Source organism: Capricornis sumatraensis, chromosome 20 (assembly GCF_032405125.1).
Source record: "Capricornis sumatraensis isolate serow.1 chromosome 20, serow.2, whole genome shotgun sequence".
Lineage (NCBI taxonomy): Eukaryota > Metazoa > Chordata > Mammalia > Artiodactyla > Bovidae > Capricornis > Capricornis sumatraensis.
The window spans coordinates 49264444-49552801 of NC_091088.1; the positions used below are offsets into that span (position 1 = coordinate 49264444).

Genomic DNA, 288358 nt, shown 5'->3' on the forward strand with positions numbered 1-288358 from the left:
TCACAGCCGTGGTTGTCACTGGGCTCTGGCTCGCCCTGCACGCACGCGGGTGTTTGTTTACAGAATGCAGATGGCGGCGGGGCCTTCATGTCGCTCTGACACCACCCTTTTGGCTGACACGAGGGACTGGCCCTTCTCCAGGATTGCCAGACAGATTCGCTTCTCCAGATTCTTTAAAGCGAAAAAACCTGAGTCTTGGTGGTCACTCAAGGGTCCTTGGCAGAAAACCAAATTCAACCTTGCTGCTTCCAGTAGAGGGATGTTAACAATGGGGGACCACTGCGGGGTGTGACCCAGGTTGAAGAAATCAAGGAGGCCCCCAGGCTGCAGCAGCAATAGGTACCCACACGGGCTCCAGAGGTGAGGCAAGCATTCGTGCTGCCAGAGCCCCAGGAGAACTGGACCCATGGGGCACAGAGCACTGGCCACCTGAGGGGGGCTCTAGTCTCCTCGATTTGCAGATGGGGTGCTGCAGCAGGAAGAGAGCAGAGATAAAACACCCCCTATCTCTCTCTCCTTCCTCCATCTCATTTCTGGCTGGTACCTACCATTGGCCAAACCCGACAGGAAGCCAGAGGCCCAGGAGGCCCTTGGTGCGGCCCACCTAGGAGAGACTCACAGGGCAGACAGCAGACAGAGCAGGTATCAAGTTGATCTGAGGGCAAATGAAGAAAACCCAGCAGGACTGGGGAAGGCATTCTGGGATAACAAAATGGTCAAGCTTGGCAGAAATCCTTCTTCTCTTGTTCCCCTAACCATCCCTTGAATTTGTCCACCTCTGGGCTACCAAGCTCCCTCAGTGGCCTGACTGATGCCCGGTGCCCACCCCCCGCACTTCAGCAGAGGCACGGTAATAAGCAAGCCTGATCTTGATGTTCTCCATGACTCCTGCGGCTTTTGGCTTATTGAACAAATCCTTGCTTTCGAGAGCCTGAGTGTCTGACCCAGCTGACCTCCGGCCTCACCTCTCATCCTCCACCCCCTGTGCCAGGCCCTGTGGCTGCCACAGTGGATGTTCTTCAGGACCTAGAAGGCCATGCTCCCTCCTACTGCAGCGACTGGTACATGCGTTTCCCTCTGTCTGGATGCTGTCCATCCAGCCCCCGACTATTTATAAATCCCACCAATTCTTCAGATCTCAGCTTAAAAACCGTATCTCTAGGAATGACTTCCCTGAGCCCACAGAGCCAGCAAGGACTACTTCTCGTCACTCCCAAATCTCCTTTCTTCGCAATATGCCTTACAACTGTAGTTAACTAACCAATTGAGTAACTTTTTGTTTATTGTCTGTCTCCCTAGAGAGACAGTCGGTGAGTACCGCAAGAGCCCACTCTGTCTGTCTAGTTTTCTGCTCTGCCCAGCACATGCTGGGCACACAGCAGACACTCACAACTGCTTGCTAAAGGACCGAAGGAGAACTTCCAGCTTCTAGTAATGTCAGGTTAGGTGATTTGGGCCCATCCTTGCACTGAAAACAACTAACCATGCTGGTAAAATTTCAAAATGTATTAAAGGCATTGAAGCATTGGCAGTATCAAAGGGAATTGCCAGGCCAAAACTGGGTGAGAAAGGAATCCAGACAGGTAAGCAAGAGGAGAAGCCACTTTTTTCCCTTGAGGCCTTGTCTGATCCCAACCAATTTGAATTTTATTTTGACAGCCTCATGAATGAGAGAGACAGAAATCAAATCTCAGAGCTCACACAGGTGGGCCCATATAATAAGACACTCCACCCCCATGCTGATATGGAACTCCAAGAGCTACACTCTCAGGATAAGGGTGAACCAGAAGCAGCCCAGCCCTCACGCGAGTTTGCAATCTAAGTCTCTTCTCCTAGGTGAGCTAGTCTTACAGATGGAATAAGGTGGCCTTGAACTAGGCGTACTCCTCACTGTTTGGCAGGAGCAAATAAAAATGCTCTCTAGCAGAAGGGATTGTTGTGCTAAATCCAAGATTTTTCTTGGGAACAATTTTTTCTAAAACAATGATAGGCACGTGGTCAAAGAAGATTAGACACACAAGAAAATGAAGCGCTAGAGCAAAAACCAGAAGACTCAACAGGAAACAGAAATAGACCCTTAAGACTTCAAATTATTGTCTATGAAAAAAACTGCACATGCGATGTTTAAAGAAATATGAGATGCTTCCAGATAAATGCAGGGAATGAGAATCTATGAAAAGTAACATAGTTGATCTGCAAAAGAATCAAGTTGAGTCTCTAGAAGTAAAAGCTGCAATAACTAAAATTAAGAACTCCATGGTCTAATAGCTGAGGAAACACCATTGAGAAGAGAATTGGGGAATTAGAAGTCCACAGAAATTATCACAAATGGGGCACGCAGAGACAAAAGGAAGGAACCATGGAGGAGATGATGTGACGTAAAGAGGAAGAGAGGTGCAGCATACGATTGATATTGTCCCCTAAGGAGAGGAGAGAAGCGGGGAAGAAGCAATGCTTTAAGGATTAATGGGTAAGGATGTTCTGGAACCAGTGAATGGACATGTGAGAAAGGCACTGACCCATTGAATGGTTAGTTGTGCTTTGGTGATATAGCTCCGTGTTTCAGACGAGCTCAAAGAATACTCATGAGAGATTCTGGATGCAGTTTGCTCTTGGCCAAGGGCCATGATGTTGTACAATGCCAAGTTCAATGCAGTAAAAGACACGAAAAAAGTGAAAAATCGACTCCTGCCTGTCCCTTGCCTCTGCAGTTCACCCCTGCCTTCTTAGGAACAACTGGGAAAGGCCTGAGATGACCCTAGCTTCAGCCTCCTGTCCCTTCTGCCCTCCTGCAGGCCTTGCTGACCCATCACTGGGAGATAACAGAATGCCAGTCCCTAGGGTCCCTCCACGGTCACCTGGAGGTGCAGTGGCATGGGTGGGCGGCATTCTCATTCAGCACTTACGCTGGCCTCCTTCTTGCCATAGCAAAGAAGCCTTGATGACGCCAGCCCCACTTGAGGGTCTTCAACCCCGGGTCCGACCAGGAGCCGTGGAGCACTGCTGTCTTCATTGTCACCAGGATCCTGAAGCTGGGCTGCAGAGGCAGGAGGGGAAATGCCCAACCCTTGATCCTGCCTCCCTCTGGCTTCTTAGCAAAGTGGGAAAGTGACCTGGCTGGCAGGCGGAGAGTTTGTTTCTTTCTTTTATTGTTAATTGGAGGATAATTGCTTTACAATGTTGTGTTAGATTCTGCTGTACAACAAGGTGAATGAGCTATAAGCATACACAGACCTCCTTCCTACTGAGCCTCCCTCCCACCCCACCGTCCCACCCCTCTAGGTCATCACAGAGCCGAGCTGAGCACCCTGTTTTGCACAGCAGCTCCCCACTAGCTGTCTATTTTACACACGGTAGTGCTTCTATGTTGATGCTAGTTTGTTTCTGACTCACCCTCTTGGCTGCCAGGTGGCCTGGTCCTTGTCCTCCTCAGTGTGACTCGTCCTGGGATCAGGTTCTTGTGGTTGCTCTGTTCTGCAGGGACACCCATTCATCATCTCGCCTCTGGGAATCCAGCACACCTCTTAGGCACGCTCAAACAGAGAGGCTGCCAAACCTGCGCTTGGTCACACAGCCGGTGTGTGATCAGGCAAGGACACTCACGGTCTCACGCCCCCGGTTGGGTGGCGACGCAGGCCCAGCCCTTGTGTAACCATCTCCCCACCCCCAGCAGCAGGTCTCTCCAAACCACTGTGCTGTTGGGGGTACCATCCCAGTGGCTTGTCTCATGGGGAAAGCCTATGATGAGTGAAGATGGTCGGGGAGGGGCGGGTGTGCCTGTGCAGGCCCCCACACCTGGCTCTGCGGTGTCTCAGACATGCCCTTCCAATTTCTGAAATCCTCAAAGATATTCCAAGCAACGTGCAGTTAATTTAATTTTTGAGATGAAAAACTCAAGTAGATTAAGTTGAGGAATGTTGGGCCGAGGCAGGGGAGGGAAAGGGTGTCATGGAGTATGGCCCGTAAGGAGAGACTTAGGAATACATGAGCATTTCACTCCCCTGGGTGGATCTGGGGGTGGAGAGGGTGAAACTCTCCCACTGGATGCATAGCATAGGGGCCCCAGTGGTGATACTGCCTCTGCCCTGGGTCTCATCACCGGTCCTGGCAGATCGGGCTCCTTGGTGAGCATCTGGGGGCCCCGGGGAGACTGGGATACAGCTCAGCTGGTGAGTAGAGGACCCGAGAGCGCTGCTGCCCTTTCCAGCTCGCCTCACACACACCCTGGGCAGCACTGCCCCACATAATTACATAAACCGCACATCACTCAAGATGCTCATCTCGCCTCTGACATACTTCAGGCTCGGAGCCATTGTCCCCACCTCCCCTCCTCGGCTCAGGGGCCTGGCCCATGACTCACATACCCTCCCAGGTGAGATCGCTCCCCGAATAGAGGTCAGGCCTTGGTGAACTTCGGAATTGCTCTTGGGAGTACCCGCCACTGCTCCTGGGCCTGAAAGTGCCTCCAGCCAGAGGTTCGGAATCAGCCGAATCTATGTGCCCACAGCATGCTCTTGCACCCCTGCCTGCACCCCACGGCCACGCTCACCCCAGGGAATTGCCCGCTCTCCTTTCCAGCCTGAGCCGGCTGTGGAGGAGCCAGTGGTTGAGGGCCTCCCGGCCCCTCTGCTTCCCTGCTGCCCTCCCTTGACAAAGTGAAAGTCACTCAGTCGTGTCCGACTCTTTGTGACTCCATGGACTATTGCAGACCATGGCATTCTCCAGGCCAGAATACTGGAGCTGGTAGCCTTTCCCTTCTCCAGGGGACCTTCCCAACCCAGGGATCGAACCCAGGTCTCCCGCGTTGCAGGCGGATTCTTTACCAGCTGAGCCACAAGTGAAGCCCAAGGATACTGGAGTGGGCAGCCTAGCCCTTCCCCAGCCCTCCCTTGACAAGTGGCAGCCAACTGCTTCCTGTGTGGAGGTGCCCCAGAGGAAGGCTGCCTGCCTCCCTCTCCTGAGGAGTTTGCTCATTAACTCGAGTTACTCTTACAGTGGCATTCCCAGGAGCCAAGGGAGAAGCAGGGTCAGTTCCAGAGCACTTTCCTGTTGGGGGGCCCCAGCTCTGGGGAAGGACTTCTCAGCCTCCTTGGACCCCAGGGGCTGCCTTGGTCGTGTGAGCCCAGCCTGGCCACCTCACAGGGCCCAGGGCAGCCTTTTCCCCTTACTTCCTGGGCTTGAGCTGGGTTGGCAAATGGGAACCAGCTGGTTGGCCAAGGGCTGCTGTGACCCAGTGGGGCGCTGAGGGAGGCAAGGGCGTGGGAGGTGTCCCCCCAACCCTGTGTCCCCGACACACCGGCGTACCCTCCACTCCCATCCAGCAGTAACGGAGGAGGCAAGGCCACCCTCCTAGCTGGGGTCTCAGCCCCCCAGATGGAAAGGAGTTAGTGAGGGAAGGCCCAGGGGAGCGGGGAGGGAGTGTCTTTCAGGACTTGGGGAGGCTGACACCCCCCAAGTGTGAGAATGCTTGTCCTCACTAACCAGGAGTCATCCCGTGGGATTTTACACTAGTATCAAGAAACTTCTACTACGACACACACAGGGTGTTCTCATCCCGTGGAGGTGAGAGCAGTGGAGGAGGGTGTGACCTCTGCTCACCCTTCAAGGTCACAGGGAAGAGGGTTCTGCACCCAGGAGGAACTCATTAAATGCTTCGTGAGCAAATGGAAGGTCTCCTGGGGAAAAAAAAATCTAAGCGACACTAAAGTGACTTCAGGAACTTGGTTATTCTGGGTACAAGGATTTCTGCCCTAAATTATTCAGATGACTGTCTCCTTCCAGGAGAGTTTTCAGGGACCGGGCGTGGCCTTTGCGCCCACTCTGCCTCCTGCCCTAACTCTCAGAGATGGCAATCTCATCAGCTTGAGCCAAGTGTCTCACAAGCTTTGCCTGCTTACCTTTCACAACAGCTCCATGATGTGGGACTTGTTTTGCATACATTTTGCATAAAAGGAAACTGAAGCCCAGAGAAATGAGAAGACTTGGTGAGGCCCCCACAGACATTAAGATCAAAGCCAGGAGTCCGGTGGTGCCAGTGCCTCAGGCCCACCTCCACTGGCCCATTCCAACCCTAGGGAGTTGGGAGTTGGGAGCAAGACGAAACTGCTGTTCATCAAGTGTGAACAAAGTGCTTTCCTCTAGCACCCAGCTCAGTGGTGGGCGTATCATGCCAGGTCATCTGGGCTGGGTGCATCCACTCAACAAGGACTGTTGACCTACCGTGTGCCAGGGCTCTGCAGGAGAGTGGCAGCGACCTCCAGCCCACACTCGCTGGCCCCAGGTGAGAGGCACCTGCAAGGCTGAACTAGACATAGGGTTAAGCAGCACAGACTCCTGTGCCTTCGAATTGTCCCAGGATACATCCTTCATCCTGTGGACTCTTGGATAAAGGCCAGTTAAACTGCTGCCAGGTAGGGCTTATTCCCTATAAATCAGTGGGAATGTGGTCACACGAATTTTAAATATCAGATTAAAATCAAATTAGTGGGAAAATTTGGAGCAAATTGCCTTCAAGTACAGTGAGTGAGTCTATTTTTAAAATGTTGCCGCACCAGGCAAAATAGTGAAGGAAATGCATTTCCTAACAGTGCGTAGACACCGTGTTGGGAGTGATTTGTCATGCTGAGTCACTGTAATTGCTCTAGCAAAACTGAGGAATCAAATAAAATGTGTTTGCAAATTGTAAATCACTTGAGGAGGCTACCTGAGACGGGTCCGAACCTGATGTGGAAGGCCACAGCGGCTCCCTCTGGGGCAGGCACCCCAGCCCTGACACCTCTCCTCCCCATTCTCGGGGACAGGGGCTGTCACATCCAGCTGAGATGAATGCCCAGTGTGCGAGCCGGAAGGGCAGCCATAAATCAGCCATGTTTCCTCACCAGCCGGAGCGGCCCGGATTCCCAGGGGCTCCAGGGAAAACACTTGTGTTGGCTGGGGGAAGGGGGTGGACTTGCTGAGCCCTCCCTGGCTAGGTAGGGTAGGGCCAGGGGCTGCTCCAGAAGGACAAGCTTACTTCCTGGTGAAAGCTTGGCTGCCACCTGCCAAGAAGCAAGAATATTTTCTTGCCACCCGCCAAGAGGTAGGCTTGGGTCAGGCTCTGATGATTCCCTTTCAACCCCGTCTTGGGTGACATGTTCTGACTCTAGGCCACCATATTTGGTCACTGATGCTTTCTGCTCCTGGGTCATAGTCTCTCAATAACGACTTTGCCAGTCACCCTAGAGAGACACAAAAGGGGGAGATACAGGGCTGAAAGATCTTTCCTTCAGAAACACCGTGACCCCAGCTGCCCCGGTGTCTCTGAGCAGCCCCCGCAGGCTAGGTGCACGCTGCCCCTCTCCAACCCTCTCCCCTTTCTCCTGGAATCCCACCTCCTCCCTGTATACTCCCCACCAGTATAACCATCTTGCTGGGGCCCAGCTAGACTTGGAGGTGAGCTAATCACACAGACGTGTTGAAGATTATCTAGAACTGGATAGGTCACCTTTCGTAGGATTCTTGCTTTTAAAAATTAACTTGGTAGAAGCAACAGCTCACCTAGAGTGGGCCAGCCCGGTGGAGCCTTATCTCTGCTGCCCTTTTGTTGCCTCACGACCCTCCAACCCCTGCTTGGTGAACCTCAGGCCAACTCCCCTTGCCCCAGACCCTGCATGGAGTGGAGAGGGTGTGGATTTTTTTTTAAGGGTGAGAGATGAGTTGCGGAGAGATCCGTGCATTCAGACACACATGTTGAAGACCTGTTGTGGGCCAGACACTGGATGTCCATGGGGGCCAGATTCAGCCAGGGGCCAAGAAAGGCAGGATCCCAGGCAAGCTCGCGTGCTTTAGCTCTAGTGACCTGGAGGAGAACGGTTTCCAGGGAGGGTGACGGTGGAGGGGAAGGATGGGGAAGGAGAAGATAAGTTCAGAAAGTGGCTCTCTGGGTATGTAAGAATCACAAAGGATGCTTTTAATAACACCGATTCCCATCCCAACTTGATGGCTATAAGAAAACTACATCTTTAAGTCCACCCTGGGTGAGGCTTCAAACTATGGTCTGGAAAATGGGGCTACGGAAGTGTCTGCCTTGGCTCAGCCTAGAAAAGGCTTCAGAGCAGCGAAAATTTCTTTGCCTGTGGGGTTCATTCAGCCCCTTCTAGGCCCCACAAGGCAGCCAGGCAGCACAGACCCCCTGTGCTCTGCTCTCCTAGCAATCATGCCAGCCTCTGAGAGCTCAGCTGGCCCTTCCAGGACCACCCGCTGCTCTGCAATCTAAGGGGAGTGCCTGGGGTTCAGGCCCCATGGGGGTCCCCAACACCACCTCCTGCTGTCCTCAAGAATGGGCAGTAGGTTTGGACACAGCTAATGAAGAGAAAGGAAATCTTTGGGCGACACGCACCCAGGGAGGCCTGTTTCAGATGGGTGGGGCCAGAAGGCTAGAAAAATAATAAACAAAAACAAAAGTGAAGAGAGAAGCACAGCTCTTGGGTGCCAGAAAGGGGCTGGCCGAGGCTGTGGCTGCCTGAGTAATGGGTTCCACATTTGCCTGGCTCTCAGCGACCGGGATCCAGAATGCACAGTGGGCCCTGCAGGGGCCAGAGGGGACAGCCCAGCTGTGGCCAGACCTAGGCCTAGACACATCCTTTGTGAAGGCCTCTTCCCCAGTCGGCCACAGCGAGCGGAGCCCTTGCTCTGAGCTCACACTCCAGCACCCAGCCTCTCCCCGCCCCCGCTCGCAGCTCCTGGGTCCCTGCCGGCCTGCACAGATTGTTCGTGTTATTAATGCCGTTTTCCCAGAGATTCCATCTGGCTTTTTAATTGCTCTGGGATGGGGCTAGGATGCTTTGATAGTGAATTGGTATCTTTCCTATGTCTCTGCTTGCGTCAAATCCTCCATCCGCAGAAAGGCGTTTGGGGGAGGGGGAGGGGCAGGGGGTGTCCTGAGAAGGGAGACAGCGAGAGACTTGCAGAGAAGCAAGAAAGACCTTTCGAAGGCAAGGCGTCGGTGGTTTAGCTTCATTTGAAGAAGAGTAAAGCCCTGCCCTTCCCGCCAGCGTAGGAAGGAACAGAAGGAACACTGCCTCGGCCCAGGCACGGACGCAGCCCCCTGTCCGTGGAAGGCCTGTGGGTGCCTGGAAGGTGAGCTTTGCGGCTGAGCAATGCCAGGGTTTCTGCTCCCCCTGGACCTACTCCACGAGCGGCCTCCTGCTTCCTCCCCACTCCCTATTTCCTCCCAGGAGATCGGCAGCTTTCTGAGAGGAGATGTGGCAGGTTCCTGCCTGGGAAGGTGGAGGCGGGAGACCTGGGAGCGGCAGACACTCCTCAGCAGTCCCAGTGGCTCATCACAGGTGTAAGGGCCAAACCCCTGTTCACAGATTCCCAGGAGATCCAGGAGATAAGGGCCACACGGTGACACTGCTCAACCGTCAGGAGGCATCCAGTGCCAAGGGGCACCTCCCTTCTGCCTTCAGCCCTTGCTCCTTCCCTGGAGGCTGGCTCCCCCGAACAGCGCTCTCAGGGGACCTTGGGCTCCAGTGGCCTACTGCGGGGCCGAGGTCCCTGTCGCCCCTCATAGGAGAGGCAGCCAGGCATAGTGGACGCGGCCCATGGCCGGGTCTTGGTCAAATCTGCTGCCTCCGAGAAGCCTTCCCTGGGGGCCTCTGCTCCACTTTGAACTTCCCCTTATTGCCCTGTCGCCCTTGAAGCACATCTCGGGCCTACAGGACTGTGTGTGCCTCCCCCACCGCCCCCCCGCCAGCATACAGTAGGCATCCAATAAATACTTGGGGTGTGTTCTCGAAGGCTGCAGTCAGGAGAGGAACCATGAGGGCCCCTTCAGGAAGCAGAGGGTGGTAAGGACCAGCTCTCTGTGGGGGCCCCTCTGCCTTGGCACAGGGCACGTGCCAGGCAGGTTCACCCCATGCTCCCGCTCCCCCCAAGTGGGTTGCTCTGTCTACTGGGGACCCTACTGGGGGCCTCATGGGCCCCACCCTTTTCCTGGGGCTGTCTTGTCCCCAACAAAGCCTGCCTTGGACCTCAGGGTCTGTGACAGGAAGGGTGCCCTTTCGTGAGCAGACAGCTTTGAAAGAGGAAACCCCTGGAGTTGGGACAGTGGAACCCGAGAGAGAGGTGTGAGGCAGGAGGGGCGCCCCTCCCCCATTTGTCTTGGGATCTGTTCTGGGGGCAAAGGGGGAAGCCGAGGCTTGGCCCCCTCAAACAAGAAAAACTGGAATTAGCACTGAACTCAGAGAGGGTTTGCTGGGGCCTAGCAAGCTGTGGCCTGCCCCAGGCCTCTAGGCAGGCGGTGGGGCTCTGCCTCTTTGGTTCCCAGGCAGTGGGGCAGGCTGCCGCCTCCTCACCGGGGCTCCCGGCCTTTCTTCCACCAAGGGCGGCCGAGGGTGAGGAGGAGGCAAGACAGGGACCGAGAGATAGGGCTCCGGAGGGGGTGGGGGAGTGGGGTGGGAGGTGGCTAAGTCACCCCATTAACCACACGGGCAGGTGAAACGAAAATTTTCAGAATTTAAAAAGAATGTGTAATTTCTTGAAATGGTCACATCCCACGTTGGCATACGGCGTCAGCTGCTCAAGTGAACAGTCTCGGGGTGAAAACAGAAGGCAAAGAGTTTTGCCTTTTACCCTCAGAGAGAGTCAACTCTGAAAGCCCTGGCAGTCTCCTGGGTTACTTCCTGCTGGGCCCTCTTCTTGCAGGCATGAGTGCGTGCCCTCCCTTGGTAGGCCAGCACTGCTGCCGGGGGTTCCTGAATACCTGTCCTCATGGGGCAGTTGTTGGAGTCAGGGGCTTGGTCCAGGGTGGGCGCAGTGGGGAGGCAAATGCTGGGCCTGTTCCTTGCCTTTCCCGCAGTGTGTGGGGAAGGGCCAGACATCCAGTGTAGGCCTGCTGTGGGTCCCTCTTCCTGGGTGGGCTGGGGCGGGGCAGGTGAGGAGGACTGGTGGAGGGCTCCCGTCAGGGCCCCCCGCTGGGAGAGGCAGCAGTCACGTGGGCCTGAGCAAGCGGGGAGGGGTGGAGGGTCCTTACCACTTGTGGCCTCTCCCTGCCCGCCCACGGTCCCGCCGGAGGGCTGGGGCAAAGGCAGGTGTGAGCAAGGCTTCCAGAGCTGGGGCTGAGAGTGATCTGGAAGTCAGTGTGGCCAAAGGGCCTCTGGAGCCTGGAGCTCCTGGGCCAGGCCTGCCCACGTTCCAGAGAGGCTGTGGCAACTTCAGGCAGAGGGCCCTCTCTCCAAGTCCCTCTTCTTCTCCCAGGGGCTGAGAGGCCACACCAAGGCCCCATGATACCTCGGCACACCCCTCTTCCCACCACATATTACCCAGATCCTCTCCAGGCTTTGGCCTTCTCAGCTTGGAGCCTTGTCTACCTTCTGCCACTTATTTGCCTTGGTTGGGAGAAGTCACCCCCTTATTGTAAAGAGGGGCTCAGGATGGGTGGAGAGCTAATGAAAGTCAGGCTCTCAGCCAAAGAATATGCTGTGATTATTCACAAATGTGACCTGGCCCACAGAAAACCTTGGAAGTAGATTTTCTAGTTTTAAAAAGACACCAAAACTGACTTTGATATGTTTATATTATAGATATAATACATAAAACACCTAGCATGAAACTCTATGTCCTCCCCAAAGAAGGGAACCAAAGCCGCCCTCCCCGCTCCCAGGCCCAGTGATCGCATCGGTGAGTGAACGCTGGCTGAGGCCGCCTCCCTCCCAGACCCGGAGCCAGGGCCTCTTGGGGGACCAGGCTGTGGGCAGCCCGGGCCGGAGGGGACCGAGGCCCACAGCCACCCCACAGGGAGAGCTGAGGGGAAAGGGGAAGCCCACCTCGCCTCTTTGGTTCCCCTGGGAGCAAAACAATCCCAAAACCAAAAGGAAAGACAGCCGCAGACCCTCCCTGCAGCTGCTGACGAAGAGCCTCATTCTGGCAAGTTTCTGAGCAAAACCAAAACAAAACAAAAACCAAATAAAATGGTGGTTTAGCATAGACGTGCACATTCACATTGCACAAGGCACCGCAGGGACACAGAGAGGCCAGATACAAGTGTTGATGTCGGCTGATAAAGCAAAATATTTGGAAAGCTTCTCATAACTCCGGTCCCTCTGGGATGGACTGATTGTGCTTCATGTGTATATGGCAATGCTGGCGACATACAGTACAGACCAGGCTGATGGTCCCGGTGTCCCTTCACCACCCCCTCCTGACCCCCAGACCAGATCTCTAGGTTCCCCTCTTCCACCAGGCCACCAATCCCATGAACATATGTCCTCCTAGCTAACCCTCGACCTAGCTTTCTGATCTGCCTAGGGGTCGCAGGCTCCCACTGGTCACCTGGTGACATCCATCTCAGTGAGTTCTGCCTGGGAGAGCCCAGCCTTTTGCAGGCTGGGAGTTCAGAGGCAAGGAACTAGGGACCCTCCACCTTCACGTAGAACAAGGGGAACAACCTTAGGTTCAAAGCCCCAAGTCCCTGTGTTTCCTCCCCTCCAAGGACAGGCGCTCAGAAGCCGCCGCCAGGGCTGGCTTAAAGGGATCTCAGCTCCCTGAACCTTGCTCCTGTCGGGGGCCTGCACCCCTCCTCTCGTGGGGGCAGGAACCCTCCAGATAAATTGACAAGGCACATATTTGCTCCCCCTACTCGGTAGGAATCGGAGCGGTGAGTTTGCGTTTCCAAGGCACAGGGTTATTCCTTTAATACTAGAGTTGCCGGGCTCCCGGCTCAGCCCCATGGCGCTTCTCCTCTCGGCCTGACCCCTCATCTTAGACGCACCGTGTTGGGCGCAGAGGAAGGCAAGGGGCACGCGCAGCAGGCCAGGCTCTCAGGCGGCACCGGAATCTCCTGGTCCTGGCTTACGCTGTTCGGGCAGTCTTGAGATCCGGAGACCCGAAGCCACTCCCTGGGTCCCAGCCGGCGGCCAGCCCAGGGCGGTCCCGCCGCTTCGCGCCTCACGCGCAGTTGCCCATGGCCTTGACCAGGGAGCTCTCGGGCAGCTGACGGAAGATGCCCCGCAGTGTGTCCAGTTCGCGGCTCAGTTGTTCCACCCGCTTGCGCAGGCGGTCATTGTCACTGGTCAGCTCCAGCACCTTCTGTTGCGTCTCCACGTTGCGCTGCTTGGCCTTGTCCCGGCTCTTGCGCACCGCGATGTTGTTGCGCTCGCGCCGCACCCGGTATTCGTTGCTGTTCTTGTCCACGGACTTCTTGGCTTTGCCGCCGCCGCCGCCGCCCGCACGGAGGTCGGGGTGCGCGGCGGCCAGCCCCTTGAGCGCGCCGCCGGGGCCTGGCAGGCCAGCGGCGCCGAGCGCGGGCGCTGGGTGCGGGCTGGGCACGGGCGTGGGCGGCGGCGTGGGGTGGCCGGGCTGCAGGTGCATGGTGGTCTGGCCGCAGTGTGCGATCTGGAACTGCAGGTGCGGGGCGGCCAGGTGAGCGGGCGGCGGGTGCGAGTGCGGCGGCGGCGGCGGCGGCGGCGGCTGGTAGGGAAAGAGGCCGGCCAGCGCCAGCTGCTTCGCTTCGTCCTCCTCGCGCGGCTCCTGCTTGATCACCAGCGGCCGCAGCGCCGGCGCCCCGACCCGCTCGTACAGAGGCTCCAGCCTGCTGTCCAGGTAGCCGGCCGCCGCGCAGCCGTAGCCGGGAGGGGGACCGTGCGTCCCCCCGGGCATGACGGCGCCTCCGGGGCCCACGGGGGCGCCCGGGTAGTCAAAGTCGTTGCCGCCTCCTGCGGGGGCCGCGGCCGCCTTGGCCTTCTCCTGCTGCCGGCTGTGCTGGAACAGGTCGGCCAGGAACTCGTCGTTGAAGGCGGCCGGGTCGATGTAGGCGCTGATGTCGATGGACGTCTCGTGTTCGCAGATGCCGCCCAGAGGCTCCGGGGCGGCAGGTGGGGCGGGGGGCTGCGAGGGGCCCGCGCCCCGGGGAAAGCCGAAAGCGGCGCTGCTGGGCGCGTGTGCGGGGCTCTGGAGGTGGCTGCTCATCGGGGGCCGCGGCTCCGCCTCGTAGAAGTCGGCCGACTCCATGGGGGAGCTAAAGTCCTCCCGGCATGGCGAGCCTCGGCGGCCTCCAGCCTGCGCGGGGCGCCGCTGCTGCCGCCGCCCACCCAGAGCCCCTACTCGCTCGCGCCCGCTCAGCTCCCGGTCGCGAATGGCCAGGCCCGCGCGGGGCCGCATTTATACCGGGGCGTTTGTCGCCCTCTAGTGTGCAAACGGTGACAACGGCGCAGCGCCTCCTGGGTCTTAGCGCCTGCGGGCTGCAGAGGGCGGCGAGTGGGGCTGGAGCTCAGAGCTGGCGGGGAGGGGCCGCGGGGCAACGCCTACTACCTCCCGCGTCGCCCGCCGAACCGAGACCGGCGCGCGGTGCCCCACCCTCGGTAGAGTTGTCGCCCCCGCGCACGAGTGGTCGACGGCAGGGCCCCCTCCTGTAGCCTCTCCAGGGGACCCACCTCCAGCCAAAGACCGGGGAGCCCGGGAACACCCGACGCCACACAGGGGGTTAGGGTTGGTTGGGGTGGGCGGAGAGTCAGGTCTTGGTCTCTGAGCTTTCCTGGCGCGGACTCACTTTAAAAGCTGGAACCGGTTCCGTCCGGGTCCGGGTACTCTGCAAGGAGGTTGCGTAAAGAAGGGGTCAGGGGTGGGGGGCAGGGAACAGTTTCGGACGTGCGGCCCAGTGCACGCTGCCACTTGGAGACGCCAAGGAGAACCGGGATTTTGCGTCTCTCTCTGATACCCAGGCACCCGCACAGATTCTGCGCAAAAGTACCTCTCCGCTCCGCTCGCCCCGTGCAAGTATTCCAGGGTCACACGGGCCCGCAGTTTCAGGCGCTAGGACCCCGCGGGGAGCAGAGGAAAGGGGCGGCGGCCGCAGTCCGGGAGTCTAGAGGACTCGATTTGTCCACCCGCCCGGGCTGGGAAACTTTCTTGTAAATTACTTCTCCTTGCCCGAGCTCTAGGTGTTGGTAGGTGCACGGAGTTGGCGCTGCTACCCGGCGCGGGGCCGCCAGTTTTTTTTCCCAGCGGGACGGGCCCAGCTGGATTCCGGGGCTGGGGTACCCGGGCGAGGGGAGACTCATAGCGGGAGGAGGCGAATTTGACTCCGAGACGGGGATCCCGAAGCGGGGCCGGCGATCAAAGGCCCACAACCTTCTCCCCTACTCCCCATTCAGGTGCTCTCCAAGGCGGGAGCGGGACTGTGGAGAAAGCCGGGGCCTCCGAATCTCTGCGGCTCAGGGTCCGAGCACCTAATGAGAGAGCCCTGCGGGCTTGTTCGCAGGGCGCTGGGTCCCTGGAATTCTGAGGAACAAGGTGGCCGGGCCCCGGTGACCCCTGGGCGCCGCGCCGCCTCCGCACTGGCTGCTGCTGGGGGAAGGGGTTTAAGGCAGCGCGTTTCCCCAGCCACGTGGCGCCTCGCGCGCTCTACTTAGGGATCGCGGGGACAGCCTACTCCCTTGGGGCTTTGAGAGCCGGCAAGTTGCTCCCGCTTCTAGTCCCCATTGCCCCTTATCGACTAAGTGCCCGGCGCTATTTGGAAGTTTGAGAATCCCTGGGGCTGAGCCGGTGACCACCCCTCCCGGACAGCGGGCTTCCAAAGGCTGGCAAGACGCCACCACTCGTCCAGGAGCCCTCAAGGAGGCGCAGCGTGAAAGCAAGGCCGGGGGAGGCTAAACTTCCACTGTGGTCACAGCAAAGAAGCAGCTTCGTCTGGGGAACGCAGACTGTGCTTTAATCAAGTTCCTATTCAACATATTACCCATGATTAATGACCCAATTGCTTCATGTTTTGGTCCAGAGCTCATATATAAGATATTTTCAGCTTGATACTTTTGGCCTGGGAGTAAAAGTGGGGACCTCTGGAGACCTGGAGGGAAAACATGGAATGGGATTTTCATTTTTGCTGAGATGCTAAAAATAAGTCTGCCCCGGTGCAGGAACAAAGAGAGGGCTACTAACAATGACCTGTTCTAGCTTGTACATCTGCTGCCCTGTGTACACAGCAGGCAAGTCTCCTCTTAAGATCCAGGAAAATTGCAGAGGCTCCTGGGCTGGGGGAGCATTGGAATAAGACCTTGTTAGTAAGACCTCTCTGTGGGAGTGAGGGATACCAGGTGGGGCTCAGAGGCAGGGCTGTAGGTCTTCCCATAGCAGAAGCAGAAAGCTCCCCACCAGGCCAGCTCTGTGCAAGGTGTTTAGTGCCCAGAGGTGAGGGAGAAGCAGCTCCTGCCCTCTCAGAGCTCTGGTCACAGGTGGGGAGACAGACACATTGTCACATAAAGTCTGCTAAAAGACAGGGGGCTTCTCACAGAGGAGGCAATGCTGAAGGAGCAGGAAATGGAACTGGGTAGATGCAACAAATCCATGACTTTGTCAGATGTATGTCGGGAGACATGGATTCAGAGGAAGGATGAGGGTGTTGCGGTGAAGGAACATCCTGCTCTGGCAGATATGGCCTTGAAGGAGGGTGCAACCGACTGAGGAGGTGCTACAGGCTAAATGGTGAAAGCGTTTCTCATTCAGTCATAAGTCTGACTCTTTGCAACCCCAGGGACATAGCCCACCAGGCTCCTCTGTCCATGAAAGTCTCCAGGCAAGAGTACTGGAGTGGGTTACCATTATATTTGCCTCAAATTCATATGCTGAAACCACAACCCCCAATGTAATTACATTTGGAGATGGATTTCTCAGGAGGTAGTTACAGTTCAGTTCAGTCCCTCAGTTGTGTCTGACCCCATGAATTGCAGCATGCCAGGCCTCCCTGTCCATCACCAACTCCCGGAGTTCACTCAAACTCATGTCCATCAAGTCGGTGATGCTATCCAGCCTTCTCATCCTCTGTCGTCCCCTACTCCTCCTGCCCCCAATCCCTCCCAGCATCAGAGTCTTTTCCAATGAGTCAATTCTTCACATGAGGTGGCCAAAGTATTGGAGTTTCAGCTTTAGCATCAGTCCTTCCAAAGAACACCCAGGACTGATCTCCTTTAGAATAGACTGGTTGGATCTCCTTGCAGTCCAAGGGACTCTCAAGAGTCTTCTCCAACACCACAGTTCAAAAGCATCAATTCTTCCGCGCTCAGCTTTCTTCACAGTCCAACTCTCACATCCATACATGACCACTGGAAAAACCATAGCCTTGACTAGACGGACCTTTGTTGGCAAAGTAATGTCTCTGCTTTTCAATATGCTATCTAGGTTGGTCATAACTAGTTACAGTTCAATGAGGTCATAAATGTGGGGTCTTAGTCTGATAGGATCAGTGGCTTATTAAAAAAAAGGAAAAAAGGAAGCGTCTCCCCACCACTCATCACCCCGCATGTGAGGACCCAGGGAGAAGGTGGCATCAGTAAGCCAGGAGGAGAGCCCTCACCAGAGCCTGACCATGCTGGCACCCTGATCAAAGACTTCCAGTCTGCTGATCTGGGAGAAAACTCATTTTTGTGGTTTAAGTCCTTAGTCTGTGGTTTTTGTTATGGTGGCTCAAGCTGACCTGGATAGGAGAGGGCTTCCTGTAGGAGTGGACCTTTGAGCTCCAACTTGAAGGATGAGCAGGAATTTGCTAGAAGAGAGGTGCAATTTGCAGGACGGCATGTTCAAAGGTGGAGCAGCTGCGAGTGCATGTCATGTTCTGGTGACAAAGGACAAGACGTTGGATGGACTGGAGTGCAGGTATTGCTGGGGAGGGGCCTAGATAAGGCTGGATCCACAGACGGGGCTGAGTCCATGGCCAGAGAGACTGCGGGGAAGGAGAGAGCCTCTCTTACAGGAGTTTTCTGTCCATTTTTTAGCAGCGGAGGGCCGTGATCCAATCTGGCTTTCTGAAAAGCCACTCTACCAGGGGCTGGAGAGGGGATGGTGGACCAGATGAGAAGTAAAGGAGGCCCGAGGCCCTGGAGGCGGGATAGAGGGCAGGGACTATCCATTGATATGAATTAGATGAGATTTGAATGAGATGTCAGAACTTGGAGTCTGGGTGGATCTGAATGGCTGGCTTCTGGCTGGGGTCACCATCCCCCAAGATATGTAATGCAGGGAAAATAGAAGGTCTCACCCCAAGCCCCGGGGGTTGTGGGGTCTCACCACCCACAGGACAACCCCTGCCTGATTTGCCAGGACCATGACCCAGGAACAGCCGCCAAGATCCACCTCCAGAGTCCAGTTTTTCCTTTGAGAGCCAAGAGAACACCTTGGGATGAAGAGGAAGGAGTTTAGAGGGCAGGTAGTGGCTTTGTGGGGGCTTCTCAGGTGGTGCTAGTGGTAAGGAACCTGCCTGCGAATGCAGAAGACGCAGGAGACCTGGGTTTAATCCCTGTGTTGGGAAGATCCCTTGGAGGAGGGCGTGGTCACTCACTCCAGCATTCATGTCTGTAGAATCTCCATGGACAGTGGAGCCTGGTGGGCTACAGTTCATAGGGTCACAAAGAGTCGGACACGACTGAAGCAACTGAGCATGCACACACGCACAGTGGATTGTGGGTAGGCAGCCCAGAGGTGAGGGGGAGTTGTGGGGCCGTCTAAGACATGAAACAAGAAGTGGCTGCTGTACCTGGGGGAGAGCCCAGGGTCACTGGAGCCTCTTTCTATGAGAGGCGCCCACAGATGGAAGGGGGCGTGGCCCAATGGGACACGTGGGCAGCCAGTGTTTGGTTGGAGTCACTTGGGAGGGAGATAGCCCTGTGGCTCACACTCAGTTGAGACAGGGCCAGTAATAAGAGAGGCTCATAACCACCTTTACAATCCTTCTGCTTCATCTTAATTGATGGCACTTGGCTGTCCTCGAGGACCGAGTGGAGGGAGGGCTTTCCGATGAGCCGTGACTGCAGTGTGCTTAGCCAGGGGACGTGGGGCAGGGACCCCGCGTCGAGGCCACCAGCTCCTGGGACCTGACTTCTGCCACCACAGGGGTCCTGGGAGAGAAGCAGCATGCGCTGGCTCTGGTTCTACTTTTTACAAATTAGCAATAGAAGTGAAAATGCAGTTCGTAGGTGTGAATTATGCTCCAGACAGCTCAGGGGAGGAGGCTGTTGAGCTGGGGGCAGGCAGGCTGGGTGGGGAGAGGGGGGGTGAGAGCCAAACCCTCCCTTGAATCGTGGTCCTGAGTTTTGGGTGCTCCGTGAGTTTCAGAGTCACTCATAACACTGATCATTTTGAAAAGACAGAGTAAGGAAGTTCTTACTTTACTTTGATTCAACCTTCCTAATGCAATGCCTACAAGAGAATTAGTACCTATGTTTGAAAATCAATCGAATTCTGAAGAACAAAGCCAGAATGAACCCTCCTGATTTAGTTTCTCACTTTGTGCTGTGCTGTGCTTAGGTGGTCAGTTGTGTCTGACTCTCGGCCACCCCATGGACTGTAGCTCACCAGGCTCCTCTGTCCATGGGATTCTTCAGGCAAGAATACTGGAGTGGGTTGCCATGCCCTCCTCCAGGGGATCTTCCCAACTCAGGAATCGAACCCAGGTCTCCCGCACTGTGGGTGGACTCTTTACCAGCTGAGCCACCAACTTTATCTATGGCTAAACAGATGTAGGATTTATCACTCCAAAGCAGTACTGCTGCTGCTGCCAAGTCGCTTCAGTCGTGTCCGCCTCTGTGCAACCCCATAGGCGGCAGCCCACCAGGCTCCCCCATCCCTGGGATTCTCCAGGCAAGAACACTGGAGTGGTTGTCATTTCCTTCTCCAGTGCATGAAAGTGAAAAGTGAAAGTGAAGTTGCTCAGTCATGTCCGACTCTTAGCCACCCCATGGACTGCAGCCCACCAGGCTCCTCCGTCCATGGGATTTTCCAGGCAAGAGTACTGGAGTGGGGTGCCATTGCCTTCTCCGCCAAAGCAGTACTAGTTAAGATAATTAGTAAGCTCTAATTAAGATAGAAGACAAGAACTATAATTTTCCATCATGGTTTGCCCTCTGGCTAATTTAGTATATCCAATATGACAATTCAATAAAATACTCTCAAAGACCTTCCTAAAATGGAGACAAACAAAACAAAATGCCAATTACTTTTTAATACAAGTGCATATGGTAAAACATATAAACTCAATGGACAGTCAACCTAAAGTCTAGTGTTTCTTTTTGTTTCTTTTTTAAAAATTTATTATTATTATTTTACTTTACAATATTGTATTGGTTTTGCCATATATCAACATGAATCTGCCACGGGTGTACACGTGTTCCCAATCCTGAACCCCCCTCCCACCTCCCCCTCAACTCCATCCCTCCAGGTCATCCCAGTGCACCAGCCCCAAGCATCCTGCACCCTGCATCGAACCTAGACTGGCGACTCATTTCTTATATGATATTATACATGTTTCAATGCCATTCTCCCAAATCATCCCACCCTCTCCCTCTCCCACAGAGTCCAAAAGACGGTTCTATACGTCTGTGTCTCTTTTGCTGTCTCACATACAGGGTTATCGTTACCATCTTTCTAAATTCCATATATATTCATTAGTATACTGTACTGGTGTTTTTCTTTCTGGCTTACTTCACTCTGTATAGTAGGCTCCAGTTTCATCCACCTCATTAGAACTGATTCAAATATATTCTTTTTAATGGCTGAGTAATACTCCATTGTGTATATGTACCACAGCTTTCTTATCCATTCATCTGCTGATGGACATCTAGGTTGCTTCCATGTCCTGGCTATTATAAACAGCGCTGTGATTATGAACAGAACCTGGGCACTTGGAGAAGACATTCATTTTTTTTTAAGGCTCTTTTTTTTTTCTTTTCTTTTTATTTATTTTTAATTTTGGCTGTGCTGGGTCTTTGTCGAAGCATGTGAGCTCTTCAGTTGCAGCATGAAGGCATAGTTGCCTCACAGCATGTGGGATCTTAGTTCCCAGAACAGGGATTGAACCCATGTTCCCTGCATTGGATCCCTGATAGCTCAGTTGGTAAAGAATCCTCCTGCAATGCAGGAGACCCCAGTTTGATTCCTGGGTCAGGAAGATCCCCTGGAGAAGGGATAGGCTACCTACTCCAGTATTCTTGGGCTTCCCTGGTGGCTCAGCTGGTAAAGAATCTGCCTGCAATGTGGGAGACTGGATTCGACCCCTGGGTCGGGAACATCCCCTGGAGAAGGGAATATCCCCTGGAGAAGGGAACGGCTACCCACTCCAGTATTCTGGCCAAGAGAACTCCACGGACTGTATAGCCCATGGTATCTCAAAGAGTCGGACATGACTGAGCGACTTTCACTTTCCCCGGCATTGGAAGGTGTATTCTTAACCACTAGGCCACCAGGAAAGTTCAGGAGAAGACATTCTTATTACCCTTAGACAAGGTGTTCTATCTCATCAAGAGGTCAGGTGGTGTGGAGGATTCCTCAGGCCTGTTACAACTCCTACTTCACCATTTATTAATACTAGGGTGACCTCGGGAAAGTTATTGAATTTCTCTTAGCCTTTTCTGTAAACTGAGGGCAATAATTCACTAGAGCACATTCTCAGCTTGTTCTAGGATAAAGCACTGAGAAGTCACACAGAATATGATAAGGCATAATTAATTCTGTCACCATGAGCTAGAAATGATTTAACTGTTAGGAAAGATGGCTATATTGACCATACAAAATCAAAACCATGAGTTACTCAGGTCCATAGAAGACCCACACTGTCAGGCTCAGCTGTTTCTAGTTTTCTCTCAATTTCTATCCCCTCTAATGTGTGTGTATGTTTTTGTTATGTTTCCTGTTTAGGTGCTTGCAACTGCTAGCAGATAGGCAGAGACTGAAGAAAAAGAAAATTGAGTCAAAATTAAAAATTCGGAAAGTTCTCCATTATCTTAATTTTGTTTAGTAAATTAGGAAAAGTCCTTTATTTCGATACAAAACTCCTTTGGTAGATAATGGGCCCCAGAACTGCCCATCCAGCATTTGGGGAACACTCCAGAAAGCAAGCTGTTGGATGTGGGTGGGGGGAGCCCACCCCACATTTTTGTGAGATCAGGGACAAGATTACAAGTAGCAGCCCCCACACCATCTGTTTAAACTTTAGACGTTATCAATCAAATGAAGAAACTGTTAGATAAAATACGTTCTACCTTCCTGCCTTGACAAATAAATCTTCACAGGGTCCTAGAAGGTTAGATTCCAATTTAGAACTGGGACTCTGGAACATGGTCGTATCAGGACACCCCCTTCTCTTCCCACCTCTCGTGCCAACCCCCACCAGAGGGGTCCTTAGTCAGGTGGGTGTAGATGCCCAGTGCAGGGCTCCAGCGTTATCCACCCCCCTTGAAAACTGCTCCCCTCCCGTCACCCCTTAATCTTGGTGTGTGCACACTGCAAGTGCCTGGTAAAGTTGTCCATGAGGACCCAGGCAGCTGGGTCTGGGCTGTTTGGGCAGGAAATTGCTTGGCCAGTAGGGTCCTCACCCTGAGGGAAGGGAGCAGCCAGAAGAGAGTGTGAGTGGGCCTTCTAATGTTGGGGGGGGGGGGTCCAGCTCGGGGAGCCTGAGCTGAAGGACGCTATGCAGGATCCGCGAGGCAGGGTCTCAGCACTCTGGTGGGGCCAGCACCCTTCAGTGCAAACAAGAGGGCAGTGATCCCACTGCTTCCGGCCCTGCTTCTGTGCAAGGACACGTCAGTCAGCAGTAATCCCAAGTCTGTAGCCCAGTTTATGTCTTCCCTCCAGCTCAGCCTGCAGATATCCTGGTCCCACACTCTCATCTGGGCCATGCAGCAGTGTCTGAGTGTTTCCCCGCTGCCCTCCTTGCCCACTAACTGTCCCCAGGGAACGGCCTGAGTTACCCTCGGATCATGACGCTCACCTGCTTCACCCTCCTGGGACTGCCCATTGCCTGTGGAAGAGGACGGGCAGCGTCTCGGCCTGACCACATGGTCTCGCATGGTTTGGCCCTCACCTCTCCTCTCTTTACACCTCAGACTCTCCTCGTCTGCCCCCTGGGCTCCCAGCCTTGGGTGCTGCACTGCCAGCTCCCTGGGGTTTCTTCCCAGGTGTTGGCATGGCTCTTTCCTTCCTGTCGTTGGAGCCTCACCTTCTCTGTGAGGTTCCGCTCAGGGACGTGTTGTTCACGAGCCACTTCTCCCATTGCTCCTTTGGCCACCGTGCATTTTCTTTTCCTCACAGCGCTCTCTGGAAAATGATCTTATTTACTCATTTGCCTTGTTCCCTGTCTGGCATCCCCCACTTGGAATGCCAGCCCCACAAAGACAGGACCTCGTCTGTCCTGTTCTGCCTATTTTCAGAGCTACAACAGGCCTTGGCATATGGTAGGGCCTCAAATATTTGTTGAATGAACACAGAATGGATTCTATTCAAGAAAACTGCTACCCGGCCACCCTCCCAGAACTCAAGTTTCTTCCCAAGTAGGAGAGCAGCTCAAGGGTGGCCCCAGAGGATGCTGGGGAAGACCCAACCTCCTGGGTCAGGGCTGTCCCAGGCAGACCATCCGGAGCCTCCTGAAGCTGTGCCAGGCAAGACTGCCAGGGCCTGGAGAGTCTGGGCTGACTCGGAAGAAGGCCCCCCCCCCCCCCAACCCTAGGCACATGCAGCCCCCGGGGGCTTGGCTAAGCAGAAAGTGCCTTTGTTGGGAAGAAAAAGGGCCCCTTTCTCCGGAGAGAAGCAGCCCAGCCAGGACACAAGGCTCAGTGAGTGGAGGCCTTCTGCACTGGGCGTGTTTGTATAAAGCAGACTTCTCCGCCCTGCATGACAACCCTGGAGCACCCCCTCTACCTTCACTTCAGAGCACCCCCTACCTGTAGGCACCCCTTCCGGCTGGGGCCCTGGGAGAGCAGGACTCAGTCCTTGGAGGCGATGCACAGCAGATCCACCTGGGGGAACAGGCCAGCCTTCTGCAGGCGGAGCTGCTCCAGCGTGCAGAGCAGACAACCCCACTTCTGGAGAGATAGGGTGAGTCTCCTTGAAATCGACTTTTTTTTATTAATTTTTTAAATTGGAGGATAATTGCTTTACAATGTAGTGTTGGTTTCTGCCATACAACAATGTGAATCAGCCGTAAGTATGTCTATGTCCCCTTTCTCTTGAACCTCCTTCCCCCAACCCCATCCCACCCTCTAGGTTGTCACAGAGCACCGGGTGGAGCTTCCTGTGTTATACAGCAACTTCCCACTAGCTAGCTGTTTCCCACATGGTAATGTACAGGTTTCAGCGCTGCTCTCTCAGTTCATCCCCACCTCTCCTACCCCCAATGTGTCTACACGCCTGCTCTCTATGTCTAAGCCTCTATTCCTGCCCTGCAAACAGAGGAACCCACTTCTGTTCACCCACTGTTTTGACTACACTCCTCTTTGCAAATTTATTCAAGGTTGCATCTTAAAAACAAAACAACAACAACAACAACAAAGAAACACCTTTAGTTAGGTGAGAAGACAAATCTTTTCAAAGTCAAAATGAGCTTTCAGATGCTGGCTCCTTTAAGGCCTCAATGTGAGCCCTCTTTCCTTGGGATTATTCTCAGCAACCTCCCCTCCAGTCTAAGCGCCTCCAACTATGTATAAAACATCCCCCAAGTGCAAGACCCTGGAGCTGCAGGAGAAATGATCTGCACAGAGTGAGCTACTTGATATGTCTCTAAAGGCCTTATCTGTTCTAGCCCATTAGTTGGGGCTGGATTACTCCCAAAGGAAGCCGTATCTATGGTGATATACTGTCAACTTACAGAGGTTAAGAAAACTGATTTGCAAAAGTTACCATTCTTAACAGCCAAGATTAATCTGTAACTGAAAAAAATCAAGTTACCGGACAGTATGTAGCTTCCACTTTGGGGGGAAACATTATTTAAATACCTATTGTTGCTGTAGAGAAAGACGTTAGGAGGAATACACACCAAAACTGTTAACGGGGCTGCTGCTTTGGTAGAAACACAAGTCACTTGTACTTTTAAATTTATGCACATATGTATTGGGTTGGCCAAAAGTTTGTCTGAGTTTCCCATAGGAGCGCACAGGAAAATCCGAATGAACTTTTTGGCCAACCCATATATTGGCCTTAAAACAGATAATAATTTTATAAACTATAAAAATGTTTTAGGCCGTGTACATTTTATAGTTTTATAATTTTTATAGTTTCATAAACTATACAATGTTTTAAAGTCACTTTGATTTACTCTGCAAATGTGTGATGCCATAATGGATTGCATATTTCAGTAAATTACTTCAAAATGCTCTTTAATGACCACATTTTCCAAATAAAAAAATTTGGAACCATGCTGTAAGAATGAATTGTTTCTGATTTATGAATTTGTTCATCTGCAGAGCCACACCTAGTTAAAGACACTGAATCACATTTAGTCCTACATTTGAGAAGTCATCTTTACTCTTTTTTTGCAGAGAATTCAACTTTTATTCTTTTTTACCTTTGTATTTTATATGGAATATAGTTGATTAACAATGTTGTGATAGTTCAGGTATGCAATAAAGTGATTCAGTACAGTGATTTGTTTGTACAGTAAAGTGATTTATGTGTACATTATACACATGTATCTTTTCTTCTTGAAATTCTTTTCCCATTTAGGTTGTTACATAATAAAGTCATCTTTACTTTAAAAGAGAAAAGCTCATTTGTATTAGAAATGCTAATTTATATATAAGAAAATTCTACAAATCAATATGAAAAAGAATCATAGTCCAAAAAAAAATGAGCATGGTTAGAGAGTTTATTAAACAAAAAAATAACAAGTACAAATGAATTTTAAACATGCTTGAAAGTGCTAATACTCTGAATAAAAGATATACAAATTAAAGCTATACCAGTTGGACAGGTGTAATGTGCCATACTGATAAGTGGGTAGGGCAAACAGGTAGGACTGTATATTGATACAATCTCTTTGGAGGCCAGTTTAGCAATACCTATCGAATTTGAAAGTGTTTTAACCTTTCACCTAGTAATTCCACTTACAGAGATTCAATCCCATAAACTCTTCTATGTGCACAAAGAGGTAGGTACATGGATATTGACGCAAACACTGTATTGTTGCAAAAGACAGGAAACAATGGAATGCCTGTCTATGAATGGAAGACTAGTTAGATAACCATGGGATAGCTGGTTGGTGTCCTCTGTAGCTCTGTTAAGAAAAAGAAGGAAAATCTGCTCATGAACACATAGAGCTCTGATATATTCATTCGTATATGTATGCCTGCTCACTCAGTTGTGTCTGACTCATACGACCCCATGGACTGTAGCCTGCCAGGCTCCTCTGTCCATATGATTTTCCAGGCAAGAATACTGGAGTGGGTTGCCATTTCCTCTTCCAGGGGATCTTCCTGACCCAAGGATCAAACTTGCATCTCCTGCTTGGCAGGCAGATTCTTTACCACTGAGCCATCTAGGAAGCCCTCATTTACATATACATGTGTGTAAAACACAATTGTTAAAATGAATGCATGTGTGATCAGTTGCTCAGTCATGTCCAGCTGTGTGACCCCATGGCTCCTCTGCCCATGGAATTTTCCAGGCAAGAATACTGGAGTGGGTTGCCATTTCCTTCTCCAGGGGATATATATGAATATATACAAATACCTACACACACGGTGCAGTAAATGTGCTTCCATTAGTGCAAAAGTAGAAGGGTCTACACTTATGCTACCTCTGTCTGGAACATCTCAGGAAGAGCACATACAGTCTCTTTGGAGGCCAGTTTAGCAATACCAGTTTAGCAGGGAAAGTAGAGAGGGAATTGCAAATGCATGAGAATTTTTAATACACATACAGATATATGAAAGATTCAAACAGTTACTAAATAATAAGGAATTGGGATTGCTCCCCAAATCCCAAATCATATGACTGCTGAATATACCCTGAAAACACTAGCCTTAGGATGATGAGACAGGGTTTTAGTTTAGTTTTCATATAGTTGAACAGAACTAAATGACCGTAAAAGCGCAAACAATACTTTATTTTCACTGGTGTCCCAACGAAAATCTATGAACCAGTCAGTTACAGTAAAACTTTTATACCACCCGAGCCCATTTCCCCCAAATGTGGAACTGAACTTCCTGTCTGTATTGATTTAGCAGTTGAGGGACAGCAGGCAGCACAGGGTTATCCCTTCCCATCCTTCCAACTGCTTCTGTCTCTACCATTTTCGGTCAAAATTCCAAAGGTCACTTGAAAAGTACATAACCCACTAAGCTTTCCAGACACTCCCTTTTGGCTAGATAACCACCCCCCACCCCCACCCCCGAGGCTCAGATCCCAGTGCAGAGTCCTGGGAACCGAAGGGACACTGTTAGCAATCCTTGTCTACTTGACCAACAACTGGAGGTGACACTGAGCAAATCAAGAGTTTCCACAGGTATACGTTTAGAATCCAGTTTTTATTCTAATAGCTAGAAGATCTAGCTTACATTCCAAATGCAGTTAGTTTATCATCATCAAGGTGCAATAACAGTTAAACGAAAACCAGTATGAGTCATGCTCCCATAAAACCATCTGCTTGCAGAGTTTGGCTTTCGAGTTGGAGAGAAACTCAGAGTTGGGCAGCATAGAAAAGGGTTGCTCTAAGGCCTCTTACTGGGAGAAATTAATGTAAGAAAAGCAGGTCACACAGAATCTGCCCAGTGGCCCACTGACATGGAATGTGCACACCAATTGAACTCTTTGGTTGCCCAGCAGCATCTGAACACCCTTCTAACATTCAGGGATGGCCCATCTCCCCACACAGAAGCCAGAAATGCCTTCTCTCTGCCTCCTTCACAGTGAGGACGAAGTATGCAGGAAGAACCTGACAACAAGCACACTGCTGATAGTCGTCAGGGCTTAAGGAGTTCCACCTTCGCGGGGAGCTAAGAGACAGCCAGCGTCCTGGATGCCGTGGGCAGTTATAAGTGACTGCACGGCCCCCGTACTCTGTCCCCTGGCTCTTCTAGAGGTGTTGCCAATTTCCTAACATCCTCTTGAACTCTTCTTGGACTTCATTCCCGTTAACGCGAGTGGATGCTGTTGGTTGTGCCCTGCTGGGATGAGCCTTTGACTGGATGACTAACAAGGACTGGGCCAAGATCAAAGTCATAGATGACTCCTCCCACCTTCTCCCTCCAGCTATGGCCTTGGTCCTGAAAACTTGCCCTCTGTGTAAGCTGTGTCTCATAGCCAGATTGAGAAAGAAAACGGGCTGTAGAGTGAGCAGCCCATTTGGATATTCATGCACAGCGACTTTAATGAGCAGCTAAATCTCTCTTGCTCAATTTTCTCATCTGTAAAATGGGGATAATAAAGTCATCTTCCCTATAGAGGAGTTGTGAGAATTAAATAAAATAACCCAAGCATTTCAAAGCACTTGGATAAATGTTGAGGACTAGCAGTCCCAGTAAGGAAATAAAATGAGATTAAATATGGGGAGTTAGAAAGCCATATTATATAGGATAAAAATAACTGTCCCTTTAACAATGAGATCAGGGATTCTGAGCCATATTTTTTTCTGCCCATAGACTTCTTAAGAATCAGTCAAGAACATCCAATGATATCCAGCTATGCACCCTAGACAAAATCTAAACATCAACTATCTGAAGATACTGGAGAATGAAGAAAGCAGGCAGATGCTGGAAAGAAGTTGGCACTTGGAAGAAAAGGACACCACAGAGTTTCTGTTTCAGTAGCCTGAAGGCAGGCCCCAGTGTGTGCATGAAAGAGAAAGTCATTCAGTTGTGTCCGACTCTTTGTGGCCCCATGGACTATACATACAGTCCATGGAATTCTCCAAGCCAGAATACTGGAGTGGGTGGCTGGTCCCTTCTCAACCTGGGTCTCCCACATTGCAGGTGGATTCTTTAAGCTGAGCCACCAGGGAAGCCCAAGAATACGGGAGTGGGTAACTTATCCCTTCTCTAGCAGATCTTCCCCACCCAGGAATCAAACCAGGGTCTCCTGCATTGCAGGCGGATTCTTTACCAGCTGAGCTACCAGGGAAGCCCAGTGTGTGCATGAAGGGTAGCTAAAAGTCTGCCAGAAGAACCTGGATTATTATTGGCTTGATGAACCAGAGGACACATTTTAGGGCTCCACAGTCACTGGAGAGTGAGGAGACAGGAATCCGAGAAAGGGGAGAGAGAGTCTAAATCTCCAGTTGACCCTTAAGCTGCACAGAAATGGGGCAGACACCAAGCAGCCAGCTAAGGCTAAGAGAATTGCACTTGAATTTGAGCTGCCACTCACTACAGAGGGGAGACAAAATTTACAGTTTGAATTTAGTCAAGTTAACTGCAAGCTCAAATCTAAACCAATTTTCTTAAGAGAAACATAACAGAAGCCAGAGACTCTACAGTGTATCATTCATAACATCCAGGATACACTCAAGATTCCCTGATACATCAAAACAAACAAACACAAGAAAACAAAACAGTCTAAGAAAAAAGATAGCCAATGAAGACCAGCTCCAAGATGATTCAGATACGAGAATAGCAGACAAGGATTTAAAAGCAGCTATGACAACTATGCCCAAAAGGACATAAAAAAATGTTTTTGCCATAAATAATAGAAAATCTCAGCAGAATAGTAACTATAAAGAGAGAATGAAACGGAAATTCTCAAAATTTCTCTGAAAATTCAGTATCAGAAATGAAAATTTCAGTATCATAAATTTTAAAATATCACTAGGAGGTTTTAAGAGCAGAAGAAATATTACAGAAGAGTCAGTGAAGTTGAAGGTAAATCGTTAGAAATTATCCATTCTGAAGAACATACACATTGAAAAAACTGAACAATACTTCAAGGACGAGTGGGACAATATCAAAATGTCTGCATGCATGCTAAGTTGCTTCAGTCGTGTCTAACTCTTAGCGATGCTATGGACTGTAGCCACCAGGCTCCTCTGTCCGTAGGATTCTCCAAGCAAGAATACTGAAGTGGGTTGCCATGCCCTCCTCCAGGGATCTTCCTGAGCCAGGGATCGAACCCACGTCCCTTATGTCTCCTGCATTGGCAGGTGGGTACCTAACCACTGCTGCCACCTGGGAAGCCCATCAAAATGTCTAGCATACTTGTAATCAGAGTCTTAGAAGGAAAAGAGAGGAAAAAAGGGACAGAAAATGTTCGAAAAAAAGAGTTTTAAGAAAATGGCTACCTAGTGAATATATCCTTCAAGAAGGGCTTCCCTGGTGGCTCGTTGTAAAGAATCCGCCTGCCAGTGCAGGAGACTCGAGTTCGATCCCTAGGTCAGGAAGATCCCCTGGAAGAGGAAACGGCAACCCACTCCAGTATTCTTGCCTGGGAAATCCCATAGACAGAGGGGCCTGGCAGGCTACAGTCCACAGGATGTCAAAGAGTCTGGCATAACTGAGCAACTAACTCAACAATTGAAGAGAATCTGTCAGCAGCAGCTTTGCATTACAAGAAATGCCAAAGGAAGTTCTTCAGATAGAAGGAAAATGAAACCAGATAAAAACCCAACTCTACAGGATGGAATGAAGATCACTGAAAATGGTAAATAGGTGGCTAACTAAAAGAGTTTATTTTTGTCATCTTTATTTCTTTCAAATACAAATAAAATACAAATAATGTTAAAAATGATAACATTATATTATGGGGTTTATAATGTGTGTGGATATAATAATTATAACAACTATGCATGAAGGACAGGGATGTAAATGGACCTACATGGTTGCAAACTTTCCTACATTTTGTGTGAAGTGTGGTATTAAACAAACTCTGAGCAGATTGTGAAAAGTTAAGGATGTACCTTGTAACTTTAGAGCAGAGATGGAGAAGGAAGCATGGTTTTGAAAGCTATGTAGGAAACTATACGGTGAGAATTTGGCAACTTTAGACCAAGATGATGACACACACTGACATTTATTAACTCCCTTATGTCGAGTCTCATGAAACCTCTTAGTCAAATGCGACTTTATTCTGCTTTCTTGTAAAATAATAACATAACGATATCTACCACTTTAAAAGTTCATTTTATTCAATGCCCTCCCTAGCAGAATCTCAGGGACTTCCCTGGTGGTCCAGTGGTTAAGACTTCAGCTTCCAGTGCAGAGGGTGTGGGTTCGATCCCTGGGATCCCAGCTAAGGTCCCACAGGCCTTGTGGTCAAAGACCAATACATAAAAGAAAAAACAATATCATAACAAATTCAATAAAGACTTAAAGATGGTCCACATCAGAAAAATCTTTTAAAGAATAAAGAATCTCAAATGAACTTACTTATAAAACAGAGTCATAGACTTAGAGAATGAACTTATGGTTGCTGGGGGAAGGGTTGGGGAAGGATACGTGCATGTGTGTGGCTGAGTCTCCTTCACTGTTCACCTGGAACTATCACAATAACCCAATACAAGCTTATTTGTTCTTCAGTCGCTAAGTCGTGTCCAACTCTTTGCAACCCATGGACTGCAGCATACTAGGCTCCCCTGTCCTTCACTATCTCCCAGACTTTGCTCAGATTCACATCCACTGAGTCACTGATGCAATCTAACTATGTCGTCCTCTGCCACCCCCTTATTTAACAAAAACCCCAAACCAAAGAACCTCAGCTGGTTTCTTTGTAGAAATTGATGCACTGATCATAAAAATCACATGAAACCCAAGGAACCCAGAATAGCCAAAGTAATCCTGAAAAGAAGAACAATGTTAAGAGAACTTACGCTTTTTGATTTCAAAACTCACTACAAAGCAAAAGTAATCAAGACAGTGTGATATTGGCATGCAATATTTAGATCGAAAGAACAGAAGTGAGAGTCCAAAAATAAACCCATATCTTTATGGTAAATCAATTTTTGATATTGATGTCAAGACTATTCAGTTGGGGAAAAATTTCTCTTCAATGAATGAAGCTGAGACAACTGGATATCTATACGCCAACGAATGAACCTGGACCCCTCTCTCACATCATATACAAAGATTAACTCAAAATGGATCAAAGACCTAAATATAAGAGGAAAAACTATAAAACTCTTAGAAGATAACACAGGAGGAAATCTTTGTGACCTTAGACAAGGCAATGGTTTCTTAGATATGACACCAAAAGTACAAGCAGCAAGAAGAATTTTGACTTCATCAAAATGAAAAACCTTGTGTTTCACATGGCGCTATTAAGAAAGTAAAAATCTAATCTACACAATGAAAGAAAATATGTGCAAATCATACATCTGATAAAGGACTTGTATCTGGAATGTATGAAAAACTCTCAACAACTCAACAATAAAAGTAATCTAATTGTATTAACTAGATTAATATTAATGGGCAATTGTTAACTGTTATTCAGATTAAACATTTCTCCGAAGAAGATATACAAAGGGCCAAGAAGTCCATGAAAAGAGGCTCAACATATTAGTCATCAGGGAAAACAAATCAAAACCACAATGAGATATTACATCATACCCACTAGAAATCAGAAGACAAATAACTCAAGTGTTACTGAGAATGTGGAGAAATTGGAACCCTTATACACTGTTGGGAGGAGTGTAAAATGGTACAGCCACTTTTTCTGGCAGTTACTCAAATAGTTGAGCATAGGTCTCCCATCTGACCCAACCTACCTGGATTTATACCTAAGAGAAATGAAAATATATGTACACACAAAAACTTATGCACGCATGTGTATAGTATAGTAGCATTATTGATAACAGCCAAAATGTAGAACCAAGGTGGCAACAGTGGCTGCCAACCCGCCTGCCAATGCAGGAGGTGTAAGAGATGCGGGTTCGATCCCTGGGTCGGGAAGATGCCCTGGAGAAGGGCATGGCAACCCACTCCACTGTTCTTGCCTGGAGAATCCCATGGACAGAGAAGCCTGGCAGGCTACAGTCCGCAGCATCGCACAGAGTTGAACACGACTGAAGCGACTGACCGTGCACGCACGCATGCAGAAGCAACTTAAATGCCCACCACCTGCTGAATGGATACAGCAAACAGGGCGCATATATCCGTCCAGTGGTATATTACTGGGCTATAACAAGGAATGAAGTATTGAAACACACTACAACACAGATAAACCTTGGAAACATTATGCTCAGTGAAAGAAGCCAAGTTACAAACAATAACGTATTTCGTGGTTCTGTTTATATGAAGTGTCCTAAAAGGCAACTCTGTGGAAACAGAGAATGGATTAGTGGTTGCTTAGGACTGAGGGGGATGGTAAGATTGGAGGGCAGGTGTAGATAAAGGGTTTTTTTGAGGCTGAAGAAAATGTTCTAAAATTGATTATAATGATGGCTGCACAGCTCTGTGAATATACTAAAAACCAATAAATTGCACACTGTGAGTGAACTGTATGGCAAATTATAAACATTTTAAAAGCTCATTTTGTTTCTAATTTTTAAAGTTATATAGTTAGTACATGTATATTTTATGTTTATGAAATCCAAAATACAGCAGGATATAAAGGAAAAAAATTTTAATTACCTTTAAAAACGTTTTTTATGTTGGAGTAGAGTTGATTAACAATATTGTATTAATTTCAATATGATTGAAAATGATTCAGTTTTTAATTACCTTCTTATTCCAGACTTTTAACACTACTTTTAACCCAGAGAGGAAGCCTCTGTTACCAGTTTAATACAAATCTTTCTTTACACTTTTCTTTGTGTTTGTGCATGTATGGACATAAATTGTAGATATATTTAGTTCTGTAATTTGAAAAATAAGAAGTCTTGAGCTCTATATATTCTGCTGCTTGCTTTTTTCACTTAATGTTGTGTTTTGTAAATCTTCCATATTATTACATACAGGTATTACTTTAAAAAAATACTGCATAGTATTTACATAGTGCTGCATTAGTAAAAATGTATGTAGGCTGAATATTTAAGAGTGAAATTGTTGGGTCAAAGGGTGTGGGGCTTAAAATTAATAGATACTGCAAATAGTCCCCCCAAAAGGGTGTACAGTTTCACATACCTAACAATAGAGAATAAATACATCCCCCTATATCCCCTGGAGAAGGACATGGCAACCCAATTCAGTATCCTTGCCTGGAAAATCTCATGGACAGAGGAGCCTGGTGGGCTGCAGTCCATGGGGTCACAAAGAGTCGGGCATGACTGAGTGACTAACACTATACCCTGGCAAGCAGTGGACATTATTAGTACTTTAAAAATTTGATATCTCATTGTTGTTTTAACTTCTATTTTCTTGGCTACTTAAAAGTTCAGTGAATATGAAATTCCCTAACATTTTCACCCTGAATTATTTTTTTAGGCTATCTGGTATATTTGTTACATCCATTTTAAAAGTTTTAAAATATCATTTATTTTGATTTTTATTTTGTTTTGTCCATATGTCAGATAGCTAGGTTTTCTTGATTGTAAATCTAATAGAATTTACCTGATCTGAGTTGAAAAAAGGGAACTTGAAAAACCCAAAGAGTTTATTGACAAATCGCCAAGACTAATGTTCTTTAAGAGTCTGTCTGTGTAGCTGTATATTATCTTTGTTAAGTACATCATCATATTTTGCTGTTGAATCGAAGTTTTAAAGTTTGTTTATATAGTGCATTCTTGGTTTTATCATGAAGAATTCCACTTGGTTATTATGATGGCTTTAAAACATGCCCACAAATTCTTGGACCCTTCTCTCATGAGAGGTGGAGCCTGATTTCTCCTCCCCTGGAGTATGCGCTGGCCTTTGTGACTCACCTCTAGCAAACAGAATGGAGTGAGGCTGTGAGACTTCCAGCTCCCACTTGGTTCCTTTTCTGTTGGGATGCTTGCCCTTGGCACCCAGCCACCATGTTGTGAGGAAGCCCAGGCCACATGGAGAGGCCCAGGCAACAGCCAGCTCCAACTGCCAGACGTGAGTGAAAAACTTTCAGCTGAGGCTCCAAACATCGGGAGCAAAGACAGGCCACCTCCCTCCACTGTACCCGGCCCCGATTCCCTGCTCCGCAGAATCCACGAGCAAAAGAAGTCACTGTTTCATGCCGGCCTGTTTTGGGTAACATCACCTTCCAGTTGGGGTGAAAAAGAGAAGAGAGTCTTGATCAGACATTTAATCTTTTTTCTAATAACTCGTTCTTCAATTTCTCAATGAGATACGTTTAGCACTGTTTACACCATCTTTGATTAGATTTTCTGTTTCTGCACAGAAGGATTTCTTTTCTGTTGCCTTTCTCCCCCTCTCCTCTTTTAAGAAAGTTGTCTTTTCTTTGAATTACCAGGTTTTGTTGTTGTTCCATTCTTTCCTTCTGGGGATTAGAATACATAGACTGTATACATCTTCTGTTCTTTTTAGGATTATGATTACAATAACTAGAGGCAGTAACTAGATTTAACTAGATTTCAGTAACTAGAGGTAATCAGTATCTATTTCCTCCTCTGAAGGAGAGGAAGAACTTAGTGGACTTTCACTTCCCTCCTCTCTCTCTCTACCACCTCCTCTTATGTTGATAAGCAGCTGAACTTGAGTTTCAGATGGCCCTAAAAAAAAAAAAAAAAAAAAAAACCAGCCAGCAATTAGTTATACTTAATTATAAGCACATCCTCTACTCTCATTTCTTTGCTTGGCATTGTTTTTAGTTTCCCATATATTTCTCATGGATTTATTGTCTGACTTGCTGCGAGATTTTCAGGGATGTGCCTGGGAGTGTAAACTTTATGAATCTTCGGGTGACTGAAAATATCTTTATTTTGTCCTTTCTATTCGAATGTTGGTATAGAGCTCTGAGCTCAAAAGTTAGACTTCTCTCGAAACTCTCTTTATGGCATTCCGTTGTTTTCTAGCTTTCGGGTTACCGATGACAGACATGGTGCTAACAGGCTCATCATTTCCTCATGTGTGATCTGGTTCTCTCTCTCTCGGAGAAATTTCTCTTTATTTTTGGCACTCTGAAATTTCATAAAATGGGCCTTTTCTTCACTCTTCTTAGCAATCTAAGGGCTGGTTTCTTTCCTCGGCTCTGTAAATATTTCTCTTTCTCCATTCCCCTCCTGCTTCGCTTTCTGCCAGCACCCTCCACCCCCACCCCACTCTCACCAAGCAGGATCCCGTCCTCTGTCTAACCTACAGGCTTCTCACATTCTCATCTTCTCCTTCACCTCCTTCTATTGTGTGGGGGAGGTGACCTCCTCCTGCCCTAAGTCAAGACTTTTCCTCATGCTCTGGACCCATTCCTCTCCCCTTTTCAGCACCTCCCTGAGCTGATCCTTGTTCAGCACTCAGCCAAGCTCTCATATCCCCCGCTTAAGAAAACAAAACACCTCTCCTTTTAAATTTTTTAAAAATATTTTTTCTATGTAGACCATTTTTTAAAAGTCTTTATAGAATTTGTTATAATATTGTTTCTGTTTTCTGTTCTGGGTTTTATTTATTTATTTATTTTTGGCCACAAAGCATGTGAGATCTTAGTTCCCCAGCCAGGGGATTGAACTGGCACCTCCTGCTTTGGAAGATGAAGCTTGGACCCACCAGGGAAGTCCCAACCCTGTTCTACACTCCACACCCTTTCTACCCACCTCCCCATTTCTCGACTCTTTATCCACAACTGAGCTCCTTGACAGAGTTGTCTCCATATGCCATCTCTACTTGCTCACCTTTTATGAATTCCAACTCAGTCCGATATACTCACCACGTCCCACCTACTTACTGAAACCACTTTCGGTCATGTGCCTTCCAGGCTCCCAGATTTGGTAGTCTCCTTTATTGGCACCTCCTTTCCCTGGCTTTAAATCCCATCTATTTGCTGCTTATTTCCAAATCCACATCTCCAACCCAAACACCAAGTCTGAGCTCCATCTTCCAACATCTCACCTCTTCATCGGGTTTCACAGGTGGCTCTGAGTTGACTGAATCTCATTTTCCTTCTGAACTCCCCTCCCAATCAGATCCTCCTACCCAGTGATTTAAGCCAGAATCTCAAGAGTTAATCGCTACATCTCTATCTCATGCCTCATGTCTTAGCATAATCTGTTGACCACATTAACCCTTCATTATGTGTCTAGCAACCTCTGCTACAACCATAGCCAGTACCCTAGTCCAAACCACCACTGCCTCTCGCCTGGACCACAGTCATATCCTCCTAACTGGGCTCCTTGCTTTTAGTCTTGCTCCTTTCGTGCATTTTCCACCCAGCAACTACAGGCATCCTTTCAAAAACACAGCCTAGCTCATACCTTCCCTTCGCACTTAAATCTTACAAGGCCTGTGTGACCCGTGTCTGCTTCATCTCTCCAATCACGTTTTACATCATTCCTCAACCCCACCTCCATCCCTATTCAGTCAGGGACTCTGGCCTTTCCTTTCCAGCCTTTCACACTAACAAAGACACTTATACACCACTCTGTTTTGAAGGGAATTAGCCTGTTGGGGAGGAGGTGAACGGTGAGGCGAAGTGCCCAAGGAGGCAGCAAATTGGATGCATTCTCCTGTGACATGACAAATGACATTTCATTTTCTGATTCAGGACTAAGAGGGTGGGGCTGAGAGATCTATAATGGGAAAGAACTTGCAGTACACATGGCAGATGAAGGGTTAAAGTTTCAATACACAAATACCCTCAACTTGGGAAGAAAAATTATCCAACAGATAAATAGCGAAGGGATTTAACAGACTTTTCAGAGGAAGAGAAATTCAAAGAGAGAATAAACGTGAAGAAACTGAAGTACATTTCTTTGATAGAAAACAGCTCATCAGATTGTCAAAAATGAGAAAGAGTAACTGGTAAGAATACATGAAATTAGATATTCTTACACATTGTTAGTAGAAATGTGAATTGCAGCAATGCTTTGGGGAAATGATCTGGCAACATTACTAACAAAATAGAAAATTACTCCCTACATCATGTTATGTAAAATAAGATAGAAAATTCCATCAACATTACTGCAAGTCTGTAAACATGGACTGAGTATATGGACAAGGACCAGAGGATACCATTAAGTCAAGTGAAAGTTGCTCAGTCGTATCGGACTCTGCAATCCTATGGACTGTAGCCCACCAGGCTCCTCTGCTCCAGGCCAAGAATACTTGAGTGGGTGGCCGTTCCTTTCTTCAGGGGGTCTTCCTGACCCAGGGATCAAATCCAGGTCTCCTGCATTGCAGGCATATTCTTTACCATCTGCAACACCAGGGAACCCTGAGGATACCATGGATGTATGCAAACTGATGAGACTGGGAAATTTTGTCTGGAATTTTTGCTGTTAAAATAATATTATTTTTCCAATATTGTAACTTTTAAAAAACATTTTATTTTATATTGAAGTATATATGATTTACAATGTGGTAATACTGTAGCTTAAAAAAAACCACATGTGGTGAATCCAGGAAGCAGTGATTGTTTATAGGGTGGAGGTTAATTTGCCTTGAAGGTCATCTGAAAATTTTCAGGCTACTCTTATGGGAAACCAGGAGTCAAGGATGGGTTGGGGCTTGACCAGCTGTAGAGCAGTGGATGGTAGGGTGGCCTTGGGGTTTGAGAGTGCTGGATGAATGGGGGATGGAGACTAGAGGTGAGCTGGGAAGTTGTTGGCATGCTCTGTGGATAAGCCTGCTCAATGGATAAGCCATGATCTATACATAACCTGCGATCAGGGCTGGGGCAGTGGAGAATGATGCAAGTTCAGAACACAAGTCAGAAGAAACCCCTGACTCGGTCAGTGAAGGAAGGAGGCATGACGGTGATTCCAAAGCGCAAGAGGGGTGGCAGGGGAAGCTGTGGTGTCAGGGGAATTCTTCAAAGAGGTGGAGTGGGAAAGAAGGAAGAATATAAGTTGGATTTCAGACGCGCTGAATTTGAATTTTGAGAGTTTTCTGACATCAACTGGGAATAGGGAAATGGGAACCTGACCAAGCTTAAAAAATATACATATATATCAGAGAATCCAGAGACTGAACATTCTTCTGTTACTTGATTGATCTGTGGAAAGATAGAACTTTCCCTCCAATAAGACACATTCTTTCAGCAGAAGGAGTTCCAAAAATAGTACTTCCTCACTTTGTGGTGAAACCATTCCTCATTTTGTATAACTTTATCTTAATTTTTTTTGGGGGGGTCTAATACTGAACTCAAATTCTCCTTTTTAAGTCTTTGTCATATTGCTAGTATATTTCCCCTGTTTTAAACATCCTTTTCCTTAAAAAAAATTTTTCCTTGCTGCTTTTGCCCATCATATACGTGTACAAAGTGGACGCTGATGACCCAAGCTACCCCCTTGGAGCTTTAGCCTTTGTTCTGGACCAATTCCTCCATTCTTTTAATAGCTTTGGTTCCTCTTTGTCCGCTGCCAGCCTTTGCTCTACACACTTGTGGTGGAAAGCAGCCCTAAGTAAGCACAGTTTTCTGGGTGTGGTTCTACTGTTCTTCCCTCATCTGGGCGGCCTGGCCTCCTGCTGCTTTCACGTTCTCTGATATTAGCTGGTCGGTGACCTTCTCCCGCTGAGACCTCTTTGATTCCTACCACCAACTGTGGTTACTATCATTACCCTCTGCCACAGGTTACAGGTCTATATGCTCCAAATCAGATGCGAGCATTAAAACCTCCAAGTGTACCTGTTAGGATAGCTTTAATATTAAAGGAAAATATGAAGCATTCTTGAGGATGTGGAGGAGTTGGAACACTCATGCATTGCTGATGGGACAGAGAACTGGCGCAGCTACTGTGAAAAAATAGGATGGTAGTCTCTCAAAAACGTAAAAATAGGGCTTCCGTGATGGCTCAGTGGTAAGGAATCCACCTGCTGGTGCAGGAGATATGGGTTCAATCCCTGGTCTGGGAGGACCCCACAGGCCATGGAAAAACTAAGCCCATGCGACACAGCTACTGAGACTGGGCTCTAGAGCCTGTGCGTGCGCGCTAAGTCACTTCAGTCGTGTCCCACTCTTTGAGACCCTATGGAGCCCTTCCAGCTCCTCTGTCTATGAGGATTCTCCAGGCAAGAATACTGGAGTGGGTTGGATGCCCTCCTCCAGGGGATCTTCCCAACCCAGGGATCGAACCTGCATCTCTTAAGTCTCCTGCATTGGCAGGCAGGTTCTTTATCAGTAGCTCCACCTGGCAAATCCCAAGCCTGGGGGCCACAGCTACTGAGCCCAAGTGCTGCCCCCACTGAAGCCAGTACTCCCTAAAGCCCATGCTCTGCCACAAGAGAAGCCACTGCAGTGAGAAGTCCATGCAACACAGCTGGAGAGCAGCCCCCCACTTGCCACAAGTAGATAAAAGCCTGTGCAGCAACGAAGACCCAACACAGCCAAGAAAGAAAGAAAACCAAAAAATTTAAAAAGAGAATTGCTATACGATCCAGCAATTCCACGTTGGGGTATATAATTGAAAGAGCTGAAAGCAGGGTCTCAAAGAGATAGTTCTACACCCATGTTTATAGCAACGTTATTCATAATAGCCAAAAGGTGGAAACAACCCAAGTATCCATCCATGGATGAATGGGCAACAATGTGGATGAATGTGGCATCTCCATACAATGGAATATTAACTCAGCCTTGAAAAAGGAGGAAATTCTGACACATGTTAACCTTGGATGAACCTTGAGGATGTTATGCTAAATGAAATAAGCCCGTCATAAAAAGACAAATGATGTATGATTCCACCTATGTGAGCTACCTAATAATAGAGTAGTCAAATTTAGAGAAACAGAAAGTAGAAAGGTGGTTGCCAGGGCCTGGGAGGAGGAGGGAGTCAGGAGTTATTTAATGGGCACAGAGTTTCAGTTTTGCAAGATGAAAGACTTCTGGAGGTAGATTGCACAACAGCGTGAATGTACCACTGAACTGTACACTTAAAAATAGTAAAAACAGCACATTTTACATTATGTGTACTTTACCAAAAAAAAAAAAGTTTTGAAAATTTTTAAAAAGAAAAAAAAGAAGTAGTGAAGCTAAGATCTGAATCCAGATTGTCTGATGACAATGCCTGCTTTCAAACACTAGGCTACGCTAGTCCTGCAGGTAATGGGATCCATGTGCCTTAGAGGGCAGGCTATCCGTCACCCACTCATGCCAGAGCATGCCCCATGGAGGTCTCAATCCCCAACCCAAGCAGTTTATCAGTGGATTCTTTATATGTACATTCAGAGCACCTCCCCTACCCCACCCCTGCCTGGAGGTGTTCTGGCAAACATGTTTCTCTATTTGTCTTCTCATGATTGGTGCCCCAGCAGCCAGCTGGCTGGGCCACTCAATCAGATGTCTTAAAAGTAGCACCAGTACTGCCTGGAAAATTCCATGGACAGAGGAGCTTGGTGGGCTACAGTCCAAGGGGTCATAAAGAGTCAGAAATGACTGAGCAACTGAGCGCATACACACACTCACACACACACAGCACATCCTCTAACAGTCTTAAAGTTGAAGCTTTGCAAGTGGCTAGGACTCACCTCGGTGCCCACCTCATGGAGTTCATGCATCTTTACCACTCTGTGCTCATTTCGCTCCCTGATGTCCGTATAAGTTTATCTGCATCTGAGGGATCTTTGTTCCACATCTGTGCTCACAAAAGCTTTTCTACATGGACCGAGAGTTCTGTATTTTCATTCTTTTACCTAATACACTCCATAAAAGTAGAACTTTGTCTTGTATTCCCATAGTATTGCTACCCTGTTATACATATGCTGCTGCTGCTAAGTCGCTTCAGTCGTGCCTGACTCTGTGCAACCCCATAGACGGCAGCCCACCAAGTTTCCCCGTCCCTGGGATTCTCCAGGCAAGAACACTGGAGTGGGTTGCCATTTCCTTCTCCAATGCATGAAAGTGAAAAGAGAAAGTGAAGTCACTCAATCATGTCCGACTCCTAGCAACCCCATGGACTGCAGCCTACCAGGCTCCTCCATCCATGGGATTTGCCAGGCAAGAGTACTGGAGTGGGGTGCCACTGCCTTTCCAGTTATACATGTGAGAGATATTTTAAAAAGAGAGCGGGAACTAACTGGACATCTTAAACATGAGAGATATTTTTTTCAAACTTTACAAAAGTAGAGAAAAGAGTATAATGAACGCCCTTGTAGTTATCCCTCTGCATTGACGTGTTGCCATTCTTGTTACCTAATAAACATGTAATAAATTCATAATTAAATAATAGCATTAAATGGATATAGTTGAGAACTGAGAATTTAAAATTAGATGTAAGGAAGAACTTCTTGGGAGAACTTCTTAGTAGACACTCAGTTTTTTAGTAGGTGACATTATGGAATATACTATTTCTGTCTAGCTAAGCTGGATTTGACCCTTTCTGAGATCATTTCTGCCTAATGATGGTCTATAGAGGGGCTAAATTACCTCCTAATGTATTTTCACATTGTGTTAAGTCCAGAATGCAGCAAGGTCTTTGTTTATAAGCAACGGAAACTAAGTCTGGTTAACTTAAACGTTTGGTTGGAAGGATTTGGAGCTCATGGAATCCAAGGAAAAAGAGAACAACACTGTAAAGGAGACCATCCAGGGGAAGTCCAGAACTCCAGAGAGCAGGAGCTGACGACCGTCTATTCCAGGTGCAGCTGCTGCTAAGGTGAATCAGTTCCAACCACTTTCTGACCTTCTCACTCCTGTCGCCACTCTAATTCCCAACAGATGACGCTAATTGCTCTAGCCTGGGTCACGTGATCATGGCATATGTTCACCCAATCACTATGGCTCTGATTTGGCCAGGCCAAGCTGGTCTTTCAAAAAAGAATCTTGTACTATTACAAAAAGAATAAACAAGTAATAGGGGTTTCTCTTGTGGTCCAGTGGTTAAGAATCTGCCTGCTAATGCAGGGACAGGGGTTCGATCCCTGATCTGGGAAGATTCTACATGCCACAGGGCAACTAAGCTCATGTGCCGCAACTCCTGAAGACAGCATGTCGAAAGCCTGCACTCCAGAACAAGAGAAGCAACTGCAATGAGAAGCCTGAGCACCGCAACTAGAGAAAAGCCTGCATGGCAATAAAGACCCAGCACAGCTCAAAACAATAAAGATTAAACAAGGGATAACAAAGATGAGCAAAGTCCACCCCAAATATCCACTAGCACTTCTGCTTGGCAGCACCTTCCAGCTCAGTGTCTTGTGAACTTGTCTTATGTAACTTCAGATGTGGCTTTAATTTTTTTTAATGATAAGTAGTTTTAAATTAATCACTAAACACTATCACCATCTGTGATATTGCCTCTCTGTCTACCTGGACCTCTTGGAGAATGAAGTGTTCAAAAGAGTAAAAATACACTCCACCCATTTTAACCCCAGCTTCAGTTTAAATGGTAAAGAATCTGCCTGTAATGTGGGAGACCTGGGTTGGGAAGATCCCCTGGAGAAGGTAAACTTGTGGGCTTCCCTAGTGGCTCAGTTAGTAAAGAATCTGCCTGCAATGCAGGAGACCTGGGTTTGATCACTGGGTAAGGAAGATCCCCTGGAGAAAGAAGTGGCAACCCACTCCAGTATTCTTGCCTGGAGAATTCCATAGACAGAGGAGCCAGGCAGGCTACAGTCCATGGGATTGCAAAGAGTCAGACACAACTGAACAACTTTCACTTTTCAGTTTATTTATGCTTCCCAGGTGGCGTTAGTAGTAAAGAACCCACCTGCCAATGCAGGTAGGTGTAAGAGATGCAGGTCTGATCCCTGGGTGGGGAAAATCCCCTGGAGGAGGGCATGGCAACCCACTCAAGTATTCTTCCCTGGAGAATCCCATGGACAGAGGAGCCTGGTGGGCTACGGTTCATAGGGTTACAAAGAGTCAGGCATGACTGAAGTGACTTAGCACACGTGCATGTATTGATAAATGGATTCCATATCAAATAAGTTTCTTTGGGGCGAATCAAGTTCTATTTTCCTATTATCTTATTTATAATATCAAAGTTTTGTCATCTTCGTGTTCTTTAGTTATGAAGATGACAAAACTTTGGTGGTCATGACAATGGGATTTTCTTTACGAGTTAAGTGATGCTCTATTCAAAAACTACTCTGTGTGAGATCCTAAGATAAATACTTGGTGAAGAAAATTTCTGTAAAGTGAAACATTCTTCTCACTCCTTTTCCAAAAAAAAGTATTTATTTGAGCTTCATGCATGGACAGAGGAGCCTGGTGGGCTGCAGTCCATGGGGTCACAAAAGCGGGACATGACCGTGACTCACGCAGGCATGCATGTTTAAAAAGAGCAGAAATAGTTCTTTCAGGGACAGGAAGCAGAGGAAACTCAATTAGCAGCATAATTATAAATAATTTCCATTTTCTTTTTCTATGTCATTACTCAATTTAAATTTAGTCCTCTGGTTTCTGAACTTAGTTGGTCTCCAAGTCAGACGTTCGTGGGCTGGCTTAAACACACACCTCCGATTACGACAGACATGCCTCTACCCCATCAGTTAAAGGGCTGTCCCAAAGAAGATCCCAGGTTGCTGGTAGAATCTGTTCCTCAGCATCCCCTCCTGCTGTTTCTTTTCCTTTTCATGCTTTTTTTTTCCTTTGCTTATAGATGTTTACTTTCAAAGTTTTTCAAATCTTCTGGTTGAAGAACGTTCTCAATGAACATTTTCTCTATTCTCCTGGCTTCAGGCAAGGCATCTAGACTCACCTGATCCTTCATTACGTTATTCAGCACTCACTAGGCTCAGTATTTCCAGGATGGTCTAGACTGACTCATTACACAAAAAAAGACTACACTGAAATGCACAGCATGTAAGCATCCGTTCCATGAAGAGCGAGAATACTGCGCCTCTGGTGAGAACGATGGATTCTGGGGCGATGAGGTACAGAGTTCCTTACACACCCAAGAATCTCGGGAAAAATGCATAATTTTTTCAACAAATTGTTAAATTCTTTACCTTTTCCATGAGCTAGCTTCTCTTGTACTTCCCACACCCTGGCTGATAAAACCTGGTTCCTTTGCCTGATGCATGCATTCAGAAACACAGGCCTCGGCCACTCTAGACCAGTGCTGTCCTACAGAAAGAGAACATGAGCCATGTATGTAATGTAAAGTTTTCTGATAGCTGGATGAAAAAAGTGAAACGAAGTAATTATTAATTTAAATTTAACCAAATATATTAACATATTTTGCCATATAATCAATATAAAAAATTATTACTGAGGTACTTTACAGTCTTTCCTTCCTAGTTTTATTGAGATGTAACTGACATAAAACTCTGGATACATGTAAGGTGAGCAATATAATGATTTGATATATGAATATGTTGCAAAATTTTACAGTCTTTTTTCATACAAAGTATTCAAAATCTAGTGTCCATTTTACACTTAGAACACACCTCAATTAGGACACTAAATTTTTATTGGAAATAATTGATATGTATTTAAATTTCACAAAATTAAGAATAGAGTCACATACCAACGTATTTAAGATTTCTAGTCGCTAAATCAAGTACTAGCTTTAAATTTTAAATACAAATTAATTAGAATGAAATAAAACAAAAAACATAGTTCTTTGGTTGCACTAGTCACATTGCAAGTGTTAGTTTTTTGAACAGTGCAGCTCTAGAGCCTTGTTACTCAGAGTATGGTCCAGGGATCAGCAGCATCGCTTGGGATCTTGTTAAAGCTGTAGCCCCACTCTAGATCTCAGAAGCTAGTTTCCAGGACTCAAATGCACATCAAAGCTAAAATATGATGCTCTAGACCCGCGGTCAGGAAACTTTTCCCATAATGGGCCATACAGTAAATATTTACGCTTTGTGGGTCACAGACGGTCTCAGCTGCATGTTCATCTCTGATTTTTTTTTTAACAAATCCTTAAAAATGTCAAAGTCATTCTTAGCTCATGGGCCATATAAGAACAGTCTGTAGGCCACGTGTGGCAAAAGCAGGCTACAGGCCACATTTGACAGGCCATAGTTTGCTAATCCATGTCCTGACCACATCTTTTAAAAGAACAAAAGAATCCTTAGCCCTTTCTGGTGGCCTAGTTACCTGGAATATTCTCATTAGAACAAACAAATATAATTTAAAAAATATCATGGGAATCTCTGGTGGTCCAGTGGTTAAGACTTCAGCTTCCAATGCAAGGTTCATGGGTTCAATCCCTGGTCCAAGGACTAGGATCCCACATGCCGACATCACAGCCAAAAAAACATATTGTGAATTTTACAAAGCATATTTGCCACTGTCCACCTAAATGAAGGACACACACACCCTCTGACCCACACATTTTCACTTCTAGACATCTATTCTACAGAAACATATAATTACACACATACACAGAAAACATAGCAATTGTATATAATCAAAGATACCGCAGCATTGTTTGTAAAAGGAAAATACTGGGAATACTGTAAATGTCCATTAGTAAATGTTCTAATAAATTGTGATGTCTCCTTTACCACAAAACACTGTAAAATTGTTAAAAGAAATAAGTAGATCTACCTACAATGACATGGATGTATGTTCAGGATATGTTGCTAATTGAAAATAAAACGAGTTGCAGGGATTTCCTTGGTGGTTCAATGGTTAAGAATCCACTGTGCAATCCAGGGGAAGTGGGTTCGATCTCTGGTCAGAGAACTAGGCTCCCACAAGCTGTGGAAAAACTAACCCCCCACCTCGAAACTAGTGAGCCACAACCAGAGTCCACATGCCACCAATGAAAGTTCCTGCATGCCACAACCAAGACCTGATAATAGCCAAATAAATACATATTTTTAAAAAGAACTGCAAAACAGTGTTCTTATTTTAAAAATTGAAAACACACATGTGCACACACAGCTCAGATTAATTCAGTGATTATCCCTGTGGAGGGAAGAGTTGGGAGAAGGAGGTAGACGGGACAGTGAACTTTCACTTTTTGCTTTAAATCTTTCTGTATTATGATGATATTCAATAGGCATGTACTATCTCTGTAAAGCTCCTACGTGTGCCCTGAAGGAGGACCTTAACTCCTGTACCTGCAGGTCTGAGGTTGAAAATCAAACTCCAAATCTTATCCTGTGATTGGCCGGATTACCACTGTGATTGGCTGAACTCTCAGCCTGCACCTATGGCCTCAAGGGAAGATCCCTACCCTCAGCTGAGAGAAGAGAAGACTTAGGCTTGGTTTACAGAAGGTTCTCCATGATATGCTGGTACCACCCGGAAGTGGCCAGCTGCGGTGCTAAGGCCCCTCGCTGCGACATCCTGAAGAAATAGTGAAAAGAAGTTTTCCCAGTGGACAGAACTTTCACCTGTGCACCTGATTCATTGTTCATGGAAGGAGAAATGGCCAGACATGTGGTTTTATACTGATTCATGAGCCATGGCTATGGCTATATGGATGGGAACTTGGAAGGAACATAATAAGAAAAATTGGTAACAAGGATATTTGGGGCAGAGCTGTGTGGACAGACCTCTCCAAATGGGTAAAAAATATGAAGATTTTTTTTTATTGCATGTGAATGTTCACCAAAGGATGACCTCAGAGGAGATTTTAATAATAAAGTAGATAAGATGATGGGTTCTTTGGGGACCACTCAGCCTCTGTGGAGACCCCTAGCCACTCCTGTCATCACCCAATGGCCTCACAAACAAAGCAGCCATACTGGCAGGGATGGAGTTATACCTGGGCTTCCACTCACCAAGGCTAGACTAGGTACGGTTGCCACTGATCGCCAACTCTGGTTGCAACTCACTGGTTGCAGCTGAGACCAACTCTCAGTCCTGGCTATGGCCCTGTTTCGCGAGGTGATCAGTCAGCTACCTGATGGCAGGTTGATTGCACTGACCGGCTTCTGTTATGTAAGGGGTGATGTTTTGTTCCTACTATAATAGACATTTTATGTTTATTTCATTCCCTGTACACAATACTTGGGCCCAAACTCCCATCTGTGGACTGAATATCTTATTCATCATTCATGCAGTGTTTCTTCTTTTTTGTTTCAGACACACTGTACAGCAGGTGGGATCTTAGTTCCCTGACCAGGGATTGAACCTGCACCCCCAGCATGGAGCACGGAGTCTTAGCCACTGGACTGCCAGGGAAATCCCAGGAACGCATTTCACAGCAAAAGTGTGGCAATGGGCTCACGGTCCTGGATTTCTCTGGTCTTACCATGCTTTTCACCATCCTGAAGCAACTGGTTGGTAGAATGGTGGAATAGCCTTTTGTAGATTTAATGACAGCATTGGCTAGGTAGCAGTTATCTTGCTGTATTGAGGCCAGGTTCGCAAGAAGGGTATATATGCTCTGAATCAACATCCAAAACGTCATGCTGTTTCCCCCAGAGCCAGGATTCACAGGTCTAGGAATCAAGAGGCAGAAATGGGAGTGGCACCACTCACTATTACCCCTGCTGACCCACCAGCACAACGCGTGCTTCCTGTTCTTACACAGGTATGCTCTGCTGGCCTGGAGGTCTTAATTCCATGGGAGGAATGCTTCTCCCAGGAGTCACAACAATGATTCTATTGAGCTGGAAGTTAGGACTGCCACCTGGTCATTTTGGACTCCTCATGCCTCTGAATGAACAGGCAAAGAAAGAAGTTACTGTGCTTGCGATGACAGGGGTGACTGATCCTGACTACCAAGGGGAACTTGAAGCTGCTACTCCACAACAGAGGCAAGGAAGAGTATGTCTGGAATACAGGAGATGCCCGAAGGCATCTCTTAGCATTACCATGCCCTGTGATTAAGGCCAATGGAAAACGACAATGACCCAGTCCAGATAGGACTTCTAATGGTCCAGACCCTTCAGGAATAAAGCTTTGGGCCATCCTACCAGCTAAAAAACTACAACCAGCTGAGGTGATTCCTGAAGGCAGAAGGAATATCAAAAGAGCAGTTTAGTTCAGTTCAGTCACTCAGTCGTGTAGGACTCTTTGCGACCCCATGAATCACAGCATGCCAGGCCTCCCTGTCCATCACCAACTCCCGGAGTTCACTCAGACTCACGTCCATCCAGTCAGTGATGCCATCCAACCATCTCATCCTCTGTCGTTCCCTTCTCCTCCTGCCCCCAGTCCCTCCCAGCATCAGAGTCTTTTCCAATGAGTCAACTCTTCTCATGAGGTGGCCAAAGTATTGGAGTTTCAGCTTTAGCATCATTCCTTCCAAAGAAATCCCAGGGCTGATCTCTTTCAGAATGGACTGGTTGGATCTCCTTGCAGTCCAAGGGACTCTCAAGAGTCTTCTCCAACACCACACTTCAAAAGCATCAATTCTTTGACGCTTAGCTTTCTTCATAGTCCAACTCTCACATCCATACATGACCACTGGAAAAACCACAGTCTTGACTAGACGGACCTTTGTTGGCAAAGTAATGTCTTTGCTTTTCAATATGCTATCTAGTTTGGTCTTAACTTTTCTTCCAAGGAGTAAGTGTCTTTTAATTTCATGGCTGCAGTTACCATCTGCAGTGATTTTGGAGCCCCCCAAAATAAAGTCTGACACTGTTTCCCCATCTATTTGCCATGAAGTGATGGGACAAGATGCCATGATCTTTGTTTTCATGAGTATTTCCTTATATTATTATGAATATATTTGTCTCTGTGTGTATAACAAATGTCTTTATTTTCTTCCCTCTCTTATTCTTTTATTGTGCAACACAAGTATTGACTTTATATTATAGGATTTAAGTATTGTTAGTTTTTAAATCGTATTTTCAAGTTAAAGTTTATCAGGAAAAGAGTAAACATCACTCAAGGACTTTACCTCTTCTCAAGAAGGAGTTAGTGTATTTTTCATTGTTTGCAGAATTGTTGTACCATATTTGGTGGAATTATGGCCCTGATATTGTCTTTATTTGGAGATTAAGTATGGTTTAAGAGATGCTTTGGGGTGTCAAGTTGACAAAGGATGTACTTGTGATTGTTGATTTTATGTGTACGGGAAAAGGGAAACACAGAAAATACTGAAAAAGACATTTTGTTTAAAGTGTTTAACATTATATAATTGGGGTCCCAAAACAAGAGGAGAGAGAGAATGAATCCCAAGCTAGACATATACAAAGAAAGCCATAGCTAGGCAAATCATAGTGAAGATGTTAAAAATTTAAAACAAAGAGAAATCTTAAAAGTACCCAGAGGAAAAAGACTCTTTTTCTCCAAAAGAAACAAAGAAATTGATGACTGAGTTTTTGCTAGAAAAGATAGAAGACTGAAGGAAACAGAATAAGACCTTTAATGGGATGAAAGAAAATAACTGCCAGCTTGGAATTCCACAACCAGTGAAAGTATGCTTCAGAAAAGATGGTGAAATGAAGAAATATTTAGACAATGAATAAGAAATGTTTAGGCAAACAGACATTTAGAGAGAATTAGCTACTGTATAATCACTCTAGAAGAATGGCTAAAAGGAGTTCTTCAAGCATCAGAAAAACAATTCCAGAGTTAAGGGTGGAAATTCAGGAAGGATTAAAGAATGGCAGAGAGACATGTGTGTGTAAATCTCAAGTGAAGACTGATTACATAAAACAAAAATAAAAATGACTTATGAGTTTTACAGACACATAAAATTAAAAAATAATGGCACAGTATCACGTGTCATTGGTGATGGTGGAAGGGGAGATTACCAGAGCAGATCCTAGAACAAAGACCAAATAATTTATTTGGGGAGTTAACACAGATTGTATCAGTATGGGGCTGGGGAAGTGAGGTCTGGAAGGGAGGGGACCAATGAAAAGTGTATAATCTAACAAACTCTCACTAGGGGTAACTGGAGCTTAATCCTGCCTGGAACCTTTGGGACCAGAGGAGATCAGGCACCTCAGAGCTAATCTCACCTGAAGGGCAAAGAAGCTGGGATGTTTATGCACCATTTTTGATAGGCAATTCATTGAGGACTACTTCAGGCAGTTTTAAATTTCTAGGCACTCTTCTCGCCTTCTTGACACTCAGCATCCGAAGAAGCCCTCAGGCCAATCGAGTCACAGATGCTGGGAGTTGTAAACTGGGTCAACATGCATGGAAATGGTGCCAAGGAGGTTTAAGTGGGGCACAGAAAGCACCCACCATGGGAAAAAAGGGGGAGTTAAAAAATTAAAAATTTAGTTTTAATCAACGAGGAAGAAATAAATGTACTAATTTATATTAGGCTCTAAAAAATAGAAGACACGTATTGTAATCTCCAGATTTTTAAGAGTGAAATAATGTGTATTTGACAAATCAGTAGAGGGAGGAAAAAAATTGGTAAAAATGACTAATTAATCCAAAAAATGTTAAAAAGTTTAAAAAAAATGAACACGAGATGAAATCAGTGCAAGAGAAATACTAAGATGGTAGATTTTAATCTTGATGTATCATTAATTGTGGGCTTCCAAGATGGTGCTAGTGGTAAAGAACCCGCCTGCCAACACAGGAGACGTAAGAGACGTGAGTTTGATCCCTGGATTGGAAAGATCCCCTAGAAGAGGAAATGGCAACCCACTCCACTATTCTTGCCTGGAGAATCCCATGGACAGAGGAGTCTGGCGGACTACGGTCCACAGGGTCGCAAAGAGTCGGACACAGCTGAAGCGACTTAGCACACATCATTAACTGTGCAAATGTAAAAGGATGAAATATTCCAATTAAAGGACAAAGATTATCAGATTGAACAATAAAGCACAGTACAACTCAATGTTGCTAATAAGACATTTTCAATATAGGCTATAGAAAAACAAAAATAAAAAGATGGGAAACATAGATAAGACAAAGCAAAACAAAGTGGAGGCAGTTATATAAATGTCATACAAAAATATGTTAAGATAGGAAGCATTACTAGGGCTAAAGAAAGATTAATGAGAAAGGTGTCAACAGCCAAGAAGGTATGACAATTTAAATTTATATGTATTTAATAACACAGCCTCACTATGATAAAGCCAATGAGTAGAACTAAAACGTGAAACAGACAAATTCACATTCATCAAGAGAAGGGCTTAGCAGATTTCTTTCAGTAACTGATAAGACTTACGGAACAATAAGGACATATCAATATAAGATGTAAATAAGATTAACGAACTAAACAGACATAAACATTGTTTTTAACATCTGCAGAATACACATTCTTTTCAAGAATACTGCAACATTCATGAAAATTGGCCAGTTCTTGGGCCATAAAGCAAGTCTGGGCACATTTTTAAGGATTGAAATTGTACAGAATATGTTTTCTTATTATAATAGAATTAAGCTAGAAATCAATACTTAGAACCAAATCCTCAAATGCTAAAAATTAAGAAACACTTTAAAAAAATCTAATGAGTGAAAGAAGAAGTTGCAATAAAAGTTAGAGAGTATTTTGAACTAAATGATAATAAATACATGACGATGAAAGTATGGATGCAGATAAAACTGTGCTTTTCATACCTTAAATGTTTATGTTAGAAAAGAAGGCTGAAAATTAATGACACCAGGATCCATTTTAAATGCTAGGAAAAGAAAAGCAAGTGAGTATACCCCAAGAAAATAAAGATTAGAATAGAAACCAGTAAAAACAGATGGATATTAAAGAAACAGAGGCCTTCCTGGCAGTCCAGTGGTTGAGACTCTGCCCTTCCAATGCAGGGGCCTTGGGTTCAATCCCAGGTTGGGGAACTAAGATCCCACATGCGATATGGTACAGCCAAAAAGAAAAAAAAAAAAAAAACCAACAAGAAACAAAGACAAAGATTATTTCTTTGAAAACAATATTGAAGTCTATAAACACCTGGTAAGACAAATCAAGAAAAGAGAGAAAAATCACAAAGTACCAGTATGAGACTGACAAAGAGGATATCATAGTCAATCTTCATATGTTAAAAAGATAAGATGATAATAAATTTCTTATGCTAATGAATTTGGAAATTTAGGGGGTAAAAACCCCTCAACCTACCAAAACTGAAAGGCAGAAACAGAAAAATCTGAGTAATCTTATACCTATTTAATGAATTGAATCCATGATTAAAAAATCGTACCACAAATGAAACTCCAAGTATAGATGGTTTCACTAGTGAATTTAACTGAACATTTATGGAGAATAAATATTTATTTGGTCAGGGGGGAACTACTTAAAGAGGGAGCACTCCCCAACTTGTTTTATGAGGCCAGAATAACCTGGATCCCAAAACTGACAAGGATATTATAGGAAAAGAAAAAGCCAATCTTTCCCATGAATTTAGATGTCAAAATCTTAAACATTATTAAACTAAATCAAGGATCATAGAAAAAGGATAATATACAAAGACCAAGAAATGAAAGGTTGGTGTAATCAACTCGTGTAATTTCATACCATCAGCACTCCCTGGTGGTCCAGTGGTTAAGACTCCAAGCTCCCAATTCAGGGGACCCAGGTTCAATCCCTGGTCAGGGAACTAGAGCCACATGCTCCAAGGAAGAGCCCAAGTGCTCCAGCTAAGACTGGGTGCAGTCAAATTAGAGAAAGAAAGAGAGAAAAAAATCAATTTAAAAAAAAAGAGTGAAAAAATGATTTCATGCAATCATTAAAGGAGAACACCATGGAATCATACCAATAGATGCAGAAGAATCATATAATGAAATTGAACACATTCATTGTAAAAATTCTCAGCACACTAAGAAGAAATGGAAACTTCCTTCTGCAGGGTATTTGAAAACACCAGAAGAAAAGTGAAATATTGAAACCCCTATCAGAAGGTGGTAACAAGAAAAATACAGACCTTCCTTGATTTATGAAGGGGTTATATCCCAGTAAACTCATTGTAAGTTGAAAATGAATTTAATATAGCTCACCTACCAAACATTGTAGCTTTAGCTGAATCTGCCTAAAACACACTCTGAATGCTTAGATCAGGCTACAGTGGGGCAAAATCATCTAACACATTTAAAAATAGAATTGGGAGTATCTCATGTAATTTATTGACTTCTTGTACTAAAAGTGGGGCTCCTCCACGGCTCAGCAGTAAAGAATCTGCCTACCAACCAATGCAAGAGATACGAGTTCAATCCCTGAGTCAGAAAGATCCCTTGAAGAAGGAAATGACAACCCATCAACCCATTCCAGTATCTTTGCCTGAGAAATCGCATCGACAGAGGAGCCTGGCAGGAGTCAGGCACGACTTAGCTACTAAACAACAAAGTGATAAACATAGAATGGTTGTAAGCATGTTGTTATTTACCCTTGTGATTGCGTGGCTGATGGGGATAACTCCCGTGGTTACGCTAATGCTGCCCAGCATAACAAAACAGTGTGCATATTGCTAGCCTGGAAAAAGATAAAAATTCAAAATACAGTTCCCACTAAGTGTGTATCACTTTCACATCTTCATAAAGTATAAAAATCATAAGCAGGGCCATAGTAAGTCAGGGGCCATCTGTGTATTGGTTATTACCACTTACATTCAGCATTGTACCAGAGGGCATAAGCAACGTAAAAAGGCAAGAAAGGAAAACAAAAGGCATATGGATTCAAAAGGAAGAAATAAAACTGCTATTATTTACAAACAATATGACTGTATACCCAAAGGAAACCCAAAGAATAGGAAACTCAAAGCATCACAGACAAATTGTTGAAATCAATGTCTAACAAAGCTATGGAATATGAAGTCAGCAAACAAAACTTAATTATATTTCTATGTTCGGCAACAGACAATTAGACAATAAAATTGTAACAGATAAGTAACATTTATAATGGTATAAAATAGCCAATAATTGGGTATAAATCAAAAGAAAGAGAAGACCTCTGCAGTGACAGCAAAAAAATCATAATTGAGATTTAAAAAAAATATCTCAAGTACATTTAGGGGATATGCCATGTTCATGAACTGGAAAACTCAATTTTGTAAATGTCGATTCTTTCCAAATTCAATGCAATCCAAATAAAAATCCCAGTAGATGTATAGGAACTTGGCAAGCTGATTTTAAATTTATTTAATGCAAAGTGCTAAAAATAGTAGAGCACGCCTTGAAGAAGAATGAATGAATTTGGAGGATTTATACTGCCAGATATGAAGACTTACTGTAAGGTTAAAATAATATGACAGTGTGATATTAGCTCAAGGATAGACCAGTGAACAGCACAAAGAGTCTGGAAATAAATCCACACGCATATAGATATCTAATTTATGATAGAGATGACAAATGCAGAGCAGGAAGGGGGAAAAATGGCTTTTTCAATAAATGGTGCCAATCAACTGGATGTCTTCAGGTGGAAAAGGAATCTTGACCACTACCTCAGATCACTCATAAAAATGAAGTCCTGTCATACCAGTGATCTAGGCGTGAAAGTCGGAACAGATAAAGAAAAAGATTGACAGACTGGATTATATTAAAGTTAGGAACTTCTTCTCATCAAAAGACACTATGAAAAGAATGCTAAGACAAGCCACAGAATAGGAGAAGATGTTTGCTGACATATGTCTGACAAAGGACTTATACACAGAATATGAAAGAACTCTTGCAAATCAAAAAAATAGATATCCCAACAGAAAAAGACTTGAATTGGCAGTTCACCGAAAAGAACGTTCGAATGGTCAGTTTGCTGTGGTGCAGTCCCTCAGTCATGTCCGACTCTTTGCGAGCCCATGGACTGCAGGCTTCCCTGTCCTTCACTGTCTCCCAGAGTTTGCTCAGACTCATTTCCATTGAGTTGATGATGCCATCCAACTGTGTCATCCTCAGGCATCCCCTTCGCCTCCTGCCCTCAGTCTTTCCCAGCATCAGGGCCTTTTCCAGTGAGTCGGTTCTTTGCATCAGGTGGCCAATAAATATAGAAAAATGTGCTCTATTTCATTAGGTCTCAGGGAAATGCAAATTAATAGAACAATACAATATCACTGCACCCTCGAACCAGAATGGTTAACACAAAAATGACTGATAATACCATGTGTTGGTGACGGGATGGAGTGGAGTGTTTTCGTTTTCTAGGGCTGCCATAACAACATAGCAGAGTCTGGGTGGCTTAAACAACAGAAATTCATTTTCCCACAGTCCTGGAGACTAGAAGTCCAAGATCAAGTAGTCAGCAGGTTGGTTTCTCCTGAAGGCGTCTCTCCTTGGCTTGTAGTTAACCATTTTCTCCCTCAGTCTTCACATGCTCCTTCTTCTGTGTGTATTTGTGTCCCAATTTCTTCTTCTTATAAGGACACCAATCATATTGAATTATAGACCACCCTCCTTACTACTTTAAAAAATTAATTTATTTTAATTATAAATTACTTTACAAGATTGTAGTGGGTTTTGCCATACACCAACATGAATCAGCCATGCGTGTACATGCGTCCCCCATCCTGAACCCCCCTCCCACCTCCCTCCCCATCCCATCCCTCAGGGTCATCCCAGTGCACCAGCCCTGAGCACCCTGTCTCATGTATCAAAGCTGCACTGGCAATCTATTTCACATATGGTAATATACATGTTTCAATGCTAATCTCTCAAATCATCTCACCCTCGCCTTCTCCCATAGAGTCCAAAAGTCTGTTCTTTACATCTGTGTCTCTTTTGCTGTCTCGCATATAGGGTCATTGTTACCATCTTTCTAAATTCCATGTATATGCGTTAATATACTGTATTGGACACTCTGTATAATAGGTTCCAGTTTCATCCACCTCATTAGAACTGATTCAAATGCATTCTTTTTAATAGATGAGTAATAGTCCATTGTGTATGTGTACCACAGCTTTCTTATCCATTCGTCTGCTGATGGACATCTAGGTTGCTTCCACGTCCTAGCTATTGTAAACAGTGCTGCAATGAACACTGGGGTACATGGACTTTAACTACATTTTAAAGATCTTGTCTCCAAATATAGTCCCATTCTGAAGTACTGGAGTTAGGACCTCAACATATGAATTTTAGGAAGATACAATTCAGCTCATAATCTGGGGAAACTAAACCTCTCATATAGCAGAAGTGTGTGTGTGTGTGTGTGTGTGTGCGTGTGTGTGCACGCTAAATCACTTTAGTCGTATCCGACTCTTTTTTGACCTCAGAGACTGTAGCCTGCCAGGCTCCTCTGTCCATGGGATTCTCCAGGCAAGAATACTGGAGTGGGTTGCTGTGCCCTTCTCCAGGGGATCTTTCTGACCCAGCAATGGAACTCATGTCTCTTTATGTCTCCTGCATTGGCAGGTGGGTTCCTTACCACTAGTGCCACCTGGGAAGCCCATCCCGCAAGTATAAATTAACATAACTGCTTTGGAAAGTGGTGAACAACATTGAGTACAGTCGAGCAGACACACCTCTTGTACCCCAGGGATGGGATATACAGCAGGTGGATATATAGCAGAAACACAGACATTCACACATCAAAAGGCATGTACCAGAATGTTCATGGAGGGCTTCCTTGGTTGCCCAATGGTTAAGAATCTGCCTTGCAATGCAGGGGACAACAGTTCAGTCCCTGGTCCGGGAGATCCCACATGCTGTGGGGCAACTAAGCCTACAGAATTACTGAAGTCTGTACGCCCTGAGCCCTTGCTCTGCAACAGAAGAAGCCACTGCAACAAGAAGCTCACACCCTGCAACTGGAAAGTAGCCCCGACTCACTGCAGCTAGAGAAAGCCATCGGCAGCAACAAAGCCCAGCAGTTCCCAAATAAAATTAAAAAGAGAGAGAGAGAGAATGTTCATGAGGTTTTCATAATCACCCCAACCGGAAACAAACCAAATATCCCGTGGATAACTGGATAGATAAACTTTGGTATATTATTCCTTGTTGTTTAGCCTCTAAGTCACGTCTGACTTTTTGCAACCCCTTGGACTGTAGCCCACCAGGCTCCTCTGATCATAGGATTTCCCAGGCAAAAATACTGGAGTGGGCTGCCATTTTCTTCTCCAGGGGATCTTCCCAACTCAGAGATCAAACCTGCGTCTTCTGCATTGGCAGGCAGATTCTTCACCACAGAGCCACTAGGGAAGTGCCAAATTTTGGTATGGGCATGCAACAGAATTCTATAGAAAAATAAAAACCAACTATCTCTTGCTACTCCCAACATGCGTGGATCTCATGAACGCAATGTTGAGTGAAAGGAGCCAGATATGAAAATGTACATTCTGTGTAATCTGTAGAATTGCATTAACTTCAAAACTAGGTGAACTACTTCATGGCGTTTGGAGGAAGAATTAGGACAGTGACTGTGGGGAGGGAACCATGAAGGGGGGCTTCTGTTCCTTGACCTGGGTCCTTACTTTATGCAACCTTTCTTAGTATCTCAGTTTATCAAAGAAAGCAAAGCAGGGACTCCCTTGGTAGTCGAGCGGTTAAGAATTCACCTTCTATTACAGGGAATGCAGGTTCAATCCCTGGTCAGGGAGCTAAGATCCCTGCACCTAAGGCAGGCAACTAAGCCTGCACCCCTCAACTAGGAAATGTGGGGGCCACAATAAAGACCCAGCACAGCCAAAATAAAACGTTTTAAAAGTCAGGAAGGCAAAGCACCTCAAGTGAGTCTGATACAGGTCTGCAATTGATTTTTAAATCACTACTTAGGCCAGGAAAATTGCAAGGTCCCTATTGTCTGTCCACACCAGGTAGGAGGTAACAAATAACAAATCTGGGTTGGGCTCTCCAAGCTGCTGACAGCATTTGTAATCCAGCTCCTCAGCAACAGTTTGGAAAATGTTTCCCCCAAAGACTGAACTTCCCATGGTCAAAAGAACAATTACATTGATTATTCTTAGAAAGAAGAGTTCAGATAAAGGACTGCTTTTTATTATAGAACTGAGGAGGAATTCGGGAAAGAAAACAACTTGCTTAAACAGAACAAGAATAGAGTCCAGCACATTTTACCCAGACACTGTCTTGATCCCAGCAGGATCAAAAATGAATTTTCAGAACAGATCCCTCTTAAGGACTCAATTTCTTTATTCCCAACTGATTATTTAGCTGCACTGGGGCATTCAGTGTCCCAAAGCTAGTTGAGCCTGCAGTCACCATTCCCAAACCCCTCTCTTTCTCCTCTCTCCTCCTGGATACCATGGAGACTCAAAAGCCAGGTTGCCCCTCCTCTTCCGTATCCCAAGGGACAGAGTTGAGCACTTTAGATTTCTCTAGTTTTGATGTAACAGGAAAAAAAAAATTGAGCCAACTGAAGAGTTATCCTTGGAACTCTGAAGATCTGGCATCTGTGTGCCTCATGTGATTCTGGGAGAACTCTGTACCAAAAACAGAATTTTTTTCCTGACAATCTCAGTTTTATGAATATCCCAGTAATTGCAAGTGGGGATTTCCTCCTAGTCTGGTGCTTTGGTGCCTTGTTGGCCCAATGCCATGACTCTTTTTGCTCTTCCAGGCTCAGGAGAGCAAAATCCTGGCAAGTCTCAAGGGAGCTTTTGGAAAGAGGAGTGGTGGTTACTAAATCCATACACAGGAGTACAAACTCTATTCCCAGGTGTGTCCCACTAGCTCTTGTTTGGATCTGTTTTGGTTCGATAGGCTCCTTTAAGAAAAATAATTCACTTGGTATATAGCTTGGGTGGGTTTTGCTTAAATTTCAAATTAAAAAATATCTCCCTGTTAAAAGAAAGGAACTTACTTTTTCTCCCAGCATACATATGGCTGCCTCTCTGAAATCCTATATATAATCCTTAAAAAGAAAGGTGGGGAGGAGGGGAGAAGACATTTCCCAAAAGAATGACTGTGATCATGTCTACAATAGCATGTCCTAAGAGAAAAGAAATGAACCTGGCAGTTTTCAGAGTAATATGACACTTGTAGAAAACTATTCCAGATAATTCTGTCCTCAAGGCATATTTTGGGGGCTTTTAGAGTCTGTTCCCCCATGGAGCTCCTCACCCAGGTCTACGCTGGCCATCCTATTTGATTAACTTTTGAGAATATTTATTTATTTGGCTGCACTGGGTATTAGGTGCAGGATGTAGGATCTAGTTCCCTGACCAGGGACCAAACCAAGGTCCCCTGCACTGGGAGTGCACAGCGTTAGCCACTGGACTACAGGGAAGTCCCCTGACCATGCTATTTAAATATACTCAATCCTATGCCCAGGGCTTTTCAGATGGCTCTGTGGTAAAGAATCTGCCTGCCACTGCAGGGTTTGATCTCTGAATCTGGAAAATCCTCGGGAGGAGGGCATGGTAACCCACTCCAGTATTCTTGTCTGGAAATTCCATGGACAGAGGAGCCTGGCAGGCTACAGTCCATGGGGTCTCAAAACAGTTGAACACGACTAAGCACACAGGCAATCCTGTGCCCCGTCGTCCTTTTACTCCTCCACTTCCCCCCGCCCACAACGCTTAGCACCTTTTAATACAGTGTTCAGTTTATCTCTGTTTTCCATTGTTGGTAGCCTGTCTGCCCCTGCTAGAAGATGACCCCAGGAAAGGAGAGCTCTCCCTCTGGTTTGTTCCCTGGTACATACTAAATGCTGAGGACTGTCTCTTGTACACAGTGAGCACTCAATGCTTGCTGACAACTTGAAAATTTACCACCTTAATTAACCAAGTGCCAAGGTTTTTCACCTTCTTGCCTCAAATCAAACTAAAAATTTTGAATACAAGATCTTTGCTGTTATCCAAAATGTTAACATATTTTCCAGACACAGGACTGGGTTGCCCTATCTCTTTTCATCATACCATTTAAAACAAGTTATTAATGAATGTTGATTTTCTAATATCAAGGTCTAAAAATTCCAGAAATTTTTAAAAAGTGTGTATGTAATACATACATATTCTATGATGTAAAGCACATTGGCGATTAATCTAAGATTCTCTAAAGAAGAACTTAAAGGCACAACACATTTGTCTTTAATCAAGGCATGAAATATCAGTGTAAGGAACAGCCCATGACAAATCCATGTCCAATTACAATTAGTTAAAACTTGTATGTTGGAGCCTGCTATGTGCCAGGCACAAAGCTTTGCTTGCACTATCTCTGATTATCCCAACAATCCTTCAAGGTAGGTGTTATCATCCACACCCATAGATGAGGAAACTGAAGCCTGGAAAGGAGGAAAAAAGTAGCTCAAGGTCACACAGATCTCAGATGAGAACATGGGTTTGCTCAGCCCCAGGGTTTATCCCTACACTTGGCTATTTCTCCAGAAAACAGTGTAATACGACTTCATGTGATACTCACATATGTCATTGGTTTCAATATTCTTAGTCAACACATATGTTTCGAGTAATTGTTATGTTCATAGCACTGTGCAAGCTTCCTGGGAGATGAATGTGAGAAGCTTGCCATCTCGCTGGGAGGTACTCATCAACCTGGACATGGGATGTGACGTGAACAGTGAGTGGAATCCACGGAGATGCTGTGGGAGCTTGGGAGAGGGAGAAGCCCTCCCGGGTCGGGCTCCCGCAGCCCAAGCACAGGCTGGTCCTCTACTTTTTCAGTCAGGCTGGGGTTCGGCCCAACTCCTATTTGTACTGTTCTCAGTTCTCGCGAGAAGTGACTTTCCCCCTACCGCGTGATCTGTGCACAGGAATATAACTATAGGTTGCTGCCTCGCTCTGCATCCCAGTCCCCATGGTAGCGGAAGAGGTGAGTGCTTCTTTGCTTGAAATGATGGGGGGAAGCAGGGAGGTGTGGGACCCACACGCTGGCCAATTGCAGGCCTGTTGCTGTGACCTTGGATATTGAGTAAATGACGCAAGGATGGCGGACCATCTGCTGGCAGCAAAGACCATGGTGGACAGAGGCCAAACTAAAGCAGCCACATCCTGATTGGGCTGCTCCAGGGTTGAGGAAGTGACACACATCCGCGAGAGCAGGTCTGTCTTCCATCAGAGCTGGGACCCCACAAGAGCTTCCCATTAGAGCTTCTCATTAAACCTCATACTTGATACAGTCCTAAGTTTATTGTCTGGCCTTTACTGGGAAAAAAAAAAAATCTTTTCCTTTACCTTTTCCCCCTGCATTTCACATTGTTGGATATAGTTTGTGAAAAAAATGGAAACAAACAAAAGGTCTTAGGGACAATCATCAATGAATCAGAAAGTGAAATCTACTTTCGGTCAATTGTTTACATGCTCTGATGGTCTCTCTGCAGGCTGAAGAGTGTCTGTGTGCATGCTCAGTGGTGTCCAACTCTTTGCGACCCCATGGGCTATATAGCCTGCCAGGCTCCTCTGTTAATGAAATTTTCCAGGCAAGAATACTGGAGTGGGTTGCCATTTCCCATTGTCCCAGAGTGTCTGATGCTTACCTAGTAAAGTTGAGACATTTCAGTGTTTTCTTCATTACTCTGAAGTTATCTGAAGCTTAGTAATCCCACAAGAAGCCACCTGGAGTTGTGGAGTCCTGGAGACATGGAACCGTCTGGGTAGAGGGGGCTCTGGCTGAGGTGTGGAGGAGGGTGATGCCAGGGCATTGGGTGCCCTGCTGGCTTTGCTCTGCAGGCTGGTGCAGGGAGAGGCTATATTTTGGCTCAGAACACAGGCAAGATCTCATCTGCAAAACCACAACACTGTGCCTGGTCCTGAAACCATGAAAGAATGAAGGCTGGAATGACCCACTCACTGGGTGAATGCTATACATCTCAGCACTGTTCATTACCTTCCATAGTGCAATGCACTAATTCACAGAGCATATTTTCAGAGCACATCTGCCCCTTTAAACTCTCTGCACCCAGAGTTACAGTGCAGAACTGGAACTTGAATCCATCAAAGCCAATTATCCCAGTTCCTTTTTTTTTTCAGCTTGGAGTTTTTCATTTAAAAGTTGTCATGGGAAAATAACTCTTAATAAATCCCTTTAAGCACAGGGAACTAGGGCAATTACTGACATTTTAAGAATTATTGAAACATTTTAAAGTTTTTTTGATTTATGTTCTGAAGGACATAAGTAATCCTTTTTTCTTTTTGGAAGACCTTCAATTAATTTCAAGGACAGACATTGGCACTCAGACTGTTCAAATCTAATTAATTATCTGGCTGTGCCCACAACAGTCACACCTTCAAAACACTGTGGTTGTAGCTAATCATCTTGAGATTCTCCCACACTGAAATAATTGCACACACCCTTTTAGTCCATGACAGATATATGTATGGGGTGAATTACAAGAAGGGACGGTGCATTCCCAGAGGGAAATCAAGTTTTGTGTGTTTATTAGTGACTCATCTATTTAGTCATGCATTAAATATTCAACATCTGATGTAAAACATTTAAAATCCTGAGGTAATTTCTTAAAGCAAAACTATACAGGTCAGGTTAACTAATCACATGAGTAGCTTTGTACCATAAATTAAATCAGAAAATCCCACAGCTGGGAAAAGCAATGAGGGAGAGATCCCAGGGATGATGTGGCTCAGACATCTATGGGTGAACAAACCCAGTGAGGCTGGGTGGTGAGTTTTCTTTCAGTTCATGATCAACAGGAAGCTGAAGGCCAGTCACCTTCGGGCACTGGAGACAACCACCCTTACCCAGTGGCGTTCACCTGGAGTTGATTTACTGCTTCAGGGTGAGCATCCAAAAAGGAGCAGAGAGCTTAAAATTCATTCTCACATTTAACCTAAAAACTTAATTTTTCCACATATTGTTAAACTTTAAAAAGTAGGAGAAGAGAAAAAAATACTTGATTCTGAAACTTCTCTTGGAAAAGTTACTCAGGTTACTTGTAGTGAAGCAAAAGATAAAATGTGGCAGCCACATGTCCCTCACTGCTGAGACCAAACTGTTTTCTTTTTCCCCATAAAAAGACATATTACACTATGTCTTTATTATTTTTCTTTTAAAATATTTTATAATTAAAAAAATTACTTCTCTGTGTATTTCTGGTTGCACTGGGTCTTCACTGTTACACACAGGCTTTCTTTAGTTGTGGTATGCCAGCTTCTCATTATGGTGGCTTCTCTTGTGGAGCAGGAGCTTTAAGCTCTCAGGCTCAGTAGTTGTCCGGCATGGGCTTAGTTGCCCCTTCACATGTGGGATCTTCCCAGACCAGAGATCAGACCTGTGTGCCCTTCATTGGCAGGTGGATTCTCAGCCACTGGACCTACAAGGAAGTCACACACCACGTTTAAAAAAGAAAAAATACCATAAGCTTTATCAGAGTCACGGTTGAGTAGTGGTATGTAGGTCTGGCGTACGAATACAAAAGTAAGTGCTAGAACACGCCACGACATGCCACCTGCCCCATCAGAAGCTCATTTTGTTGCCTACAGAAGTTTGGAATTCACCACTCCAGGGAATTTGTCTGGACACCTATACTTGGGGCCAGCTGAATGATAAGTTCCACATGTGACTTGAGTGGTTTCTAAAAGACGAGGGAGCATCCCTGTGAGGCTCAGGTGCTGTTGCCCTGTACAGGTATTGGCAATGATCAAGAGAAGCTGGTTTCTTCAGAGGAGAACGCCCTTTGTGAGGCAAGAGAGAGGTGAGTGGCTGAACAGAGCAGGCCAAAAGATGGACCTCCATACGGTTTTTGTTGACGATTCAAGGGAAATTGGTGTTTGGGCCCGAATGTCTGAGAATTAGTGCACTTCTGTCAACACAGCCTGTGTCTTGTTGAGGGCCCATCTTCTGTTTTCCAGTACCTGATGCACCAGGCAAAACTGAAGTTGACAGTGTGTGCTCCCTACCCGGAGGACTCCTCCAGCACCAACTCCATCTCTGAGTTGTTCTGTTAGTTCCAAAATGCTCCCCCCTGTTTTTTTTTTTTTTTCTTCACATTTTCAGCCATCAGAAAAAGATATTCACACTAAAGAACTAACTGCTGATGAAATGTTAATTTGGGGGAAGAGGGAGGCCACATTATCTTAGGAAAAAAATAGTGCCAAAGGTAAACGGAGGGGAATTGGAGTGAATCCATTTAAAACAGGAGCCAAAATTTCATAGTACAGTGAAAAAAATATATGATTAGGGCTTTGCCTTGAAAATTGAATAAGCATTACAAAAAGTTTTGTGTTTCAGAAAATGGACTTAACTGCAATCATGGGCAATTCTTAAATATGAACAAAGAATGCATCAGGTGATGTTGGGGGAGGTTTTGTTTACTGTGTGTGCTCATCCTCCGTGGATTTCCCTTTAGACTGTCACAGTGAGAGGACAAAGAAGGTGACTTTATTAATTATCCCAAGAGCCTCCCTTTGCTATTCAGCTCATTCTTTTTCATGTCAGTATCCTTTAGCCATCGATTTCCTTCCTCGGTTGTTGACCTGTCTGAATCGTGCCCCATCCACCTCTAACAATGGCTTTGCTTGTGATACAAGAAATCAATATGTCTTACACAGACTGTGAGGAAGCTGGGCTGTTTTTTTTTTTTCTTTTCAACCTCACTTTGTGGTGATCTGTGGTATGTGTATCCCATTACTTTGCCACAAAGAGACTGATCCCTCAAAATGGTAACATGAAGGGCAAAATGGCTCTGCTGTTGGGTCGGGAAATTTGAGTTTATTTTAACCATAGACAATCCTTTTACCATGGCCATAAATATTTCCATGTTATGATTACCTAGGATTCCCTGAGCAACTTCCTGAATATTGGATTTTGGATAAAGAAATCCCCCGTCTACTTCCCCAAACTAAATGATTGCTCCTTTATTCTTTTCCAATAATACAAGCCTTTAGGGACTTCCTCGACAGTCCGGAAGATAAGACTCCAAGCCTCCAAAGCAAGGGGCGCAGGTTTGATCCCTGACGGAGGAACAAAGATCTCTTGTAGCCAAAAAAAAAATCCAAAAACAAAGCCTTTAAAACTGAATTTTCTTGAGTAGATAAATCCCCTCAAAAGTTAATATATACTGTTTTCATAATATTTTTTTAACATAAGGAAATTGCCATTTTTATTATTCCAAAGATTTATTCAAAATATTTTAAAGATTATTTTATTTTGATTTATGTGTTTATTATGTTGATCCTTTTTATCATCTAGCTTTATTGCATTATGGATAAGTGAAAGTTCTGATTTTGGGGAATATATTCACATTGTTTTTATTGCTTAATGTAAACTTTTGTGTGTGTGACTATTCCATGGGTATTTGGAAAGACTGCATGTACTTTGGCCAGCAGAGCATTGATATGTTTTATCTATTAGATTGCAGTTATATGTTATTATTCAGATCTTCCATGTCTTTTTAAATGACACATTTATTGTGGTATAATTTACATACCATACAATTAACAGATTTAAGGTAGACAATTCAGTATTTCTTGATATATTCAGAGCTGTACAGAAATCACTATACTCTTAAATTTTAGCTTACCTTATCAAAGTATACTTCAGTTTTATAATGACTTAGTTACAGGGAAACATAGAAACTTTACTCCTAAAACTTTACTCCATTCCACCTGTTCTGTATGCTATTATTGTTATAAAGTTTATGTCTTTTGTTGACCTGAAACAAACAGGCTACTAGAAATTTCTTCAGCAAAGATGGATTTATTTGAGATTGGCAGAGAATTGTAATTTGGGGTCTGTAGCCATGGGAAGCCACATGCAAGTCCCCACACAGCAAGGAAAGGAGAACCTTTTTATGGGGGAAGGGTCGAGGAGTGGAGGAAGTTGGCAGGGCGCTTGTAATAGAGTCCATGCCTTTCTGTTGGCTGAGTCCTTGCCAGGAAAGAAGAGTCTTTCTTCTTCCTGTTGGCTTCTACTATTGTCACAGGACGTGAGAGCTCCCCCTTCTGGTCTCCTGACTCTATGTAACTGAGTTTTCTGAATATTAATTTTTTACACTTTATATGTTAAAACCCAACAATACATTATTATAATTGATCTTATGTAGTATCACGTGTTTTAAAGAAACAGAGAAGAAAGGAAAGCAAATATATAGTTATAGAGTTTTTCTATTACCTTCTTACCTGTTCTTTTCATCTATTACTGTAGATTTGAGTTATCACCTTTATGCCTTCCTTACCCCAATATAGGTTTGCTCCCACCTTTCTTCTAGGTAATGTCATTGTCAAATATAGTGTATGTCTATATGTTATAAACTCAACAATACAACAATATACCATAGTTTTATAATTCAGTTTAGGGAATACAGGAGAAGAAATATACACTTAAGTATTATTTTACAACTGCCCCATACTTGCTTTTACCATGCTTTCTGAGTGTGTGTATGTGTGTATGTGTGCGTTTTCAAATGACTGTCTGCAGTTACTTGCTTTCTGCCCGAATATTTCTTGTCATACAGGTGTGCTATCAATAAATTCTTTCAGGCTTTGTTTACCTGGGAATGTCCGTATTTTATTTTCATTTTTGTAGAGATAATCTTACTGGGTATAAGACTCGTGTTTGAGAATATTTTACTTTCAGCACTTTGAATATATCATCCCAGTGCCTTTTGTTCTCCATTGTTTCTTACGAAAAGTCTGCTGTTGATCCTACCAGGGAGTCTGCGTGTGATGAGTTGTTTTCTTTTGGTACTTTCATGATTTTATCTTTGTCTTTGCCTCAAAACATTTTAACTCTGATATGTCTGGATGTGAATCTCTTTTTATATCATGCTTGGAGTTGGTTCAGTTTCTTGGTAATATAGGTTAATGTTTTTCATCAAATCTGGAAAATTTTAGCCATTGTTTCTTTGAGTACTTTTAATGCTCCTTTCTCTCTCCTTTATTTCTGCAAATTCCTTTATGTATGTGTATATATGCTTATAAAGGTGGCTCACATTTTTATGAGGCTCTGTCAATTTTTTCTTCTTTATTTTATTTCTACTTTGTATTTCTGATTGGATAGTCAATACTGACCCATCTTAAGTTTCACTGATTTTAATTCTCCCAGCTTTCATCTTTTGTTGAATCATTCTAGTGAAATTTTTACTTTTGATTATTGTACTTTTCAACTCCAGAATTTCTGTGTTGCTGTTTGAGTAATATTATCTCTTTGTCAGTGTTCTCTATTTGATGAAACAATATTATCTTTCTCTTTAATTTTTACAGCGTGATTTTTTTTCATTCTTTGAACATATTTATACTAGCTGTTTTGGAGTTTTTGTTTGCTATTTTACCATCTGTGCCCCTTCAATTCCATGTATTTTTCCTTGGTCTGTCAAAGAATAAAGGTATATTAAATTATTCTACTAAAATGTGGTTTTTTACATTTTTCCCTTTTGTTTTTAATTTTTGACTCTATAAAATTTAATGCTATTACTATAAGCACATAAAAGGTTTTTTTTCTATTAAGTGTTATGAAGTATTAAGCAGCTATAAATTAATATTTGTAAAATATGAGTTATAAGTAACAACTACTATAACAAGTATCAGAGTGTGTACCCATCAAATTTAAGAAGAAGAATATTGTCACCAATTTTTCATTTTGTATTTTGAAGAATGATTTTGGAGAATTTATACTATTAGATGTAAAAACTGATTATTTTACCATATGACAGTGATCACATTAGCGCAAGGGTAGACAAACAGACTAATGGAAGAGAACAGAGAGTTTGAAAATAAACCAATACATATGTAGATACAATTTGTGATAAATGTCACAAATGCAGAGAGTACATTTTGATCTATAGAAACTCATATAGTCACAAATATTTCCTCCCAGTTTGTAGCTTATCCTTTAATCATTTAAACTTTTCCTTTTTTTCTTTTCTGGTTTTTTTTCTGTCATACAAGATATTTTATGTTTTGCTTTTTAATTTGTAACTAGTCAAATCTGTTTATATTTTCTTCTCTGGATTCCAGGTCTTATCAATTATTTAGGAAACTTCTGCAATCCAAGTGCATAGAAGTATTTTCCTTTAATGATTTGGAAATATAGATATGTGTGTGTGTTTGTATGTGAGTGTGTGTGTGTCTGACTTTTTGTGACCCCATGAACTGTAGCTCACCAGGCTCCTCTATCCTTGGAATTATCCAGGCAAGAATACCGGAGTGGGTTGCCGTTCCCTTGTCCAGGATATCTTCCTAACCCAGGGATTGAGCTCAGCTCTGCCTCATTGCAGGCAGATTAATTCATCCAGAACTCCATATATATATATATATATACATATATATATATATATATATATACACATATATGTATATATATATATAAAAAACCCCTAATTCATCCAGAAATTATTTTCATGTGTAGTATATGATAAACATCTAACAGATAGCTACTTGTCACTTTCCTATTTGTTGACTGATCCTTTCTTTCCCCAGTAATTTAAAGGGCCACATTTTTTATCTTCTAAATTTCTGCTTTGGGGTTCTTTGTCTAATCTCAGGCCAATATCACACTGTTCTAATAGCTATAACTTAATAGTATATTTTGATTTCTGGTAAGACAAGTATCTCTTCAGTGTTTTTCCCCAAGCCTGTAGTGAATTCAGAGGGTACCATTTAAGGTCCTCTGAGTCTAGATAGACAGGCTGAGGTCAGGCAGAGCATACAGATCAGATTCTAGAGAAATATCTTTAGTTCCATGCTCTATAGAAACAACCATAAAACACAATGAACAGAATTGTGATCTTCAGCACCTACTGGGCCCCATGTTGTTCTGCAGTCTCACTTTTCCAGAGTCAGTTCTCTTTCCTATTCGTCTTAGCTCCAGTTGTACACCTAAACCATCCCTGCATTTGTTCCTCCAGGATGAACTTCCCATCTTTGTTCCAAAATAAAAACAAACCATAACATGGGATATTAAAATGGAGAGAGAGCCCCACCCTCTTTCTACCAAGCTCTATTTAGTGAGATCTGGTCCCATGCCCTCCCATGCCCTTAGGGAATAGCTCCTTTTTGCCCTGTGTTTAAACATGCCTATCTGCGCATGCGCGTGCACACACACACACACACACACACACACACACACACACACACACCCTTTCACTCCACATTTCCTTGCAGCTGCTTTGCTATCTCTTCTTGTTCAAAGCCACATTTCTAGAAAAAGTTGTGCAAACTCATCATTTCTTCTCCTCCCACTCATTTCTCATTCTACTCAAAGGTCACCTGTCACTTCCTTATTGTTAAATCTTTGCTAATATTCTTGCTTCTGGTCTTGTTCCTCATCAATCTGTTTCTCACTGCAGCTGCCAGAATAATCCTTTTAAGATGCCAATTTGAACACATGATTCCCCTCCTCAAAAAGCTTTCCTGGCTTCTTACTGATCTCAAGATGAGATCCAAACTCCTTCAGGAGGCCACCATTTTCAGTCTCCTCAGCCTTCTCCAACCCTAAACTCTGGTCACACCATGCTTCTCACTGTCCCTGGCTCCCTCACTATGCCTTCACCTATTCTTTCCTTCTGCACATTTGCATGGCTGATGGATACTTACCTTCATTACTCCATTATTTCATTACTCAGGAAAGAAGATGGGAAGGCTTTCCTGACCACCACACCTAGGCCAGAGGAAGCTCCCTTACTTTGTGTTTCCTTGGCACCTGTACTATGTGGAGCCCATATCACACTGTTTATTTCTCTCTGTCTCCAACTGGGCTGAAAACTCTTGAGAGCAGAGATCATTTCTTAATCACCGTCTAAACCCAACATTAAGCAAAGTGCCTGGCACATAGCAGATAAGATGTAGATATTGAAATCAATGAATACATATCTCCTCTATTAGCTCGAGAGCTCAACATCATCTTTTTTTTTTTAACTAAAGAATGTTGTTTGTTTATATTATGGTAAAAAATCACATGGGGCTTCCCAGGTGGCACAGTCATAAAGAATCCACCTGGCAATGTAAGAGACACAGGTTTCATCCCTGGGTTGGGAAGACCCCCTGGAGTAGGAAGTGGTAACCCACTCCAGTATTCTTGCCTGAAAAACTCCATGGACAGAGGAGCCTGTCAGGCTGTGTCCATGGGGTCACAAAGAGTTGGACACGACTGAACAATAAAGCACAAAAACCACATATCATTTAATGTATCCTCTTAACTGTTTTTTAAATGTACAGTTCAGTAGTGTTAAGTATATTTATATTGTTGTGAAACAGATCTCTGGAATGTTTTCTCTTGCAAAACTGGAACTCTATATCCATTAAACAATAGTTCCTCTTGGCTTCTTATCCCTAGCTCCTGGTAACCACCATTCTACTTCCCATAGCTATAAATTTGACTACTTTAGATACCTCATATAATGGAAATGTGTACTACTTGTCCTTTATATAGTATTGTATAGTATTTGTCCTTGACTGGCTAATTTCACTTGGCATAATGTCTTCAATGTTTATGCATGTAAGAGGAAGGAACACTTCTGAACTCATTCTAGAGATCACAATCACTCTGATAACAAAACTAGACAAAGCTATCACACGCACAAAAAAATTACAGGCCAGTAGAGCCAGTATCACTGATGAACATAGATCCAAAAATTCTCAGCAAAATATTAACAAACCAAATCCAGCAGCATATTAAGAAGGATCATATAGCATGATTAAGTGGGATTTATTCCAGGGATTCAATATCTGCAAATCAGTCAATCAGTGTGTTATACCATAATAACAAATTGAAGAATAAAACCCTTATGATCATATCAATAGATACAGAAAAAACTATTGATAACCATTTAACATCCATTTATGATGAAAACTCTCCAGAAAATGGACATGGAGGGAACATACCTCAACATAATAAAGGCCATATATGATAAACCCATAGCTAATGTCATACTCTCTGATAAACCCATAGCTAATGTCATACTCTCTGATAAACCCATAGCTAATGTCATACTCAATTGTGAAAAGCTGAAAGCATTCCCTCAAGATTAGGAGCAAGACAAGAGTGCCCACTCTCACCCACTTTTATTCAATATGGTTTTGGAAGTCCTAGTCACAACATTCAGAGAAGAAAAACAAATAGAAAGAATCCAACTTGAAAAGAAAGAAGTAAAACTGTTACTATTTGTAGATGTCATGATATTATACACAGAAAATCCTAAAGATGCCACCAGAAAACTACTAGAGATCATCAATGAATTTGGTAAAGCCTCAGGATACAAAGTTCATATACAGAAATCTATTGCATTTCTATGCACCAACAATGAAATATCAGAAAGAAATTAAGGAAACAACCCCATTTATCACCTCCTCAAAAAGAATAAAATAGCTAGGTATAAACCTACCTACAGAGGCAAAAGATGTGTACTCTGAAAACTATAAAGACACTGATGAAAAACATTGAAGAAAACACAAACAGATGGAAATATACACTGTGTTTTTGGATTGGAATAATCAATATTGTTAAAATGACCCTGCTACCCAAGGCCCTGGTGGCTCAGTTGGTAAGGAATCCACATGCAATGCAGTTGACCTGGGTTTGATCCCTGGGTTGGGAAGATCCCCTGGAGAAGGAAATGGCAACCCACTCCAGGATTCTTGCCTGGGAAAATTCCATGGACAGAGGAGCCTGGTGGGCTACAGTCCATGGGGTCACAAAGAGTTGGACACAACTTACCAACTAAACCACCACCACCACCACCACCCAAGGCAATCTACAGATTCAGTGCAATCACTATTGAAATACCTGTGGCATTTTTCACAGAACTAGAACAAGTAATTTTAAAATTTGTATGGAAACACAAAAGACTCCAAATAGCAGAAACAATCTTCAGAAAGAAGAACAGAGCTGGAGGAATCATGTTTCCCAACCTCAGATTGTACTGCAAAGCTACAGTGATCAAAACAGTATGGTACGGGCATGAAAACAGACACATAGATCAATGCAACAAGATAGAAAGCCCAGAAATAAACCCACATTATTACACTCAATTAATCTACAACACGAGGCAAGAATATGTAATGGGTAAAAGATAGTATCTTCTATATAAGTGGTGCTGGGAAAACTGAAAAGTTACATGTACAAGAATGAAATCAGAATATGATCTAACATTGTACACAAAAATAAGCTTAAAATGGCTTAAAGACCTAAATGTAAGACCAGATACTATAACACTCCTAGAAGAACACTCAGGCAGGACATTCTTTGACATAAATTAAACCAATCTTTTTTGTGTCCATCTCCTAAAGTCAAAGAAATAAAAGCGAAAATAAATGGGATATAATTAAACTTGAAAGTTTTTGCACAGCAAAGGAAACCACCAACAAAATGAAAAGAAATCTACTGAATGAGAGAAAATATTTGCAAATGATATGGCTGAAAAGGAATTAATATCAAATATATATAAACAGCTTGTACAACTCAACATCAAAAAATGACCCAATTTAAATAAAGGCAGAAGAACTGAATAGACATTTTTCTAAAGAGGAAATGCAAATGACCAACAGGCACAAGAAAAGATGTCTAACATTACTAACTATCAGGAAGATGCATATCAAAATCGTATACAATTTCAGCTCATACTTGTCAGAATGGCTAAGAGCAACAAATATCGGTGAAGATGTGGAGAAAGGAAAGGAAGGGAATACATTGTCGGTGGGAATATAAATTAGGATAGCCACTGTGGAAAACAGTATGGAGACTTCTCAAAGAACTAAAAATAGAACTACCATATGACCCAGTGATTCCACTCCTGGGTATGTATATATGTGAAGAAACCCCACTAATTCAAAAAGATACATGCACCCAGTGTTCATAGAAGCATTATTTTTAATTGCCAAGACACAAAAACAACCTAAATGTCCATTAAAGGTGAATGGATAAAGAAGCTGTGGTATATATATACATGTATACATTTTAATATGTATTCCACTGTATAAATCCTCATTAAAAATAAGAAATGCTTATGCATAATTTGGTTTCAGTTTATACAGAAGAATGACTCTAATGAAACTGATCTTTTTAAGGTCAATTTTTAAACTTGTGTGTTTGTTGCATAGTCATGTCTGATTCTTTGTGACCCCAGGGACTGTGCCTGCCAGGTTCCTCTATCCATGGGATTCTCTAGGCAAGAATACTGGAGTGGGTTGCCATTTCCTTCTCCAGGGGATCTTCCCGACCCAGGGGTCGAACCCAGGTCTCCCTCATTGAGGGCAGATTCTTTACCATCTGAGCCACCAGGGAAGCCCAACTTAGAAATGTACAAACCTTGATAGTCTGAGAATGAATATATATATATATTCATGAATGAATATTCGCAGATATATAGATATAGATATATTTTCCAAAGCTAAGTTTGCTTAAGATAAGCAAACTTTTAAAAGAGAGAACACAAGTCATTAATCTTGGTTCTCTTCAACCACCAGGCAGCCCACAGGAGTACATTTTTAACCAACACCTGAGATCAGGTGGGATGGATATAATTCTCTGTCCTAATGGTCAAATTACAGTGCAATCCATACAAACAGGCATTCAGTTCCTCAAGGGATAAGAAGACGAAAGAAAGAAAGGTTACCAAAAAAATCCAATAATAGTGCCAGTTATAATCCTGTTATTTTAAGTCAATAACCCGTGTTAGACATATCTTTTCTTCCATTTCTTCATTCCTTTTTGCTGATTTTGAGAATTGGGGGTCACCACTCACTGGGACTCATTCAGATGTACATTTAGATAAATTCTCTCTCTTTTTCTGCTTATTGTAAATAATGATACAATGTAATTCCTTGTGTTTTCACATGCACATATGATGACCTTTTGGAATAAATGACTAAATTGGAATGGCTGGATCAAACAGTATACCACACACTTCTAGGAGAATATACGTATATATGTATATCACATGATGTGATCACTCACCTAGAGCCAGATATCCTGGAGTGTGAAGTCAAGAGGGCCTTAGGAAGCATCACTATGAACAAAGGTAGTGGAGGTGACGGAATTCCAGCTGGGCTATTTCAAGTCCTAAAAGATAATGCTGTGAAAGCGCTGCACTCAATATGTCAGAAAATTTGGAAAACTCAACAGTGGCCAGAAGACTGGAAAAGGTCAATTTTCATTCTGATTTCAAAGAAAGGCAATGCCAAATAATGTTTAAACTACTGCAAAATTGCTCTTGTTTCACACGCTAGCAAAGTAATGCTCAAAAGTCTCCAAACTAGGTTTCAACAGTACGTGAACTGAGAACTTCCAGGTCGTAGAAAAAGCAAGAGGATTCCAGAAATATCAATAACCTCAGATATGCAGATGACACCACCCTTATGGCAGAAAATAAAGTGCCTCTTGATGAAAGTGAAAGAGGGGAATGAAAAAGCTGGCTTAGAACTCAACATTCAAAAAACAAAGATCACGGCATCTGGTCCCATCACTTCATGGCAAATGATGGGGAAACAATGGAAACAGTGACAGACTTTATTTTCTTGGGCTCCAAAATCACTGCAGATGGTGACTGCAGCCATGAAATTAAAAGATGCTTGCTCCTTGGAAGAAAAGCTATGACAAACCTAGGCAGTATATTAAAAAGTGGAGATATTACTTGGCCAACAAAGGTCTGTATAGTCAAAGCAATGGTTTTTCCAGTTTTCACATATGGATGTGAGAGTTCGACCATAAAGAAAGCTGAGCACCAAAGAATTGATGCTTTTGGACTGTGGTGTTGGAGAAAACTCTTGAGAGTCCCTTGGACTGCAAGGAAACCAATCAATCAAAAAGGAAATCAGTCCTGAATATTCATTGGAAGGACTGATGCTGAAGCTGAAACTCCAACATTTTGGCTACCTGATGCAAAGAACTGACTCATTTGAAAAGATCCTGATGCTGGGCAAGATTGAAGGCAGGAGGAGAAGGGGATGACAGAGGATGAGATGATTGGATAGCATCACTGACTCGATGGATATGAGGTTGAGCAAGCTCCGGGAGTTGGTGATGGACAGGGAAGCCTGGCATGCTGCAGTCCATGGGGTCACAAAGAGTTGGATGCAACTGAGCGACTGAACAACAACAGATAGGGAGAGAGAGAATATATACATTCTCTCACACATGCCTACACATATATGTGTATTTATTTCTATATCTATCAGTCAGTGAATATACAGCAAATCATGAGTCCATTCTGCTAATCTCTGATTCCAATCCAAAACCACAGGGTTCATTCTAGCCTTGCTCTTTTCCTATTTGTAACTCCTTTCTCCAAAGTGAGAAACTTGCTCTCATTCTCCAAATGTATTTACTTAATTGCTCCATCCTAGCACTTACTTTGGGCTTCCCTGGTGGCTCAGAGGTCAAAGCGTCTGCCTCCAATGCGGGAGACCCGGGTCCGATCCCTGGTCGGGAAGGCCTCCTGGAGAAGGAAATGGTAACCCACTCCAGTATTCTTGCCTGGAGAATCCCATGGACAGAGGAGCCTGGTGAGCTGCTGTCCATGGGGCACAGAGTCAGACACGACTGAAGCGACTTAGCATGCTTGCATGCATTGTAGAAGGAAATGGCAACCCACTCCAGTATTTTTGCCTGGAGAATCCCAGGTGGGCTGCCATCTATGGGGTAGCACAGAGTCGGACACGACTGAAATGACTTAGCAGCAGCAGCAGCAGCACTTACACAGGGCTTCCTTGGTGGCTCAGATGGTAAAGAATCTGCCTGCAATTCAGGAGACAAGAGATGCAGGTTCGAGTCTTGGGTTGGGAAGCCTAGTGGGCTACAGTCTATGGGATCACAAAGAGTCAGACACAACTGAGCAACTAACACACAGCACATACATAAAATAGATTCAGAACTGCTAACCTATACTCCTTTGAATAACCTAGTAACTTGTGCATATTGTTTGTGTACAGTTCTTTTTTTTTTTGCCTATCCATTCAAAATCTTATGTTCTGAACCTACTCAGGTTAGTTCCTTTCTTTGCCACAGTGTGGTTATATTGTTCGTTTGTAGTACGGTTAGGTTATTGGTTATTATTTGTATTTCATTTTGGGTTCCCCCCACATCCTGGTTGGTGTTAACTATTTGTTCCTGAGGTTTGTGAAACCACACCTCAGTTCTCAGAGTCAGAGCTGTACAAAAAGGATACTCACAGATCAAACCAGTCAATCCTAAAGGATATCAATACTGACTGTTCATTGAAAGGGCTGATGCTGAAGTTGAAGCTCCAATACTTTGGCCACCTGATGAAGAGCCAACTCATTGGAAAAGACCCTGATGCTGGAGAAGACTGAGGGCAGGAGAAGCAGGGGGCGACAGAGGATGAGACTGTTGGATGACATCATCGACTCAATGGATGTGAGTTTCAGCAAGCTCCAGGAGATAGTGAAGGACAGGGCAGCCTGGCAGCTTCCCTGGAAGTCCGTGGGACTGCAAAGAGTTGACACAGCCGAGCGACTGACAACAACAATGTACTCACAGAGGTCTCAGCCCCTCCCTCATCCGTTCTACCCACTTCCCACTCTCCCAGTCTCTCTCTCTCTGTCCCATCTACCCCTCATAAGTAATTTGTACTGTTAGTTTCTGGTTTATTGTACTGTGTTTCCTTTACATGACCGGCTCCCCTGCTGGTCTTGATGATAAATGGACAAGTGCTGTGTCGTGTTTGTCGCTCAGTTGTCTCTGACTCTGCGACCCATGGACTGCAGCCTGCCAGGCTCCTCTGTCCATGGGGTTGTGGATTGCCATGCCCTCCTCCAGGGGATCTTCCCAACCCAGGGATTAAACCCAGGTCTCCCACATCGCAGACAGATTCATACCGACCGAGCCACCTGGGAAGACCTAAATGGACGAAAACAGCAGTCAAAGCCTTAGAAGGACGTGGAAATAAAGGGTTTAGATTTCTTAAGGTTGGTGCTTACCCTACCAAGTAAGTCTTTTAGGCCAGGAGATAGGCTGGCCAAGGCTAAGGAGACTTTAGAAGAGGTACTGATAAATTTGATACAATATCAAATAAAGTCCATACTCTATTCTTGTTTCCGTAGTTTTTACCCAATGTCCTCTCTCTGTTCCAGGATCCTCCCAAGGAACCACGTTACATTTGACTGTCATGTCTCCTTAGGATTCTCCAGACTGTGACACTTCATCTGACTTTCCTTGTTTCAGTGACCTTGACCGTTTTGAGGAGTACTGTTCATACACTTTGCAGCATGCATATCCACTGGGATTTGCCTGGTGTTTTTAGTTCCTAGGCTTCCCTGATAGCTCAGTTGGTAAAGAATCTGCCTGCAATGCAGGAGGCCCCGGTTCGATTCCTGGGTTCTAGAAGACCCACTAGAGAAGGGATAGGTACCCACTCCAGTACTCTGGCCTGCAGAATTCCATGAAATGTACAGTCATGGGATCGCAAAGAGTAGGACATGACTGAGTGACTTTCACTCTTAATTCCTAAGTGATCAATGCAAAGAAACAGAGGAAAACAATAAAATGGGAAAGAGAAGAGATCTCTTCAAGAAAATTAGAGATACCAAGGGAACGTTTCCTGCAGAGATGCACACAATAAAGGACAGAAATGGTATGGACCGAACAGAAACAGAGGATATTAAGAAGAGGTGGCAAGAATACACAGAACTGTAAAAAGAAGATCTTAATGACCCAGATAACCACGATGGTGTGACCACTCACCTAGAGCCAGACTTCCTGAAGGGCAAAGTCAAGCAGGCCTTAGGAAGCATCACTACGAACAAAGCTAGTGGAGGTGACGGAATTCCAGCTGAGCTATTTTAAATCTTAAAAGATCATGCTGTTAAAGTGCTGCACTCAATGTGCCAGCAAATTTGGAAAACTCAGCAGTGGCCTGAGAACTGGAAAAGGTCAGTTTTCATTCCAATTCCAAAGGGCAATGCCAACGAATGTACAAACTGTCACATAATTGCACTCATCTCACACACTAGCAAAGAAATGCTCAAAATTCTCCAAGCCAGGCTTCAACAGTAGGTGAACTGAGAACTTCCAGATGTTCAAGCTGAATTTAGAAAAGGCAGAGGAACCAGAGATCAAATTGCCATCATCCATTGGGTCATAGAAAAAGCAAGAGAATTCCAGAAAAACATCTGCTTCGTTGACTATGCTAAAGCCTTTGACTTTGTGGATCACAATAAACTGTGAGAAATTCTTAAAGAGAGGGGAATATCAGACCACCTTACCTGCCTCCTGAGAAATCTATATGCAGGCCAAGAAGCAACAGTTAGAACTGGACATGAAACAACGGACTGGTTCCAAATTGGGTTAGAACATCAAGTACATCAAGTACAATATACTCTGTACATTGTCACCTTACTTATTTACCTTATGTGGTGAGTACATCACGCGAAATGCCAGACTGGAAGAAGCACAAGCTGGAAGCAAGACTGCAGGGAGAAATATCAATAACCTCAGATATGCAGATGACACCACCCTTATGGCAGAAAGCAAAGAGGAACTAAAGAGCCTCTCTGATGACAGTGAAAGAGGAGAGTAAAAAAGCTGGCTTTAAACTCAATATTCAAAAAAGATCATGGCATCTGGTCTCATCACTTCATGGCAAATAGATGGGGAAACAATGGAAACAGTGACAGACTTTATTTTGGGGGGCTCCAAAATCACTGCGACTGCAACCATGAAATTAAAAAACGCTTGCTCCTTGGAAGAAAAGCTATGCCAAACCTAGATAGCATATTAAAGAGCAGAGACATTGCTTTACTGACAAAGGTCTGTATAGTCAAAGCTATGGTTTTTCCAGTACTCATGTATGGATGTGAGAGTCGGACCGTAAAGAAAGTTGAGTGCTGAAGAATTGATGCTTTTGAACTGTGGTGTTGGAAGAGACTCTTGAGAGTCCCTTGGACAGCAAGGAGATTAAACCAGTCAATCCTAAAGGAAATCAGTCCTGAATATTCATTGGAAGGACTGATGCTGAAGCTGAAACTCCAATACTTTGCTCACCTGACAGGAAGAACTGACCCATTAGAAAAGACCCTGAAGCTGGGAAAAATTGAAGGCGAGAAGAGAAAGGGATGACAGAGGATGAGATGGTTGGGTGGCATCACTGACTCAACGGACATGAGTTTGAGCAAGCTCTGGGAGTTGGAGATGGACAAGGAAGACTGTTGTGCTGCAGTCGATGGGGTCCCAAAGAGTTGGACACGATTCAGCAATTGAACAGAACTTTCTCATAGTTAGACTACCGTGAATTCTTGGGCGTCAAGTGGCATTTTCAACTCCTTATAGCAATGAGATGCTAAGGTTGGATGGCATCATTAACTCAGTGGACATGAATTTTAGCAAACTCAGGGAGACAGTGAAGGACAGAGAAGCATAGCATGTTGCAGTTCATGGGGCCGCAGAGAGTTGGACATGATTGGTGACTGAGCAACAGCAACATAGCAGCATGGTTTATGTCTGATTTATGTTGACCTGAATCGACTGAGGTCGTGTCATCAGGTTTCTCTGCTATAAAGCTTCTCTTTATTTTTCCCTTTCAGGCTCTGCTCTTCAGAAGAAAGTCTCTTTGTGCAGTTCTTCAATAAGGAGTGAAGAATTATGATCCCCCATCTGAGGGCAGAGTATCTACATAAATTCTTCATGGGAGACCCATCTCTTTTCTGACATTCATTTATTTACATCAACATGGACTCTTGGGACTCTCCTGTGGTCCAGTGGTTTAATCTCTACCCTTCCAGTGCAAGGGGCACAGGTTTGATCCCTGGCTGGGGAACTAAGGTCGCATATGTCTCATGGGGTGGCCAAAATTAAAAAAAAAGATAACATGAACTCTTGGGCATTTGTTTTATATCCTGGGTTATAATTCAACTCTACGTTATTTATTTTGCTGCTCACATTGGCATCGGGGTTCTTTGGTTCCTGTGCCCCCTTGACACATTATTTTGGACTAAATGTTTGTGTCTCACAGTTGCCCCTCCATATTCACGTGTTGAAGCCTTAATCACAAACATGTTGGCATTTAGAGATGGGCATTTGGACATTAGGGTTAGATGAGGCCATGAGGGCCCTCAGAATAGGATCAGTGCCTTTATAAGAAGAGACACTGGAGAGCATGTTTCTCTCCTGTATCCCATACACGGATCACATGAGCACACAGTGAGCCGATGTCTGACTTCATACCACGAAAAGAGGCCTTGGAATAAAATCGACCTTGTTGGCACTTTGATCTTGGATTTGCCAGCCTCCAGGGCTGTGAGAGAAAAACCTCTGTTGTTTAAGCCACGCAGTCTATGATGCTTCATTATGGCAGCCTGAGCAAAGACACATACCTCATTGTTTTGCTTTGTGAGTACTTCCTCTCTTTCTGGCATTGCAAGATGCTCCAGGCTCATCTTGTGTATTTCCTGCCTCAGTCCTAGAATCAGCCATTTTTCCAAGGCGCCTCATTGCTGTTACTGGAGAATGTTATTAGACACCAGGAACCGGATCTTAGGTAGCAAATTCTTTGTGGATGGACAGGTTATTTTGTGCCTGCCATGTTGCATGCTAGGTCTATGCTAGCTTCTTTTCATGGCAGTTTACTTGATTCTCATAACAACTCTATGAGGAATTTACTGTTAACCCTCTCTCGAAACCCTAGGTTTAGCTAGGTAAATGCTAGCCAACATCACCTTGTTCTGTTTCCCGAACCCATCATACCACTATGATGGAGACTGGTGTCACATATCCCACAAATGAACAAATCCCAAACAACCCTCTGTTTATCTGCAGTTTTGTACTTCATAGGCTCTAGAGTAATTTGCATTACAATCAACATGTAACAGGTAATCAGTGCTTTTTCAGAGGAGTGAAGATATAAGACACTCCCGGATCCACAAGTAGATACAAGTTACCTCTCCTGGTATGTACAGATGTCACACCCCTCTTATGAACACAGCTCTCATGTATGCACACAGTCTGACCTATTTTCATGTGTTTACACAGTACACACCACAGCACACACCAATCCTTGTGTGCACAGATAATATGTACTATTCTAAAATGCATGGATGACATGTCTTTTTAAAAAATTTATTTATTTTTAATTGAAGGATAATTGCTTTACAGAATTTTGCTGTTTTCTGCCAAATATCAACATGAATCAGGCATAGGTATACACATGTCCCCTCCCTCCCATCTGCCTCTCCACTCTACCCCTCTAGGTTGTTACAGAGCCCCTGTTTGAGTTCCCTGAGTTATACAGCAAATTCTCATTGGCTGTCTATTTTACATACGGCAATGTGAGTTTCCCTGTTAGTCTCTCCATACATCTCACTCTCTCCTCCACCTCCCCTGCCTACTCCGTGTCCATAAGTCTTCTATGTCTGTTTATCCATCGCTGCCCTGGAGATAGATTTATCAGTTCCATCTTTCTAGATTCCACGTATATGCATTCAGTTCAGTTCAGTTCAGTTGCTCAGTCGTGTCCGACTCTTTGTGACCCCATGAATCACAGCATGCCAGGCCTCCCTGTCCATCACCATCTCCCGGAGCTCACTCAGACTCACGTCCATCGAGTCCGTGATGCCATCCAGCCATCTCATCCTGGGTCGTCCCCTTCTCCTCCTGCCCCCAATCCCTCCCAGCATCAGAGTCTTTTCTAATGAGTCAACTCTTCGCATGAGGTGGCCAAAGTACTGGAGTTTCAGCTTTAGCATCATTCCTTCCAAAGAAATCCCAGGGCTGATCTTCAGAATGGACTGGTTGGATCTCCTTGCAGTCCAAGGGACTCTCAAGAGTCTTCTCCAACACCACAGTTCAAAAGCATTTCTGACTTACTTCATTCTGTATAATAGGTTCTAGGTATGGATGACATCTTAACTGACAAAATAATGAAATCTGACGTGTGGAAAAGTGCTTTATAACAGACATTGACACTATTCTAGTTTAAACTATGTCAGATTTTTCTCTTTCACACTTAGGGCCAACTTATGAAATTTGGGGATGTCCTAAGACAATCATTGAGCATCTTAGCTGTTATTCCAAATAGTGCTTCTGAAGGTAAAATTGGAGGTTTAAATCTTGTCCTCAAGGATAGGGATCATATGATACAGGAAAGAACAAATCAGACAACCAGAGTGATTAAGTCTCCATCACAGTAGCCACGGTGTGAGCTGGCATTTGAAGTGGACATCAGTGGATCCATCTGCTCAGCGTCCCCTTTCCCTCTGGGAGCTGCCTCTGCCTTATCATCCACAGCTGCCATGTTAGTACAAGGTGACCTGCTCCAAGCCACTTGATCATTCCAGGGAAGAGCACGTGACCCAGCTGGACCAGCCCCCAAGTCCTTATCTAGGACTTTTATAACAGGAACTGGTAGGGTGAGTGGGCCTTTCTTTAGTGACCAAAGCTGTGAACATTGAGGCTGTCAGTGGCTGTGTGAAGAAGCAATAATGTGTGAAGTGCCCTCAAATCTTTGACCAAATCCTTGTTTGTGCTAAGCATACTCAGGATTGGGTTTTAGTTATTTCCTATCAAAAGAGCCCCAACCAATGAGGAATAATTGCCAATCACTGTCATGTAAAAACCATCTATTGAGACTCAAACCTGTGACAGACATTATCTCAATCCTCAGAATATTATAGCTGTGGTCCAGATCTGTCAAAGGTGGTTAATTTGGTATATTAATTTTCCAGAAACTTTACAGATACACATTTATCATACTTAAATATTATTCTGAGTACTTAAGATACATTTATGGTAAATACTTGTTTCCATGGCAAACTTCTATTGATCTGGCTTTCAAATTCTAAGAGATTTCAAATTACTAAACTTTTTTTCCACTCTGTGGAAGAAATGATAAAATGTGGTAACTAAGGGAATTATCCCTTAAAAAATGCCTTTTGAGGTACACTATCGAGTCAACATCATCTTCAATATTGTGAATATTTCAGTGCTCGAATCATCAAAGTAATATTAAGCACAGTGTGACCTTGTTTTGAAGTGTATTGTAGTTTACTTTAATTCTGTGGATATAATTGGTTTATAATTCAGTTATGAGCATCATGGTAATAATAGCTGATACTTCTGAGCTCCTACCATGTATCAAGGGTTTCCCTGGTGACTCAGTGGTAAAGAATCCACCTGCCAGTGTAGGAGATGCAGGCTCAATCTCTGGGTTGGGAAGATCCCTTGGAGAAGGAAATGGCACCCACTCCAGTATTCTTGCCTGGGAAATCCCATAGACAGAGGAGCCTGGCGGGCTAAAGTCTATGTGGCTGCAAAAGAGTCGGACACGACTTAGCAACTAAACAACACTAACAACAACGTTGTATCATCCAGGCTGTTCTAGGGCCCTAACTTTCATCAACTCTAATTCTCACAGCAGTTCTATTGGATAGACATCGTTGGTCTCCCCATTTGCAGATGAGACAGAGGTTAAGTAATTGGCCTGAGGTCACACAACCAGTAAGAGGTGCAGCTGTGAACAGAACAGCCTGACACCAGAGTCCATACCTGTTAGGTAACTAAGTAGTTAATCGCAGTCGCTCTCAGGTAATTAGCCTATTCAATTATAGGAGGTCTTACTTCTCAAGTCCTTTGGAGGGGATTTTAAGGTACTACTTGTTTACAAGTTCTCTGGATTTGTAGACTGTGTATTGAGTATCAGTGAGGCAGAGATCTATGCAGGAAATTTTTCTCTGATTGTAGTGGCTTGGGTCCCGGTGACATGCAAGAAATAGTATGGTGGATCTCCTCAAACTAAAGATAGCTCCACCAGGCTCTCCTCATTTCTTTACGATGAGAGCAAGTCTTTCAGAGGATTCCCATCTCTTTTAGGGTAAGAATCAGATCCCTTCCCAGCCCACAAGGTCCTGTCCATCTCATCACTCTTCTCCGGGGCACTGTGCCTTAGCCACTCTGGCTTTAAATTTCTCCCATCTCAAGACCTTTGGGGCTTCCTTGGTGGCTCAGAGGGTAAAGAGTCTGCTAGCAATACGACAGACCAGGGTTTGATCCCTGGGTCAGGAAGATCCCCTGGAGAAGGATATGACAACCCACTCTAGCATTTTAGCCTGAAGAATTACATGGACAGGAGCCTGGCGGGTACAGTCCATGGGGTCTCAGAGAGTCAGACACGACTGAGCGAATTCATAAGACCTTTTAAATAAGCGAGATCCTCTAACTTGAAGACACATTCTCTTTATCTGCACCACTTGGCAAATCCTACTCATCATACAGGGTTTCCCTAACCCATAGACCAGGTTTGATTCCCTTCTCATAATCTCTTGCAGCATCTTGTACTTCTTTCTTAAAATAACAGTGAAAACAGTCATTAGAAAATTGTGTGATTACTGAATGTTTCTAAGTGTAAGCTCCGTGTAGACAGGGATTGTTTGTTGCTGATTCCCGACAGCTTAGCACATAGTTGGCACCAAATAAATACGTGTAAACTGAGTAGAAGAAAGAATTACCAGCTACCAGCTGAGGAGGAAATAAATACTCTAGTCTCCTTGGCATTGACTAGATCTGCTGAATGTGGAAGAAGGCCTGCCCAGACAGACACGTAGAATGCTGGAGCAGCTTGGCAGAGAGGTTAGCAAACCAGAGACTACATGAACCTACCTATACTTTATTTTTTATACAGTTTTTTAAGTGATTAGGAACGAGTGGGTGCCAAGTTATGATTTTGTGAGCAACAAAATCCAATCCAGTTTTAACAGTGCTAAAATCTTGATCAAAGGAATTTCAACTCAGAACACTAAGGGCCAAAGTGAAAGAACATAGTGTTTTTGATGATTCTGTGTCATTCTACCAAGTGTGCTTCTGTGGTTATCAGTGCTCATTTGCAGTTGCCCCCCTTTTGATTTTTATTATTTTTATTTTTTTTGCAAATATTTTATCATCTCTTCACTGATTCCTCGAAACAGTCTTATGCGATGAGCTGGTGCCATGGCCTGGGTGATGAAGAAACGTTTCCTCTTTCAAAGACTCCAGGTTTTGGACGATAAGAAGCGCTAAAGAGGAAGCAATCAAACCTATCTGACTTCACCCTGTGCACTGCTTCCTGGTCGTGATACGCTTTCAGATTCTCCTGTGGATTGTCTTAGATAAATAAAGATGGACTGCCATCCATTTTTTGAGATCACGTCTCTGTTCACTTGGGAGGACAGTACAGCACAAGGGAACGGATCGTGGAAATGCATTCCCCCATAACCACAGTCTGCACCAATGTGACATCAACACTAATCCTACGTTGGGAAAATTTTGCTCCCTTCGTCTTTCAACAAGTTTGCAGCTGCCTTCACCGCCTTGAGGTCCAGGTTTTCTCTCCAGGCTCCCTCCGAGTGGTGCTGGCAGTTGGCGGAGAGGCGTCCGTCGGGCCCCCAGCGTCCCAGGAGGCGAGCCTGGTGGGTCGTTCCGGGAAACTGTTCCCGGGAGCGACGCCGAGGCGGGGCTCCCCGAGGACGAGGTGAAACTAAAACAGAAATCGGTGATTCAAAACATCATCTCAGGAAATTTCCAAAGACAGGTGTTCCCTTCTCGAGGCTACTAACTGGTTCCCCAATTTGCACCGAACCTTCCCAGCTGCCGGCCGCCCACCCCTCGGTGGGCCGCCCGGCGCGCTCGTCCGGGGAACCCCGGGCAGCCTCTCCCGCCGGCCCCGCCCGCCCCGCCGAGCCGTGGGATACGCCTCCGCCACGTGCCCGCCTCCCGCGCCTAGACCTCCCGCAATTGGCTGGTGGCCCTGCCTGTCGCGGGGGGGAGGGCGCGCCCCCCGCAAGGCGGCGCTCCCATTGGTCACGACGGCGGCGGCCGCGCGCGCGGACCCGGCGAGGAGGGGAAGCCGGTGGTGGTGGCAGCTGCGGCGGCTGCGGCGGCGGAACGGGCGGAGGCTGCCGGTTTCGTAACCGTCGCTCCTCCTGGCTGACTCTCGGGCTGCGAGGCCTGGGTCGGGTCGGGCCGCGCCGTGCGGGGCCGCTTGGAGTGGAGGCCGCCTGGGAGCAGGCGGGCTGGAGGGGCCAGGTAAGGAGGCCGCAGGCGGGCTGAGGGAGGAGGAGGAGGCCGCGGCGCCGCCGGCCGCTCGCGTGGGCGCGGCCCCAGCCCGAGGAGACCCGGCCTGGCCCTGGTGGCCGGCTTGCTGGGAAGGCCCCGCGCGGCCCGCGGCGCGGGCGGCGGCCCCGCGCGGCGTCTGATGCAACCTGCCGGCAACACTCGGCGGGGCCGCTGAGCTCATCCCTGGCCCCGGCCCAGCGCCGCGGCGCCACCCGCCGACCCCCACGCTCCCCCGGCGCCCCTGCTGCCGGCCCGGAACGGGATGCGAGCCTGGCTGTGCCCCACTCCAGAACCCGGCCCTCTGTTTCTGCAGTGTGACTAGCCAGGCTCGTATTGGCCCCTGGGGATAAAGGGTGTTCCCAGAATAGCAGAAGGTGGATCGCGTCCTATTGAGTGCCACCTGGGATTATTTCCTGCACGTCCTAAACGACTCGGTGTCGGGCAGTCGGGAATCCTGTTCAGAAGTTGGTAGAAAAGTAGGCAGGGAAAGCAGTTGATTTTTAAATATATGACTTTACTCAAATAATATTGTGTTTCCTTATGGAGCTGTACTTCGAATATGTATCCTGTGTTGACTGTTGAGCGCAGGTTCGATGAACGTGCAGCCACCAAGAGTTGAATAGGAAAGAGGAGGGCAAGAAATGAAGCACTTCATTAGCGTGTTTGGAGGGAACACAGTAAGGAAAACTGCCAGCGGAGGTGTCTAGGTGGAGAGGATGGAAATGCATGTTTGAGGGGAAGGAGAATCTGTTGTTCGAATTAAGCTTGTGGGTTTTTATTCTTCAGAAGCTTTAATTGCTTAGCTTTCCTCCGATCTGAGGTTTGTGCTGTCATATAGCATCTTACATAAAATGTGTCCGTTTCAGAAAGGCGTTTAACATTGGTGGGTTACCCAAAAGTTGGTAGTTCTCTCTCCCAGGATACACTGTCAGTTGAATTCTTGTTTGAAGAGATTATCCTTTAATTCAGGTAGGATATGGGATGCTCAGAGACTCATTTGAAATAAAATACTATGGAGGCTTGCTTTACTAAGAAATTTAGTCTTTAAAAGCCCTTGATAACTAAAAGTTAAAATCTGGTCAGCTGTTACTACTTGAGTAGTATTTGGGATAAGCTGTTCTTAAAGTTGATTCACTGTTTTGGAAAAACTTAGTGTAAACAAGGCTGAATAATTACAGGATGCTAGTGAGCTGAAGAACTTTTCAGTTTCTTGAGTCCTACTTCTGGTGGGCACACTTGGCAGATTCAGCCATTTTAATACCTGCCTGAAAAACATAGGTGGAACCTAAACTTCATTTTTTTTTTTTTAACCCCCAGAATATCCTCTTAAGTTCTCAAGATCATGTCATAACCCTTGGCAAAACTGTCTGATCTTGGACAGGTAGTTTCATCCCTAGGGATTTAAACAGCACCTGGTGAGTCCTAGGTAAAGATGAATAGGGCAGAATTCATGTGGCTGAATTTGGTGTTATGCCCTAAGATTGCACCACCTGATCACAGAAATGGTAAACACAGGTAGTCACAATTCCATGTTTATTGTGTGTTCTTAGGCTGAGGGTAGGGGATGCTTCTGTCGGTACATTGGTCTCCTACCTTTTTGGTTTTCCAGACCTATCAGTAAAAAGAAAAAGAAAAAAGAGCATGATTCTAAAAGATGTATATTTATAATCAGTGTGGTGTGTTACTAATAGTTCCTGTGTGTTGTAAATGACACCAAAACTCGAGTAAAAAGATGACATTAAAAAAAGACAAAAGATATTTTCTTCTCATACTCCGGTGGACCACTTACCTGCTCCCTGAAGGAGTATGCTCGTTTGTGGACCTGTTTTGGGTCATGAAGCCAGCATAGCAAATATGTAGAAATCCTGCTCATTTGGGTGTGTGTTAAGTTTGACGGCTTAACTTCACTTCATTTGTAGTACTGAGTTGCCAATCCCTGGGAACAAATGCCTAAGAACTTGAGGTTGTGGAAAAACGTAACTGGACAAAGTGGAAAATAAAGGTTCTCAACAGAAAGAAGCAAAGACCAGACATGAATGACCTTCACTGTATAGGCTGGAGACAAGAGTAGCAAATGTTTTTATTTTCCTGTATACCTTTAAGACAGACCAAGAACTTTGGATCGTAAGACTGTGTGTATCTTAGTAACACTCAATTTAATTATGGTTGTTTTAAGAGATTTTAATGCTAGAGAATCTTATTTTTATAGAAGACACTTAAATAAATAAGTGTTTTCTCTGAGCCTTTTGAGACTGTATTCAACAAATGTTTCTTGAGCACCACCACTGGATGCTGGGCGGATGATGATAAAGATGGAGGCCTGCCTCTAGCTTATTCTACAGGGAGCCACACTGTGGAGCTGGCATTGACAGGAAAACTAGGGGAACAAAGTGGACAGAAGCACAAAGAACAAAGTGCAGCCCATTTAGGGGAGTGGTGTTGGCTTCCAGTATTGTTGAGGGGCGATGAGAAAGGGAGCTGGGCCTGAAGAGGTTTGATCTGTATGTTGAAGCTACAGAAGAGAGGCTGCGACACACTCAGGTTTGAGTGTTAGATTGCTCTGGAGACAGTGGTTGAGGGAAGCACTGCTGAAGCGGGGCAGGCTGTGCCCCGAGAGACGATGCCAGCCTGAGGTGACTGTGGCATAGAAGGGAGAGAGGTGGTGGAGTGAGGTGTTTTGGGGGAGATGGGTGGGTAGAAATCAGTAATACCAATGATTTGAACAGATTTGGAACAAGGGACAGATATCTGAATATTTTGGAGTGTAGATCTTCATTGGGGAAATTGGAATTAAACACTTATTTGGAAAGGAGAGGAGGGATATCTCATTGTATATATATGAAAAAAAAATGACAAGAGGGCTAGGAAAATGCTTGAGACATTTATTGTCCCAAGTGAAACTTGAGAAAGTTTTGATTTTGCCGTACTCATTCTAGCATTTAGAGTTTTCAGTGTATCCCTGATTTGAATGAACGTCATTTGATTTAAGAAATTTGAATTTAAAAAATGGTACCCACTCAGCCCATCTTTCTGAAGATTGTGGTTGGTTTGTGGCAGTGGCTGTCAAACGTCAGTGTCATCAGAGTTGCTTGGGGGTCCTGTCAAGACGAGGGCTTAGCCCTGTTCCGAGAGCTGCTGCTGCCTGCGAGCTGCCGCTGCCTACGTCTGGGGCAGCCTGAGCGTTTGCATGTCTGCTGAGGGGATGCTGATGCCGCTGGTTCAGGGGCCCTGCTTTTGGGAACTGCTGCTTTTCAGCTTTTCTCCTGCTTCCTGCTGGAGGGGTTCACACCAAGGAAACAAGGTGCCACGCTGCTTCCTGTGGCTGAACTTTGGAACTGCATTTGTCCACGTAGGAGCCAGACTTTCGTTTAGGGTTGAACATCCAGATTGAAATAAGCGTGTTTTCCATTGTAGGTGCTCAATAAATATTTGTGAAAGAAACAAAGGCACAGATAACAGTGTAAACTGCAGAACTGTAAACTGTATGTAGCATTTCGAGGTAGCTGCTTTACTCGGTGTAAAAAATGAAATTGGTAATCTGTCTGGAGTAAGTCTTAGCCCCAGTTAGCCCTTTGACCCCCTTTCCATGGTGGATAACTTCACCTTGAGCAATACTTTCTTGGCTTGTCTTTGGTTGGGGAACTTACCCTTTTTTTTTTTTTTTAATCTCCCAGTTTCCCTTTCTTACATTTTTTTTTTTACCACTTTGATGATTACTGTTTGTTTTACAAGCCAAGGACTCATTTTCAAAACCTTGTCTGCTGTGTTCAGTACCTTGGCAAGATGAGTCAGATGGAGGTGAAAGCGCCCTTCCTTGTTCCGGTGTCTTTGAGAACAAAAACGGGCATGAACTTCACTAAGTTTGGAGCCTGTAATAAGTGTTTTTGGTGACTGAAGTTCATGGTATATTGTCAGCGTCAGAGGACATTTTACATCCCTCCTTTGCAGAGGGGGAAATGGAGGCCCAGAGAGGGAAGGGGTGTGTCCAGAGTGGGACAGGGGATGTCCGAGCCAGGATGAGAATCAACTTGGTTCCTGGTCTCTACTTCTTTGGATTGTTGTTATCTCTGAGTTTATTAGGGATCAGCTTTAAAGACTAACAACCCAATTGGTATATAGAAGATAAATAAGATGAACATAATCATTGATTGTTGAGACAATCCCAGGAGAGGTGTTAAACAAGTTCTTAAAAATTGAGTAAACACTTCACTTTAGTAGATAAGCAATAGTATAGATGGCCAGTAACACTATTAATGCTAAGTGTGGTGCAAATTATACCAAACTGCCACTTTTCAACTGGAAGAAAAAATAGGCAACGTGATAAATTATCAAGGGAAATTGTGAAATATTCATTACTGAAGATAAACTTGGAGTAGATATCCATCATGGTTTGGAAGGAAGCTTTTGGTGTTTCCTTAGTACTGAAGTGAGAACAGATGACCCCTCTGGCTCAGGACTGCCTGTGTGGCCTGATAAACAATGGAGAGCAATGATATATGGCCTTTTGGCCAATACAGAAATGACTTGCTAAAGGTTTGGGCGAAACTCTTCTTAAGAATTGTGAGGTGTACTCATTCGAAGCTGTTCATAATTGTGGCTTCAGGTTTTTTCCACTGATGCAGTTTTGTGGAAAGAGAATGGGGTGGCTTTATGGCTCCTGCTCTGCTTCTTCCGTTTCCAGCAGCGCTGTGACTTCTTGGTGGGCATAATTCATTCAGCTTAGACAGTTTGTCTTGAAGTGGCCTCGTGATGATAGGCTAGGTCTGCTTTTGACACATCTTGAGGCAGTTTTAGGACCAGGTTGGATACAGAGTAATCCGAATATGACTGGTTTCTGAAAGCGTGACTTTGGTTTCTCGCGGCAGCACTGCAGATTGGGCCTGTCCTCTGCGCTGCTTGAGCAGCGTCAGGTGGCTGCAGGCCTGCTGCTGCCCTGGCTCTCGGTCCAGCCTGACTCCCAGCTTGCACCTCCTTGGATGCATCATCAGGGCCTTTGTTGCTCTCCTTGTGGTATCAGGTTGACAGTGTTTAGATGTGTTTACTAGTTATGTCAAGAATTAGGAAAACACTAGAAGCTTGATGAGATGGGGAAGCAAACTGGGTGTCTCAGAGCTCCTCAATGAGCCAAGAAACTAACTTAGGAAATCTCTGTAAACTACCGTCATTTGAGGTCATTAGGAAAATAAAAACAAGCCAGAAAACACATTTTCAAAATATCCCATACAGATAGGCTTTGGGAGAAGAGTTAGGTCCGTGATGGCTCAGCCTGCACGTTAGAGTAAGGGCCACGCAGAGACGGCAGTGCAGCGTCCTGAGGATTTCAGGACGCCTTCTGATTTCACTGGAACCGACAGTTGGAACGTTGTCCCTCTTTTATTGCACCGTTTCTCCTGTTGTAATTGTTTAAAGGAAACACCTCACATTTCTCTCTTGCAGATTGCCAAGTGCTGTCATTCATATGTGCTCCCTAATTAGTGATACTGTTTTGTTTTTTCCTCCCATTTTTGATAACAGTCACAGATGGGCAGTCCCCTCAGGGATTCAGGTGGGTTAAATTTGGCCGTATGGTGCGTATGTATTAACTCACTCCTCTAAATTACGTGACTTAGACTTCTGAAACATGGGAACAGTTGGCAATTGTTGTAGATGCTTCTCAGCATAGCAGTTAATATTGGCCTGCTGTTAAGTACATGTGAATTTGATCTCATTTGATCTTGTCATTTCCAATATTTTAATGCAGTTTTTTCTTAAATAGGTACATGTGAAGATTTCTTGGCAGTTCAGTGTGGAAACCATTGATCACCTTGTCTTCATTCTGCTTGTCCTGTGTTGAAAAGGGAGCGTGCCCAAATGAGCAAGGTATCGCCGCAAAACAGCACCCCGGGCGTGAACGGAATAAGTGTCATCCATACTCAGGCTCATGCCAGCGGCTTACAGCAGGTTCCTCAGCTGGTGCCCGCCGGCCCCGGGGGCGGAGGCAAAGCTGTGCCTCCCAGCAAGCAGAGCAAGAAGAGCTCCCCCGTGGATCGCGACAGTGACGAGTATCGGCAGCGCAGGCAGAGGAACAACATGGCCGTGAAAAAGAGCCGGCTGAAAAGCAAGCAGAAGGCGCAGGATACGCTGCAGAGGGTCAGTCAGCTCAAGGAAGAGAATGAGCGGTTGGAGGCAAAAATTAAATTGCTGACTAAGGAATTAAGTGTACTGAAAGATTTGTTTCTTGAGCACGCACACAACCTCGCAGATAACGTGCAACCCAGTAGCACTGAAAGTACGGCAAATCCTGATAAGGCAGGACAGTAGAGCTCACCCCTTGCAAACTTCACACTTTGTGGCTTGAACATTTAAGGTGTGACTACCTACACCTCTCGTATCAGCGGCTGATCCGCCATTATTCTGAGACCATTGAAGGTTGTTTTCTAGGGTCCGCCCTGAAGAGCTGATTAGCTAAAAATGTTAGACGTGTAACTTGAATATCTGGTTTTAAATGATAAGAGTTTTTGTGGGGATAAAAAACACTTTTAAAGGTATATGGTTTAAAAAAAAACAAAACTGCCCTGGAACCTTGATGTTCTTAATAAATGCTGACTTCCCAAAAAAATGTTTCTTTTTTAGGTTGACAAAAGGAATGGGGAACTGGCAAGTCGTATGGAAGAGTGTTGGTTTTAATGGATATGGTTAATTGGATGAAAGAAAGCTGAATGCCATCTCTGTTCATCTATTTGTGACTCGTTTCTAAATTGTGTATTAAAAATGCTTAGGGCTATAGAAACCAATCACTTTATAATTTGGAGTGATTTTATGTATAGCATAAACCCTGTTTCAGCATAACTAGTACTGTTTTACCCAACAAATACTAGTTTTTTGAATATTGATAACGAGTTATGTAAAGAAACCCCATTGCATTTTAAAGGCAGTATGCAGCCAATTGGCTTAAAAATAGAAATAGCATTTAGGAAGCAAATAGGTTTTTTAAAAGTAAAAGCAAAGCATATTAGAATTACACTCTAGGGATACCTTTGGGTTATTGGATTGGCATTATTTTGTTAAAATTAAAAAAAAACATGATTTAGAGAAACTCCGTATCAGTTTCAGTTTGTGCAGATGCTAGTAAGCTTTTTTTTCCTTTTACACCATTTGCACAGCCTAGTTAGTAAATCAGAGCATCTTAACAGTTTATGTCCACTCAAATTGCAGGTTAGGATTTTGAATATTAATTTCAGCAGGTAGTTTCTCCTGTGTTCAGATACATTGCAGTGGGGCTGAGGATTTTGAAAGCAAAAATTTCTTGTGAAGGATCACTTATATTTGATCATAACCAACTGGTTCTTAGAAAAATACACTGTCAACTCCATGCCATTTCCCAAAATAATAGCCTAAGAAAACTTGAAAGTATAAGGTTAAACAGTTAATTTATTTCACTTAAATGCATCTTTTTATATTATTTTTGTGACATTTCTTAGTGGGCTATATTCTTCCAGACTTTTGTACCACTTTTTATTCATTTGTATTCATTTATGTCCCATAAGTTATTTTAGCAAGAAAATACTGATAGAACTCAGGATATCGATATTTCTGTTGAGACTAAAAAGTGGAGTCGCTAGAATGGGAATCTCTAGGATCTGGATTATATCAGTGTTGGTAGTTTTGATTGCCCTTGTTTTTCTTTTAATGCAGTTCTAGCTCAGATTTGTTGGAGTCTGTTTTTTTCTTCTTCCAGTGTTTGTTTTTGGATGACCCAGGGTGGTGACAAGAGGCTGAGTCACATCGGACTCACAAAGTCGCCCACTGTCTTATTTGAACATGGTCATTTTAGGCTGCATTGCTGTTGCATACCAGAACCTGGGGCGTTGTAACCAGGATGCAATTCAAGTTGCACCCTCAGGTGGATGGAAGAGTGGTGTCTGTGCCCTTCTGGTCAGCAGAAGACATCACAGTGCCCTGCAGCTCAGCAAAGCCATTAACAAAAGCCGAGAGTCCCTTCTGCATGTGACACGAGCCCAGTATTGTCCCACGAGAGCCACCGTCCCAGGGTGGTTAACTCCCAGTAAGAGCCAGGAGAGAGGATAGGGGTTGCCGTTAGGGTCCAACGTTGGTTACCTTGGTTGGAGTATCGATCAACTTGTAGGTTGATGGAGGTTTTAAGTAACTAGGAGGTGCCCCAGAATCCTGCTCAATCTTCAGTAGCACCTCACTGGGGATGCAGTTAGTTCTCCTGAATCTTCAAGCATCTATAAGAGGTGCTACAGACGTTTTAATCTCTTTATTTACTTAACAGTATCTTTCAGAAATGGATGTCCACATGGAATTTATCATTACCCATGATATGAAGTGACCTAACTATCTTGGAAAAGAAGCTTTAGGGAAATCATCAGGAATGTACTTGGTTATTTCAAAGAAGAAAATAAAGATTGGAACTTTTGGAACAATTGATTCAAACTTTCCTTTTACCTCTGCAAATCAGAACTAGCACAAGCAGTCGTGCCGTTTTATGCATAGCGTAGAAAAATGTTAACCATGGTCTTGACTGTCTTACTGAAGTGTTTGGGAATGAAAGTTTTTCATTTGATAGGTTTATCAGTGTAAAATGGAGGGAAACCAAGTATGGGAAATGGGCAAATGTAGAGCTTTGGGAATTGTAAATGACTTGTAACTTTTTTGTTCTGTAGGTTTCGTATGAACCATTAGGATATGATCCGCCTTTGCTGGCAGGTCTAGTGGTTTAGGAGTTAGGCTTCAGTATAAATTTCTACCTGCATCTGAGTCTTCTGGGGTGGGTGCTTTCTGACTGGTCTTGGCTGCAGGTGGTGCCAGTGAACAGTGCTCCCTGCTGTCTGGCCCCTTTGAGTTACTGGGATGTGAGCTCAGACTTTGGACATTCTTACCAAGAAGTAGTAAGATTTTAATAAAATATGACCAGAATTTTGAAATTCAGGTCATGAGTGTGAAATTCTCAAACTTACGTAAGAAGTATGTACACTTTAATGTTTGGGGTTAAAAGGAAGGAAATCATAGCAGCTTTTGATGTTTCTTAATCCCCATTAGAAGGTTTGAAGCTTTGTACCTGAACAACCCAGTTAAAGCACTCGGAGTGTTTTCGATGCCTTAGAAATAGAAAATTTTTGTCTGACAAAAGCTAGGAAGGAATAAAGTCCATTCTATAGCTGTTAGATCTGCTCTCAGGAAAAAGTACTTGTTCTTTTTGTTCCTGGCTTTCCTCAGTTTGTGAGATAACTCTATTTTTTTAAATATAATTTTATTTCTTTCAATGGATTTGAAATAAAAAAACTTTGGAATAATGCCTGTATTTCATTGTGAGTTTCTTTGTTAGATGCCAAGAAAGTAATCCAAGTTTGTTCGCCAGCTCTGAGGAGCAGGCAGATAGATGCCTGCGGCCTTGATGTGCTCAGCCCAAGGCAGGGGTGAGGCGGGTGTGGGGGCAAGCAGAGGCTCTTTTGTCCCAAGTCTTTGCTGTGCTCAGTTGTGTCCAACTCTTTGCAACTCCATGGACTGTAGCCCTCCAGGCACTGTCCATGGGATTTTCCAGGCAAGAATACTAGAGTGGATTACCATTTCCTTCTGCGGGGGATCTTCCTGACCCAGGGATCAAACCCATGTCTCTTGGACCTCCTGCATTGGCAGGCAGAGTCTTTACTGTTGAGCAACCAAGTCTAGGCTTCCCTTAATGACAGGAACATAGTTGTCTCTGAATTTAGAGCGCCTCTTATGTTACATTCTTTGTCACCTAGTCTAATGTAAAAGTATATACCAGAAGAGAGGAAGCAGAAACTCGCATCCTGCTTGGACACCTAGTGTCTCAAGAGGGTGGCCTCTGCCTTCAGGGTAGTGTATAGTACATGCACTGTCTTCATCTGAGTGTCTGTAAAAAGGAATTCATAAGTACAAGCCTGAGAAAAGCTGAGTATTTCAAGGGAAGACACCATCTAGATCCTTGTCTTCTATGATCCTTCAGTTATTTTCATGTCTTGGGAAATAGATTTCTACTCACTGCATCTTAATGAAAACTGTAGTGCAGTAATGATTTCTGTGGGTAGTACGTCCCATTTCATTTTTATGAATTAGTTGTAAGTTAGCATCCAATAACTTGTCAGGAAATTCTTTATCAAGATGGTTGTAAGGGTGCCAGCCCTATTTCAATAAAAGCACTTTCGACCTGCGGTGGCTGCCTGGGAGTGAAGAGCTCATGTACCTTTTACACGTTCTCAGGGGAGAACAGCAACCCCGAATGCCCTTTGACTGCAAAGTCCCCGCTCCTCCCAGCACTCCAGACCTGAAGGTTATGCAGGGCTGTCCAGAGAACAGGGCTTGGAAGAGAATGGAGTTGTTAGCCTGTCACACGTCACACTTGTTTGCAGCCCATCTACCCAAGTCTTGCTTCCTGGGAAGCAGCTATTGGACCAGCTGCCTTTGTACATTGCCACCTTTCAGTTCTGCCTCCTGAGTCTCTGGACTTCCCCGGCCTCACCTCCCCTGCCCCACCTTCTGCAGGAGACATCGCCCTCTCTGGCCTGGCTTTGGTCTCCCCGCGTCGTGGCTCCCCAGTACACCCTGGGTGAGGCCCAGCCTCCCCGGGATGTGGCTCTGCTCTCGTCTTCGCCACCACCCGGGCCCACCTCTCCCGCATCGCCGCATCCCTCCGCCTTGGCGGCAGGGCTTTTCTCAGCACTCTACCCCAGGGCCGGCCGCCTTAGCACAGCTCTGGAAGGGCTTCATCCCTCTTACTTTTCACTTTACACCCTTCTGTCTCAGGCCCCTGGCTTTCTAGGCAAAGTCGATCTTGTTTTACTTTCCTTCTTGGCACTTTTCAGCGTTTGAGACAATCTGTTTGTGCATGTTTAAGGAGAAGTCTCAGGAGACTCCAGGCTCTGAGAGCTGGGGTCTTGTTTTTATGCCAACATTGGTGTATAGGAGATACTCATTTCTTGAATGAATACCTAGACTTTTCCTGGATTTTGGAAAGGCTTTTTGGCACTGTATGGCTTTCTGGAACGGTCTCTGATGAATTTCTGAAGCTGTACAAATTTCTGCAAAACTTGGAGACTTAGGACTTGAACGCAGCCTCTGAAACATGGGGCAAAGTAGGTGACTACTGTGTTCCTGAGTCCTGCCTGCAAAGAACGCCCTTTGATTCACCCACCTGGGTCCAAGCAGCCATTTCTGTCCCCACTGTCCCTCTGGGATGAAGAGCACTTAGTTACTGAGATTTCTCCTTGAACTTTTTTGTTGACTTGCTTGATAATCAGAGCAAACGTTATGTGAAATGGGCAGTTTTGGTATTAAAACATCTAAAGGGGAGGATGGAGAAAGATGTAATTTTCAGTTAACACAACTAAAGTGTCCACTTAAGAGTTCAACCTAATTTTAACTGGTTTTATCCTGGGGGTGGGGGGAGCTTGAAACCCTGTGTATAGAACGTGGCTTGCAGGTACAGCTGGGGGTGAGAATGATTTGGCGAACTCAAACTGACCCCCAGAAAGATAGCCATTACTCAAAATGCTCAATATCATGAATAATCATTATTAGGGGACATATCTGCTTGTCAGCAGGAAACCTTAGAAACTGGATGTTACAAATCTTATAACTTATAAAAAAGTGATTTGAAACGAATACTGCTTTATTTTAATGAGGCCACATCGCAAGCACTTTCGTATTATTGGCATAGAAGGAATCAGTCTGTACTCCTCTCCTCAGTAACTTAAAAACAGCCTCTGGCGTGGGCTATGGTTTCTCCATCCTGTCAAGGTTTCATCTGTGACATCTGTCCTCACCTGCCCTTCACCTTGGCTCAGAAATTCCCAGATGTGCAGAGACAACCTTGGGATGGTGTGCAGGATTCTAGAAGCTGGCTGCAGAGTTGGGGTGGGTCTGGGGGACCGTGGGAAGGCTGAGCAAGCAGAGGAAGGCCAGGTGTCCGGCCACTGGCAGGGACTGAGCCAGAGGGCCCGGGTGGCTCCAGTGCCTCCAAGTGGAGCTTGGCCAGTGGGCTTCCACTCGTGGGAGACAAGTGGACACAGCAAGCGTGGAAGGAGCGAGAGAGCCCACCTTTGCCACGGTGCTGCCTGCCGCGGGAGTCTCTCTCAAACAGATGCTGGCTTTACTAGCATACCTACAGGAAAAGGAGACGAAGGACAAGGGGTCGGTGAGTCTCAGGTTCTCAGGTCACTGTGCTTTAAGTGCTGCGCAGTTCTGGCCACATCGGGAACCCAGCTTTGAGGCGGTGCCTCGTGCATGTTCAGTCACGTCTGTGGCCCCATGGGTTGTAGTCCACCGGGCTCCTCCGTCCATGGGATTTTCCAGGCAAGAATACCAGAGTGGGTTGCTGTTCCCTTCTCTGGAGAATCTTCCCAACCCCAGGACTGAACCCGCATCTGCGTCCCCTGCATTGCCAGGTGGATTCTTTACCACTGAGTCACCCATATCAAAAAGGCTTCTTACTCTACGGTCCGTCTTTGCACCTGTGTGGAGGCAAAAAAAACCCCACCTACACATTTGGGCCCCCAGAGGGCTCTGCAGGGTCACTTCCCAGGTCCAAGCATGTGTTTATCTGCAAACGGAAAAAGAATGGGGGGTGGGGGGATGGGCACAAAGGTCCATTTTAGAAAATCTTTTATTGCAAATTCCATTCTGTGTATTGACTTGAGAGAAAACATCCTGAGCAGAATACAAATGACAGCAAAATACACATTTAGTTGCTAGTAAAGAGAACGGGATTATTGAAAATAACATGATAATTAAAAATTAGCATTCTAAAAGCCGCTGTCACTCAAGCAAAGTAAAGACATTTAGATGAAGGGTTTGATCCCACAGAAGAGGAGTAAGAAAGTTTCTTCAGGGAAACAGCATATTGGGCTTGATCAAAGGCCGATGATGTCATGTGTGATTTCTGAGCACCACTGGGGCTGACCAGCAGGCCTCCCTTCACGAAGCAACTTTCGAGGCCGGGGCCTAGCCCCCTACCCTGGGGCACACCCGTGGCTCTACTTGGGGCCAGAGAAGGGAGCAAAGGCCTTGTCCTGGCCCGCCATGCACGCTTCTACCTCCTCCACCGTGCGGGGCACGCAGGTCAGCAGCTCCATGCCAGTGTCAGTCACCACAACGTCCTCCTCGATCCGGACCTGGTCAGGCGGACGGACACTCGTTATCTCTGAGCTGCCCTTGCGTACTTAGTTTGAGCATCAGGTCCCACAGCTCCAGGCTGAGTGGGAAGAGCCCTTTCTGTGGAGTGGGCTGCATGGCCCGGGATGGGGAGCTGGCCTCAAGGCCACTGTGGGCAGCGCTGGGCAGAAGGCACCTCCCACAGGACATCTGCTGCTCCACCCTCTTACCCCGGCTTGCCCCCTGCCAGGTGGTCCCTGCCAGGCAGTCCCTGGAGCGGGCAGGAGTTTTGTAGGAATCTGTGTCACTTGTGTTGAAGGCTAGTGACAGACCATGAGAAAGGGTGGGCCAGGTGTCTCTCAAGTGAGAAGAGTCAAGATTGTGCCTCCTGTCCTGGAGGACAAAGAGGTGACAGGTGTAGAGGGAAGGGAAGGGGGTGTTCTGGGAGCAATCAGCACTCACCCCACCAAAACCACGGAAGCGCTGCAGGACCTCGCGGTTAAAGAAGCAGGCGCGGGCAGGGTCAGCCAGGGCCTCATCCAGGAGGTGGTCGATGAAGTAGATGCCCGGCTCCACGGTGAGCACCATGCGTGGTTCCAGGTGCCGGGCGGTGCGCAGGCGCCGCAGGCCGGGCTCGTCAATCCGATCCACACCCTGGGGGGGGTGGTGCGGGGAGAGGGCAGTGAGGGGGTACCCAGGAGGGCGCAGCCCCAGGCCAGGGCCACCACCTCAACGGTAGGCAGACAGAAACGGGCGAGCGTGCAGGGCACCCGCCCGTCTGTGCAGGCATCTATCTACATGTGGGGCCTGGCTCCGGCCCCTTGGGTCCCCCTGGAGTCGCAGGAGGCTCTGTGACCTCGGGGGTCTCCAGCTCACACTCGGACTTGCTGGGCAGTCCACGGTCCTTCAGATAAAGCCCTCTGCTCTCTGCACGCTCCCCTAGATTTCTCGTGTCCCTGCCCCTTGTCACCCCTAGAACTGTGCCCTATGGACACTCGTGCACACACCCAAGGCACGCTGCCCCTGCTGACCCAGGGGGCTGGCTGGGGGTCCAGTTGCCTCACCCAGGGCCTCTCCCCGCCAGGGAAGCAGTTGAAGCCAAACCTGTGAAGCCAAAAAAGCTCTTAGGAGGCTGCAGGGCCTCCCAGGCTGCATCTTTCTTCCAGGCAGCTGGTTTCCAGGCAGAGTGGAAACCAGCCCTGAAGCGCTGGGCCTGGCTCCCTACAAGCTGAGGCCCAGGTCTTCCATGTGGCTTCCCAGGGGAGGGACAGGTGCTGTCAGCGGGACACCAGCCCTGGCTCGTGTGCACAGATGCACCCACCCCGTGTGCATGGCCTGGGGGTGCGGCCTGCGAGGAGCACATGGGGCAGCTCCGCACCACGCCCGTGTGCTGGGCCTCCGCTGGGCCACGGGGGACTGGCTCTCAGCTGTCCCCCCGCTCACATGGGCGTGGCAGACGGGGCAGGTGGCACCTAGGACACTTGCAGAAATCTCCCTGCTTCCCCAAGTCCTGGAGGCATCCGTCCGGCCCTCGGCCAAGGCCTGGGAGCAAGCGGGCAGCAGGCATACTTTCTGGTCAGCCTCTGAGCTTGCCCTGCCCTGCTCGTGGCTCTATACTGGAAGCCCAGCTGCTGGAGATGGAACTGTCATTTCTGACTGTTTGGGGGCCAAGAACATCAGACTTCAATTAGTGGTTCATGTAAGGTAACCAGAAATGGGCTGGCTCAGCCTCCATCCATGGCTGGGCACAGCAGGGAAGGCTGTGACCGTGATTCCACGAGGCCGGGGACAGCGGGGCCCTGTGTGCACGGCCACCCTGGCCAGGTGTGAGCTAGGCTGGGATGGAGGTGATGAGGGGACACCAAGGTCCTGTGACCCCTGGGCACAGACGTCCGTCTGGTGTGGTACCTGACCCACAGTACTATGCGCCTGGAGCGTCTGGGCAGGGGGCGCAGGAGGGCACAGTCTGGGATGACGGTCCCTGTGCTCAGGTGAGAGGTGCGGGGGGTTGGGTAGTAGGGGCCTGCTATCTGAAGCCTGCATCTGCCCCCTGGGCAGCCCCTCCCCTCCCTTCCCTTCATGCTGCCCCCAAAAGCCAACCCTTTCTTTCCAAGGCTGTCAAAGTCAGGGGCCTGTCGGAGGCAGAGAGCTGATGAGGTCTTGCCTCCCTGATCTCCTTGCTGGCTGTGGGGCTGCGCCAAGGGTGGGGGGTTTGCTCAAACTTGTATAGACAGCCTTCTCTCCAGAAGATTTCAGGACCACCGCTCAGACTGGGGGTGAGGGATGAATGGAATGGATCCTGGGGGGCACAGGAGGATGTGCCTGCCCTCACCCACTGACTATGACCCCTGCGGAGCACTCGCTCCCAGGAGTCTGCCCTATAGGCCTCACCAAGGACGGCCAGATCAGGGCTGGGAGAAGGATGGAGGCAGGGCTGAGTAGGGAGAAGACCCCATGAAGGGGAGAGGCCGAGCCCCTCAGGCCTGGGGACTTCAGCCTTGTTGGGGGTGGGGGGACCATGCCCATGCCGGGTCCGCGCCGGCTTCCGCTTGGGCTCAGGGCTTGACGGGGCCTCCGCTGCACTGGGCTCCAGGCAGAGGAGACCCAGATGTGTCTGTAAGCCTGAAATAAAACAAATGACTTTTATAGGAAAAGCCATATTTTTTCCACAGTGTTTATCTGTCAGAAGAATAGACTCCGTGAGCACAAAGGGCCGCTTACTGGAAAAGATGAAAACAGTTTGCTGCCAATTTTCTCTGGTGGAAAAAAAAGCGCTTTGGCGACTAATGAATAACGAACCTCAGTTAACAATGTCTGGAAGGCTCCGCTCTTGGCTCCCTGCGTGCAGTGTGATGGATAGAAATTAGGAAATTAAAACTGATTTTGTTTCTCCAAATTTAACTGTTTACACTTGAGGAAAAAAATAATTGAATAATAATGCTTCTCTTGAGCAATTTTCCCCCCCAAAAATCGTTCTTAGAGCTTTCAAAATACCCTGCAGCTAAGGGGCCAAGCCATCTTGGCTAAGTGGCTGGTGGGCCCCAGGGCGTGCACCGATTGCATAATCCACCCCCCCCCCCCCCACCGTGCTTCGGGCACCCGGCCAGACGGCAGGGCCGGCTCACCCCCACCCAGCGGCTGGTGGAGGCTGCAGCCACCTGCCCAGCAGAGCCTCCTGAAGCCTCAAGCTTTGTCTGGGTGGTCCTTTCAAGGGTCGGTCAGTAGGAGGGGGAGGGGAAGGCCTGGCCTGGAGATGCCCACACAAGCCTCCCTGTCCCGCTGAGCATGCCTCCTGGCAACGAGGAGGCCATGGGGGCCCTGTTAGCCCAGGCATCTGGGGGGACAGAAGCTGTACCAGAAGAGGGTGGGGTTAGGACTTGCAAGGGGCGCTGGGCTCAGCTTGTCCCAGGATGGACCGGCCACCAGCCTGAGGAGCCTCGTCACACCTGATGAATGAAGCCAGAGGCAGGACATCACTGAGACCCAGCTTTGGGGCTCCCACGGCCCTCTGGGGACCCCGTGCACTGCACACTTTCAGGGCAGGTACTGCCCCCAGCATGCAGCCCTGGGCCCTGTGCAGAGCACACCCACTGCCTGCCAAGTTCTGTGGAGGCGGCCACCAGGGGAGACGCCTTCATGTAAGGACCAGAGCACTTGGGCATGCGGGGAGGGGACCAGGGCAGTAACCTGGGTCGGGATCAACCCCTGGATGAAGGGGGAGGAGAGGTGGCAGGCCTTGCCAAAACCCCAGTCCTTCTCATCCTGCCTGTCCCCCTACACTGCGGCCCCCCAGGGAGGGCCAGGCTCAGCTCCAGCTCACAGGCAGGCCGCTTGGGCCGACGCGCCCACACTGACCTCGGGGTAGCCTCCCACGTCGTGCACGTCGAGGCCCAGAAAGTGGCCAAGCCCGTGAGGCATGAACACGGCTCCCAGGTGGACCTGGACCATGGCGTCCACGCTGCCGGTCAGGAGGCCAATGCGGGTCAGCTCCTCCAGGTGGATGCGGTCAGCCAGGCGGTGCATGTCGGGCCACCAGACACCTGGGGCTCAGGAGGAGGCTGCAATGAGCTGTGGCCTCTGGCAGCCTGGCCAGAGCTCCCCAGGGCAAGGTTGTGGAGGACACAGGAAGCCCTTGCACTGGCTGAGGCCAGGGAGCCTGAGGCAAGGGGCAAGAGCGATGTGGCCCAGGCGGCCCCCTGGCAGGGCTCTCTTAGTGGACTCGAGACCCCTCCTCTCTCTCCACTGTGCCCTCGGGGCCAGCCTCCTCTCACCCACGGTCACCCGCAGGGGCCCAGCTCCTGTTGTGTCTGCTCCTAGGGCCAGGGGAGCCCAGTAAAATCTTTGGCATCAGGAAGAGAAAAGCATGTGTCCCCAAGAGCCGATGTGGGGCCGCCTCGGTGAGCCTCAGATGGAGGCTCAGGTAGGGGTGGGGGAGGGGCGTCCTTGCACACCCGCACATGGGGGGGGCTGAATCATCCTTGGAGCTGCGGTGGGGAGCAAAGGTCTCTGGGGTGAAGGTGCAGCCGGCACAGCCTCATCGGCAAACCGGCAGGGGTCTGTGGCGCTGTGGCTACCAGCACCAGGTGACCATCTCTGTGGTAGCCCAGATGTCCAAACCCTGGGGTCTAATCCAGCTCATCGAGGTTTCTGGGGCAAAAGTCACCATGGAGAGCGTCCCCAGGCACCGAGTTCTGAGGACTGCAGGCTCTTCGGAGCTGCCTGGCCCTCAGGGAGGCCCTGAGGGGCTGGAGCCTCAGGCCCTCAGGAAGCGGCCTCCAGGACCCTCGCTGTCACTGGGGCGCGGCCTCCTTGCCCACTGGGCCTCCACGGAGCGAGGGCACCACGTGCTCAGACTGAGCACAAGAACCGAGGCTGGCAATGCTCCCTGCCCTGCCTTACGAGGGCGGAGTTGGGGACAGGCCATGTGCCAGCCAAGGCCAGCGGCCATGGGACGAACAGGGCCAGGAGGACAGAGTGGGACCTGCACCCAGAGAGGGTGGCCAGGGCTAGGCCCTGTGGCCCCTCCATGTGGGGGGTTACCCTGGCTCTCAAGGGACTGCTCAGCCATGCCCTGATGATCTTGGCTGCAAGAGGGGAGCACTGGGATTCCACACCCCAAGGGGCCTTGCTGGACCCTGCACTGGTGAGGGGTGGGCCACCAGGATCTGAGCCTCTGGGGCTGACAAGGAGCAGATGATGGGCCCAAGGGGTAGAGGGAGATGAGACACAAGCCCTCCCCTTTCAGACACTTGCTGGGCACCAGTCCCCCAGGTGTACCCCTACCCTGCCAGAGATAGTGGGGTCATGTTTGGGATCTTGAGCTGGCTAGAGGCCCAGGGCTGATCCAACCTCCTGAACCCCCAGGACCCAGGGTCTGAGCTGGTGGTGCTGTACCCTGATCACCAGGCAGTGGCTAGTCCCCGGCACAAGATACAGGGAGGCCAAGGGTGGAGGAAGCCCAGTCTTGTCCAGATACACAGCCTCCTTGGAGTCCAGCCCTGTTCTATCTGCCCCAGCCCATGAAGTGGGTGTGGCATCCTGGGGTCTGGAGTCTGGTTATGACAACCACGTGGCTGGGTCTGCACTCCTGGGGGTGGAGCCAGTGTGGGGAGCTTTTCTCTGATGGTTTGGCAACCTGAAATAGAGACCTGGTTAACCAGGTCCCAGCTAGGCTGCTCACATGCTGTGTGGCCTAGGCAGGCCTTCACCTCCGGGACCCTCAGACACTTCCTTTGTCAAAGAACCACGACACTGGCTGCAGAAGCTGGCTGTAGAGGCTCTGGCATCTACTGGGGACCGGCTCACTAAGCTCCCCCAAACCGCCACTGTTCATCCATCACTTGTGGCCAGTCAGACTGTAGGTTCGACACTTTATGATCAGTGCGTCCCGGGGGCAGAAGCCAAGCCTGCCCAGCCTCGGCCGACGCTCTTTTCCTAAGATTGACTCACCCACCTTGCCCTCCTCGGGCCAGGGACCGCTGCTTCAGAAGCACACCGAGGTCCCTGCACAGAGCCGGCTGGCCTGTGACCCTCCTGCTCGAGGTCTCAGTGTACACATCAGCCCCTCCCGGAGTGACCTCCCCCATCACAACTGCTCTGCTGTCCCGGCCACTACTGTCTGCACCTTGTTCCGGGCACAAGTATGCTCACTTGCTTCTCAGGTCTCTCCACCAGGAGGGCGGCTGCCTCTCCAGGGCACACCACGGCCTGGCAGAGAGGGTGCTGGTCCAGGGGTGGGCATGCAGTGCGCTCTTTCCTAAGGCCCGCCCCTGCCCATGGCCTCTGGGCCTAAGAGTAAGCCCCCAAGAAATCCTGCAAACTCTCCGATCACTCGGCCTGGCCCCCGGGACCCTGGAAGGGCCGATGCCCCAGGGCAGCTCCATCTCTCTTGGGCAGGGCCTTTTCAGGTCGCCAAGCGAGAGGCCCGGGAAGCAGGCTGACTTCAAACCTGGCTACCTTCCACGGCGAGGGGCTGTGGTCTCGGCCGGGCCCAGGCAGCGGGTGGGAATCAGGTATAAATCAAGCTCCGTGCTGGCAGCTCGGCTCCCCTCTTGTCCTCGCAGCCCCTTATGGGGGCCGGACGTGCAGGCCCCGGCGGTCCCCGCGGCGCCTCTAGTCTTCCTCGCCTGTGCGCCCTTGGGGAAGGCCGTGCACACGGCTCTCTTGGCCGGGAGTGGGAGTTTCTGCCTGTGTGTGGTTAGGGTTGTGACAGTGATTAAACCTCCAGCAACTTGGCCCCAGTGTCTGGCCCGGATGGTGGTTACGACACCCACGGCCAGGGCAGGGGCCCCTGAGATGAGTGGAGGTTACTGTCCTCAGGCTAGGCTGCAGGGGTGGGCATAGGCCAGAGGGTCTCCCTGCCCGCCTAAGGCCCCAACGCCCCAGCTCCTCGACCTCTGCAGCCCGTGGGCACCTCTAAGCCCACAGGTCTGGCCAGGAGCATCGGGGTTCCCCCGAGCCTACTCACACTGGGGATAATGCACAGAGATCACGCTGCAGAGACCGGGTCATCGGCCCTGCCTGCCCTCCCACCACCAGCAAGCACCAAATCTCGTCCTCTCTTCCCAAAACCTCTTCTGACCCCGATGCCTCCATGGGCCCCCACCTCTCCTGGACCCCTGCCTGGCTCCTCCCCACTCCTCACCCCCACTGCCTCCTGTACATGGCCGGGACACTGGGCCATCTCTTTGGAGCACGGGTCAGACCAGGCCAGTTCCCGCCCCAAGGACTGAGCCCCAAGCTCCTTGGCCTGGCTTCCCTCTCCAGCTTCATCCCCACCCACTCCTGAGGTGCCCCTGTGCCTCCCACCTGCCATTCTCTCAGCTGGGACGCCTCATCTTCCCAGTCTCACTCCCCTGCCTCCTGTGGGCCTGTGTTGAGGCTTTCTCCAGGAAGCCCTCCCTGATTGCCTCTTCCTTTGCTGCCCGAGCTAGGCAGGGGACGGTTTCTGAAACCTGAGAAGGTGGGGCCCACGCCCTGCTCCGAGTCTGACAACCACATGGCCTGACCGGGAGCCCAGCCTCCCTGTGGCTCTCTTGCAGCCAGTGCAGTGACTTGATGGGCCCAGGATTCGCCTGTGCCCCCAACCCCACTCCTCTGTGCTCTCAGGCCCAGGGCAGCATGGCGGCATCTGCGTTTTGCACCGTACCACCTGCCTTTTGGGTCAGAGGGACCTGAGTCCTGGTGCCCAGGTCCCACTATGTACCCCGAGCAGCCTCAAGTCACCGACTGGTCTTTGTGCCCACCTGGCCCCATCGGACCACACCTTCCCCTGATGGGCTGGGAGCCTGCTGGGCCTGCTGCCTGGGCTGGCTCCTGGGAGCCTCAGCAGCATCCATCATGGCCTTGAGGCCTCCTGCCCAGAGCGTGACAGCCCTGGGGGCTCCGAGGCCCGGAGCCGAACCGGGAAGGCAGCGGAGGGCCCCTTGAGCTACATCCTCACAGCCCATCCAGACAAAGAGCTCACTTCATCTGAAGACAATGGCCCTCGGGGGATGACCGCGCGCCAGGCCCTGGGGGTGCAGGAGGGAAGGCTCAGGGCTGGGGTCCCAGGGCAGGCCCCGTGGGCTGCAGGGAAGTGTCTGGCAGGCCACGCTGGCGCGGGGAGGAGGGCTTCCAGCCCACCCCGCCACACAGCCCTGCCTGCTGCCAAGACCTCGGGGGACGGACTCACCCTGCAGGAGGGCAGGGGCAGCACGCGCCTGGGCAGCAGGCGCCACGATGCTGAGTTAAGCATGACCGCCCCATGCGGTCCCTGTGTGGTCCCCCACCCCAAACCCTGGCAGAGAGGCCGGGGGGCGGGAACTCACCCACTGCCCTTTGGCCAGCAGAGGGGCCTCTCTCAGGCCAGAGGGGGGACACAGGGCCTTTACCAAGCAGTCCTGGCTGTGCTGGTTTCTGCCCTAGGGCACTCCTGGTCTGCATGGCATGCTGTCCCACCGGCTCTGCCTGCTGGGCCTCTGTGTCCCACACCATCTCTAAGGCAAGGCCTCAGGGGAGCCCAGACACTGCAGCCCCTGCCCCCACCAGGGAGGGAGGCAAAGCTGGCAAAGGGACCCTGATCAGAGTCTGCAGAATGACCAGCCTTGCCCTGTCCGGCGGCCAGCTCGGGCACTGGCTCTGGTCCCCGCCCTGCCCACAGCACCTCCTCCTCTCATGGGGGCCGGGTGTCCCATCAGCAAGCCCACGGGAGCCCATGGAGACAAGTGGCCGGCCCAGGATGGGCGCCTGCCCTGACGAGGAAGCCTTGGAGAGATTTGCTTGCATGGGCCAGAAGCCCGCACGTGGCCTCTGCATCTACCCCCCACCTCGCCAAGGGGCCAGTGAGGCTGGTGTTTCCCCCAGGTGCCGCCACTGCCGGGCCGGCCCTGCTGCTCTCTCATGCAGCCTCTGGGCGAGCTCAGCCCTCCTTCCCAGGCTGCATCTGAGTGGGGGCGGGACACTCCCCCGCCTCTGCCGCCGACCCCAGGCCTGCCTCCCTCAGTCCCGGAGCTGTACCCCGGGACCCCTGTGTGCCCTAAGCACTGGCCCCTGCCTCTCCTCTGGGCATCTCACTGTGACCCTGGCTGTCTCTATTCACGAGTCCCTGGAAGGTGCAGGAAGCAGTCACACAGTCTCTGAGGGTGTTTGTCTTGGCCCAGGAGCCAAGCCCACAAACCAGGGGCATTTCCGCTAGGACTGGGCACGGGGCTGACCTGGCCACGGCCTTTGTGCTACTATGGGACCTACCCCCATCTGAGGGCAACTCTGTGAGCACAGGACCCCTGGCCTGCCAGGCCTGCCTGGCACGCGACCCCCAGGGAACAGTGTGTCGCAGTCTTGAAGTATGGGGTAGGGGGCTCGCTGGGGGCTCCGCTTCATCCCTACCGCCCCCCGCCCACAGGAACCTCGAGGCCCCAGTGCAGGCCAGGCCTGTGCCCCGCTGAGTGCTGGGGGAGGCCTGCCTCACAGTCCCCAGGGACCATCTCGGCTGAGTCTGGCCTGGCAGGGCCTGAAGGCTTGTAACCGCCCCCAAAGTCACATGGCTAGGCAGTCCCATAGGACCCTGGTGCTGGGACCATGCACCAGACCCTTTTCAGTGCAATGTGTGGCCCCGGGCACTTGTCTGTGGACCTGGCCACTTTCTGAGCAGAAGTGGGGTTGCTTTGTTGGTCAACTGAGCCGGCCAGGACACCAGCCGGCCAGGACACATAGATCCTGCCCAGGACCCAGCAGGTTTGCCTGTGGGTGGGTGGGGTCTCCCTGGCCCCGTCCCAGCACAGGTATGGGTCTAAGCTGGGCCAGGAGTGTGAAGCCTGGAGCTCCCAGGTAAGCAAAGAGTCCCAGGGGAGACATTGTCCTTCCAAATCCCTACCTGCTCAACATCCCGCCAACCTTTCCCTGCAACCACCGCCATGCCTCAGCCTCACTGCCTGCCCCAGTCTCCAGTGTGGAGTTTGGCAGCAGCCTTCCACCCTCTGTACCACAGCCTGGAGCCGGGCTCAGGTCCACGCAGGTCCCTCTATGCTCCTGGAGGGATCTGCCATGGGCTGTGGGCGCCCAGGGTCTTGGGGCCGCGCACCTCCATGCATTCTCACTGGCCCAAGCCTTTTGCTGCACGAGAAGCGCTTATCACTTAAACAACCGATGTTCAAAGCTGAACAGAACCTTCTACTCCTTCTCTCCCTGGGGTAACACAAGGATATAAGGGGAGGAGAAGATGGTGCCCCTTACTTGGGGTGACAGCTCCACACAGGCAGAGTTTTACAGGTAACAGGTGCCATGTACCGGGGTTTAAAGGTCAGAAAGTATAAAAGGCTCCCTGTGAGCACCCTCCCTCCTCGCCGTGCCCCACCTGTCTGTCTGTCTGGCTCCCTTCCTGCCCCTCCCCCCGTGGATTTACAAGCACTTGTGAATCCGTGTTCTCACTGCCCTCGCCCTCTTCTTTATCACCTTTTGTGAATTCACCCCCTCCTGCAGTGCTATGTCTGTATGCAACAGTCCGCCCTGGAAATGTTCACATTAACCCCTACCTAGAGAGAACTGCTGCCTTTTAAACAGCGCAAGATGCTGTTTTCTTCTGCAGCTGCTATACCGGGCCAGTCCTGTGGATGCTGTCGCCTGCAAGGAGCTGAGCTTTCAGGCTTCCTTCCTCGGCTCCTTTCTCGGGTGTGTCTGAGTTCCTCATCTTTGGACTCATCTGATCACCAGGCTTTGTTCCCGCCGGACCAGTGAGAGTGCGGGCCCATCACCCCTCCCTGGCTCCCTGGCCTCTGGTGGCCCCAGCACTGGATGGGGGCATCTGGAAAGCCCTGCTCACAGTTTGCCTCCTCTGAAGGCGGCAGCCGCTGATGAACCCTCACAAGCAGCACCTGGCCAGCAGCAACTGGACACGGGATGGCAGGGGCTCCAGGCTGAGCCGTCAGATTCTGGGCCCTCAAGGGGCCACACTTGGGCCTTTATAGTTTAGGGGCTCAGGATCTTTCCTTCTTTTTCCCTTTGTAAATACAGTAAATTTCCTACATACAAATGAGTTCAGTTCTGACGTGTTCGTGAAGTCCAACCAAGTTAGCCCAGGTACCTGACTTTTATAGACCATGCCAGACACGTGAACTAATTTGTGTGACTGGACATGTGCACACACACTGGCATCTTTGAGAGCTTGCGACTTGAAGGTTCGTGCGTTGGGGACTGCCTGTAAAAGTTCCATGGAGAAATACAAGTCTGACCGCCACAGTTCCCCTGATTCCGGTATGAACTCAGAGTCCAGCCTTCAATGCCTGTCAGGCCAGGTCCTCAGATGGCCCCACAGCCTCTGCTCATCACTCCCCACACACCAGAGAGACACTCAGCTCCTGCCCACCCAGGCGCAGCCACAAGTGAGGGTGCTCCACGCGTAACCAGAGGTGAGTGTCCACACTGCCAAGACCTCGCTGGAGCAGCCACTGCTGTGCGACAGGGAAGAGGACATGCTGACACCCCAGCGGCCAGTGTGGGCAGGGAGACGTGCAGGGGGAGGAGGTCGGAGGGGACAGGGGGTGGCCTCGGGCTGAGCTCCCTGAACCCCTCGGCCGTCTCTGCTTGGTGGCCAGCCCCCTTTTCCAGGAGTGATGCTGGGGACCTGCTAGCATCTGGAGCCTTACTGAGCATGAGAGGTGGGGACAGAGCTGGGCTGCTGCAGAGCGCCGGCCCTGCTTCTCAGAGGTGCCCCGCCCCTGGCCACCAGCATCCCCATGCCAGGTGGTCCTCCCCCCAGGCCCCGCCCCTGCCCTCACCTGGCTTCATGGCGCTCATGACGGCCCGGCAGCTCCGCAGCACCGCCTCATAGATGGCCTTCTGGTCTGGGGTGAACTTGCCGTTGGCGGGGAAGGAGCACGTGATGTCAGAAGCGAAGCAGTAATATTCACCGCCCATGTCGAACACGCTGCCAGGAGAGTGGGGCATAAGGCCGGTGGGACACCGGGGGACACCGGGGGGCACCTGCACCCCCTCAGCCATGCTTCCCTCCTGCCCGGCACTTAAGGCCGCTGAACCAGAGACTTCTTGCAACACGGCCTGTGCAGAGAGCAGTGTGGGGCCCTCCTACCCGCTGTCTCCTCACGGTGCGCAAGGAGTAAAGGACCCAGGGGCACCCCGGGAGGCTCCCGCTCCAGAGCAGGAAGGTTGGGGGGAACGTGGTTGCCCACACACCACACCCTCATGGCCCCTGCTGACCAGGCCCCTGGATGCCTGGCTGTGGGACTCCTTGAGGGAGGCGTGGAGGTATCCCCAGGCCCCCACCTGCCACCTGGCCTCCACACAGGCACCCTGACAGTGCCACCTCCCCCAGGGGCCATCCTGCACCCAGCATGGGCACAGCTGCAGCCCACAGGGCAATACTCAGGGGAGCCGGATGGGACCTCAGGACAGATGCCCCTGCCTGACAGAAGGCGTGGGCTGAGGCGCGGCGCCCAGCTCTCACCGCCCCAAGGACCCCAGTGAAAACCCAGCCAACGGCTCTGCTCTAGTTCTGAGGTCCCCTTGGTCCAAGGAGCGTGGTCCTCTCCTTGCTGGGTGGTGGTCGGGGGCAGTGTGCTCTGCCAGGGCGTGGCCAGCCAAGTGCCCGACTTGGGGACTGCCTGGCTTCCAGCATCCCTGGGTCACAGAGCAGAGACCTGGAGGCACAGAGGCAGGCATGGAGAGTGTGGGAGGAAGGGAGAAGCGGGAGCTGGGAGCCCCTGCCAGCAGAGGCAGGGCGGCGCTGGGACAGACAGCAGGCTGCTGAGTCAGGAGGCTGGGCCGCTGGGCTGCCCTCTGGACACCCCATGACAGGGCCCCGAGTCGCGGGGCTGGGCCGGAGTGCGGGGAGCCAGGCTCCCACACCCTCACCGCCTGGCCCTACTGTCAAGGGCAGGTGAGAATCCTGCTTCCCGCACCCTCCACACGGAGATAAGATAAAATGAGGGAGGGGTTGCTCGGTCCAAGCTTGGCTCTCACCAGGGCACCCACAGAGAGGAGCGGGGTGCCCAGAACGAGCGGCCTCCCTGTCCTGTCCCCTCACCAGCAGGATGGACAGCGGGCCCAGAGCTGGACCATCATGAGGTCAGGGTCAAGTCATAATGCTGATGGTGACAAGACAGACTGGGGGACAACAGTTCAGCCTCAGGCCCAGGCCCCTGACGTACCTTCGGAACTAGGGACCAGGAGACAGGAGGGGTGGAGGGGGTGGCGCTGCCCTCTCTGTGCCTGGCTCCGCCCTGTGGGGAGCAGTCTGCAGCCACTGTTGGAAAATTGGAGCCCCAGGGCAGAGCCACACCTGCCATGCAAAGAGCCTCTCAAACCCCAATTCTGAGCTTCCCTGATAGCTCAGTGGTGAAGAGTCTGCCTGCCAACGCAGGAGACACGGGTACGATCCCTGGTCTGGGAAGATCCCACATGCCTCAGAGCAGTTAAGCCCGTGCGCCGCGACTACCGAGTCTGTGCTCTAGAATCCAGGAGTCGCAACTGCCTAAGTCGGTGTGCCCTAGAGCCCGTGCTCTGAAACAAGAGAAGCCACCGCAATGAGAAGTCCTCGCATAGCAACTAGAGAGAAGACCCCGCTTGTCACAACTCGAGAAAAGCCCACAAAGCAATGAAGACCCAGCGCAGCCAAAAATAAAGAAACAAAATTATTTGTTTGAAACCCTCAAATTTCAGTGGTAAACACGACAGCTCCACCTGCATTCCAGGAGCCACCTGCCTGCCTATCTCAGGGGACCTCCACCCCGAGCAACTGGCCCTACAGGTGGAGCCAGGGGCCGGCCATGCGGCCTGACGGCAGCAACAGGGAATCCATAGAAACAGGATTGTTTCTAAAGGAAGATCATGAATGCTCGGGATCTCAAGACGCGCTGCTGAAAGTCGAAGTCCCCAGTCGGGCACTTTTTAATCTCCTGTCTTTTTCCAGCAGTGGCAAAACACCATAAACAGTGTCAACAGTGCAAGAAGCACGGGATAACAACTCAGGTGATTCTCAGGTGGTGGCGGGGAGAGCCCACCAGAGCGGCAGAGGGACCTCGGATTGGGTCAAGGTCAGAGACTCTGGGGGACCCACCCTGGGGTGGGCCAGTGTGTGTGTGTGGGGCACTTGGGGCTCACTAGAGGGGACCCGCCCAGCCCGGGTGTGGGAGCCAAGGATCCCAGGGCGAGAGGCCCCAGCAGACACACCCAGCATCTGCTCCCCAGGACGCTCTGATGCACCAGGGGGTTGGGGTGACAGCTGTCTGCAGGTTTACTTGTGCCCCGGGGCACATTCCCCCTCCCACCAGCTGGCCAGGAGGGCGGAGCACATCAGAACCCTAAACTGCAGGAAACCGAGGCTCTGAACACTGGCCTGGCAAAGTCTCAAGTCGGGGCCAGCAGCTCAGAGCCCAGAGACGGGCTCTCCTGTCCTCGCTCCGGCACTCAGCCTCAAGCGCCTCAGGGTTGTCCCACTTGTACCATGTGGCTGCCGCCACTTCTGTGGGTTTGCGTCTTCTGCGGCCAGCGTGCAGGCAGGCCTGGGAGTGGAACCGCGTGGGGCCGTGGCCCAGCTTCACCCGGGGAGCAGAGCATTCTTACTTGGGGTCCTTGGAGGCAACAAAGGAAAATGGTCTGTGGTTTGTTGATTCAGAAGGACCAGGAATGGCCTGAGCAGATGGGACAGAGCCAGGGGCGTGGGGACCGATTCCTGGGGGCCACCACATCAGAAAGAGACCTGCAGCAGCAACCCCCAGGCAGAAAGTTCTATGGGGCTGTGCAGGACTCAAAGGAAAACAGAAATTAAACTATTTAAAAAGCCAGGAAGCCCGCAAGAGCACACCAAACGCTGGAGTCATCCGGAGCAGTGAAAACAGGCCCCTTCCCCGGGGCAGGCAAGACTCCTGACCAAGTTCTCAAAAACAAAAACGTGGGAGGCGGGGTGAGCTCCTCGGCCAGTCTGGCTTTATTGTTCAGCTTCTAGAAACCTTCGGCTGTATTTTTTTGTTTTAAAATCATCCACTTTCTGGAGAAGGAAGTGTACACCCAGCCGGCCAGCTCCATCCTGCCCAGCGATGCTCAGGCAAGGGGTTGACGTCTATTTTTGTGCTCTCAGTTCCCTATCTTTCTCTGCCTTTTTTTTTTTTTTTTAAATCTCCCTCAGAGAGTTCCTACATATATTAGTTATTCAGATTTCAAGTCGTTTTGGAATCCAGGGATGAAAGCCATCGCTTTTATAAATCATCTCCCCCAGCTCCTCTGTGTCCACTCCGTCCGTCCTCTGAACACAGGCTGATGACGGAGAATTCGCTCATACTTTGGCTCAACAGAGAACACGAGGAGCCCTCCTCCCAGCTGCCTGGGGACACCCACCGGGGACCCTACCATCTCTGGCCGAGTGAACGCGTGTGATAATCTAAGCCATCTGGGGAGGTATTACACATCTCCAAGCAATATGCTGGTGGCTCAGTCCTCACATGTGTTCATCTGGTTCTATTTCTGGCTTGGAGGAGAGGTTCTGTCTTCCGTTGGCTCCTCCCGGGCAACTTTAGGCCTGGGCTACCTGCCACCATCAGCCCACCCAGGCCCTCCTCAGGTCCCCTCCATCCCCTCCGCCCAACGTCCCACCGCAGGAAGAAGGCCTACAAGATGGTTCGGCCTCTGATATGAGGCCTGGGAAGAGTTTTTGCGGGGAACTCTGTGGTCTTTATGGCAAGGTCACTGTGTACACAGGCTGCAGCTCTGGTTTACTCCCCAGGGCTGTGGCCTCGCTCTCAGCTACCTCTCACCCCAGACAGGCGCGGTACACATGTGCCCACACGTGTGCACTCACTCACAGATCTATTCACCGCAGCACACCATTTCAGACCCCGACTTGCACCCGCCCGTCGGCGTTCTGGACCAGGCTGGGGGATTTCTGAGCTGCAGGAATCTACTGCTTCCCCTCCAGACCTCAGCCTGAGACAGAGAGGAAGGTGAACTGGTGACTTTCCCACTGGTGGTGGCCACACAAGGCCCACAGGCCACCCACCGGCTCCCAGCCAGACCTTCTGTGCGGTGCCGAGCCCTGGGATGAAGGCTTCCACTTGGAGCCCTGGGGCTGACTCCCCAAGCTGACCTCTTCCCACTGCCTTCTGGGCGTCCCTGCTCCTCATCCCAGCCATGGGACAGCTGCTCCTGTGGGGCCCAGGGAAGTCATCCAGGCAGCCAGCCCCAGGAGCCCCGAGCCGAGTCGGCACGTGCTGCGGGCCTCCCGTGTGGATGGAACTGCTGTCACCTTGCTGCAGAGGACGTGGGGAGATGCAGAGCCCCAGTGTGGGCCACGACCCCAGGAAGGACGTGGTCCCCGACCCCAGGAAGGACGCGGCCCCCGGCTCCATGTGTGGGTGCGACCCCGGGGCTTGCTGCAGCCACAGGCAGCAGCCTCCCCACAGCCGGGGAGGCAGTGAGTCGGTGTCACGCGCGCAGCACATGCTTCGTTCCACTTTTCGGTAAGCAGTGTCCCATGGTGTCTGCGAGCACCCCGGCTGACCGGACTGGTGCTTCCACGCTGTGGGTTGTGACGTCAACCATGTGGGATGCGGGGGCAGCGGCGTAAGCAGACAGCACGGGGCGGACCCCATGGCGAGAGTGCTTGCTTACTGCCCGGGCGTATCTGCTTGTGTGGTACTGGGTTACAATGCAAAGGCTGCTTCAACCCAGACGGCAGGTTGAAGGCCACGGCCACTGGTCTGGACAGATAGCTGACCAGGGCCTGTGCCCTTCTGAGAGTGTTCTCTTGTTCCCAGGACTGGGGCATGTCCCAAAGACCATCAACTCCTCAGGATGGGGCTGGCTGGTGACTGTGTAGCCCACCAGGCTCCTCTGTCCATGGGATTCTCCAGGCAAGAATACTGGAGTGGGTTGCCATTTCCTTCTCCAGAGGTGTCCTCTAAGGAGACAGCAAAGTCGGCGGAGTGGTTCCCTGGGCTGGGCTTGGAGGAAACACTTTTTCTCTAAAGCTGACCAAGGCTTCAGGCACCAAGACAAGGGAGGACTTGGGGACCCCTCACTGCGGCCCCTCACTAGCTGGGGAGGAGACCCAGGCATGACTTGTCTGCCCCCAGGAAGCAGCACACAGATGCCAGACAGATATCAGACCGAGGGGTCCCCAGGAACAGGCAAAACTGTTCCCACTCCTGCCAGAAGAGCCCCAGAAGTGCCAAGGGGACTGTTCGGGCCCCAAGTGAGCAGCAGGCACCCCAAAGCCTGTGGGGGGGGGGGGGCGCGGCGGATGTCTGTGATGGAGATGTAGGCTGTAGCCCCAGGCGCGGTGTGATGGAGGGGCAGGTGGTGGGGGGAGTTCCCCAAGCAGTTTAAACTAATGTCTGCTAAGTCGCTTCAGTCGTGTCAGAGTCTGTGCAACCCCACAGACAGCAGCCCGCCAGGCTCCCCCGTCCCTGGGATTCTCCAGGCAAGAACACTGGAGTGGGTTTCTCCAATGCAGGAAAGTGAAAAGTGAAAGTGAAGTTGCTCAGTTGTGTCCGACTCTTTGCGACCCCATGGACTGCAGCCCACCAGGCTCCTCCATCCATGGGATTTTCCAGGCAAGGGTACTGGAGTGGGTCGCCAGTGCCTTCTCCGAAACTAATGTCTAGTCCACATCAAACCTGTGGAATGATCAGGGGACTAACTGGAGAGCAGGGCAGACAACCCACTCCAGTGTTCTTGCCTGGAGAATCCCACAGACGGAGGAGCCTGGTGGGCTATACAGTCCATGGGGTCGCAAAGAGTCGGACACGTTTGAAGCGGCTTAGCACGCTGCGTGGCTGCTGAGTGGGGCTGGGACAGGCCTCTCCCCAACTAACCGGGACGGCCACCAGCTCCCAGGCCCCCGAACACAGAACACAGCCAGCAGGGATGAGCCTGGCCGGCTGGCATGTCCTGAAACAACGCTGCCCTCTTCTGGCCAGTGCTGGGAGTCCAGCTTGCCACTCACCAGCCACATCCTGCCTGCAGCTGGGCAACCCAGGCCTGAGCATGCTTGACTGGGGCATCTAGAAGGTTCTGAGGGTGGCCAGAGGGCTCCCTACCCCAGGAACCAACCCCCTTCCATCTGATAAAATGGTGGGAGAGGGAGGCAGTGGCAGGTGAGGAAGGGGTGTCCCAGCTGTTTTTCAAATCAGAGCCCAGTGGAGGCAGACCCTGGACCCTCTGCCACCTGGGGTGTGCCTACTGCGCCCAGGGGGAGGCGGGGAGTCTAGCACAAGATAGGGTCCAAGTGTGGGTACATGGCTTCCTTGGGGACAGTGGTGCTCCCTGGCCCATGGGCAGGGCACTAGCCCTGGGTGCCTCCACCCACCTACCCACCATGGAGACTCTGGGAGGGAAAGCCCAGGCGGGTTCCGGGAGGACGGGGCAGTGCTAGAGGACTCAAGATGATGACGACCTCGGCCACAGACAAGGATGATGAGCATGGTGAGGACTATGGCCTCACCGCCACAGGCTCGGGGCTGATCTGGCGGGGAGGGGTCCTCCCGGGCTTCCACCTAGGAAGGCTTCTGATGGCTTCAGACACGGCCCCCTGTGTGAGCTTGGGAAGGGTATTCATCAGAAGTGCACCACACTTCTGGGACCATGTTTTAGAAGGTCTGCTTGCTTTTGCCTTAAAACAAAAACAGAAAGCAACTAAAGGCTTAGGAGGGCAGTGACTTGGTGATGGGGTTCATGGTGAGCCCTGAGGGCCACAGCAGGAAAATGGCTCTCAGAGGTGACAGCAAAGCCCCGGGCGGCCCCACAGGAGGCTGTGCGCCTCTGAACCAGCGAAGAGGGAGGCCCGTGGGGACCCGAGGCCACATCAAAGTCCAGTCATTGTCCCCCTAACACTCTCAGATCCACGCAGAGCAAGTCTGGCAGCAACCAGCTGAAATAAACAGGGGTGGGCGGGGCTGGTGTGGTGTCAGGAGTGGTCCTCCAAATCCCCTTTTCAGCTCTTGGGTGATGCGTCTGACATGGAGTAAGAACCAGCGCATCTAACATACAGGCCCCGATTTCCCAGCCCAGCTCCCAGGCAGCACCTGGTATCGGAAGGGCAGAGGAGTGGAATGCAGCCCTGGCCAGCTACACGCCCCACACGGCACACGCCTCGAGGACAGTTTAGGGGCTGAAAACACAGAGCAGGCAACCACGTGACCTGAGGGTTGCGTGAATAAACCGGGCCTGTCTTGTGCTCTGCTGGGGCCTCTTGCCTCCAGTCTCTGTCTGGAAGCGCTGCTGGGAGGCGGGCCTTGGGGCACAGGCGCGCTGCTGGCTCTGGGAATTCTGGTGAGTAGCAGCAATCCCACCAGGGGCCCCCTGTGCAGGCTCCTTGCTCACCCTTATGATCAGTGAGTCCTCCCGGAGCTGGGTGCTCTCACCCACGAAGACGGATGGAGAAACTGAGGCTCAGAGGGGTGATCACTCAGCTGAGGGGGAGCAGGGATTTGAACCGGGGACCTTCTGTGCTCATCACCACAAGTCTGGGGCTGGAGGGAGAGGAATGCCCTTCAGCATCCACTCCCCACCTTCTCCAGCAGAGTCTGACTGCTCTGGATCAGCTGCTGGCCCCCAAACAGCCCCATTCCTAAATGTTAAATATTTCTGGGGCATTCTCACCTGACATCAAGGAACTGAGACCCAGAGCGTACCACATTGATGGGCACCTGGAGAACAGTCACGGCTGAGAGAGACACTCGGGTTCAGGAAAAAGTCTACACCAGGCTCATATTTTGGTTTTGTACCTTGTGATGAAGTGCTGTGACTTTTATGTTGGGATAACAGAGTGATTTATTATTTACCGAACACAGTAGGCGCTCGGCAGATCAATTTCAATAAAACAATGGATTATAAATGCCGCCAGCAATCTGGCAGTAGCAGTAATCAACAAAACATGTTGTTCTAAATGCTGCATAATAAATTGACTATAATAAACTCATAATTATTCTACTGGCTACATTTCAAAGCTAGCACTAGAAAAATAAAATCGCCCATTTGGGCTTGGCATTAACATCCGTGGGATTCTCTGGATCACTCAGGACTCTTGAGCGGCAGGCGACTTGGGTGCCACACGCTGCCCAGGAGGGTCGGGGACACAGCGTCTGGACGCATGGAGGCCTGATGCATGGTGCCCCTAGTCAGCCAGGCCCCAGTGCACCAGGCACCCCCAGAACACAGCTGGAACAAGCCTCTCATGGGTGAGGACTCTCTTGGGACAAATAGAGAGAGAGGAGAAGCAACCACTTCCTCTGGGCTGTGTGCACTTACAGAGAAGACAGACTCGGAGCCACATGGCCCTGGCGCAGGACCCTCCGCAGGGACAGCTGTGGTTGCTCGTGTGACCGGGGCTCTGCCTGCCTGGGGCCTGGGTTCCCACGTCCTGGCTCGGCCAGAACAGGCCGCAGAGTCAAAAGCATTAGGACATGTTCCAGGAGGTGTGAGTCCCTGAAGACACACCAGTTGGCCTCCCTTTGGGGCCACCAGTGACCCAGAGGGCAGGCCCCCCGCCCCTCCGTTTCCTTAGTCTCCAGCTGAGTCAAGCTGGAGGCACCTGACCCCCTCCCCAAATCCCTCTGGCTTTGCACCTGGACTCTCCTTGTGTCTCAGTGGCTCAGCTACACGTGGTGGGGGGGGGAGGGGGAGACACCCACTTCATGACAGCAGAGTGAGCAAATCTACATCACGAGCAGCACCTTGCGTCAGGCAGGGTCAGAACCCCATCCAGGTTGCTGCATGCCCTTGACCCCCACGCCAGGAAGGGCTTTAGACTCTCTGGGGGTGGAGTGAGCAGTGAGCAGGGTTGCAGTGACCTTTGTGACCACGCTGCTGTCCCCCTCTGCCTGCTCCTGTCCCTGTCTGTGGGCTCAGGCCCCTGGGAGCGTGTGTGCACCAGCACTTGTGGTCCTGACGTGTCCCCGCCACTACCCTGAGCAGGGCCAAGTGCTGCATGCTGTCTCCACCGACAGTAAACTGAGAGAGGGAACCCGGGGGCTTTGCTTCCTCGCAGAAGCCTGAGGGGGGCTCCTGCCAACAGGGTCCCGAGCCAGAACATCCCATCCAGCTACTGACCCCGGGCGAGTGGACACCGCAGCCAGTGGCGCTGGGGCGCCCTGGGGCAGGGGGCACCCTGGGCTTGGGTGGGTTTCTGAGAACACTGGGCAGTGACATCTCGGAATGGGGTGTTTCTCGGCTCACGTCCCCTGGTGGCTGTGGGCAAGGGCCCCCATGAGCAGGTTCCCCAACTCCCCGCCTGAGGGCGGGTCCTGGCCAGCGTGCAGGCATGACTAGAATACCAGTGTGGGGCCAAAGCCTTGCAGGGCGGCACTTGCAAACCGAGGCGGATAAGGTGTTGGTGGGAAGCGGTGGGGAGGGGCTCAGCTGCCTTAGCAGCAAGAGGGAAAGGACCAAAGGACCAGATAGGGCCAAGTGCCACCTGATGCAAAGAACTGCCTCACTGGAAAAGACCCTGAGGCTGGGAAAGATTGAAGGCGGGAGGAGAAGGGGATGATAGAGGATGAGATGGTTGGATGGCATCACCGACTCAATGGACTTGAGTTTGGGTGAACTCCGGGGCTTGGTGATGGACAGGGAGGCCTGGCACGTGGCACTCCGTGGAGTCGCAGAGAGACACGATTGAGCTACTGAACTGAACTGAGGTCAATGTGCACCAGCTCTCCGGCCTGCGCCTGCGGGTTGGTGGCCACAGCGAGATGTCTCAAGGACAAGACAGGAGGTCCCATGGAACTTGTGGCCTCTGGGCGGCTCTCAGCCTCTGGCAGCCTGGACTGGTCCTGCCCGATGTCTGGGTGGTGGAGAGTACAGGCGGGGAATACAAGTGCCCATGAGCTGAGGACAGGGACGCTCCAGGTCAGTAGGGTGCCCAGGCCCCTGCCAAGGCCAGAGGGGCTGCCCAGAGTGGAGGGGTGTATGCCCAGGGGAAGCCCTACACACTGGGGGTCTGGAAGCAGAACCACTGGAGGGTTGGAGGCTGTGGGTCCTGCCCACATCTGCTCAGTCAGGAATCCACAAGGAGCAGTGAGCACATGGGTAAGCAGTCCTGAGGGCCAAGCACCCCCTCTAACCCCCTGAGCAAGTGGCCGCTCATGCCAAGGAGTCGTGAGGCAGGTTCAGAGGGCGGGGACTCCCTAGGGGTCTCCCTTGCTCCAAACTGACGTGCCCACCCCCACCAGCACCAAGCCGGAGATGCGAGCGTGGCGGGTGCGAGCGTGGCGGGTGCGAGCGTGGCGGGTGCTGGGTCACAGGGCAGGTCCTCCTCTGAGGTGGGGCCTTACCCCCCGCTCCCCTCTCAGGGCCTCCTTGGTCCTGGAGAGGAGATGATATGGAGGACAAAGCTTTGGCAGAGATGTCTAGACCCAGAGCAGGCCCAGGGACCGTGCTGTGGCCAGCCTTCCCCGGCTGGGACCAAGGGGCCCCCATCAGCCACGCCTGGGGCTGGGTCCGTGGGCCCCGCCATTCACACGCCAGCCAGGGAGGGCATCTCGGGACCGGCCCCACTCACCACATGTCTCCGTCCTGGATGGTCTTGTCGTTGGGGGCCCCGGCGTGTCCGTAGTGCAGCACGGCCGAGTTCTCACCACTGCGGAGCATCAGGGGCAGGTCAAGAGCCCATTCTCACCCAGCAGGCCCCGGGGGCTGGTGGCCCAACCTCCTGCCCCATGAGCAGTACCATCCACCCTGCAGCAGAGGTGTAGGGCCAGGTGGACCCAGCCCATAGCCTGAGATGGGGTGAGGGGCACAGTAGCCCTGGCGTCCTGCAGCCACAAAGCTGGCGGCCGGCCTCTGGGCTTAGGACGGGGCCACCTCAGCTGAGTGCTGCTCAGGTAGGTGCCCTTGGGGCTGAGGATGTGGGCCTGATGTGGGAGCAAGGGCCTGCAGGCCAGGGGAAGGGACCCCAGGGAAGCCGGGTGTCTTGGTGGCTGAAGGGGGAGGGGAGGCCCAGTGGGAAGGGCCGGGACTGTGTCAGGGCTGCTTGGAGATTGGCCGGGCCGGGCCAGGGCCACAGCCAGCGAGCCAGCGGCTCCCCACTCGGCAGCTTCAGAGCGCTTCTCTAATGAGCGATACCTTTAAGAAAAAAGGACTTTTAAGTCTGTCCAAAGAAAAAAAAACCCCAACCACCTGGGTATAATATTTAAGGCCCCGTTCAGGAGTCTCAGGAATCATAAAAGTAGAAATAATGATTTTTCTCTCTATTCACCAGAGAAGAACATTTCCAAGGACTGAGATGTTCACATGTATTATTCATGTGCCAAGGACGTGCACGCCAGCAGAGCTGCCGGCTCCATCCTGGCTGGGCAGAGGCCTGACCCTCTGACCCAAGGGGAGAACACAAGGAGATGAGATGGGGTGAGCCTGGGGGACTGGGGGCCCCACAGTCAGGACGTGTCCCTCAAAGACACACAGACCTGCATGCTCACGGCTATGACCTGCCCCATACACATGATCACTTCTACGCTGGGCCTGCAAGCACACCAGTCAAGTGCAGGTCACACACACACACACACACACACACACCACACAGAACCCCCTACCCTCAGCCACATGTCACACATAAACACACCTACAGTAACAGCCCCCATGGCAGAGCCCCAGACCCAACCATGGCTGTGCTGTTCCCACACAGCCACACACTCACGCACAACCACACACACACACACGCATGCACACACAGCCACACACACACAACCACAGCCTCCTGCCCTGACATAGCTCCCTCCACACACCCTGCACACGGAAGCCATCACAGTCTGAGGTCATGGCCTGGTCCCCACATGCTGAGAGCTGCCAGTGTGGAGGGGGCAAGGAAGGCCGGCCCCAGGAGGAGCCGCCAGCAGGAGATGGGATGGGAGGGCAAGGCAGTGGTGGGCTGGCTTCCCTCTGCACCCTGAACTGCCCAGGGCAGGCAGGAAGCAACCTCCGCTCCCAGAGCCTTAGGAGCGGCGAGTGACTCCCAGGCTTATGAGGTGCCGTGGGCAGGGGGGGCAAACAGGTGCATCTAAGCTGGAAGATGGTGGGGTCCCCTCCCCCTCCCCCAACCCCCTCCCTCCATCATCCCCACGTGGCCCAGGTGGCCACTTACCTGCCGCAGATGCAGGTGTAGGAGCTATGGCGCATGCCGCCCCGGGAATAGCAGTAGTGCTCGAAGAGGCTGCAGGTGAAAGCAGATGGGTCAGAGTGGGGTCATCGGAGTACGTGTGCCCCCCACCCCCGTGCAAATCCTCAGCCCAGGCCTTGCTTGGCCACGCCCACATGAAGGCCTGAGCTCCCCAGCGTGAGTCAGTGGCTAGCAGCCTGGAGGCCACGGGCCACTGAAGCACAGAGGTCAGCACAGAGAGGGAGCAAGGCTGGGGGAGCCGGCCACTTCCAGTGCCAGCCTTTCAGGCCCATTGGGAGGACGGGTCTGGTCCTGTGGGGAGATGGGCTGGGGTGGGCATGTCCCTGCCCCCACCAGGAGGGGCTGGGTGCACAGCCAGGGAGGGATGAGAGCTCTCTGGGTCCCAGTGCAGGAGCTGCCCGGGACCCCGAGCCTGACCCTGGGGAGGGGTGTGGGGGAAGGAGAACAGGGGCTGCTGGGCTCTGGTCTGGGGGCTGGGGCTGGGAGGCAGGTCGGTGTGTAGATGAGCAGGGCCGGGTGGGCTCCAGGGAGGGGAAGAGAGGCAGAGTCTGGGGGCAGGCGCCAACCAGTTGGTCCCCTAGACAAGCTCCCTCCCTGAGCTGGGGAGGCCAGGAGCAAGGTCTGGAGGGAAGATGAGAGCCCAGAGCAGGTTGCTGGCAACTGGGAGCCTGCCTCTAGGCTGCGCCCAGACACATTCAGAGCCAGTGGAGGCCTCTGGGAGCTCGGGTGTCAGCAGAGCCCAGCAAGCACAGGAGTGGAGGGTGAGGGAGGTCAGAGGATGAGCCAGGCTCACCCTGTCCCCCTGGGGCAGATCCTGGGGGTGACTGGTGGACCAGACTCGCCACATCAACAAACGTGAGCAGTGTTTGAAACCCTCGGGAGACCGTGCTGCCCAGGGCTCTGCAGAGGCCAGGCCCCTGCCCCTTCCCCCTCACCACACACCCCAGGACCTGAGCGGGTGAGAAATTGTCTGGGCAGGGGCCTCAGTGTGCCAAGGGCCCCGCCTCTGCAGAACCCAGCTGGGGAAGGGGGCGACACTGGGGGGCTGCCCTCGCCCCCTCCCTGAGGCCTAGCTAGAGCTTGGGCCCAGCCTTCTGGATGGCCCCAGTTGAGAAGCAGGTCCAGGCGGATCCCACCCCACCCACTGACCACCAGTGCGGGGGAGATCGACCACAGGGCTGTGCTCAGAGCCCCAAGGCCGCCTGTGGGCACGCTAAGTGGCAGTTCTGCCCTGCATGTTCCGGGCCTGTTTAAGAGAACGTCTGTACGGAGGAGTCTAATCTTCAGGCACTGTAAACACAAATTATGTGTAATTGTTATGATTGGGTATAAAACAGTTGTTATGCAGGAAGGGTTCTGCTCTATTCAGTCAGCTTTCAGACTTGCTTTACAAATCTCACAGGATAATTGGGTATCTGCAAGTGAAATATTTCCTCAACACAAAAGAATCCAGGAACTGCCAGGGAGGTGAGGAAAGCCGTGTGAGGTACCAGCCGCCCCCGCAGTCATGGTGGGAGCGCCCAGGCGGCTGCCGCCAACCTCAGCCTTGGGTTACCAAAGCCACAGGACAGCTGGGCCAAGCCTGGGACCCACGGCGGCTCCACACGGCCTGCCAAGATGCTGGGGCCTCAGACACCGGGACTCCGTGCAGCTGCCCCCCAGAGACTGGGGGATGCTGACCGGCCATGGGGCCGCACGGTTCCCTGAGCCTTGGGGGACAAGGCCCTGCCCAGACAGAAGCAGGTCAGGGGGCAGCAGCTGCTCTCCGGGTGATGGGGACAGACGGGGGCAGGCAGAAGGGCGGCAGATGAACAAACCGAACCTGCTAGAGCAGCCTGGGGGGATGGGGTGGCACTGGCTCCCACCTGCTCCCATTCTCAGCAGCGGGCACTGTCCTGCCCTGTAATCTACTCGATAGAAACAGCCTTCATCGCATGCTCGGGCTCCCGCTAAAGTAAAGAAGCCTTTTAGGGTAAATGCACGGCTCACGGAAGTGCCAGACTAAGGAGCAGCCGACCAAGTTTTCATCTGCTGACTGCAGCCGGGGTTGCCTCTGCCAGTCACACGATCCCACACCTGCAAGAAGAGCTGCAAACACCAATGCTGGAAATCCAGTCTCCCGCAAAAGGGCTCCAGTCCTTCACAGCGGACTTCAGCACCTGATCTAGTTCCAGATGAACTTGTCTGAAGCGACACAAGAACCACCCCAAGCTCTGGGGGCACAACAGATACAATGGGCCCTACTTTTGCTCACACCCCTCAGGGACCCCTCTCCCCAGGACCTCGGCCCTGGGCTGTGGACATGCAAAGGTGCCCACATTCTGGGGCACTGTGGCCCAGGGCCCGAGTCTTAACAATTTTCTGATTTTCAAGGGGTGGGGGTGCGAGGATGCTCCAAACTGGGACTACAGGCTCGACGTGAGGCTCCTGAATGGCCCGGTCAGAGCTTGGCGGGAACGGGTCTGGAGGACGGATCGCAGCAACAGCAGACCACCTTGGTCCCCACGGATGGCTCCCAGACCAGGCGGCAATGGGAGGACGCTCTGTAAAGACCCACTCGATCTTTACAGGAAAGATGGCAAACTGTGAGCCGAAGAGGGGCCAGCTGCCGCGGAACCGGAGGGGCCGACTGCTGATGATACACGTCCACGGCTGAATTCAGCTGTGAGCTACCACCGAGCCCCTCCGGAGCCACGATGAGATGAAGGCAGAGTCCGCAGACAGAAACCCTCCAACCCGCAACCTGCAGAGCTGAAGATTAAATGTGATAAGCAGAGCCATGTCCACAGGACAAGCAGGGAGGTGAGGCCAGAAGAGGAAGCTGCCAGTCTTGCGAGCTTGGAGGGCTTGGCATTCGTTGCCACATGGGGACAGCGAGGAGACCTCAGGCCCCCAGAGCTCAGGGCCAGAACTGAGCTCTCCCCTGACATAAAGCTGGGGGCGAGGCAAGGACGCACCCTCTGCGAAAGGATGGATTTGGAGAAAATTCACCAGCATCACAGGATGCAATGCAGAAGCATTCCTGGGCTCTGGGGAAAAAACAGTGAAGGTTTCCTCAGAATTCGCAGCATAGGTCTGTCCTCCACAGGGTTCAAGTTCAAAAGTGAAAGACTTGCATGATTTTGGAAACCCTGAAGCCACGAAATCAACAAAAAACTTAGTCCCTGACCAGTGACACCTGGAGCCAAACCGACAAAGCCAAACTGGTTGGCCGCACCTCTACCCAGGCAGGAGAGCACACATGTATGGACATGCGTGTACATACACGTAAATACATGTACCCACACATATACTTACACACAGGTACATGTACACAATGTACACACTGAAGAGGAACTCGGGATCTGAAAACAGTCCACAGGAGCCGTCAGACACTGCAAGCAGCAGGCTGAGAAACAGCCCCCCCAAACTTCCAATAAGAGAGCAAACAGCAGGCTAAGACCTCCCCTGGCACCGACGCAGCACCACCAGGGACAGAGGACAAGCCCTGACCAGGCTGGGGCCGCTGCTACCTTCCCACCACGACCCGGCGCAGGCCCGGCCGGTGAGAAAGACCCAGTAGCCTCCTGTAGCCTTCGGTGTTTACGACCATCCTTCGGGGGGAGGAGAGGGTTTCCGACTTCGCCGATGAGGAAAACTGCGGGTCAGTGTGGTGGCAGGCTGGGGTCCGAGAACCTCTTGAAGGAGTGCTGTGAGCCTGGAGTCCATGCAGGGCTTCTGACCCCGATGCCTCTAAACCTCAGGTCTGTTAGTGATGGGGGCGCTAGGACAGCAGCTGCCCGGGCGGGGCAAGGCCCTCTGCTCCCCCAGACACCACTGGTGGGTGACGCTGCACTGGGCCTTCCAGGGCTCTGGACGCGTCTGTGCAGGGAGCCCAGATGGAGTGGGAACGGGTCTGCCAGGACACACGGCCCACCAACCCCAGGGACAGCGCCTGAGGCCGGCCAGTGGGAAGCAGGCGCTGGCGCTCTGGAAGAGGCCCCTGGGGTGCGGAGACCTTGGAAGAGGAGAACCCGCCGACTAGAGGCAAGGGCGGTTGCAAAGATGGCTGTGGTCAGGGCAGGAAGCAGGGCCGCATCAGGGAGAGGCCACTCTTTCTCCTCCGGAGAGAGTGGCCTTATCAAGGTACGAGATAATTAGCATTTTAATTGGGTAACTGGGAGTTCTGAATTGCCTATCTTGTATGAGGCGTGACTGAAGACATAACATGACATTCAATTAACAAATATTCCCTTTTATTCTTGACATGCTCGATTAGTTGGAGTTTCTGAGTTCCTTGACATCAATTCCTGGATAATGCACTATATCCTCTCAGCTGTCAAAGCCCTGGCTGCCTCAGACTGCTAATCATCAACATATATAGAGAGTTGGCATACACATATATGTGATTTTAGACATTTTCTACACAAAAGAAAAAAAGAATGACAATCGCCCCTAATCTTCCTCCAAAATCATCTCTATCACATATTTTTTTTCTATCACATATTTTGTTGAACATTTTTTCAGACACTTTTAAACACAGAAACACAGATTTTTAAAATAAAAATTAACTTCCACCTGCAGTGGAGCAGACCCCAGTTCAATTCCTCGGGCGGGAAGATCTGCTGGAGAAGGGATAGGCTACCCACTCCAGTATTCTTGGGCTTCTTCCCTTGTGGCTCAGCTGGTAAAGAATCTGCCTGCAATGCGGGAGACCAGGGTTTGATCCCTGGGTTGTAAAGATCCCCTGGAGAAGGGAAAGGCTACTCACTCCAGTATTCTGGCCTGGAGAATTCCATGGACTGTATAGTCCATGGGGTCGCAAAGAGTCGGACACGACTTGAGTGACTTTCACTTTCAAACTTTATTAAAAAAAAGTCACCTTTTGACTGAAGTCTGACACACACACAGAAAAGGACAATCATAAGGGCTGGGCACAATGGCCAGTCACAAAGTGAGCGTCTCTGTGCCCAGCACCCAGAGGGCCTGCCCCGTGAGTCTTCACACCCATGGGAAGCCTGACTTCCAAGACTGTGGGTTAGCTTCTCCTGTTTCTGAACTTGATGTAAATGGAATCAACAACAAGACCTCTGAGTCTGGCCTCCCCGGCTGCTCCACGTCACACAGGTGAACCGACCCCCAGCAATGAGTCACAGTGAGTCACGGCCACTTGCTCCTTCTCCTCGAGGGCAGTGTTCCACCGGGTGTATGTGCCCCACTCTGTTGTTGGGCATTCCTGTTGTTTCCAGATCATGGCCATCGTGAATAGTGCTGCTGAGGACATTCTCATGCGGCCTTTTGGGGCACATGCATGCATCCCCGTCAAGCACATAGCCAGGAGTAGAAATGCTGTGTGTTGCTGCATGCTGTGCAGGTCCAGTTTGAGCGGATAAAGCCAGTCTTTCCAGGCAGCTGGATCCGTGTGTTCACTGGTCTTTTCCACTTCATACCCGTGCATGGAGCCCAACCGACCTGAAGAGGATCCCAATGACCCCATTCAGGCCAGGATGAGGGCTGCAGTGTCGTTCCCGCTCAACAGATACACGTCTACGCGACTGTCTCTGTGACAAGAACCTGACACCTCCCCCAGGGCTCGCCCCTGGCGCACCTTCTCTTGCCTGGTCCACGGTGACAGTGGTGGAGCTGCAGCCCCTGCTTCAGCCCTCACCCCCGGAGTGTGTCCCTTTAACAACGTGAATGGGCTCGCAGGACTCCTCTGATCAGACCCCACCTTCCCAGGAGCAATCCCCTTCCCTTTCGTTCCTGGGTCTCGGCTCCTGTTCTCAATATGCCTCCTTGCTACTCATGGGACCACCAGCCGAGATCCCACCGCAGGACCACCAGCTGAGCCCTGTTTTTCCTGCCTGGAACATCTGGCCCAGAGGGCTACAGCTTGCTGTCTCTCCTTTAGGCTTCTTCACGTCTCCTCCTCAAGGACACCTGTCCCGAGCTCCCTGGGGAAAGAACACTCCTTCACCGGTATCCATTCCTTCATCCATCTAGGAATCCCTCCATCCTCTCTCACCTCCTGCTAGGCCAGCTTTTGTCTGTTCTGTTCACTGTAGAACCCCCAGAGCCTGGAACAGTGCCTGGAACACAGGAGATTTTCAGTATAGCTGTTGAATGACTGAATAAGTGAGTGGCTGTGTGAGCAGGACCACAGCCTATAATTTACTTAACTCACTTCACGCTGTTAGATATCTAGGTTACTTCCACCTCCGTGTTATGATGGATACCGTACCCATATGCCTTTTTACTATCTTCGGGCTAAATTCCTAGAATTCCTGATCATATGCACAGTAGTTTTGATCTTAGGGAATGTTCTGCCAAATGGGCCCCAGAAAGCTCATAAGGATTTCCAGGGTCCTGAGCCGTGTACCATGGGGCCTGTCGGCCACTGGACAGACTCTGGCAGGCAAAACAAACAGGATTTCGCTGTCTCATTAGCTGGCAAGTTTGAGCATGTTTACATGCTTATTTACTCATATTTATTCCTTCCATTCATTTAGAAAACTGAATGTTGGGCTTCCCTGGCGGCTGGCTCAGTGGTAAAGAATCCGCCTGCCAATGCAGGAGTCATGGGTTTGATTCCTGGTTTGGGAAGATCCCACAGGCCACAGGGCAACTAAGCCCGTGTGCCGCAACTACTGAGCCTGTGTTCTAGTGACCAGACGCTGGAACTGCTGAGCCCACAGGCTACAACTACTGAGGCCCGTGCACCTAGGGCCTGTGCTCATAAGAAAAGCCACTGCAATGAGAAGCTCGTGCATCCCAACTAGAGGGTAGCCCCCACTTGCCGCAACTAGAGAAAAGCCCGTGCAGCAACAAAGACCCAGCCACAGCCAATCAATAAATAAATAATTTTAAAATAAAATTATTTTTAAAAATAAAAAAAGAAAACTGCATGTTCACCTTTTCCTTACTGACCTTCAAGGGATTTACATATGAAGATTTGGACCATCATCTACATGGCAAGGGGCTGGCCTGTTCTGACCCTCTCCAGCACCTTCTTTGTCAGGGAGAATACAGTGCCTGGGGCAGGACATGACTGGTTCCCAGGATGGTGACAACACACAGCAGGAAGAAACCCTGGATCCCCACACCACATGGCTCAAGTGAGATAGTCCAGATCTATAAATCCAGTAGCCCTCATCGTTAACAAAAGAGCCCGAAATGCAGTACTTGGGTGCAATCTCAAAAATGACAGAATGATCTCTGTTCATTTCCAAGGCAAACCATTCAATATCACAGTAACCCAAGTCTATGCCAAATACCAAAGAAGCTGAAGTTGAAGTTGGTCCTATGATGACCTACAAGACCACCTAGAACTAACACCATAAAAAGATGTCCTTTTCATCAAACGGGACAGTAACGCCAAAGTAGGGTCAAGAGACGCCTGGAGTGACAGGCAACTTTGGCCTTGGAGTACAAAATGAAGCAGGGTAAAGGCTAACAGAGTTTTGCCAAGAGAATGCACTGGTCATAGCAAACACCCTCTTCCAGCAACACAAGAGACGACTCTATTGGACATCACCAGATGGTCAATACCAAAATCAGATTGATTATATTCTTTCCAATCGAAGATGGAGAAGCTCCACAAAAGCAAGATTGGGAGCTGACTGTGGTTCAGATCATGAACTCCTTATTGCAAAATTCAGACTTATATTGAAGAAAGTAAGGAAAACCACTAGACAATTCATGTATGAGCTAAATCAAATCTCTTACAATTATACAGTGGAGATGGCAAATAGGTTCAAGGGATTAGATCTGGTAGAGTGTCTGAAGAACTATGGACAGAGGTTCGTGACATTGTACAGGAGGCAGTGATCAAGACCATCTCGAAGAAAAAGAAATGCAAAAGGCAAAATGGTTGACTGAGGAGGCCTTACAAATAGCTGTGCAAAGAAGAGAAGCAAAAGGCAAAGGAGAAAAGGAAAGATATATCAAACTGAATGCAGAGTTCCAAAGAACAGCAAGGATAGATAAGAAAGCCTTCCTCAGTGATCAATGCAAAAAATATAGGAAAACAATAGAATGGAAAAGATTAGAGATCTTTTCAAGAAAATCAGAGATAACAAGGAAACATTTCATGGAAATATGGGCACAATAAAGGACAGAAACAGTTTGGACCTAACAGAAGCAGAAGATATTAGAGGTGGCAAGAATACGCAGAACAACTATACAAAACAGACCTTCATGACCTAGAAAACCACAATGGTGTGATCACCCACCTAGAGCCAGACATCCTGGAATGCGAAGTCAGGTGAGCCTTAGGAAGCATCACTATGAACAAAGCTAGTCGAGGTGATGGAATTCCAGCTGAGCTACTTCAAACCCTAAAAGATGATCCTGCTAAAGTGTTGCACTCAATATGCCAGCAAATTTGGAAAACTCAGCAATGGCTACAGGACTAGAAAAGGTCAGTTTTCATTTCAATCCCAAAGAAAGGCAATGCCAAAGAATGCTCAACCTACCCCTCAACTGCATTCATCTCACACTCTAGCAAATGCTCAAAATTCTCCAAGCTAGGCTTCAACAGTACATGAACCAAGAACTTCCAGATGTTCAAGCTGGATTTGGAAAAGCCAGAGGAACCAGAGATCAAATTGCCAACATCTGTTGGATCATAGAGAAAGCAAGAGAGTTACAGAAAAACATCTGCTTTATTGATTCTGCCAAAGCCTTTGACTGTGTGGATTGCAACAAACTGGAAAATTCCTAAAGAGATGAGAATATCAGAACACCTTACCTGCCTCCTGAGAAACATATATGTATGCAGGTCAAGAAGCAATAGTTAGAACTGGACATGGAACAATGGAGTGGTTCCAAATTGGGAAAGGAGTACGTCAAGGCTGTATATTGTCACCCTGCTTATTTAACTTCTATGCAGAGTACATAATGTAAAATGCCAGGCTGGATGAAGCATAAGCTGGAATCATGACTGCCGGGAGAAATATCAATAACCTCAGATATGCAGATGACACCACCCTGATGGCAGAAAATGAAGAGGAACTAAAGAGCCTCTTAATGAAAGTGAAAGAGGAGAGTGAAAAAGCTGGCCTAAAACTCAACATTCAAAAAACAAAGATCATGGTGTCATGTCCCATCACTTCATAGCAAATAGATGGAGAAACAGTGGAAACAGTGACAGACTTTATTTTGGGGGGCTCCAAAATCACTGCAGACGATGACGGCTGCCATGAAATTAAAAGATGCTTGCTCTTTGGAAGAAAAGCTATGACAAACCTAGATAGCACATTAAAAAGCAGAGACATTACTTTGCCAACAAAGGTTCATCTAGTCAAAGCTACAGTTTTTCCAGTAGTCACATATGGATGTGAGAGTTGGACCATAAAAAAAGCTGACTGCCGAAGAATTGATGCTTTTGAACTGTGGTGTTGGAGAAGACTCTTGAGAGTCTCTTGGACTCCAAGGAGATTAAACCAGTCAATCCTAAAGGAAATCAGTCCTGAATATTCATTGAAAGGACTGATGCTGAAGCTGAAGCTCCAATACTTTGGCAACCTGAGGTGAAGAACTGACTCATTGGCAAAGACCCTGATTCTGGGAAAGGCTGAAGGCAGGAGGAGAAGGGGATGACAGAGGATGAGATTGTTGGGTGGCATCACTGACTCAATGGACATGAGTTTGAGCAAGAGTTGGTGATGGACAGAGAAGCCTGGTGTGCTGCAGTGCATGGGGTTGTAAAGAGTTGGACACAACTGAGCGACTGAACTGAACTGAACTTGGGGCTGGCACTCTTGAGCAAGTGAGAGGCCCCAGCTCTGGAAGGCCTTGGAAGAGCCCTATAAACACAGGCACAATCTGCTAACTGTTCTCTGCCTTCCTCAGAGATCAACAGGGTCTGTTCTCATCTGACCCAATCTCACTAGTTTTTCCCCATGTCAGCAAGAATATCTTTCTTGGCCCCAAACCAAAAACTTCCCCTTTAAAAATGCACCAGGCCGCCCTAGGAATCAGGCAGGGAGGCTCAAACTGCACGACCGGAAGAGGTGGAGAGATAGGATCCTTGTTCACCAGGATCTAGAGGCTACTTTCCCTCCAAGGGAGGCCAGCAACCCCTCCTCTGCTCCCCAGAAAGGCGCAAGGCCGGGCCGGCCTTACACAGAGAGGGAGGGAAAGGATTTTCTTTCATCTGGTGTTTCCCAAAGCATGACAAGGGTCCATGAGATGACATTATGGGATGGGGTACACCGATAAACACGTTTTGCCCTAGGTTTTTATTTTAAAGTCACCTTCTACTTATGGCAAATTACACTGATAGGAATACAAAGCATTCTTTCAAAGTATATTTCAAGAAAGAAGTAAGTCAACTATTAAGCAAATAATACAAGAACGGGGCAGAAGTTTTCTGAGGAAAAGCCTGTTTTTAGTTCTGGGTGGGAGGACGCCGTCCAGATGCTCCCCATTCCCAGGTGTCCCCCAAATCTGCCAGTCTTTGGAAAACAGCTAGTGGGATGGACTCCAATAGAACCCAGGCTCTCACCCATGCCCCCACCTGCTCCTGTGCCTCGCTCAGCAGCCTGGACACCAGGTCACTGTGGACCCCGTGGACAAAGGCCAAAGGACAAATGGGCCCTCTGTCCTTAGCACTGGGAGTACTGAGGAGGCTCAGGGAACAAAGCCACCTCTAGCAAACTTGACTGCCGAGGGCCTCAGACAAGCAGATGCCAAGCTCTTATCACAGTGCTCTGCTCCCGATCACGTGCAGGCTAGTGAGAACTTCCCTTCAGCCCAGGATCCTGGCTAGAGCCTTGCTTTCCACGTTCCTCTATTCGACGGCTCCTCATCAGGCCGGATCACTGACGGAGCCTGGTCAGGGCAATGACTGCCTCTCGGCGTGTCCACTCAGGACCACGGTTGCATGACATCTCACATGCCACCTGGAGGCTGCCCTACTCCACCCTGTGGTATCTCTGGGGCACCATTTGCCACAACTGTCCCTATTCCATGAGCTCTCCTCCCATCCCCAGTGGAAAAAACAAAACCTGGAATCTTTCACCAAAAAGGTGTTTCCTAAATACAAACCCTACAGGAGACAAGGGTCCTGGGTTCCACCCAGTGCAGTCGGGATAGCATGCCTATAGCAAGTCCTTCTTCCTGAATCCCTCTGGGCTCTGCTTTCTGAATCCCTCTAGGGTGCTACAGAGCCCACTGCCACTTTATTTCCAAACATCAAATTTCTTTTTCAGCCTTACAATCTTAAAATATATCATAAGTGTTATTTCAAATAGAAGTTTCTCTGGAAAGCACCATTTTATGCCAATGCCTTTCTCATGTCAAGCGCTGGCTCCCTCTCCCACTCCCAGGCTCCCAGAAAGCACAGAGCCCAGCTTAAAGTCAAAAGAACCAGGAAGGGAGGCCCGGACACTGGCAGGACCCAGGCAGACCCTTGGTAGAAACAGCCCTTCCCAACCTGTGTGTGGCTGTGTTCTGGGGGAGCAGTATATTGACTATATCCCCTTCATGCATCACAAACTTGCCCTGGGGAAGGGGGTGCGTGACTCAATGAAGTTATGAGCCATGCCATGCAGCGCCACCCAAGACAGACAGGTTCCAGCGAGGAGTTCTGACAAATCACGGTCCCCTGGAGGAGGGAATGGTAAACTACTCCAGTATGTTTGCCACGAGACCCCATGAGTCGTGTGAAAAGGCAATAAGATGTGACACTGGAAGATGCATCCCCCAGGTCGGAAGGTGTCAAGCATGCTACTGGGGAAGAGCAGAGGGAAGCTACTAACAGCTTCGAAAAGAATGAAGAAGCAGAAATGATGCTCAGCTGTGGATGCGTCTGGTGCTGAAAGTAAACTCTGATGCTGTAAAGAACAATGCTGCATAGGAACCTGGAATGTTAGGTCCATGAATCAAGGCAAATAAGTTGTGTCAAACAGGAGATGGCAAGATGGAACATGGACACGAACATCCAGAAGATGGAGAAGCTCTATACCATCAGCAAAAATAAGACCTAGAGCTGACTGTGGCTCAGATCGTGAGCTACCTATTGCAAAATTCAGGCTTAAATTGAAGAAAGTAGGGAAAACCACTAGGCTGTTCAGGTATGACCTAAATCAATCCCTTGTGATTATACAGTGGAGGTGACAAATAGATTGGAGAGATTAGATCTGGTAGAGAGGGTGTGAAGAACTATGGATGGAGGTTCGTAACACTGTACAAGAGACAGTGACCAAACTATCCCAAAGAGAAAGAAATTCAAGAAGGCAAAGTGGTTATCTGAGAAGGCTTTACAAATAGCTGAGGAAAGAAGAGAAGCAAAAGACAAGAGGGAAAGGGATAGATATACCCAACTGAATGCAGAGTTCCAGAGAATAACAAGGAGAGATGAGAAAGCTTTTTTAAATGAACAATGCAAAGAAATAGAGAAAAACAACAGAATGGGGAAGACTAGAGATCTCTTCAAGAAAATTGGAGATTTAAAGGAAACATTCCATGGCAGAATGGGAACAATAAAGGACAGAAATGGCAACGATCTAACAGAAGCAGAAGAGATTAAGAAGAGGTGGCAAGAATACACAGAAGCAAATAGAATGAAAGCAAAGTTCATACAGAAAAGGTCTTAATGACCCAAATAACCACAATGTGGGGGGTCACTCACCTAGAGCCAGACATCCTGGAGTGTGAAGTCAAGTGTACCTTAGGAAGCATTACTATGAACAAAGCTAGTGGAGGTGACTGAATTCCAGCTAAGCTATTTCAAATCCTAAAAGATGATGCTGTTAAAATGCTATACTTAGTATGTCCACCAATTTGGAAAACTCTACAGTGGCCATAGGACTGGAAAAGTCCTGTTATCATTCCAATCCCAAAGAAGGGCAATGCCAAAAAATATTCAAACTACTGTACAATCGTGTTCATTTCACATGCTAGTATGGCTATGTTCTAAATATCTCAAGGTAAGCTTCAGCAGTATGTGAACCAAGAAGTTTCAGATGTACAAGTTGGGTTTAGAAAAGGCAGAGGAATCAGAGATCAAATTGCCAACATCCGTTGGATCATGGAGAAAGCAAGGGAGTTCCAGAAAAACTTCTGCTTCTACAACACTGACTACTCGAAAGCTTTTGACTGTGTGTATTACAACAAACTGTGGAAAATTCTTAAAGAGACAGGAGTACCAGACCACCTTACCGGTCTCCTGAGAAGCTAGAATGCAGGTCAAGATGCAATAGTTAGAACTGAACATGGAACAATGGACTGGTGCAAAACTGGGAAAGGAGTACTTCAAGGCTGTATATTGTCATCCTGATTAACTTATATTCAGAGTACATCATGTGAAATCCTGGGCTGGATGAATCACAAGCTGGAATCAAGACTGCCAGAGAAAACATCAAAACCTCAGATATGTAGGTGATACCACTCTAATGGCAGAAAGTGAAAAGGAACTAAAGAGCATTTTGATGAGGGTGAGAGAGGAGACCAAAAAAAAGCTGGCTTGAAACTCGACATTAAAAAAACCCTAAGATCATAGCATCTGGTCCCATCACTTCATGGCAAATAGAAGGGGAAGAAGTGGAAGCAATGGCAGATTTTATTTTCTTGGGTTCCAAAATCACTGTGGATGGTGACTGGAGCCACGAAATTAATAGACTTCTTCTCCTTGGAAGGAAAGCTACGACAAACCTAGACAGTGGATTAAGAAGCACAGACATCACTTTGTTAGGCCCTCTCGTTTTTCCAGCAGCCATGTACGGACGTGAGAGTTGGGCCATAAAGAAAGCTGAGTGCCACGGAACTGATGCTTTTGAATTGTGGTGTTGGATGGAGAAGACTCTTATGAGTCCCTTGGACAGCAAGGAGATCAAACCAGTCAATCCTAAAGGAAATCAACCCTGAATATTCACTGGAAGGACTGAGGCTGATGCTGAAACTCCAATACTTTGGCCACCTGATACTTCGGACTGATTCACTGAAAAAGACCCTGATGCTGGGAAAGACTGAGGGCAGGAGGAGAAGGAGGCGACAGAGGATGAGATGGCTAAATAGCATCACCTACTCAATGGACATGAATCTGAGCCAACTCCAGGAGACAGTGGAGGACAGAGGAGACTGGTGTACCGCAGTCCACGGAGTCGCAAAGAGTTGGACACATCTTAGGAACTGAACAACAAGAGTTGACTATTTGGTGTGAGCTGCCGAGACCCCTCTTCTTGTGACTCTTTCCATGCTTACTCAGGACTCCAAACGTTATTTTAGGCACACTCAGCTGAAGGAACAAAGGAGGATGTTATGCATCACTTCGAAAGTCATCATCTGCTTAAGATGACAAATGGAAGCTGCACTTACGCTCTCCTTGTAAAATGATCAGCCCTGGAAAGAGGAGATGCTGCCTGTGGGGACGCTCGGCAAGCATGGGGTGTGGCTGGCGGGGCAAAGGGGCTGGAGGTTTGGCCCGCGCACGGCAGGGGCCACATAGATGCTCCCTCGGAAACTGATCAGTGGGGCTGCAGCCACAGTTCAGCACAGTGAAGAACGGCCGTCTCCCACCACTACAGCACTCCCTGCTGTTCCCAACTTGCTCTGGGATGTCTGCTCAGGGTCCATGGGGACAGGAGAGGTGACTTAAGAAGTCACTCCTGGGACAAATAAGCCTGTGCAGCTCGGCAACTGAGCCTGCACTCTAGAGCCTACAGCCACAACTACCTGAAGTCCGAGCACCCCAGGGCCCATGCTCCACCACGAGAAGCCACTGCAGTGAGTCGCCCGCTTGCCACAAGCAGAAAAAGCCTGCTCAGCAACAAAGACCCAGCACAGCCAAAAATAAATAAAATAAAAATATTACACCCATAAAGAACAAACAAAAAAAGAACTCACTCTTATGCTCTGAACCTTCCTCCCGCTGATGCCATCCCAGAGTTGCAGGGCAGGCTCCTAAAAGCGGTCCTCTAAGCCCCATGAATTAAATATTTTGGTAACTGGAACCTATTTATCAATAGCTAATTAATAAGGTCGAAGTCCTGTGATGACAGAGTGATTGAAATGTTTTCGAAATAATCCATTTTTAATTAAAATGCTGCCCCTCTCTTGGTTTCTGGATAGATTCAAAAGAAAACCTTAACAGATGTCTCGTTTTTAAATATACATTATATAAAGCCAGTAATTAGAAGAATTCATGCTTTTAATTATATCTTAATTATTCTTTGCCTATTGATGCAAAGTTAAATGATCTTTTTTCATGGTACTAATGCTGCTAACCAAAGCCGGTAGACGAGTAGCTGGTGTGAAATCCCCTTGCAGGGAGCTGGAGTGCAGCAGAGGTGCTTAAAGGAACTCTTATGCCCTGGTCCTGGCAGACGGCAGTCTAATTCCAGCAAACCGCCTGGTGTGGAAGTGCTCTCTTGGTTCTGGGTCTGAGCGAGGCAGACATGCCAGTTATGTGATAAAGGTCAGGGTTTCCCCTTCTGCTGTGCAGTCACGAGGCAGAAAAGCCCCTTGATGTCTCCGCTCCCTTCCCGGCACACCCTGCAAAGCATCTCACCGGAGCAAACTGCACGAGCCACCAGATCAGTCACCAAAATTCAGAAAAACTCACGAGAGCCTGGAGCATGAGGAAGAGGGGGCCACTCTGAGAGGCGTGCTTCCCCGCCGCCCAGCATGCTGACCACCGCAGGGAGCATCACCCTGTCCGGCCTGCCCCGAGCTCTCCTTCCTGGGCTCCACCTCCAGCACTGCCCCCTGCCAGCCCCTCGGCCCCCACCAGGTCCCCTCTCCCCAGCACCACTGCAGCCCCTCCTCGTGGTTCCCTCCAGGCCACCTGGCTGGCCTGCTAGCCTTAACCAGGTTCTCTCAGGGCCCATCTGCCCACTCCGCAGCCTCTCCCCGCCTCCCCATCACAAGCCCTTCACAGGTGAGCCCTTTCCTCCTCCTCCCCAGCACGTCCTCATGGCTGGTAGTCTTGCACATGCCTGTGTCGTGGTGCCTGTCCTTTCCCCCTATAAGGCTCAGGGGGAGCTCCTAGAGGCAGGCCCAAGTCACCATGTACCCAAGGCTGGGCACAGTGAAGAGCACGCGGTCAGTCCTCATCTAGGAGAAAGGGTGACAGGTAGCACGGATGGTTGGCCTGCACACGCCTAATGACCAAAACAGAACATGCACACACGTGAGTACACACTCATAGCCTTAAGCCTCACCTGCCCAAGCGAAGCCCTGGGTGGAGACCTGGCCACGTGTTCACCACTCCACTTCTTCTTTCTAGGCACATTTTTCAGATTCCCTGCAGTTAGGCTGGGACCAAGGGCTGACTCTTGTCAACGGCAGTAGGAGGGGAAAGGACATTTTAAGACTTTGAAGTGGATGCACCTTCTCCATGCTTTCTCTCTCCCCTCTCAAAGGGGACAGAGCTGGACAATGCAACTGACCCAACACTTCTGGAGGAAGGCCACGGGGCCTGATCAGACCTCAGCGTAAGCCAGAAACAAACTGTTCCTGGGCTAAGTCACTGAGATGTGGGGTTTTATTGTTACTGCAGCAAAGGGTATCCTATGCTGACTAGCACACATGGGAGTTTAGAACATGGTAAAGGTGAAATTATGGCATCACTGATTCAATGGACATGAAACTGGGCAAACTCCAGGAGATGGTGAGGGACAGGGAGGCCTGGCGTGCTGCAGTCCATGGGGTCACAAAGAGCTGGAGACGACTTGGCAACGGAACGACAACAGCACCAAAGGTGAAATTGTAAGTCAATAGGAAAAGACATTATTCCAAAGACAGCGGATCAACTAGTCACTTTGTGAGGGCACAACGGCCAGGATCCTCACTTGCTCATCACTCTTAAACACACTTTAAATAAAAAGTTAAAAGTAAAAAATGAAATCACACGGATACATGGATATGTGAAACTACACATACCAGTGTCAAAATATTTCATAACCATAAAGAAAATATTGTTAAAAGAAAATCGTGAAATCATAAAGATAGATGAAAACATAGGCAAACAACTGAACTGTGCTGAGGTGGCAGAAATGATTTAACTATGCAAAAGGCAAAAAACTATACAAGAAAAGCTCAATTTGACTATTATATTTAAATTTTCTGTATATCAAACTGGGAAAAATATTTTAACGGGTGGAACAGTAACACAAAGAGCCCTATTATAAAGTGTTCTTGTAGAAAGTCAACCTATAAATATATCCCAAGGGCAAACTGTGCCAAGGACAGACAAGCCACAAAACCAAATGCCCAGGAAATACCTTTAAGAGAAGTTTAATCTCACCAGTAAACAAAGAAATACAAATAAAGGTGGAATACTTTTATCAGGCTGGTAAGATGATTAATAATAAAAACAATACTAATTAACTTTGAAGCCCAAGAGGGCACACAGGCACTTAAGGATGGATGGTCGCATGTGTGTGTCCAGCTCAGTAGGTGAGAACTTGGTCTCTGAACAGAGGCCACCTGGCTCCTCTAAGACCCATCTGTCTGCTGTGGGATCTTGGGCCAGTTCCTTAAAGCTCTGTGTGCTATAAAGTTCAGAGGATGCCATCCCCACCTTACAGGATTAAATGAGAAAATCCCCAGGAAGCATGTAACGTGTGCTCACCAGATGCTGACATTAAGGTCACCCAAGCTGTGTGGGAGAGCAGCTTTGAGAAGGCAGTTATGCTTTGCACATCAAAATCCTACCCCGCCCCAACCCCAGAATTTACCCCTGAAGAGATTATCAGTTAAACACCCAAGAGGGGGATAGATAAGGCTGATCATCACAGTGTCATTCACATCGTAAAGTCGGAAAGCACCTGGCTGCCCCGGCGGAGGGCTGGATAAGCGGATTATGACACAGCCTGGCAGGTGCAGCAGGTCCCGGCTCACTGATGGGAGAGATTTCCACCTCTCAGAAGGAGGAGGGAAAACTCTGCCCAGTGTGATCCCAGCAGACCTGAGTCTGTGTATCTGTGCCCCCGGAGAGATCCACAACACATTTACTGAAGCAACAGGGGTGAGTGAACCTTTGCATCACAGGAGCTTTTTCATAGCTTGCCTCTAATGTTTTGTGCTGACTGAATTTCCTGCTGGCACAAGCAATATCTCTTCATCTTTTCATCCGAGAAAGCTGTTTTCATTTTGACAATATTTTCTGGAAGAAATGAAAGCTACTTATTAAACACCAGCTCCCCTGTAGCCAGCCTTGCTGCACCAGCCCCAGTGGGCCTCTTGAAAGACCCATGTGCCGGGCTCAGTGGACACGACCCGCAAAGCCACCAACTAGGACGATGCTACGAAGCTGCCACAAGGGGTCGCTAGTGCACACTGCGTGCTGCCCATACTGAGTTCCTCGAGAAACCTTCAGTCTGGCTTGAGGGACCCACGGTTCAGAAACAAACTCTGCAGGAACTCTTGGGTATGGGGTGTGAAGAACTCAAGCCACAAGAATGTCTGCTCAGTCTTGCTTCAAAAGCCCACTTATTTGTCTTCTCTGGAACAGGATTCTGTCTGCATGAGGAGGCACCCCCACTGCAGTGTGAGCTGGGAACGTCAGGACCCCCTCTGTCTGCCCCCAACGTGCACGTTGCCCTTAATGGACCACCTGCCCACCCCCTCGGGAAACACACAGGGCTTGGCTTCCCTCTGGGTGGAGGGAGCTGCTGGGAAACCCCAGCTCTCTCTCTCTCTCCTGGGAGGAGAAGGAAGCTTCTCTGCCCTGGGGACTGGGCTGTCCCGCGGAGGCAAGCCTGCTACTGTAAACAGACTGCGCAGGTTCAGGTCAAACCCTACCCAGGACGCGTTAGGGATGAAAGTGAAAAAAACAAGTTGAAGTGATAGTTGCTCGGTCGCGTCAGACTCTTTGCAATCCTATGGACTGTAGCCTGCCAGCTCCTCTGTCCATGGGATTCTCCAGACAAGAATACTGGAGTGGGTTGGCATGCCCTCCTCCAGGGGCTCTTCCTGATCCAAGGATTGAACCTACGTCTCCTGCACTGCAGGCAGATTCTTTACTGTCCGAGCCACCAGGGAAGACCTGACGTTCACCAAACGCCCCTGGAAGGAGCACTTGAATTCAGCAAGTAGCTCGGAGTCGAACGGATTTCCATTCATAGCTTCTAAATCCCCAATGCAACACACTACTGCACGGCAAAGGTGGGAAGCTGGGGCTCCCTGCACACTGTAGCCTGGAGATGGTCCCCCGACATTGCCTGAGTCAAATGCACGCACGTCTCCCAGAGGCCCCTGGTCCCTCTCTGCTGTACCAGCTGCTGCTGTGGCTGGGAGCATGGCATCAGACCCTTCCGCTGGCCTGCCAGCAGCAGGGCGTGCTGGGGGAGGATACTTTAAGGGAATTGTTTCTGCCTACACCTCCCACCCCAGTTCTGAGACAACTGGTGGTCCCCAGGGATTGGGGAGCTTCACAAACACTTGTATGTGGCTTCCAACCAATTCTACCACTTGAATCTGGTCGTCTCTCCCAGCCTTCCTCGCTCGGGCATAGGACAGGCTTGGTGAGGCCACAAAATGCCAGCCTCCCCAGAAACTTCACCAACTAGAGAAGAGATTTCTCTATGAAATGTCTGCGGTCTGGCTGCTCGTTCTCGCCTCTTCCAGGGTGAGCAGGGGTTTTATCCCTAAGTACGGAGACGGAGTGCTCCCGTTCTGGCTGGGCATTCCCACTCCACACATACACACACACACACACACTCACACACATGGGGCACATGGAGGCCCTTCAGATGGTCTTAGAATAATGATGCCCACTTGGTACCTCCAGGGGACTTAACTAATTTATAAGGCAATTTTAATAATAACTATATATTAATTTTACATTCCCTTTTTACCTATTTCAGTGACTATGAACTGATAGGAATTAGGTAATATATTACAATAGGCTTCTGGGGACTTTTTATTAACTAATGTCCCATATTTAAAAACCTTCCTGTCAAACGAGAAACATTAAAAAAAATGCTGTCCCTTTTGTAATTGCTTCTAATAGACTCAATATTCAGGTCCTGGCCTTAGTAGACAGACCGGGTTGTGCTTCCCCAAATTACACTTAACTTTTCATTTTCTCCCTGTCACTGGCCAACAGAATCATTCTGGAAGCACACAAATGGTCATCCTACTGTGTCAGCCTGTGGCTCCCGAGACGCCTATAAATTTAGAAGGTACGAGGGCCACTCAGGACCAGAGACATGCAGCAGCCATCTTGCCTAGTTACTGCAGCAGCCTGCCTTGTGTAGAGTTGTTTAGTATTTCTTTCTTTTTGGTAACCCTATTTATTGAAATAGAACATACATACAGTAAAATGCCTGCAATGCAGGAGACCCAGGTTCAATTCCTGGGTCGGGAAGATCTCCTGGAGAAGGAAATGGTAACCCATTTCAGTATTCATACCTGGGAAATCCCATGGACAGAAGAATTTGGCAGGCTATAGTCCATGGGGTTATAAGAGTTGGACATGACTTAGCGAATAAACCATCACCACAGAAAAAAAATGCACACACTGTAGGGGTCCAGACAGATGAGACTTTACAAACGTACCCTTTAGATCAAGACGCAGAACGTTTCTAGTCCCCTGGCAGGGAACACGGCTGCCCCCTCTCCTTGGCCCCTGCTCCTCCATCACCTGAGTTTTGCCTGTCGGGGAACCTGAGGGAATGGAATGGTTCTCCTTTCTCTCGACATTGCCCCCATGGGAGCTGCCCGACCCTGGTCTTGTGTGCAGAGACCTTTTGGTTCTTACTACGCAATGGTGTTCATCGTGTGAACATACCATATTCTATCCACCTCCACAGGCAGGCTTTGGGTCCCCCTGGTTTTAGGGAACTCCCAGCCCATACACACAGTATCCTCGCGTGAGGCTCTAGGCGTGTCTGCTGCGAGCCGTGTGGGCCTGCCAGTCACCAGGTAAGGAACGCTCAGCTTCCATGGACGCTGCCAACAGTCCTCCAGTGTCTCTGTTTTTCACGTTTGCTACTTTTTCCCTGGCACAGAAAAAGCTTTCAAGCCCATCACTTTATGAACTAGAGGAATGAACCCAAGGGTGGAGCCTGAGCACCTCACCAGGCCTGGGTCCTGCCTCCCTCGGTCATTTTGGGCAAAGCTGGAAGAAACTGCCTTCTCTGAAAGCCAGACCTGGGCTTCCCAGGTGGCGCTAGTGGTAAAGAAACCACCTGCCAAAGCAGGAGACACAAGAGACCCGGGTTCGATCCCTGGTTCAGGAAGATCCCCTGAGAAGGAAATGGCAACCCACCCCAGTGTTCTCGCCTGGAGAACCCCATGGGCAGAGGAGCCTGGCGGACTACAGTCCACGGGGTCACAAAAGCTGGACACGACCGAGCGATTTAGGACGCAAAGCCAGACCTACTCATGGGATGATGGCATGACTGGCCTTCCCCCAAGCCCAGAGGCAGGACCACACGTTCCTGAGAAACAGGGCTGCAGGTGGACTCTGAGGCCCCCTCATCTGCAAGTAGAGACCTTTGCAGACACGGACACCTGATCCAGAACAAGGCAGAGGGAGTGAACAGCACACACCCGTCCAACTGGAGAGAAAGGTGTCCGCTGGGGGCATCCAGAAGTGGCTGGGAAAGGTCACGTCTTTTGAGGGGCCACTCAGTCTTGGGAACAGAGTCAGAAAGGAGCAGGAGGAAGCCCAGTAAGTAACATGCGAGGTCCAGCCCTCCCTGCTCTGAACGATGGACTGAGACAGGGTGGGCGTGGGGGTGGCGTGCAGAGCCTGGACAGGCAAACGTATGAGGACCAGCCGGGGAGAGGAAGCAGAGAGGCACCAGCTTCCCTGGGAAGGAGCCTCAGGACGCAGGCCCACTGCAGCATGAGGGAACAGGGACGACTAGAGCACAGGCCAGAACAGATGCTGAGGGACGACGTGGGACGGTGGAGGTGGCGGAGAGCCCTGGGCGCTGCAGGCGGCCAAGTGCAGGCGGCTGAGGTGACAGCTCCTTATTCACCCTGCATTTCCAGGCAGAGGAGAGGAGGAGGCCCAGCCTCCCAGGGCTGCCGGAAAGACGCCAAGCTGGGGGTCCTTTGTTTTCCTTTCCCAATTCAAAGGACCCTGGGCTGGCGTCAGCCAGTGTCTGATCTTGACTCAAAGCCACAGCAGATCCCTGGTGAGCTCCAACACAGAGGCTCAGCTGTGCCAGCGGGTGTCGGGGCAAGGGGAGGTTGGAAAATTAAGGCCCCAGAGGCCAGTTTTAGAAGTTTATGAATAATAAATGCAATTAATGTGATGGAAAACAGAAGCCGAGCGGAGGCCTCAGGGCGGGTGACTCAGCAGGTGGCCTCCCCTGCCACTTCCGGCTGCCCAGTCCCACACAAAGGACAGGCAGTCAGGAGGCGGGGGCGCGGGGCCCCTCCCTCACCTGGCCTCAGCCCAGGACAAAGAACAACTGGGGTCTGGGTCTGGGTGGGAGACACAGGACCCCAGAACCTTACCCCTGGTTCAGTGGCAGGCCCGGCCCGCCCTGGTGGTAGCAAGGGTCCTGGCTCCTGAGCGCGCCTCTCAGGCCCAGGTCCCCTCAGCCGTGAACCGGAATGAGGACCACACTTAGACTGGATGTCATCACCTCAGTGCTGATCCTGTGACCCTCCACTCTCACTCGCGTCAGCATCCTGGGGTCAGAACGGCCACAGGCTGCGAGGTGAGGGCTGCCCCGGGGGTCCCCACACCACATGGCCACGGTGGCCCCTGCCTGGCCTCCAACGCCAGCCCAGGGAGGTGCTCCCACTAGTCCGAGCTCCCGCCAGCCTGCAGGTGGGTACCCCGCCCCGCCCCGGGCTCTCAGGAGCTCCTCTGCTTTCCGAGGGCCTGGCACCCAGTACCCTTCATCACTGGAAGGCAGAGTAGGTGTGGAGGAGGAGAGAGGCCAGCCTCCAGGAGCAGTGACGAGTGGCAAAGGTGGGTGGAGTTGGGGACGGCGAGGAGAAGCCTGAGGTCAAAGTGGCTCAGAGCTCCTCCTGACTTATGGGCTCCCAACTTGGTTTCTGGTTCCTTCTGGTGAGAGGACCAGGAGAGGGGAAGGGAAGGGAGGGGCAGGAGGGCTCAGACTGGAGCCTTCCCAGCGGGCCCCCAGCGCCCCACCTGCAGGCTAGACTTAGCCTTCGCCAGCATCTCCGCTGGCCCAGCCCAGGCTGCTCCTGCCTGACTGAGACCAGCCCAGGCCAGAACACCAGTGCACTTGCACACTGAGGAGACACCTTCCCCTGGCGTGGGCCGTGAGCTGAGTGTCCATCGCAGGGCGGGGGCGGTCTCAGTGGCTGCCCCCAATGAGGTCAGCCGAGAGACGGTCCACTCCCCCCGGAAGGCCTTGGGGCCCATTGGTGAGGAATTGCCAGGAAGCTCCTCTTACTTACTATAAATTGTACCTTTATGGGAAAATCAATGATACTGTCTCCTCGATCTTCCACACTTGTTGCTGGTCTAAAGTAATTTCTCCGCAAGGCAACAGGCCAAAACCGGGCCAGTGCTCCCCGGAGCGCGTGCCTGCCCCCGCCCCTGCATCCCAGGAGGGACCGGGATGGGAAGCTGCCAGAAGAGACTCACCACGCCCAGCTCCCATGCTTGTCCACTAGGTCTGTGGACAATACTGCTGCACACCTACTATATGCCAGCTGTGACACACTGTGACCACAGGATGAGGGAGACCCGGGCCCTCATCCACGGAGAGGTGGACGTTACTTCATTAACCGTGGCAATGGGAAGTTGGACAAAGCACAGCCCAAGGGATGGAACTCACCGGAGGACTTCCTGGAGGAGGGGGCAGAGGAAGTGGGAAATCCAGAGGCAGAGGGAAACAGAACACATGAGGGGTCAGCAATAAGGCCCAGGAGGCAGCCGGAGCTCAGGGGGCGAAGGGGACGGGGTCTGACTCTCACAACACGTGTGTTGCCTGCCCTTGGCACTCTGAACACCAACTTCTCAAAACAATCTACTTTTTCCTCTTTCAAGGTTTTTTGAAATGATAGCGTGTTTAACTAGCAACATCAATTGGCCAGCCATTCCATGAACAAATGGCTCTCTGCTTATCTCTGAGTTCAATCACTTTTATTTGTCCCTAAGTATTTGGCAGGAACCAGTTACATCAATAAAGAAACGTCAATTTTTAACAGCCACATGAGATGCAAAAGCTTCAGATGGATTTTCCTTCAGCAAACAGGGCGCCTGGAGGACTGTTATTAACAGCCATTAGAGACACGCGGGCGGGCCTGGGAGACAGGGCTCTAGATTTAGACTGGATTAAGGAGATACCATAGACCCGGGACTTCTCAGCATCATAAATAATGCTGCAATTTTAGACGGTGGCTGCACTCTCTGTTGTCACAATCGTTTAGGCCACCGTGTGTCTGATGCTGTATAGCAAAATGACAAATATCTTTCTCAACTGCTAAGTGCACAGAGCCCAACGGAATAAATCCAACCAAATTCTCCACTACAGTGGAGTAAGCAGGCAGTGACGGGGGTTGGGGGGGTGGCGGTGGTATCAGAAGTGACTCAGACAGTGATTTCTGGAGGTGTGTGGGCCATGCAGAGAGAGGCCTGCTTTCTTGCTGACTCTCACCACTTCCTGTCATGTCATGTCAGTTTCCAACCCTCGATAACACGTGGGGTCTGATACTCAGCTCTCCCCAACAACCACCACATCATAGCAGAGCCAGTGAAATGGGAAGAAAAAAATAAATAAATACAGAAAATGATGGAGTGCAGTGTCCAACCGTGAAATATAAGGAGAGACATGCATTAAAGCAATGGCTGATGCTTCTGGACAGCTGGAAATCTCCCTCCACGTTCCACTGTCAGACCCACTGCCAGGAGGCAAGCCCTCAAGGGTGTCGCCAACCAGTAAGACTTTGCGCAACATCCAGGAACTGGGGTGGGTGCTCAGAGGGCAGCTCACCCCCCCACCACCCCGGGGCACATGGGCTTCTGGTATAGACACCGGTGCACGGTGAACACGGCCATCTGCCCCCAGGTCTGGGAAAGAACTGTCAGAGACAAGGATGCCACACCCCAACTCACGTGCTGGGCCCGTCCCGTGGGAGAAACAACACCTGTCTTAGGATCCTGCCCCAGCTCAGAGCTTCAGCCAGCCCACTGGGCTGCTCCATTCTCTGGCCCCAGGCCAGCATGATTTAGTGGTTGCCAGAAAATGGAGCCTGCGGGGTTCAAGAGAAGAGGCGGGTCAAAGGGTCCTTTTAGTCATTTCCTGCAAGGCCAAGACCTCCCTCCACCAGGACCCACTGTGCCCCCAGCCCTGCTGGATGGGAGCTCTTCCACTGCCCAGCTGGCCAGGCCAAACCGGAGTGGTCCCTGGGAGACGGAGGTGGGCATGCCAGGGTCCTGCTCTCATCAACAGCTGGCCCTGGCAGAGCAGCGACACTGAAGGGAAATGTGCTCCCAGCACTGGCTGCTCTCCCCGGAGCAGAACTTCCACAGCCCGACCAAAGACACCTCTGGGATTGAGGCGTTTTGCTCCAAGAACGTCAGCTGCTTTCTAACCAAGAGGAGCCTGTGCTCCAGGACAGGCTGGTGACACAGTTCTCCTCCCTGGCAATGCAAAAGTGGCTGCCCTCTTGGGACTTCCATGGCGGTCTGGTGGTCAGGACTCTGCTGCTACTGCAGGGGGCATGGGTTCGATTCCTGGTCAGGGAACTAAGATCCTGCATGTCATGTGGCATGGCCAGAAATTTAAAAAGCGGCTGCTCTTGGAGGGGAACTGGAGGGGAGGTTGGAGGGGCTGCTCCAGACAGGTCACAGTCCAGGGAGGGAAAATCATGACCTGGCCGGGGCTCCCATAACCTGCCTCGTCTCATATGCACCCACAGGTCCCAGGGGGCACCGACACCTCCTGCAGGCACCGACACCTCCTGCAACGCCCGGCCCCACCTCCGCCGGCTGGGCACCCAAGACAAGGGCCCCCAGCTGCTGGTGGCCATGACTTCTGTCGGGCCCAGAGCCTCCAATTTCTCTCATGGAGGAGCCAAAGCCTCAGAAAAAGGCTTGCTCCCCTGTGCACAGGGGCGCTAGGCTGGGGGGCAGGACACAGAACAGGCTGGCAAGCCTCCCCAAGCAGCTGGGGCTCTGGCGGGGGTTCAGTGGGGAGACCCAGCAGGGCTCCTGGGCCCAGGCAGTCGTGTTAGCTTCCTGGGGGCTCTTCAAAAACACCGGCCAGTGAGAGGCCTCAGCCACGAGATGCCCACCACAGCTGGCTCGTCACGGGTCTGCTGGCCACACAGCCTGGCGCCATCCTTGTGAAGGGTGGCCAGTGACCCCAACTGTCAGTGCCTGCGATTAAATCAGATCATAGCCTCTCAGGCACTGCCACCCTTGGACCTTGCTGAATGCCTTTCATATGCTCCCCAGAGAAAATGTCGAACTTCACAAGAAAACGGTTCCAAGAAATGTTTGAATAACTTTATGCTGGCTTCTCCTGAAGCACAGCAATGGTTCAATTATAAAGATTCTAAATGACGTCTAGCGGGACCTGTCACAGGCCGGGTGACCCTGGCTAGAGATGAACTTTTCCCCTTGGTTGCCTCCATCTCCGCAGGGATAGGCGGTCTGGCCTCTCCCAGCCAGACCTCCCCCTCCCATCATTCATTATTTTTTTCTTTTAAGTTTTTATTGTTTAAATACCCATACTAGAGCAAAAGTCCCTGAAAATATCAGATAGATTTTTTCCCCCTTTATTCAGTAAATTAGAAGTAATGGGAATTTCTACACAATAGCTGCTATGAGCCTGATTCTCTTTTCTAATGTTTTTCCTCTCCATCGTTTAATAGCAACTCTGTCCTTCCAGATACTCATGTCAAAAACCCTTTAGCCAACCTTGATCTGCCAATAAACCCTGCTGGTCTCTACCTTCCAATAAGACAGGGTTCCTCGATAACCTCTGAGCTTTCGGGTTCACCAGGTCCGGTGTAAGGTATGCCCAGAACCTGCCCGCTTCTCCCCTTGAATGTTCTGACCCCGGACTGAGGCCCTGCCACCTCTCACCACTGCAGGGGCCTCCTCTCCAGGCCCCTACTGGTGCCCTCGCCCCACTGCAGTCTCGGCTCAGCATAGCTGCCCAAGGCTACTCTTTGCCATCAGACTTCCTGTTCTGCCCAACCCATCGCCTCTCGGCCCTCACCCCCAGCCCTCTCCTCCCTGCCACTCTGCTGTGGCCAGGGGCCCCTCTGGGTCCTACGCAACCTCTCTGCAAGGCTGTGATGCCACCCTACTCAAAACTGCAAATCAATCCTAGAAGGGGCTTCCCTGGTGGTCCAGTGGTTAAGACTCCCCCTTCATTGGAAGGGGGTGCAGGTTTGATCCCTGGTTGGCGAACTAAGATCCCACATGCCTCGGGGTGCCGTCAAAAATAAAAATACAAAAACCAAACACACAAAATCACCCCCAGGACTCCCTCTATCACTCTCTATGGTTTTCCATTTTCCGTAGAATCTGTCACCATCAAATATTCTGTACGTCTTACTTATCTGTTTATCTTCCAGAGCTCCACAGACAGGTTTCCCTTTCTTCTATCTCCCTGCTCCTAGAACACTGCTTGGCACCTGTGGTTCCCCAATAAAGGTCTATAATCCAACCAACTGGCACAGGCAAGCTGAGGCTGAGCCAGTACTTGCTGGCCACTGGGCAGGATGGGCCCAGGGGTGGCCTGCTTGCCAAGGACGGGCAGTATGTGGGGGGGCATCTGTCAACCTGCTCAGCCAAGACAGGTGAGAGGGTCAGAGGGCTTCGCTGCCCTTCCGGTGAAGCCTCTGCGTGGTCACAGCACCTCCCTGCCATGCACAACGCTAAAGGTAGTTTCGAGACACCCCCACTACATCTGGAAATGACTTTGGAAAATCCTGGTGTTGAAAGGACAGTGAACCTGGCTTGGCAGATTCCACCAAACCCAGAGAGGTCAGCTCTGGCTCTCCTGGGCCCCTGGAGATGGCCTCGTCAGCCTGCCATCTGAACATCCTTCCGATGAGGCTGGCCTTCGTCTGGCCCTGAGACCACCTGTGAACGACTGCCACACGTGCCTTGTTGCGACACCATCAGGCCTCTTATCTGCCAGCCCAGGGGCGCAGACCCGATTCCTTGATAACCTCTGGGCTGTCAGGTTCGCCAGGGCCAGAGACCACATCCACAGGAAGCGAGGCGCCTGGAAGAGTGCGTGGCTGCGGGCGGGGTGGGGGTGGCATGTGACCTTGCCCTGACAGGCACGACTTCAGCCCCATCCAGCCTGGACACTCCTTGGACCTTGAATCTTCCAAAAGTTAAGTGAGGAGCCTGAGGAGTCCTCCTCCTCCTCATCCTCAGGAACACTTACTGAGCACCTGCTGTGTACCAGGCCTGGACCCTGACTGAGTGTGAGTGGGTAGGGGGTGTTTTGAATGCCCTGCCATTTCTTAGGCAATCTCTTTCCAATTTAGGGGGCAGAAGCTTCTTCCATACCTACAGCTGGCTCCAGATCCCACCCCTCCCCCACTCTGGCATTAGGTTATATGTCATCATAATTAATTCATAAAGTGATAGGTATTATCATTTTTAATCTACATATTTAAACAAATAAGAACTCCCACAGAAGAGAAGTGGGCCTTTCCGGTCCCCTGCACTGTGCAGTGATCACTGCCAGGGTGAAAGAAGCAGCCCCCATCCACCAGGGAGAGGTCGCCTCGGCCAAGCAGCAAAGGCTGCGGGCTCTAGAGCCATCGGCTGGGGCTCCAGTCCTGGCTCCTCTGCGTGTCAATGGTAGGGCCTTGGAAAAGTTTCCCAGCCTATCTGTTCCTCGCTTTCCTTGCCTATGAAAGAGGCAACACTCCCTACATGCAGTAGGCTGCTGGAAGGACGAAACGCACTGGCCCCTCCTCATTCAATATGGGAAGTGCAAAAGGGCCCAGGCCTCTGGAAACACCTGGGGGACTGCTGCTGCCGCCACCCCACATATCACACGCCCCCCCGCCCCCCCAACACACTCACACTCACACCCACCACCGCCACACACACCCCCCCGACACACTCTCACACACATACCCCCCACACACACCCCACCACCACGACACAAACACGCACACACTCACATCCCACCACACACACACACACACACTCACACTCCATCACCACCACACACGCACACTCACATCCCACCACACACACACACTTACACTCCTCACCACCACACACACACCCCACCACCACCACACAAACACACACACACCCCACCACCACCACACACACACACACACACTCACATCCCCCACCACCACACACACAACACACACCCCACCACCACACAGACACACTCACATCTCACCACACACACACACACGCACCCCAACACCACCACATACACATACACACACCATCACCACCACACACCATACCACATACACACACCCCACCACCACACACATTCACACACATATCCCACCACCACACACAGACAGTTACACCCCACCACTACCACACACACACACCACCATACACACCATCCCACATACACACCCCCTACCACCACACACACTCACGCACATATCTGACCACCACACACACACACTCACACCCCACCACCACACACACACACATATCCATCACATACACACACTCACACCCCACCACCACACACACTCACACACATATCCATCACACACACACACACCCCACCACCACACACACACACACCCCCACCATACACACACACCACCATACACACCGTACCACATATACACACCCCAGCACCACCACCACACACACCCACACACACCCCAGCCCCACCACACACACCCACACACACCCCAGCACCACCATACACACACTCACTCTTAGACACACCCCACCACACACACACAAACCACCCCACATAAACACACACACACCCATCACCACACCCACACACCCACACACACACCCCCACCACCACACACAAACACACACACTCTCTTTCACACACCACACTCAAGGCAGATGTGAAATGCAGCCAGGCCCTGAATGAAAGTGGAGTTCCCGGTCCCAACGGAGTCTCTCTCCCATCCAAACTCAGGATGTCATAAAAGCACAGCCTGAAGGCAGAGCCTCTGCATTCCGGGGGCCTGAACTACAATGCCTGGGAGGCAGGAGGCAGGAGATAGAAGAGCAGGCGTCTGGGGGAGTAGCATCTGCAGCTACCTGGACCAGACTCAGCTGTAAGAAGACAGATGAGGGACGTCGGGGAGGCGTGACTCGGCCTGCCCAACCTGGCCCAGGACCACCAGGCGGCAAGTCAGGAGCCTGGGACTCCACCACTCCGTCCCCCTCACCCTCATGTGCCACTCGTCAGCAAGCCCTCAGCTCCAGCCCCAAATATCCTCCAACCCACCTTCTCCTCCCGCTGCCCCGCCGCCCAGCCTGGCCCCACGGCAGCCCCGTCACTGCTCTGTGGTGGCCGCCTCTGTCTGCTCGCCACCCAAAGCCACAGCCTCAGCAGGCCACATCACCCACTCACAGACACCCTCGCGGGGCGTCTCACTGAGGCCTGGCCCACCGCTGCTCTCTCATGCCCACCGGGCCCTAGTCCCTGCAGCCCTCACCACGCGGTCAGTGCCACGTCGGCTCCTCAGCCCTTCTTGGCCTCAACACAACCATCGTGCTGGGCCCTCGGCTCCTTGTTCCTTCCTAGATTCCGAATTGTCACCATGTACAATTCTCCTGCTTGTCTGTCTTCTCTGGAATGTCAGCGGTGCACTCTTAGGGGCTAAGCTGTGTGCCCCCTAAATTCCTATGCTGAAGCCCAAACCCCAGTGCCTCAGAACGTGACTGTATGGAGATAGGGCCTTTGGAGGGGTGATTAAACTAAACTGAGGCCATCATGGGGCTCTAATCCAATCTGACTGACAGTCTTAGAGGCGGGGATTAGGGCACAGAGAGACAGCAGGGACATCTGCCCACTGAGGAGAGATGTGAGCACACAGGGAGAGGGTGGCCGTCGGCAAGCCAAGGAGAGAGGCCTCAGAAGAAACTAAACCTGCCCACACCTTGATGGTGGTCTCTCGCAGCTTACAAGGCTGTAAGAGCGTAGATTTCTGTGGCTGAAGCCCCAGTCTGGGATATTTTGTTATGGCAGTGCCAGCAAACCACCACAGGGAAGGCAGAAGGCTGAGCGGTCCCCAGGAGCTCTCAGAGAGGCTGTGGACACAGAGCACCAGGGCCTGAATTGCCCATGTCCTGAAAGCTGAACCAGAGTCCCATCAGGGCCAGAGCCAAGACCTCAGAGGCCAGAGAGAGGACGTGACAAGCTCAGCCCGCAGGCGAGCTCCAGCCACAGCTTTGTCGCCTGCCAGTAGGGGCCTGTGTCTCCACAGCAGAAGAGGGAAGCAGACCCGCCCCCCCCACCCAGCCGGCCCCTGGCTGGCATTCTGGCAACCCCCTCCACTCCCACCCCAAGGAAGGGCGGCCACTCTGAACCATCCAGACTGCAGCCTCTCAGAGATTCATTTCTTTCCTCTTCAAAGCATTACGGATTGATTGCCAAGTCTTGCTGTAAATCAAAAGAAAGTCACTACTCATTACCTACTTAGAATTCCCCGAGTTCTTCCTGGGAAACCATTTCTCAGCTGTTTGATCTCTGAGCCACCAGCACTATCTCCAGGCATGCCACCCATCACGGCAGCCACCAGACACTTTCTTCTTCCGGGCTCCTTTCTCCGCACCTAGATGAATTTTTACCTTTCTCCAGTTTCAAGAAGAGCTGCCAAGATAAATGATTCAAAGACTCCAGCTCGTGCTGAAAATATATGGACTGCGTAGAGCCTATTCAGAATAACCCCACGCTGGGGGAAAAGGCTCCGACCACACTCTCATCCCACAGGTAATGCTGGCAGGCGGGGCCCTGCACATTCCTTTCTGTGTCTTTTCACCTGCAGGACAGTGACACTTGTCCATCTGCAGCCAGGACCAGCTGCCCATGCCTCGGTCAAGTCCCTCCTACCCCTCAGTAGAATGTCACCCGTGGCCCTAGGGACGTACGCAAGCTGTGGCTAGTGGGAACAAGGAGGTATCCCAGTTTTCAAACTGCGAATGCAGGAGGACCCTCTTTCCCCAGTCCTGCAGCTGGTAACTCTTTCCCAAGAGACCCCTACTACGAAAGGGCTGCTCATCACCCAAGGGAGCAGGGCCCAGCCGACAGCAGCCTCCCCCCATCTCCACAGCCACCAGCCTAGCTCTCAATCAAGCAGTCCAACCCCACTTCTCTTGCTGGGATGAACATCAAGACAAAGCAGAACAGAAGAAGCAAGCCCAGCAGGCCCCGACCCCAAAAGCTACCAGGCGCCTGCCTGTGCGGGAGGCTGGATGGGCTGGAATGTCCACCAAGAAGCCACGGTCACCCCAGGCTGGAGGGACAGGTACAGCAAGCCCAGCCCTGGCCGGGACACCCAGGCCACTGTGCTGCTCCTGAAGGTCAGGATGTGAGAAGAGCCGTACCCCAGGCCTGGACACAGAAGGCAGGGGACTGTCACTCAGCAAGCGAGGGGACCCAAGGAGCAGTCAGGAGTGCAGCCCCGTGCTGTGGGTGGGACACATTCGAGGAGGATGACGGGGAGGGGGCGGTGGCGGGAAGCACAGATGCAGGATGCTGGAGCAGAGGGGGATGAGGTGTGGCCGCCGCAGAACTGCCCTTTCCAGTGAAACGGTGGAATTAACATAAATGCAGCCCGCTGAGTCTGGGGGCAGCAGTAACCACACCAGGTTCCTGCAGGTGCTGGCTGGGGGACACCAACCTTTTGCCCAGGGCCGTGACTGAGGGCAGAGCCATTGTCTTATTCTCCTTGGAGAAGTAAGGGACAGAGGGAACTTGAGTCGTGGCAGTGCAGGGGCCTGAAGGAACCCAGCACGCTCCACAGGGACAACAGGTGAGCCCAGAGCCCTGGCCTGAGGTCGATCACCAACACTGGCCTGGCCCCCAGCCAGGCAGTGGCAGTCTGGTTCCCAGACATCCTCGTGTTCTCCAAGCCTCAAGCACAGCATGCGGAAAGTCCCAGGTCCATGGGAGCTGCAAGAGCCCATCTCCTGACTGTCCACCCAATCCTGCACCCTTTTCCCCTGTTCTGGGGCAGCTGTGGGAGGAGAGGCCATGGCAGGACTTTCCACAACCGGAGAAGCTCAGAGGTGCACCTGCCCACCCTCCAGGCCAGGGACCAAGGGGAGCCAGGGCGCAGGGCACAGAGACCGGCCTGGCACAGGGTGGGTGGAGGTGGGGGCACTCCTGCATGGCACCTGATGTTGGAACCTCTAGGTGGGAAAACCTCTCTGTGGTTCCACCATCAATTACCTCTGGGTTTTAAAAGCACACAAGTCAGCTGGCAGATATGGAAACGGGCTTTCAGAGTTCCTGGATTAAACCCTTCATGACATCTACAGAATTCAGAGCTGGCAGGGAAAAACTCCCAGCCCAGAATAATTGCTCCCACAGGGAGCATCTTTCTGCACCAGAATGTAATAGGTCTGGATGAGAATATTCTAAAAACCGGCACCAAACCTTGCAGCAAAATCACAACTGTTTGCTTGTTTGGGGAGCCAAACCGAAATAATGGCTCCTGCAGGGTAATTTCTCACCGGACGCTCCTAAGACCCTGAGTGATTGTTCTGATCATCAGACCCAGGCAGGGAAGACTGCCCTCCAAGATGGGCCCCTGGCCCACACATAGCACCCCTCCCCATTCCTATCTATCTGCCATGGGGTTCCTCCTATATGGAAAAGCAGAAAAGCTACTCCCAGGTGTGCTTGAGGGCCAGGACATGCTCAGAGGCCTGGGGGCATCTGCCTGGTAACTTGAAAAGGAGTGAAGTTGACCAGAGATTTATACACAAAATGAGAGCGGCCTTTTTTTTTTCCCCCATAGTGTTCCCATTTTTCTTGAAATACATGACCCCTCTGACTATCTTCTCTCTTCCTGTGTTTTCATAGAGACACTGGTATCTGAGAAATCTTTCTCAGCTATGAAAGAACCAGTGGTATGAGAGCCGCGAGGAAAGGCGGGGGCAGGGTCTGCCTTAGTGCTGGGGGAGGCAGCAGGGCTCTGCCCTACCGGGCTGCTGCTCTCTGGGAGCTCCCGCCCCAAAATACTATTAATTTCAACGTCTAGGGAAACCCAGAGAAGTTTCCTGATTTTTAATTGTTGGATTGGAATGACCAAAATGGAACATAATCTCATTGTGTGAGCTTAACTAATTCTGCCTATGCCCTGGGTCCAGCCCAAAGGGCTACCCACTAGTATAAACCTCTGGATTTGGTCTCGGTAGAAAATAGTGGGGGCACCAGAGGTTCGAACCCCTCTCCTATAAGACCTTAACCTGACAGAAGTTTCTGGAAGCCCACAGGGGCTGCAGGCCAATCTCACCAGGGCCCCAGGGGGAGGCAGGCCAGCTCAGAGGGTATGGCCTGAACCAACTCCAGCAGCGGCCAGGGTTGGGGAGATGTCCCCCACTGTCAGAGGGCGGAAGCCCGCTTGCACCCATGCTGTGGCTCACGCCCTCCTCAGCACCTCTCAGTGGCTCGTCTTGACAGTGGACCCACAGGCAACCCTAACCTTCCTCTCCTTTCCTTCTGGGCCTTGGCCATTTCAACAGCACCCAGCATCTCAGGGTCAATCAGATGGCTCTCAGCTGTGCAGCAGGAGCCAGAGCGAATCTCCCTGTGGGAAACGGGAGGAAATTTAAGCGAGTCCTGAGCCCATGCTTTTATGGGATCCACAACGACAGCACATCCGAAGAGCAAGACCCGACAGTGATGGATGGAGAAGGGGCCGTAATAGGGAGGGGCTCTCCAAGACCTCAGGCATAGTGGCCAGGTTATAAAATGGGTGTATTTGGGAGGAGCAAAGCTTCTGGAAGAGGGTGGCAGGAGGTGAACGGGAAGACAAGCCTGCAAACTTTCCACCAATGCAGAAGTGCAAGAGAAAAGATGAGAGCCCCAAGACAATGGCCAGTGACCCAATACCTGTGGAATGAAGGCCCTAAATGAAGGCCCTGAGGAGAAGAACGGTTTCACTGTTCAGATTAGAGAATCAGTTTCTAGACCATTCAGGAGCTCGTAGGGACAACCCCAGGCCTGTCTACACAGCTGCTGGCACCCAATGGGTCACCACGTTAGCGCCTATTACTAAGAAGAAAGGAAACCACAGAAAGACGGGGGCGTGAAACCTGTCCAGGGTGACATGATAAATAATTCCATCAGAGGTCTCAGATAACATGACCTGGGGGGTAAATGCCTGGGCCTGGGTAGTGACCAGCGGGATAACAGACAGGAAATACAGAGCGCGTCACACACTCACTCGAGAGTGCGTGCGGCCACTGCCTCTGGCCTGTCCTTGCTGGTGGCCCAGCTGTTCCTGCTGCTGACATCACCGGACCTGTCACCCGGATCACGGCTGACAGGCTGTGTCCTCCAGCACCTTGTCTGGTCTGTGTGCAGGTGTGACTGCTTCCTTGCTCGACCCTTCCCTGGCCTAAGTCAGAAGACACCTGACCGGAGTCCTGCCACTTGAGCTGTGCTGCCCTCTGCACACACACACGCCGCCTGGCTAGAGAGCGGTCAGCTAACACGAAGCCCACTCACACCCCTTCTCCAGGCGCTGCCTACAGGGCTCCCACCCAGCTGGCGAGGCTGGCGGAACGGTGACTCCTGGAGTCTGGCTGAAGCACAGAACGGCGCCGAGACCGATCCCTGGGAGATACTGCTGCACTCAAGAATCCTGTAAGCCGGACTCCCCTGGTGGCTCAGTGGTAAAGAGTCTGCCTGCCAATGCAGGAAACGTGGGTTCAATCCCTGATCCAGGAAGATCCCACATGTTGTGGAGCAACTAAGCCCGTGGGCCACTTTTGAGCTCTAGCGCCCGAGAGATGCAACGAGTGAAGCCCGTGCGCTCTGGGGTTCCTGCTCCACAATAAGAGCCACCACAGTGAGAAGCCTGTGTACCACAAGCAGATAAAAGCCCGCACAGCAAAGAAGACCCAGCACAGCCAAAAATAAATAAACAGAAAATTAGAAAAAAAAAAAAAAAAGAATCCTGCACGCGTCGGGCAAGAAAATTAACAGCTCCCTAGAAAGGAATAGCATATGATCTGTCTAAGGTCTTCAGCAACAATGAAGGGAATGTGTTCAAAGAACAGAGATTCAATACCTGGGAAGCCATCCTTCACATAGGAGGCAAGGAAAGGATTCTCTGACGTTCAAGGGTAAACTAAATGCTTTAAAGCAGGGGTCCCCAACCTCCGAGATCTAACGCCTGATGATCTGAGGTGGAGCTGATGTAGTAATAATAGAAATAAAGTGCCCAATACATGTAATGTGCCTGAATCATCCCCAAACCATTCCCCCACCCTGGTCTGTAGAAAAATTCTTTCCCATGAAACTGGTCCCTCGTGGCAGAAAGGTTGGGGACTGCTGCTTTAGAGGAAAGGGGGAACACAGGGCAAAATATGGGTCCACACTGGATTCAGTAACACTGTGACAACTAAATAATTATTAACCTAATTAACTTTTTAACAGAGGTAGAGAATGGAGAGACATACAGGTCATTTTTTCTTAATTTGAAGATAAATTCTACAACAAAAGTGGAATGCATAAAAAAGAACAAAGGAAATTTCACCAACTTTCTAAAGACAGAAAATTTTTTTTTTCCCAAAGCCAGAACAGAAACCAGAATGTGCCAAAGGAGACTCTGATGAGAAATCACACATATTGGTCATCATCACAGATGCCACTGGTTCTCCTAACACTAGAGGGGCTCCATTTGGAACAGGTAAACTGCAACCAATGAACAAAGCTTAAAATAAAGGAGTAAGCAGATATATTAGGCAGATTTCACAAAGAAAACATTTAGCAGCAAAACCAGTATCAGTTAAAGTCAGATTTAAGATGAAAAGGATTAATTAGGTCAAAATGGCTCTTAAAAGCCATAAACAGGTAAAATATCACAATAATGTCATAATCATCAACCTTTATGCATCAAGCTTGGGATGGAAATGAACAAAACAAGAGCTACTAAGAATCACAAAGAGAATCATAAAACCATTCCTCTTAATCTTACATATAAAAAAATAAGGAAGGAGGCAGAGGATTGGAATAAGATAAGAAATCTGATTTAATGTACACCAAAGTAAAAAAAAGTTTCTAGTATTCCATAAAATACTGACCAAAAAGATGTCTACACAGGCCACAAAGAAAAATCTCAAAATTTACACAGACCACAATCTGTCACTATAACGGTGATAAAACCAGAAACTAATAACAAAAAGTTAACAAACCACATTTACCTAAAAATTAAAAGAAATGCTTTTAGTTCATTTCTGGGGTTAAAACATGAGTCAATCAAAACCTCTTAGGATACGGTCAAGACAGTATTTAAAAATATATTAGCTAAAAGTCACATATTATTAAAGAAGAAAAAACAAAAAACTAAGATTCAACTAAACAAGTTAAAAGACGGACGTTCAAGACAAGGTGAGCAAGTGGGGGGAGAAAGGAACCAATGAAATTAGGAATCCGTGAGTTAGACAAGCAGAACCAATAAATATGTTTAATAGCTGGTTTATGACAATACCAATAAAACTGATACAGTTTTAGCAGTGCTAATTAACAGAAAAAGAACAAGAATGAGAAAGGAATACAACTACAGTCACAGAGAATCTGGGGTGGGGGTGGGGGCCACGCTCTGCGGCAAGCAGGATCTTAGTTCCCCAATCAGGGATTGAACCTGGGCCCTGGCAGTGAATCCACTGTGTCTGAACCACTGGACCACCACAGAATTCCCTAGAAAATGTAGTTTTTAAAGTTAAGAGAATAAAACTGATAACTGGCTTCTAAGAAGTTCAAAATTCTTGATGAAAACAAAAACTTTCCAGGAAAATGTACTGTATTGACTTGAAGAGGGATAAAGTCAGAATAAAACATCCTCTGCGAGAAACTTAAAAAGGTATCAGAGAAATTCTCCCCAAAGAAACAATGGATTCTGACAGCATCAAAAGACCTTTATACCTTCAAGGAGCAGACAGCCCCGATGCTTTCTAAATTGTTAAGTTGGATCAATTTAGAAAGTGGAGAGCTTCCCAAATCATGATCTCAAAAACACAACACAGCTAAAGAAAAAATAGAAGTATACCTCAGTCCTCTATTTTGGAACCTACATACAATGCTAGTAAAAGAATATCATCAAAACAACCATTATGATGCTCACTACCTACACTGTTCTATATAGTGTGCATGTATCAATCAACTCACCAAATCCTCCCAACCATCCTATGAAGTGCTATTATTATCCTTTCTTTCAGATGAGGAAACCATGGCACAACTGTGACCCAAACCCAGGACCCCAGTCTGCAGAGACCATGCCCTAATCACCGAAGTACACTGCTTCCCCTTTCAGTCCTGCAGCTTATTGAAACAGGAATCCACCACAAGAAAGTAAGGCGTACCAGGGATCCCAGGCTGGCTCTGCACTGGGAAGTCTGCTCACAAAATTCATCTAAGGGACACCCAGTGCCTGGTCTTGTTATCGATACTGTGCTCCAATAAAAGCAACCAGGGCTTCTCAGAGAAATGGCTGATTTGAGAGCAGAAAATATACAAGATGAGCCTGGAGCATCCTGCAGGGCCAAAAAGTGAGGAAGTACTCAAGAAGCAAAATTATGGGGTATATCAGAGGGACAAAAGAGCCTAATGAAAGAACCCCCAGTGACCAAGCTGGGACGATTTAAGCAATAAAATGGTGCAATACTGGTTTATAACCCAAGGTATAAAACACATTATCTATGAATCCATACAGACAGAAGCAAATAAGCCATTGAATAAACAGGAAACAAGAGACAAATCTCCCCTACAGAAGAATTATGAGCAGTGTATGTAGATAACTCCCCACTCAAAGAGACAGAGCATAACGCCCCCTCTCCTTAAGCATGAGCATACCGTGACTTCTTCTGAAGAATACAGTATGGAAAGGGGGAAAACAAGTACGTTTACAGTGGAAACACGTGACAAACACTAGCTCAGTTAGGTGATCAAGGTCAGTATCAGTGATGAGTCAGGTCGCTAGCATGTACTCTCACAATGATGAGATATAAAAATGGCCCTTTACCTTTGGGGTCCTCCTCCCAATGACACATACCCCTCTAACCAGGGGAAAAACATCAGAAAAACTAAAACTGAGGGATGTTCTGCAAAATACCTGACCACTCAAAACTTTAGGTCACTGAACACAGGGGAAGTTGTAGAAATTGCCACAAGCCAGGGGAGCCTACGGAGAAGGCAATGGCACCCCACTCCAGTACTCTTTGCCTGGAGAATCCCATGGATGGAGGAGCCTGGTGGGCTGCCGTCTATGGGGTCGCACAGAGTCGGACACGACTGAAGCAGCCCACCAGGCTCCTCCATCTATGGGAGTTCCCAGGCAAAGAGTACTGGAGTGGGTTGCCATTGCCTTTTCCGAGCAGCAGCAGCAGCGGAGCCTAAATGTAATGTGGGATCCTGGAACAGAAGAAAGTTATTAGGTTAAAGCTAAGGAAGGAACTCCCTGGCGGTTCAGTAGTTAGGACTCAGGGCTTCCACTGCAGAGGGCACGGGTTCGATCCTTGTCAGGGAACTAAGATCCCGCATGCTGTACAAGTGCAAATAAATAAAAGAAATAAAAGATATTATGGAAATTGGAATAAAGTATGGACTTTCAATAATGATAATGTATCAACACAGTCCCTTAGTTGTGACAGTGTATCAAAAGCACATTAGTGATAGGGGATAAAGAGAACTGTCCGTAATATTCCTGTAACTTTTCTGTGATCTAAAACTGTCCTGAAGTTAAAAGTTTATTAACTGCTTAAAACACAGAGACAAGAGGCTGATAAAATTCAACATCCTTTCCTGATAAAATCTCTTAGCAAGCCAGGAAGAAAACACTACTTCCTTACACTGATGATAAATATTTATCGAAAATCAACAGTCAGCACCAGGTTCAATGGCGACATACTAGAGGCAAATCCATAAAGATGCCAACCACCACTGCTGTTATTTAATGGGTTCTCCAGGGGCAATTCCCCTGGCATGTGAAAAGAAAATGCCTATTTCGTTGGCTTTGCCCCCTAACCCTAATTAGGGTTGCATCAACCAGGGTGCATACTTGCAGAAGCCCTTCCCTCCAGTTCTTTGCTGAGCTTTCTGGCTGAATAGCAAGCAGTCTAGTTTCTGTCCTGAAAGTGAAAGTGTTAGTCACTCACTCATGTCTGACTCTTTTGGACCCCATGGACTGTAGCCTACCAGGGTCCTCTGTCCACGGGATTTCCCAGGCAGGAATACTCAAGTAGATTGCCATTCCAATCTCTAGAGGATTTTCCCGACCCAGGGATCTAACCAGTGTCTCCTGCATTGCAGGGAGATTCTTTACAGTCTGAGCCACTTACCAGACACTTGGTTTATGTCCTAAATGTGCCCATTTCTCAGTTATTTTTCAAGCAAAATGAGTTATCCAGGCTTCAAGCCACAGATCCCCACAGCGTTCCAGCCTCAAGGGCCACCTACACTCCAGACTTTGCAGAGACTCATAGTTCCCTTCTCTGATACTGGGTGGCTCAGGGTGAGGTCAAGTCTGTTCAGAATTCCAGGAATTCTCCACGCAAGACAGCTCTGACTTCTCAGAAAGGGCTCAGCTCGAACACCAAGGCGTGCACGGCTGGTGGGGGGGGGCAGGACTCATGGACGGCCTTCCTGAGGGGTGCACCGAACAGATGGGGGTTTCCTGACCCCCGCGTGGTGGGCTGTGTGTGGTCCATCTCCAACAGCCGAGGAAGTGCTGGCAGGAAACCCGCACTGCCTCACACAGCACAAGGCAAAGAGCCGGTTTGGCCACACCAGACGTGGGGGTCTCAGCGGGCCAGGCCACAGCCTTATCCCTCACAGTGGTGGGCGAGAGTGAGTGGTGTCTGTGGAGGGTGCGAGATACTCACTGCCCGGACAGCAGCCAGGCCCACGGAGAGGGCCCATTACACCTGTACTTACCTAGCGGCTCTAGTCTCAGAGGTTGCCTGGACCCAGGCCTGCCCCAGAGGCCCCAGGCAAAAGTCTAGTACCTTCCCAGGGTAATAAACAGAGGGCAGTCTCACAGAGCCCAAGCTCGTCCAGGCTGAGATCACATGAGGTTGGATCACTCCAGGTGATGTCTCCAGACCCTCCAGGAAAGCAGGAAGCAATCAGGGCCTCTTGGTGATGTGTATCACTGATGAAGCCTGGATCTCCAGCGAGACCCATGGGGTGGCCAAAGACACATGGGGCCATGCCTGCCCTCCACGCCGGGCAGGGAGAGCCCTGGGGAAGACCCAGAGCAGGAGGAGGACCAGGCAGGCCCAAGAGTTTAGAAGATGGGCCCTCAGGGGCCACGAGGTGCACCACAAGGGATGGCAGAGAAAGAAGAGGGCCATAGGCCGAGAGCGGGAGACGCAGCTTCTGCAGGTCTGAGAAGCTGGTCCACACCGGTGAGGGCGGGGTGGCACTGCAGAGAATTTGGGCGGCGGGGTGGGGGGAGTCAGGGTCAGCTGTGCCGGCAAGGCCTGGGTGGTAGAGAGACCTCTCCACACCTGCCTACGCTCTCTGCGGCCACAATCACCACGGGTTCATAGGGTTGTGAGGCTTCCTGTAAACTCTCCCACCTTCCAATTATCCTCACTGGAGTAACATTTTCTAAACCTCAGGAAAAACAAACAACATAGGCCTTGTTTAACAAGAACACAGCAAGGGTTTTTGTTTTTGTTTTTGCAGCCTATTCCCTGGGGTGGGTAAACTGAAAGCTCAATTGCCAGATCCAGCAACACATGGCTTGGAGGGAATTCATGTGTGAGTGTATGGTGTGGCGTGTGGTATATGTGTGGCATGCGTGTGTGGGGTGGGGTGTTTGGGTGTGGTATGAGCAGTAGGGGGTGTGTGGGTATGACAGGATGTGGGTTTGTGAGGGAGTGTATGCTGCAGTGCAAGTGTGTGGGAGAGTATGTGGTGGAGTGTGTGCGTGTGTGATGTGATGTGAGAGCTGGGGTGTGTGTGTGGTATGAGTGCTGGGTGTGTACGCATATGTGATGGGATGTGAGTGTGTGGAATATATGGTGCAGGGTGTGTGTGTGTGTGTGTGTGTGTGTGTGGTGTGAGTGACAGGGAGTTTGTGGGAGGGTGTGTTGCAGAGTATGTGGTGGAGTGTGTGTGTGTGCATGTGTGGGATATGTGGTGTGAGTAGTGGGGAATGTGTGTGTGGTGTAAGTGGTGGGGTGTTTGTGAGACAGGACATGTGATAAGAGTGTGTGTGTGTGTGTGTGTGTGTGTGTGTGAGATATGAGTGGTGCGGTGTGTCTGTGTGACGTGCATGTGTGGGGGTTGCATATGGGAGGGAGCCCCCCTGCACCCCTGGGGAGAAGCCCCTCAGGCCAGGTCCCATCTCCCCACCTCCAGTCCAGGCGCAGTGGGCACACAGAACACACAGAACTGTGACTTCCTCCCTCTGACCAAAGGGCAGGAAGAAGCAAGGCCACTCTGAGCACAGAGCAGCCCGGCCGGGCAGCTGGTCACCAACAAATGGCTGGAAGAAGACAGGAGACTCTTACTGTGGGCTGCCGTCTGCGGCGGAGCACAGGGAAAATCAGGCCCTGCCAGGGGTCTCCAGACAGGGTCGGGGGTCTGCCAAGAAGGACCCCAGCCAGGGGAGGAGGCCAGCACCGTGCTTGTCCCTTGTAGCCCTCACAGACCCCTCTGCCTAGTCAGTGACACCCACAGCCCCCACGGAAGCTGCCGGGAAAGGGCCCGAAATGCCCCCATTCACCGCTTGGAGAGAAAGAGAGCGCAATTTCAATTAAGGTCCCAGACTGTCAAAAAACATCAAGTTATTAATCTCCTCATGGCAAACGTGAACCCGGACCTGCTTACACAGCCAATTGAGCGTGCTCTAAATTAGTGTTTGCAGGTAATTGATTCAGCTGCCAGCCCCACGCCGGCCGCTACAAGCCGGTGACGCCACTAACATTAAATAATATGGGGCGGTAAAGCGCGCTGCCTGACTGGGCCTGCAGTCAGATGCCGTTAGCGCCCGATTTACCCGAACATGAACGTCTCATCGGTTTAACACAATTTACGACACCTCAATTGTGGAAACTGCTTTTCATTTCCTCTGGAACCCTGCTCACAGGCACAGCGCGGAGGAGGGGGGAGCCTTAATAAATGGCAGAGGGTCGCTTCGATTTTTCTAATGTGCCCTGAAGATTTTATGACAAACCTTTGATGATGAAACAGAACAAGAAGATGAGGCTTAGAACCAGGTCTCCTGGCCAGCAGCCTGTCTGGGTCTGAGCACCACTGTGCCGGGGGTGGTGTGCCCTCCTTCCGGAAAGTCAGTCCTGTCTTCTGCCCCTTCAGTCCTGACATGCCAGAGGCCCTGTGCTTCTTGCCCTGAGTCCCCCCTTCCATGGGGCTGGGGCTTGGCCATGCTCCCAGCAGAACGTCCAGAAGATTCTAGGGACACTTCCAACCCAGGGGTCGGTGGCCTGCAGGGAAGTTGCTGCCTTGGACCATCCCGGACATTAGTCCATCCTGTGTAATGAGCACCACACCTCCAGGGGAACCTCCACCTGCTTCAGACGAGATCTCACACTCACACTCAGTCAAGAGAAGAATGCTGAAGTTTACAGCCGGCAGAGAGGACAGGAGAAAAGTAGTTCAGGACGTTTTCTCCTCTTGTGCACCCATCCATCTAACTCACCCACGTGTATTTCCTGACACCGACTGAGGGGAGAACGCTGCAGATTAATGAGGTGCTGGGGCCTCTAAGGGGAAGTTCCTAGGCTCCAAGGACACAGGCCACAAAACAGCATCCCGGGCCATGACAGAGATGCGCCTGTGGGGAGAGCGAGCCTGAGGCAGAGATGTGTGCCCACCTCACTGCTGAAGACTGAGCGGTGGCACCAGCAGTAGGGGGTGCCCTCCTCAAATCTGGCCAGGGACACCCCAAGATGCGACAGTGTCCCAGGACAGCTCAGTTCAGTCGCTCAGTCGTGTCTGACTCTTTGCGACCCCATGGACTGCAGCACGCCAGGCTTCCCTGTCCATCACCAACTCCGGGAGCTTGTTCAAACTCATGTCCATCGAGTTGGTGATGCCATCCAACTGTCTCATCCTCTGTTGGCCCCTTCTCCTCCACCTTCAATCTTTCCCAGGACAATCACCTTCCCATTGCCTTTAGTTGCGGGAGCAACATCATCTGCTCCCCAGGGTCACCTGTCCTGCCTCTCCCATCCCGCATGCCCTTCAGGAACAGACTCCATCTCTTGTCCCCATCATCTCTGCCTCAGCTTTTCTCCAGGGGGAAAATCGCCCCCACCCTCCACCCCAGGAAGCCTCTGCTCTCAGGGTCCAGGGACCCACAGATCAGATGCCCCCCTGCCCTGCCTGGCTGAGGCCGCGAGGGCAGGCACCACTTCCCATCTGTATCCCCCACGGCCAGCTGCAGAGGAGGCACAGCACACAGTAGGGGCACAACAGTGCACCCACCTGGCACTTGAGCTGGACTAATGCCCCTCATCACCCTCAGGGCGGCTGCTTCTGGCCCAGAGCCTCAGGGTCGTTTCTCAGAGGGCCGCCCCAATCCACAGAGGTGGCGGCAGTGGGGCCAGCCTGGCACAGGTAGGGGGTGGGGGCGGGGTGGCAGAGACCAAGCAGTGCCCCGATCCACAGAGGAGGCGGCAGTGGGGCCAGCCTGGGACGGGTAGGGGGCAGGGCAGGGGCGGGGGGGCAGAGACCGAGCAGTGTATAGACAGATGTAAGCTCTCACCAGAGCTCAGCTTGTCAAGAGGCTCTCCTTCAAACTGCAGCCAAATGCAACATGTAGACGCTGAATCCCACCTCACACAGACCAACTCGAAAAGGACAGCTTGAGACAATGCGACCTAGACACTTGTAATATTAAAGATGACTGTTAACTTACTTAGTGGTTATGTGAGAAGGAAAAAAGTACCCTCGTCCACTGAGACACCTGCTGACGTATTTACAGGTGAGATGACTCCAAGTCTGGGGTTTGGTTTTAAACACTCCAGCAAAACAGAACTAAACAAAAGCCCTGACGGGGCCTTGGGTGTTCATTACACCCCTCTGTAGCTCCTGTTGTTCAGTTGCTCAGTCGTGTCTGACTCTTTGGGACACCACGGACGGCAGCCCGCCGGGCTTCCCTGTTCTTCACTGTCTCCTGGAGTTTGCTCAAACTCATGTCCACTGAGTCGGTGATGCTATCTAACATCTCATCCTCTGCAGTCCTCTTCTTCTTTTGCCTTCAATCTTTCCCAGCATCAGGGTCTTTTCCAATGAGTCTACTTGGGGAGTATTTGAAATTTCTCATTTAAAAAAAAAAAAAAAAAAGACCTCTATTGCCTGGGGTCAGGGAGTTAGGGAGCAGGAGTTATTTCAAGTGGCTGACCCCTGACCCAGGGCCCACACCCATAGGAATCCCAGGGCAGATACCATATTTCAGCAGGAGACCAAGGGGAGCCAAGAGTCCTCCTCTGGCAGGAGTGACAGAGCTGGGTCCCTGAAGACTCACCAGTTCTGTGCCCTCTCGTGGGAAGTCACAGCAGCGGGGCCTCTGAGGCCATGTTAACCTCTTATCTCCCAGGATAAGAAGAGAGGAAATACAGAGGACTCCTTTACAGGTTACTAAACTTTGGAAAAAAAGATGCCTACCCCCAAAGCCCAGGATGAGGATGACCATGAATGTCCACGATGCCCACAGCTGACTCTGTCTGCACCTCACCCTCACCCTGAACTGATGAGGTGGGCTGTCAGAATAGGCTAGGGGTGTGGAGGCAGGCCAACCCCGAGGGCACCTTGGGTAGACTTGGGCCCTGCAAGGGGGTACGGGGAGCAGCACCGAGCTCTTACAAGGCCAGGCAGGAAGGCGCAGCCCAGGATGGATGGTACAGGGTGAAACATTTTTTTGTGCTCACAACATTTCTGACATCAAATAAGTGGGTTTTCCACACTAAGCAATTCTCCAGTTCTTGGTGCACCTTCTGACACTGCCTGCCGGAGTTAGTTGCAGACGCCACAGATTAAGGGCTCCATACCACAGAACTGACCCCTCTGCAGGCACCAAGCCCAAGCCCAGGCCCCTTTTACCAAACTCTGACTGGTCAGCCTGAAATCAGGGGTTCCCACCAAGCCTCGCCTTGGGTTTCACAGTCTGCCAGCATGGCTTGCAGAGCTCGGGAAAGTGCTTTACTTGCTACAACCACTTTATTATGAAAGATAAAACTCAGCAAGGGCTGAATGGGAGAGCAGCACAAGGCCAGGTGTCGGGGGAAGGGCAGAGCTTCCAAACCCTCTCCAGGGGCACCACCCTCCCACCACCCCCACGTTCGCCAACCGAGATGCTTTCCGAACCCTGTGGTTTAGGGCTTTTACGGAAGTGCCATTACCTCCTTAGATATACGACTGATTAAATCACAGTCAGAACTCAGTCTCAATCTCTAGTGCCTCTCCTCCCACTCTGAGGGTCCTTCATTAATATAAGGGGCTTCCCTGAGGGCTCAGTTGGTAAAGAATCTGCCTGCAATGCAGGAGATCCTGGTTCGATTTCTGGGCCAGGAAGATCCGCTGGAGAAGGGATAGGCTACCTAATCTAGTATTCTTGGGCTTCCCTTGTGGCTCAGCTGGTAAAGAATCCGCCTGCAATGCAGGAGGCCTGGGTTTAATCCTTGGGTTGGGAAGATCCCCTGAAGAAGGGAAAGGCTACCCACTCCAGTGCCTGGAGAATTCCATGGACTGTGTAGTCCAGGGGGTCAGAGTCGGACATGACTGAGCAACTTTCACACTCACTCACTCATTAGTATAAACTCAGGTGTGGTGGAAAGGGGCTTATTGTAAATAACCATATGCTCCTCTCTATGAGGGGATTTCAAAGGTTGTACAGCTCTGTGCCAGGAACTGGTGGTAGAGACAAAGCACGCATTTCTTATCATGTCACTTGTGGAAAAGTGGCAGCCTCTTCAGTGTCCTCTCTGCACAGGATGGGGCTCCCAGGTGGTGTGGCCACTAGTGGAAGACTTGGGGATGGAGGCTTCCTGCCCCAGGAGCAGGGTGGGAGGGCAGCCACTGGGGCAGCTTGGGGCTGACTCCAGGGCTTCTTCATGCCCTGGGGAGCAGCCTGCTGACCTCTGGGTCCTGGAGTGGGGCTGAGGAACTGGCCGGGCCACACCCAGGATAGAGGGGCAGCCCCCACCCCACCTCAAGGCCCCCGGGTGGCAACGGGCTCAGCCTAATTGGAGCCACAGGATGACGGAGCTCTCCAGAACGCTTTATGAGCCACTTAACCATCCCTTGACCCAGTCGTCCAAGCACAGCAGACATAATGGCAGTGTTTACACATAAAAATGGCAAGCTGTTTTACTAGCGGCTTTCAGAGTCACAATAGCAGCTATTTGGTAAAGTTTCCCACAAATGGCAGAAAGTCCAAGAGTGGAATGCTGGGGCACTAAACCACCCTGAAAAGTAATCAAAGACCATTACCATCAAACACTCTGCCAAGAGGCAGGGAGGTGGCCCCAGTCAGGGAGAAATCCTCTCTGCCCACGACGTTGAGTCTGCCCCTAATCCCCGCTCAATCTGTGCGCCGGCCGCAGCGCCTCATCTGTCACTCGCTCGGGGAACATCAATTACTGCTTTTTACATTTTAATCTTTACCCAGAGAAACACAGCAGCTTACCTTTCCATCTCATATTCTTTCATTCCCACTTTTACAGCCTTCATTACCTGGAGGATGGATATTAAGCAAAGACATTTGTATTAAGGAGATAAGTAACACTGCCTTATAAATAATGTAATAGCACTTTTTCCAAAGAATCACTTCTTTAAAAAAAAGAAAGATACGTGCACACAGTGGTGCAGAAATGTGACAAATTAGAACTTTTTTTTAAAAGCTCCAAAGTCATACAGTTTATTTAAACCACTCCAGAGCACTTCTATTCAGCAGTCAATAAACACCTCGGCAGGCGAGTGAAGATTTAACCAAGAAGTGCTGGGTGAATACTTAATGCTCAGAAGGCCATGGCAACTATCCTAGAAGGTTTCCCTCCTTATAAAACACAGACAATATGAACTGGAACAACAGATTCTGTTGCTCCCAAGGATCCCCATCCGTCTCCTGACACAAGGCTACAAAGGTCAGTGAGTAGGCACTGGGCTAGCCCACTCAACCAAACTCATTTTGGGAAATAAACTTCCTTCGGGGAAAGTGGAAAGGTTTGGGAAAAAAACCATGTGAGAGGGTTTTCAGAAAATGTATGCTGGTAATAAATGTGCTTGATTCGTGGGTAAGGACCACAGATTACTTTTTTTAACGGGTTTTATTTATTTAAACTTTTGGCCACACCCTGTGGCATGTGGGATCTTAGTTCCTCGACCAGGGAGCGAACCCACCCCCCTGCATTGGAAGGTGGTCTCTTAACCACTGGACCACCAGAAAGTCCCAAGGATCACAGATTCTTTCAAAGGAGCTGGGACGGCCAGGATGCCAGGAGGGAGAGTCCTCTTCTCTCAGAAGGGGGTACTTCTTGTCGGGAAATTCTCTGAGAGTGGGAGTTTTAATGTGAGAAACGGCCAGAGCCTCTGTCCTGCATGTCCTGTCCCTACTGGGAAACAATAAGAAGCCAGCACTGTGCATCCGGCCTGCAGAGGCACTTCCTGCCTGCTGGTGTGGCCTGGGGACCAGTGCCACCCCAAGACCATCCATCTCAACACTCCCCTCTCGGCCCACACTGAGCAAGGCTGCTTCCCTGGCCCTCCCGAATGGCAGGTCCAACGAGCCAGCACCCAGCTTACCTCCCGGTGGGCCTCACTGGAGATTTTATTGGTGTATCGCAAAACCTCCAGCTCCATGTCCGTCTTGAAGACTCGGCTGCAGAGAGGAGAGAAACAAAGGAGCAAGTCAGCGACGTCCAGTGGGAGCTGGCCGACCCCTCCAGGAGACCCTGCACCGCCTGAAGAGGAGCCTGGGGCTACAGATGGGCTGCCTGGGCATGGAGGTGGGCAGAGGATGGGCCACCAAGCCTCAGGGATAATAAACTTGCCCTCCAGACCCAATGCCAGCCTCAGGAGTGCGGGCTGTTTCCAGTGATGAGATTGGGAAGCCACTGTGGGTGGCCAGAGACAGCTTGCCTCATCTGGACTCAGCTTCCTCATCCATTAAATGGGAATACAGCTGCTGCTACTGCTAAGTTGCTTCAGTCGTGTCCAACTCTGTGCGACCCCATAGACAGGGGCCCACTGTCTCCAGGATTCTCCAGGCAAGAACACTGGAGTGGGCTGCCATTTCCTTCTCCAAATGGGAATACAGCTACTGTATTGTAAATGGGAATATGTGTGCAGGTAACACTGCACGCATGCACGCTAAGTTCAGTCGTGTTTGACTCTTTGCGATCCTATGGGCCGTAGCCTGCCAGACTCCTCTGTCACGGCATTCTCCAGGCAAAAATATCAGAGTGGGTTGAAGGGCCCTCCTCCAGCATGGCAAGGCTGCTGGACCTGAATCTTAAGTGTGGTGACTCCTAGGACTCTGCCCAGATGGCCGAAGAGTTCTCCCATTTCCTCCTCACCTAGCCCGCAGGACAGGCAGCCTTGGAAACACGTGACTCAGGCCCCTAGCGTGAGACAGGGTCATGGTGGGAACAGGGACAGGGTGGGCAACGCAACAAAGACAGCCTGCTATGCCCTCAAGGCTCAACTGTGCCTTCTGCCAGCTGCACTCCAGGGGGGTCCTCCCAATAAACTCACGTTAGTTGCCCAAATTTGGTTCGGTTTCTGGTCTCTGCAACCAATCCCAAGCCTAAGTCAGACTCCTGTAGAGAAGCTAAATAAATATTCATTTTCTATTTCTACTCATTTGAAATAAGCAACTGTAGGTCATGAGCGTTTAAACAGCAGCCCGGTCCAGCCCTTATGTGCGTGGAGTCCTTGCTGCATCCCTGATGGCGAAGTCTGCTCCCTTTATGAAAGGTGACCTGGCTTCACCAAAGGGCCCACAGAGCCACCTCTCTTCTCACAATGGGAACATGCTCAAGCCCCCTCAAGATCAGCATGGTAGGGGACTTCCCTGGTGGCCCAGGGGTTAAGAATCTGCTTTCCAATGCATGGGACATAGGTTCCATCCTTGGTGGGGGAACTAAGATCCCATGTGCCACAGAGCAGCTAAGCCTGTGCACTGCAACGAGAGAGTCCGTGTGCCACAACGAGAGAGTCCATGTGCTGCAATGGAAGATCCCCCATGCCGCAACTGAGACCCAACACGGCCAAAAACGAGATCAGCACAGAATACTGTCATGGTAATAGATTAACGCCTGCCCCTCCGTCCAGAATGCACCTGGTCTAACCACTGTCCTCCTCTGAAGCCTGGTGGCTCTGAGCTAGTCTCAGCCAAGGTGGCCGAGGATGGCATGGAGCACCCATCTCTACCAGATGCAATCCCCAACACACGCTGTCTCCATGGTGCCCAGCTGGACAGCCACCAGTCATTTGTCACCAGGAAGGAAGGCAGGCATTGCACAGCACAAGGACACCTTCCTAAGCCTATAAAACCTTCTGGGGGAACGGGGGAAAGATCAACCACCCACCCACTGAGACTCTGTCCAAACAAACACACCTTCTTTATTGGGGACCAGACCCGGAAGTCTCAGCCTGATCTTTATCATCATAAAGGTGCTCTGGCTCCACCTCCAGGTGCTGTGAGCAGTGCCACCTGGGGGAACCAAAAGCTGGCTCCTGTGCCCCGGAGGGTGAGGTCCAAATCCACTCGCAGGATAACCTAGCGGCCCCTGGTGCTTTGATCCTGCCCTACTTAGCACCAGCCCTAAGATCTGTGAGGGTGAGCAGACCTCTCTATTCTCCGATGCAGTAATGACCAGAGTGACAACACCCGTGGGGACCAGGCCCAGGCTGCCCAGCCTCTGACCCTCCACCTCTCTCTTCAGCCTGGTCCACTGCTCTAGCCACACTCTTGCTGCTGCTTAAACCCCTAGGCTCTGTGCCCTTCCATCAGCATGAGCTTGGCCAAAGCCCCAAGAGGCACCAGCCCTAGCCCAGGCCTGTGTGTGTAGGACAGGAGGAGTGAATGGAAACCACTCGGCCGGGCGGACAGATGGCGCCACTGCCACTGGCCTCCAATGCTCTAGCTCTGCCAGGATTCAGAGCAGAGCGTGCAGGCTACTCTCGACTTCCTCCACTATGGAGACCTCCCAGGGCTCCTTCTCACATGAATGAACTCACCTCCTACTTCCTGAAGAACGCAGAAGCCAGTAGGCAGTAGGCACCTCTTCTCCAAACTCCCAAGCCATCCCCCCAACACACGCCCCAACCCGGTAAAAGGGAAGGCGTGCCCTCTTACCAGTGAGGCTCAGCCCTGCAAGATGCAAACCTGGGCTCAGCACCTGCCGCTCTTCCTGGAAGCTCCATGGCTGCTCACCTCCTCTTCTGGCCAAGCTTTCTCCCCACCTCCTGGCCCCGTTTCCAGAAAGGAAACCCGGACAGTCCTTCCCCCAGGAGAAGAGGTTTCATGAGCCTCTTCCCTGGCTTGTCCCCTTCAGGCCCCCACCACTCTCCCAGCTCTCCAACCACCAATGTGTGGGATGATGGCCTTCTCACAAGCCCAGAGGCATCAGTGACCTCCTGAAAGCAAGAGGCACCATGACGCCTGCCTCCACTGGCCCATCCTCAGCCGCCTCACCTCCTCCATCTCTCTTGGGTCCTCCCCTCCCTACCGCCCCCCTCACCCCGCCGCCCCCGAGCTTTGCCACACAACCTGCTCCCAAACCCCTGGCTCAGGGTATAGGCCTCTCAGCTGCACACTACCTGCAGGACTCCCAAGGCACTCCCAGCTCAGCGGGGGAGAGACTCCTACCCTTCCTTGAACTCCCACCTCCAGCCACAGCTCCCCATCCTCAATGCCTAACACACGGACCTGGGCGACCTCTCTCTCATCCGTTCATCACTCCCACATCCATCTGATGACCAAGGGCTATGATCCCACCTCCGCAATCTCTCGTGCCTCCCCTTTCTTTGCCCCACCCCACTCTCTCCAGCCTGGACCACCTCTCCTGGCTCTTCCGGCCTCCAGCCCTGTCTGCTTCCTGGACCACAGCTGTGGATCTTCAGACAGTGCAAATATGACCAGGCATTCCTGGGCTTAAAACCTTTAGTAGTCCCCAGATGTCCAGACGCAGTTAAAGCAAGGACCCATACTCAAGATTTTGTAATAACCTATAAGGGAATATATGTGTGTGTGGAAAATAACTGGATCACTGTGCTGCACGCCTGAAACTAACACGACACTGTAAGTCAACTATCGTCGTTCAGTCGCTCAGTCGTGTCCGACTCTTTGCAACCCTACGAACTGCTATCACGCCAGGATTCCCTGTCCTTCACCATCTCCCAGAGCTTGCTCCAACTCATGTCCATTGAGTCAGTGATGCCATCCAACCACCTCATCCTCTGTAGTCCCCTTCTTCTCCTGCCTTCAATCCTTCCCAGCATCAGGGTCTACTTCAGTTAAAAAACAACAACAACAAAACCTATCTGGTGACCCTGAGGCTCTCCAGTGCCCACCTGACCTATCTCCATCACCTAACTACAGCCTCCTTCCCCGTCCCCCACCAGGGACCCCTCTGCCTGGAACTGCTTTTCGCCCTTTCATTCTCTGGCTTTCACTTGTAATGCCCCTTTCTCAGGGTTGGTTCCATCCAGTCCCTCACCAGGAAAAATCCCCTCCCTCTATCCCCTGTGCAGTAAGCGATCATGCTTGTAATTTCTTTTTCATTTAAGTTTCTCTTTAAAAGCCCACAGTCCCAGAGAGCAGGGTCCCAGAGCCAGAACAGTGACTGGCCCAGAGCAGACAGACAGGACCCGGGCATTAAAACCAAAGCTGGAAAACACCTTACTTCCAACCAGGAGACAGAATGGCTCATCTGAAAAAGAAAAAGAGGCCTCCCCCATCTCGCCCACCCTGGGTTGTTCCCCAGGTCAGCGTGGGATGTCACCCAGCCTGGCAGGTTCGGGGCGGGACAGGGAGAAACAGCCTCCCCAGGCCTCAGCAGCCTAACCCCGCCCCACCACTGCCTGCCCCCTGCCACACAGGTAGGAAGAGGCAGCCCCAGTGATTGCGCCCCAGGAGCCCACCTCACAGGCTCTTACACTTGCTTTGGCAGCATATATACTTCCCAGGCTCTCCACTCCCCTCCTCTTTGCAGCCTGGACACTCTCAGTCTTGAAATAAGCAGGGAAGAGACTCCACCAGCCAAGGAGAGAGGGCGCTGGGAGCCCAAAAAAACGCTCCCTCCCAACAGAAGTGATAAGCATGTCGAGCCATCTGAGGCCCAGGGTCCTGTTTCCTTTTCCAGTTTCACTTTGGGGAAGATGACAAACTCGGCCTCTAGTTGATTTACTCAGGATTTATATTTCCAGTCATGGTAAAAAAAAAAAAAAAAAACCAACATCAAACAAAACCAGAGTGAGCTGTCCCGAGAACGCAGTTCTCCAGTGAAGCCGGCCTGGTTGAGCCCAGGCCTGGCCCTGTTGAACCCAAGTTTTAAGGGCCCTGAAAGTAGACAGCTGCGTGTGCCGGCTAACCTGACTGCCCATGGGTGCTCTAGGGCTGATGTCTCGCCTGGTGCTGGGGGTCTCAGCCTGGCCCTGTTAACTGCACAACACAAGCACGAGAAACTGTCTTTAGGATAGTGGCAGGAAGCAGTAAGGCTTTCCCGTGTTCTGCACAGTTTCTCCTCATCTGCAAGAAGACTTGCTGCCCTGAGACTGAGAAAGCTATTTCCTTTACTGCCGCGTACAAAAAGGCAAGAAAGGGGATTCTGCAGTGGTTTGGCCTCTGTAGATCCAACAGCCTTGGAGTGATGGAAGGACGCTGAGTGTCATACTGAGTCCCAGCTTTGCCCAGCCTGAGGATGTATGGGGTGGGGCTTAGAAACATCACTTGCGAGGTGTCCGTCCCCAGGAGAGGATGGAGGTCACCTCCTCCATGAAGCATCAGAGGACCAACAATGCTCAGGATAGGATGGTACTGATGCCCCTTCAGATGTCTGGGCAGAAGGCAGTTCAGGCTCTTCTAGCAGCAAGAGGAGGTGCTTGATGCGTGCAGGAGGTGAGGACACTCAGGCAGAGCCCCCTGCTCGTGGCCAGGCCTGTGAGTACCACCACATCAGGAGGCCGCTCAAGGAGAAAGGTAGCCCCACATGAGAGGAGGGGAGAGGAGGGGAGAGGAGGGGAGAGGAGGGGAGAGGAGGGGAGAGGAGGGGAGAGGAGGGGAGAGGAGGGCAGAGGAGGGCAGAGGAGGGCAGAGGAGGGGAGAGGAGGGGGTGAAGGCCCAGAATCCCTGGCTACAGGCCTGAAACGACAATAACTGGACCAGGCTGAGATTCATTTGTGCAGTCTTTTTTTTTTTCTTTCCCTTAAATATTCACAGGTCACAAAACTGCCTCTGGGCATTAAACCCAGGATTAAGACATCAATTAAGCAAGGTCTGAATGCTCCACTGATTAAAACAGTAGCAAGACAGGATGAAGGATTTCCAAAATCAGTCTCTAAGCATCGAAGTGCCACAGTGTTGAACAAAAACCCATTTGAAAGGGACAGGAATTCCGTCTCTCCCAGAGATGGATGTGCAGAGGCAAGTTCTGCGGGAGCTGTGGGCAGGAGTTCAATACCCTGGGACCCCCACGGCAATTCCTTCCCTATGCCGCGACCCAGGGATGCAAAGGGTAAAAGCCAGGAACAACAGGAGGGAGGGAAAGGGAAAGAGCTGGTTGGAATTACATATTCTGAGGAGGCTCGATCAATACATCCTCTCAGAGAAACCAGAGCCGTGAAGAAAGAAAACGGTGGCTGAGCTCAGCTGTGAGTTGAGAGTGCCTGAGAGCTGACTGGGGTCAGGCAGCTGTGGGCCCCGTGCGGGGAGAGCTGGGACCAGGCCCTGACACCCCCACACCCTGTGTCCAGCCTTCTGGCCCACAGTAAGCCAGGCTCTCCCTCTAATCTCAGGTTCCCACTTTCCACTCCACGTTCTGGCTGACTTAGGGCTAAACGCCTATTCACTGGGAGGCAAAGACAGCAATCCTACCGGAATACTTTCCATATACACACCAGAGAATCTAGGTCATCATCCACGTACCTTTCCTAATTTAGGACACGTTACCCAGGACGCAGAATCCTGGTGCACATCGGCCCCAAACCGTCCACACCTCACTGTTTCCTAGGCACAGACAGGCAGGGCAGTAGACACAGAAGGGTCGCCCCACTGCCTGATGAATTCGCACCGGCCACCTCTGCTGGGTGTCCAACACTGGCACGGGACTCAAGTTAGCGTGGCACCACTTAAAACCCGAGAAGGTGCGTGGCAGAGGCTGACATGCTTGCCCTTTTGTGACGCTTCCAGAGGTGCTGAACTGAAACCCACAGCACCGAGCTATTAGACAGCACAGAGGCATCCCCTTTTATTTCCTCACCCACCTTCAGATCAATTTAATCACCCGCTGAACAGGAAAGCAGAACCACAGCCTAAACTACAGAAGTGAGACGCCTGCTCTTATTAAGTTTCAACTTTTGACCTCCATGTTCCCACTGCAAAACCCAGCGCAAGGAAAGAAATGATCAGTTATGATCTCGTGTTTGTGGGGAAAGAAGAGTATGATTATACAGGAATTTATAAGAAATCAAAAATGTACTGCTCGAGTGAATGGAAAACAATAAAAGCAGTCACAGCAATGAAGTGAATGACACCCAAACATAAATGGGAAGGGAAGCTTCTCCTGTGCTAGGAGAGGCCTCCGAATCAGACTGGCTCCGGGAAGGATCCCAGATCCCCAGGCCAGCTGCCACCTGGGAGCTGGGGTGCGTGTGAGTGTCAGGGTGTGGTTCTTCCACCCCACCACACCCTGGCCTCACATGAGATCTATTCCAGGGGCTCCGAGCAGGTTAGGTGGGCAATAAACCAACTGACAGCAGCTGACACTCAGGCACCCGCACAGCACAAGATACTCCTCAGAGCCACAAGGGGCGGTATCTGAGCCTGGAGCCACTGGCCTGGGCTCAGCTCCGGGCTTTTTCTTGGGCAAATCACTTCCCTGTGCCTCAGTCTGCCCACCTGCAGCATGGGGATGATCAGAGTCCTACCTTATAACATAAATAAAATGTCTCTTCAAGTGAGGTGATGGGTGTCGAGTGCTTAGCACAGCACCTGGCACATAGGAAGCCTCAAAAGGTCCCAGCTGGTGGTCCAGGGGTTAGGAATTCACCTCCCAATGCATCGGACGTGGACTCAATCCCTGGTCGGAGAACTAAGATCCCACATGTGCGTGTTCAGTTGCTCAGTCGTGTCTGGCTCTGTGTAACCCTATGGACTGGAGCCCACCAGGCTCCTCTGTCCATGGGGTTTCCCAGGCAAGAATGCTGGAGTGGGTTGCCACTTCCTCCTCCAGAGGATTCTCCCAAATCAGAGGCTGAACCTGCATCTCCTGCATTGGCAGACAGATTCCTTATCACTGTGCCACCTGGGAAGCCATAATTCCCACTCGTTGGGAGGCAACTAACCCCAGGTGCCACACACTACAGAGCCTGTGGGCTGCCATGAGGACCCAGCGCAGCCAAAGAAGAAAGCGACCGCCACTGCTATTAGGATGTGGTGTCACCTGACTTTCGCCCTCAGACTTTGAGCCATTCACCAAGGGAGACCACGTCTACTTTGCAGTGGAGGAAACTGAGGTGTGGTGTGTTATGCACTGAACGCTGTGCTCCCCTCAACTTTCTAGGTTGAAACCTATCTCCAATGTGACGATGGTCTTTGCGGGTAGCATCTTTGTGGGGTGCTTTAGGCCATGAGGGTGGAACCCTCACAAATGGGGATTAGCACCCTTATGAAAGACACCCTAGAGGACTCCTTTGCCCCTTCTGCCATCTGGGGACACAACAGGAAGACGCCGTCTATGAGCCAGACAGTGGGTCCGGGCCTTGGCCTTGAACCTCCGTCCTCAGAGCTGCTTCTAAGCCACTTGGTCTGTGGCAGTTGTCAGGCAGCAGGCATCTTCACGCCCAGCTGTGAGTTAGGCATTACATCCCCATTGTACAGATGAAGAAGCCGAGGCTCACAAAAGTAACTTCCCGTGGGGCGAGGGGGCATATGGGGTGGGCTGGGGATAGAATTTGGATATGCCTGACTGGACACTTTTCCCATCAACCCAGGTAACTTCTCTCCGTGGGGCCGAGAGAAAGAGGGTGGTAAAAGCAGCCAGGACAAAGAGCCCAAAGACACATCAGTGAGCCATAATTTAACACCACGGAAGGCCAGCCTCTCCTGTAAATGAGGGGCCTGCCAGCCGTCCCACCCAGAGTCCTTCTGTCAGTGACCAGAGAGGAGGGCGAGGGTGGTGACTCCCTCAGAGCCCGCCAAGAATGACCGCAGTCACTACAGAGGCCGGAACCCACGCTGCTAAACACACCCCTGAGGCCGTAAGCATGGTGTGACATTTCTAAAATAGTTCCATGGCCATCAAATGCCAAGTAAGTCCTCTCTGCTAAAGGCTTTAATAAGACCGGGAAGTAGTTTATCAGTGCAGGATCTACCTCAGAGCACTGGAAATGTCACTAGAATTAAAGTGCACTTGTTCCAAAATTACGAACTAATGACTTGTCCCTCGGGAGATGCGAGGTGCACAACCCAGCCCTGGCCTCCAAAGCATCCGGAGTGTCAGCAGCTGTGAGGGATGTCACGGGGAGGAGTGGACACGGTTCCTGGGCATCCAGGATTTATTCTTCTGCCAGCTGCGGGTTACAGAAGGGCCGGGCATGTTACTTCATAAAAACAAGAAGAGATGGGGACTTCTCTGGTGGCCCACTGGCTAAGACTCTGCACTCCCAGTGCAGCCGGCCTGGGGTCCATTCCCAGTCAGGGAACTTGGTCCCACGGGCTGCAACTCAGAGTTCACATGCTGCAACCGACAGGTCCTGCACGACAAAACTAAAGATTCCACATGCCGTAAGGGAGATCCCGCCTGCCGCAACTAAGACCCGGCACTGCCAAATAAATACATAAATATTTAAAAAAAAAAAAAAAAACAAGACGAGGTGGCTGTGAACTGGCAGGACACAGGCCCTCATGCTCCAAGTGTGCGGCCGGGCTGGGCACTGGGCCAGGGCTGCCAACAGAGCTGCTGGCCCGCCCGCCCCCAGCTCTCCCAAGGGTTGGTACCGATGCCAGTTGACAGCCCTCAGATCTTCACCTCTGGCTCAGCTCTCTCCCACTGGCACCTGCCTCAAACTCAACACACCACAAACAAGTCCCTCAACTGCCACAGCACTGGCCCCCTCTCACTGACACAACACCCAGAGCTAATCAGGACAAAAACCCAGAGTCACCTTCAACTGTGCCCTTCACTTGGGCATCAAGGCCAGTTCCTCTCAGGAGCATTCTGTTTGCCTGCCCTTTACTCTCAACTCTGCCCCCTACCCGCCACCCCCCCACAGCCACCTGGACCCTGCAGCAGCCTCCTAACTGGCAGCCTGCTCCCATTCCTGCCCCACGACTTAAAAAATTGCAAACCTGATCCCACCACTCTCCTGGTTCTACTGTCTCAAGACAAAGTCTGGGCAGACAGCACGGGCCGCCCGGCCCCTGCCTGTCTCTCTGACCAACTTCAGGGGCCACTTCCACAGTGTGTGTCCCTACGCTGGCCACATGGAGCCACCAAGCTTTCTCATCTCCAGCCTTTCAACAAGTGGCCCCTTGGCCTGGATCACGCTCTCCCTCCCCCCGGCTCTACACTGCCCCCAACCTCAGGAGCTGACCCGTGTTCACCCTCAGGCGACAGTGTGGCCAAGCCCCAAGACTAGATGAGCGCGGTCTCCCAGACAGACGGTGAACCTGACGAACGGCCTTAGGGTCAGACGGGAGGCAGCCACACACCTCGCAGTCAGGGGATGATGTGGCAAAGGCCCTGCCTCTCCTCTCTCCTACCTTCACGGTAAGTGCAGCCATATGACAAATAAAACAGGCTTTAGTGCTATCCAAGAGCAACTCAATAGCTTAGGAAAACTGGCAGCAATCAGCGCTGAAGGGGCTCTTCTGGGACCCAACTGGAGGCACCTCACCCTGCTGTGACCCCACAGAAAGAACACAGCAGGTAGGGGCTACCAGTACCAGCCAGGGAATAAAGCGGGCAACATAAGACCCATAGGAAGGAGGCCAACGAGTCAAGACATACATGTGACATGAGGAAAGCATGTTTACCTTTTGGGTAATGGAATTATGTGTGATGTCTATTTTTATCCCTTTCACTATTGACTTCAACTGAGCTATGTAAGTTTGGCTCCTTTATGGTAGAATTTCTTTTTAAAAATTTCTAAATAAAGAAAGCAAGAAATACAATTGACATTCAATGACTTGTGCCCTTCTGGAAAAACAGACCAACTGACAAAAAGAACAAAGCAGAAGAGGCTGAGAGAAGAGTTTCTAGGGACCAGCTTGTCTGAGGGGCTCCCTGAGACAGGGTGGGTGGGAACAGCGGGGTCTCTCCCCTTCCTGGGCTGAGCACAACAAACAGCCACAAGCCATACTCACCACTCCACGATCTCTGGATGAAGAATGGTATTGTTGACACTGAACCTACAGAGAGAAAACAAGTCCATTAGTTCAATGGTCTACTCATCTCCCAGCAAGAAATACTTCATTCAAGACATATCAAGAGGGCTTCCCGGGTGGCTCAGTGGTAAAGAATCCACCTGCCAATGCAGGAGACACAGGTTTGATCCCTGATCTGGGAAGATCCCACATCCTCCGGAGCAGCTAAGCCTGTGTGTCTCGACTATTAAACCTATGCTCTAGAGCCCGGGAGCCACAACTAGTGAGCCTAAGTGTCCTAGAGTGCGTGCTCTGCAGTAAGAGAAGCCACCGTAATGAGGAGTCCGTGCACCACAACGAGAAAGTAGCTCCTGCTAGCCACAGCTGGAGAAAAGCCTGTGCAGCAACAAAGACGCACCACAGCCAAAAATAAGTAAATAAGTGAGTAAAAGACACACCAAGAGAAGATCTGGTCAAGAGAACTTTAACTTCATGACTCTCTGGACAACAGCAGGCCTGCTGCTCACTTCCTGCAGCAGACGTGGCAGCTCAGGCCACGCTCTCCAGGCGCAGTCGGCTGGAGAACAAGCTGCCTGGCTGCAAAACACCATCTTCCACCCTCACAGACAGGTAGCATAGCCGCTTCCATCACGTGTACCAACATATATATAACAGAAGTCCCAGAAGAAAAGGAGAATGATAGTGAAGCAGAATATTTGAAAATATCATGGCCAAAAACTTTCCCAATTTAATGAAAAACACCAGTGTTAATTTCCATAATGCTTAATGAATTCCAAGTAGGATAAACTCAAAGAGATCCACACCCAGACACATAATCAAATTGTCAAAAGAAAATCTTAAAAGCAGTAAGAGAAAATAAATGTATCACATACAAAGGATCTTCAATAAGATTAATGGCTGATTTCTCATCAGAAACTATGGAGGCCAGAAGACAAAATACAAGATGACAGAGAGGAAAAAAAAAAAATCTGTCAATCAAGATTCCATATCCAGCAAAGCTATGCTTCAGAAATGAGAGAAATTAAAACAGTTCCAGATAAATGAAAACTGAGAGGATTCATCACTAGAAGATCTAGACTACAAGAAATATCAAAAGGGATCTTTCAGACTTTAGTGAAAGGAGTTACTAGAGAGTGACTAGGATCCAGATGAGAAGAAAAAAGGCAGGGGTAAAGTTAATTACATAGGTAAGTACAGAAACGGTGTAAATGCATTATTTGTTTCTAAGTCCTAGTTTTCTCCTATCTGATTTAAAGGACAGTTGCATAAAGCGACAATTATAAACCTGTGTAGATCACCACAAGACGTATGAAGATGCAATCTGTATGCAACAACAGCACAAAGGAAGAGAGCATAGTTTCTGTGTACTATTGAAACCAGCTGCTATTAATGCAAACTATATTATTATACGTTTAAGAGGTCATTTGTAATCCTCTGGGTAACCACTGAGAAAATAACTGAAATATACAGAAAGCAAAATAAAAAAGGACTCAAAACTGAATACTGCAAAAACCTCAAACACAAAGAATGAGAGCAATGGAAAACCTGAGAAATAAAACAATATATGACACACAAAACTAAAAACAAAACGGCATAAAAAAGGTCTTCCTTGTCAGTAACTTAGATGTAAACGGATTAAAATTTCTAATTAGAAGACAAGGATTGACAGAATAGATGCAAAAAATAACTATATGCTCTAAAGGGATACGTTAGACTCAAAGACACAAGATGAAAGTGAAAGGATAGGAAAAGATGTATTGTGCAAACAGAAACCAATACATGCATCGACTGGAATATTTTTCAGCCATAAAAATGAGCAAAGTACTGATTCATGCTACAGTATGGATGAATTCTGAAAACACAGTAAGTGAATGAAGCCAGATACAGAAGGCCATGTATTGCAGGATTCCATTTATATCAAATGCTAAAGTAGGCAAATCTACAAAGATAGAAAGGAGATTAGTGGTGGGCAAGGGAATGATTGCTAATGGATATAGGGTTTCTTTATGGATGACGAAAATATTTTAAAGTTGACTGTGATGATGATTGCACAAATCTATATACATACAAAAAGCATTTAATTCTATAGTTCAAGTGAGTCAATTGGAAGGTATATGAATTATATCCTGACAAAGCTGTTTTTAAAAATGTACTGAATATATACACAATTAATTTTATTACATACAAATTTTATTCTAATAAAACTGATTTATAAAACTTGTCAGAACAGAAATGGAAACAGATAAATCAACAAGAATGGTTTGAGATTTTCACATACCTCTTCTGAGAACAGAATAAGCAAACAGAGAAATCAGTAAAGATGCAGAGGATATGAACAATACAATTAATCAACTTAACTTCATTGACACATACAGAACATTACAGCCTACGTGCTGTCGACTATGCTCTCTTTAAGTACACATGAAACATTTATCATAATGAACATATGTAGAAAGTTTCAACAAATTTCAAAGGGCTGAAACACAGAGAACATTCACGGATTACAACAGAATTAAACTAGAAATCAGTAACAGAAAGAAAAATATAAAATCGAAAATCTAGAATTAAGCAATAAGCTTCTAAATATCTACTCTTCAAAGAAGAGATAATAATAAAGTTAGAAAATAAAAACATGAAATATCACAACTGGTGAGCTGCGGCTAAAGCAGTGCTTAGAGGAAAATTTAAAGCTGTAAACGTAGAAAGTAGAAAAGAACAATTGAAAACCAGTGATCCAAGCGTCCATCCCAGAAACGCCTTCTTTCTCAAGAAGCTGGAGAAAGAACAAGCAAAATGTAAAGAGATCAGAAACTTTTCAAAGCGAAAATCAATGAAATAGAAAGCAAACACGTAATTGAGAAAAACCAAGTTGTTCTTTGATAAAATGAACATAACTGGAAAGGGAACCCGAGAAACGAAAAGATCAGGTTGGGGCAAATCCCTGACACTGGTGTCACATATGACTCAGAGCTCAAGCTGTCAGTGAGACAGCTGGGGAAGTGCAGTGCAGCCCAGCACAATGTATGGGCCTCAGCAGAGAAGCCTTGGCAGGCCTCCGACCCTCGGGATTCCGAGTCCTGCTCCATCTCAAGCTAGGAGGTTGCACACAGGGCATACAGGATTGTGACCAATCAGGAATTCTCCGGGGCTCAATGGTGTTTGAAAGCACCTATCTAATGCCTTGGTTGTGTAGCTAGTACCCCACTCCTGGCTGAAGAAGGGAAGGGGGAGAGGAGCGAGAAGGAGGCACTAGCAGGCTGAGAGGTTTCCACAGTATGAAACCTTTCAGGATCCCTAACTAGAAAAATAAGACTACTTTCTGGGAAGCCAAGCAAAATGTTGCAGAATCAAGCCCTACTTGTGAAATATCAAAGCAACCACAGACAGCCAATGCGGCGCAGAGTGAAGAACAGAGAAGCACATGACATAAATAAAGACGGCAATGGAGACTCCGTCTCCCATTCTGCCAAATGTCACGTTGATGCTGGGAAAAGCAAGGGCCTATCTCTTCAAAAGCCAAACATGCCAATAAAATCTCACATGACAAAACATACATACACATACACACGTGCTCACACACACATACGAACAGCAAGGTGACCCAGCACAAAGACCCAGATGCAAACACACAGACACACACAGGCAGGCTTTTGCTTAGCAAAGAGGCACACGCAGACACACAGACAGATGTATACTCACAGACATGGGCAAATACACACAGACACACAAAGGCATACACTTAGACTAACAAAGGTCCAAATATACACACATACTGAAATACACAGATTCGCACACAGGCACACTCAGACACAAAAACACTCAGAGAAACACACTCAGACACACACATAAGAGTCCAAAAGACATTCACTAAAGTATCAATTTTTAACTCAGGGTCATGAAGTTGGAACGCTCCTTGCTTTTGCCTCTGTGCTAGTTAGACCTTTCTACAAGGAATATGTAATTATTATGTTAAAAAAAAATGTCCACCAGAGTCCATGAGGGTGAGGAGTATCCTAGAAGCAGAGGATACCTCCCTGGTGGGCTCCACCTGTGGGCTAGATGACGCAAAGTGAGCAGCAGGGGCCCAGCCGGCCCTGCCCCAGCCCCCAGACTCCTCCCTACAGTTTCCAACTTGAGGATGGAGAGCAGGCCCCGAACAGGCCTCCCACTCCACCAACTCTGGGGGCTGGGACCGGCTCTTGCCTCTTCAGGAGACTCATGGAAATTCCACAAGCCATAATCAGAACCTCAATCTGAACTGTTGCTTTGATACATAAGTTAACAGGAACCAGAAAGCCACTGGTCCCCACATCACAGACTGGCATTTTATTGTTACTGTCAAGTTTTAATAATGTCCTTCTACTTCTTGGGTTTAAAAATTCACATCTCTGAACATTAATATTCCTGCATTAATGACCCCCGAATTCAGCAATTTCATATTTAACTACTTATTTAAATGGAATTAATTTGTAACCGATTGTCTTCAAGTACGCAAGGCAATTTAAGTAAATGCCAAAAGATAAGAAATATGCTTATTCACAATGACCAGCTGATATAAAATATCGACCATATTTCTCTGTCAGACAATGGCATGAAACAAAGCGCTCTGTACTCATGGCCCCCGCCGCCTGCCTCAGAAGCAACGGTCTCCAGCCAAGAAGGTGGCCCCCCCACAGATAACCTCATTCCCTTAACAGCTGGGGTCTGTTTCTCAGGAAAATCAAGTCTGCCCTCTCAGACTGCTAACAGACTTACCATGTCTGCCTTGGCGCCCAGGGTGCAGGAACCCTCTACGGCAGGCCACAGTGGTATGTGCGGCCCACGGGAAGAAGCCGTGTTTACTGCAGGGCTGTCCTCTCCACAGACCAGCCTTGGCCCTGCCCTCACCAGCACCTGGCAATGAACGCTGGACCCTATCCTGTGTCCAGAACCCCCGCGGGGCCTGCTTCTCCTATACCTTCATGGGAACTATGGCCTGGGCCGGAGTCCAGCTCAGCAGGAGGCCTGCTCCCACCCTGCTCCCTTCAGCCCAGCACAGCACACCCTCCTCCCCAGGAAGGACAGAGCCCCACCTTGCTTTAGCCTCTGCATTAAGAGTTCTCTACATGAGCATGTCATAATTATGTAAAAAAAAAAAAACAAAGCCCACCAGAGCCCATGAGGGTGGGGAGTGTCCCAGAAGCAGAGGGTACCTCCCTGATAAGTCCAGGGGCCCCAGGCCATGGGGAGACCCCAGCACACGTCTACCACCCCCAACCCGCCTCTGCCTCCCTGCTCCCGGTCCTCTGCCGATGCCACCACTGTGATGCCTGGCACAAACCCTGCTGTGGGCCGCAGGTGGCCTGGCCCTGACCTGGGAAGGCTGAGGGAGGCCTAAAGTCTCCCAGGATCAAACCCACAGCCCCCCACCCCCACCCCCACAAGGTGACAGGCCCGAGGCAGGCAACCCTGAGGAGCCACACCTGGAGACAAGGTCACAGGCCGACCACTCGGCTAGACCAGGGCCAGGAGGCTCGGGCAAGGGTGGACAGGTGAGGCTTCCGCCGCAAGCTCCCTCCTACCCCAAGTCAAGGGGTCAAGGTGGCAGCGGGTGGCCCATTAGGACAAATTGAGAGGCCAGATCCTGAACTTCTGCCAGAGGTCAAATAAGGATCTAAGGTGGGAGGGTTTACAGAGAAGTTCAAAATGGTTAAAAACAAAATTCCAGGAATGAGCCACTTCATTAGGGCGGTGAGAAGTGACCGAGGATAGAAGCAGCTTAGTACTGGAAACTAGGACGACAGCAAGATTCATCTTGCTTAGGAAACAGGCTATTATTATCCCTGAAAACAGCTGGAGAGGCTCGCAGCAGGCAGGTGAACTCGGTCACTGAGCTTTGGAGGACAAGGGCCCCTCCAGCCCGGCAACAGGGTCCGAGAGGTGGAGGAACCAGAGTGCTGGCAGTGGGCTGGACTGCACCCAGACCCCAGGAAGATGAACATGACTTTTCCAGAGGGAAGGCACTGGCAGGGGACCCGAGGTCGGTGACCACAGCGTGCGGGGTGAGGGCACCCAAACGGAGCAACCCCCTGAGGGCAGAGCTACATGGAGGGTGCCACACTGGGGTGCGGGGCCCAGAGGGAGCTGTGAGGGACAGGACAAGGGTGCGCACTGCAGGCGGGCCTGGGGACCCCAAGGCAGGGAGGGCTCCCACCTGCAGCCAAGTCAGAGAACTCCTGCCACGTGGGCACGGGCATGAGTCCCCGCAGCGAGGGGGTGGCACTCAGCCCGGCAGTGAGGGGCCTGGGGAGGGGCCCATAGCCAGCCTGTCTGGACTGGACCATGGGTTGGAGAGGGCCCACCTAGTGCCCGAGAGCATGTGCAAAGATAAGGCAGGTCCTGGCTCTCCAAAGAGAGTCCCACGGTGAGGTGGCCAAGCACAGGCTCCTCTGGGCTCTTGGCAGGGACTGTGGGGAATCCGGGGGCAGGAGGGAACAGAGGCTGAGTCTACTCCATGGAGGGAGGGGTTGGTCCACAGCGGGAATCCTCCCAGGGGGAGTGGGGAGGGGGCCTCAGCTTTCACTGCTCATTGACAGTGATGATGTTGCTAGGGTCCCCTGCCTCTCCCCCTAGAAAACTTTAGGGAGTAGCCAGGAGCCACTCCAGCCTTACCACCTGTGCCCAGGGTGCTAAGGAGGCAATCTCCACAGCAGAGACCTCGGCTCAGGGGCTGGGCAAGCAAAGAGCCCACAGCCGAGAAGCCCAACAGCTCACTGACATCAGGGAATCCTGTCATCAGAGATCGTGAAGTCCACTGGCCCACCACACAGCTAGGAAAACTGAGGCTTGTAGAGGCAATGGGGCATGATGGGGTTTGCTCATGGGTAACTGTTTACTAAGCACTGGCTCCATGCCAGGCTCTGGATGAGTGGGGTCTCATTTCATCATGTGGCAAGCCCTCCCTCCTCCCAGCTTGGGGCCCTCCCCACGAGGGAGTGACCCACGCTGAGGCCAGAGGGGCCAGCCCGTGGGACCAGAGATATTCCATGGTGCTGGCAGAGGCAGGTGAACAGGGCATGGGAGCTCTGGCATCGGGCGGCGCTGGGGAAGCAGGGGAGGCTTGGGACGGGAAGCAGCTGGCTGCGCCTGCACTACCCTCTCAAGGGCCTGGGGAAGAGACGGCGGCTCCGCGGCCAGCATCTCAATGAGCTGGGCTAATCACCGCTGGTGTGGGAGGAAGGCCGCTCTGGGGAACTCCCGAGAGGATGCGGAGATTCGTGCAATGAAAAGCAGCAAACCTGATACCCGCTCCCCCAACCCCGCCGCTCTTATCATTGGGGGAAGTGATACATATTTATGAGCTCATAATCCCTGCTAATCACCTGACATCACACATACGCACAAACTCCCATGGCTCGGGCTCATACATAGTTATAAGGCGCTTCCTCTGCCGCCGCCGCGGGCCACCAAAGGACGACAGGGGACGCCCTGGTGCAGAGCACGGGAGGTGCAGGAGGGGCTGGGGCCCGAGGAACAGGCCAGCGAGCCGGCCACACTCGGCAGCCCCGAGGGGTAGGTGCTCTCCTCAAGGGCTCGCTTGCTGCAGCCTAGGGCCCCGCAGATACCCCCGTGCCAGGGCCGGTCAGCAGCCAGCCCAGAGACACAAGGGTGGCTGGCCGGCCACATTCTTTGGGGGGCCAGGGTGTGAGGGTGGTAAGGCGGGCTCTCTGTGCCCAACATCTGCCCTCCTGTGTGTAGAGGCCTAAAGGGGGGAGCAGGGCTCCAGGGCCCCGCCTGGAGCTACACTGTGAGTGAGGGCAGGAAAGGCAGGGGCCCCTGCCTGGGACTGGGGCAGCAGGGGGCACAGAAGAAACCTGTGAGCCAGACTGGGGGAGGTTCATCAGCCAGGAGCGAGTGGAGGGGGCTGATAAGAATGAAGAGAAGACCACAGGTCAGAGCAGGTCCCTGGGGGAAAACAGCCGCCCACTGCGTGTGCTTGGCCCCGAATGTGCATGGCCCCGAGTGTGCCCGGCCCCCTGAGTGTGCACGGACCCCGAGTGTGCTCCACCCCGAGTGTGCACGGCCCCCTGAGTGTGCTCGGCCCCCTGAGTGTGCACAGCCCCCTGAGTGTGCCCAGAGGCCAGGGCTCCCTAAGCACTCGGTCGCTGGTGCTGTGATGATGGAGCTCCATGGGGAAGTAGCGTCGGTCCTTAAAGTCAAACTTGAACTGAATGTAAGAAAACTTTTTTCTAAGCATTTCCTCAAAAGTACCAAATTGAGCCCCTTTCTATAAATATCCTTCTGGTTTTTGTTTTTTCTTTTTAACATTTTGGCCATGCTCTGCGGCATGTGGGATCTAGCTCCCTGATCAGGGATAGAACCCATGCCCTCTGCATTGGAAGCAGGGAGTCTTAACCAATGGACCGCCAAGGGAAGTCCCCTGCTTGTGTGTTTTGTGTCTAGTTTATATAAATAGGCTGGGTCAGGCCTGCGGGGAAAGATGTGAGCTGATGGAGTAGGAAGACGGTTCCTGGGGCCCCAGGACTCACTTGCTGATGCCCTCGAAGGAGGCCTCCCTGCAGATGCTGCCGCTGTCGGTGTTGACGCCGCGCTGGGGAGAGAGACGGAGAGTGAGGGCAAAGGCCTGCCACACGGGGCCTTGTGGGACTGGGTAAGGACCGGGAGCCCCCACCCTGGCCCAGCCAACCCATCCCTTCCTGAAAGGCCAGGCCCCAGCAGAAGGGCAACCCTCCTTTCTTTGCTGTAGCTTGAAAAGCAGAGGAAACCAAGGTCTCCTCAGTCCAAGCACTTTGCTGACCCCGGCTCGGGCTGCCTGGGACCACCTCCGACCACAAGCCCCCACCCCCAAGCCTGGCCCATCTCCCTTGCACACGTGTGTGCACAAACACTCCTCACAGACAGTGTCCCACGAACACTGTCAAATCTGACCCTGCCAGAGATGCCCGTGTGACCCGACTCGGGAGGGATGGGACTTTCCCGGTGACACTGGGACTCTGCTACATTCCTCTCCTTTCCCTAATTGTAAGGAGACTCCAAGTAGAACTCAGACGGGGAAGGAGAGAAAACAAAAGACTCAGAGGAAAATGTGCTGTCCCCAGAGAGGCCAGGCCTTTTAAATCCCCCTTTAATTCTTCCTCAAGACCTTCAGGTGGATGTCTGATTGCGTCCCTCCAAATAAAACACACTGGACCCCCTGTGACCACAATCTTAACTTCTCTTCTCAGCCATCAAAACAGCAGCGTGGAAAAAAGAGACCATGCGAAGTGCTAACAAAAATAACCTAGAAAAAACTGTTCCTGTAAAAATCAATTAACAAAGGAGAGAAGGGTCACTTTCTGTACACTCTTCATATTGGAAGCTCCCCAAGGCTGAAGAAGCGCATGAAGGCAGGCTTCTTCTCGGAGCCATTTCACAGCCCCAGCATTCCCACCCCGCTGGGGGGCACTGTGCACTCCTGCCAGCCGCAGGCTGCCGCAGGTCCTCTATCATTCGGCCCCCCGGGTCCAAAATCTGATGCCACACAGCCCAGCACCTTCATGGGCTGATGCGAAGGGTGTGTTTTTCCAACTTCTATCAACAATGAAGGAGACACAGGGTGGAAGCAAATTGATAAACAAACCCCGAGAGCTCAATCTGACCCAACTATATCCTCTAGTCGGGTTTTAACTCTTGGAGCACGCACGGTGCCTCGTCCACAGTGGCCTCAGGACAGGACGCGGCTCAAGGCAACTGGAGAACGGAGGGTGTGATCCTGGACTCGACTGGTAACCCAGACCAAGGTGTCACTACTGATCACCAGTGATTGCTGTTCTCGGGTTTCCATCCCACCCCAGGGCCCTGACCTCTGCAGAGTCAAGCGGCTCCCCAGAGCCCCTCTCCATACACAGACGCTGCCTGGTCCTTCAAAACCAGCCACTTACCAAAGTGAGGAGCACAGAGGGGCTCCGGGATGTCAGAACACTGGCGATCTGAAAGGTCAGAAAGAAAACATCCACTTTAGTGCCACCGCATGAAGCCTAATGGAGGTGACGTACCGGGGTTATTAAGGGCTGACAACTCACACTGATCAAGCACATCCTTCAAAAGGGAACCTTATAGAGAATAAGGACTTCAGAAAGCCACGGAGCTATCAGGGGGCAGAGAAGGGTTCAAGCTTAAACCTGGCATGCTTCCCCATGTGCTGCCCAGCTTCTGGGACCCACATGGACCCCAACTCCAAACAGCCAGACCCACCTACCCGCCAAGGGCAGCACCCCTGTTCATTTGCCTGGTTCCTTGCAAAAGACCCATTCCAGCCAGCTCTTAGGCACCGGACCCACCCGGCTCTGGTCCCCTGGGTGGACACCCGCCTCCCAGCCCCCATTCATCTCCTTGACCACATGGACTCAGCCACTCCCGACCCCACATCCTTGCACTCCATCCCTTCCATGGCCCACTCAGGCCCTTGATTGCTGGCTGCTTCCTAACCAACCCCCTTGAACCACCCCACCCCCATCCCTGCCACGTAGGCTCATCCCCATGCCTGTGCCTGGGCTCTCACCACTGCCTGGCACACTTTCCCCCATCTTAGCTGCTTCCGCAATTTGTACTCAAAACTTAGGTCCCCGCCCCCCTCCCAGGCAGATCGGTTCACTCCCTCCTCTACTGCCCCCTAACAGCCCTCATTCCCCTGGCAACATGCCCATCACACTGCATCGGCCATGACACCCAAGGTGCCTGCCACTCTAGTGGGACCACCTGCTTCCTCTCCTGGCTCCACCCCTCAGTCCACTCTGCATCTTGGCCACGGCAGCTCCCACTGCATTTGAGCCCCCTCCCCACGCTCCCACCCTAAACTCTGACACTCTGACACAGGGTGAGAGTGAGAGGGATTTGCTTGTTGTTTCAACTGCTTTATGGAGCCATCACTGACATATTCTACGCTGCACATTATTTGAAGCTCATGTTTTGATAAGCTTTGACGTATGTAATATATATGCTTTTTAATACTGAGAGGCTCCCAGAGAAAATCTGGAAGATACTGAAAACTATAAAAAAATATAAAATACACCTACAAAACCATCCCCTGAGACTTTTTTTACCTCTGCACATAAAAACAGATCTGTAATGACGTCTGGATCATATGAAGTTACACGCTTCGCTTATTTCCTGTCATTAAATATTCTTCAAACGTGCCATTTTTACCAGTCACTACCGAGGGGGATGGTAAACGTCCAGGGAGACCTCGATTATGGCCTGCGTCAGTCACTGCAGACTCATCTCATGTAACCTCCCATGAAGCTAGCGCTGCAAATTCAGGGTTCACTAGTGAAAAAGCTTAAGGGGTACTTCCTGGTGATCCCAGAACCTGCCTTGAAATGCAGGGGATGTGGGCTCAATCCCTGGTCAGGAAACTAAGATCCCACCCACATGCTGCAGAGCAACAAAGCCCATGAGCCATAACTACTGGGCCTGCGCACTCCAGAGCCCTCGCGCCACAGCCAGAGGGTCCATGCACCACAGAGAAGACTCTGCATGACACGGTGAGGATCCTGTGTGCTGCAACCAAGATCAGATGCAGCCAAATAAAGAAACGCTGCGCGCACACATGCTCAGTTGCTCAGTCGATTCCAACTCTCTGACCCCAGGGACTGTAGCCTGCCAGGCTCCTCTGGGATTTCCCAGGCAAGGATACTTGAGTTGGTTGCCATTTCCTTCTGCAGGGGATCTTCCCGACCCCGGGATCAAACCCGCATCTCTTCCCACATCTCTTGCATGGACACGTGGATGCTTTACCACTGAGCCTCCTGGGAAGCCCCAAAATAAACAGTAAAATACAATAAAAAACTTAAGACTTCATCTGCCCAGGTCCACCAGTTAAAAGACAGCAGAGCGCAGAGCTGCGCCGTGTCCTAGTCTCTTAACAGAGCTGGCATAGTTTATTTACTCATTCCTCTGTGGGCACTTACATTATTTCTAATGATTATTATAAATCACGACGATGGACATCCTGGTAGAGTCTTTATTTCTTTAAAATAAATTACCTTAAAAATAAGGCTTTCTTTAAAAAAAAAAAAACTGATTTAGGGAAACTGCTGTCTGACAAGCCCCACGCTTTGTCAAGATTTTGATGAGTCCCAGATGTGTACCAACAACCCTCCCACCAACGCTCCATCTCCCCAGGCCCTCCTCGTTTGCTCAGTAACTGCTCTGAGAATGACTGAAGCCCGGCCCTGGAGCTGCACGCCCCACAGCACGCTGAGTCACTGACACTCCCCAGGCCCTCCTTGAGGAGGGGGCGGCTCATTAGAAGGAACCGGAGCCGTGCTTGTCGGCCCTGCGTGTGTTGTTACGGCGACTGAAGGGTCTACATTCATCAGCGTGGAGCGGGTCTGTCAATTGCTGCGGCAGAGCCAGAGCGCAAGCAGGCACTTGGGGATTGTAGGCGCTATTGTCCTTGGGAGAGGGGAGGAGGATGACAAATGTGCTGGCTGCTGGTTTTCTTCTCAGCTACGACTCAGGATATGCCGGTGGGGGGGTAATGGAGGAGAAGGAGCAGACGGATGGAGGAGGTCTGACGTGGAGGGCCAGGCGTCTGATGGTCCTGGCAGGACAGCGTCTTTTATTGATCACGACCTCTTGAGTGGGCTCTGCTTACTTCTGCGGCTGCGAAACCTCCCCAAGCTGGGCAGTTGCATCCGCCCTTCCCCGTGGAGACCCATTACCGCTACACCCTCATCAGCACACCCTGATTCCACGCCTCTGAAATTAAGGTGGCGGGAGGCAGCTATGCGTCACCAGAGGGAAATGCCACTCCACATACAGGATGACACAGCTCCGGCCACACGGGGCCTCGTTTCCATGGAGCAGTGGTCACTGGGGACCCACCAGCTCTCACAAACCAGTGCTGTTAAACACCCCTGCCTTGCTTCACGCCACAGCACCTGTTTCCCAGGTAGTCTGGCCTCTCCGGCAGGTTGAGGTGGACAGCAAACACAGAATGCTTCAGAGCCCTGTGGACAAGGATCCTTCCCTGGGGACAGCCAGAGGCTTCCCTCTTGCACCCTCGCACCCAAGGCTTCCACCAGGCCTGCTGGCCACTCTTCAAGGGTGACGATCCAGAAAAGGGGGCCGGATGATCCTGGACCAGTGCTGTCAAAACAAGCTCCTACTGCTCCAGGAAGCTGGGTTCACTGTGCAAAAAGCAAAGCTTTTTAAAAAAAAACCTTTTTCATGGCAGTCTGAAACAGGGCTGCACAATGGTTTTTCAATGCAGCAATGCCTTTAAAATTTTCAAATCGTTCCCAAAATTTAAATGTGGGGAATGACCACAAACAACGTGGATGTGCATCAGCTCATGAACAACTGGGCATCCGGTAACCTGGGGCCAGCGGTCCCACAGAGCGATCGGGGGCACACCACTCCCTGATGCCTTTACCCACTGAGGTGGGGAGACGGGGGCTATCGCCACTGGGCTGCCACCAGGGTCTCTTATATCCGCGTCAGTGACCTTGGCAACACCCATCTGGTGCCACAAAAGAGGACACAAGACTTGCCCTGTGCCAGGCCAGCGCCCATCACCAGGGACACAGCCTCTGCACTGCACCTTGATGGCAATGCCTACCCCTTCTCGAGGTTTTCCTGAGCCCCACCCTCTCAGGGGAGCCACCGTTCACTCGACCTTCTCAATAATTACACTCAGGATCACTGATAGGAGGAGGGGAACTAGGCAGCCAGGCTTGCTACATCAGCCACCTGCATGTGGTATCGAGTGACAGGCCACGGCCTGGGGTGGGGGCTTCCTGCCTTCTTGCAGAGGAGACAAGTGTCAGTTGCTTCCTGTCTGTGATTTGTGCAGACGGCCAAGGCTGTCTGAGGGCTAGATGGAGCCGAGCTTCATAGAACCGGCCCAACACAAAGGGCTTCCTGTCACTGTCCGTGACAGAGCAGCCCCGGGCACCTCGAGTGCCTCCCAGCTCAGGTGTCTGTACTTTGGTTGGGCTCCAACTCAAGCCACAGAAAATCCAAGGCACTTGGGAGCCTTGTCAGCTCTACAGGCGTGTCCAGCAGTGCCCGCTCACTTCTGACAGGGCACAGGTGGGGGTGGAGGGTGCGCCTCTGGGGTCCACAGGCTCTGAGGTCACATCCAAGTCTGGTACTCCACACTGGTGGGGCTGCGGATGAGGCCCTTCACTGCTTGGAGCCTTGGCCTCCTCCTCTAATCAGGGTGAGACTCTGGCCCCCACAGCACAGGGTGGAGGGAGGAGGGAATCTGTGAGCTACTGAGGTTCCTAGAACCCGCAGCTGTTGCCGCAGAGTGAAGCACCTGTCCCCCAGTCCACAGGAGCCCTCGTTTCCAGTAAGATCCACAGCAGTAACAGGCACGACAAAGCCGATGACACAGATGATGGGGGGCCCTGCAGAAAGCTCCCTGCTCTCAACTCCACTGACGCCTTCACTGAAGATTCTGCTCCCTAAACACACACTCAAAATGAGCTGGTCTATGGGGCTGTAATCCTAGACCATCATTACAGGCTTCCCTGTCCTGACACTCGAGACCTCTTCTGTTTTACCTCATCAAGAGGCCAGTTCTCCTTCTCCCCAGAAATCACAGTGTAAGTGGGACTGAGTTCGCTCTCTTCCTGCCACTGCCCACCTCCTGGCCATAGAAGCAAAACCATCAGATTGTGGCTGGGAGGCTCTAAGTCAGTGGGCTGAGCCCCAGGGCCCGACCCAGGCTGTCCACCTCCAGGTTTCACACCCAGGAGACCCAGAAGGTCAAGGTCCCAAAGGGCAATAATGTTACAATGCAGTTTACAAAGGCAGGAGGGACACACCCACCAAAGGAGAGGATCTAAGCATGGGCACCTCCCCCTGCTCTAACAGCAGTGGAAGTTGGGGCAACCCCTTCCGATTGCCTGGACTGGGGACAGATTCAGAGCCCCGGGAAGACAGCTGCATCCCTATCCTGGCCACACACTACTGGCCAAGCACACTGGGAAGAAGGTTAAAGCTGCGGGGAGTTCCCTGGTGGCCTAATGGTGAGGATTCCATGCTTTCACTGCCGTGACCCGGGTTCCATCCTTAGTTTGGGAACTAAGATCCCGCAAACTGTGTGACACAGCCAATAATTAAAAGTACAGCCAGGGGACCTCCAAGTCCACCCCGCCCCACAGGCCTCTGGCAGCCTGGGGCTTTTCTGACAGTAGCATCTGCAGCTGATGAGGGCCTGCGAGAGGGCCTTCCGACACGTGAAGGCCCAGCCGAGCCTGATCAGACCTTCGCAGAGAAAGCCTCCCCCGAGCAGATCAGCAGCCACCTCCCAGGTACCAGACACTTCTGGCACTGCTAAGGGAGCTGGTGGCTGGCCCATGCTGTCCCGAGATGTCAAGCCAGGCTGCGGCAGGGGGAGGGTCGGCCACTACTGACCTCGTCTGTGTACTGGACGTCATCCACGGCGTACTTCTCCTTGAAGTGCTCCTTGGAGTGGATCCTCAAAAGAAGCACAAGGAAGGCCAGGGTCAGGGTTTGGTCTTGGCTGGGCCCCGGCTGCCTTTCCACCCCCAAGTCTAGGGCCCATTCCTACCCCATCCAGCACTTGGCACCAAGCCAGTCTGCCCAACACAGACTCGGGGAGCGGGGGCAAAGGACATTGGGCCACAGAGAGACCGCTGAACCCCGCCTGCCTCCCTCCACCCCTCCCAGCCAACCTCTGCTCTTCTTTTGAGTCTGTGACCCTCGCTGCTTGCAGCAAGTAGCTGCGGACGGCCCTCCCTCCACCCGCCAGGGAGAGTCCACGGGGCAGCCCGCCAGCACACCCTACTCTTTGGGGAGTGAAATAAGCTGCCTCCCAGGCCCCCACGGAGCCTCTTTAAAAGAAAGTTTAAAAATTAAAAATTAACATTTTAAAGAAGTCAATAACAGTATTACTCACTGTGATGAGAAACACTCAAGCTTACTCATCGTCCCTAAAAAATCATCTGGTGAGAAGACAAAGACCCAGAGTGGAGGTAGCTGAGTCGCCCCTGCCCACCTCATGGTCACGTGTGTGGTCATGGCTGTGCTGGGCAGGGCTGGCGGGTCCAGCAAGCACCACCCCCACCCCCCAGCCTCTTGGTGGGAAAATGAATCAATGTCACTGCTGGTGACACAGCTCACATCAAGAGCATTAGCCACCCAGGAGAAGGGTGTCCAACCCAAGTCTAGTCTCACACACACACACTGTCCTGTGCCATCCCATGCCTGGGCACTGCACCAGCTTCGGGGGTTCACCCTTCTCCTGCCTGCGATGTGTGGTACTCTAGTCACCAAGTGTCAGCTCCAAAGGAGGCCTCAGAGGAACCAGCAGATGGCTTTTAGAGTGTGTTTCCTGGGCTCTCAAGGATGAGCAGACAGGCAGGGGGAGGTGCCAAGGACAGTGTGCCTGGGAGGATACGGCACGGGGGATAAGGGAGAGAGGGCACTTGGAGACGACCGCCTCTGAGAGCAAGCCCCACATACCTCCAAGGTACCAACATCACTACCCAGAAAACAGACTCCCAGCCCCTCTCTGAGTGAGAATTTTCCTTCCATCCAAACAGGCATCCCAGACCAGACTGTGGCCAGGAAACACAGAGCATGATCCAGGGACAGACAGGTGGCCTTGGGGATTAGCAGAAGGGCACTCACAGCCCCAGGGGGCCTGCTGGGCTGGGGAGACAGTGGTCCCTGGCAATGGGCAGCTCCATGTTCCAGAACCCTCTTTGCTTCACCTCCCTTCTGGCTTCTCTGATGTGGGCACTGGGTGTCAGGCTCCCATCATTAATTAAACTTGCACGATCCAATTGCATCAGCTTCTGTGGTTGAGACAGGACTCAAAGGTAAACGGCCAAAGTCTGGTGCCTCCGTTAGCACCGACCATAGCAGCTACATGGGGCAGGAACTGATGACAAGCACCCCGCGTGGACACTGAAGGCCCTGGTTCCAAGGCTTACTGCCAAGAGCTTGCTGACCCTCTGCTACCAAGGGGTGACACTCTTAGCACAGCTGACCCTGCAGCCACACACAGAAGCACAGGCCAGAAGGGCAAAGAGTAGGACCTTGGTGTTATCACCATGTTCCTGCTAACTGCTGTGACTCCAGCCCCAGCTAAGGACAGACACTCAACATCCTCGGTGGGTCCCCAGTTCATCCATGGGCCCCCATCACTCCATCTGCTCCAGCTGTGACAGGCATCAAAAGCAAACTCCCAAAAGAGTCAGGAAGAGCTAAGGGCCTGCTTCCGAGGCCGGCCTTGATGATCCGACAGAGGGTCATCTCGGCCATCAGCCTGTACACCGACCTTCTCATCTCACCTCTTGTCGGGGACCCTAACCCCCCAAGGTCTTCCAAGCCATCTTGCCAAGGGACACCTCAGGAACCGTGCTCCTGCTGGCCCTGCCCGGGTGCAGGGCTGGGCTGGGGGGTGGGGTGGGGTGGCTCTTGGCAATCAGGATTCAGCAGAAACCCAGGGGACTTGAGGCCTGGGAACATCTCCATGTATTCAGCCTGAGGTCAAGGTTTTAACAGGGAGGAACCGGTGGAGTAGGGCAGAGGAGGGAGTGAAGGAGAGAGAAGCACAGGCAGCTGCGACCCCATGGGCGGCCCAGGGCTGTGTGCTTGCCTGTCCAGCCCTCACCTACCAGCGATGAGCCACTCCACTTGCCACGGGAGCCAAAGCCCCGAGGGGCCAGCCAGCCCACGGGAGAGCCAGATGCTGCTGCTCCGATGCCCAGGAGGAAGCGAGCCCAGGAGTCAGCCCCACCAAACGCCCTCGGCCCACCTCAACAAGCCCAGAGTGCACGTGGGCCTCAAGGGCCCTGAGTCACCCAACTAGCCACAGGCCTGGCTTTCAGCAGGAATAACCAACTGCATCTTCTCTGGCACTTAGCATGCCATTTCTTCCTAAAGGACAGGGATAGTTAAGTTTGAATAGTACTTATTTTTCATGTTTTGGGGCCAATTCTAGTAAAAATCATTTAAATGGCACCGTAAGAGATAAGTGTGCAGGCCACCATGTCAAGCCAGCCACCAGAGGGATTCATAGGAGAAGGATTGGTACATCTACCCAAGCCCTGCAGGAGAGGTCATTGGGCAACTCCATGCCCACTGAGCGCTGGGCTGGCCGCGGCCACACAGAGAGGTGCTTGTTGCCCTGACTGCAGTCTGGAGCCCAGCAGAGCAGCTCTGGCCAGATCCCGTCATACGGGAGATCCAAGTGGCAGCAACTGGATGCGAGAGACTGGGCCAGCAAGGAAGCCAACCCCACCCCAGAAACTCTCCCTTCAAAAGGAAGGGGCAACCTGAATCTCCCACAACATTGTTAATCAGCTATACCTCAATGCAAAATATTTTTGGTATTAAAAATTAATAATAAAAAAATTAAAATAAAAAAAATTTACAGAAAAGGAAGGGGAAGCTCTGGCAGGAGAGAGGAGGCAGGGCCCCCCTCAAAGGGGTTCACATCTTCAGGAAGGACCCGGTGTCTGCAGTCCCGGCCCATGCAGGCCTTCTCTTCTCCACTGGCAGCTGGGCCCAGCAAGCTACAGGGGAGGCCTCTCCTAGAACTCAGGGTCTGGGCGGGCGTGGTGAGTGCCAACACCCTGTGCGGGGCCTCCCCTGAGAAGGAAACTTTCAACTAACGCCCATGGGGCAGACACAGTGGAACCCTCTAGAAAATGAAACTTCCAAGCACAGGTCTAGCTGGCAAGCTGACCACCTGCATGTGGCTAACGAACCAGTAACAGGGCCGAATTACAGCCATCAGCATCCACATCCAGGGGCTGGAGCCTGCCTGCAGCTGTTCTCCTGCTCACGGCCCAGCACCCCGCACCAGCTCCGGAATGAAGGGGGCAACCATGTCGGGGTTCTGTTAGCTTGAGAGAGAAGAGCAGGCCTCTCCAGAGTGCGGGTCACTGATCCTGGGGGCAGGGCGGCGCTTCTCAGAGAGGCTGGTGTCAGGAGCAAAGGTGATGGAGAGGAGCCCGGCTGAGTGTCCCGGCAAAAGCCCTCGCCAGGCCTCAGGCTGCCTGGGGTCAGGTTCCTCACGAACCGCCTGGGCTCAGAGCCAAAGGAACTCCCTTGGTCTTCCTCCTCTGGGAGGCCTGCACCCGTCATCACTACCCTGAAGACAGGGGAGCCAGGACCAGGCCACCAGACAGACTGAGGCAGCCATCATCCTGTGACCCAGCTGTGTGTATGGGGTGGGGAGCAGGGGCTGTGAAAACACCCCACACACCCCATATACGCACCACACCACGACCACACAACACACACACACTGCACCACACATACTATGCCGCACCCCACTCCCACGCCATCCACCCTACACACACATACACACACCACCCCACACACATACTACACCACATATACCCCCTATACACCCTGCACACAGACCCACACACATCACACACACCACACACGCTGCAGACGCATCACACACACCACACACACTGCAGACACATCACACACGCCAGAGCACACAGTACACACACGTCAATTCCCACACCAGGAAGTGCCACGTGCAGAGCCTCAGCCCCAGACACAGCTCCCTCCTCCCTACAAAGCCCAGGCCAGCCACACTCTCTCACGTTCAAGCCGGAGGTCTCAGCCAGGGGTGGGAGCAGAACACAGCCAGGCTGCCGAGGTCCTAGAAGGGGTCCCCCAACCGGGACCAGAGTTGCTCACCCTTCATCCGTGCTGAAGCTTCCCCAGGGTGCCAATCTCCCATCTGCTCAGAGGACCCCAGACACCCCGGGGGCCAAAACTGCCATCAGCTGAGCCGGATTCTGACAGAAATGACAGGAAACACTCTCACATCAAAAAAAAAAAACCCACCAGACTTGAACAAGCAAAAATGCCAAATAAAAACAAAATAGAAGCTACCACATTCCCGTCCCCACAACGGCCTGGGGTGAGGAACAGCCTGAGCCCCCACCTCCCGTGGGCCCCTCACATCTTGAAGCCTTGATGACAGGACAGGCTGTTTATACAGGAAGCAGCAAATGTGAAGATGGGGGTGCTGTTTCCCTGGGCGACTTCGGATTGCAGTATCTGCCAGCAGGATTTTCAAAAGCCATCAGAGAAAGACTCAGAAGGAAGCTGAGGAGCTGAAGGTCAAACGTTCAGGCTGGTGAGTTTTGATTTCAAAGGCGAGGTAATCCTGCCAGCCTCGCTCCTGCCCTATTGATCAGGAGTGTCTGATCAGCTCTGCACATCAGATCCAGTTGCTCCCCACTCCAGCCCCAGACAGCCCGCCCCTTCCACTGCCCTGTCCCCGACTTGTCGCCTTCTCTCCCAAAGGCTTGGGACACACAGACTAGTAGAAGGTCACACCAGAGCAGGGGGAGGGAAAGGCCGGATGTGGTAGGCACAGAGGGGAGCCAGGTCTGCCAGAGACAAGGGGATAGCTCTCTGCTGCAGAGCCAGAATGCCCCTGGAGACTGGCCTGCTCTGTCTGGCCTGCCCAGACCACCTGGAGCCTTCCCGACACGGAGACGCACCTGGCAGACCCATCTGTATCCTCCAAAATCCGCACCACACAGTCAGTTGCCCTGGCAAAGCAGGGACAGATTAGAGAAGAACTTCTTAACTGCAGCTCTGAAACGCAGCCATGGTCAAAGTGCAGATCATGCCTGTATTACTGGAGACTACGCTCTAGAACAGGCAGCCGCTGATGGCTGCGCCCTGACCAGTCAGGCCCGGAGTTTTAAACCCTCGTGCTGGGACGTCCCTGGTGGTCCAATGGTTAAGACTTGGCGCTTCCACTTCAGGGGACAAGGGCTAGATCCCTAGTCGGGGAGCTAGATCCCGCATGTCATGCCAAGCAGCCAAAACAAAATCCCCCAAATGCCATTTGGTTGTGGCGAGGCAGGGTGAGACCTGCTCAGCTGTTTGGAAGATCCCTAGGGCAGGAGCCACGCCCTGGAGGATGTCTACCCTACCCTGTGGACAGGCACTCTCTGACTTCTGGCAAGAGTCAGCCCTGTGTAAGCAGCATCAGTGGTCAGAAGTGGGGACACCCTTAGAGCTCCGCCACGCTTCCTGATGGAAACTCACCACTGTCCACACCGACGTCTCATGGGGCTGCGTCTCTGATGCTATAGGCATCTCAGCACACCTGGGGCCAAGAGGCAGGGCCACAGGGAGGCTGAGAGGGCGGGCAGGCCAAGGCCATGGAGGCTGCCCAGGCACAGGGGCCTCAGACATGCTACTGGCAGGAAGGGCTGAGGCTACAGCTCTGTGATCACCTCAGGATGCAGGGAGGGCTCTGGGAGAATCTTCTCACACAGACCAGATCTAAACTCTCACCAGGAAACTCCTACAGTCCCCAGGGCTTTGTGACAAGCCACCCTGACCCGTAGGGGAGTAAAAAACCATGTATCACACCCACAGACCCTGAAGGTCAGGGCTCGGGACAGAGTCCCAAGAGGGCCGAGGCTCCAGCGGGTGGTGCTGGCTGGCAGCCGCTCGGGGCCCTCCACACAGGTGAGTCTGGGTTCCTCACCACTGGCAGCTGGGCTCGAGGAGCAGGAGCCTGGTGAAAACTACAGCATAATTTACAGTCTAGCCTCAGAAGTCACAGGCTTCCCTGGTGGCTCAGATGGTAAAGAATCCGCCTGCCATGCAGAAGACTTGGGTTCAACTCCTGGGTTGGGTAGATCCCTTGGAGAAGAGAATGGCCATCCAGTCTAGTACTCTCGCCTGGGAAATCCCGTGGACAGAGGAGTCTGGAGGGCTACAGTCCATGGGGTCACAAAAAGTCAGATACAACTGAGCGACTAACACTCACTTCTCTCAGAAGTCACACAGTGACCCAGCCACGTTTATGCACTGAGGCTGTGACCCAGGTCCTGACCGAGTCAGGCAGGAGGGAAACGAGTCCAACTCTCCATAGGGAATGGCCATAAATACTGTGGACGTTATAAGCTGCCTGTCCCCAGCATCCTCACTGCCTCGCTCCAGTGTCATAGCGCAGTGACCATCCCACAGTGTAACCACCGCACAGTGGCTAACAGACTAAAGCCCCGGCAATGCCTCGTGAGTGGCCTCATGGCTGTTCCACAGATAAGGCATCAGAGGCGCCAACAGTGGTCAGACCCGCTTCCCGGAGAAGCCCACTGAGGCCGAGGGGCTCTGCCCTGGCCCTCTGCACAGATGCCTCGTCATTCAAACCAGCCACAGACCTGCCAGCCTACCTGACAATGAGCGTTGGGACCAGGAGGCAGTGAAGGCTGCAATTTGTACATTAGCCCAGAATAAGCACTCTCCTGGCAGAAATGACACGCTAGAAGGTGGAGAGCATCTAGCGGAATCCTCTGATCGCCTCAAGCATGCCCAGTTAAGTAGGGCCTCCGCCTCAGCACCTCGGAGCCGGCAGGAATGGCTCCTGGGAGCAGTGGATGTGGCCAAGGGTCCTGGCGCTAGCAGACACCCCAGATGATGAGTGTGGCAGCCTCTTAGCCTCACCCAGGCCTCTGGCCTCAAGAGCATGACCCTGTCTCCCAGCTAAGCCACCAGAGGCAGGGCCTACACCCTCAGCCCCTCATGGCTTAGCCCAGAGGCCGGCACATGGGAGGCATGCTGTGACAGCATGCGATCCGTAACAGGCCTCAGAGAAGGACCCCAGGCTGTCCTCCCTGACCAGAGCCAACCCCAGCACACCAGCGTGGGGCCACCTCCCATGGACGCTACACAAGAGTGATGGTCCCCCCTACCCAGAGCCAAGGCCTCAGGCATCTCAACACAGCCGGGAATCCGGAATCTCAGTATTAACAAACAGCACCTCCAAACAAACGTGAAAACGGTCTGCGGCTCCGGCTCTGACACTCCTTCCCATCCAAGGGCACAGGGCTCTGGCCCAGAGCAGGCTGTTAATATGCTTGCCCGCTAACCCTTGCCCCTTGCTAACCCTTCCCCATTGCCACTCATAGCAGGCCCTGCCCCAACCCCCAGCCAGCCAGCCAGTGGTCAGCAGGCATGGTCACAGCCCCAGATTGCTCCTTACTTTCCCATCCAGGTGGCATGGCTGGGAGGAAGCCTGGGCACGAACAGAGTCGACGTCCCGGTGTCCACGTCGATCACGCCGTAGCAGCCTGGTTCAGTGACACCAAATGCCCAGTGAAAGAAGGACTCCTGTGGTGGGAACAAGAACCCAGGTCACCCAGTCAGCAGGACAGAAACCTAAAGCACAAGGAGAGAGGTGGAGGGTCTGGCTGAGTACCTTCCTTCCCATACCCCAGAGAGTCGGCTTGGGCTCACCGGCTCTTAAAATCTGACCTCAGTCTCGCACCGCCCTGCACCTCAGCACTGTGCCCCCCTCCAACCAACTGCCGTCTTCTCCTTCCTCCTGGCTGGCTGCTCGGACCCCGCTTCATGCCCATGTCCCAGCCCTACCCGCCACCCCCACCTCCGCTGCCACATCCCTCAGGTCCCAGACGGGACAGGTTAAGACACGGGTGCCCACGAGCATCACAGATCTGGCAACGCCCTACCCGCATCCCCGTCCCTCCCCACCTCTCTGCCACCCCCACTGCCTGCAGGCAGGCAAGGTGCCACCTTGACTTAAGACGCCCAGGCTGGGCATCTGCTCAGAAGCGGATTCCTCCATTTAAGACTTCTTCCTTCCTTCTCCCGCCCCCGGGGCAGCTGATGACTCCAGTGTTTAGCATTAAACACGGAGCTAAAATATCGTTGTAAAGGTATGAAGTGGAGGAGGCGCTCTTCTAAAATTAACCTTGCATAAAACATCAGTAAGGGAGCCAACAGCTGAATTTAGGAGATTGGTTTTTAAACCGCAGACTATGGAAACCTCAAGAAGCATCAGGACGAGGCAGAGAAAACTTATTTAGACCTCCACATCTCCAGCAACCCGGGGACGGCAGGAACGAAGAGGCAGAGGGAAGCCCTCCAGTAGGAGACACTTCCCATGGAAGATGCTGCGTGCGCCACAGCTCCCAGCAGTGGATCTGGGCCTGAGCCCCGCAGGGTGGACACTGTCTAGCTGCGGAGGCCACGCCTTGCTGCCCAATCTCCATGCTCAGCTCCTTCCCATTCCCCTGCTTGCTCCCTGACCTGGATGCTCGACAGCCATGTCCTCTAGGCCTTGCCTGGCCCCAGGGAGTTCCCAGTGCGTCAGACCCCTGCTCTGGGAGACTTGGAGTCAGCAGATGGGTTCTAATTAATCCCAGCTCCCCCTCTGGCATTGCCCTCTGAGTCTGATTCCTCATGTGTAAAGTTGGGCCAGCCTAGGGCCCCCTGGGTGAGCCTCTGATGACTGTCCTGTTCCTGTCCCCGGGAACTGAGTGATGCCAGAGACCATCACGTCCAGGCTGGCTTTCTACAGCTTGGCCCCCACAGCCATCCCCCAGGGCTCTAGAACCTTGCGGAGCCCCTGGATCGCTTCCCAGGGGAGGAAACCAAACCCAAGGCGTCAGCACTGGCGAAGCTGGGATGAATGCCGGGGCGCTGGACTCCTGCTAAGACCCTGCTCCCACGCCTCCTCCTCCCAGGACCTCTGCAGCGCCAGTCCATTCTTGCTGCGGGAAAATCTGGTGGCAGGAACTCAGCCCTCCCCATCAGCACCTCTCCCGGCCCAGGGAAGGCTGCCCAGTCCCGCCTCTGGGGTCCAATCCTGTGGATACCATCACCCCCACTTAGAACACCCAACCCCAGCTCCACCTGTCAGAATGCATGCTGACCTTCAGGACCCACACCCAATACTGCCTCCTCCAGGAAGCCTTGCCTGCTTGCTCCCCAGGAACATCATCCCCCTGTACTCTGATCTGAGAGAGCTGAGGCTGATTGGTGACAGCTCTGCCCTCTGGAGTGGGGGCCCCCTTGGGGACCTCAGCCTTGGCCTGCCTTACCCACCGGGCCTGATGCTGGAGGAGGGCAGACGGCCCACAGGAGGCCCAGTGCACGCCCAGAGAGGGAAGCTGCCGGCAGGGCTCACCTGACGGAAGAGCACCCCGGTGTCGGTGCAGTAGCGCTGCGTCTCCTCGCCACCCTGCAGCACCACCGCGGAGCCCGCCTGCACCGCTGGGTTCTTCCGCAGCCGCTCACACAGGCGCTGCCTGTTCAGCGCGAAGAGTGCCAGTGGCACCTTCAGAGTTTCGTTCCCCAGCCAAAATGAGGGTCTGCAAAGACACGAGCAGGCTTCTGTTAGCACCGCCAGGCACGTGCCCTATGCACAGTCTGGGGCGGCTGCAGGGCCCAGCCTGGCACCGCACCCCCATTAGTACGTGGCAGGCTGATCCAAGCTCGACCTGCATGTGACTCAGAAACAGCTCCTTGCCGGGCTGCTGGTGGACCACAGGGGCTGTCAACCACACCCTCCCCTCCTGGCCCTGAGCGCCAGACAAGTGGGATGAGGGGCAGCTGGGTCTGTTTAACCAGTAGACAGATGAGCCCACAGAGGGCAACGCTATAACGGTGCCCAGACACATCCCCTACCCACCAGTTCCTGCCCTCAAGGAGCTTCCCATCCATGTGAGATTTGGCCCAGACGACACTAGAGCCCTGCCCACGTGTCTGCAGGCTGCATCTTCTCTGTAGGTCACAGACCCGGCAGCCCGGGCTGTTTCTCACCTGAGCTGGGACACCCTCCTGTCCTCAACACACACACACACACACACACGTGCGGCACTCAGCACCAGGCACTGAGCCGAACCAGGCCTGTATGTGCCAAATGACTGAGGGAGAACCATGACCAGATGGACCTGGAAGTTGCGGCCTTTGGGCTGAGATGTCCCCTCCACCTGGGCGTAACCTGCGCTACTCCTCATGTTTCTCCCCACCCTCCCAATCCCGAGTTGCTCCAGCATCAATTTTCCCCTCTGGGGACCATTCTCAGCATTCAGATGCACAGGAACCTCACCCATCTTTAAAATAAGTAAAAATACGCCCCTTGACCCCCACACCCACCAGCATCTACTTCTCTCTCTGTGCAACAAAATCCTCTGAAGAGTCGTTCCCCATGTCCTGGCCACCCCAGTGCACTTAGAGCCCAGTGCAGACTTCCTCCCAGCCACAAGGTGCTGAGGTGGGCCACACAGGCATCATACTCTTCCCTAAACCCCAAGAACACTCCCACCTGGGACCTTCTTGTTCCCCGTAAGGAACACCCTCTCCCAGTGCTGACCAGGTTCATGTTCTCACTTCATCCAGGCCTCTGCAGAAATACCCCCTCTTCCCCGAAGCTTTTCCAACAACCCCACCCAAACCTAGCCCCTGCTCTCTTCCCACCTCTCCAGAGCACGCATCACTGTCTAACAGTATATGTTTACTTGCTGGTTGTCTCCCCGGGTAAGATGTAAGCTCCATGAAGGAGGGGACCACCTCCTTCCAGGCCCCTAAAACAGTGCTGCATGCGTGCTGAGTCACCTCAGTCGTGTCCAACTCTTTGCGACCCCGTGGACTGTAGCCCACCGGGCTCCTCTGTCCATGGGATTCTCCAAGCAAGAATACTGGAGAAGGGTTGCCATGCCCTCCTCCAGGGGATCTTCCACACCCAGGGATCGAGCCCAGGTCTGTTACATCTCCTGCATTGGCAGGGTTTTTTTTTTTATCACTGGCGTCACCTGGGAAGCCCAAAACAGCGCTGTGTGAATGACTAAATGGAGGAAGGGCAGTCCCAGCGAGTGGGCTGGTGGCCAGCAAGGTCGGGGCCAGGGGGCAGGAGTTAGGCAGGGGCATGTGACCTGTGTGGAGGGAGGCCCTGCAGGCTCTCTGGCCAGTGGAAGTCCAGGAGGGCAGGGACAGCCCAGAGAGAGGGGGCGCTGCCTGGGGCTGCAATGAGAGACGGTGGTCACGGGCAAGGTCCGCCTCTGTCTGCTAGAACGGAAACCCCACGAGCCCAGAGAGCTGGGTCTGCCCTGGTCCGAGCTGCTCCACATCACGCTCTGTGCTGGGCATGTGGCAAGTGCTTAATAAAGATTTGCTGAGTGAGCACCTGTCACAGCGTGGGGCCACCCACACAGCTGTGCGAAGTTGCCACATCAGCCCCAGAGGGGAAGGGAGCCCCACCCTTAGACCAGCCTGGCCAGGAAGGGTAGAGAGGTCCTGCCCACCCCAACGTGCTGACGGGACTAGAGCCTCCCTGGGCACAGCCCTTCCTGACCCTCCCAGGAGGGTGGACACAAGGGGCCAGGGTTTCCTCCCAGCCAGACCACTCGCCTGCCATGCTCAGCACCAGGATGAAAGGAAGGGGTGACTGCTCACAAACAGGCCAGCATCCCAGCTGGCCGTGCTGTCAGGAACTGAAAGTGCAGCTGCCAGCACCCCTGCAGAGTCCCCTGTGCTCCCCCATTTTTTCCCCTCACTCAGCAAAGCCCATGGGGTGGGCTCAGGAAAGAGCCTCGTCTCTCTGGACTCACCACAGCACAGAAGGGGCAGCACCGCTGCAGAGGCCCCGGCCAAAGCTGCCTAGACCCGTGCACACTCAACAGCACCAGTGCCTAAAAATGCCCAGCCTCGGCCCCCAGCCTGCACAGCCCATCCCCTCCCCACCTCCCTCCTTAAACACACCAGGTAACAGTTCCCGGGGTGGCTCAGTGGTAAAGAATCCGCCTGTGATACAGAAGACGTGAGCTCGCTCCCTGGGTTGGGAAGCTCCCCTGGAGAAGGAAATGGCAACCCACTCCAATATTCTTGCCTGGAAAATCCCAAGGAAGGAACAGCCTGGTGGGCTACAGTCCATGGGGTCGCTAAAGAGTCGGACATGACTTAGCAACGAAACAACAACAAAGCCAGCTGACTGCATCCCTGGATCCCTGGAACCTGGAAGGCTCTCAGAAGGGCTAGGCGTCATCTGATCTGGGCTTCCTTGGTGGCTCAAACGGTAAAGAATCCACCCACAATGTGGGAGACCTGGGTTCGATCCCTGGGTTGGGAAGATCCCCCTGGAGAATGGAACGGCTACCCACTCCAGTATTCTGGCCTGGAGAATTCCATGGACGGAGAAGCCTGTAAGGCTAGTCTGTGGGGTTGAAAAGAGTCGGACGCAACTGAGCGACTTTCACTTCATCTTATCCAGAACTTTCTGAGAGACCTAAACTCCTCAGGGCACCTGGACAGGAGTTTTCTGGCCCAAGGGCCGAGCAGTCCAGGTCAAGACAGGAAACTCGACAAGCTACCCTCCCTGGGAGCATGAGCTGCTGCAGCAAAGGAAATCGACAATACTACCTAATCCTGCATGGGCTCAGCCAGAACAGAGAAAGGCAGCCTGGCCAGAGCCCCCAGGCAGGCCAACGGCTGCAGTCATTTATTACTGCAGGGCATCCCAGAATCCAGGGGTATAGAGACATGCCCTTTGATTTCTCATGGCATAAACCAACCCTCAGAGAGAACATTGGGCCCAGAGCCATCACAGGTGGCTTCTCCCTGCAAGTTCAGCAAAAGCAGCCTAATAAAATATCCCCACCTGGTTTCTGCTGGAGCTTTTGCTAACTGGCATCTGGAATTTAAAAGGCAAAAGCCAGGTCATCTCCAAGTCCAAGTGTAAATAAGGCACACTTTACTGCAGGCAGCCAAGGGCACGGGCAATGCCCAGGGGAGATAGTAGGGGCTAGCAGATAAAGACTCCAGGGTATCAAAGAGACCCACAGAACAAGCTTTAGCCCTCATGGGCCAGCCCTGTCAACAGCCAGTGACCTGCCCCTATGGAAGGTGTGACACTGATGCCCAGAAAAACCTCTCCTGTCCCCCAATTCAGTACCAAGCCACCTCTCCTTTCCCTCAATGGCTACCTGCTGGGTTCTCACCCAAGGGATTAATGCACAGAGTTTACAGACTCCACCTACTTGAATGGGAAAAAAAAAAAGTTATATATTTTCTCTAACCTCTCTTTCAAATTAACATTTTCTTCAGTTATTAACATAAGCAAAAAAAAAACAACAGTATCAGCAGTGCATGAATCTATCAACAGAAATCAGAAGTATTTTCATGTCACCTTATTGATGTCACCACATCTCATGAGTACCACTTTTACTCATCACTACTTCAACATTAAGGTTAGACCTGCTGCTTTTACTATTTAATGTGTTAATAAAGAAGCATATATTACTATACCACAAATTTGTTTCCTAACATCTTAGTAACTGTGTTCCTATATAATTGGTTCTCCTTGTGAAGTGAAGTGAAGTCCCTCAGTCGTGCCCGACTTTTTGCGACCCCATGGACAGTAGCCTGCACCAAGCTCCTCCGTCCATGGGATTTTCCAGGCTAGAGTACTGGAGTGGGTTGCCATTTCCTTCTCCAGGGAATCTTCCCCACCCAGGGATCAAACCCTGGTCTCTCGCATTGCAGACAGACGCTTTACCGTCTGAGCCACCAGGGAAGTCCTCCTCTGTGATTTATTTCATCATGTTGTTGTTGTTTCGTCGCTCAGTCGTGTCCGACTCTTTGCAACCCCATGGACTACAGCATGCCAGGCTCCTATGATGATGGGATTTCCCAGGCAAGAATACTGGAGTAGATTGCCATTTCCTTCTCCAGGGGACCTTCCCGACCCAGGGATTGAACCTGCATCTTCTGCACTGGCAGGCGGATTCTTCACTGAGCCACCTGGGAATCATGCTGGGAGGGATAAAAAGGTCTCATGGATGCCCATGGGGTCCACAGCATGGATGAGGACAACATCCTTGCCCTGTGATATGACACCACTTCTGAATGGGGCCATGCTGCTAAGCTCCCAGCAAGAGAGGCCAGCCAAAGACCAGCCTAATTCCTCAGCCACAGCCTCCGGCTCAGGCCAGACACTGAACCCTCTGGCTGACTGACAGCAAGGCCAGCCATCTCACCCTGGCTGAAGGGGCCTCCCAGCAGCTGGCTGGCATCTCCCACCCTGCCTACCCTTCTCCTGAGGAGGGCCAGCAGGACTAAGCACACCCAGGGACCTGTGTGGAGGCAGACGAGGGCTGAGAAAGGGCCTGGGAGGGCAAAGGGGCACTCATTGGCCAGTCTGCCTCCCACGGACCCACCCCTCACCCCAGCCCCCAAGGTCAGCCCATTGTCTCTTCTCCAAGAGCACAAGGTTCATATCAGGGTGGAGACAGGCTCTGATTCAGAATCTAACTCCTCCAGATACTTGCTCTCCAGAAATGCTGACTCTGGTGTGACCTATGAACCCACAGGGACACATCCAGGACAGCTCACCTGCTGCTCCTCGCTGGGCAAAAGCCTTCTGGGCAGCAGCCCCTCCACCCCAAGTGTCACTCACAGAGTTAAAGATATTCCTTCATCCTGTTCAGAGTTCTGTCCCCACTCCCACCCACGGCTCCCTTCCTCAATTTCTGAGGGCTCCATGGAACACAGGATGGCATCCTGGACCAATATAGAGAAATCATTAGGTACCATGTCACCCAGAACCAATCACAAGGTGGCCACAGGGCCCTAGAGACACACACTGAAGTAGTCCCTGGGCTTAAGGATGCCAGCAGAGGCATGAAGGGGGAGCAACCCCTCACCTGATCACTATACTATGTGCAGGCATGCAGATGCAGAAAAGCATCCTGCCAGCAGGGAAAAACTGGGATTCTCTGAAGTTCTGAGAAGGAAGCTTTGACTGGATGTCCAAATCGGGGAGGTGGTGGGGGGAAGGAGGTCAGGAAAGGCTTCTGGGAGGTACCTCCTGAGCTGAGCCTGCAAGTATGAGAACAAAATGTGAGAGGATGAGGGCGGTCCAGGGCAAGCCAGTGAGTGGGCAGAGGGAGGAGGAGAAAGGAAAAAGCCGTGAGGGGTACCGACACAGCAGCTCTCGCTACAGCAGAGCAGTTTCACCTCTGTCCATGCAAAGCTTGACTCAAGGAGACACCTTCCACCACATGTCATGGGATTGGGGCGGGGTGGGGTGGGGTGTGGAGGTGACTTCACAGCAGACCCTCTGGGGGCTGTGGAACCCTGTCTCAATCTTGAAGTCCTCGCCCAGGCTGGTAGGACAAACACGATCAACCCTGAAACACTCCTCAGAGTAGCAGTTCAAGTTTCCAGCTGAACCTGAGATGCTAACTTAAGGCTTCCACTGCTCCCCAAATCACATGGAGCACAAACAAGCACCTCAGCCTCCTGGCCTCCCCAGGCCCAGGATCTGGAAGGACTCTTGTTTAGTCGCTAAGTCGTGCCCAATTCTTTGAGACCCCATAGACTGTAGCCCACCAGGCTCCATGGGATTTCCCAGGCAAGAATACTGGAGTGGGTTGCTATTTCCTTCTCCAGGAGACCTTCCCAATGCAGGGAGCAAATCCACATCTCCTGAACTGGCAGGTGGATTCTTTACCACTGAGCCACCAGGGTTCAGGGAGGACTCTATAGGCAACCAAATTCAACTCCTGGGGAGCCTGTGGCTATGACTTGGTGGTGCGGTGCCTCATTATGCCTGATGCTCTGATATGCCCTGAGTATGTCTGGGGACCTTGAAGAACTATAATGACAGCAGTAAAGCCATTCTTCAAGGTCCCCAGACATACTAGGTCACAGCTTTGCTGGAAACGCACTCAAAGCCTCTTCCACCTAAGGAAGTTGCTGGGTTCCAAGTGTCCAGCAGGGCAACCAATACCAGCCTGGGGTGGTTCTTGCCAAGGAGGGCCTCTAGAGCTCTGGAAGCTACCTCTCAGGTCTCCCTTCTAATTACACACCTCTCCAAGCCCTCTGTCACTCAGTTTTTACTGCACATGGCCCAGAGAATCAGCTTTGCTATAAAGGCCTTCCCTCCAGGATTCAGCCAGCTCTAGGCTCACGCCCATCCAATCACCAGCCTGGCTCATTGTACCTTTGGTAGCACAGCAGACCTCAAACCAGCATGGAGCCCTGAACCCAAATGTAGCAACCAGAACTCCCTGTGACCACATAGTGGCCCAGATACAGTGGTGTCAGAACCACATCTGGGTGGCCTGCACCTACCACTCACTCTGCTCTTTAAGACAGGGTCACAGGCTGGGTTCAAGGATCTGACCCTGGATTCCATGACGTTCACGTGAGACTTAGCAAGCAGTTATCTGCCTGAGGGTTACTCAAGGACTAGCAAAAATGCCATCCGGGGAGTGAAGCCCACCCACACTCTCCCCTGAGCTCAGAACCCATGCCAGTCCAAGGCACTCATCAAGACTAGAGGCAGACAGATGGATGACATATACACGGGTGGCCTGTGAATGCCTAAGGGTAGGCCCAGTACACTTCTGGAATACAGCAAGAGCCTATTACATGTTTGATTTGTATGTCCTAAGCTCTCCCAACCTCGAGGGCCAACTAAGGGGGCCATTTTCTGTTGCCATTCTCCCCACCTTCCAAAGAGAGACACCCATTTAGCCCACCATTCTGATCTCAGTTCTGGCCTAGCCTCTAAGGCAATGACTTTGCTCTCTCTACCACACCCCCTTCCAGCCCCAGCATCTCCAGGCCCAGGTCTTACCCTGAACTCACACATAGCTCAGAAGATAGTTATCTAAAAAGCAGATCTGAGCAGATTAAAACCCTTGGAATGTTCCAGTCCCTTAGGACAAAGTCTAGAAAAGCCAGCTGGGACACCATGCCTTCCTGTACAGGGACACACTCCATTGTCCCCTGTTCCCAGAACACTCTCAACCTTTGGAATGTTCCTTCATCTGGGACACTCCTCAATGCTTCAGTGGGCCCATCTGTCCACACTTCCTTCCACTAGGGCCACTCACCATTCTTCTATTGAGCAGAATTTATGAGGCATGTGTGCAAGGCAAATGAGGCCCAGTGGTGAAGGAGACAAAGGCCCTGACCTCACTCTAAATGGAGAGAAGACAAGAACAGGTTCGTTGGGTTTTTTGGGTTTTCTTTAAGGTACTATATTATTTACCAAGTGGTGCTAAGAGTGGGAAAGGTGCTTAAGAGAAGGCTTCTCTGAGGAGGTCCCATCTGAGCCCTGAAGGAAGAATGGAGTTGCTAGTGGAATAGCGAGGGGAGAGAATTCCAAGGCCATCTCAAATGCTGCCTCTTCCCCGGATCCCCAGGTCCCCAGCACCCTGGCAACGCCGCCTTCCCATCGGAGTTCCGTGACTGAACGCGAGCGTGGATCCGAGACCCAACTCGGCCGCACAGTGGGGACGCCACACACGCGGGTGGGGCCTGAGCGCCACGGCGGCCCTGAGGGCAATGGGCAGCGGCCAGGGAGGGGACTCGCAGCCAGACGCCCAGCCCTCGGAGGACCGACCCGTGCAAAGAAGCGCGCTGCCCACGGCCACACTGCACGCCCGGCGGGGACGCGGCTTGGCAGCGCGGGGCTCTCAGCCGCTGTCCAATCGGCAGGCCCAAGGCCCCCCGCTCCGCGCCGCCGGCCAAGGGCCAGGGACAGCGGCAGCACTCACCCGGTGGCCGCCGCCATGCTTCCCCAGCTCCAGCGTCACGTGAAGTGGGGCGTCAGCTGAGCCCGACCAGGTGCCCCTCCGGGGGAGGCGGGACTGGATGGGCGGGGCCAGGGCGGGGCTGAATGGGCGGAGCCGGGAGCCCCTGTCCAGTCCCCTCCGGCGAAGCGCTCCCCACGACGCGGAGGGGCGGAGCCCTGGAGGGAGGTGGAGAATCTGTCTGGTCGCCCGTCTCTTGCTGCCGGCGACGGGTGCGGCTGGGGTGCGGAGAGAGGCCTTTTCAGAATAGAACCGAACATACCCAAGGCAGTGAATACCTTGATTCTGCCCTTGACCCGACGTCCCAGCCTGCCCAGGGGGAAAGACACCTTGAGAGAGGAGCCTCTGACCCAGTCTAGTAACAGGCAGAGGTGACGGTGGTTGGCTTAAGAAGGGAAATGGCTTGAGCAAAGGCCAGGGCAATTGAAGTAACCTAAAAGTTCAGTGTCCAGGAAAGAGGGGAGGTGCAGCCTCAGAGGTGAGCAAGGGTCAGATCTTGCACTGCCTTGAAAACGGGGCTAAAGAATTAGATCTGTTGGGACCTTTCTAAGCTCACTCAGCTGCAGGGTGCAGGGTGGCCAGTGAGCAGGGCTAGGGAGAAGTGACCACAGGGAGGGCGCAGTTCAGGATGGAGAATCTACCAGAGGGTCACCCCCCTCCCTTTTGCCCTGCTGTGCACTCTTGTTGGGTGCAGAGTCCTCCAGAGAGTTGAGAAGTGGGGCAGGAAGGGGGATGGTAAGTAGATATTCCAAGTGTTGACTAAAAAAGATGTACAGTTGAGAGTTACAAGTTAAGTTTTATTTGCAACAAAATGAGGACTGCAGCCCAGGAGGCAGCGTCTCAGATAGCTCTGAGACTGCTCCAAAGCAGAGAAGATGCAAGGATTGAGATCATAAAATCTGTTTCTAAGACCTAGGTTGGGAAGATCCCCTGGAGAAGGAAATGGCAACCCACTCCGGTATCCTTGCCTGGAAAATCTCATGGACAGAGGAACCTGGTGGATTGCAGTCCATGGGGTCGCAAAGAGTTGGGCACGACTGAGCAACTAACACACAACACACACAAAAACATCCAGCTATCTAAAGACTTATCCCACCAGATTCCCTGGAACAAGGAGTGCCTCACTCAAACCTGAACTCCCTAAGGGGTTGTTGAAGGTCAACAGCTGTGGCAGCACGGGGTTCAGTCTCCATAGAGGAAAATGGCAAATGCCTTTGTCATTCGGTTGTTGGCAACGCTCTTGTTAAGTGCCAATTTGTAGTTGACATAAGGCAGCTCCCTATGCTGCTGGTACCTTAGAATAATAGTAACACTAACAGGTATGGAGCACTTACTGTGCCCCAGTGCTTTGCAAATGTCAGTTCCCTGAATATTCACAATAGCCATGTGGGGTGGGCTTTGTCCTTAATGCCATTTTACAGATGAGGAAACTGAGGCCCAGGGAGATAAATAACTCACCCAAGTTCATACAGGGGCTGAGTTCATGCAGTAGTGACTTGGGAGTGACTCACGGAGAAGGCAATGGCACCCTACTCAAGTACTCTTGCCTGGAAAATCCCATGGACGGAGGGGCCTGATGGGCTGCAGTCCACGGGGTCGCTAGGAGTTGGACACGACTGAGCGACTTCACTTTCACTTTTCACTTTCATACATTGGAGAAGGAAATGGCAACCCACTCCAGTGTTCTTGCCTGGAGAATCCCAGGGATGGGGGGAGCCTGGTGGGCTGCTGTCTGTGGGGTCGCACAGAGTCGGACATGACTGAAGCGACTTAGCAGCAGTAGCAGCAGCACAGCCAGTCAGTAAAGGAAGGGGCCCAGGACTGGTGGGAAGGGGTACCCCTTGAGTTCTGGGCCACATGAGGCCGTGCAGATGTGGGTGGACAGGAGAAGGGGTCCAGCACATGCCCACAGCCCCTAGCTATCTCACAGCTGGAAGTAGCTTCTGTTTGAAGACCTGGCATTTGGGGTGCCTCTTGTTTCTTTGTCAGGATAAGGGTGTGGGTCACTGTGGCTGAGCTAAGGAACCACCAGGGACTGTGAGACAGAGAAACAGCTGCTGTTTGCCCCCACAAAGCTGGGAAGAGAGCAGCCGCTTAAACAGGCGGGGAGGGCAAGTCAAAGCATAAGTAGGGTGGGTGATTTGAAGCGTGCCTGCTTCAAGTCCCAGCGCCACCCCTGGTTTCCTCATCCGTCAGGTGGGAGCTAATGGTGCTTGCCTCATGGGGCTGCTGTTGGACTTCACAAGCAAACATCCAGGCACCTTCAGCTGTGGCACAACTGAAATGGCCAAAGTCATAAGGAGGATAGCGGCTCCTCAAGACAGCCCTCCCCACCTCCCTGACCCAGATAAAGCCAAGGAGACTTGATGGAAGGAGGGGACCCCCATCCTTCCTCCCGCTTCCCACTTCCTCCGGGCAGGACCCCAGAGAGGATCTATCTGCTCTCTTGCCAGTTTCCAGGGAGTTGAGCAGGGGTACAAGCCCCACGCCCCACTGCCCAGCCCAGTGCCCTGAGAACTTGGACTCCCCCACCCTCTTTTCCATTAAGCAGTTTTCTACCTTCAGCTGGAGAAACTTGATTCTCTAATAAGAGACAGTTTTTAAAAACAACAAAGAGTGAGCAGAATGAGCTTCTCATGCTCTTTTGTGGAAGGAAAACCTGCCCCAGAGCTAATCACCACCCCTCCACCTTTTCTTTTGACAGAAAATATGTCAGAATTAAGCCAGCTGCCAGCTCTGAGTGTTTATTAATATGAAAAAGAAGTAATTATCCTAAACAGTCACAAAATAATAGGGGGAGGGCACCTACCGACTGAGTGGAGTGCCCTTGTTTGCGGGCAGTGCTGGAGGGGGAGGGCTGCCTCTAATTCCTGCCCACCCAGATCTGTCTGGATAGTGGGCTTGCCCTGCCAGTGAGCCTGGCACAGAGGGCTGCTCGCCACTGCTCACCCCTCCCCATCAGAGGCTCTGGCAGGGCTGTCCCCACTCCCACCCCGTCCTTATCAGGGCTCTGGCAGGGGCTCCAAGAGAAGCAGCCCTGGGAACGGGAGAAGATTGCATAGTTACTCATGCAGGGCCGACCCTGAATGCTGCTGGGAGCCAGGAGGCAATTGGGGAAAGATTGATTTTAGAGGGTTGAAGCGAGAGTGTATAAATCAGCGAGGGAGAGCTCCAGCCAGCACTCTCAGGCCTCACGCAGCGTCCCCTCTGAGGTCACAGACTCTTGGCTGAAACAGTCGCCCCTCGTCGTGACCTACAAGTGGCTGAGAAGTTTTTGCTCTCAGCCGGTCTGGTGGCCAGGGCATTGTGACTCTCGAGAAGTCCCCCGCCCTGGCCAGAGCTCACAAAGGAACTTGGTCCTAGGAAACCTTCTCCCTGGAGCTCCCAGGGCCCCCTTTGTCCCTGTGAGAGCATGTCCTACCAGGCTCCCCTGCTCTGCCCACCCTGCTTGACCCAGGCACCATGCTCCTGCAGCTCCATGGACAGTACTGACAGCTGGTTGCCTGGAGATGGTGGCCTGGAGGTGGCCACCAGCCAGACTCTGACTCGGGGCCTCACAGGGGCATCCCTGGAAGAGCCAGGACCTGGGCACCCTCCATCTTCTACTCCATACTGAGGACACTGGTCTGCCAGAAGGCTCTGTGTCACCACACTGGATGCTGGCTCTGCCCCCACTATCAAGCTGTCCCACACGCAGATCCTGGGGGTCTGGGAGCAGAGGAGGAAGAGGGGCCCCCAGCATCATTCCCAAGGAGCTCACCGTCTGGGAGGGCTTAGAGCAGGGGTATGTGATGAGTGGGGGGTTACTGAGGGCTTCTGAGCAGAAGAGCAGTGGGGTCCGAGTCCATGTCTGGGGTGGGAGGAGCTGGCAAGAGGCTCTGTGCCAGCTGTATGGGGGCACCAGCCTCAGAGGGTGACACCCCACACGGGGTGGCATGTGAGGTTTCTGTGACTCTTTGCTTTTTCTGACAATGGAAGATGGGGCTCAGGAAATCAGCAGTAAACAGACTGAACAGAAAGAAGAGAGGGGTGTGAAAAGGGAAGGCGGGGATGGCATAGTCTAATCCAACCTCTTCCTGAGTAGGGGAGGAAGGCGTGTGATGGAAATGAAATGCCCAGGAGGCCACCTCTCCATCACGGTTCTGGCAGATCCCAGCCCTCAGCCTTTGCAACATCATCAGCAGCAGCAGCCATAGCTCTCTGACTCCTGGGGCCAGCCTGGCCAGCTGCCTCTTCCAGGCCACGCCACAACTGTCACCACCACCCCTCAGCCCCCAGAGGAGCCCCCACACCACCTCACACTTCTCTTGGTCTCACTGGCCCCGCCCGGTCCACCTGGGTATCCATCTTCCTGCAGAAAAGAGGCAGGCAGCAGCCCCAGGGGCCTTCCCTAGGAAGCCCCGTCACCGGCTCAGATGAAGTGGTCCCTTCTGAGTGCTCTGCCAGGGTCTACGAGGCAATTCAAGATGAGAAATGGAACGGTGCCTTCGGAAAGGCAAATCATTCCAACAGCACCTTAAAAACAGCAGAGGAAACAAGCTCTGTGTGTGTGTGCGTGTGTGTGTGTGTGTGTGTGTGTGTGTGTGTGTGTGTGTGAAAATGGGGGATATATTGTTTTTCACTGTTTGGAAGACTGTTTTCTCATCTTGAAATCACAAGCTGTTTCCTTCCAGAGAGACTTATAAATACATCCAATTATCAACATTCGATATAGGAAATAAACTTCTGAAATGGTTTTCTTTCACGCACGAGGAACAGGCTGGCCAGGTTGTGCAGGTGATAATTACTTTTATTTCTTGGGAGTTGCATCGGTGCCTAGTGGCTGGTCTCTCCACCTTTTATTGCTTTCACCTTTATTGCATTTGCCATGTTGCGTGAGGCTATTCATTGGTGTAACTTTATTTACCGCATTTCAAAATCTTGATAAAATGAACAAAATTCAGAAGTAGGAATGTTGCATCCCAGCGCAGGGAAATTGGTTTCTGTGGCTTGTGGCCTGGAGAGAAATCTCCTGGGGGGATGGGTTCTCCCTCTACCCAGCTGCAAGCTACTGAACCCTCTCTGATGTTCACAACTGCCTGTCTCATGGGTTACTGTCAGGGAGTTGCTTTCAGCCCTTCATGAAATCACCCATAGACCAGGTCCCCAGTGGCCACCCAGCCTGGCCATGCCACCTGCAAGACTGGAGGGACGTGTGACTGCTCACTCTCCTGACCTCACTCCTGTCTACCCCTCCTCCTCAGTGCCTTGTCTACCCCCGTCCCTCCCACCTTTCCCTTCTGGCAGCCCCTTCCCACCCCCCTCCTGTGACTGCCAAGTCTCCCAGGCTGGCCGGCTGCCTACCTCTTCCCAGTCTCTTCCCCTTTTAAGCTCCATGCTCATCAGGGTTCTTGGTAGGCAAGAGTCCCTGAGTCTGGCCAACCTCAAGAAGAGGAGGATGTGTCAGGGGGATGTCAGGAAACAATATGGAGGAGAGGCAGATTCAGGAAACAGAGGGGGACCAGGTAGGCTGGTGGCTAAGAGCACAAGCCACGCCATACCACACACTGCTGCCCCAAATTGTTGCCACTACCCCTGTCCTTGGACATCACCCTGGACTGTCACAGCATCCTGACTTCACTCTCTGCACAACCAAAGCTCTTGGAAGGCAACGAGGCCACTGATCGAGCCCGAGACTCACGCCCACACTCTAGCCATCTCGCTTCTCTGGATTTCTGCAATGGGGAAGGAAGGGTTGAGTGCCTGGAATCTCACTGAGTCCCATTCTCCAAGCAGGTGATGGTTAAGATGCTAGGAGATGTACATAAGTCCCTGCGACACACAGTACTGCAGGTCCCAGTGGGCCGGCCACTGCCCCCGAATAGTATCTTGAAAAGTTCAACTTGGACAGACTAGTCCTGATGTTGCAGTTTAAAAGTCTAGAAGGCAGCAATTTTCATTTCAACACAGCAGTGAGTTTCTTGTTTCATGGGTTTTTTTTTTCTTCAGTTTACATGAGAGGAGGATACATCATTTTTTCATTTCTTCAACTCTAAAGGCCTTAGCTGGTCCTGCCTCTGTAACATTGCCAAGCAAATATCCCCAAGCATGAGCAGCCTGTTAGAAATCGTGCAGTGAAGAAAGAAGTACATGAGGACTTCAAAATCAGAAGCCTGGGTCCCCCGCCTTCCCCATTTTGAGACAAAAGGTGCTTTTGTTTAACGAGGCAGTTCCAAGGGGCAGAGGAAGACATGAGCTCTGGGGCCCTTGGGGGACTATTTGCTGTGCCGTGCTTAGTCCCTAAGTCATGTCCGACTCTTTGTGACCCCATAGACTGTAGCCCGACAGGCTCCTCTGTCCACAGGGATTCTCCAGGCAAGAATACTGGAGTGGGTCGCCGTGCCCTCCTTCAGAGAATCTTCCCAACCTAGGGATCGAACCCAGGTCTCCCGCATTTTAGGCAGATTCTTTACCATCTGAGCCACTAGGGAAGCCCATGAATACTGGTGTGGGTAGCGTATCCCTTCTCCAGGGGATCTTCCCAACCCAGGAACCAAACCGGGGTCTCCTGCATTGCAGGCAGATTCTTTACCAGCTGAGCTACCAGGGAAGCCCGGGGAACAGTTTAGCACTATACAAATGTGGCGGGGGTCACTTATGATGTTTATTATGGTGCCTATTATCCAAGAGCATGTATATAGAGATTGGGAATGTGGATGCAGGCGTCTAGGTTCCATTCCTGGCTTTCTTAAACTTGACTCACTGTGTGGCACTGGGCAAGTTATCCAACCTCTCTGAGCCTCAACTTCCTCCTCAATAAACTGTGGGTGATGGGTCTTAGCTCAGAAGATTGTTGAAGAGATTAGTTGGGTGATGCTGTGAGACACTCAGCACAGTCCCCAACTCAGAATGGCTGTCATCCTTATGTCAGTGGTCATGTGAGAAGTAGGGGCAACAGGAAAGCACCGGGACCCTGATCCTTAAGGCATGAAGGTGGGCGAGATGCCTTATGAGGTCACTGTCAGCCCTGCCCACCTACAGAGCAACTTTGACACAAATGGCTGAGTCCATATCTGCAAGCCAAGGTGGTAAGCGCTTACCCTCTTCCAGAGGACTGGCTGGGTCCTGGGGCTGCCTAGCCATGGTGAGGCAGTCCAGCTCCCTGTACATGAGCTGGCAGTCCAGCCAAACTCAGAGATGCTTAAGAGATGCAGGGAAATAGATGAGCAGGGAAGGCTGCAGAGAGGGCCTCCCTGGCTGGACCTCGGGTTTTTGGTCCTGCCTGTAAAGCCAGCAGGGCTCTGCCTGTAGGCATGGATTCGCATGTATGGAAGAGGGGTTGCAAGGAGGTTTGTGAGAGGAGTTAGGAACACACAGTAGATTGCAAAATCAGTCTCAAATTCTCCTTGCTGTGTCCTCGTCCTTGCTTAGTGATGCTTAGCCCCTCCCATCCAGAAGCAGAGTCTATTTCACCAGCCCTTGAATCTGGAGTGGCCACGTGACTTACTTTGGATAATAAGACATCCTCAAAAGCCGGGGCCTCAGAGGGGGCTCACCCACTGGAGCCGAATCCTCTTGCCTCTCTTGGGAGCCCTGCCACTGGGGACAATGCCCTGGTCAGCCTGCCAGAATGTAAGATGCCCATTGGATAGCCTGCTGACCAGCAGACTCAGAGGCGAGGCTGGCTTGGATTATCAGCTCCCGGCCAACCTGAGAACTGACTGTAGACTCATGAATGAGTCCAACAGAAACCTGCTGAGCCGGCCCCTGAATCCAGAATCTAACTGGTTGTTTGGAGCCTTTCTACTCGGTGGTTTGTTATGCTGGGTTATCACACAGGGCAGAGGGAAGGGAGCCTGGGTCTCCCACCCCAGAGGGAGGCTGGTGACAGCTGCTGGAGGGGCTCTGGAAAGTGCAGGGTCCCAGCAGTACCCACTGTGGGGCCCTGGGGAGAAAGTGTGACCATCACCTCAGCCCTACCTGGAGCATAGTCTGGCTGCAGGGACCTTGGCACCCAGAGGTGGTCACCGCACCACGTGGTTGCACCCCCACATGGCTCTGTTGCCTCACGAGGCAGGCTGGGCAGTGGTGGTGCAGACATGAGGACACCAGTGGGGCTTCCTGGGCAACCAACTTAAAGCACAGGAAGTGGGAGGTCTCTGAGTTTCTGTAAGACTCTCTCTGGGGACCCCCCAGGAATGCCTAAAAGAGACTTTTAAGGGGACTGGAGGAGTCCTGTCATAGGGATGGTACTGGAACCAATTAAATCCAAATGATTAAGTTGATGGAGCTTCTTGTAAGCCAAAAACCAGTGAGCCCAGCCTGGGAACTTGGCCAGCACTGTCATATCCCAAAGCAAGGCTAGTGTGGGGCGCATATAGCCTGGGGTTGTAGCTGAGTAGTCTGGAGGGGTAGCTAAGAGGTGACAGTCAGCAGGGAGTTCACCCCTAGGTTAGCCTTGCTCACATGTGCATGCAAAGTTGCTTCAGTCATGTCTGACTCTTTGGAACCCTATGGACTGTACCCTGAAGCCCACCAGGCTCCTCTGTCCGTGGGATTCTCCAGGCAAGAGTATGAAGTGTGTTGCTGTGCCCTTCTCCAGGGGCTCTTCCTAACCCAGGGATCGAACCCATGCCTCTTATGTCTCTTGCATTGGCAGGTGGATTCCTTACCACTAGCGCACCTGGGAAGCCCCAGGCTACCCTTGCTCAGACAGACCCAAACCTTTAGGGAGGCCGAGCACAGGACATGAGGTGAGCTCTGCTCTTTCCAAAGCAAAGCACCTTCTCGCATGGATGAAAACCAGCCTCCTGCTGCAGAGACTCCTGCCTGTGTCCAAGGCTCAGACGGTCCAAGCTGAACACCTGCCCCACTTCCAAGTGCTGGCCATTCTATCTGGAGTATCAGTTGAAAAGATTAACAGAAGGACTTCCCTGGTGGTCTAGTGGCTAAGACTCTGCACTTTCAAAGCAAGGGCCCTGGGTTCAATACCTGGTCAGAGAACTAGATCCCACATGCCGCAACTAAGATCTCAAGTGCCGCAACTAAGACCTGGCACAGCCAAATAAACAAGTAAAATTAAAAAAAGAAAAAAGACTAACAGATACCCAAGATGTTGTTTCCACTGTGTTCACAGTCTCACGGTGCATGCTGCTGCTGCTGCTAAGTCGCTTCAGTCGTGTCCGACTCAGTGTGACCCCATAGACGGCAGCCCACCAGGCTCCCCGTCCCTGGGATTCTCCAGGTAAGAACACTGGAGTGGGTTGCCATTTCCTTCTCCAATGCATGAAAGTGAAAAGTGAAAGGGAAGTCACTTAGTCACGTCTGACTGTTAGCATCCCCATGGACTGCAGCCTACCAGGCTCCTCCGTCCATGGAATTTTCCAGGCAAGAGTATTGGAGTAGGGTGCCATTGCCTTCTCCGCAGACGGTGCATAGCCGATGCCAAATTCACCGGCAGCTTCAAGAGCCGGCAGGGGTCTCACTCGCTTCCTCATCCTGCCTGGATGTTCTGTTCAAACTGTCTTTGGGAAAATTACAATTTTATTTCCAGAGCTTGGAGATCAATATTTAGGGCTTGAGGGAGAATTTACTGAAAATCATCTCACAGTGGAAATTCTGGAGGCAGGAGCTTCTGCGCATGCGGCCCCTCCCAGACCACGAATCCACCCAGAGGGCCAGCTGCCCGCCCAGCCTGGGGCCTCTGCCAGCTTCCTCCCAGGGAGACTGGGCGGTGACCAGGGCAGCAGGGCTGGTCAGGGGTGGGCAGCCAGGCCTTCTTTAAGGGGGCCTGAGAGGAGAAATGACCTAGCATCTACCCAGGACACCACCTCTGCTTGGAGGAGAAAGTGAACGTGTTAATTGCTCAGTCATGTCTGACTCTGTGACTTCATGGACTGTAGCCCACAAGGTTCCTCTGTCCATGGAATTCTCCAGGCAAGAATACTGGAATGGGTATTTCCTTCTCCAGGGAATCTTCCCAACCCAGGGTTTGAATCCAGGTCTCCTGCATTGCAGGTGAATTCTTTACCATCTGAGCCATCAGGGAGGCCCGAACTGGGCTGAGAAGAGCTCCCAGAATCTTTGCAGATGCTGCTTGAACCCATTGGTGGAACTGGCTGTAGGGAGAACCAGTTTTAGTTTTGGGTCTGGTACCAACAGCAGACTCTGACCCTTCTATCACCAAGGGCACTAGCCGTGTGAAGACTACGACAACCTCCTTCTAAAGGGGTCCAAGTCCCCTGGGGAAGGCCTGCCCAGCACAGGACAGGCTCCAAGCTCTCTCAGTGTGGTTACTGAGGGCAGTGAAGGGTGGGGCAGACGTGCAGCCCACCCCTCAGAGATCTGGACTTGGTGGGCTGAGATGTGGCCCAGGCAGGTGGACTTTTAATCAGCTCTCCAATCACTGGTGGCTTGTGGCCAACTTGGGGCTTATTGTGTGGATGGCGACCCAAGGTGGCTCAGCCTCTCTCGTACCCTCAGATCACATGCACTCCTATGCCGGGCCTGTTCACTGCCTCTTCAGGTATGAGGCACGGGCACTGGGCATTGGTCTTGAGCTCATGACCTCCATCATCCACACATTTATTTCCTCCCTTCCCCTCGGTGAGGGCCCTTTCACGCCCCACTTTCCCGTGAGGCCCCTCCTCGTGCCCTCCCCATGGCCCAATGAGAAAAGCACGCTGAACTAGCCAAGGGACCTTTGGTGCCCATGGATCCCCTGTTCCTATTGCCTAAAGAACCTGTAACCCATCAAGTGTTCTAAGGCTGTGGGAAAATAAATTGGCACACCCACTTTGGTGCTGTGTGCTGTGCTTAGTCAGTCAGTCGTGTTGATTCCTTAAGACCCCATGGACTATAGCATGCCAGACTCCTCTATCCATGGGGATTCTCCAGGTAAAAATACTGGAGTCGATTGCCATGCCCTCCTCCAGGGGATCTTCCCAACCCAGGGATCGAACCCAAGTCTTCCGCATTGCAGGCAGATTCTTTACCAGCTGAGCTACCAGGGAAGCCCCTTGCAAATAGCTATAACTTGCCCCTCTCCCAAATTTAAAACAAAGCCTTCTGGGCTTCCCTGGTGGCTCAGTGGTAAAGAATCTCCCTGCATTCAGGAGACGCAAGTTAGATCCTTAATCCAGGAAGACCCCACGTGCTGTGGAGCATAACTACTGAGCCTGTGCTCCAGAGCCCGGGAACTGCAACTGCTGAAGCCCTCATACCCAGAAGCCTGTGCTCCGCGGCTGGAGAAGCCACCTCAGCGAGGAGTCCATGAACTGTAGCCAAGAGCAGCCCCCGCTCTCTGCGACAAGGGAAAAGTGCACACAGCAACAAAGACTCCGCACAGTCAAAAATAAACAAACAACATTTTAAAAATAAATAAAACAGAGCCTTTTGACCTATAGTCACAATTCTCATTATCTACCCTAGAGAAATTCTGCCTCATAAGAGGGAGAAGCCATAAGGCAGCAAGCTCACTGAAGGATTATTTGTGATAGCGAAAAACTAGGAGCCGGCTGGCACGTTCATCCACACGTGAACCCTCTTCCGCTCTCACATTTGAGACGCATTAGGAGGAATGTCCTAGATCTACAGGTATCGACTTGGAAAAATCTCTGCAGCATTTTGTTGAGTGAAAAGTTGAAGAGCGGTGCATCCTGTGTTATATCATTATGTTTACAAGCCCGTAAAACAATAGACAGTTCTATGAATTCACTGCGGACATGTGTTTATGTTGTAAAAGTGGCTAAGAGGTCTGGAACAAGATAAACCGGTGCTGTCTTCAGGGATGGCAGAAGGGGCTGTGAGGCAACTTGGAGGGGCTGGGCCTCTCTCCAATGGCCGAATTTTTTTTTTTTAAGGAGAATATATTCAGGCATTGGTGTTGTTAGAAAGTAGTAGGGACCTCCCTGGAGGTCCAGTGGTTCAGACTTTGCCTTTCAATCCAGGGCGTCCAGGTTTTGATCCCTGGTTGGGGAGCTAGGATCCCACATACTTCGCAGCCAGAAAACCAAAACATAAAACAGAAGCAATATTGTCACAAATTCAATAAAAGCTTTCAAAAAAAGGGTGCACATTAAATAAAATAAAATCCCTTTAAAAAAGAAAATCTCTATCTTAGTGGTACTCTGTGGAGCTCCTTTGAAAACTGGGGAGCTTGTTTTTAGGTGGGGTCACGGGTTCTGCTGGAGCTGCCCCCAGCACCCGCTGCAGCTCCTAGCCTGGTCCAACCCCACCTCCCAGTTCCTGGGGCCCCAGTCGCACAGCCAGACTCTGGGAGGGGAGGCGGGTGGTTGGTTTGTGTTTTGCAGGAAGAGGTCTGGTTATTAATGTTATTGATGAGGATCACAGACAGCACTCCAGAGCAGTGCCAGAGGACAGCTGGAAAGTTGGGGCCACTGGACAGGGGGACGACTCTGGCTCACGGGAGCCCGGACACTATATGACCAGCCTCATGTCTCCACCTGCTGACGTCCCAACTCCCATCCTTACCTCCGCAGCTCTGCCTCTCTCCACTCCTGAACCCCGTTTCCCAACTTGCCAGCCCTAGAGCCCTGAGCCCTGACCCCCACCTCCACATACCCACCACGGCCTGATCCACAGTCCCCCCAACCCCTGCTCCCCAGGCCCTCCTCCCCTCCCCTGACCCATCTCCCCAGCCCCCTGACCTACCGGCTCTTCCCAGAGCAGCAATCCCCCTGTTGTCCTTCCTATGCCCCAGGTGAGAAAGGGAAGCCAGTCCATCCTCGATGGGGTGACTCCCAGGGAGAAAAATGTGGTGTTTCAGGCTTTAACTAATGAGGAAAGGACTGTTTCCCCTCTCCCTCCCCAGGATTTGCAAGACAGTGCTCAGCGCCCTCCCCCCTTCTGATTTCTGTCTCCTGTGTGGTTTCCATGGATTCAGAGATTGCTCCCAGCACCTGAGCCCACAGTGAGAGGGAGGGAAGTGAGGGAAGTGGCCCAGTCCGTGGAGGGTGGGGGTTTGGAGCTGCTCCGCAGGCCCCCCTCTTCTTCCCAGAGACCTCAGAGGTTGGAGGGGCACCGGGCTTCCAGAGGGCTTTCTGGGGACTCCCTGGGGACCTGACACATTTCATCCTCCTGGCTGGCCCCAGGGGGAAACATGCTCTACCCTGATCCATCTCAAAGCCAGCTCACCCTTAGCCAGCAAATGCCAGCAGTGACCACAGCAAGAGAGGAAACCATTCAAACTGCTGATAAAGGTCACACTGTTGGTGAGAAGAGCAGGATAGTTTAGGGAAGGGGCCAAGGACACCGCTGTTCAGTCTCTGTTCTGTTGGACCCAGGGGCCCAGGCAAGAGTTCAGTTGGGTCCTGTGTGTTTAGGGCTTTAGTGCTGCTGCTGAATCCAGGCCACTGGAGAGAGGGCGAGAAAGGTCCTCAGTGGGGAGCCACTGACCATCACGCACCAGGGAGTGTCCATCCTGCCCAGTTTAGCCGCTTCCAGAATAGGCAGAGCATTCTCCACCCCTCCCCGACACTGCCAGGGCCCCTGGGCACTGTCACTGGGGCTGCCCTGTTCCCCCACAGCCTTTCGAGGGCTGCTGGGTGTGCAGGCCCCAAGCACAGCCTGGCCACTGTCCTGGCCACTGTTCTGCAGCTCAGGTAGAAAAGGTTCACAGAGGCTGCAGGAGAGCTGCTGTCAGAGCCAGAGCAGGCAGCTGGGCAGGCTGGGAAGGGAGTAGTCTCCAAGGCGGCCTGCCATGGGTTCCTCTCCAGCCCAGGTCCCAGGAGGTTCTGAGAGCAGCCTCACACCCTCCCAAGCACATCTTTTCAGCATACACTTGCTTAAGTCCAGTCTTGTTGTTTATATCCGGGAGTTCTGCCCAACACAAAGTTTGCCAGTGGGTGGGTGGTCTTCAGTGGGCAGGTAGATTCTTGGGGACCATCTGTGATCTTAGGGACTGCTACTACATGAGGCCCGGTGGGCCTCATTTCTGGCTTCCCTGGAATCTCCCAGACAGTCTTTAAAAGCTGCTAGTGCCTGAAGTTCACTACACAACAGGTGAATCAGAATTTCCAGGAATGGAGGCAGAACATTTGGGATTTTTGAAAATCTCAGTTGGTTCTCCTGGCAGCTGGGATCAAGGAAACTTCAAGACAGTCTTCCCCAGCACTGTTGGCAGGGACAGTGGGGTCCCACGAGAGGGAAGGCAAGGGTGGTCCCCAAGCAGGATCTTCTGTCTCCCGACCAGCTTCATACCAGTTCTCCACTGACTCCCCACCCATCCACTCTGCTCCTGTCTCCTGAGGGCTGCCCACGGGCCCTGCTCTCTCACCCTCTCTGTCCCTCCACCAGTCATGGCAAATTCTGTCTCCATCTTCACATTCAGCTTGGATGACTTAGGAAGCTGTTCATCTGAAACCTTAAAATGGAGTGCCCACTTCTGACCCAGCAACTCCATTCCTGGGTGTTCATCCAGCAGAAACATGAGCATCTATCAACTGGCAGGCCTAGGCAAGACTGCTCATAGCTGCCCTGTCCAGAAAAGCCCCACACTGGGACTACCCAAACACTCATCAGCGGTGGCTTGGATAAATAGAGTGATACTCTCTTGCAGTGGAATCTATGCCACGGGGAGGACGAATCTCAGAAACATGATGGTGAGCGAGATCAGCCTGACAGAAGAGCACGTGCTGTGTGATTCTTTGGCTGCTTTTCCATGACAACGGCAGAACTGAGTCACTGCAACAGAGCGCGCGGGGACTGCAAGCCTAAAATATTGATTCTTTGGCCCTTTTCAGAAAAAGTTTGCCAACTCGTGGTCTGCAAGGTAGGGGGAATGGAAAAGAACAGGGATAGAAGCCAGAATTTTCAGTAGACACACTCTTTTATATCACTTTGGATTTTGCACTTTTTTTTTTTTTAGGCCAAAATGGAGTCACTTATGCTAAGCCCCAACATCAACAAACTAAGACAATGCCTAACCTAGTTGCAGTTTCAGCCTCTCCCAGGAAGGTGACCTTTGACCAGTCAATCTGGAATTACTTGGCCAGCACTCCTGAGATTGGGGTCCCCTCCCCAACAGGAAGGTGACCTTGCCTACAAATAACTCGTCCTTTGCTAGAATAACTTCCCTGCCTGCCTCCTTCTGCCTATAAAAGTCTTCCATTTTGTGCAGCTCCTCGGAGCTCCTTTTTATCTGCTGGACGGGATGCTGCCTGGTCCATGTTTCACTGAATTAAGCCAGTTAGATCTCTAAACTTACTTGGTAGAATTTTTCTTTTCTCAGAGAACTTAGGGAGGAATGTGTTACCTGTTCATAAGAAAATAAAAACAAAATCAGCAAAAAAGAAAAAAGTTAAAAAGAACACTGGAAAAACTCATTAAATTGTTGGAAGTCAAAATCATGGTAACCTGTGGCCAGTAGTGCCTGGAGAGACTTCTGAGGCTACAGAGGTTTCGGACTCATCTGGGTAGCTCCACGGGCATATTCATTTTGTGAAATTGCACAGAGCTGCACATTTAGGAAGTGTTCATTTTTCAGTCTGTACGTGACACTTGATTGAAAGTTTGCTATAATTAATCAGGCTGCCCTGAAAGAGGACATGAAGATGAGGGGGAACATTGCATTCCCTCTTCCTAAGGCAGGAAAGGAGAAGAAACCTGACCTCTGAAGTTCTTGTTTTAAAGCCAGCTGAGCATTTACGTCCTGCTGGAAATCTCTTCCTGTGAGCCCCCAAAACTGCATTCTCCCCTGACACCTGGGCTGCCTGGAGCTCCAAGTAGAGGGCAAGCCTCAGCATGGGGACCAGGAGAAGGAGACAGGAGGAGAGTCAGCCCAACCCGGTCCAGCCCAGGCTCTTTGTCCCTCCAGATCCACTGGGCATCTTTAAGCCTCATCCTACCCGGCTTCTTGGCATCTTAGGGACCTGGGGATGACTCCCTCCTTCCTGAAACTCTCTTGCTTTGTCTCCCAGCTGCCCACCTTCTCCTGATTTCCTTCTGCCTCTCTTTTGTCCTTCTCCAACTGCCGAGATTCAAGCCATTCCTCAAAAAATGAAACCCCCCCAAGATGCTATTGCAGGTCCTCCATCTCTAAATGCTGCCCACGTGCTGGCAACTACTGCAGCTTCATCTCAGGTCAGACTCCCTTTGGCTCTATTTCCGTATCTCCCAGCAGCACCATTCAGATATGCAGGACAAATAGCCTCACACAGTCACTCTTTGATGGCCTCTCTGCCCATCGTGATTCTCTGTCTTAGTAGCCATGCAGTTAGCTGTCCACAAAGAAATCTGGTGTCACTTTGATCCTGAGCGACCTCAGCCTGCAGCAGCTTGAAGTGGGGCTTCGGTTCCCGGCCAGAGATTGAGGTCAGGTCTCAGTGGTGAGAGCACCACCGAACACCAATGGTCAGGAACAAGACTCTGGCCCTGCAGCTTTGCAGAAAAAGCATTCCCACAAAGACGGAAAGTAGTGAAACAAGTAAGGTATTTATTAGAAGGAAAAAAGAGCACAATACATGTAGACAGACACATGGGCAGACTCAGAAGGAGAGTCCCTGAACTCCACGCTTGTGGAAGTTTGAATCCCTTTTATGGGGCATTCCTTCCAGGTCTCCTGTGGCCAATCATTTTGATCTGCCTGGTTCAAGGTCCATATTTGTTATATCTCGGGATCCTCCCATGTGTGCGTACACATCTCTTAGCCAAGATGGCTTCTACCAAAGAGGGCTATGGGTAGAGCGTCTCTTAGCATCACTCCTCTTTTGACTTCCAAGGAGCCTTTCTGCACATGTATAGTCAGGGAGGTCTCCTGACTTCGAGAATGAGAAATAGTGATCTTCTATCTGGGCAGGGCACAGTCTCCTCTCCCAGTTGTCCTGCTATTGATATTTTAGAGTTTCGATCCACAGGGAATGATCTCCAATCGCTTTACTCCAGGCAGAGGTCGGGGGAGGGGCATCTATCTCCTGCCTCAACCTCACCTTCATAGGCACATCCCATGTCACCAAATGCTGCCAGTTCTCCTCCAAGTACCACTGGAATCCCTCCCCGCTCCCATGCCCACTGCCCTGGACCAGGCTTCCTCTTCTCTCCCTAGGTCATTGCCAGAAACTTCAACGAGACTCTCCCAGCTTCTGCCCAGGGATCCTCTAAAAAAGAGATCTGATCTCTTCCCTCTCAGCTGCTCACAGCTGTTCAGGGGGGCACATTCCCCTTAGGATAAATCAGTCAAGTCTCAAGCAGGGCTACATCTTAGCATCACCTAGAGAGGGTTTAATGATGCTCTATTTGGTCCCAACATGGGGACCCCGGATGTTGGTACTACTCCACCTGCCCACCGTGGTCAGCCCAGGTCCCATATTTCAAGGTCCCCGCTCACCTCTCCTAATTCCACATTCCTGGTTCACTGGCTCCTCTGCTTCCAAGGCTCACGCATCAGATATATTGCTCCCCAGCCATTTTCCCTGCTGGCTCTGCCTTCACCATCTTCAGGTCCAGTCTGGACTTTCCTTCCTTCCCTGACAGCTCTGCCCCCTGTCTGCTCAGATGTCCTTCCTTCTAACTCATCCCACTCTCTCCAGAGGCCTATTGACTTGTCTTCCCTCCATGCTGAGAGGATGGGGCTCGCATCTGCCTCTATCTCCTTGACAAAGACTCTCTCTTTGACCAAACTCAGCCTACTCTGAGCCCTCGTCCACCTTGGTCTGTAAGGAATGCGACCTCTTAGCACAATTTCATGCACTTCCCACACCAATGGGAGAGGATGAGAAAAAACCAGCTCAAGGCTGTATCCCTGGAACAGCCCAGCCCCTCCTCAAGTTCCTGCCTGGGAAAGCTCAAGACTGCCAAATAAATTTACTGCCTGTTCCAGTTGATGGTGAAGATGGGACCCGTGTCTCCCGGTCTCTGGGGGAGGATAGGAGCCGACTTCCATAAGCTCCAATGAGCAAACCCAGGGGCCTCATCACTCTGACTAGCTCCCGCCTGTTTTTTGCAGTTTTTCGCTTCCCTGACTCTTTCCCCGCCCCTGCCAGTTCCCCTTTCCTACTCCCTCATGTGAGCGTACCTTCATGCTCAGTTGCTTTTGTAGTGTCCGACTCTTAGCTATGGACAGTAGCCCACAGCCTCCTTGGTCCATGAGATTCTCTGGACAGGAATACTGGAGTGGGTTGCCATGCCCTCCTCCAGGGAATCTTCCTGGCACAGGGATCTAACCCTCGTCTCTTACATCTCTCACGTTGGTTGGCGGGTTCTTTGCCACTAGTGCCACCTGGGAAGCCCTCCCTACCCCTTCATCCTCCCTCTAAAACGCCCCGTGGCCTCTGCATGGAGGACTCAAGCTCAGCTTTACACTGGACTCCCTTTCTCCTACTGCAGTGCTTCCTGAGGATCTGGCTTTCCTGCCTTTATCTACTGTCTGGCTTTGCATTTCTTGGACAACCTCTAGAACTCACGCTTGAGTGAAAGCCAGGCAGGATGTGAGTGAGCTCATCTCCACCTCTACCAGAATGAAGCTCCTGCCCTTGACCAAGCTCACCCAGGAGTAGCTGGGCTGGCTGAGACCCTGCCCTCAGCTGGACTCCCCAGATGTATTGACTTCCTAGGTCTGCTGTGTCATATTACCTTCCTAGGTCTTATTACCACACACTGGGTAGCTTGCTGCTGCTGCTGCTGCTAAGTCGCTCCAGTCGTGTCCGACTCTGTGCGACCCCATAGACAGCAGCCCACTGGGCTCCACCGTCCCCAGGATTCTCCAGGCAAGAACACTGGAGTGGGTTGCCATTTCCTTCTCCAATGCATGAAAGTGAACAGTGAAAGTGAAGTTGCTCAGTCGTGCCCGACTCTTAGTGACCCCATGGACTGCAGCCTACCAGGCACCTCCATTCATGGGATTTTCCAGGCAAGAGTACTGGAGTGGATTGCCATTGCCTTCTCCGACTGGGTAGCTTAGAACAACAGAAATTTATTCTTTCATGGTTTGGAAGCTAGAAGTTTGAAATTGAGCTGTCTGCAGGGCTGGTTCCTTCCATAGTCTCTGAGAGGGCACAGTTCCCTGCCTCTCTCCTAGCTGGAAGGCCTTGGTGTCCCTTGGTTTTCCCTCGTCTTCTCCCTCAGGCTCTCTGTCTTCTCTTTTTCTGTCCTCCTAAGCATATTCAGCATTGGGTTTATGATCTCATCTTGAGATCCTTAACAAGATCCACAGAGATCTTTATTCCAAATCAGGTCGCATTCCAAGATTCCAGGTGGACATATCTCTGGGGGAACCACCACTCAACTCACTACCTCTGGGCTCAGCAGGCACCCACCCTCTTCCCTGGCACTCATGCTGGCATCTCCAGGGTGATGAGACAGATTACAGGGAAGAGGGCCATCCAGGGAAGTCTCAGGAGTGTGGAAGGAACCTGAGAGTCCCCTCCCAATTCTGGCTGACACACCCTCCTTGTCTTTGTCAACTCTTCCCAAAGATAAGCACTTGGCTCAGGGTCAGGAGGCCTGGATTCAAGGCCTGGCTCTGCCCCCTCGACTTGTGTGATCTCTGGCTAGCAAGTCCCTTCTCTAGGCAAAGACAGTGCTCCAGCCCCTCCTGTAGCCTGGGTTCTGGGACTATAGCATCTCCTGTTCACATCTCAGAGAGCCTGGCATCCTGCACAGACCCCAGCCTAGGAAGGTATTGAATGAGCGGCCTCGTGTGCTTGGGGGTGGTACATGCCTGAATTGGGCACACAGCAGGCTTTGTGAAGCCCCTGAGCTTCCTAAATCATAGTGCCCCCATGGTGGCTGTGTGTAAATAGTTTCTCCCAGCATCAGTTGAGTTCCCTGCAGACAGTGAAGGCTGACACATGGTGACCAGGTGCAGAGCAGGATGCAGTCAGCCAGGCACCATGAGGAGTTCAGTTTCTCTGGTAACAAGGGTGGGACTGTGAGCCCTCATAGCTGGGCCTCCTGAAAAGCCACACATGGGAGATGCTGTCCATATCAGTACATCAGGGGCTTTGCCTTCAAAGGAGCCTGTAGACAGCAGGGACCCAGGAGGAAAGAGAAGATTCATCCCTGACATTTGCTTTGACCCCAGACCGATCCTAAAGTGTGCAGAGAGAATGAGAGAGCACACACCTGTCCACCGCATCCCTACATGAGATAGGCAGCCTTTCCTTATGGAGGTGACATCCCCCCGATACCCCATCAGTGGCTCTTGCTGGAGGACTCAGGATATGGTGCACAGCTAGGGCCAGAGGTCTGTGGCCATACACATGCAGTGGCTAAGGCAGGGGGGCAAGGAGAGGACCAGTATTTCTCAGTTCCATCTCACTTCAGTTTCCTGATATATTGATGAAATAGGTACCATTATTATCCCCATTTTATAGATGAAGAAATTGAGGCTCAGAGAAGCTAAGCAACTTTCCCAGATCACACAGTTCTTAAGCAAATAGAAAGTGAAAGTGTGAGTAACTCATTCGTGTCCAACTCTTTGAGACACCATGGACTGGTGCCCGCCCTCCAGGCTCCTCTGTCCAGGGGATTTTCCAAGCAAGAATACTGGACTGGGTTGCCATGCCGTCCTTCAGAGAATCTTCCCGACCCAGGGATCCAACCCAAATCTCCAGCATTGGAGATAGATAGGGCAGGACTCAAACCCAGTGGGTCTGACCTCAGAGTCACTCTACCACCCTACCCTCACCTCTGAGGCCAGGCCTGGGGCCCAGAGTGAGCCAAGAATGGAATAATGGGTACACCACACTGGCCCATCAATCACACCAAAGTCTCTACCATCATATTCTCCAAATAATGGAGTCACAGAAATGGAAAAGGTCAGTTTTCATTCCAATCCCAAAGAAAGACAATGCCAAAGAATGCTCAAACTACCGCACAATTGCACTCATCTCACACGCTAGTAAAGTAATGCTCAAAATTCTCCAAGGCAGGCTTAAGCAATATGTGAACTGTGAACTTCCAGAGGTTCAAGCTGGTTTTAGAAAAAGCAGAGGAATCAGAGATCAAATTGTCAACATCCGCTGGATCATGGAAAAAGCAAGAGAGTTCCAGAAAAACATCTACTTCTGCTTTCTTGACTATGCCAAAGCCTTTGACTGTGTGGATCACAATAAACTGTGGAAAATTCTGAAAGAGATGGGAATACCAGACCACCTGACCTGCCTCTTGAGAAACCTATGTGCAGGTCAGGAAGCAACAGTTAGAACTGGATGTGGAACAACAGACTGGTTCCAAATAGGAAAAGGAGTACGTCAAGGCTGTATATTGTCACCCTGCTTATTTAACTTCTATGCAGAGTACATCATGAGAAATGCTGGGCTGGAAGAAGCACAAGCTGATCAAGATTGCCGGGAGAAATATCAATAACCTCAGATATGCAGATAACACCACCCTTATGGCAGAAAGTGAAGAGGAACTAAAGAGCATCTTGATGAAAGTGAAAGAGGAGAGTGAAAAAGTTGGCTTAAAGCTCAACATTCAGAAAACGAAGATCATGGCCTCCGGTCCCATCACTTCATGGCAACTAGATGGGGAAACAGTGGAAACAGTGACTGACTTTATTTTTCTGGGATCCAAAATCACTGCAGATTGTGACTGCAGCCATGAAATTAAAAGACGCTTACTCCTTGGAAGAAAAGTTATGACTAATCTAGACAGCATATTGAAAAGCAGAGACATTACTTTGCCAACAAAGGTCTGTCTAGTCAAGGCTACGGTTTTTCCTGTGGTCATGTATGGATGTGAGAGTTGGACTATAAAGAAAGCTGAGCCCCAAAGAATTGATGCTTTTGAACTGTGGTGTTGGAGAAGACTCTTGAGAGTCCCTTGTACTGCAAGGATATCCAACCAGTCCATTCTAAAGGAGATCGGTCCTGGGTGTTCATTGGAAGGACTGATGTTGAAGCTGAAACTCCAGTACTTTGGCCATCTCATGTGAAGAACTGATTCATTTGAAAAGACCCTGATGCTGGGAAAGATTGAAGGCAGGAGGAGAAGGGGACGACAGAGGATGAGATGGTTGGATGACATCACTGACTCGATGGACGTGAGTCTGAGTGAACTCCAGGAGTTGGTGATGGACAGGGAAGCCTGGCGTGCTGCGATTCATGGGGTCACAAAGAGTCAGACACAACTGAGTGACTGAACTGAACTGAACTGAACCACAGCTGTGTTAGGACTGTGGGCTTAAAAGGGATATTTTTCTGGGTTCCAAATGTTTGTTAGTACGCTTATATTATCTTTATAGAATAATCATCATTCAGAAGAGCTGGCACAGAGGACAAGCCAACCAATCACAGATTCTCTAGGCCCTGAAAAGTTACCCACTAGCACTGTTTCTCTGCTTTCAGACAGAACTGTTTTTAAACTACATCTCATTTCATTCCCTTAGTTTCTTGCATTTCCATAAGCCTGCTCTTCACGGACACTATCCGCTCTGTTGTTCACGACTGTCTCAAAGATTCAACTGACAAGCTCTGGTTAGATTCATAGCTTGGATAAACACTCTCTAGATCCACTTGTAAGCTTCTGAAGAGCTCTGCCACGTCTGTCGGCTCTCGTGTTCTCCCCACAGTGCCCAGTACAGTACTGGACATTCACTAAGCACTCAAGTATTGTTGCATGAAAAAAGGAACTGACTGACTTGCACAACTGGGGAGTCCAAGGGGTGCCTTTCTTCAGGTATAGCAGGATCTAGAGGTTCTAGCAGTCTCATCAGGTGTCTACCCTCCCTCTTTTGGCTCTGCTTCCTTATGTTATCAGTTTGATTCTCAGGCATGCTGACTCCCTTCAGCAGCCAACATAGCCACAGGTGTTTTAAAAATCACTTCCACATCCCAGCTTCTGACCACAGAGAAAGCCTCATCCCATGAAGTCTTGGGGAAGACTCTGGTTGGCTGACTTGGGTCACATGCCCATCACTGAGCCAATCAGAGTGGCCTAGGGAATGAGGTATTCTCATTGGTCAGGTCTAGGTCCATCCCCTCAAGCCAGGGCTAGGAATCAGCCTCACCCCACTCCAAAGCCCATCAAGGACAGGCTCTGTCATCAGAAGAAGATGCAGAAGGAACCATGCTGAGCAAACTTCTAGAAACCGATGCTGCCCTAGTCCCTAGAATGTCCCGACCCAGACTCTAGATTTTGCCCCCTCTAACCTATACTTGCCCATCCTGATGAATGGGATACCCACCAACTACTCTGTTCTTAGAGCCAGGAAGTTACAGATTATTATTTTTCTAAGTTCTTTTCTCTCCCTTCCCCATGTACCAATGGAAACTTAATGCATGTGGCTACTAAGCCCAGCGACCCAGCAGTCCAGCTCCAGCCAAGCAACTGCTTGACCCCCAGATCCTTCACAACACTCACCATAGCTCTCAGAACCCTGGAATGAAGAAGCATTATGCCTGTTTCATGGATAAATACACTGAGGCTGATGAATTATGATGTCTCTCCTAAGGACTCATAGGAAGCTGATGGCAGAACCAGGGCAGACCCCAGGTCTGAGACCTTTTAGGAAATATACCCACTGTGGGACCACCCCATGGTTTATGGCCCTGTGCTCAGCAGATCACCAACACCAACAAGCCAGGCTCCCCCATCCAACTCCCCTGCTGTAGACAGCCAGGGTCCAGGGTCCAGGGCTTAGGGATAGCAAGCTTCCTAAGCAGGGGAGGGTTGGAGGCAAGGCTCCTGTGTGGACAGAGACCTACTGGCCACTGCTGAGACAACATTGAAAACATCTTTCTTATACCAAATTGTTTGATCCTCCCACTTTAGAGATTCTTTTTTTGGGGGGTGCCCTGGGTCTTTGTCAAGGTACACAGGCTTTTCATTGTGGTGGGTGTAGGGGGGCCTTCTGTAGTTGTGCACAGACTCTAGAGTGAATGGGTTCATTAGTTGCGGCCAGGAGGTTTCTCTAGTGGCCCCAAGGCATATGGGATCTTAATTCCCTAACCAGGAATGGAACCAGTGTCCCCTGCCTTGGAAGGAGGATTCTTAACCACTGAACCACCAGGGAAGTCCCCTACTCCTGAGATTCTTAATAATTTTTATCTTTGAACTTGCGCTTTGTAAAGTGAAGTTCAAAGGGATAATGGAACATGTTTTGGGGCTCAGAGTCACCTCCTTCCACCACCTCCCACATCCCAACCACCTAATCTGTGCCCTACCTAGCGACTGCTGTCACCCTCCACTCCTGGGGGTCTGAGCATAGGCAGGAGGCCAGATTAAGCTCTGAATTTCAGGGTGGCATGCTGGGTGCCCATGAGGATCTGCATTCACCCCACAAGTTTCCCCATGCCCAAGGTAGAGCAGCATTAAGTAGCAACTTTTAAAACCCCATGACAGGTAGCTAGAGAGATTGTGAAAGAATGGAAAAGGTTTTTCCCTGCTCTCTGAACAAGGGGCCCAGTGTTTTCATTCCCTACCAGGCCCTGCAATTATGTAGCCGTCCTGCCTCCAGGAGCCGCTGATGGTGCTGGTTGCAGACTCTCCAGAACTCCATCCTGGGCTTCCTACTGGCCGCACCGCGACCCCTTCCCCAAGACCTCCTCTAGGGGAGGGTGGGGGCTTCCCTTCTGAAGCCCTTCTGGGCTTCACCCCCAGCTTCAGGAGACCACTCTCAGCCCCCATCAACCTCTCTGAGCTCACACCCTCCACTTTCCCCTCACCCCCACCCGCCACCTCCTTCCCATCCTCCCCGACCCTTCCCTGTTCCTTTTGCTTGATCTGTTCCTCCCAGCCTTTTCCTGGCTGAATCTTTGGCTTCCACTTCCTATGCTGCCTTCCAGGGCCCTCCTGAGTCCTGTCACATTTCCTCTTTAGCTCGTCTACCTCTGAAGGTCTATTTCTGAAGTTCCTTTCCTGTTGATTGATTATGTGTCTGTGTGGCCCTGCCCCTCATGCTCCCTCCCACTTCCTGAGGGCAGGGATCTTTCCATTTATTTGGTTCACTGAGGCATCCCCAGAACAGTGTCAGACACACAGTAGGAGCCCAGGAAATATTGGGAGAGGGTGAGAGCAGAGGTGTGGCTTAGCATCTGGGCTGTGGGTCTCATCTAAGGGGTGACTTACAAGATGCTGGCCCTCACTGAGACCCCCATTGAGTCTGACTGAGCACTGCTGCTGCTAAGTCACTTCAGTCGTGTCCGACTCTGTGCGACCCCATAGACGGCAGCCCACCAGGCTCCCCCGTCCCTGGGATTTTCCAGGCAAGAACACTGGAGTGGGTTGCCATTTCCTCCTCCAGTGCATGAAAGTGAAAAGTGAAAGGGAAGTTGCTCAGTCGTATCCGACTCTTAGCGACCCCCTGGACTGCAGCCTACCAGGCTCCTCCATCCATGGGATTTTCCAGGCAAGGGTACTGGAGTGGGGTGCCATTGCCTTCTCTGCTGACTGAGCACAGCAGGGTGCTATGTGAGCTGACAGGACTCACTGCAAAATGCCCACCTCCTTCAGTAACCCACTCTCGGCAAGGTGGTAGCAAACACCAGCAGCCCAGAGAGAAAACCAGCGCTGTTTCAGCTTGAATGACGAGGGAGGAGGTGAGGTGTTCGACACACTCAATTATCACCCCAAACCCTATCATCGCTCATAATCTGCTGGAGATAAATCACAGGCAGGTAATTATTATGTCAGGCCAGGTAGCAGAGAGAAGTTTTAAAATAGCAGTCAAAGAACTTCCTGGTTAATTCAAATCCATCCTGATTCCCTCCAGGGGACGAAAGTGCTTTGGCTGTAGAATTGACCAGGCGTAGAGAAATGGGATTGCTCCATGCAGAATGGGGACTCCTGGACTTAATGTTTCTCTCTGTCAAGTTTCAGAATAGCACACCTGTCAGGAGTTCTAAATCAATGATCACCCATCTGGAGTAAATCATACCGCCATGATGTTCTATTTCCTGGGTGTCAAACCCAGACTCCCTAGCCTGCTTGCCAGACTGCACCCACCTCCACACAGCCCAAGACCCAGGCCTCCTCACTTAGTCTTGCCTTGGGCCCTTGGCCCCTGGGTGTCCCACACCAACATGCTCGCCTTCATTCCAAGTGCCACCAAGGCCCAGCTCAAGCCACTTTGCCCCAGGCTATCCTGTACCCCAGGTGACCTTGAGGCCCATCCCAGGGTCCATCTTAGGAGGAATTCCCCCAAAAGACAACACCAGGTTTATCTGTTCCTGTACTGGGGCCAGCTCCAGGGCCTTCCTAGAGATAGGTCTTCCCATCATTTCTTTCTTTCTTTCTTTTTTTTAAAATATTTTTATTCATTTACTTATTTGACTGCACCAGGCCTTAGTAGAGGCATGTGAACTCTTAGATGAGGCATGGGAAATCCAGTTCCCTGACCAGGGACTGAACCCAGGCCCCCTACATTGGGAGCATGGAGTCTTAGATACTGGACCACAGGGAGGTCCTAGGGTCTCCGCATTCTTGTAAACTTGAATAAAGCTGTCCTCTGGAGCTCGATTTTCTGCCCAGCAGCTGAAACCCCTTTGGGCTAACTTAAGCCAGAGAAGTGGAGGAAGAGGTTGCTGGAGGGATGCTGGGCATGGGGAGGTCTCTTGGGGTGGCACTTGGCAGGACACCCAGTCCACTATGAGCTGAGCAGACCCTGTCCTGGGCAGAGTAGCCTCAGGCGGGGCGGATTCAGTCACTATCACCGGAATATGGATTCTGGGCTCTGGTTGACCCCATTGAGGACCTTCATGGGCTCCAGGTGGTGCTCAGGTAGTTCCAGGTGTAGATCCATTGGGTTATGGTAGGCACTGCATCCCAGTGGCTCAGACGAAAACCCCGGGGTTAGTTCTAATGGTGCCTGACCACGTGGCCAGAGTCACACACAGAGCACAGGACACATCACAGAGGGACAGCATTCTGCCAGGTTTGGGTCCTGGGTCACAAGCCGGCCCCATGTAGGGCACAGCTCCAGCCATGCAGGCTGAGAACACAGGAGGAATCAAGACCCCGAGAGGAGGGAATGGTGCTGGACAGTCCCACACCAATACCATGAAGGTGGTCCCTGGATCAAAGAGGGGGCAGAGCAAAATTAGGGTGGCCCAAAGGCCTGGGGGCCAGAGTTCCAGGCTCCTCCTCCCCTGGGTCTGGCTGTGAACAGGGCACTCAGCTTCACCACCTCTGTTTCCCAGGAAAGAAGATCCACTTGGCCAGGCCTGAGTCCAGAGCATGGTTGCCAGGACATGGCTGGCTGAGTACCAAGGACTTCCTAGAGCAAGTGCAGGACTTTGAGAGAGGAGAGACGTCCTGCCAGCAGCTGCTAAAATGTCAGTGCTGCTACCATTGCAATCTGGGTCACCCTAAATTTCTTACCCTAATTAATAGTTGCACACTTTTCCTTTTAATATCCCTAGTATATGATGCAAGTCCATGGTGAAGGTTTATCTGAGCAGACAACTGCCCTTGTGGTGTATCCTCCCCTGACCTCTGGAAGCCAGAGCTAAGCCAAAGCCGGGGCTGTTATTGTTTCCCTTCCCTTAGTGTGGTGGGAACCAAATCACCTGACTTCATCTCAGATTTCTAACTGGTCAAATCAAAATGCCTTTGGGGCTTCTCTGGTGGCTCAGTGGTAAAGAATCTACCTGTCAATGCAGGAGACACGAGTTCGATTCCTGATCCGGGAAGATCCCACACGCTGCGGAGCAACTAAGCCTGTGTGCCACCGCTGTCGAGTCTGTGCTCTAGAGCCCAGAGACGGCAACTATTCAGCCTACATGCCGCAACTTCTGAAGCCCGTTTGCCTAGAGCCCACGCTCTGCAACAAGAGAAGCCACCGCAATGAGAGGTCCACGCACTGCAACCAGAGAGTAGCCCCCAGTCTCTGAAACTAGAGGAAAACCCAAGCAGCAATGAAGACCCAGTGCAACCAAAAATAAATCAGTAAAATTACTTTCTTAAATACCATTAGCTTAGGGAAGGTGGAGAATCCTCCAGCATATCCTCTGTCTCCCTTTCCCCTCAGCTGTGATCTTTCTTACATGGGCTCCTCAGCCTCAGAATGATACCCTCCAGATGAAGTTCAAGCTCATTACCTTAAGCCTCCCTGCCCAAACTCCCATCTGCCCACAGCCTCAAGTCCTCTCCCGTCCAACCTGGAATCCTGTGGGACCTGGGATTTGGGGAGTCGGTGTTTCTTTCACACTCTGGGCTTTTGTCCGCCCACCTGTGACCCCCCCCCCACCTGCCCCCAGGGTGCTTCACCCAACTGCAAAGCCAAGAAGGAGGGGCTGCTCTTACCTTCAAGCCCAACAGCTTCCCCCACCATTCTTAACCATGTACCCAGCCAATCTCATTGTGCAGAGGGCGAGTCTCCTCCCCCATCCTTATCTGGTTTTCCCTGGACCCCCAGTTGCTGTGCTGGGTGTGGCCAGCAATGAGTGCCCACTGACACGTGTTGGATGGAGGATCAGACAGCACAGTTGGGAGGAGGGACCATGGTTCAACGGCCAGGATCATGAAGCCCCCTGGCCTGCCAGCTCTTGTTAGGAGATACCCAGATTAGTCTTCAGGCAGGAAAGAAGTTCATCCCTGTGGTCAGCACTGTGGTGCCCAGGGGCCATGGGTCCTCAAGAAGAGGCACGCATGGGGACAAGCCAGGAAAATCTCCTTTGGAGTCTCCAGCACAAGGGGCTGGAAGGATTGCCCACCTCCATCCCCAGCCTGGGGCTTCCCTGGTGGCTCAGAGGGTAAAGAATCCTCCAGCAATGCAGGAGACTAGAGTTTGATCCCTGGATCAGGAAGATCCCCTGGAGGAGGGCATGGCAACCCACTCCAGTATTCTTGCCTGGAGAATTCCATGGATGGAGGAGCCTGGCAGGCTACAGTCCATGGGGTCACAGAGCGTCGGACACTACTGAGTGACTAACACACACACACACACACACACACTCCCAGCCTGATCCCCCATGAGAAGATAGAGGGAGTCTGGGGGAAGTGAAGTGAAGTGAAGTCGCTCAGTCGTGTCCGACTCTTTGCGACCCCACGGACTGTAGCCTACCAGGCTTCTCAGTCCATGGGATTTTCCAGGCAAGAGTACTGGAGTGGGTTGCCATTTCTTTCTCCAGGGTCTCGAACCCAGGGATCGAACCCGGGTCTCCCGCATTAGAGGCAGACGCTTTACCCACTGAGCCACCAGGGAAGCCAGGCATTTGAAACTGTTGCTGTGCTGAAAAGGGCCGCCCTGGGCAATGCTGACAGGGCTCTTAAGGGTCCATCTCCAGGGCCTCACTGAGAAGCTGGAGACTAGTCCTTTATCCATGAGGTTTTCTGGGGAAGTGAGTATAGCATAGCTGCTTTATGACGTTGTATTAGTTTCTGGTATACAGCAAAGTTAATCAGCTATGAAAAGTGAAGAAAGCAAAAGTGTTAGTCGCTCAGTCGTGTCCAGCTCTGAGACCCCATGGTCTGTAGCCCACCAGGCTCCTCTGTCCATGGGATTCTCCAGGCAAGAATACTGGAGTGGATTGCCATGCCCTTCTCCAGGGGATCTTCCCGACTCAGGGACTGATCCTGAGTCTCCCACATTGCAAGCAGATTCTTTATCGTCCAGCCACCAGCTATATGTTTACACATATTCTGTGTTTGGGGGATTTCCTTCCCATTGAGGCCGCCACGGAGCACTGGGGAGAGTTCCCTATGCTGCACAGTTGGATCTCATTAGTTATCTGTTTTATATTTAGCCGTGTATATAAACAAGGATATTTAGCCAACACAATAAAATTGAAAATGGAGAGAAAACGAAACCCCCAAATTAGAAAAGAAGACGATATTCTCATTGTTGGCAGACAATATGTTTATGTTTACTGAAAAGATCCAAACACGTTAATTGCAAAACAATTTGATTCAGGGAGAAAGCCTGGAAAAATGGACTGAGGGAGGGTACATGGAGGAAAAACCATAAGTTTCCCAGTATCAGGGAGTAGCTGCCTGGGAAATGAAATGGGAGGGGGAAAAAAAAAAGAGTGTCATTCACAACATCAATAAAGCTACAAAGTATATAAACTGAACAGGAAGCACACAAGGCCCAGATGAAGAAACTCCTGAAACACTAAAAGGACAAACAACAGACACCCGGGTTGGAGAGAAATGATCCTTTCTGGGATGGGAAACGGAGAAGGCAATGGCACCCCACTCCAGTACTCTTGCCTGGCAAATCCCATGGATGGAGGAGCCTGGTAGGCTGCAGTCCATGGGGTCGCTAAGAGTCGGACACGACTGAGCGACTTCACTTTCATCTTTCACTTTCATGCGTTGGAGAAGGAAATGGCAACCCACTCCAGTGTTCTTGCCCGGATAATCCCAGGAATGGGGGAGCCTGGTGGGCTGCCATCTCAGGGATGGGAAAAGTCGCTTTGTGAAGATCTCAGTTCCCTCCCAATTCATCTGTGTTCCTACTACAGTTTCTGATTTAAAAAATCCCCAACACGTTTTCACAGATGTTTGAGAGAAAGAGGTTCAAGTTCCTCAGACAGAGCGGGCGGGACGGGGCTGAGGGGCACTGCTCTCCGCACGCATCAGACACCCCTTCCCTGCCGCAGCCCCGCAGAAGCCGCACGGCCACACACAGCCAGTGTCGCCATGGGACGGGAGCGCACCGGCTCTCTGTCTGCAGGCCTTGATGCTGTTCCCTGGGTGGGTGGCTCTGGTCAGGTGGGATCTCCCACTGTATATACTGAATCTGCAATACGCAAGTGAGAGTCTCTTGAGGGGAGAGGTGGTGCGCCTAGGGCTGGGGGCTCCATGGCTGAGCCCAGCTCACAGTCTCGGTCTGCAACGATGGCTGCGTGATGAGGTCTCCTTCGTCTTGACTGCATAGAAGGGGCTGGGTTGGGCTCTCCAGGCTATCAGTGGCCATGCCGATTCTCAGAGGAGAGGGATGGAGGCTGCCTGGTCAGCCACGTCTTTTGCTCTGTGACCCTGGCCCATTCTCCCTCTTGATGTCTCAGTTTCTCCATCTGCAATGTGTGTGGGGTGGGGGTGGTGTGGTGGGGTTGGCTGGATCTCAGGGCCTGGGCCTCTCCAACAGGGCTGCCTTTGGAGGCAGAAGGAGGAAATTGCTGTCTTGTAAAAGGGAAGCTGGGAGTCAGGCTGGCTGGGAGGGCTAGGGGGGCCAGACTAGAGCTAAAGGCCTAGGAGAGCCTGGGAGTAAGTCCAGAGTGGGGCTAGTCCAGGCCCTGTAACAGGCTCTCAGGCTGTAACAGAGGGACAGACAGTCAGGCTGCAGGGTGGGGGTGTGGACCCGTAAACAGACTGGAGTCCTTAGCCCGGCGTGCAGCCTTCCCGCAGGGCTGAAGACCTTCCCTGTCTCTGTCCAGCAGTGGGAGTCCGGGCTTTGCACAGGTGACCCAGGTACCCTCCATCCCCGCTCCTCCCGGCCTGCAGAGCCCACGCTGGAATCGGGAACATTTTGCCGCAGGATTCATGGCAGGGGCGGGCAGGAGCTTTCTTGTCTCAGAACTGAGGTTGCTCTCAGATTCATGTGAGCCATAAACCCATGCCCTATTTCTGCTCTAATTGAGGCTATTTGTATTGTGACTAAAATAATCAGAGACAATTTTATTGGTATATTTAAAAAAATAATGACATCCCATATACTTAAGTTATGTCACTGCAGTGACAATTCTATGGGACTCCCCGGGGCCTTGGCTTGGACGGCCTGCGCTAGACGACGCTGTCCCACCCCAGCATCCTGCACCTCCCAGAATAGAGAGCAGGAGAGATGCTGACAGAAACAAGTCCCCAAGGCCTGGGCCACAGTCAGGGGCCAAATAGTAAAGATCTAGGGGCTTCCCTGGTCACTCAGTGGTAAAGAATCTGCCTGCCAATGCAGGACATGCGGGTTTTATCCCTGGTCTGGAAGGTCCCCTGGAGAAGGGCACGGCAACCCCCTCCAGTATTCTTGCCTGGAGAATCCCTATAAAGAGACGAGCCTGGTCAGCTACAGTCCATGCAGTCACAGAAGAGTCAGGCGTGACTTAGCAATTAGACAGCAGCAACAACAAATGCCAGCCCAGCGAGCCCAGGACACCTTAGGAAATTGGAGCAGTGGGGCTTTCTGGAGCTGCCCAAACCTTAGTTCACATCTGCCTTTCATGGTGGGCTTTGCCACCCAGCTGGAGTCATCTGCCTTCTGGTCACTCATTCTTCTCTGGGGACGCTCCACCCTTTGTTGTCCTGCTGCTGGAGCAGGTGGTGGCCCCTACCGACTCTTGTTGTTGCTCAGTCACCAAGTTGTGTCTGACTCTTCATGACCCCATGGACTACAGTGCGCCAGGCTTCCCTCACCATCTCCTGGAGTCTGCCCAATTCATGTCCATTGAATCGGTGATGCCAACTCTGGAGTGACCAATCAGAGTGTCACACTCCCCAGCCACTGGGATTGGTTCAGGGCCAAGCATGTGTCCATTCACAGCCCTAGAGCTAGGGCTGTGCCCAGTCGTTAGGAGGCAGGAAACAGCACATCCCACTTACGTTTAAGCCTATTTGAGCCAGGCTTTAGTCCCTAAGATCTAAAGAATTATAGTTGATGTAACTTCTATGAAGGCGGAGGGCAGTAGCACCCATCTCTTGGGTGTGTTACAAGGATGCAGAGGGAAGTGCTTACCCAGCACCAAGCACAGCGTCCCCCGATCAGTGGCCGTGGCTGTTGTCAGGAGCAGCATAAAATGCAGATGATTGCTTGTTTACCAACTTTTTGATATATATTTCAGATATTTTTATTTCTTCCAATATGTTATCTATCAGAAGTGACTGAAAGGAAAAATGTAATTGGGCCCCATTATTGTCACAGAAACGGCTTTAAGAGAACACTGGTCAGGTGAATATCATTATTTCCCATTGTCAACCAGTAAATAGTTGCCATTGATAAATAGGCAGCCAACAGTCTGTCAGAAGACTCAAACTATGTTACATAATACAACATGGCTGTTCATAGATGGGGGGAAGAATAGAAAATAACTTATGTGAGAGGAGAGAGCAGGGAGGGTCTAGCAGAAGGCTTCGAAGCCCAGGAGGGGCCTGGGTCTTACTGGGAGGCTCATGGGTGGTAGGAGCAGCTTTCTCCTGGTGTGGAAGGCTCACTCTCCTTCTCCATCAGGGCCCCTCCTGGGGGCATCTAACACAACTGATGGTGCTCAGCCTGGGTCGCTCCTCCGCATCTTCTGAGTCTCATCTGAGTGGATGGACCTCAGCATTCCTTCCACATCACAAAGCCTCCAGGCCCTGCATTGAGAGCCCAGTAGGTCTGAGTGCCCACCAGCCCTGCAACACCATCAGCCACTGTGGCCAGAAGTAAGTGTGAACCCCTCCCACCTACTCTGAGCAAGTGTTCTCTCCTAAATCAGCCTTCTGCCCCAGGATGCCGCATCTGTCCAAGTTGCTAACAGGCAGTGGGAGCCTAACCACCCTGCCCCAAGGAAGCCTTCTCTCTTTGCTGGATTCAGGCCCTAAGTGAAGTCGCTCAGTTATGTCCGACTCTTTGTGACCCCGTGGACTGTAGCCCACCAGGCTCCTCCACCCATGGGATTCTCCAGGCAAGAACACTGGAGTGGGTTGCCATTTCCTTCTCCAGGGGATCTTCCCGACCCAGGGATCGAACCCAGACCTCCCGCATTGCAGGCAGATGCTTTAACCTCTGAGTCACGCCCCGTCTTGGTCCTAAATAGCAGTGGAGGCTGCAGGGAAAGCCTCAGTGTCTACCTGGGGTGGGTTGGGAGAAGCTATGCTTTCCCTTCCCAGAGCTTATCCGATGGGTCCACTGCTCTGGAAGGAAGGACCAAGAGCGATGCTGGGGCCAGAACATCCAGCTGGCTCCTGGGACTCCTGGCTCTCCAGACTGTCTGGTTCAGTGGAGACACACACACTCACACTGGTACACAATACTGCACACATATATACTCTCACATGCCTCAGAGCCCTTGCTTTTCCTTCTTTTTTTCCTATATACAGTTTGTGACTGATTTAATTGCAGTAAAATTCCCTGGTGGTTCAGATGGTAAAGAATCCACTTGCAGTGTAGGAGATCTGGGTCTCTGATCCTTGGGTCGAGAAGATCTCCTAGAGGAAGGGCACAGCTACCCACTCCAGTATTCTGGCCTGGAGAATTCCATGGAGAGAGGAGCCTAGCGGGCTACAGTCCATGGGGTCACAAAGAGTCAGACTGAGCGGCTAACACTTTCCCTTTCTCACTTCATAGAGTATTGTGACAGTTTCACTTTCACACATAACATGAAATCTATCACTTTAACCGTTTTTTCCATTTTAACCATTTTTAAGTGCACGATTCAGCGGCACTCAGTGTTACATTCACCATGTTGTGCCACCATCTCCGCTATTTGTTTCCGGAACACTCTCATCATCCCAAGTGGAAACTCTACATTACCTAACAGCTCTCCATCTCCTTTCCCCCAGCACCTGGTAACCACTATTCTATTTGGTTTCTACTAATTTATCTATCCTAGGAACCTCATATGCCAGGGTCCAGCACCAGTGGATCCAGGGAATTTGAAGGGGAGACGGAGTCGGTGTTCTAAGAAAGAACTATTTTATTAGAAATATAAAGAGAGATTAGAAAAGGATAGTATAGTAGGAAATATTAGGGGAGAAAAGGGGCTGAATAACTTGGTTTACGTGGAAAACCAATAAAACTACAAGACAAGGAATTTTCACCATCTACGTAGGCCACCGGCGCCCGCTTGAATAGCGGAGGGTGCCCCGCCTTGGACTCCCTCTCATGTGGGTCTTAGAAGCCAGGGCAAGTAAGTATACATGGTGAGCCTCCACGCTCCAGATGGGAATTCAGCCAGAAAAGAAGAGAAAAGACCACACAGGGGAAACCAGTCTTTCCAGGAACTGGTCCGACTTCTTTATTGTCCAGGTTTGCTTATATACTTTTTGTTATACATAGAGAGAGAATACAAAGTCACGTGGGGTCAGCAGACCTGACCTTTATCAAAATCAGGTGCTTCATATAAATGTATACAAAAGTCTTAGGGGCTTTACATCATCTTCTGGCCATGAGGCCTGCTGGCATATTATGGCCCTTTCTTTCTGATAACGGTCAGTCAACCAGAAAACTTATTCTTCCAGGGATGAATTTTCTTAAACCAGGCACCACCCTCCAAAGGCACCAGATAAAGTTGCATTCCTATAGGGTGAAGGTGCAGTGGGTTACAATCGAGAAAGGAATTTAGCCCAAGGTTTAACATGATTAATCTTAAAGGTTAATACTTATTTCTCCTATATGCTAGTTGTATTCATTAATGTGTATAAGGGCAGGGGATATTGGCCCAACAAATGAAAAACCCTTCACCAATATAATTCCTAATCAACCCACTATACTATACTAATAATTTTCTAACCTCTCAAAAGAATCTGTATTTAGAAAGTTTAAAGCATCTCGTGCCTGTCACTGTTGGGAGGCTGTGAACAATCACATGTGGCCAGACAAGCCTGTCAGGCAGGCTAGAGAACTTTCAGAGGAGTTTGTGAACTGAAACACTCTTGTCACGCCCAGGAATTTTATTAGCTGGAGCCCTAAGTTAACTCCTTCTCCGAGAGAGGTGGGGGGGGGGGAGCACAGCCCCTTGTAAAGTCAGAGGTGTAGGTGAGAGCATAAAACAGTAAAGTAGGCAGACTCTGGTTTTGGGGTAGATGCTCGGGAACAGGGGGTCTCCTGAGGCTCGATCCCACCTTAGCATATGCCGAGCCTCCTTCCTCATGACCTTTGCCATGGGCGGAGTTCCTCACGCTGGCTCCCGGCACTCATATAAATGCAGTTATACAAGATTTGTTCTTTTGTGTCTGGCTTGTTTCACTTAGTAGACTGTTTTTGAGGTCCATCTGTGTTGTAGTGTGTATCACTACTTCATTCCTATTTATGGCTGAATAATATTCCATTATATGCATACACCACATTTCCTTTATTCATTTACCTGTTGATGTGCATGTGGGCTATTTCCACCTGTTGGCTATTGTGAAGAATGCTGCTGTAAACACTGTTATATACGTATCTGTGTGAGTCCCTGTTTTCAGTTCTTTTTCACTTGCTTTTTCTGTCTATACCAGGGGCCACTCTGTGCACCTCTGCAGTAGCCAAAAACCTCAGGTATGTTGGATATCGGCCCAGGAGACCCCCTTTCCTGGATGACCAGACCATGTCCTCCTAGTCCTCAGGGTCTCTGGCCTCAAGGGTAGGTAGCATCCAGCATTCACTGGTCCTTGTGAACATGGGCCCCACCTACCCAGTGGGGCATTCTCTCCACCCACCCCAGGAGCCTCACCAGAGGTCCCTGACTTCAAACATTCTTTTCTGTCATCAGCCCTCTGGTGGTCCAGATGGGTATGAAAATCCAGCCATCGTCACAGGCCCAGACATGAAGGTACAGATGACACCAGGCCCAGCAGGACCTAAAATCCTTGCAGCCACAGGGAGATGCCCAGACATGCCTCCAAGGCTCAGTGTGAGTCCAACAGAGGCACCTTCTGCCCCTGGGTCTGGGTTATAGGCCTCCCCTTCTTTGGGTTCTGCCAAAAGGTACAGCCTGGCAATGGGCACACCCCTCTCTCCCCCAGCAATGACCTGGCAATCCTCACCCCACAGTGGTGGCCTAAGAGATTCCCAGCTACCTTCCCTTCCCTCCTGATCACACCCCCCAAGCTCCCACAAGCCATAGTCCAGACAGATGGACCCACGGACACTTCCCATCACCGTCCGTACACCCATGACAGATGATGCCTCACGCAGTGGCACTGAGTGGGGTCCTCTCTGCCCACTCTTTTCACTGGATACAGGGCATGAGTATGTCTGATCTCAGGCCACAGTCAGCACCTGCCCGTCCACTCCCAGAAGACCTCTCCTCTCTACCCCGGTGCAGCTGGGGTGGCTGGCTAGACTTTGGAAGGGATGGCCTTGTGTCTCCTGCCACAGTCTGGCCAGTTAATCTGCTCAGTGCTTCCCTGACTCCAGTCCGGCGGCAGTCAAGAAAGACAAGAGTGCGCTAGGGGCTGGACAGGCCAAGAATCCCTCATGGAGGACGGCCCTCTTCCCTTGGGCTCCAGAGCAGCAGGAGGCCTGGGTCAGGATCGTCAGCAGGCCTCTGGTGGTGGGAAGGAGCTCGGTCTGCGGGAGTGTGGGTCCTGCTTTCAGACCCCTGATGTGAGCTCCTCGGGGGGCTCTGGGAGACATCATCCATGCCCACTGTGACTGAGGGTGTGTGACATACACAACTGGAAGTGCCTGGAAGAGAGAGAGAGAGGGAGGGAGAGACAGGGAGACCCTCAGAGAAGCCAGTGTGCAGACTACCGCACATTGGAGATGCCTGCACATTGGAGAAGTATAAGGGTGGGACTCCTAGAAGGACAGACAGACAGCAAACTGTACTACCACACCTGGCTCCCCATGTTGGCCCCCATGAGAAATAAATAAGTCCATCCCCAAAAGGACTCTCTTCCCAGATATCTTTGCTGACAGCCCTAAAGACCCATTCCCCCATCCCACTCCTTGTTCAGAGGAGGAAATGGAGACCCAGCGGGAGGCAGAACTGCTCTGGGCTTCACTGTGGGTATCTACAACCCAGATCTACAGACCCCTAGTCCTGCACTGGGCTCTACCAGTGACTTGAGGTGCCCCAAACTTCTGTGCCTTCCCACCTCTCAGTTGTCCTCATCTGCAAAATGGGAGCATTAGGTCAGAAGGTTGCAGATACCCCTTCTGGCTTCGATACCTAAAGACTTAGGACCCAGCCCTCCAAGCCTCTGGGAAATCCAGAGTCCCCTCCCTTCCTGTGCTCTTACCACTCAGCACCTTTTTAAAAATCACCTCTGTCAATTACAAAAGTCATCTCCCGCTGGCCTGTTAGCCTATTTCAAACAGCACAGAAGTTATAGGGTAGAAGCTAGAAGTGCCTCCCACCCCAGTCCATCTCCACTAGGAGCCCCAAGGTCTGTGCAAATGCAAGCATGCCCTCAACTATCTCTCTAAGCCCTTCTTCCTGTAGAGTCAAGGAGGGGAGCCTGGAATGGGTGAGCCTGGGGAAAGCCCTGAGCCCAGCCCAGCGATCCAGCACACCCTAGCCCCTGCCCACACCAGCCCCTCGCTGCACAGCCCTCTCCTCTCACGTCTGTCCCCTGCGTGGAGCCCAGGGACAGGGGCTCATTATCCCATCCTGTCTGCCTTGGATGCCGCAGAGTGACAGCTGTTCCACGTTTAATTACTGATGGGCTGCGGCTATGCCAACCCATGAATAAAATTACAGTTGTTCTGCAATGCAAATACCGCGGCGTTGGTCTGTGAGGTGCTTATTTTGATTGGCTGGCTTTTTTAATGAGAAAAGTTTTATTACATTTTAAAGAACATTAGTAATGATGAAACTCGCACACCTAAAGATTTATATAGCGCTGCAAACAAGTAGCAGGGAGAAGGGATGTTATTTATAACTTCAAATACTGCTCCTGCTGTCTGATTGCATTGTTTTTGGAAACAGGGCATTTTTAGCTGATAATTGTTTTAATGATAAATGTGGAAACTCAAGAACCAAAATATCTGTAGTGTCTTTAAAAGGCAAAGACCTCAGCTAAGATCAGGGTGAGGTGACCTAACTTAGGGGAGAGTGGGAGGGCTAACCTAGTGGCTCAGCGGTAAAGAATCAGCACACAATGCAGAAAACGTGGGTTCAATCCCTGTGCTGGAAAGAGCCCCTGGAGGAGGAAATGGCAACCCACTCCAGTATTCTTGCCTGGAGAATCCCAGACAGAGAAGCCTGGCGGGCTACAGTCCATAGGGTCACTAAGAATTGGACCAGACTGAGTGATTTAGCAGCAGCAGCAGGGGAGGGCGTGAAGGAAGGGGAGCTTGACTTTACCGGGGCACATGGGGATAAGAAGACGTTATGGGACTTCCCTTGTGGTCCAGTGGTTAAAAATCCATACGTGTAATGCAGGGGACGTAGTTTTGATCCCCGGTCAGACAACTAAGATCCCACATGAGGCAGGGCGCGGCCCCCAAACAAAAAGAAGATGACGTCCGGACATTGGGCTTTGAGAGAAGTTAGTCATCTGCAGGTGTCCGCTGGGCACAGGTTCAGCCTATGGAAGTGGGAACAGACTGACCTCCTTCTGTAGGAGCCACCACCAGGGGACATCTGTCCTCTGCTGTGGAGGAACGTTTCCCTTCAGGGTGACTGATGTATCCGTGCTCTTTGTGACTGGAAATCTCATCTGAGCCACAGCTGGGTGATAATACAAAGTTTTGGGTCAAGAATCTGGATTCATATAGGTTTGAACACAGACCATCTGATTCTACTTCCCCTTTCACCTAGAGAATGGAGTTTCCCAGGGAAGGCGGGCATTTGCAGATGAATTAACCTGGGAAATGGCACTTACCTTGCTGAGTTTTCTCTGCAGATCCTTCCCCCTGGGGACGCAGCTGAACTCCAAACAGCAGAGCAGAGAGGGAGGGTTCTGCAGCTGGCCCAGGTCCGCGTCTCCACGCAGAGCAGAACTGACTTCAATTCTGCACCCTTGGTGTCTTCATTTGTTGCTTCATTCTGCCAACTTATATTTATTGAGGACTTGCCACCAGCCAGGCTCTTGGCACATTCAGACGAGGACGATGGAGCCCGTGCTTCCAAAGGGGATTTTTCGAGTATGGCAGAGAGCACAGAACCGAGCTACATGACAGTGTGAGCAGGACAGTCATGGAGATATGGATGCCCAGCTTAGGGACAGCAGAGGATAGGGGCCCGGCTCTGCCTGATGGGGGCAGTGGGCATCACAGAATTGGCCATCCAAGCCAGCCTGGAGAGGTGCATCAGAATCTGAAGCAGGCACCCACAGCCTTGAGATCTGGGGAGGAGGAAGTGGAGTCCCTAGTGGAATCCCTATAGTATGGGAGTTGGGGAGTGGGGAAGGTGTCCATGAGAGGGGCAATTTAGGGTGAGGTAGGCAACCCACTCCAGTGTTCTTGCCTGGAGAATCCCGGGGACGGGGGAGCCTGGTGGGCGGCCGTCTATGGGGTCGCACAGAGTCGAACACGACTGAAGCGACTTAGCAGCAGCAGCAGCAGCAGCAGCAGGCATCAGGCTAAGGTGCCTGGGCTTGTTCCTGAGAGCACCTCTGCGGCTCAGAGCTGGGGTTTAGAGTGACCTGGAGATTACTTCTATGGGGGAGGAGTTGGGGAGGTAGGGATCCTGGAGAGAGGGTGTTTTGCCAAAAGTAAACTTTTGTTTTAGGTGAGAAGGATTCCTCAACAAAAGAAACCACCTGTTACACACAAATAGTCAATTCCATTTTTTATGGAAGATGGTTTGACTTAGCTTCAATATAGGGTCATCAAGAGAAAAGAAACACTAGAAGTAACAGCGCACACGTCACCAAATTGAACTGACACCTACATCCAGACTTGAACAGCACTAGGCATGGCATCCAGTCCCATCACTTCATGGGAAATAGATGGGGAAACAGTGGAAACAGTGTCAGACTTTATTTTGGGAGCCTCCAAAATCACTGCAGATGGTGACTGCAGCCATGAAATTAAAAGACGCTTACTCCTTGGAAGAAAAGTTATGACCAACCTAGACAGCATATTCAAAAGCAGAGACATTACTTTGCCGACTAAGGCCCGTCTAGTCAAGGCTATGGTTTTTCCTGTGGTCATGTATGGATATGATAGTTGGACTGTGAAGAAGGCTGAGCACTGAAGACTTGATGCTTTTGAACTGTGGTGTTGGAGAAGACTCTTGAGAGTCCCTTGGACTGCAAGGAGATCCAACCAGTCCATTCTGAAGGAGATCAACCCTGGGATTTCTTTGGAAGGAATGATGCTAAAGCTGAAACTCCAGTACTTTGGCCACCTCACGCGAAGAGTTGACTCATTGGACAAGACTCTGATGCTGGGAGGGATTGGGGGCAGGAGGAGAAGGGGACGACAGAGGATGAGATGGCTGGATGGCATCCCTGACTCGATGGACGTGAGTCTGAGTGAACTCCGGGAGTTGGTGATGGACAGGGAGGCCTGGCGTGCTGCGATTCATGGGGTCGCAAAGAGTCAGACACAACTGAGCGACTGAACTGAACTGAACTGAACGGAGGAAGTCCCACAATAACAGCTATGTGGAGCCCCAGTTGGGAAAGTGTCCCAGGCAGTGCATCTACCCTACAGACAAGACTTCAAATTGCAGTTTTAGGGGGTCCCCCTTAAAATCCTAGGTGGCAAACTGATATCACCGTCAGTTTGAATGCAAAACTGCAGCTCTGGCTTCTCTTTAACTTTTACAATGCTGTTTGTTTCACTTTGTGAGTGAACTTCTTAGACCCCTGGGGGGTGGCCAGACCTCCAGTGGCTCAAGAATTCCAAGACCCACTTCCTCTCTTATCTAAAGTGCCACCTAACTTGCTAGTAACAATTGCTGTGCTTGTAGGCAGGCAGGGAGTCCAGGCAGTGTCCAGGTAGGTCAGAAGCAGGTCAGAGGCTTGCTCTCCTGCTCTGAAGCCTGAATAGGACTGCCTCCATTTTAATTTCCCTAACAGAGGGCCTGTGTGTGAAAAGTGGTTAGAAGGGAGAACCGGTGTGTTCTGTCCCTTCTCTTGGAGGTCAGGGTTTCCCTGGTGGCTCAGACAGTAAAGAATCTGCCTGCAATGCAGGAGACCTGAGCTTGATCCCTGGATCAGGAAGATCTCCTGGAGAAGGGAATGGCTACTCACTCCAGTATTCTTGCCTGGAGAATCCCACGGACAGCAGAGCCTGGAGGGCTACAGGTTACAGTCCATGGGGTTGCAAAGAGTCAGACTCAACTGAGCAACTGACACCTTTTGCAGGTCAGCTGGGTTAGTGTGTCTCCTGTCCACTCAGCCAAGGATCCCATCCTGGAATGAGAGGGCAGAGGAAGATGGAAGGAATCCCAAACCAGGTTTGGTATGTGTGTGCATGCAACCTGGCTAGTGTGCATGCGCTTATCTGCATGCTTGTCACTCTACGTGTATGCGTGTGCATGCCTGCGCTTGCTTGTGTCTGTGCTGTGCATGGTGCATGAGTGAAAATGTGTATGGGGCGCTTGCATCTGTGTAAGCTCATGCATATGTGTTGGTGTGTAAATTTCTCATGTGTGAGCATGCAAGCTTCTGAGTGTGCTTATGCGTGCCATTGAGGATTAGTGTGTGTAAATGTGTGTGTGTGTGTATGTGTGCACGAGTGTCCATCAGAGAGGATCCATGTCTAGTCCAGACAGTTTTTCTTTTTTTAAATAAAGTCTGACACTGTGGATTTGACACAGTCTGACGCCACCACCACCGCTGGAGCTTCTCGAATGAATCTCGTGCAGCTCTGCACACTGCTCATACCCTTGGGCAGCTCATGTTGTGGAGGCCTCCTTGGTGAGAAGAAGAAAATGGAAAATGTAATAGCAGCACTGCCTCCTGGGACTGCTTAGGCCAGGCTTGGGAGGCTGTGGGGAAGGGAGAGAGCATCTAAAGACAGTCAGGTGCCCCATAGACAGGAAAGGTACCCAGATGCCTGTGTGTTTGTGTATGTGCACATGGGTGTGTGTGGTCCTGGTGTGTGTACAGGGTGTGTATGCACAAGGAACGTGCACATAGATTAGCATATTGGTGCCTGTATTTGTGTGTGCTCACAATCTGTGTTTCCCGATCCAGGGACTCTGGTCTGTCATGTCCAACTCTTTGAGACCCCTTGGACTGTAGCCCGGCAGGATCCTCTGTCCCTGGCAATTCTCCAGGCAAGAAAACTGGAGTGGGTTGCCATTCCCTTTTCAAGGAATCTTCCCGACCCAGGGATTGAACCCAGGTCTCCTGCATTGCAGGCAGATTCTTTACTGTTTGAGCCACCAAGGAAGCCCCTTTGTTGATCACAGAGTTACCCAAAGTTGCAGCCAAGGAGGGTGGGGGTGGGGGAGGGACGGGTACATGTCTTCCCCTTACCCCCACCCCCATGCTGGCCCTCTTACCCACCAGTCTCAGTGCTGTGCAGGGAACAGACTGGGGTAAGTGCTGGAGAGCCTGCCCAGCGGATGGGGTGCAAGGCATCCCCCAGCACCCCACCCCCAGGTCGCAGTGGGATGGGAACTCACTGCCTGCCCTGGAGGCCTGTTCTCTTCTTAAAGCCACTGCTGGGCATACATACCGAGGAAACCAGAACTGAAAGAGACACATGTACCCCAATGTTCATTGCAGCACTGTTTACAATAGCCAGGACATGGAAGCAACCTAGATGTCCCTCAGCAGATGAATGGATAAGAAAGCTGTGGTACATATGCACAATGGAGTATTACTCAGCCATTAAAAAGAATACATTTGAATCAGTTCTAATGAGGTGGATGAAACTGGAGCCTATTATACAGAGTGAAGGAAGCCAGAAAGAAAAACACCAATACAGTATACTAACACATATATGTGGAATTTAGAAAGATGGTAACGATAACTCTGTATGCGAGACAGCAAAAGAGACACAGATGTATAGAACAGTCTTTTGGACTCTGTGGGAGAGGGAGAGGGTGGGATAATTTGGGAGAATGGCATTGAAACATGTATAATATCATATAAGAAGCAAATCACCAGTCCAGGTTTGATGCAGGATTCAGGATGCTTGGGCTGGTGCATTGGGATGACCCAGAGGGATGGTATAGGGAGGGAAGTGGGAGGGGAGTTCAGGATGGGGAACACCTGTACACCCGTGGTGGATTCATGTTGATGTAAGGCAAAACCAATACAATATTGTAAAGTAATTAGCCTCCAATTAAAATAAATAAATTTAAATTAAAAAAAAAAGTCTTATTGGTGATTAGCTGATGGCAGAGCCTCCAGGTTCAGGGTCATTACCAGGTCTAAGGACTCTTCCTTGGGCGGCCGAGTCACTCGAGCCCTGTTTCACTTCCTTCCTTCAAGCTGAAGGAGGGGGCGGGGCTGGGAACAGGAGGGTGGTAAGGGATTTGGTGACTGAGTGGAATCTGCCACTTTGGTGACACCAGTCAGGCTGTGACACAGCAGCCTAGTGAGCCAGGCGATATTTGGGAGAGGAGTCAGAGAGACACGAGTGTGACAGCTCGTCAGGCAGCTGGACCAGAGGCAGAGGACTGACAGAGGGGGTCCCTCTGCAGAGCACTTCTCCCCACAGGCGCCCTCTTTACGCATGATGGGTGCTGTGAGCTCAGTTCCCGGACCAGGAAACCAAAGCTCAGGGAGGTTATGTTGCTGCCTGTGACCTGCACTGAGGTCAGCTGAGCCCACAGCACCAGCTCCTCCATGCAGTCCTCCTCTCCTGCCACTCCAGCCAGACAGCAGGGCCAGACCAAGACCTCAGGGTCCTGAGACCTTCCATCTCAGGGTCCAGAGATGGGGAAATATCCCGGTGCAGACACGGAGTGGCTGTGGTATCAGCTCACGCGCAAGGTTTTCCTTTGATCTCAGGCCAAGGCCACACATCCTTGTTGGCAGAATTGTCTGCATTTGTTAATTTTGCTCTGAGAGGAAGACAGAAAAGTCCTTTATTCTGAATTTTAGGAAAAGGGTGGAACACTGGGCTTCCATTCCAGGATTCAGAGGCTCTGAGGGAAGAAGGGCCTGACTTTGGGCCCCAAAGAAGAGCCTAAATTACATTCAATATGGTTGTAAAGAGCTACAAAATTAGGTATAAATTAGTCCCTCAAAGTCATTATTGTGTGTGTATGTGCATATGGGCCAATCATGGACCACTGAGGGCTTTCCAGGTGATGCTAGTGGTAAAGAACCCGTTTGCCAATGCAGAAGACAGATGCAGGTTCAATCCCTGGGTTGGAAGATGCCCTGGAGGAGGGCAGGGCGACCCACTCCATTACTCTTGCCTGGAGAATCCCTTAGACAGAGGAGCCTGGTGGGCTGCATTTCATAGGGTCGCAAAGAGTTGGACAGAACTGAAGCGACTTAGCACACATGCTTGCGTGTGCATGTATAATATGTTAATATACACCTACATATATTTTAATATAATGTATGCATGTACATATACATATATATTTATGTATATATACACATATTTTTCATACATATATAAAAAATACCTATGATGTATATGTGTGTTTATCCGGGTGTGTGTATAATGTGGGTGTGTGTGTATATAATTTATTATCCCTACATGAGTCTGGGACAAGACTATGAAATAAACTTAAACAGCCCAGTGGTCTTTTATTTCCCTTTGTGAGAGGTATACTTATCTACCGATGTTCTTTAGTAAAAGCTTGAATTTGAGGTAAGAAGATAATCCCAGCCTCAGGCCATCTGCATTCTGAAGACACACACCACACATCACGTAAACACAGAATGTGATTTCGGCATAACATAGCGATCTAACCCACGGAGGTCGTGTTGGAACAGGAGTCAGAGTGATGATTTTGATTATAATAAATAAGGCCTAAGCACCACTTATTGATCACTTCCACATGCCAGGCCCTCTTCTAAGTGCTTCACAGATATTGATTGTCTTAATTAATTCAAGTCATAAACCAGAAGTAGGTTGCTGTTATTTTCCTGCCTTCAGATAAAGAAGCGGAGCTTTCTTTATCTCCACATTTTCCCAGAGACATACCATCCACCTCGTTACAAAACAAATTTCTTTGTCCCTTAGCAAAGTTTCACTGGAGTAATGATGATTCATTAAACTCTTTAGCCATCGACACGTGTGATTAAAAAGCATCTAGACCACATCTTCGGCGTGAGACGGTGTGAAGGGCAAGTAAGGGAAAGGTCTCAGCTCTCCCTCCCCGAAATGAAAACATGCCAAAGGGAGAACAAAAATCAGGAAAGTCCTGCTGAAACTCAAGGAAAGCAGCAGCCACATTTTATAGGCTTCAGGGAGTTTCTGCCAGGGGCTAGGCAGCTGAGACCAGGCCGAGGTGGTGGCCTGACATAGACCCACGGCCCTCTTTCCTGGGTATGGTAAGAAGCGAAAAGAAGCGTGGTGTTGGGACTCCTTGGTGGTCCGGTGGTTAAGACTTTGTCTTCCAATGCAGGGCGTGCAGGTTCGATCCCTTCTTGGGGAACTAAGATCCCACATGCCTCACGGCCAAAAAAACCAAAACATAAAGCAGAAGCAATACTGTAACAAATTCAATAAAGACTAAAAATGGTCCATATCAAAAAACTTTAAAAAATCAATTGAAAAAAAGTGTTGTGTCAGGAAAGTAAGTAACAGAGCGGATGATGAAGCGGGACACACACTTTCCTCTCCAGGTGAGGCATGCTGTGAGCGCACTCATGGGGACAGTGGGGGCCCGTGCCCACCATGTCTCAAAGGCCTGCAGAGACCCCAGCTGCAGGGCCGTGAGCATGGTCCTGATTGCACCAAGAAGCAGCCCCGGGGTGCTCAAAGCTTTCTCTGACCTGGCCATCCACTAGTGTGGGAGAACTCCTTCCTGAACCCTCTAACTTGGAGGGGTACCCGAGAGCCATGAGCCCTTTTTGTCCCCAGGGACCACCAGCCAAGAGGAGATAGTGCTGAGCCTAGAAAGCCTGAGTCTTTGTGCCAGGCAGAACTCTCTGGTCAAGGCTCTTCTCCAACTGTCCCTTCACCACTGCAGTGGGCTCAGTTGGCCCTCAGGGACCCTGCCCTGAGCACGAGGGATACAGCACACTCATGAGATGGAACACGCCCAACTTGGCAGGTAGAAGTCCAGGTGTGAGCGCGAACTCAGCCCTACAGCAAGCACCTGAAGCAAAGGTGAACAGAACAGAAAATCATATTTTTCATACTATCAAGGAAGATGAAAAAACATGAATTTTGAAGATACTTATTCTGAGAAACAGACGAAGATTTTTTTTTCCCAAAATGAAACTATTGACTCTGCAAACCAAGAGGTAGAGAAAGAATGACAACAGACTATAATCAAAACGGAGTTGGAAGTTGGGCAAACTATTGAAGGACACAAATATCACTGCAGCAGACTTTTTCTGTCTTTTAAATTTTATTTAATTAATTAATTTTTAACTGAAGGATGATTGCTTTACAATATTGTGTGGGTTTCTGCCATACATCAACATGAATCAGCCATAGGTGTACATATATCTCCTCCCTCTTGAACCCCCCTCCCACCTCCCACCCCATCCCACCCCTCTGTGTTGTTACAGAGCCCTGGTTTGAGTTCCCTAAGTTACACAGCAAATTCCCACTGGCTATCACTTTATATATGGTAGTGTATCTGTTTCCACGCCAATCTCTCCATTTGTCCCACCCTCTCCTTCCCCCCACCTGGCAGGTCCATGAGTTTGTTCTTTATATCTGTGTCTCTACCGCTGCCCAGCAAATAGGTTCATCAGTACCATCTTTCTCGATTTTATGCGTGTGTGCGTGCTAAGTTGCCTCAATCATGTCCGACTCTTTGTGACCCTATGGACTGTAGCCCTCCAGGTACCTCTGTCCATGGGATTCTCCAGTGGGTTGCCATGCCCTCCTCCAGGAGATCTTCCCGACCCAGGGATGGAACCCACATCTCATATGTCTCCTGCACTGGCAGGTGGGTTCTTTACTACTAGAGCCACCAGGGAAGTCCCTAGATTCCATATACATGCATTAACATGCACTAGTTTTGTTCTCTTTCTGACTTACTACTCTCTGTATAATTGGCTCTCAGTTCCTGCAGCAGACTTTTAACAGGCATCAGAGACAGCAAAAGCCGGGAGAGGGCCTATGGACAACTGACTCGGTAACACGGGAGAGTGAGTTTGAGAGGCTTTTTCAGGATGTAGGGGAAAAAAAGAACAAGGGAAGTTGGAGGTAATCAGAGAGAAGACAACACCTTTGGAGACAGGATATTGAAAATCCAGAAAGAGTAAAGGATTTGATGAAACACAGAATACAGTGAGCAGAAAAGAAAAAACATACCAAAATTAAATAGAGGGAAATCTTGCTGATCTGAAGATGCACAGATGTAGATCTCTGGTTGAAATGGTTCACTTCATACCAAGCAAAGCAAATGAGCATCAAAAGAGAGCTGGTGGCACTTCCCTGGTGGTCCAGTGATTAAGAATCTGCCTTGCAACGCAGAGGACGAAAGTTCAATCCCTGTTCGGGGAACTAAGATCCCACATGTTGTAAAGCAACAAAGCCCACGTGGCGCAACTAATGAGTCCTGCACTCCAGAGTCCACACACCACAACTAGAGAGTCAGTGGGCCACAATGAAGGGTCCTGTGTGCTGCAACTAAGACCTGACACAGCCAAAGAAACAAATCAATATTCTAAAGAAAGAGCGAGAGCTGGCGAAATGATCTGATCTCCTGGATTCAAGAACAAGCACCCACAAAGACATCAGCACCGATCTGGCCGTAAATTTTTTCCCTCCACCCCTCCCACGCTGGCCTTCTGGAGTGGAGACTTATCTTGAACTTTCAGTCTCTTTCTCTGCTTTCTTGATGATCCCTCCCTGCCCCTGTTCTGGGTCCATCATCTCGTTAATCCCAGGTGAGATATACGAGGGCTTTCCTGGTGGCTCAGACAGTGAAGACTCCGCCTGCAATGCAGGAGACCCGGGTTCAGTCCCTGGCATGGGAAGATTTCCTGGAGAAGGGAATAGCAACCTACTCCAGTATCCTTGCCTGGAGAATTCCATGAACAGAGGATCCTGGTGGGCTACAGTCCATAGGGTCTCAGCGGCCCTGTTCTTAGGCTGCTCAGCTGCCCCAGAGAGTAGGAGGGTCCTTAGGCAGTCAGAGGCTGGCAATGCCCAAAAGTTTTCTCAGAAGAGGGGTTCCTATTTTCAAGTGGGGTTGAGATAGACAGAGGGGAGATCCTATCCTCTTGCAAATTCAGGCCAATCAGTAAGATAAGCCCTGATCAGCAGAAGCTAAAGACGATGCTGTGAAAGTGCTGTACTCAATATGCCAGCAAATTTGGAAAACTCAGCAATGACTACAGGACTAGAAAAGGTCAGTTTCCATTCCTATCCCAAAGAAAGGCAATGCCAAAGAATGCTCAAACTACCGCACAATTGCACTCATCTCACTTGGTAGTAAAGTAATGCTCAAAATTCTCCAAGCCAGGCTTCAACAATACATGAACCATGCACTACCAGATGTTCAAGCTGGTTTTAGAAAAGGCAGAGGAACCAGAGATCAAGTTGCCAACATCCACTGGATTATCGAAAAAGCAAGAGAGTTCCAGAAAAACATCTATTTCTGCTTTATTGACTATGCCAAAGCCTTTGACTGTGTGGATCACAATAGACTGTGGAAAATTCTGAAAGAGATGGGAATACCAGACCACCTGACCTGTCTCTTGAGAAACCTATATGCAGGTCAGGAAGCAACAGTTAGAACTGGACATGGAACAACAGACTGGCTCCAAATAGGAAAAGGAGTACGTCAAGGCTGTATATTGTCACCCTGCTTATTTAACTTCTATGCAGAGTACATCATGAGAAACTCTGGGCTGGATGAAGCACAAGCTGAGATCAAGATGGCCGGGAGAAATATCAATAACCTCAGATAGTGAAAGAAGAACTAAAAAGCCTCTTGATGAAAGTGAAAGAGGAGAGTGAAAAAGTTGGCTTAAAGCTCAACATTCAGAAAACAAAGATCATGGCCTCCGATCCCATCACTTCATGGGAGATAGATGGGGAAAGAGTGGAAACAGTGTCAGACTTTATTTTTGGGGGGCTCCAAAATCACTGCAGATGGTGATTGCAGCCAATTAAAAGACACTTACTCCTTGGAAGAAAAGTTATGACCAAACTAGACAGCATATTAAAAACCAGAGACATTGCTTTGCCAACAAATGTCCATCTAGTCAAGGCTATGGTTTTTCCAGTAGTCATGTATGGATGTGAGAGCTGGACTATAAAGAAAGCTGAGCACCGAAGACTTGATGCTTTTGAACTGTGGTGTTGGAGAAGACTATTAAGTCTCTTGGACTGCAAGGAGAGCCAACCAGTCCATTCTAAAGGAGATTAGTCCTGAATGTTCACTGGAAGGACTGATGTTGAAGCTGAATCTCCAATATTTTGGTCACCTAATGTGAAGAACTGACTCATTTGGAAAGACCCTGATACTGGGAAAGTTTGAAGGTGGGAGGAGACGGGGATGACAGAGGATGAGATGGTTGGATGGCATCACCGACTCAATGGACATGAGTTTGAGTAAATTCCAGGAGTTGGTGATGGACAGAGAGGCCTGGTGTGCTGCAGTCCATGGAATTGCAAAGAGTTGGGGACAACTGAGAACTGAACTGAACTGAAGCAGAAGCCACATAAGTATTGGGCCACATTTTAGACCGAATGTGTATCCTGCTTTCCTGAGCCAGGAAGGCCCACTGAGAACATGTCCAGGCTAAGCTGGATGACACCTAGTAGGGCTGCCAAGTCCCTGACCACCTACCTACCCTGTGACCCAGGTAGAAACCAACTGGTCTCCCCTGCAACAACTGTTGCCTTGAAAGATGAGAAACATAATCAAAATCTCAGGTGTTTGTTCCCGATGGTCATTCCAGCTGGAGAGCCTAAATATCACACTGGGTCTGAAAGTGGTGCATTCATTAGTTTCACCATGGAGACGTCCAAGAAAATTGACCTTTTCAGCTTCAATAAAAACGGATTTTCCTGTAGGTCCTCTGACAGCAGCTGTGATCACGAGCGGGTCTGAAACTCAATATTAAACACCAAAGAACAGAAAAAGGAGGTGCTTTCTCTTCGCCTGTGAGGATATTGCTACCTGTTTGCAGTTAGATATGGGCAAGTGTGTGGGGGCCTGAGCCTTGCTCAGAGGAGAGGCCTCTTACTCCTCTTAAACACTAAAGACTCAGGCACCCTCCTAGCATCAGTGAAAGTGAAGGTATTATTATTCACACAGTCGTGTGCAACTCTTTTTATCCTATGGACCATACACAGCCCACCAGGCTCCTCCACCCATGGACTTCTCCAGGCAAGAATACTGCAGTGGGTAGCCAGGGATGGAACCCCGGTCTCCAGCACTGCAGGCAGATTCTTTATCATCTGAGCCACTAGGGAAGCCCTGCTTATTCTGCTTGAATGAACTTTTGCTGATGGATATGTTTATGAACAAATTTGGTATGTATATTCAAACTGAGTTTTTTTTTCTCAACTACATATTTAAAGATATATGAATAGCATCAGAGGTGCCTGTTTTTCATGCATTCAGTTCAAGGGCAGATTAGACTCAGAACAAAGCCAAAGTAGCAGGCTGCTTTGGAATTCATCAAGACTGTATACTGGCATGCTTAAGATTCAGTGTCCCCTCCTGTAATATTTCCAGGAATCCCCACTTTGACTCATCTTTCCCTAAATGCAACCCAGGGCTGACTGTCTTGCCGTTACTTGGTGGACAAACCCTTGCAAACTTCCTGTTCCACCATTTCTTCCGACCATGATAGTCAATACACAAAGGGAAACAATGGCAGTCAAATAATAACATTGCTTCCTTGCACTGGAACAAGGGGTTTCAGTTCAGTTCAGTCACTCAGTTGTGTCTGACTCTTTGCGACCCCATGAATCACAGCACACCAGGCCTCCATGTTCATCACCAACTCCTGGAGTTCACTCAGACTCATGTCCATCAAGCCAGTGATGCCATCAAGCCATCTCATCCTCCATTGTCCCCTTCTCCTCCTGCCCCCAATCCCTCCCAGCATCAGAGTCTTTTCCAACGAGTCAACTCTTCTCATGAGGTGGCCAAAGTACTGGAGTTTCAGCTTTAGCATCATTCCTTCCAAAGAAATCCCAGGGTTGATCTCCTTCAGAATGGACTGGTTGGAGCTCCTTGCAGTCCAAGGGACTCTCAAGGGTCTTCTCCAACACCACAGTTCAAAAGCATCAATTCTTCGGTGCTCAGCTTTCTTCACAGTCCAACTCTTACATCCATACATGACCACAGGAAAAACCATAGCCTTGACTAGACAGACATTTGTTGGCAAAGTAATGTCTCTGCTTTTCAATATGCAAAGTAACGTCCCTGCTTTTCAATATGCTGTCTAGATTGGTCATAACTTTTCTTCCAAGGAGTAAGCGTCTTTTAATTTCATGGCTGCAGTTTCCACTGTTTCCCCATCTATCTCCCATGAAGTGATGGGACCGGAGGCCATGATCTTCGTTTTCTGAATGTTGAGTTTTAAGCCAACTTTTTCACTCTCCTCTTTCACTTTCATCAAGAGGCTTTTTCATTCTTCTTCACTTTCTGCCATAAGGCTGATGTCATCTGCATATCTGAGATTATTGATATTTCTCCTGGCAATCTTGATTCCAGCTTGGGCTTCTTCCAGGTCAGTGTTTCTCATGATGTACTCTGCATAGAAGTTAAATAAGCAGGGTGACAATGTACAGCCTTGATGGACTCCTTTTCCTATTTGGAACCAGTCTGTTGTTCCATGTCCAGTTCTAACTGTTGTTTCCTGACCTGCATATAGGTTTCTCAAGAGGCAGATCAGGTGGTCTGGTATTCCCATCTCTTTCAGAATTTTCCACAGTCTATTGTGATCCACACAGTCAAAGGCTTTGGCATAGTCAATAAAGCAGAAATAGATGTTTTTCTGGAACTCTCTTGCTATTTCCATAACCCAGCAGATGTTGGCAATTTGATCTCTGGTTCCTTTGCCTTTTCTAAAACCAGCTTGAACATCTGGTAGTTCACGGTTCACGTGTTGTTGAAGCCTGGCTTGGAGAATTTTGAGTATTACTGTACTAGCGTCTGAGATGAGTGCAATTGTGCGGTAGTTTGAGCATTCTTTGGCATTGCCTTTCTTTGGGATAGGAATGAAAACTGACCTTTTCCAGTCCTGTGGCCACTGCTGAGTTTTCCAAATTTGCTGGCATATTGAGTGCAGCACTTTCACAGCATTATCTTTCAGGATTTGAAATAGCTCAACTGCAGTAGCCAAACCTGGAGTGAGTTCCTATTAAAAACCAGTGACTTGGGACTTCCCTAGTGGCCCAGGGGTTAAGAATCTGCTTTCCAATGCAGAAGATGAGGGCTAGATCCCTAGGTGGGGAGCTGAGATCCCACATGCAGTGGGGCCACAACTACTGAACTCCCGAGCTCTTGAGCCCACGCACCACAACTAGAGAGTCCATGTGCTGCAACTACTGAGCGCAAGCACTCTGGAGCCCACATGTCACAACCAGAGAGAGGCCTGTGCACTGCAATGAAAGAGCCCATGTGCCACAACTAAGACCTGATGTAGCCACCTAAATAAATAAATACTTAAAAAAAAAAAACACATAAAACAGTGGCTTGACCTCAGGCATCTTCTCGTCCCCGCCCCAACTCTGCCACCATGAAAGTAAAGCAAGTGTCAAAGACATGAACCAACAAGGACAAAGACAAACCAGGGAAGAGTAGCAATGAGGTGTTTCAATAAACTTTGGAGGGCAGAAAATAAAGGGAGGAGGGCATTCTGATTGAGCAGAGCAAGTAATATCACTGGAGGTGCACTGGAGTGGGGCACTGGTGAGCATGAGCCCATTAGCCACAGATTGCCCAGGCATAATAGTGAGGGGGAGAGGGAGGAGTTCTAGAAGCTGGGGCTGGGAGGTTAAGGTGATTAAAAACAGGAAGGGGTGGGTAGTGTCATTGAAGATGGTAGGGTAGGAAGCTCCAGGAATCTGTTCTTCCATCCAAACAACTTAGTTGTTTGTTGGAGTGGTCTGAGGCAGTCATTTTGGAACTCTGAAACCTGATTGAACATGCAGCTTCCAGGGGAGAGCTTGATGAAGAGTCTGGTAAATTCTGGTGGTGGTTGTTTTTGTTGACTTGCTCAGTTGTGTATGACTCTTTGTGACTCCATGGACTGCAGCTCACCAGGCTTCTCTGACCTTCACTATCGCCTGGAGTTTATTCAGACTCATGTCCATTGAGTCAGTGATGCCATCCAACCATCTCATCCTCTGTCGCCCCCTTCTCCTCCCGCTGTCAGTCTTTCCCAGCATCAGGGTCTTTTCCAATGAGTTGGATCTTCACATCCAGTGGCCAGAGTATTAGAGCTTCAGCTTCAGCATCAGTCCTTCCAATGAATATTTAGGGTTGATTGCTTGGATTGACTGGTTTGATCTCGCTACAGTCCAAGGATTCTCAACTCTCAACAGCTTTCTCCAGCACCACAGTTCTAAAGCACCAGTTCTTCAGCACTCAGCTTTCTTTATGGTCCAACTCTTAGACTGGCACATGACTACTGGAAAAACCATAACTTTAACTAGATGTACCTTTGTCAGCAAAGAATGTCTCTGCTTTTTAATATGCTGTCTAGGTTTGTCATAGCCTTATTTCCAAGAAGCAAATGTCTTTTAATTTCATGGCTGCAATCACTGTCTGCAGTGATTTTGGAGCCCCCCAAAATAAAGTCTGTTACTGTTTCCACTGTTTCCCCATCTATTTACTATGAAGTGATGGGACCGGATGCCATGATCTTAGTTTTATGAATGTTGAGCTTTAAGCCAACTTTTTTATTCTCCTCTTTCACCTTCATCAAGAAGCTCTTTAGTTCTTCTTCACTTTCTACCATTAGGTTGGTATCATCTGCATATCTGAGATTTCTGCTATTTCTTCCGACAATCTTGATTCCAGCTTATACTGCATCCAGCTGGCATTTCACCTGATGTACTTTGTATATAAGTTAAATAAGCAGGGTGACAGTATGCAGCCTTGATGTACTCCTTTCCCAATTTGGAGCCAGTCTGTTGTTCCATGTCCAGTTCTAACTGTTGCTTCCTGTCCTGTATACAGGTTTCTCAGGAGGCAGGTCAGGTGGTCTGGTATTCCTATCTCTTTAAGAATTTTCAACAGTTTTTTGTGATCCAAACAGTCAAAGGCTTTAGTATAGTCAATGAAACAGAAGTAGATGTTTTTCTGAAAGTCTCTTGTGTTTTCTATGACCCAACTGATGTTGGCAATTTGATCTGTTTCCTCTGCCTTTTCTAAATCCAGCTCGTATGTCTGGAAATTCTCAGTTTTGATAAATTCTCACATTTTACACAGTACTGACCATTCTCCAGCCACCAGCTCCTTGGCAGGCAGTCATGGGGATGGCAGCCCCTAGTACGACTTCCTGGTGTCAGAGTAGGCAATCAGAACCTTTTCCTCCATAAACAAAGTCATGTATTTTGATTGCTGAATATTGTTTTCAATCACTGAGGGGCTGGCACAGAGGCCAGTCATTGTTTGAAACCCCATGAACTAAAGCAGCTTCCCTATCATGAGGGAATTTAAAGAAATGGCACCCCCTCTCCCAGACATTTAATAATCACAGAGACTATAGAATAGAAATTTCAGTGATCACACATAATAAAGAATATACACTTTGCATAAATAGTTAAGAAGAAAATAAAAAAAAATCAGATGGTTTCAGCCCTCAATATGCAAAAGTCAGCAATTCCTGAAGACTGGGAGAATGTGAATACCAGAATTACCACAACATAATATTCAGAATATCTGGTTCTCAAAAGCAACAATAAAATTAACAAAATAAACAGGTAAGTGATGCCTATTCACAGGATAAAAAAAGAGTTTGACAGAAACTATCCCTGAAGAAGACCCAACATAGGAATTATTAGTCAAAGACATGAAGTCAACTGTCTTTAATACATTCAATGAACTAAAGGAAACCACGACCAAAGAAGTAAAGGAAATCTGGAAAATCATGTCTTAAAAATAAGAATTTCAATAAAGAGAGGCTATAAATAGGAATCAAATAGAAAATTTAAAGCTGAAAATACAGTAATTCTGAAATAAAATCTCACAGGAGGGGTTCAACAGAAGATCTGAATTGGCAGAAGAAAGGATCAGCAAACTTGAAGATAGGATGATTGAAATTATTCCCTCTGAGGAGCAGAAAGAAAAAAGAATGAACGAAAATGAACAGACTGAGGAACCTATGGAATACCATCAGTATAAGAATATATGTATCATAAGAATTACAGAAGAAGGCAGAGAGAGAAAGGTAATAAAATATTTGAATAAATAATGGTGAAAATGTCTCAAATGTGACGAGAGACATCATACAAGCATCCAGAAAGTTTAACTAATTCCATGTAGGATAAACTCAAAGAGGGCTATACCAATTTATATACAAATTGCTGAACCCAAAGATAAAGAGAGAATTTTTGAAAGCAGTAAGAGAGAACCAACTGATCACATACAAGCTGCTGCTACTGCTAAGTCACTTCAGTCGTGTCCAACTCTGTGCAACCCCATAGATGGCAGCCCACCAGGCTCCCCTGTCCCTGGGATTCTCTAGGCAAGAACACTGGATTGGGTTACCATTTCCTTCTCCAATGCATAAAAGTGGAAAGTGAAAAATGAAAGTGAAATTGCTCAGTCATGTCCAACCCTTCACGACCCCATGGACTGCAGTCTACCAGCCTCCTCCATCCATGGGATTTTCCAGGCAAGAGTACTGGAGTGGGTTGCCATTGCCTTCTCCATTTGTCTGTTGATGGACATCTAGGTTGCTTCCATGTCCTAGCTATTATAAAAAGTGCTGCAACAATGAAAGCTGGGGCATGTGCATCTCTTTCAATTATGGTTTTCTCAGGGTTTATACCCAGTAGTGGGACTGTTGGGTCATGCGTGCATGAGTGTTCTTTGCAACCCTATGGACTGTAGCCCACCAGGCTCCTCTGTCCATGGAACTCTCCAGGCAAGAATACTGGAGTGGGTTGCCATGCCCTCCTCCAGGGGATCTTCCCAACCGAGGGATCAAACCTGCATCTCTTACATCTCTTGCACTGGCAGGCAGGTTCTTTACCACTAGTGCCACCTGGGAAGCCCTTGTTGGGTCATATGGTAGTTCTATTCCTAGATTTTAAGGAATCTAGGTTTGATTGGGAAAAGAGTGAAAGCTGCTTCTAGAGTGATTGCTTTACAGCAGATTGGAAAAAGGAGAAAATTCCATGAAACACATCCTCAGGAGTGAGACAGAATGTGTTAGAGCAGAGGTTCCCAGATCTTTTTGGTTAATGGTGTCCTTGTCTTGGTAATTTTTTTCTTGATACTCCTAGTTTAAAAGAAATACCTGACTATTCCACCTATTAAATAGTTAGATCTGAACAACTTGATCAGTATTCATGTCTTAACAACCTAGTAGCCCTTTGAAAAACCAGTACACATAAATTGAAATGAAAATATTTGACTTTCGTTCTTTAATAATCACAGTTGCTTCCTAATGAGACGTGTGTACCTGTTGAACACTGCATAGCTGCTCAGACTTTTGAATTTGATTATACACCTCCACCCTCATTTTCTGTTTCACATTGATATTTATCCAGTACTTGCATATTATCACAGTAAATGCTGAAAACCCAGATTTGCAAAAATGTGACATCAGTTGAAGAAATGTAGTTCACAGTAACATTTAAACAGTAAACTGCCTTATGTTAGTAGTTTGTGACAGCTAACAAATGTTGACTATCTTTGTATTTCTCTCATAAATTTAGGATGTTCCTTGGGGCTTCTGTATGTTCATGCAATGTCCTGGTGTGTCCTTCAGGAACTATGATAATAGCATGTATCAAAATGCTACTGTCAAAATACTATTTCCCACCAGGGAAACTCTAGTATCCCCAGGGCTTCCTTGCTGGCTCAGAAGAATCTGCCTGCAATGCAGGAGACCTGGGTTCAATCCTTGGGTTGGGAAGATCTCCTGGAGAAGGGAACAGCTACCCACTGCAGTATTCTGGCCTGGAGAATTCCATGGACAGAGGAGCCTGGCGGGCTACAGTCCATGGGGTCACAAAGAGTTGGACATGACTGATAGACTTTCGCTTTTTATGTATTAAAAATTATTATTAATAGACTATGGCAGAGATTTCAAAACACAGAAAAAAATCAATGATTATATGCTGATAACCAGGCAAATAAAAAGAAGCAATTAACAACTCTAGAGGGGGAAAGAAAAAACAAGGTTGGATAAAAAGGGAGATGAGCTGATGATACACTCTTGACTTAACAATAGACAAGGGATTTTTCAAGCAGTCCGGTGGCTAAGACCCCGAGCTCCCAGTTCGAGGCACCCAGGTTCCATCTCTGGCCAGGGAACAAGATCCTACTTGCTGCAACTAAGAGTTCACATGTCGCAGCTAAAAGATACCACGCGATGCAACTAAGGCCTGGCACAGCCAGATGCATCTGCACGGTCATAATAACATAAACACGGCCCGTAATTGTAACCAGATGTGTGATGGGGGACGGTGGAGGAGAAGTAGGGAGAGGACGGCCTAGGAAAGCTAGGGACTCATTCCTGGGGTAGGATATCAAAGCAGAATCACAGAAGCCATTGACTGGAGAGAGGACGGTGGTTGTGAATGAGGCTTGGAAACGTGAAGGTGAATATCTGAGGGAGCAGGTCCAGAAGGTAAAAGTGTTGACTCTGGGAACAAGGTTGGGAGATAAGGAAGTATTTTTCCTTACATAAATCTTCTGGTCATATTTGACTTTTTGAACTATGTGCCTGCATTGCTTTAATAACAACATGAAAAGATTAAATAAAACAATATTAAAACCTAACAAATATAAACTCAGATGCCCCTTGTGATCAAATAATATTTCACATGCGACAGAAAGTCTAAGAATTCTCCTGAGATTTCTCTGCAAAGCTGAGCCTGAGAGTGGGGGTGAATTATATTCTCATGTTGCTTCTGGCTCCAGCTGCCGCTTCTGCTGAATTCTTATCCTCTGCTCTCGATCATGCCGCTGGGAGTCAGTCATCACGGCCCACCTTCCCCAATCTCTCCAAATCAACTAAGAAGGCAAGCTGAGACCTGTGAGCTTGTGACCTGGGAGGAGGCGCTGCTTGTGTGTGCTTGTGTGCATGTCAGGCCTGGGCTCCTGGCTCCTGGTCCCTGACTCTCGCCTCCATCCCTGGGGTGCCTGTTCCCAGGATTCCCAGCTCTTCTTCCTGCAGCTGGCTCCTGGCCCACCATGGCTGTGCATAAGTACACACACACACACACACATACACACACACACCTGAGGGTCACTTGGGCAGAACAAAGAGCAGGCCCTCTGAGAAGAACAGTGGAGGTCCTGGGATGATCGCCTTTCCCTCACTAGGCTCCCTCTTCCCGGAAGAGAGCATAGGTTTCAAGTAGCAATTTTTTCCTCCACGGCACATGATATCCACCCCCCACCTTGATAAGTGAGGAAAAACAGCAGCTGTGGGTTGTGACCGACTCACAGTGGTCTGCAGATATGATGGTAACAAAGCTCTTTCCTGACAGCCGGCAAGGCACCCAATCTGTGTGCCTGTGTGCGGGGAGACGTGTCACGTGGTCTGGCCACCGTGTACCTTAGCAGAACACTAAGATGAATAACGAAGGTACTGATGCGCAGACTTCAGTTCTGGTGATCCCAAATAGCTCACTCTGTAGGCTTCTGGTGGGGAGCCCATGGTCGAGTGTTTGAGTGTAAGGGCTGGTGCCTCACTCACCCAGAACAGCTGAGGCAGGATTCTGGATGCCTCTGCTGCCCTTGAAGGGAAGGTCTCCTTCCCACGAGGGCGCAGGATCCCAGTTTGAAGAAGCTTCCTCTGTCTCCCTGAAGCATTGTCCTAAGCGTGTGGAAGGCGGCGCTTCTGCATTTTTCTCCATCTCCCTGGCAGCCCTGGATGGGCACCTCGGGTCCAGTTCCTCTTTGTATGGTGGCCAGGACCCCTGGACTCCCCAAGGACATGGTCTATACAGAGGTTCAGAGAGCTGCTGCCTGGTTGGAGGCCCTCTGGTCCTCCAGGAAGCTGGCCCACGGGTGAAGCTGCGGGTCCCGCTTCCCCTGCAGGGGGAGCTAGTAGGGCTCCTGAGGACTAGGCAGTCTGTGCTAAAGGGGCTCTATGCTCCTGGCTGGCCCCCACATCTTTAGGCTGCACACTCACATGACCCATATTTAAGTGGTCCTCTCCACTCTGCTCTGGGGTGGCGCGCAAGGAGAGGGCAGTGGAGGGTGCAAGGGACACGTACAGCCTTCAGGACAAGGACAAACTTCCAGTGCTGGAGCTACCCAGATAGAACACGCTTAGAGGCCACTTCCAGTGACTGCTGGCTTGGCTACATCGGCCTCCCTTCCAGTCCTTCCCTTTGGATTCCAGGCGATGAGGTCCAGGACCACAGACGGGGACAGAGGCCAGCACGCCCTGGACTGCTAGAGCCCTTTCTTGGGCTTGATGGGTCTGCATTCCCACAGATGTTCACCCGCTTCCACGAGTGTGGTCCTGGGGCCCATCCTCTGGAAGCCACATCTCAGGGCTTTTGCCTCCTTTAGGATCTGCCTGCCCCATCTCCCCACCTCTCCCACCTCCCCACCTCTCCCACCCCCCAGGTGAGCAGACACAGCCTGCTCCACTTGTCCAGACTTCCCTAAACGAGGCCCTGAAGGACACTGGAACAGTCTTCTCTTTAGGAAGAATCTTTGCCCCACCAACCCTGCACCCATCCGCTCCTCACCAGGGCCTGCTTCCAGAAAACCCAGCTGCCAGTAACCAAATAGGTGTTGGGAGCCACTGAGGATGAAATGCCGAAGTTATCGTCTCATCCACACCTTGAACATTCTCCCTGGAGCAAGTCCATCTTGCAGCCGTCATCAGAAACCTGGGGCACATGAGCTGGTGTTTTGCCCTCCCTGTCCTTCCACTGGGCATGCCGTGAGTTGGGTCACAAATGCTCTCCTGAGCTGGCTGCAATGAGGCTCCTAAGTCCAGGGAACCCTCTTTGGCTTAGGACCTGGGCTTGCACCCCAAATGTACCGGCTCTGACTGCCTGAGCTGCCACATATGCATCCCCTCCGAGTACAGAGGGGGCGGGGGCGGGGGAGGCGGTGGCAAGAAACACACTGTCCTGAGATGTACTGTGCTGATGAAAACCTTCAGTGTCTGCAAGGAAGAAAATTTTGCACAAGTGAGCCTGGTTCTTGCTGGCCTCCGCACCGCTGCAGGGCCACGATCAATACCAGTGTGAGCAAGCTCCGGCCTGAGTTGTTAGTTGTCCTAACTGGTTTGGGGCATAATCCATAATGTTTGGCTCCTGGTGCTTGGCCCCCGCAAGCTCTGGGGTGGGGGTGGGGGAGCTGCCAAGGAGTGGGGCGTCCAGTCAGGGCGGGGGCACAGAGTCCTGGCAACAGTCCTGCAAGACCGAAGAGGGGGCATCGGGGCTGAGCTGGCTGACAGCCCCTCCAGCCAAGAGCCTGGCTGCCCCCGATGTGGGGGCACATGAACCCCTCTCCTCTCAGCTCCAAGTGCCTGGAACTTCCCCAGACCTCCCCGTGGGACTGAGCTGCCCACACGTCCCTGTCTGCTGAGGACAATTTGCTGAGAACCGTCTGTTCAGCCAGTAATGAGGCTCGGCCCTTCTGCTCCGGCCCTGGTCGGGGGTGTTTCAGGGAAACAAGCTTTCCAGGGATGCTTAGGCAGGGCTGTGCTGTATCCTGGCAACCAGACCCAAGCCAAATCCTCCTGAGACCCTGACTCCCGCCCTGCACTGGGCGGCACAGGAATGGCAATAGTCCAGGCTGCCCTCAAGGCCTACCCCACCCCTCGGCTGGACCCGAGCTGTCCACACCCTCCCTGGGTGACCACACCCTGCCCTGCCCTGGCCTGCTTTTTCCATCACTGCCTCTCTGGGCTCCCAGGGCTGCCCTTGGCTATAACCTCATCTGAGAAGGGGATGTCGTTCATCCAGCTCCTGCCCATGGGCCCTTGGCTGCCTTGCTGCCCACACCCCTCTTCCGCTTCTTCTCAGGATAATCTGTTTAAAAGCAACAGCAGTTGAGGTGACCGGGATGGGAGGGTGGGGCACAAAACAAACCTCCCAGCCTCAAGGCAGCCCTTCTCTCCAAGCCAGTCCAGGCCCAGTCATACCTAGCACTTCTCTTGGCGTTTCTGATCCAGCAGCTGGAAAGCAGAGTAGTAGGCTCCCGGCCACGTCACACCCCACAACACCGCCATCCTCTGTGGGAGCCCTTCATACTGTCATTTCATTCATGTCTGAATCTTTGCGGCCCCATGGACTGTAGCCCACCAGGCTCCTCTGTCCATGGGATTCTCCAGGTAAGAATAATGGAGTGGGTTGCTTGACCTCCTCCAGGGAATCTTCCCAATCCAAGGATCGAACCTGAGTCTCTTATGTCTCCTGCGTTGGCAGGTGGGTTCTTTACCACTAGCACATGGGAGCTAGAAGCCCATGGGAGCCCTTTTCACGAAGGTAAAGCTGCCCACAGCCTCTCTGCCTAGAGAGGGGCAGGGAATTCACTGAAGTCTGCCTTGCTCTGGCCTGCTGACCACTCCATCAGACCATGCCCCTTCCTACAGCAAAGCTTGAGGGGAATAGACCCAAAGCTGGAACAGCCCCCATACCAGCGTTTCACCCTTGACCCTTAGTGTTCCCTCTCGCCAGGTTTTTGAGAATATCTTCTTTGAGATTTCTCCCAGTAGCAACTCTGCCAGGGAACACAAGGTCCCCCACCCACTTCCCACGCTCCCCAGGGCTCCACCGAGGGGATCTCCCTGAGGGTGAGTCCATCCTGTTGGCCTCGGATCTGCGACTTCCTTGTCTCGTCCTCAGCTCCACTCCTTGGAGAGTCATGGCAGCTGGGAGCCTCCAGGAGAGGAGACTTCCCCATCTTAGCTTGGAGAGGGCTCTGTGGGTTGCCATGCAGGACTCCGGGACTGGGGCTGCCACCCCCGGCTGCTGGGAATTTCACTGTGTCTTTCAACGGGAATGACTTTGGCAGCCAGTAAGCACCTCTCCCAAGGTTATGCCTCCCCAGGGTGATCCTGCCTCCAATGATGTCAGGGCCTGGTCTTTGCCTCAATTAGGAGGCAACTTGGAAGGGCTGCCCAGCTCCAGAGCTCTCATGGGACTGGCCTGGGCCTTGGCTGTAACCCCACTGTGGACGACTTCCCTCTCTGTCTACTCCTGCACTTCTCACATCCTTACAGGGAAGCCCACAGCATAAACCTCCTGCCCCAAAGATGCCTTTGGGCTTGGGGCCAGCTGGTTGTGGGTATGAGGGCCCAGGGCTCCCATCCTCTTGGGATTTTCACCACAAGCTCAGAGTTGTAGCTTCACGTCTTGGCCTCCAGCTGACTGTGGCATTGAACTGACCCCTGCACGCCTCCCCCAGCTCCCACCTCTGTGAAAGACCCCCTTTGCAGTGGACACCGCTGATGCTTCTCCTTCAGCTTCTTGGATCCCCACACCGGGGCATGCGTGCCCTGATTCTATGAGCTGCGCTTGCAATTTCTCGGGACCTCCCTGGGTTACAGGAGCTGCTCTGCCTGGAGGCATAGGGAGGTGGTGTCCCTCTGCCAGCCATTAATCAATGACTGACAGCTGCAGGAATATGAAAGCCCAACTCCTTAGTAAACCATGTGGGTGTTCAGCGTGGGGTCTGCTTTTGGGGAGCCCTTTCCAAGACACTCTTTCCTTATAGGAGAAAAAGAGTCTAGGGAGAACCCACAGGCTCACTTGAGTCTTTGGGCCTTGGATTTTGTAGTTTCCACATCAGGCCTGGGAGGACTTTTTTCCTATTCAAGATCCACCATGGGAAAGGAAAAAAAAGGAAAAAGACCCACCATGTGAAGATCACTCACCCACGTTCCCTTCTGTTACTTTTTAGAGTTCCAATTGTTATAATTAGATCTTTAATCCACTTGGAACTAATTTTGGTGCACGGTATACAGAAGGAAGAGGCTTCCCAGGTGGCGCTACTGGTAAAGAACCCGCTTGCCAATGCAGGAGACATAAGAGACGTGGGCTCGATCCATGTTTCAGGAAGATCTTTGGAGGAAGGCAGGGCAACCCACTCCAGTGTTCCTGCCTTGAGAATCCCATGGACAGAGGAGCCTGGTGGGCCACAGTCCAGAGGGTTTCACGACTAAGCGATTTAGCATGCACACATGCATACAGAAGGAAACTAATTTAATACTTTTCATAAGGGGTTAACTATCATCACACTACTTATTAATTTAGGTGATTTTTGGCCACCTCATGCGAAGAGTTGACTCATTGGAAAAAACTCTGATGCTGGGAGGGATTGGGGGCAGGAAGAGAAGGGAACGACAGAGGATGAGATGGCTGGATGGCATCACTGACTCGATGGACGTGAGTCTGAGTGAACTCCAGGAGTTGGTGATGGACAGGGAGGCCTGGCGTGCTGCAATTCATGGGGTCGCAAAGAGTCGGACATGACTGAGCAACTGAACTGAACTGAAAATTAAAAACTAATGAGTAAAAAAAAATTTTTTTAATGAGTTAGTGTATGAAATGATCTACAAGATGTCATTAAGTAAAAAAATAAAAGAACAAAAGTCAAAGTTCTGAAGAGTATATACATTAACATCTTATTTGTTTAAAGAACTATGTACAAGTGCTTCTATATGCATGAACAGTTCCTGAAAAGGTTTATAGAAACTCTTTTTGTAAATTGTTAATGGTTATTGCCTCCAGAAAAAAAGGACAGGGGTCGGGAGTGGAAGGGAGACCTACTTTTTTAATTGACTACCCTTTGACCTGCATGAATTTTTTAGCATGTTCAGTTATGATCTTTTTAGTAAAAAACAAATTAATTAAAAAAATTCAAGACTATCAGTTGCAAGTAACAAAACACAACTGAAGCTAACTTGAGCATGTGAAAGAAAAATGAAAGCATTAGTCGCTTAGTCATGACCAACTCTTTGTGACCCCACGGACTCCAGCCCACCAGGCTCCTCCGTCCATGGGATTCTCCAGGCAAGAACACTAGAGTGGGTTGCCATGCCCTTCTCCAAGGGATCTTCCCGACCCATGGATTGGACCCGGGTCTCCTGCATTGCAGGCAGATTCTTTATCGCCTGGGCCACCAAGGAAGCCCGTAAGGGGACACATATTTTGAAGGATGCAGTGGTTACCCATGGAACCCAAGACCAGGAGGGCAGCCAGTGCTGAGAGGCCTGGATCTAGGAATACTAAGCTAACAGAACAGTCTCTCCTCCCTGTCCATCTGTCCCCATCCTGGATCAGAGGACTTCCTCCCAAAGGGAGAGTACCTAAAACCCACCTGTCCCTGTCCCTCGACCCCCACCCCAGGCAGTCATGAGGCTCCTCTTCTCCAGAGCTCATCTTCTTTTTACAGGGGGCAGGTCACTTGGTGACTCCATCTGTGTGTGGTGCCACCCTAGGCTGGGTAAAAACACACCCTATGAACCGCGGTGAGTTCCATTTATAAGACTGGAATATGTTAAGAATCTTCTGAACAGAGATGTCTTACCATTCCAAAACAGGCACCATTTCTTCTTGCCCAGAAGGAATCTGTGGATTCTTGTTTTCCACACTTCTTCAGTGACTTGCTTCCCTGGCCAACAGCCACCCCAGGGTCTGCTGGTCAAGAGGGGAGGTCCCAGGCTAGTGTTCCCCAGGGACCTTCCAGGGAGGAGCCCTGGGGAAGATTCCCGCAAGGGCCGACCCCCTGGATGGCTTACCCCCATCTAGAGTTTGAGCTCAGAATTGTGAATTTCTCAAGGGACTAAGAATCCCAAGTCCCTGTTGGCCAGACATTTTTTTTTCCTCCTGGAAATATGTCTCCTGTGAAAACTTAAGCCATCTAGCTGTGGAAGGTCCTCTGTAGCCCCTAATCCTGTGAACCAGAGCCAACAAGCATCGCAATTGCTTTTCCAGCATTTGTATCAGTTGAGAGGTTTCTCAGTGTTGGATGGGATTCCTCACTGTGGTCTTCCTCTCTCCCATCCTGCCTCAGACAGCTCATTGCCTTTCAAGGACTGTCTACTTGTAACTCCACTTCTGGTACCAAGCTTGATGTCTGTTAATACTTTGCCGATTATACCATCCAAACAGAATAGGCTTAAACAAAAACCTGTTTACTTTTTTTTTTTAATCAAGATGACACCATATTTTGACTACAATTGGTTTTATGTGACACTCCCAGTGTGTCACACAGACTATTAAAAAATGGACTTAAGGGATGAGATTTAATAGAACTAAAAATCAATAAAATGTATTAAATAACATAGCAATAAAAATTAATAAATGAATAAATTTTACTGTTTTATCAAGCTATTCTTCTCTGGTGACTCAGATGGTAAAGAATCTGCCCACAATGCAGGAGATAAGGGTTTGATCCCTGGTTAGGGAAGATCCCCTGGAGCAGGAAATGGCTATTCACTCCATTATTCTTGCCTGGAGAATTCCATGGACAGAGGAGCCTGGTGAGCTACAGTCCATAAGACTGCAGAGTTGAACATGACTCAGTGACTAACACACAGCTTATTTTATTTATTCATTTTTATAGATATGCAGATGTAGATAATAGATATTCATTGGAAGTACTGAGGCTGAAGCTGAAGCTCCAATACTTTGGCTATCTGATGCAAAGAACTGACTTATTGGAAAAGATCCTGATGCTGGAAAAGACTGAAGGTAAAAGGAGAAGAGGGCACCAGAGGAGAAGATGGTGAGATAGCATCACCAACTCAGTGAACATGAATTTGGGCAAACTCCTGGAGATAGTGAAGGACAAGAAAGCCTGATGTGCTGCAGTTCATGGGGTTTCAAAGAGTTAGACATGACTTAGCAGCTGAAAAACACAACATCTTAACAATGTAGGGACTGTACCCTGTTTTTCCTCATCCTGAACCCCCCTCAGGATGTACTATGAGGCACAGCAGCTATAGTGACTAATGTCTTGACCCTTATAGAACTGGAATGATGGGCAACATGGTTTACTTGGATGGCAGGCAACATTCCTTGTCCACACTATCCACCCTTGCTTCAGCCCTCTGTCCAGAATGGAGGCAGGGTTGGGAATTGAGAGCATTTAAGTACATTGCTCAAAACAGCTGCTAGATACTCACCAACACTGTCAAAATAAGGGGCTGGGATTAGAGATGGTTTTGCATTGGGGAGATATCTCTGAAAGGTAGACAAAAATACAATAGCATAAAAAGGCTGTTTCTTTAGATATTTTAAAGTTCATTTGACTGCTCCAAGTCTTGGTTGTGGCATGTGGGATCTAGTTTCCTGATCAAGGATGAAGCCCAAGCTCCCTGCATTAGGAGCGCAGTCAGCCACTGGACCACAAGGAAAGTTCTGAAAGACTGCTTCTGTATTTCAAGAGAAATATATGATAATTACAGAAAAATCACTGAATTCAAGAAAACAGGAAGCATCCTTGATTTCATCTATCCAATTAACTTGTTCAGCTCTCCTGCCCCACCTCCACTTGGATACACATCCCTCCAGTCTTTTTTCTCAGTTATTTATAATAAATTTCACATATATGTGGTAGCAGACTCTGCATGCTCAGCCTGCTTTATTAAAGAAGCCAAGTTCTTTGATCTTTTTTCCCTTTTTGTTGCATTGGAAAGACAGAATGCAAATATTTCATCTCTCCTGCAGAAAGGTTTGCATATTAAACCCTTCCTGCCCTTGAGGAAAGAAAGGGCAACCAAGTTTTGGTTGCTAAATGATGGGCTTAATGGCTCATCAAATCAAGCCTATTGTGAAAAAATGAGGGAAGATGAAGGGTTTGCTGGCATTTAAGGTGAGCAATAAATAATACCTTTCTCTTCCTATCTGGTTTCGAACCAACTGGAAAATAAAATTCAGTAATCAGACAGATGGAGATGAAATCATCAGCTTTGGGTATAATGAGGCTGATATGAACTCCCTAGGATCTGCAGCCCCTGCTGGGCTTCCTAATATTATACCCACCACCATCCCCCTACCCAACAGCCAGGACAGTGGTTAGTGACAGCCTCTGTGTATGTATCTACAAAACTGAAAGTGTTAGATTCTCAGCTGTGTCCGACTCTTTGTGACCCCATGGACAGCAGCCCGCCAGGCTTCTCTGTCCATGGAATTCCCCAAGTTAGAATGCTGGAGTGGGTAGCCATTCCCTTCTCGAGGGGATCGTCCTGGAGATCAACCCTGGGTCTCCTGCAGGCAGATTCTTTGCCATTTGAACCAGCAGGGGAGCCCTTCTACAAAAGTAGGTCCTAGGTCCTGCCATATTCGCTTTGCTCTGAAAATGGCTTTGTATCTTTATTTTATGAATCTCCATTTGATGATTTCCTCAGGATAAACCCAGAAATGGATCACATTACAATTGTGCATCCAGTCCTGCTGTGTTGGAAGATGGCAACAATTCAGAATCTGCTTAACAGAGCACGAAAGCTCCTGTTGTCCCCCATGCTCATCGATATTGGTAATTATCCTTTTTCATTTTGCAAATAGGAAAGTCCAGAAACATATTGTGCTCATGTAGATTTCTGATGACCATTAAAGCTGAATGTCTTTTAAGTGGTTTGTCATGTATTTACGTTTCTTTTAGCACTGATTGTGTTTGTTTTTACACGTTTCTCTTATTGATTATTCAGAGCTCACTGTAGGTTGAGGACAATGACCTTTGGCCCATCATGCTGTGTGCTTAGTCCCTCAGTGGCGTCCGACTCTTTGCAACCCCATGGACTGTAGCCTGCCAGGCTCCTCTGTGCATAGGGATTCTCCAGGCAAGCATACTGCAGTGGGTTGCCATGTTCTCCTCCAGGGAATCTTCCCAACCCCTCGGATTGAACCCAGGTCTCTTGCATTGCAGGCAGATTCTTTACCACCTGAGCCACCAGGGAAGCCCTTTGCCCATCATAATATGTTGCAAATCTCTGCCCAGATACACAATGCTCCAGTCAAATTTTCTTTTCTGGTTTGGTGGGTGGGTACATGGGAATCACTTGGAAAATTTTCAGTCTTCACATGCTAACTACATTTATCAAGTATTTTCTATATGATAGGGAGGGCTTCCCTGGTGGCTCAGAAGGTAATCTGCCCACAGTGAGGAAAACCTGGGTTTGATCCCTGGGTCAGTAAGATCCCTTGGAGAAACCCATTCCAGTATTCTTGCCTGGAGAATTTCATGAACAGAGGAGCCTGGTGGGCTACAGTCCAGGGGGTCACAAAGAATCAGACACAACTGAGTGACTAACACATGTGACAGGCACTGTTCTAATTGATTCACATGTATGAACTTGTTGTAACCCATATAACAATAACCCTATGAAGCACGTACTATTATTGTGCCAGTTTTATAGGTGGAGATACATTTTGTCCACGGGCACACAACCAGCCAGTAGGATTCAAGCCATTGCCTATCTACAGGGTCCTTGCTCTAACCATGACCTAAGGCCGCATGTGTACACTCTAAACCCTGGAAAGTCTGAGCTGTTACCTTGGAATGTGACTGATACGTGCACATTGAGAAGTTCCCCAGGCAATTTTGATATACCCCTCAGGATAAGCACCAGTTTTTAGTGGTGTTTTGTCTGGGCTTTGCTGTATGGAAGTTTTACATTCTTTACCTAGTCAAATTTGTCCTGTTTTTATTGTCCACAAAAATTAATAAATAGTTAATCTAAGAAAGAAATGAAAAACTTTATTCATGTCAATCTGAGGATTATAACCTGGGAGACAGTCTCTCAGAGAGTTCTGAGAACTGTTCCAAAAGGGTCAAGGGGGAGGCCAGTATATACGTGATTTTGGCAAAGGAGAACATGCCATCACACACATCTTCATAGAAGGTTGCTACTAGAAATGCAGAACAGACACCTTAGTTAATGGTTCTAGTGCTTTTCTAAGTATGGGAAGACGCCAGAAACTAGGTTCACACAATCTTCTCCTGAAAATATCCGAGGGCCAGTTCCATCCATTTTCCAGAAGTTCACAGTGTCTCATCCCGATCTTTACTCTGAATTCCTTTCTGGGTGTATTTTAGGTCAGCAACTGCAGTGGCTAATGACTTGATTCATGCGGAATTGGCTGGTGAGCAACAAGGACGACAGAGGATGAGATGGCTAGATGGCATCACTGACTCGATGGACATGAGTGTGAGTGAACTCCGGAAGTTGGTGATGGACAGGGAGGGCTGGCGTGCTGTGATTCATGGGGTTGCAAAGAGTTGGACACGACTGAGCGACTGAAATGAACTGAACTGAACATTCTTTATTTTACAATCTGTTTTTGATCTTAATTACAACCAAAGTTTGGGAGGTCTTATGTGGCCAATTTGTCCCATGGAGCATGTAGGAATGCTCATTCTTAGGTCAGGTGAGGATTTTGTTGATGGAACACTCAATGTGCTATTACTGGGCTAGGCCCTGTCGACCGTAACCAAAGGCCTCTGGACCACTTGTCTTTTAGGGTCCTGGAAATGGCTCCCTCTTGTTGCTCCTTCCCATATGTAGAATTTGTACTATTACAGTCATTGATCTTATAGAAATTATATATATATATATATATATATATATATATATATATATATTTGTTTGTTTTCTATTTTGGCCATGTCATGCAGCTTGTGGGATCTCAGTTCCCTAACCAGGGATTGAATCCCTAGCCGTGGCAACTGAAAGCCTGGAATCCTAACCATTAAGCCACCAGGGAACGCCCTAGAACCATTGATCAAAATACAATATATTTTTAAAGTGTTTTTTAATTTGACTGCATCAGATCTTCATTGTATCACATGGGAACTTTCACTGCAGGACACAGACTCTCTGGTTGTGCTGTGCGGGCTCAGTAGTTGTGACTCACAGGCCTACCTGGTCCATAGCATGTGGGATCTTAGTTCCCCAACCAGGGATCGAATACATATCCCCTGCATTGCAAGGCAAATTCTTAACCACTGGACCATAACGGAAGTCCCAGTAATATATTTTTGACCAGTCAGGTCACCTAGTCATCATTAATTTTATCTGAGGTTCAGTTACACTATTTGGTAATGCAAGAAACGTTGTATAATAAGCGGAAGGTAAATACATAGCTAGTAGCATTAATAAGGTCATAAGTAAATATATCAGCTACAGACTTTCATTAGGTGTGGCCCAGTATCCCTCCAGATCACCTGACTAGGCTGTTCTGCACAATCTCTATCTTTAAGGGAAATGATATATTGGCATTGTACATAAAGTTCGCCAAAGATGTCTGCACATACAAGATGAGTGGTGGGTCATCGTGACCTCTTACAGGATTGACAAGAGAATGTCATCTTCTAAGGAATTACAAGACTGGTGCCAAAAGAAGAAAAATTAATCTTTAAGATTGAGCAGGTATTTCTGCCAGGGGGAGGTCTGGTTAACACATAATGCACGTGCACAGAGCGCACTAGAAAGGAGGGAGGAGGCTAAAGGGCAGAGGAAAGGTTTCATGCTTAAATTCTTCCTGTCTTGCCCAAAAATGTGAATTTTTATTTCATCACTATCTTTTCTTTCACCTCCATATCAAGAAAAAAGCCTTCCTTCACCCAAATGTATCAGTTATCTATTGCTGTCCAACACTCCAGTCCAAAGTATAGGGGTTTAAAATATTAACCATTTTCTTATGATTCTCCGGATGGCAGTTGGGTGGTTTTTCTGCTAATCTCATCCGAGGTCACTCACATGGCTAAAGCTGCAGTTGGTTTCGGCTTTTGGCTAGGGCGCTTTCATTTCTCCAACACATACCGTCCGTCTCCAGCTCTAAGAAGCTAGCCTGGCCTTCTTCGTGGCATGAGTGGGTAAAGTAGGAACTGTAACATCCCTTACAGCAGAGAATCCGACACGTCCCAGTGTCACCTCCCCACACTATACTGAAAGTTACGAGGTCAGCCTAAGCTTCAAGAGGTAGGGAGATAGGTTCTACCTCCTGACGAAATAGGGTTTCCCTGGTGGCTCAAACAATAAAGAATCTGCCTGTAATGCAGGAGACTGGGTTTGATCCCTGGGTTGGGAAGATCCCCTGGAGAAGGAAATGGCAACTCACTCCAGTATTCCTGCCTGGAGAATCCCATGGACAGAGGAGCCTGGCAGGCTACAGTCCATGGGGTTGCAAAGAGTCGGATACGACTGAGTGACTAACACTTGATGGAAGGAACACCAAAATCACACTGCAAAGAGGCAGAGGAATGTGATTCAGTGGAGGCCAGTATAGTAACGCTTGACCACAAGGTGTTAAACTCACTCTTCTACAATGTGTTCTTGTACTATTTTAAGGTAAAAT

General features: G+C 50.1%; 3 protein-coding genes across 5 annotated transcripts; 1 reads left to right on the top strand and 2 right to left on the bottom strand.

Annotated features, from left to right (window-relative positions):
* Positions 1 to 11569: 11569 nt before the first annotated feature.
* CEBPA (CCAAT enhancer binding protein alpha) lies at positions 11570 to 14094 on the bottom strand. Its single transcript, XM_068991952.1, has one exon. It carries the CDS (start codon positions 13987 to 13989, stop codon positions 12928 to 12930), a length of 1062 nt encoding a protein of 353 aa, XP_068848053.1. The 5' UTR covers positions 13990 to 14094; the 3' UTR covers positions 11570 to 12927.
* A 71973-nt stretch (positions 14095 to 86067) lies between these two features.
* On the top strand, positions 86068 to 93025 carry CEBPG (CCAAT enhancer binding protein gamma). Its single transcript, XM_068992261.1, has 2 exons — positions 86068 to 86217; positions 92003 to 93025. Exon 2 carries the CDS (start codon positions 92098 to 92100, stop codon positions 92545 to 92547), a length of 450 nt encoding a protein of 149 aa, XP_068848362.1. The 5' UTR covers positions 86068 to 86217; positions 92003 to 92097; the 3' UTR covers positions 92548 to 93025.
* Positions 93026 to 98920: 5895 nt separating this feature from the next.
* PEPD (peptidase D) lies at positions 98921 to 216473 on the bottom strand. Of its 3 annotated transcripts, XM_068992151.1 has the most exons (15): positions 216400 to 216473; positions 208023 to 208206; positions 206076 to 206203; positions 198479 to 198542; positions 192991 to 193038; positions 191599 to 191660; positions 183050 to 183094; positions 172264 to 172339; positions 171149 to 171195; positions 123425 to 123493; positions 121847 to 121924; positions 111114 to 111262; positions 103216 to 103400; positions 99823 to 100014; positions 98921 to 99380 (listed from the first exon to the last, which is right to left on the bottom strand). In XM_068992151.1, the coding sequence occupies exons 1-15, from the start codon at positions 216414 to 216416 to the stop codon at positions 99243 to 99245; spliced, it is 1482 nt and encodes a 493-aa protein (XP_068848252.1). In that variant the 5' UTR covers positions 216417 to 216473; the 3' UTR covers positions 98921 to 99242. The 3 variants fall into 3 exon arrangements, with proteins under 3 accessions (XP_068848252.1, XP_068848254.1, XP_068848253.1); XM_068992153.1 differs by lacking the exons at positions 198479 to 198542; positions 206076 to 206203; XM_068992152.1 differs by lacking the exons at positions 171149 to 171195; positions 172264 to 172339.
* Positions 216474 to 288358: the final 71885 nt, after the last annotated feature.

What these genes read in the sequence shown, in the direction of transcription:
- CEBPG (XM_068992261.1), top strand. Translation starts at nt 92,098, where the DNA reads ATGAGCAAGGTATCGCCGCAAAACAGCACCCCGGGCGTGAACGGAATA.
- CEBPA (XM_068991952.1), bottom strand. Translation starts at nt 13,989, where the DNA reads ATGGAGTCGGCCGACTTCTACGAGGCGGAGCCGCGGCCCCCGATGAGC.
- PEPD (XM_068992151.1), bottom strand. An exon ending in CCGGGGTGCTCTTCCGTCAG is followed by an intron (nt 206,204 to 208,022) that starts GTGAGCCCTGCC and finishes TTCCCACCACAG; the next exon opens with GAGTCCTTCTTTCACTGGGC. An exon ending in CATCCAGAGATCGTGGAGTG is followed by an intron (nt 172,340 to 183,049) that starts GTGAGTATGGCT and finishes TCCTCTCTGCAG; the next exon opens with CCGAGTCTTCAAGACGGACA.